The 238,355-nt window shown below is 37.6% G+C and overlaps 3 protein-coding genes across 7 annotated transcripts; 2 read left to right on the forward strand and 1 right to left on the reverse strand.

The window, feature by feature from the left end:
* Window positions 1-14,546: 14,546 nt before the first annotated feature.
* sema5ba (sema domain, seven thrombospondin repeats (type 1 and type 1-like), transmembrane domain (TM) and short cytoplasmic domain, (semaphorin) 5Ba) lies at window positions 14,547-153,939 on the reverse strand. 5 transcript variants are annotated; one of them, XR_014207577.1, is made up of 24 exons: window positions 153,783-153,939; window positions 128,200-128,271; window positions 92,985-93,225; window positions 79,532-79,631; window positions 79,039-79,084; window positions 62,031-62,093; window positions 60,166-60,264; window positions 59,860-60,073; window positions 54,947-55,232; window positions 48,708-48,843; window positions 48,228-48,435; window positions 47,877-48,084; window positions 35,655-35,772; window positions 35,214-35,395; window positions 34,804-34,947; window positions 34,221-34,368; window positions 32,917-33,142; window positions 30,355-30,567; window positions 28,155-28,325; window positions 25,521-25,655; window positions 23,696-23,740; window positions 22,658-22,863; window positions 21,187-21,277; window positions 17,884-17,930 (listed from the first exon to the last, which is right to left on the reverse strand). XR_014207577.1 is itself a non-coding variant. In XM_082175938.1 (23 exons), the coding sequence occupies exons 3-23, from the start codon at window positions 93,169-93,171 to the stop codon at window positions 17,763-17,765; spliced, it is 3,303 nt and encodes a 1,100-aa protein (XP_082032064.1). In that variant the 5' UTR covers window positions 93,172-93,225; window positions 128,200-128,271; window positions 153,783-153,939; the 3' UTR covers window positions 14,547-17,762. The 5 variants fall into 5 exon arrangements, 4 of the variants coding, with proteins under 4 accessions (XP_082032064.1, XP_082032065.1, XP_082032066.1 ...); XM_082175938.1 differs by lacking the exon at window positions 21,187-21,277 and having other exon boundaries at window positions 14,547-17,930; XM_082175939.1 differs by lacking the exon at window positions 21,187-21,277 and having other exon boundaries at window positions 14,547-17,930; window positions 128,196-128,271.
* Window positions 153,940-155,939: 2,000 nt separating this feature from the next.
* Window positions 155,940-216,532, forward strand: pdia5 (protein disulfide isomerase family A, member 5). The gene is made up of 17 exons (XM_082175947.1): window positions 155,940-156,085; window positions 165,994-166,120; window positions 172,341-172,428; window positions 176,872-176,955; window positions 177,071-177,116; window positions 178,720-178,812; window positions 180,258-180,318; window positions 183,218-183,285; window positions 185,069-185,160; window positions 187,893-187,964; window positions 190,024-190,160; window positions 192,640-192,710; window positions 194,719-194,882; window positions 198,440-198,570; window positions 201,897-201,967; window positions 213,340-213,474; window positions 214,535-216,532. Exons 1-17 carry the CDS (start codon window positions 155,981-155,983, stop codon window positions 214,613-214,615), a joined length of 1,626 nt encoding a protein of 541 aa, XP_082032073.1. The 5' UTR covers window positions 155,940-155,980; the 3' UTR covers window positions 214,616-216,532.
* A 7,581-nt stretch (window positions 216,533-224,113) lies between these two features.
* sec22a (SEC22 homolog A, vesicle trafficking protein) lies at window positions 224,114-236,398 on the forward strand. Its single transcript, XM_082175967.1, has 7 exons — window positions 224,114-224,303; window positions 224,762-224,966; window positions 230,540-230,703; window positions 231,540-231,719; window positions 231,914-232,032; window positions 232,380-232,445; window positions 234,495-236,398. The coding sequence occupies exons 2-7, from the start codon at window positions 224,785-224,787 to the stop codon at window positions 234,693-234,695; spliced, it is 912 nt and encodes a 303-aa protein (XP_082032093.1). The 5' UTR covers window positions 224,114-224,303; window positions 224,762-224,784; the 3' UTR covers window positions 234,696-236,398.
* The last annotated feature ends 1,957 nt before the right edge of the window (window positions 236,399-238,355 follow it).

Raw genomic sequence — 238,355 nt, forward strand, 5'->3', positions numbered from 1 at the left:
TGCGCAACATGGTCACAGAGGCATTACCAGCCATCTCGCTCCAGCCCTGACTGTGATAGCCTGCTGAATAAGAAGCTAGGCATGGAACCCGCACTTCCAGCAAATCAATAGCAAAGTCCAACAAAACATAATGGAGCTTGATGATAATCAGTGAGCATGTTTGGATGGGGAGTCTACTTGGCTGAATCTCATCAAGGTGAGCGACTTTCGTTCCAAGACCAGACGGGAGATGGAACGAGCAGACGGCATGTTTGGATTCAGTTGTGCGGCTCTAATGTGCGGAGACGTGGCTAAACCAAAGCAGCATGTCTCGAGACTTCAAGCAATTAAGAGATCCAGGCAAGCGGAAACGCAGCGGTCGGGAGAGTGACGGACTCTTTGATCATGCACTCATCTCATTTTAATCCCACAACACCTCTGCTCTGACAGCCATGCTCTACTAATGAAGGAAGCTGACTGGCATAAGCTGGCTACAATGGCGTAAACTAAACTTAATATGCATTGTTTTAAGACCATTATATATCCAAAGCTGTTAGCAAAAAGCTACGGTCAGGGGTTCAATTCCCATGAAACACATGCTGATAAAATGCATTAATCATCTGTATCAAGTCACCATTATTTATATAGTGCTTCATACAGACTGTTTCAAAGCAGCTTCACAAAAGTAAATAAAAAAATGATGCAATGATGCAGACTTCATGAAATATTAGACAAGTTCAAATTCTACTGTAAAGCAGCCCTAAAAAAAGACAGTCATTATTAAGCTCAAGTCAGTTCAGTGTTGATTCAGTTTGGTTCAATAACTGTAAAGTGAATCAATTATGAGGCAAGTTCAATGCAGATGTACAGGTGACAATAGTGTCGTTATTCAGCTCGAGTCAGTTCAGTGTTAATTCAGTTCGGTTCAGTCAGTGTCGATGTTGCAAAATGTGTCAATTATGAAATGAATTCGATTCAGGTATAAAGCATCTTCCAGCTTAATTCAGTTCCAAGTTTTCTCATCTTGCGATGTCTGTGTTGTCAAATTGATAATATTACTGAATATTAAATGTCCTTGAAACCCCAACTAAGCAAGCCAAAGGAGACAGTAGAAGGGAACCCAAGATTCATCAGGTAACAGAGATGGAGAAAAATAGCCCAGACTCAGTCGGGGGCCAATTCTCCTCTGGACAAATGAACGAACATGGTATGATTTTTGATTCCAGGCTGCATTACAAGTCAGATTTGTGGCTTGATGTTATTCAAACGTTGTGCATCCAGCTTCTTCAGCTTGAAGACTGGGATACGACACACCGGCTTTAGGATTCTGCACGTGTAACAGGGCGGCTAATGGACATCTGGATTATTGTTTTGTTCCCTCATAAACGTGAGAGAGCAGCTTGCAGAAAGGGGACCTGTGCAGTTACATGGGCTCGATGGAGCCAGACAGGTCAGCAGTTATGACTTTGATATATTCAATCATAAGAGTACTGAATGGAAATGGCTAGAGATGTCAGAGGATCAGAGCTTCATTAACCTGTCCTTGCCGAATCGCACAGCAGAAAACCACAACAGCTGCTCACCTGTCAGGTTGGAGCACATGGGAGATGGTGCCAGTCATAATTAATCATGTAGCTCATTATACAAAACGACTTACTGTACACTTAGTACATGAATTGCATATGTTCAACCCTGCAAACTGTCAGCTAGCACATGTTTTAGGTTTTATTAGACACAATATTGCCTAATAATAATACAGTGATTTAAAGGAGTGACTGTTTTGTAGTAGTTAAACATTTTTTTTTTTACATTTATTTAATTCAAAGTTCAGTTCAAACTGTTTATTCATCTCTGAGAGTGACAATGTTTTGTCATAATTGGTATATGTAAAAAATAACTAAATAATATTATAAAAAAATGTATTACATTTTTACTTTATAAATTACATAATTAGAGATTTTATTGCTGCAATGGTAAAAAAAAAAAAAATCAAATGTTAAAAACCCCTTCAGACATTAGAAGGGGTTCATATGTGTGAAACTAACAGCTCATTTTCTGATGGTTCCTGGACAAAGTTGCTTTATTTAGTGAAGAAAACTTTGAACAGTGACTCGTGTTCTGTTCTCTGTCTCCCTTTTCTTCTGTTTTAAAGTTTCATGTTACGAGTGCAGAAAGTTCTGAGCAATTTCTGTTTCGCAGTGATAAAAAGAAAAGCTTGCAGTGTGTTTCCTGATGGAAATTTGTAGCGCTATAAAAAATTCAGTTCTGTCACTTGTTCTTCTTGTGCACTGCAATGTTGTATGTGTAAAAATAACTTTCTTAAATCATGAAAAACTTTCTTAAAACAAATGTTTGAATAAAGTTTTTGCTTTAAAATGACATTGTCATACTTTTCTATTTAGATGTATTCAATTTTTCTGTTTTGAAACTGCTAAATTTGTGCTAGAGATATTCCAGTCAAATCAATGTTGAAGTTTTCCTTTATGTTTGTTTCAGAGCATGTTTCAGCTTTTATGACATCAAAGTTTTGTCAAATAAATGCCCCGCTAAATGCCCCGCTAAGCCGAAGATTTTTTTAAATAGAAATCTTGGTCTGATTTTTGTCCTAATCATTTTCTTTGGCCAAAATGTATAATAGAAGTTCCATTTAGCTCCAAACCGTATTGGCTAAGTGAGGTAATTTAACATAATTTGGTCTGCTCCTGCGTTCATCAATATGAATACTCTGGAGGCAAAAGGACCCTTTATCTCTGACCATTATGGCCACCCACCCATTCTTTAATGTCACATCCAAAAAAGAAGAAAAAAAATGACTTTGAAAGGAGTCAGTAGGAGCAGAAAGCTGTGAACACAGGATGAGGTGATCCAAATGTGTTTGACTTTGGAAGAGTCTTGCACATTTTTTTTTTTGCTGTGCATGATTCGTCTGTGCATGTTACTCCGATAAAAAAAATAAAAAAACATTAGCGAATGCAGGAAGAAAGCACCTCTTATGCTGCCTTGACATGCTATCGGAAATTTCCATCTTACCTCTTCTGAAATCATGATTACCAGCTTGTCGCGTTCAAATGATTTTTTCTCGGAAAGAATAGGATTCATGGAGGTTACCAGGTTTATTCTTGCCTATTTCTTAGGTAAATCTTATTAAAGCAAAATGTATTGAAGATATTTAATTTTGAATAAAACGTTTCGTCCCATTTATAAGCACATTTACCGTGCTATAGATAGTCAGCAGCATGCTGACGATTCAGGAATTTCGGTCAAGTAGCCTACATGCATTTTCGCTGTGTTTAAAGGCGAGCTGTTGAGGAAAAAATTATAAAGAATACCAGTTACAGCAGTAATTGTTCTCCCCTCTGTCCATGTTTAACATTTTATGGCACGCCCCAACTCGGGAACTTGGGTATCAAAATTATGTCCGAGTTTCCATGTTATACATACAACTTGAGCGTTCATGACCAGAATTCCAACTCAAATTTAAATGGTAAATGGACTGCATTTATATAGCGCTTTCACAGACCCAATGGCCACCAAAGCGCTTTACAATATTGCCTCACATTCACCCATTCACTCACTCATTCATACACCGACGGCGGTGTCAGCCATGCAAGGCGATCCAGCTCGTCGGGAGCAACTGGGGTTAGGTGTCTTGCTCAAGGACACCTCGACACTTGGTCAGGTGGAACCGGGGATTGAACCACCAACCTTCCGGTTTGTAGACAATCTACATGAACCACTGAGCCACTGCCGCCCCACATTTATGATTCCGATAGCAAATTTATGATTCCGATAGCATGAGCAGAGGTCACTTTGAAACCATGTGATCTATATTTTGAGTGTTCAACAAACTAGAATCTGATATGAAATCCATTGGTGAAATATTTCGCCTTGATTGCGTCATGTGTCTCTATAAAATACAGAGTCACCTACAGCATTGGTTCCCAACAGGGGGGTCGCGGCCCACAAGGGGGCCTCAGCGAGCTCTGTGGGGGGTCGCGTCATATTTTGAAAAGTTTTGAGCAATTTGCATTAAATAAAAGTCCTTAACTTTTTTCTGTTCAAAATGTATATAATGAGCGAGTTCATCATGAATCCATTTTCCAAACCGTGTTTTTGTCTTATCCTGAATCACTATGGTACACCTATAATAAGTGATTACATTGGGACTATTTTTACGATCTTTGTTCGGATCGCTGCCGCTGCGGAGTAGTCCAGTACCTGCGTGACTCGTCATAGACACACACAGAGAGAGAAGTAGTTCCGGCTACAATGTTCTTCCGAAAGACGCATTATTCTGTTAATAAACGCAAGTTTATTATCGCTCGCTATAGCGCCACAAGCCTCAAAAATAAAGCCTCACATTGATAAAGCCTCAAAAATAACATGCAAGTATTGAGGCCCCAGACAGAAGTCATTTAGTAATAGCCTATATTCATTCTTTTTTTTACCTACACACAAGTGTGAATACTGATATTTTTGTTATTGCATTTAAAATAGGGAAAATTTATAGGCAACTCCTAGGCTTACATTTTTAAATTACAAAGGGCCTACTAATGTTTTTGTTATTGTATTTTCAATATTATAGGCTATTATTTGTGCATAAACATATCTGTTTATAGTAAACATACCGTTTGTTTGAAAACAACATATTTTGTCATCCTTGCTGCAAGCTTACAAGAGCGAAAATATCATTAAATGTGAAGGGGGGCCCTAAAATATTTTCTTGGGAAAAAGGGGGTCTCAGACAAAAAATGGTTGGGAACCACTGACCTACAGTAACCTAGGAGAAAAAAAATCAAGACCCGCAAATCCGTGCCACAGTTTTGCAATTCGTCCCCTCAGTTTATAAACCGTATGGCTACTCACAGATTCTTAAATTGTTCCCTCGGTTTAACAAATCATGCCCACGGAGTAATAAACCTTACCCATCAATTTCCAATCCGTGCGCTCGCATTTGTAAACCGTAACTTCGGTTTTTCATTCCATACCTAAAAAATGTATAAACCATGCATTGCACACACTTTCACAATCCGTTCCTTCAGTTTTGTAAACTGTACATACGGATTTGAGGCCCGTCCCTCATTTTAGAAATCTAGTCTACCGAAACAAGAAGAAAAAGAATAAGGCTCCCGTTCAGTTAAAGTCCCTGTAAAGTCAAAATTAAGTATGTGTTCTGAGTGTGTCACACCACAGAAAAATGCGTTATTAGCCACCCAGCCAAATTTGAATGAAAAAAAAAGCCGGCAAGTACATAAAATAAGCTATCAAAATCTTGAAAAAATGAGCAGGAGTCTCTGCTCTCAAACGCTGGGGGCGTGTCCGCTGGCTGCGCTGAAACCACGCCCACTCGCTACAGCCGGAATGGATGCTCCTATAGCAGCTTAATTGTTTTTACAAAGCCATACATGTTCGAGCCTGGACTACCTACTATAATTATAACATTAGCACACAAGGCAACAACTTAAGGCCAATTTATACTTCTGCGTCGGGTGCGCGTAGAAGGTACGCCGTAGCATACGCATTGACGTGTACCATACGTCGTACCCTTCGCCGTACCCTGACGCGCACCTCCTCAAAAATGTAACTACGCGTCGCGGCGACGCGGACCGCAAGATCTGTGATTGGTCGGCTGGATAGCATCGCGTTTCCTCCTACGCATTTCCGGAATGATCTTCTGCACTCTGCACCGCCCGCCCGCCATTTTTAAATTCCGAAGATCAGTGAAGAGCCATGGAAATAGACCAAGTGACCGAGAGATTGCTTGAAGAAGTGCGGAAATACAGCCATCTGTATGACTCCTTCAGTCGCCATTGCTCGTAGAAACCTAAACTCAAAACAGCCGCGAGGAATGTAAACACAGTGGAACTGGAACATTAAAACCCACCCGCGCCAACTAGCGTTTCGGCGGTGTAACTCCAGAGCAACACAGACATTCGCAGAAGTATAAATGCTCACGACGGCGTCGCCTACGTGCGTAGCCTACGACGTACACTACGGCGTACACTCGACGCAGAAGTATAAATAGGCCTTTACACTCATTGGTGGGCACGCACTGCCAACGATGGCACCAGTTGTCGGCGCGACGGGATGATAAAGGGCGAGGCGGGAGATAGTCGGCTCGGCCCCATTCACCAGTAACAGCGGACTATCAGTGAATCCCAGTTGTCTCCGACGAAAGTTTATAAAACTATCCCGTGTAAAATGATCACTACAGAGGCAGGTTTTGGCGGTGATCCTCAGCTCTCCACCAAGGTGGCTCTTCACAAAATTAATCCACCTCTTGTTGATGTGATACGTTATAGTTTTTCGGAAATTTAAATAAGGACACTCTGATCTGTTTTGTACGTGATCGCATCCAGATTATATGCATTTCCGTGATGAGGCATAGCTAGCTAGCAAACTGTAGGCTGTAGTAACCATAGATATCATATAAACTCGCGATCGGCAAACTGATGTGAATGTGCTCTATTTATATTGTTAGGGGAGGGGACAGCGTCAGGGGCTCCAGTGCCAGTGCGTCATCAAGTAGGGGCGTGTCCAGGAGCTCAGGGGCTTCAGTGCGTCATCGAGCCCCCGTTTTAGCCCCGCCCAAAAAATCCGGAACACAGCAATGGTGAAAAACTGTTTAACGGTCTAACTCCACAATTCAGTACTTCACAGTTCACGGTCTTTGTAATATGTTTTAGCAAAACATTTCTAACATTTCTAATGTGTTTAGATTTTTTTTTTAGAATTGCCTTTACAGGGACTTTAAAAAATCATTTGTATAGGCTATTGTTTAAAAAATACTTTGACGGCCACCAAAAATTAATCTTTGTCCCGCCAAAGATTTATTTCATCATTTATTATGCGCTGATAGTCGGCTGCTTTAAAATGCTCCCGTGAGTGTTTGTGTGAAGAACATCAAAGGTTTCTATTTACAATGTATTTTTGTGAGCCATGTAGCCATTCACAGACATATCTGTTGAGCGCATGAACGCAACGGCCAATCAGATGTGTTTAAGTTAGTCAGGAGTTTTTGTTCAGCACGAGTTCTGCACGCTCGTGAATCCTTTCATTATAACCAACAAAGTATAAACACGGTGTCAATATGATTCATTCATTGCACAGCTTCATTGATTATAACGGGAGTTTTCGCAAGAGTGCAGCTTTGTGTGGCCTACCTGCTACCTCACGTTGTAATTGACAGCTGTATTTAAATTTGCACAGTGATACCATGGTAATTAATGGATGGAACAAACAATCTGATATACTGGTTAACGCTGCTGTGTGAGTTTCTACCAACGGCTGAGGGTGTAACAACAAATTTGACATCTTTCTGTTCTGACCATGCAATCCCTTTACCTAAATTTTTCCTCTTTTGGAAAGTCATAGAAATTATATTATAGATTATTTATTTTGCTACTGGAGCAAATAGGAACACAAAATCCCCAACGCTTATGAAAAGTTGAACCCAGAGAAAAAGGTCCATTGAGTTGACTGCATTTCACGTGCGTAATTTTACTGTACAAAGGTTAATGTGACTACATCTTTAGTTATAACTTCCAAAATAACTTAAAGAAAGTAGGCTACAACAAAATAAACATGTCACAATGAAAAAAAAAATTTTCTTATTTCATATTCAAATATTCATATTTCAAATTCCTTTTTCTTATATTATTCTTTGGAAATACGACGGGTTTTGTGAGATCATCTTAGTGTATGATCCCTGTATATGGAAGATATCTGATCAATGACATCTGGTTGCAGATGATATCAATCATTTCCAAGCATCTGTTATTTCAGAGCGCAGACACCATCTCTTTTCCTCAGAGAATAAAGGAGAGATTCTGTGCTGTAAAGGAGAGATGTTTAAGGTTCTGAGACTTACTCAAACTGGTTTGCTCATTTTGTAAGCATGCAAACAGTCTCTCCCGGTCTCCCTGTGGAGACCAAAAACCAAAACAATTTCAGCTTTCTTCACAAACATCATAATAGAACGATGTTTATCTGATGTGCCACAGTGTTTTTCACAGAGATCATTGGCTATATAGTGAAAACAATGGCAAGACATATGCGTTGGGTACAGATGCAAACTGATTTCTTTAAGTAATCTGATTACTGAATTTCCAGTCTAATAAATGCTTTCCAAAATACTCCCAAACAAAATCTGTGTAACCGCTTTATGCAGAGTTATGCAGGGGTGTCATAGCCTGGGAAAACCCAGACAACTTCCGGCAAACTTAGATTTGCTCTGCAAGTAGTCTGGCAAAGAGCTCATTCAAGCCCATTTCCAATCCGTCGAAATCGCGGCACCAATCAGAAACGTTGGGGCGGGTTTTACACAATGACGATCGCTCTGATTGGTTTTAGGTCTTTCCAATTGCGCCCAGAGGCGTCCGTTGGTGAAGCCAGAGACAATTTATATAAGAGACATGCCACTTCCTCAATCCTCAATACAACTATATAAGGAAAACCCGTAACAGCAAAGATGGCGGTTGTATGCACATGTCCCGCCCCTCCCGCTGAAAAGCCAATCATCTGCTTTTAACAGTCAAGCCGGGAAACATTTAAGCCTATCGTCTGGTTCCACTGACGCATGCGCACAGTTGAGGTTTTGCGACAGCAGAGACGATTTGGCGACAGCGAGTTGTGGTGTACAAGATCAGATGGAATCCACATGGAAGAGAGTGATAACAACGCGAAATAAAGCATTTTATATCGACCACAAATATGTTACCTTACATTCTAAGTAAAAGACACAAAATATGTCTTATTTGATCGGTGAGTAATGTAGATGAACTGCTGCGCTTGTGACACTGACAGGGCGCATATTTAACTGAAAGAACAAGCAGAGAGAGAGAGAGAGAGCCCCGGTCGCGCGCGCGCACTCTCTCTCTCCGGAGCCAGGCGAAAGTGTAAACAAGACTTCACCGTCTCCAAATTAAGCGCTGTCTTGCTCTCTCTCCCTCGCACATATTAATCAAAATAAAACAACATGATGGTAAAAGGTCGGAAGACCAAAGTTTCATGTGGAGCATTCGGGGATATTTTACCGCTGGGTGTGAATTGTGCTAAAATACGTTGCCTTATCTTCTCTGAAATGCGTTCCGCACATTCAGCTGACATAAAATTACTCTCTAAATAAACGAAAAAACCTATCCAGTGATGTAATGTTTTCTGTGTTGACACTAACCTTGTGGGATGTCCATGTCCTAACTGCTGGGATAATCACACAACCGTATGACATGTCCAATTCGCAAACTAATGACTCTTTTGAACCGATTCATTTTAACGAATAGTTCAAACAACTGATCTATACAATACATTGTTATTACTGATAAAGTGCAAACCTGCTTATATTTAAATAATGGAGAACAATATTGACATTGAATATTGCACAACACCGGCATTCTGGATAGAGACGTAAATGAAGTTGGTGTCGTGAACCCTTGCGCAGGCGTAGTAAAGTATAACCTGCGGGGGAAAAGGCGTTTTAAACCTTATTTTGGGGCAAAGTCATCAAACTTTTTCAGCGATTTTTATCATATTTTACTGCTGTTTATATACATGCAGTTTTTATGTCCCGGTGACCAGTGAAAGTGCAGTTCTGACTCTCTGCCCATTCATTTAGATAGGAGCCTGGTCTTGTTAGTCCGAAATAGCTGCCCGGAGGCGTTGCCAAGATGGCGGCCGAGTGGCACGACTTGCCTAAAAGGACTTTGGTGAAGCGCACCAACTTTTAAATGCATTATTATATTCAAATTGCAAACACATGAGGACAGTCTCCATGAAAGACCCACTGGCAGATGAACATGCTACTACATTTCTCTCCGAAACGGTAGGAAATGAAATTAGATTTAATAGAGGATTTTAACTGTGACAAGATGATTGACAGGGCAGTTTACGTGACAGGATACATGCGACAGATCCGTCCGATAAAGATGACGAAGTAGTATGTCCCAAAGCTTGCCTACTTTTTTGCTACACATTCAAAAGTAAATACCTTTTCTTCACAAAAAGAGTACATACTTTTATGGCGTAGAGTAACTTAGGCAAATTGGGACGCAGCATATGGCTTTACACGATGACGATCGCTCTGATTGGTTTTAGGTCTATCCAATTGCGCCCAGAGGCATTTGAGCGACGTCCGTTGATGACGCCACTTTGGAAATGAGTTATTAAAGGGTAAGTTCACCCAAAAATTTTAATTCTGTCAGTAATTACTCACCCTCATGTTGTTCCAACCCCGTAAGACCTTCTTTCATCTTGACGCTGGTCATGTGTGTGCAGTGGCGGATTTAGCAAATCGGGGGCCCAAGGCGAAGGTAGGTAGGCTATGGGCCCCTCCCTATCCAATCTTTAAAAGAGAATGAAAAAAATATGTACCAACTGAATGGTGGATAGGCAGGTAAAGCTAATCTACGGGGAAGTAAAGGTTAGAGAGGAGAAAAAAACCTCCCCTTTAAACCCTGCATACACTTCTTTACTCCTAAACAGAAACATGTTACAATGTTTACATGGTACAATTTCTGGTAGCCTAAGCTATGTTTTTTTTTTTTTTTTTTTTTTGACAAATTTCACCATTTCGATTCAATTCTTGTGATTTGATTCAATATTGACTCATTTGGATAAATATTAGGTAACGTTTCACAAGATAAAAAAAATCAGCTGGTATAATTTAAGGTTAAAATAAGTAATATAGTACACATATTTAGCCAAATACTCTCTATAGCTCTTTTTTTTTCTAGCCAATTAAATGGCTTTCCTGAGGTCATTTTTATGTGACGATTGTTCTCCAGCTGTTTTACCTCTTTCCGCGGATGAAAAACACTTATTGATCGATATTATGAATGAGGAATATACATTTCGGTAAGTTATACTGTATCTTTCAACATTGTTAATTCGTATTTACTATTAGCTATAGATGATCAGTTCACGTGCCGCTATAGGAATCTGTCACACGTCACATTAAAACGGCAAAACGGTATTTATTGTTTGAATTTCGTAATAGAATTGACAGAATCTGAGAGCTGAGATTTTTTTTAAATATCATGATTCATAAGTAAACTGCTCAGTTTTGTCTGTCGATCTCCGTGTCCTCTTTGCTTCACGATTTTTCTGTGCAATGGACGTTGTTGTTCCTGATCTGTATCCCCAACAGTAGCCGTAAAAAAGTTTGTCATCTTTGGCAGCGTTCCCAAATACTTATCAGCGTCTTTTCACTTTTTTCTTTTATTTGAGCCGCTTGGGTAACTTTGAAACTTAAAATTTTCGCGTTTAGACTGCTCTGTTTGTGTATTTCCCAGTCCTCCTGTTACTGCATATTGTTTATCTTTCGCGCCGCGCACCTTTACGGTCTTTTTGCTTTCCTCCCGCTTCCTCCTTTTTTCAGCACCGCTTGGGTAGCTAGCTTCGCTTCATTTTTACTCTGTCTACTACTCTGTACACTCTGTCTGTCAATCACTTCTTTAGTTCTTTTTCTCCGTCAGTTTTTTGGCACAGCCTTGTCACTTTCGCAGATGCGCAGTAAGTGAGATAATGGAATAGTCCAATGTAGTGAGGCGGGGGGCCCCCTCCTGTCTGTGACACTAATGATTTGATGCCATTTTTCGCAAATGGAGTTTTAGAAATATATAATAAAAAAATTTTTTTTTTTTAAAACCTTAAGCATAAGTTAATAGGGCAATTTGGGGGCCCCAAGGTAGCTCGGGGCCCAAGGCAATTGCCGACCTTTGCCTAATGGTAAAGTCCGCCCCTGTGTGTGTGACGTGCAACACAGAAGCGCTACGCAGTTACACTACGTGAAAAAACTCGAGGCCCAGAGAGAAGGAAATGAATAGTGGAATAAAGTCGTTATTTTTGTTTGTTTTTTGCGCACAAAAAGTATTCTCGTCGCTTTATAAACTTAAGATTGAGCCACTGTAGTCACTTGGACTATATTAACGATCTCTTTAATGCATTTTCTGGGCCAGCAAGTTATAGTGTCTTAGAAGCCTATGGAGGAGTGAGACAGCTCTCAGATTTAATCAAAAATATCTTAATTTGTGTTCCGAAGATGAACGAAGGTCTTACGGGGTTGGAACAATATGAGAGTGAGTAATTACTGACAGAATTTTCATTTTTGGGTGAACTAACCCTTTAATGAAGCTTTGCCAGACCTTAACTCAGTTACTACTGATAATGGTTTGGTTTTAACCAGGCTAGGGGTGTCAGTGAGTCTGTATCCATTCTGTAATTTATTCAATAATACATTTTAAAAAAAACTGACATGACTACACCTCTTCTTGTATGTCTCCCATTTACTAATTCAAATTCATGTTGCCATTTTCTTTTGTGGGCCATAAAGTCAAAGTGGTGTAACCAACCGAGACAAAGAAAAGTCTCATTAAAGGCTGAAATCATTTTTAGATTCAGTATACTTTTTTTATTTTTATTAAACAAATGAAATACAACATGAATCCAAAAGATTAGATTTCCAAGGCCATACCAGGTGTTAAGGAAGTTACAGTATAGTACTGGTGAAGACACATTACTCTGCAGTTCCCGACTCTGCTGACAGCAGCACAAATTGATTCCACGAGGTTTGCAGAACCAGCCACAAAAGCATCTGTCTCGCTCCTCGCCACTGCTCTTCTCTGATGGGCCGCAGATTCTGCCCCTACCTTCAGCATACGGCTCTGTCCTGGCATGACGCCAGCTCGCCACTCAGGGGAGGACAACGGTGGTCATCTGTCAGTGCCAGTCTGTCAGCAGATAGTGGCTGATGGATGGAGCCGCGTGCTCGTCAATAAAACACACTTTGAAATGATTGCAGTGCTGTGCAAAGACCAAGCTGTAGTGCAGCGGGCTCTGGCCTTCACCCTTCATCTCAAAGCATTGCCCCGCTGAACTCATACGGGTAGATTGAGATAAGTTTGTTTTTTATGCTGAAGAACAAGTATGTATTGTCTTCAACAGAGAGATGACATCATTCACTCTGAGCTTGGAAAAACATCACAGAACACATTGTTCACCCAAATGCAAATCCCTGTAATTTACTCATATCATCCCAAACATAAAACTTTTTAAAGGTACTGTATGCAATTTCTTTATCTGTACTAAGGCATAAAAATACCATAATACACTCAGCACGTTTCCTAAATATCTGCAAGTTCACAACATACTTGTTCTGTGTCGGAATGTGTTTGTTTCGGTCTCTGCGATCCCACCGACTGCCAAATTACCTAAATAGTATCTATACATCCCGGAAACCACAATGTATTGCAGCCATGGAAAATGCTACCGGACACAAAAAGCCTCGGCATCCATCTAAAAAGCTCTATGACCAGTCCTCAATCTAGTCGTGTTGGAGGGGGTGGGGGAAACAATTCTCTCCAATATTTAGAATTTGGACTGCAGTACCAATTTCAACCGCTAGCTGTCAATTTTACAAACTGCACCTTTAATGAATAGTTATGGTTATGGTTTTAGAAATGAGTTGGTCACTGGACAAATTGGGGACCGGAGCTTTCAGGCTCCAAAAAGGGGTCCATACTACTTCTGTAGTCACATAATAGCTCTGTTCTGACCAAAAGTCATTGTTCACTGAAAATCTTGACATCCACCCATTCCTGGGCACATTCATGAGATAAAAAAAGTAATGTTCAATTAGCAAACTTAACGTTCTTTTGATTCAGATAATTTCAGTGAATAGTTTGATCCAACTCGCGAAACCTGAAAACAATTAATTCACACATTTGACTGATCCGATTCCCATTCAACTCTATGATCCGGTCACGGTGGCACTGGAGGAGAATATTTTCAGTGAATAACAGCTCAAATGTTTAGCTTTTATTCTATTCTATAGAATATTATTCTATATTCTAAAGCAATGTAGCACATTACTTGGAATGACTACTTTACTATTCTGATTCAACTTGAAAGCTCCAGACCCCATTCATTGTTACTGTATAGAAAAGAGCAACCTCTGTACTGTAATGAAAACACTTTTTCTTCTTTTGTGTTTCACAGAAGAAAAAGTCAGATCGGTTTGAAACGACATGAAGGTTTTCATTTTTGGGTGAACTATTCTTTTGACTGAATGGAGCAACAGCAATAATGTTGAAACTAGAGTTATTGATCATCCAAACAACTATAAAAAGAGACTTTGCTGGTTCCTATCGACTCTCACTCATTTAAAACTCTAGACCATCTTCTTTATAAATAAAAGAAACTTACAGTGAATAAACTTCACACACTCACAGGGTAAATCTTGGATGGCGATGCCAACTTTAATATTAATGTCATCAGGTCTTGAGTGAAAAGGGCAAACACTGCTTCATGTCAAAGACCAACATCTATTTTTCTCTCTTGTGTGAAGGGGAAAACGGTGTGCACGTGTCGTCAGCATTTAGGTCCAATTTTCCTCAGCCTGCCAAGCAAATCCCTACACATACAAATGGGAGTGTATGATAGCCAACCTGACATTGGATTGAAAAACATGACAATTTGAAAATGCTTACCTTTCACTCTGCGGGAGACAGCGAGGTGACCTAGATTGATGTAGTGTGGGAGTAGTTGGGAAAGGACGAAACAGCCGGGTTAGACCGGGTTGGCATCAAGGTTTATTATCTTTTACAATGTACAATATACAAAAATATAGAGTACCAAAAATTCACAGTGTCTAAAAGGCAGTGATTACAGTCTACATCGCATATCTAACCACCAGGTCAGTTGCATAGAAGGGCACCAAGCCTTGCAGGGATGGAGCGCCTCATTGCGTCGTCTGGCTTTATGCGTGTTCCATAGCGGAGATACTCCTTTCAAGACCTGACTTACACAGAGCAGCCGCATTTGACCAACATATATTATCTGGGCAGGCACATGGGAGCGAATGTGGGGATTTAGTTTGACCTTTTAACTTTAAATAAGAGCTTAGAGTCTTGCCTATTCTTGATTTATTTTCATGCATACGGTGGAGGCAAAAAGCCTTCGAAAGACATTTTAAATCTGTGATTTACTTTCTGACTTACTTTACTTAATTTTTTTTCAATTCAACTTCTCATTCAAATTATACTAATAACATTAGTTGCAATTATAAGTACTTAAAGGTATAGCGGAGGATTTTCTTTTTCCGGGTGGGTAGCCTATACTATTGGTCCACCTAAGTGTCAATCATTCTGGTGATATGTTTACGTAAGGCCGTCGTACGTGCTCGTCCTTTCTGCGCATGCGCACTTTCAGGTGTATATGTGTGGTGAGCTATGGTTTCAGCCATTCATTGAAGCTTGCCGTTCTCACCGGGTTTTTTCAAAATGTCTGAGGGTCGCAAGAGAAGTGTCTACGAATTGTATGACAAGAAGAGAAAGGCCTCTGAAGAAAGAAACAAGTCCAGTGTTTTTGGGAGAATATTTCACACACTGGCGTGTGCTAAAAGCACAGGTTGGGCTTCCCACTGATGCTTCAGTCGCGAAGTTTCTACTCGACAGGTAACGTTTGGCATGCTATTTGGAGAAATCCATTTAAAATCACTGCTAGTAAAAGTTAATGTAAGCTATGATTAGCGATGCTAGCGTTTAATAGGCGTTCCCTCTCGGGAGCAGAGAGGCGTTCCCTCTCGTCCCTCTTCCCCCATGTGCATTTTTTCAAAAAGTGGAGAGGGCGGTTCTTTCCTAAAATTCGGGAAAATCCTCCGCTATACCTTTAAATGGCAAATAGGAGCAATTTGAGTAATGCTCTGGGATTTTTGGACCCTCTGTAGAAAATGTATCTGTAAAGTCTCGGTGTGTGAGCAACAAAAATCAGCAAAAAATTTAATGAGTATGAAGCCAAAAAAACTAAACAAAAACCTCTGCATTAAATACTTTGAACAGGATCCAACAGCATCAAAACAATTAAAGGCAAATGTATTTGAATGAGTATGATATTTAAGTGCCTTAAATCAAAACATTTATAAACCAAAAATAAAAAATCATCAATTCATATGAATTATGCCCAATTTAATAAAAAATAACAACATTCTCTAATAGTTTTGTAGGGACTGTAGTGTATCATCTCTGATGTTATCGATCAGGGTTGGTCAACAAGATGGGTCTCTCTACTGCAGTTAAACTCTGGACATGACAGGCTCCATCCCCACACAATCCCTATGGTTGGTATATTTACACCGCTGCGGCACGTATTATTTTACAACTATAAGGCGTTTAAAAAAACAGTGTTAGCTTTACAATATACATGTACATTATACTAACCTTTGCGTGGCATTACTTTTTTTGTGGTGGGACATTACTTAGTTACAACCCATGTACTCATGCTTAGCTGAAAGCATGGTTGGCTTCGCATTCATTAAATGAGCTTGATAAAATAGCTTAGTTTAGTTTTCAATGCCCTTTAGAAACCAAGCATACCATAAATACTACATCCTGGTGAGAGTTGCCATTCCTGAAACACTTTTATCGATAACTGAAGAGTTGCATCTTGAATGTGGGCGTGATGCCACTGGGAAGCATGTCAACACATGAGCAAAAATAGATCTTAGTTGGGCACATATTGCTGCACACAGATTATATTTTCAGATATTGTATGATGTGACAAAAACAGTGATCCATTGATCGTTTCTGTGAGAGTTGACTGGGCAATTTTATGAATATGTGATGCTCATATACCGATGTACGCCTTCGCTCATTTCTCTGATGAATGTGATGATGGTTAGGAATACACCATCTGGAAACGATAATAAAAAATAATATATGAAATGTTCAGTATAGCTCCATCAATTTTTGAACTCGTCTCTTAAATAAACTCTATTGTCCATCTATCCTACAACTGCTGAATAGTTCCCTCTTTAAAATAACCGTAGAAAACAAGTGCCAAGCTATCAGTATTTCCTACATTTTTTCATTATAAAATATAGTCCGTCTCGGTTTGAACCCAGTCATATTTAATATGACCACCGGAACTTACAGTAACAGAGTAGAACATGTTTGCTTCAGACCTAAGCATATTCCATGTTGGTGCAATATTCCTCAATTCCCATGCATTCGCAAGTAAAAAGGGTGTTTCAACTTTTTTAGGGGGAAGAATAAGGCATTCTTCTGTCCTTATGCTTTTACCGTGCTGAGAATCTATAGTTCGTTTCTGATAAGAGTCCGTTCTGAATAGCATCCTATTTTAAGCTGTTCTTTTTCTTGCAGCTTGGTTGCGAACTCATATCCGAACAGTCCACCCAGGAGATGCATTGATCCTGCGACTCGTCCTCTTTTGTTAGAGATTTGCCTCTCAAAGGTCGGAAGTCAGTGGGAAGTCCTTACATTTGCATCCAAAGGTAACAATACCACCGTTCTAACCAAACCTGATAATGTCACCATTGATTGCTATCTTTTGTCTGGTGTCCGGCTATTCTTCTCTTATGTAGTTTTAAAAAGAACTGCCACAGCGCGGCAGATTGCATTCCCGTAATGAATATTACTGGAGTTGTAAGGGATGCCAGCACAATTTTCTCTTCCCACCTTCAGCTTCAGCAAAATCTCCTTCCAGTAACGGGAGTTCTGCAGAGATCAATCAAGACATCCGTTTATCAAAGTCAGTGTAGCTACACAATCTTTAAAAAGTGCTGTTTGAGTCACTGGATTTTTCCCCCATTGGACACCACAAGGCATGAATTAGGAGACACAGTCTTCAGGGGAGAGAGTTTGGGGGGGGGGGGGGGGATCAGCTGGAATGTTGGATCAAGCACCACATTGGGTGTAGAGTGTCTGGGTGGGAAAAGGGAGGTGAGCAGCCTTGTCACCATGGCGATAAAGCTACGGATGGGCAAGCATGTCTCAGCTGTGGTTATAGGTTCTGCAGGGAGAGGGTGAGGAGTCCGGGCGGTAGTCATATTTGCCCAGCGCTGTGGGGTAGTAGGTGGTGGTGTACACATTTGTCTGCTGAAGTGGAGTAGGGAAGTAGTTGGTCCTCTCATCCGGCAACAAATTGTTCTTATTCAAAGTCTATAGAGAAAAAAATATATAAAGGAGGGTTACATGAGCTGAGAGGCAAATCAATCTCTGAGATGAAACACATGGGGTTGTAATATCTGTAGCACTATTGTGTTTGAGCAGCCCAAAAAAGCTATATTAGCTCAACCAATGGCATGAGTTTGAACAGTAGATCATGTAGGCTTGCAATGAACTACACCTATGGACCAGAATATACCATAGACCTTCAAGTGGGGGCTATTGAACAAAACAGAGAACGGACAGCAACATGCTAAAAACCACTCAGGACACAAAATCCAGAACACTGTAGAAAAGAAATTGAGAAATCTGGTTCTTTTTTTTTGCAATTCGGTTTGGTGTCACTAGTGGAGCAGAAATTACAAACTGCACCTTTAAATATGTAACGCACCACTGAATGGAGCCCATAGAAGATAAGCTGTACAATTCAAAAGTAGTGAACTTATGGGTCATGGATGAAAGTAGCATGTGTGTATGAAGTGTAATGCTCTCGAGAAATATCATTTGTCTAGCTCCAAAAAACCTGCAGCTCAGTTACTGGGGGAGTGAAGCTATAAAACATACAAGATTGATTTGAGTGACTCACCGTAGCCGAGAACTGCTGTGCAACAATTATACTTTTCAATACCTGGCAAACAATAGCTCTACAAATGGACTGAGATCTCCATTTTTAGTCTGAACAAGATGATTGAACAAAGTTTGCTGTTTTATCCGAGACTCAATGAGTGACAACAAGTGAATATTTGTCTACTATTACGAAACCAAATTACATCTTCCTGACTGTGGTATCTTCTGCAGACTTTCGACAAACAGCTCCCTGCGTGAAATCAGAATATTCATCCTGATTTACAACGTGGCTCTCAACGGATGCTTATTCAAACACCCATCAATCAGAGGGAGTCCGTGTCACACGGTTAATATCACACAGCCATCTGTGCACCGACGTGGCCTGGGAACGCATAGACAGAGGCCTGAGTGACGATCTTTTGCAGCAGGCGCTTCTTTCTCCATCCACTCGTATTGCCCAAGTCTCATAATGAGTTTCAAGCGAGTACTGGTCATGCAGAAGATCGATGGAAAAAGTGGCAAAAGGCTCGCACAGGTGTCACAGCAAGGACACGAGGTGGAAGGAGAGCGAGCCGAGCCAAACTAATTGGATGAGCTCGACGATCAGTCACAACCAGCTGTGGGAGTCCACTGAGCGGCTGCTGCTTAAACAGCCTAATGGAGCCCATTAATAAAGACGGAGTGTGTGCCAGGAGCCAGAAGAGACGGCTAAACAAGCGGCCGTGGGGAGAGGGAAACCAGCTGTAATCTCCAAACTATCAGTTATCTAGTGATGCTCATTTTGGACAAAATAAACGAGCGTGCTCTCCGACTGAGTTTGGTTTTTTGACTGCTCACAACTTTTTCTGCTAGCTCATCTGTGGGAAAACGTAAAAGTGAAATATGTCATGTTTTGATGTTGAAATACTCAGCTTAATATGCAAACACTACTGTATATAAAAGGCATTTGTAGGCGCATTCCCATGAAAAGTGTAAACGCTGTCTCTCTGGTGCTATCAAAACACTGAGCGGCCTATAGATTTAAATAGGCTATAGTTAAATTTGTAGAACGGAGCTGTTAACACTCTTTTAAGTAGCTGAAGCCAAAATAAATAACAATATGAACAGGACATGCAATCTGTCAAAATCCACTGAGATTTATGTGGAATTGTCAGGCCATATATTCCATGCTGCCTACATTAGAAACTTATCTTCAGGCTCACACAGAATCTGCACAGATCTACTATGACCGTTATTCTCAAAGTTCTACATATCCCTGCCTTTTGAGTGTCCATTAATTATTATTATTATTTAATTTGATTACGCATTTAGCTACAGTATCAATGGGAGTGCAGTACTCTGAGCTCAATTTTAGTTTAAATCCACCAAAATTCGGAACAGAAAATACAATAAAAGGCTACAGATTGACACCATATGAATACACTACCATGCAAAAGTTTGGGATCAGTAAGTTTCTTATGCTCACCCAGGTTGAAATTATTTGATCAAAAATATAGTAAAATATAGTATTTTGAAATATTATCACTGTGGCAAAAATGGCAAAAGGAGAATTTTTATCATGATCCCTCAAATATCATTCTAATATGCTGATTTGGTGATAAAAAAAAACATTTCTTATTATTATCACTGTTGAAACTAGTTGTGCTGCTTAATATTTTTGTGGAAACCGTGATACTGAACATGTTTTCTAGGATTATTTGATGAATAGAAAGTTCATAAGAACATCATGAAAAGGAAATCTTTTGTAACATTATAAATGTCTGTACTGTCAGTTTTGATCAAATTCATGCGTCCTTGCTAGGGCTGCACAATTAATTGCAATGAACCCGCACGCGATTTGGCAAAGGCTGCAATTATTTTATGCTCAACTTTTTGCTCTTTTAGTCATTTGTTAAAACAACAGCATCCCGGTATGGTTTCATTGACCTCTTCCGCAACATTTATCATGAATCGAGCTGCTGCATCTGCACCGACCAAGGCGTCTCTGAATTCTTCCACATTGACAGAGGAGTGAGGCAGGTCTACGTGCTGTCGCCATTCCTTTTTTTTCTCGTTATGGACTTCGTGATGCGACGTACCCTCAGCCATGGCGACTACGGCCTACAGCGAGAAGACAGAGGACGACTTGCGGATTTAGATTTTGCGGATGATATCGCATTCCTCGGATCTATTCAGCCAGCACTCTGCGAGCTAACGGCTGCAATAGGAAGCGAAACGGAAAAAGCCAGACTCCGGATATACACGTCCAAGAGCAAGATCCTTTGTATAGGCTACGTCTGCGCACATATTCCAGTACAAATTGACCAACAGCCTCTGGATGAAGTTGATCAGTTTACTTATTTCGGCAGCGTTGTGACGGCGGACGGCGGCTCAGACCAAGACGTCGCGAGTCGACTTGGGAAGGCCACGACGGTTATGCGGCAACTATGGCCAATCTGGATGTATAATGCAATTGTCCTAGGAACAAAAATCCGATTTCTAAATACAATCGGCATCCCTACACGAGTGAGACCTGGAAACCGTAGACAAGCATCACCAAACGTCTTCCAGCAACGATGTCTTCGGTCTCATACCGTAACCATGTCAGCAAAAAGGAAATATACAGACCGAAGAACTGAAGCAAGGACAACGGAGAAAACATGGCGGCGTACATTCATCGAAGACTTACGCGCCGTTGACCTACCATGGGACGAAGCCGAAACAGTTGCGACTGATCGAGCCCGCTGGAGATTGCTTAGCGCCCAATGCGCCGCACGGCGCAGGCGGATCTAAGTCTAAGTAAAACAACAACAACAACAACAACTATTAGTTATTTTCATGGACCGCAGAGTGCATTTGGGACACATCAGGCCAATACCGAAAAGAAGTACTAACCCCCTCCCATCCTACTTTTAGCAACTACATTATAAGCCACCATAATTCATTGCACATCTTACTGAAAGTCTTGCACATTGTGAATAAATATATGCATGACTGTAGCAAATAGCCGCTGATAACTGCAATATGTGACTTTGCAAGGATGTTACACCTCGTTATAGCTAATGCAATCAAAACACATCCCTGACAAATCAAAAAGTCTCCCTGCTTCATGCAAAACATTCCCACATAATGTAATTCCTTCTATGTACACTTCAATTATCAATCACTCAACAGAACCAGAGGTAATTCCTTGTGATACGGGCCATGGACTGCTCCTGGGCAAAAAAATGGCAAAAATCGCTAAATATTTAGTGTTCTTTTAATGGTCTTAACCATTTTAATCACAAATCAATCACTGGTCAGGAAACACTGTATAATACTGTAGATAAAGTAACTTAGCACAGAATAGCCTTCCCCAACTTGCAGACAGCTTTTTAAAGGAAAAGGGTCAGGGTTGTTCCACTCAATGTTAATGGCTTTAAACAGTTCATGAGTAGTTGAAAAATGTCTCCCAGTTCGTTTTGACTTTAATGTGAGACCAAATATTCACAATAGGGTTAAAATCTGGACTCTAACCAGGCCAAAACATGAGCCTGATGGACTTGTTCTTGGTTGTCTTTGCAATTTGGGCAGGATTTGTCTTGTTGAAAAATAAGATCTGATCATTCCTATTTAGATAACAACTTTTCATTTGTGGGAAGCAAGCCATTCTGCAATATTCTCCTGTACTGCAAAGCATTAAATTAATTTTCAAAGTGAAGCAGCTCACCAATACCAGCAGCTCCCCACACAATGACACCTCCTCCTTCATGCTTCACTGTGGTAGACATGCATTTATTATTATATTTCTGTCCAGATTTTTGAAGACACCGCTCTGGAGCATCACCATGCAATTTGTTTCATTGTGATTCATCACTCCACATATTCTGCCAAAAACGTCCTTCTCTATTTGATGTTTTTCTGAGACAGCAATTACTTTTTAAGTGGTGCATTTGCTTAAATTTAGCTAATTTCCTGACCAAAAAATGTGTGATTAAGACTATTAAAAGCTTAGCGTTTAGCCATTTTGGAGTTGGTCCTTTTGTTTTTTTTGCCCAGGGGTGTACATCTAATATGGGTAAGATTAAGTGTAGCAACATGATACACAACAACAAAAACAATGGTCCTACTGACACTTTTCATGGCATAAAACAGTGTATCGAAAAGAAAAGTGTGACCAGGGTGTCAGCACTGACCTTGAACTCCATGGGTGTGTATTTCTCATTCTTTGGTGTGGTGTTGCCCTTGTAGTTGAGGTGGTTGGGAGTGGTGGGGTGGATGACGGCAGACTCCTGCGAGGGCTTGTGGAACCGCTGGCAGTACACATACACCAGGAAGGACAACAGACCGGCACCCAGGAAGCACGACACACCCGTAGCTATCAGGTGAAGCAGAGTGAACCCTGGGAAAACAAGAGAAGGCAATATTACAGTAACCATTTGTCTGCAAATAACTGTAATGTGATATCACTCTCATCCAGACCTTTGACTAAATATGCTTTTCTTTTTTTTTCTTTTTTATAATGAGACAATATAGTCATCCTTGTCAGTGGAAACTTTGTGATGCAGCACCATTACATCTCTCATCATTAACACAACATGTCTGTATATCAAACAGTGGTGGGCAGGTGCTTGAGAGCATCTGGCTGAATGACGCAGTACCAAGGGACAGTGCTGTGATTAGCCGGTCGATGTGATGGACCAGGCATCCTGCTGGTCTGACCCGTAATGAGTGCGAAATGTGATTGAGGAGAGTGAACGCCAAACCCCTGTCATGAACTGCTCTAATTGGACAACGATCACTCAGGAGAATGCCACTGCTGGACATTGATGGGTAATATGTGCTGCCACCTGGAGAAACACCAAACTGGCACTGCGGCGCCATCTCTGAAGGCAGCCACTGCCCAGTGTGACCTGGATTCGCAACCTAAAAGGCACCGTTGTGCCCCCTCATGTCATTTTCATCTAGTGCATGCACTGGAAAGGCAGCGCACCTCTGCCTGGGAGCACGACACATGAAAAAAAAAAAGATCAGCAATGTGAATGAAGTTCACTCACTTAAACCTGGTTATCGATTCCATTTCTTCCTGAGTTCTGGATGAAAAGGAGCTGACGTGAAACATGACACACAAGCAGCACACTGCTACATGTCTTTGAGCATTCAGGAAAGTGCATGCACAAGCACATTCTAACATGCGGTGAACACAATACAAACACATCTGTCGAAGCACTTACCTCCACACTGCTGGTCCTTCTCATAGCTAGATGCCGGGAGAATCGCTGTGAAAAGAAGGAGATATATAGTTAGGGACTCTTCACACAGAATGAGCAATGGCCGTGAGCATTTTCTGAGCATCTTGAACTGATGTTGCATATATTTCAACTTGAAACAGCATCTTCAAAACACAACGATCGTGGTTCGAGATGCATCGGAACGGTCATAGACATCCATCTAAAGCAGTAGCTGTCAACTAGTTTTGCTTCAGAATCGAAATTCCTGTAGCTCAAGCAGTAGAGCATGGCGCTAGCAATGCCAATGTCTTAGGCTCAATTCCCAGGGAATGCATGAATTTACGCCTTAGATAAAAGTGTCTGCCAAACACACAGCTTTTTACAGGAAAAGGGTCAGTGTTGTTCCACTCAATGTTAAAGGCTTTTTTACACACATATGCTTGCATGTACTGTACATTTTATTTTAGACATGAAGTGACGACTTTTTTTCATATAAACGTAAGGAAAAAGGGTCAAATATTGAAATCTTTTAATATTACCATGAACTGCATAGGCCCGACAATATGTAAACTTATTCATATTATCCTTATAAAAGGATGTGCAGCCTTGATGTCATCATTAAAAAACATGAAAAGTGTTTCCTCCTTTTCAAAGCTAATAAGCTTATTTATTTTGCCATCACAACTATGCACAATTACATAGTTAGTTGCAGTTTATTTTATTAATGCATTTAGTGTCCATTTTTTGGTCTGTTCTGCTGCCAAATTTGGGGTTATGACCAACAATTTTGAGTTGCGATCAACGATGTGATGATAAACCAACCGTTTATAAATGGAGCAGACTGATGCAAGGAATAGTCTAATGTGAATGGCCTATTACACACTTCCTTCTTTTTCCTCCAATTGTTGAATTGCAGCCAAAATGTCAATCACTCCCCATCTTATATCACTCCACTCTCTTCATTCAAAAGCAACCTTCCTGGAAGTGAGGCGATTCAAAGAGCAGTAGACCTGAGTGGTGAGGAAGACGGTCTCCTGGGCCGCAGTGATAAAGTACAGGAAAACACATCAAAGTCAGTCGGGTCGCATAAAAGTGATGAAATTATTACTGCTGTTCTGTCATTTTTCCAGCTTTCAAACACCATAAGTATTCAAGAATAGACAGCAATGTCAGTAAAAATCAACTGCAAGCTATTTTGTAAAATACATAGCTAAACTTGATTTAAATACTCGTTTAGAGTAAATATTTCATTTTGGTTGAGGTAATGAGGTGCATTTAAATGAAACGTGTTTTTCACAGCTGCAATACAGTCTGAAGTGCACTATTACTGGGCAGAGTCATGCTTTTCAAGCTCTATCTGAAATCTCCACAAACAGCAGAGATGGGTGTGGGAGGGAGATGTTTGGATTGAGATGCACAATTCTCCTTGATCTCCTCATCGTCTAAGACACCTCAGGATTTGGAACCCTTTTCCCAAAACTGGAGAGAAATTGGATGCGAGTCTGCCTTGTGGCATAACATTAATATTAATTAGAGTGCCTGATTCACTTGGTATTCCGCTCTGATAACTCGTGTTCTTGCAGGCTGGGTGCGTTCAGTTCTTCACTTTGAACACTTCCACTCCTCCAGCAAGAGTAATGAATAAGCACAAGTAAACATATTACATCTAATCTATTAAAAACAACAGCGAGTTTGACAGGGTTTTAAAGTGTATGTTTATTTAATAAGACATTGCAATAACATTGCAATTGGGAAAGCTTAGCTTCATAATGGAATAGTCGGACTGCGTGTGAATAAATGTGAGAGTATATATATAGCTCTCTCTCACCTGGGATCTCATTGCAGTCTCGGTGCTGGGAGCTGTTTCCCACACACGGCGTGGATTGAGCCCCGCACACTCGACTGCGCAGCTGCAGGCCCAAGTCATCACACTCAGACCACACCGACCAGGCCATCCACCCACCTGCACATAGACACGGCCACAAACACAGGGTTTAAAGAAACAGTTCACCCAAACATTAACATTCTGTCATCATTTACTCACCCTCATGTCCTTACAAATCTCTATAACTTTCTTCTGTCAAGCACCAAAAAAAAATAAAAACTCATAAGTTGAATAAAAGTCGGTTAAAATCATCCAGTTAAGTTTAACTCATTGACTCAGTGACCCAGTTGCAGTGGTTAACAGCTCAACGGAGAAGATTATCAGTAAACAATGACTTAAATTCAACTTTTATGACACTGTTGGGTGCTTTTTGAAGCTCAGTCCCCATAGAAAAGAGAAATCAGTACATTTTCAATTTATCCTTTTGTAGGTGCAAGGAAGAATGAAAATCCATCATTACATCAAAATAATCAACATAACAGTGAGTAAATTAGGACAACATTTTTATTTCTGGGTGAACTATCCCTTTAAATATAGCGGTCCAATTTTGTCCATCCTCACAGTTCAGGCGGCAATCTAACCAGAGCGGCCCACCCACACACATGAAACAAATACCAGCAGAGTCACACGGGGAGGCACAAATAATCACAGTCAGAGGCAACACTTTCAGAGCAAGTGTACCAAGAACTTAACTTTGAATTCAATTGTATTTGTTTGCTGGGAAAATCCAATCTGTAAATATACACATTCCTTTCATGTTCCAGCTTTTAAGATGCTTGTCTAGACCATACGCAGTCTTAAAATTCTCTCAGAGCCTAAAAAAATTTGTCATTTATGAAGGGGGCCAACTGGGGCCAAATGTTTGAATCTAAAAGACTTTATTATCAGTAGCTAGTCTCGGAGGATATCCATTCGTAAAATGCAGATCCACAGTTAAAAATTCTAAAAGGTAGCCCTTCATTTATTTTCCAGACACAAACAATATATCATATAGAATTTCTTAGGCAGCACCCTAACTGAAATGGAATTTTATAAATGACTGAATGTTCTACATTCTGAGTTTGCTCTTAATATCAACTGGAATAAAAGCTGAATATTCTAAAGGCTCTTATTTTTGTTTGTTTGTTAATTAAACTCTAGATCTGCCACTGACAGCATGGATTTGAGCTTCTTCATACATTTCAGTTGTGTCTAAAAGGAACAGCTGATTATTGTATGGCAACAGAATGTGACAACAGAGCTTTGCACTGCCAGAGTCTGCTCACACACAGCACACTTCCATATACATGCAGCTCACATATGGTACCATCTGCAGCCTGGAGGACCCAGAAGCCCCTCTCTGAATCTAAAGAGTGTGTTTCTGATGATTGAAAGGTCTGAAATCATGCCTTCAATGCAGTGATGATCAGCTGGTCATAAATAAACCACCCTGTTGAAAAGACCAGCATTTGTTGTGTTGTGGACGCGGCTGTGCTTGCCAGGCTTCTTAACTCTTTCCCCGCCAGCGTTAAAAAAAAAAAGATTTTTAGACCATTTTCACAAAACTTTCATGGCCCCCAGAATATTTTGTTATATGCATATCTGAACATGCAATATATCAAAAGAAAGAATAGAGCTTCTGCTTTTAAACAAAAAACAAAATAAAAAACATTTTATTCTAGTTTCATGCATTACTTTTTATCAACACTTGAATGTGGTTAAGTTTTTATATAAAAAAAAGCAACATTTTGAACAAAAAGCTAAGAGAATCGCGCTTTTGTTAAAGACTATGTCCAGATCGGATTCAGAACAATGATCAAAACATAAATGTGGTAGATCACTACCAGTAACACCCCAAAAGCTTATACCAAGCCCTATACCACTTCCTGGGTCGAAATTCTATTTGGTAATGTTAGGCAGTTTTGAATTATATGCTGTTTAATGTTCATGTTATTTTACATGTGCATTAGCAATGCATCTATCGCTTGTTTCTGCTTCTGTGTTTTGATTCTGAGATTCTGTACTCTTTCAGAAGAAGTGTCATAGTGCTCCCTAACAGTGGGAATTTCCGTCAATGGCAGGGAAAGAGTTAAAAGAGTTAAAAGTTTTTTTTTTTTTATTCTGTCATAATTTACATACTCACTGGCTTTCTTCTGTGGAACACAAAACACCTCAGTATAGACAAAAACACTGAGACCCTTTTCAAAATATCTTCTTTTGATTTCCAGAGAAGAAAGCAAGTCATAATTTTGGCATGACAGGAGAGTGAGTAAATGATGACAAAATTGTCACTTTTGAGTGAACTATCCAACCAGCACAATTTCCCTGGTCGATCAGCCTCCGAGATTTGCTGGAAAACACAATGCTGGTCAACCATGCTAATCTACGCTTGACTTTTCAGCAGGGTTGAAACTGCATGTGTCTGATTTGTGATAATAATGGCTGTTGATGGACAGATGACACATTGAGAAGCAACTATATTCTACTTACAGACAGAGGTAGAGCTCAATTAGGAGAACATTGAGGGTTTTTTTGTAGCACATTTCACTTAAAGCAACATTTTTCCCATTCATGGTCTTGGATTGGAGCTGATCTTACCATCACAGGTGTGTGTGTTGCAAAGGGCCTCCTCTGTGTGCAAGCCGATGCAGATGTCCCCTCCATTGGCAGGGACAGGGCTGGTGCATGTGCGTGTTCGTTGATAGTGCCCGCCTCCACAGGGCACTGAACACTGTGACCATGACGACCAGCAAGACCAGGCGCCGTTAACTGCACAGACCAAACACGCACAAACAAATACGACATACAAAGACAAACACAAAACAATCAGGCAAGCAGGGGGACACAATCATCCAAGCATCAGATAGCGGACGCAAATGCAGCACAAACAAGAAAGACGTTGTGGAGGATGCGAACACGATGTACCGAACTCAAAGATAAAACAGCATCAAACAGGCAAACACACAAAACAATACAAAAAAATGATTGGAAAATCGCAAAAGGCGGACAAGGCAAGCAAACATCTGTTATGGAATGTGATGTTGATCCAGACATTCAGAGCGCAGGAAAGAATGTCGCACGGGTCTGTTTCAAACTGCTTTATTTGACCCACAAAGCTCCTCACCGAACACTCGAGACTTGTTACAGCGAATACCAGCTGTTCACTTTCTTTTCTTTTTTTAGTCTTTCTGAAAATTACAGATTAAGCAGATGGCTGAAATCTGGTTGGTCACCATGTTCCAAAAAACAGCTTTACCACCTTAAGCTGGTATAACCTAATAATTTGTTGTTGGTTCAAGATTGTCTACCAGCTAGAAACCAGCTATCATGTTTTTACAGCTCTGACCAGCATAGAAGCTTTGCTGTTGTGAAGTGTCCCCCCACTTTAACAGGCCCTGCCACCATCCTCTCGATGTCTCATCAGACTGATGGAGGAGAAGGTTAGGGGTGGCTCCTTCTCTCTGCACTAGAAAGCACCGTTTAACTTCAGTGGATTAGCATGTGTGTACTGGGGCATGACTGAAGTGTGAAGAAAGAGCGATCGCAATCACAGTGAGTCCAGCAACCTCGCACACTGAGAGAGAAGCCAGGCGTTGGATTGGAGTGCACGTCTGAGGTCAAAACAGTGATTAAAATGGTTGGCTGATGTCAGTGATGTGTTTGAATCCATGTGCCCTACCCCCTTCCCCTCCACTTTATTATTTCAATCTTATTTTCTCGTCCTGCCTGAGAAGAAAACAGCATAGCAAATACTGTGTGGGTGATGTTCATTTGTCACACTCAGTTAGCGTTTAGAGTGGACAATGCATTGGCAAGTATCTGCCAATATGTCTAAAGAACCACATAAACCATTTGTTGGGAACTTTCAGGGTGATTGGTCACCCTGCACTTCCAAAACATAGCACCCTTAAACTGTCTGTTAGCATCCCTATACTGTCTGTTAGCACACTAAACTATCTATTAGCATTCTCTGTTAGCACCATTAAACTGTTAACAGCCTTAAACTGTCTGTTAGCACACATATACTGTTAGACTCCCTAAATGGTCTGATAACATCACTAAACTGTCTGTTACCATCTTTAAACTGTCTGTCATTAACACCTTAATGCCTAATCTGTCCGTTACCATGTCCAAACTATGTCAGCCCCTTTAAATGGTCTGTTAGCACCCTAGAACTGTCCGTTAGAATCTTTAAACTGTCCGTTAGCACCATTAAACTGCCTTTTAGCATCCTTAAACTGTCTATAAGCATTCTCAAACTGTCCGTTAGCATCCCCAAACACTCTAGCAATAGCATAATGTGGCATTATGCTTAAAAACACAGAAAACAAAAAAGCAACTCCCTGTTCACCTACAGAAAATAAGCAAACTGGTGGCAGGTTTTGCCGTTCACATTTTCTTTATTAAATAGAAAAATCTAGCTATTTTAGAAATTCAGTTTGATGCCATTTCATTACACACTTCACCTATAAAGTCCTGGTGCTAACTGGAAAGTTCATATGATCTTGTGATTTCTAAAAAAAAAAAAAAAAAGAGTATTCGATTTAACCTTGAGTTCACGTCTTTTTGTAATTATGGTAAAACCTCTTAATTTGACCACAGCAGGCCCCTATGGGGCTTCAGGTTTCCATTAGCTAATGATATCAGTCATACACTTCACATACTCTAATGGAAGCAGAGGCTTTACCATCATGATGAGCAACTACCTTGATTATGAGCATATGTGGGAGTCTATTAATGTGTGTACCTATGTAAATGAGCTTGTGCTTACAAGAGCGTTTCTGAGCGTGTGTGTTACCTGGACAGGGCTGTGGATTGCAGTCCTGATATTCTACTGAAGATCCCCGGCAGGCGGTGGGAACACTTTTGCCTTCTGCACTGGTGCAGGTGCGTTTGCGAGTGCGGTAGCCTTTGGCACACTCCTGAGTACAAGTTGACCACGTCTCCCACGAAGACCAGCCAGAACCTGTCAGTCGTACACCAGGCGTCCTGAGAAGCTCCTCAACTAGAGCTGTAAACATTTATTGCATGTTACCAGTTTGCCAATATAACCATAACTGAATTGAACGGTTTCATAATTGATAAACTTTACACGGCTATTGAGCTGAATTAACAATGAACTGATTTGAGCTGAATAATGACACTATTGTCCTTTCAGAGATGCTTTACATCACTGATTCCATTATTTTCCTATTTATTACTATGAAGTTGCTTTAAAACAACCTGTATTGTATAAAACGCTATATAAAAAAAAGGTGAAATAACTAATTCCATGACAATAGCAAAGTCCACACCATAGCTTAATGAAAACAATGCAGAGGAAAAATATAGTTGGAATCACAACCAGGGGTACGTTTCCCGTACAACGATGTAACTCGCTGCTTCACTATGATGCATCGTTGAAGAGATCAACTAGTCACGACTGTTTCCCGAAACCATATTGTTGCAAATTGGTCGTTCAACCACATTGGTTAATGAATCTAGATTTAATGAATCTGTTTGAGATCGAATTAATGCTAGATGTTTTGCTATAAATTACAGACATGGCATCTGAGGACTATATTCATTAATCGGCTCATTCTTACATACTAGAGCACGTACGCACTAGCCTGACGTCATCATACTCAGATTCTAGTCATAATGACTAACTTCCTGACCTAAAAATGTTGTGGCGTGCTTTAAATCTCTTGACAAACTAAAAGACGTAAATTACATTTGTATGTATTCTAAATAATAGATACAGATTGTACTGAATGTCAGCTTGCTTATTTTGCTCAAGATAAGGATTTATTGAGTCCACATGACATGACATTCTAACCACAGGTCAAGAGCTGTCGTTCCAAACACACAACTTTGTGATGCTGCTCGCGAATGTTCGTTGGAACTTTGGTTTCAGGAAACACAGACTCGTTGAACTATGTTGATAACGACATAACGACATGTTGCGACCATAGTTGGCTAACAATGCTTTAGGGAAACACACCCCAGAACGATTTTTTCCAGCTGATAAACGATAATAATAAGTTTAATTTATATAGCGCCTTTCCCAAGCTCAAGGACACTTCACAATAACAGTAAAGAACAAACAATCAGTTCTCACAAAAATGGACAATAGACATTTGCCCAGTCCAAGAAAATGAAAATGAGCGATTGCAGTTGCATCGCATTACATTTGGAATACAAACAAAAACAGAAACAAAAAACTGAAAACAACACTATTTACAGACAGCATGGAAGGTGGGCAGTTGAAATAGAGATGCAAAAGACTAATGGTACCCTAGTTAACATTATGACTGTAATACAGAGTTATGAAAAATGTTTAAGAAAAACGTGTCATGACTGATAATACTGTTTAAACAAATGGGATTTGAGTTTTGACTTAAATTCATGCAGTGTGGTTGTTGTCCTAAGAGCCAGGGGAAGAGAGTTCCATAGCTTAGGGGCTATAACAGAAAAAGACCTGCCACCCATAGATGATAGACGAAATCTCGGCTCACAGAGGAGTTCACAACCAGAAGATCGGAGAGTTCGAGGGGGAATATAAGGAGAAAGTAAGTCAGAGAGATAGGAAGGAGCAAGACCATTGAGTGACTTAAAGGTAAGCAGAAGAATTTTGTAAGTGATCCGGGATGACACGGGTAGCCAGTGGAGTTTGAACAGAATTGGAGTGATATGAGCAGATTGTTTAGTGTAAGTTAGTAATCTTGCGGCAGAGTTTTGAATATATTGCAAACGTGAGATAGAGTGTGCTGGTAGTCCAGAAAAAAGAACATTGCAGTAGTCGAGGCTTTATACACTACAACCATTGTAGACAAACATTGACAGTCAATCAGAATCCACCTGACTTTAAAGAGCATGAGCATTTAGTGTGGTAGATGACATAACTGCAGCGCGCTTATAAAAAACAGAATATTATCGTCCATTGGTGTGGATATAGTTATCGCTACAGTTATTGTTCTTGTGTGTGAATGCCCCTTTAGTCTTTTATAAGTATTGTATTATTTAAAGGAATGGCCTTTTCCTGTGAAATTCAAGGTTACCTAAAAAAAAAAAAAAAAAAAAAGTCACACTGTGTTTTACAGCATCTATGACAAAACATTCTGGTCACAGCAACCTGCACAAGGTGAATTCTGACACACTCTTGTCTCTAATGCATTCCTTGTGCCCCTCAAGTGGTTGACCTCCTCTGAGTTTAGACAGGATGCTACAGTTAATCAATGTGGCGTCCAACATGCGCAAAGTGGGCAAGTGCTGAACTGTGACCCTGATATGTCATCGAGCCAGCAGTATCGGCTGACTCAAGTCATATCTGCTCATTTAGGTGTGGGTGTGCATGAGAAATAAGGATCTATACACTCACAGTCTGTTTCACAGGTTACTGTCCCGTCATTGGGGCAGAAGCGTGTCTCCACCTTACGCTTGCCCAGTTGGAGCTCGTGAGGGTCAGCCAGTTGGGCCCGGCAGATGTAGCGTACTCTTTGCTCCTGCCGTGCCCCTCCCTGGGTTATGTTCACTGGCACCCAAGGGGTCCATGGGGTGTTTCTACGCACCTCTGGACAGGACTCCAGATTACACGCCTGGTACTCCTGCAATGGGGAGAAGATTGACACATTGATGACATCATCCAGTTGCTCATTCCTCATGCACAAGGAACATTACCTCAGTTCCTATAAGATGCATGAGAAAGCTCCATAGCTCACCATTTTTGTGCCATCACTGTGAACAGTTAATAAAATGTAATGGCTCCTAGACACCCAAGGGGGTGTTACAGTTCTTTGCAAGGAACGTTAATTTGAGTCCTAATTAAGTCGATTAAATTTGAATTAATTGCAGCTCTTAAGAGAGTTGGAGAGCAAAGAAATCTGTCTGATTTAAAATGTAAGAGCAAAAGAGCATTTTAGGAAACTGAATGCTGTTTTGATTTGTCTTGATTTATTGTTCACTCCTTTCACAAAATAAGAAACCATTGTCCTAAAATAATTTAATGGAATTTTAAATGGTTCTTCAGTTAGTATGATTACTTGACTAAAAGGGTTAGTAAGAACTGGGACTTAGCAAGTGTAAAAAGACATTTGATTTCAATTAATTACTCTGCATGCCACAGTTTTTCATTACATCACAGGTGACAACTTCCTGTCATAATTTTAACATCACAATTTCTTTTTGTTTAAAAATGTATCCAAATGGAAACAGTTTATGGGGGAAACCGGGCAAGTTGTGACACTTTCCCTCCAGTGAATATGAGTAAGTTAATTTTTTATAGGCACATCCCTTAATGTCTTGGCTACAAAAATAGCACACATATAAAATGAATATACTCAGTTGAAAGTGGGAGGACATTATTTATACACATATAAAAACATTTTTTTATTTCATTTTCATTTTGAAGATGAGGAATGTAAATAACTACAAGGGTTTTGGCAGGCTGTGTAGATGATCAGCTGAAAGTAAACGACAGCTTTAGAACTGCATATATTTTGAAAATTAAACAGTGTTCTGTGCAGATTTGTCAGGGCCACTCAGTCTATCTTGAATCACAAATAAGCTCCACTTGCATCACACATATCTTTCTGGGAGAAGAGCTGCTTTGGTTATCATGGTCAAGCAGGAGGCTTCAAGGCTACAGTTTGTGTGTGTAAATGTGTGTACTTCAGGTGTACGTACCAGCGCACACCCTGGACAGCTATTTCCATTCTCACAGTTCCTGGAGCGGGAATGCACCCCTCCCCCACACTCTGAGCTGCACTTGGACCAGGGTGACCATGATGACCAGAAGATGGGCTGAGGGCACGACACCTTCTCATTGCAGAATCTGGTGAGCATGAAAAATATGCTCTGATATCATGAGGTTGGTCACAGAAAACTTTCAGCATTTTTCAAGACACATAACTTAATCTGATTTATAAAACTGTTATGCTCATGGGGTCCAAAAATGCCCCCACAAGGACAAGGATTTTGGATATTTCTGTTTTTCCATAAAATGGGGGAAATAATGTCAGACCACAAGAGCAAAATTATCTTTTCACCATTTTCAGAGGGTGAAATTTGAAATCTAAATAATGACTGTTTTGGTTTAAAGACTCTGACAAACATTATAAGTGGATCTCAGGGGTCCATAAAAAATAATCTTCCTCATGTGGAAGCAAATATAATTTGAGGCTATTATATTACCTAAAATTATGATACTTTTCAAGTTGTGTTTATTTTATTTTATTTAAATGTGCAAAGAAAAGACTCTTTTTCTTACCTCTGTTCTCTGCTTTGCCCCACACACACTCGGCCGCCATGCCTGGGTGAAGGATTGTTACAGGATCGCTGGCGGACTTCAAACCCAATCTCACAGCTTGTGCTGCACTGGCCCCAGGACGACCAGGGTGTCCATCCTCCATTCCTGCAGAAAAAAGAAAGATAAAACAGTGAGTGTCAGTGAATCATTTTCGGCAACACTGCCGCATTTGATAAAGCTTATGTGATGTGATGAAAGAGAAAGAGAACAGCTTTGGAAAGGAATTTTGATTTGGAAACGTTCTCAATTTGCTAAAGTGCTCTGTTTCTGCAGTGTATCTCGCATGATGAGAGAACTGCCACTTCTAGTAAAAACACAATTCAGTTTCAGCACCTTGGATGCAGGATGGCACAAAAAAAACTTGTACTTGCCTTGAACAGTTGGACACCTCAATGGTGGGACCCTCACAGTTTTTGCCTCCACAGCGAGGGGACGGGCTATCGCATGCCCGCGATCGACAAAGACACGTACTGGTGCCTTCGCCATCATCATGGCTACAGGGTTGCCATGGAGCCCAGGGCCCGTATGCACCATCTGCGGTTTGGTTCCTCAGCTGGAATTAATGAGAAAAAAAATGAGTGAATTTGAAGGTTCGGTGCGTGCAGAATCTCAGTCCTAAAAAATAACGACCACAAAGCAGCTGCCTCAAGTGATGTTATCAATCATGCGGCATAGCACCTTTCACGCAACACAGATTTCAAAGCTGCATTGGGAGACTGACTGAGAGCTATGGAGACGGCAGACATGTGTCGAAACTTCAGTCATGCATGAAGCAGTGAGTGTGGTGGACTCTTTAAACGGCTGGTCCTTACCGGGCAGGCAGTGATATTCTGGAACCACTGGCTCATGTTGGAGCTGTCTTCTATGGTGGTGCAGCGGCGCTGCTTTCGGTCCCAGCCACAGTAAGGGTCCCTAGCATCCAAACACGTCCTAAAATAGAAGGAGTGAGAAAAAAAGAAAAAGGGAGATGCTGTATATAATAGTCAACATTAAATTAGAATTGACCTTATTTACTTTTAAAATGCACGTTCTTGGTCTTTGGATCAATTCCAAAGACAAGAAAAAAAAAAGATATATATATATATTTACTGTATATGTACTGTATTTATATGTGTATAAATAAACACATCAAACATGATCAGTAAACAGTACAGTACATCAGACGTGACAGTAAATATATTCTTTTTCCCTTATAATCTTTCTATTTATCAAAGAATACTGAAAAATTCTTGCAGTTTCCACAAAAATATTAATTCAATTTATTTACTATATATGATTAAATATATGAAATATATACATATGAATTAAAAAAATTCTACTGACATCACCATGCGGGCTATGGGATAACATAGCTATTTCAAATATCTAATAATTATTTTAATGCAAATAGCTATTTATTGTTTTAGCAAGACTTCATTGGGGTATGCAACAGCCACTTTTCATGATCCAGTCGATTCCCAGACAAATAATTGGATAAAATCAAGTTGAATATCCTGTTGCACTCTTAAACAGATAGTGAAAGAAAAATAGGTTGCAAATGAAAATTCACATTGACTTTTCAACTGGAGACATCCAAAATCTGCTTTCCTTGCTTAACATCGTAGATTAAAAACCTTGCACATTAACTGACAGCAGCCCTAGGCACTACAGTTCCCAGATAACAAATCTAAACCACGCCTGGGAGAATTTCCCATTCTTTCTACAAAACCCTTGCTACGCAACACCTCGAAATTGATTAAATATTTGTAAGCTTCTAAAAAAAGAGAGGCTTAATGAGGTGTAATTAAATCTAAACCCACTAATGAAGTTAAGCCATGAGTGCCGTTTTAAGGGCTCCGGAATTTGGGGCGGTGTGTTAGTAAAGCACCAGCAGCCTCACAACCTTCCCTTTAGCTTGAAAGGCTCGATTTTGGCACAAGTGTATTGGTTTGTTTGCACTGGCCCTTTGGCGTTCCAGGCTCAAGGTTGAGGAAACACACAGAGTGTTGATACAGTGCAGAGTGCCAAGACTGAATCCTGCCGAGAAGGGAGCTTGAGCTGGGCTGAGTGCTAAACCACTCCAACGCTTCAAGTCTGTCAGGAATATCAAGGCAAAAGAAAAATATATTGCCCTTCAACACTTTCATTTACACAGATCCTGGATGACGCTATCGTAAAATGGATTCTGTCATCATGTGTTAAATCCTTATGATTTATCTTTTTCAGTGGAACTAGTGCTAAGGATTGGGGTTATCTGTACATACATTTTCCTATCATAAGAGCAATTTAAGATTTAATTACTACCTTCATGTCAACTCAACCAGAGGTCCCCAGCTAAAAACTTTGATTTTGATAATTTTTTTGTCCGATGAAAGAAATACATAAATGAAGAAGAAAGCCAAAATATTAAATGTCATGGATGTATATTTAATCCACTGTTTTGTAGAGGGGGATCAAAATGACTATTTTCATCTGAGATTTGGAGCCAAATTACAGGGGGTAAAAATTACTTTAGAAAGATGACATTTTATTTATTTTTTACACAGAGATTGATAGGTCTATTAGTAAAATCTGTTTACTTTATCAATCTTTGTTGCATTATATGCCAACGGAGACAATAAAAAAAAATGGGAAAAAGCACTTTTTGTGTTTTTTTGCTCCATGTTTGCATACCTGTAACTCAAAAAACAAATGCTGGTCAGTTTGCATACAGTTGAACACTAGAAATGTATCTTGTTTTTTCTATCAACACAATTGCATAGAACATACCTGTCTGAGTGCCATAAATATTGTTTTTCCAAAGTTTGCATGCCTGTAACTCTAAAAGTATTAAAGATATCTTAATATCCTTCTAAATTCTAATTCTTAATAAACTTTTATTTTGGAATCTTCATTTTCAAGGCCCTATATGGTTCAGTCCCATAGATATGGGATCTCAATACGGCTCCATGTTTAATTGTTAAATTGTACCTGTTTTCAATGGTCAAAAACCAAATGTGGTTTACTTTTCAAACAGCTGTTACGTATTGTGTTTAAAGAGAAATGTCTGAAGAACAAATAATACTGAAACAAGAAATGTATCTCGGTTTCCTTTATCAAAATAATTGCAAGTGCACAAAAAAATGTTTTCTGAAGTGTACATGTCTGTAACTCAAGAAGTGTTAAAGATATCTCGTTTTAGATTCTTGTTCCTATGAAACTTTTCTTTTGGAATCTTAATTTTTAAGGCAATTTGGTTCAATCCCAGAGATATTGGGATGTCACGATATCTTATCTAAGTTACGATACAGCGCGTTTGAACTCTTGGTAGCTCCAGAAGCTGTTAAAATTAACAAAATTCTTTCTTCCAAATATCCCTGAAACTGATTAAAATAGAGATTCATATAAATACACTTTTGAGAGCAAGTTAATGTGCCTCAACTTCACCATTTCAGTGTATTTTTGGCACCCAGAGAGGTATGTTCTATGCAATTGTGTTGATAGAAAAAAACAAGTTCTACTTTCAACATTATTTCTTGTTCAGATATTCCTTTTTACAAGAAAAAAGTATCAGCTGTACTGATAGTGACTTTGGTTTTTGACCACTGAAAATGTGAACAATTGACCAATTTACTCATAGAGCCGCATTAAGATCTCCATATATCTGGAATTGAACCATATAGGGCTTCCAAGATACCAAAAGGAAAGTTTGTTAAGAACCAGAATCTAAAAGGACATTAAGATATCTTTAATACTTCTTGAGTTACAGGCATGCAAACATGGGGCAAAAAACACAATAAGTGCTTATTTCTGAACAGTCATCCTTGACATATAATGCAACAAAGATTACTAAAGTCAACAGATTTCACTAATAGGCCTACCAATCTCTGTGTATAAATAAAATAATGCTGCTGCCATCTTTCTACAAAACAGTAGATTACTCAGTAAATATACATCCAAGACATTTAATATTTTGGCTTTCATCACTATTTATCTTTGTCTTTTTTCAGAAAAAATATAAACAAAATCCAAAAATTTGAGCCGGGGAAGTTTCTGAAATTTGGTTGATTTGACACGGAATGATAGCCTAGAAATCTAGACGCACCCTAGCGGCAGCAAAATTATTTTGCAGCCAGGGTGGGTCTAGCAACTCTCAATAGACCTTTTTGCTGCAAAAACCTAAATTGGGTCAGGCCAATCACATCGTGTATAGAGTAGGCGGGGGCGGGCTTAACATATGACGACAGAGTTGCGACGGTTCCTGCCACTTGAAAACAAAGAATGACGGCTGCTGCGGATGGAGAACAACGGTCTTTCGAATCGGCTTTGGCCGCAACTCTGGAGGACTTGGAGTTAAGTTTTTCTTTGAGAAAAGAACAAAGAACGGCACTTAAGTCATTCTTAAAAAAAGGAAGATGTGTTCGTAGTTTCGTCGGCCAGATTTAAAAGTTGAATCTATCAACTAACGTTAGCTCCGCTGTTGGGAAAACGCTCTGGTTGGTTGAAGCGCTGTCCTATTGTGTGCAGAGGGAATTTGAAAGACAGCTGTTTATCCCGCCCCTCAGATTGACCGTGTCTATGGTGAGTTGCCAGACTAAACATCTTGATGTACGTCTGGCTTGCCAGGCTAACGGAATGACCCTAAAGCAGGGGTGTCCAAACTCGGTCCTGGAGATGCCGCTGTCCAGCAGAGTTTAGCTCCAACTTGCCTCAACACACCTGCCTGGAAGTTTCTAATATGCCTAGTAAGCCCTTGGTTAGCTGGTATAAGTGTGTTTAATTGGGGTTGGAGCTGAACTCTTCAGGACAGTGGCCCTCCAGCAGCAGGATTGGACAATCCTGCCCAATAGCAACTGAGTGGCAGGCTCATGTGAGGGATTGTGGGACTGACAGCAGAGCAGAGCAAGCAGTAAGAAGCAGTTTAGATATACTCAACTTTATGCAAAACTGCTTAAGTCATCCGGATTCAGTCATAAGTCTTTTCAAAAAAGGGTTTCTGCATCCAGTCAATATGGGTGCTGAAACGAATATGCATCAATTGCATCAGACGTGAGGTGCATGAAACAGGCCTGATTATTATCTTCTCATTAGTTTCTGACTAAGTTTTGGCAGCTATAACGCAATAGTAATAAACAAGAATAAATTAGCTGGAGCACCCCTAGCATCATATAGTGCATGATTGATGAAATAAAAGGCACCAACCAATTAAAGGATGTGAGGATAGAGAGAAGAACGACAACTTCCTTGTGCACATCAAGGCCAAATTACCCCCCATTACAGAGGGCAGAAACACAAACCCTCAGGGCGCTGACCTACGAGAACTACCCGTTTAAACAAAAACGTTTGCAGTGATTTCATTAATTACAGTGGAAGATCCACTCCCACGGACCAAAGTGAAAGCCAGCCGTCCATGTAATCTCTTAAGACTATGAAAATGTGCCGGCATGGAAGGAATGCTGATTTGACATTCCGGTGGGCATACAGCAGTAGCCTGTTTTACTGATGAGCTCAGGACACGGCCCTGGGGCACTGCCAGGACTCGACTGCTCTCAGGACTCTGCCAGCTGACCTAGTGGAGAAAAAAAACTCAATTAACAGCCTCCTGAAGGTGTGTTTTTTTTCTCCTGAGTTCTGCGACTTGCACTCCGTAGAGAGAGATTTTCACGAGCTGACCACGGTCTCAGAAGAAAAAGGACAAGCACAGCAGAAAAACTCAGCCGTCTAGCCTTGCAACTAGTCACACAGCTCACATATTTTAAAAATAACCTGCTGTGAAGAATAAGTTAGTGCACTTGAGGGCCAATTTAAAGAATTGCACCTTAATTCATGGTTCCTGTGCATGGAAAAAGTGCTAAAACAAAAGCAACACAAACCAACACGAACAGCGCACTATTTCAGCAGCAAAGCCACAAGACATTGCTTGTAAAATTTTAAATAGTGCAAAAAAAAAATGAAGTAATACATAAAACAATGTGGCAAGGCAGTAGACAGAAGACAATCAATCTTTTGCGGTTTAATAGAGGTTTTAAAGTCATTGGGAGGGCTGTAAAAAATACTGTTTTATTTTATAGGCCTTTAAAAAAGATGAACAAAGACAAATAGTTATTGCTGTCCTTTTAATAGCAATTCATGACCTTTTCGTTGTAAACAAGGGCCAATGGATGCACTATGAATCAATGAAACTAGCTAACCAAGCTACAGTACGTCACACACATTTAGTATACAAACACTATAATTGTCAATTAAATTCTCTGCATGTTACCAATGATACAGTTAACGATTTCTAGTGTGTGAAATAGTACAGAAAAATGACCTAAAAAATTCTAAATTCAATTTTCTCCAGATGACCTCTTTAATATATATATAATATTTTAGGAAAATGCCAGAGCCCATAAATTACAGCTTTTCCACACACACACCAAACGCTGACAGCTTAGCTTAGACGGAGATAAGATGGTCAGGTGTTTTAATGGCTTCATCTCAGGAGAAAAGATGCTATTTGTCAGAAGTTCAGGACAGCGGAGTTTGAGACATATTGCTTGTCTTAATCAAGAATGGGAGAAAGCGCATGAGAAAAATGGCTTTATTTTGGGACTCTGCCAATGGAGAGTCAGTTAAAAGCCTGTGGTAATAAATGCTCTCACCTTCAGATTACTTTCTTTCCCTGCCTTTCCTCTCTCTGCAGCTCCTCCAGTTGCTCAAGTACTGGGCTGTGTGCTCAAACAAGCTGCAAGCTCTCAAACCCCGTGTTTTTTAGCACCCTGTTGACAAGCTGGCGACAAGCTGGCTGTAAATTGTTTGGTAAAGACGGGGCCTCTGAAATGAGAATTTCTTACAGACTGTCTATAGGGCTTAGCCACAGGTAAAGGGCAAAGACCCTTTTTAGAAAATATATTTATCACCACATGATCAGGGGGAATATGATGATGTTAAATGACAGAAATTATACGTTTTTGACTAGAAAACAAAGATGTGCTTGCAAATTGGAAACTACATTTTATGAAAGCACTGGCTTTTCTCACTTCATGGAAAATGGCAGCATCTTCAACATTTGTAATTAGGCACATACATCTATATTTTTCTGTTTTATGTGCTATTTTATTATAGCTAGTGTTACCTGCTGCACTTTCTTTGTTCTTATTTTTCAAAAGCATATAAAGGTAAATTAATGTAGTGATTAAATATTTTGATCATCATCAACAACACAACCACACATGGTGGAACCTTTTTGACATTATGAGGGTTGCCATAGAAACTCTCATGTCTGAGAACGTGCTCTGCTCAGAGTAAAATCTCAAGTTGTCAGCTTGTAATTGCGCTAATTTTAACACAACATGAACGCAGCATTATGGAGGAGACAATTATACTGGTGCAACCTGAGGTTAAGCACACAAAGGTGATAGATCACGATTCACTCCCTGCCAAAATCAAACCAGCAATTTTCCTAAAACTGAGAGACCCAAGACTTTGTCATAAAACTAGTTTCATGACTTGTAATTAAATATTGCTGTTTATATTGTTACATTGGTCTACTACCATTCAAAACTGTTTTAATGTTAATGTTTTTGAGCTTTTACTAAATAAATGAATACAGGAAAAGTAGTAATATTGTGAAATATTATTACAATTTAAAATAACTTTTCTATTGTAAACTATTTTAAAATGTAATTTATTTCTTTGATGTAAAGCTGAATTTTCAGTATCATTAGTCTTAAGTGTCACACGATCCTTCAGAAATCATTCTAATATGCTGATTTGGTGCTCAAGAAACATTATTATTGTCAATCCTGCTTGCTGCTTAATGCTTTTGAGGAAACCATGATGCAGTTTTTAGGACCCTTTGATGAATAGAAAATTCAAAAGAACATCATGTATCTGAAAGATTTTTTTTCAATGTAAATGTCTACTGTCCCTTTTGATCAGTTTAATGTGTCCTTGCTGGCTATAAAGTAGTAATTTATTTATTTTTTTAAATCTACTTTTATTCTAGCTTCATGCATTCTTTTTTTTATATATCAACGCTTGAATATGGGTAAGTTTCATAAAAGAAAACTACATTTTGAGCTAAAAGCTGAGAAAATTGCACTTTTATCAAAGACTACGTCTGGATCAGATTCAGTACGATGAACAAAACATAGATGGAATAGATCGAGTCCATCAACACTCCTAAAGCTTCACAGTCCTGGGTTGACATTTCACTTGGTAACATACATTTTTGATTTGGTCGTTTGGTCTGTTTATTGTTGATGATCGCATTATTTTTACTATGCAAAATATTACATTATTTTGTTATATGCATCTGATTACATATGAGATCGCTAGTTTCTGCTGCTTCTTTGCCTGTGTTTTAATCAGGAGATTCCAACGCTATCTCACGACCAATTCGTACGAATTCGTACGAATGATAAAAAGTTGGCTAATTCGTACTAATTCGTACGACCTCACTCGTACGAATTTGTACGATTTGTCTAAACCCACGTGATGGGTAGGTTTAGGGGCGGGGTCAGGGGTAGGTCATTCGTATGAATTCATACGAATTGGCCAATTCGTCAAATATGTACGATTTTGCAAAAATCGTACTAATTCGTACGAGTCAGGTCGTATGAATTCGTACGAATAAGCCACTTTGTAGAATTTGTACGTTTTCCCGTGAGATCGGGCTGGAGATTCTGTACACTGTACCGTATAACAGTGAAAACACGCAAAGCTGTAAAACTCATCAATGGCAGGGAAATGTTTTCTCATAAAAGACGAGAGAACTCGTAAATGGCATGAAAGAGTAAACTACAACAGCTATTTGGTTGGAAGTAGTAAGTACTTTCAGAGCATATTCAAGAAAAAATCCATAAAGCAAGAGAGATCTAAAACTGCAACATACAGTGATTGTTACAGCAAAAACCCTCCAAAAACCCTCTGATGTGACCAAGCATCTCTGTAGACATGGGAACATGGGTTTGCCACATCACAAGAAGTGGGAAAGGAAAGCTGTAAAAACATATTTGAGGTTTTCTGAGTAAAGCTTGTGGTTTGAGCTGTTTATAGTATGCTCTGCTTGCGGAAGATGTTTGTAACCTCAAACCCACATTCCTAACAGCGCTCCAAGACATCATCATCACATCATCATATCATCAAAACTGTCAACACTGACTGCGCTGCTATCTCTAATTAGGCTGCTGTATGTAAAATAATTCATCAATAGACCTTAGTCAGGGTAGACGCCATAATTAATTTGATGAAAATGAAGCTGTGAGGTTGTCATGTCTTAATCCTAGATCATGTCATATTTCACAACCCATGTTTATTTTTTTGTAGTTCTTTGCTCATTGGAAAACTTTTTGGAAAGACTTTTTCAATATTTTGTTGGCTGAATCAAGGACGAGTGAACCCAAAGCCAGCCTAATTATTCAGTACATCACTTCTCCAAGACCAATTAGTCGAGTGGTTGTTTGTGAAAATTATGCAGTTTTCACATCCCTACTAAGATCCATTGGCTGTATATAGCCTAGGTGTAAATAGTGAATATCAGGAGCACCTTTATTCCACCCACACCTCCGCTGCTTAGTGCTGCACTGTCGGTAGAAATCACGGTAAGGATCCAGCCCATCAACTTGCACATTTGTTTCATCACTGATTAGGAATTGGCATTTTTTAGTTTATCGATCTGGCCCAGCCGGTTGGTCCCTTTAGATCCCGTCAAACAATCAGTCGGCTGATTAAAGTAAATTAGTTTTTTAAAGCAGAGGCGAGAGGCTAAGGCCAATGAACATTAGCAGAAAAGTGAATTGCGAGGGATCAAACTTTAATTATCACACTGCTTTCAAACAAGAGCCACCAACAATGTAGATTAAGTCATTAATAAACACTTCTCCAAAGGCAAGAGCGGGGAGACTCTTTGTCTCTTTTCATCTGTAAAGAGAAATAGCTGCAAAGGGGCAGCAACTTTGAACAGAAGCATAACGATTTTACGCAGAGCCATTACATTTTGAAAAGCCTGCTATTCTTTTTGTCGGTTTTGTTTGCATTGATTTGATTCGTTTCATCACAACAAGGGCAAAGAAGAATTTGTCTCTCAATTCACAGATGCAATCTCACATCCCTTATTTGCATTTGACCTACAAAAATGTTCTTTAGGTTGCTTTGGTCCAAAAGACAACTTACCAAACAACAACAATGTGTTCTATATGGGGCGCCAATATAAAACCTGGAGAAAAATAACTTCTTTTTTTTAGATTTCACAAAAAAGTCTTTACAAAAAAATATTATATCTAAAGTTATGCATTAAGATCTATATTTATATTCTAAGGTATTATTAGACATATGTTGTCCCAACTACTATTTCCTGAGAATCATTGATTGAAAAAAAAGAAAGTTAAAAGTAGTGTCTCTTTCTTCCAAGGAACACAAAAGCAAAAACTATGAAGACTGTGCTGTTAGTTTTTCCAAAGAGGGCACAAAAATACCATAAAAATGACATCATTTTTATTTTTCATAAACACCTAAGCTATACAATGTATAAATTTAGGCATATTTCCTATACTTTAGAAAGTGTTTTCTGATCATTCTGTCCAAATTGGGCTGTTATATGCTAAAAATGTATTTACTTTTTTATTTATAATAATGTTAAAATATGGTACAATTTAAGAAACATAAAATATAAATATTGTAGAACTGGGCTTTTTATGCTATAACAAATATTACATTTATGAAGCACTTAAATAAATATCACAAAACTGTGTTGTAATTTGCTAACATATTTTTAAAGCATTTTTAAGTAAATATTAAGCGCAGCGTCAGTTCTGGCAGTTCACGTTAGTCAAGCTCTCATCAGCTGACTCTCAGCTGATCCACATATACCTATAGGAATACGACGCCTATCACTGTATCCTTCAGTATTATCAACAGCTATCGCGTTTCTCAGGAGCTAATTCCCTCCTCCATCCCCAGCTCCTCCTCTCGTCAGTCAGGATTGGCATTCGGATTCCCCTTGAATCAGAATATATTCTCGAATTTTGTACTTTAAAATCTTGAATTAATGATATCTGCAATACATTCATGTTGGTTCTGTTCTGTTTCCCCTAAGGGAGGTTATTGCTGCTCTCCCTGCTCTTATCCATGCTAGGCTGCAGGGATGCGCAGGGAGTTCTTGAACCATACCGCCAATCCTAACTGTATGCTAATTGTCAATCGTATTTGATGGTAGTGGTCCTGACAGAAATGGCTGTTACATGCTGAATGTTGGGTTGTTTTTGAAATGCACTTAGTATTACAGCTAGCTATATTTACAAAATGTCTTAGCTGGATTAAGATAATTTATATTAGCCAGAAGGATCAAGGATCATCGTTATATATCGTCATATCATCCAGCCCTAAAACCTGCTCAATATTAAAGCATTAAGGCATTATAGACATAAAAGTATCACTTTCTGTAAAGATGCTTTAAAACAATGTGTATTGTGAAAAACACTATACAAATAAATATAACTTGACATGCAACATTCCATAATATAATGGAGGTCTCTATTTAAGGTCTCTAGCAGCGATCCACCTTCTCCATGATCTGATGATTTGCTTCAGTCAAAGCTCAAAGAAAGGAAGCTGGCTGGTGCAGAAGAGAGTGAATAAAAACTGCAGCTCATATGCAGGCCTGTCACACCTCTATGACGTTTCATATGAGAGTACGGCTTTAATGAAATGTCAAAGCGCTGTGTTCAAATGTGAACGTACTCTGAATGTGGCAGAAATTACGGATTAAGGATTAAGGACTCTTTTCTCTGGCCTGCCCTTGGAGCCCAGTATGATTGTTCCTCCCTGCTGGGTTTTAAATAGAGCTGGCAACGTCCGCTTCCGCTCCATCTCTCAGATCTCACCTTCACCTTGTTTAGTATGCAACAGCTTCAGCTTTCACCACATAGCCTTGTGTGTGTTTCTGTGCATGAGAGAGAGTGTGCACACATACTGAGAAGTGAAATCAAAGTGCTGACTAATCATCTGCTCGCAGTCAAATATGTTTGCCCTCACAGAAAACCATTCACTCGAGACGGCACCCTTCCTTTTTCCTTTGAACCCTCCTAGCTTCCTTTATCTCTCCCTAATTCATCCAGACCCACACTCGATCTTTCACCTTCATGCACGGCGCGCAGAGAGCGGACAGTGCGCTCTATGTGCTCCTCTGGCAAATTGAGCCTGACTGTTGTCCCCACCCTGCATTTGGAGTGGGAAGTTGATGGAAAGCTTTGATAGAATACATGGGGGCTGTCAAACGGCGCTCCTCTTACTGCTTCAGTCACTCGTGAGGAGGAATTTCTTTTCCAATGACACATCAAGGGTATAATTCCAATGAGGTGGGTAACAAGAGCTCTTACCAACGTGAAAGGAGCCATTCATGCACCTCAACCTGGGTCTGCTGTCACCCAACACCTACAGTCCAATGAGAAAGCAGGTATTGTCCCTGAAATCTAAAAGGCCCTAGGAATGGGTCACAATGGTCGACTAGTTGACTATTTGTCAACAACCGACTAGTCGATTAGTCATATATATATATATATATATATATACAGTATGTGTATATACACAGTATACAAAAATTTATATCAATGTATTTTTGGTATTATAAATGCCATTAAAGTGAGAATATAAAAATTGTATGCAGTATTTAGTAGAAATTATATATTATAGAATATATTTACATAATATATTTATAATTTATATTATAAAATAATTTATTTTAATATAATTCAATCCACCTCCACTACAGCCATAGACATTGAGACCATATTGGCCACTGTCTTGAGCGGTCTTTCCAGGAGCAGCGTGTCAAGTTAAAAATAGTGAAACCCTTCAAAACCTGTGCAATCTGTTCCATTCTGTCACATCTGATCGGGGAATCTGGGAACCTAAAACTAGAATAATTACTCAAGGCATCCATAAGGCTAGTTAAGCGACTGGCAATCCAGCAACCAGTCAATTTTTTAAATATGCAGGTTTGCACATCCCAACCTAATACCTGCAAATGCCAGACAAATGAATTTTGAGAGTTGTTTGCAGCACAAAATGTACTGATAAAACATGTCACTCACAATTCTGTTTTGTAGCTGGAGCATCTTGCCAGAGGGATCTTGAGCACCTTGTCATTCAGGCCCACAAAAAGAGTCCTGTCGCCATGGAGAATTTGAAGGCTCAGGATTGGCTCACGCAGGCCAGGAGGGAAGAGTTGCATCTCCTCTAAGTAGCAACCTTGCAGGTTCTTATTTGTGGTTGCCAGGGCCTTAAGAATAGTTCCATACTCTGATAAGTCAGAACAGAAGGGAAAGCATAATTACACAAGGCTGCATAACTAATGCTATTTACATAAGGATTTGGTGATAAACTTTTTGCACAAAAAGAAAAATACAAAACTGAAGTTGTCTAACTCCTCAAGACCTAATTACCTGTGCCTATGTACATGACATGGTGCAAATTGTCCTGCCCCTGTACAATGTCAACAACCAACTTAGAGAACCGCACATCATCCTGCCAGACCAGCGGGTCCACAGAAACTGGCTGAACCACGTCATTCATGAGGTAGAGCCGCTGGGCGTCCTGCAGACTTCGTTCAGTTAGTCCTTCATTAGGCCCTTCTTCCTCGATGGTCCCACACTGGTAAGCGTCATTAGGGTTAGACTCATTAATTAGTGCAGAGGTCAAGCAGGGCAGTGCAAATATAAACTCACAAAAAACTTTTCCAAAAAAGAACTTCTCACCATGTAATTTTATAGAAAAGTACACAATAACTGTGAATTACGATGCATGCAAGTACACCCAGCTGGTAAAGAGCAATTACTCTCACAGTGCCGGGCTGATAGAATTTATCTATTGGCTGTTTGTTCCAGACACACACACACAGAGAACAAAATGTAAAAGTGATGCACCTGGAAGTTAGGGATGGGGTTCGGGGTGGGGAGCCACGTGGAGCGAGGGTTCTCCTGGGAGCGGAAGGGCCCGTTGAAAGCCTGCGTTATTGCGCTGAGGTTGTACGCGCAAACTGCAGAGGCAGCAATGCTGTTCCTGCATCACAAGAAAGAGTAAAATTTAGCACAATGAAAACATATAATATGTTGAAAACATATACACACACTGTAAAAGACCACCAATTTAAAAGATATTCACAATTTTCAAATCAGTTATCAGTTCTTTAATATTGAAACATTTTACTTAAATTAATTGTTCTCTAAAATAAAATTATGGAACGTATTTTCATTTTTGTGTCTGAGGTTTCCCACACACAGCATACAGCTGATGGACCTCTACACACCATGTACTTTACCAACATGGTATTGTTGGTATTGGGCTGCAAAAAGTTATACAATCTAGAAACTTGAGACTAACATAAAAGTTCATAATCTGATCCCATGAGGATCTTGCCAGCTTCTTCTGGCATGAAATATTCTTAAATGCATCGCGACTTAATTAACTCCCTTGATTTGAGTGGCAGGTGGCCCAGAGACTCCAGTAAGCTGTCAGGAGCAGAGATGAGCTCTGCAGTGGATGGATTGGGTGGTTATTCTTGTTCCCAGACTCACTCAATTTTGGACAGATGACAGTGCAGTTTCAGAAGCTGTTGAAGTGACAAAGAAAGGACCAGAAAGGACCCCAAGTGACCAGAGCCATATTCAATTTCATTTGTTATTGACAGGTCTGAAAAAAAGTTCATTTTGAACTAAGTATATGCTGCTTTACTGGTTATACTTACGACATTATGAGTATGATAAGCAGAAGGTGTTAAAGGTCACTTACATGACATGCACTGTATAGCCTTCAGCTTTGGAAGTCAAAGTCTTCTGACTATGAAGGGTACAGTAGATCTCATGTCTATTTAGATGTTAGGAAGTAACACACATACAAGTGTTACACACATACAAGGAAAGTAGCATGGCTACTTCGTCAAAGTTATTCTTGTTACCATAGTCATTATTTTGTGCTGTTGAGACCGCACATAAATGAGCAGCAATAACTGTGACGGTAATGCCGGAGCCACAGACAGATGGGTCCAGGGGCAGAGCTCCAGGACAGGGACTCGGCCTGCCCAGACGCTGGTGTCTGGCTTGGGCTCTTGTTATGTGGAATGGTGAGGCACGGACTTGAAGATTCAAGCCTGGTTCTGCAGCTTGACTCTGGGGACTACATATGAGGGGGTTCAACATGGAAAATTAGCGAGGTAAAGTGAGAGTCTCTTGGAAGTGCAGCTCAAAAGGCTGTTGCGCCGATGAAACATTGGCTCTAAACCGGTCAGCCTTAGGCTGCGAGGACAGAGCAGGCTCTGACAGGACAGCCAATTATCTCAAGCTATTTTTTCTCTTTCACTCTTACATTCAAAAGTAAGTCTCTGAAACTTTGTTATGAGACACTACAGGCTTTTTTCTTTTTTTTTTGAGATTTTACTTTTATAGAGAAAGGGAAAAGCTAGTGAGCTGCTTCCCTGCCGACTGCCTATATAAGTGGCTGTGGCTTCACAGCAGCAGAATACACTTGCTAGTATTTTTTAGACTTCTAAATACAGTTACATTTACATTTACACACAACTTAGTTATAAATAAAAGGGACACACCATATTCTATAACCAAACTGACACCATTAAAATTTCTGCCACATCATACAGTGCAATTTGTCTTCTAAAGGTTTTAGAACCAGTTGCTTTTACGCTTTCATATTCAGTCACTATAGTTTACGAAGATATATAGGCCTGTTCACATCAAGGACGATAACAATAATGGTAACTATAAATAAAAAGTTCTAGTTAATAACCATGATTCTAATTCCTTTAGAATAGAGAATCCCTTTTAGAATGATTTTTTCCAGTTGATGAACGATAAAAATACCGGCAGGCAAACAGAATCCACTCAACTATAAAGAGCTCGAGCATTTATGGCAGACAACATAACTGCAGCAGACTGTCTGTGTGGACGCTAATATAGTTATCAATATAGCTATCTTTATAGTTATTGTTTCTTGGTGTGAACAGCTCTATACAGTAATTATTCATGACTTTCACAATAAAAAAAGGGTGTGACGTCAAGTGCATCATTCAGAAATTAATTGAAATTACCATTTAAATTCCAATTCCTGATTTTAAAGTTGGCATGAAATGGAAGTCGCGATAGTCTTTTCTTCCCTATTCTGACATATCCGAGCAAGGTTTATAGTATGCACACACACACACACACACACACACACACACACACACAGAACACAAGTACATGCTGTACAAACATAAAAATGCATTTATGCACTGTCTGGTCAAATAATGCATGCCTATGCTAAGTCACCGTGGCATTTTATTGCATTTATGCTTGTGCAGATGTGACTTTCACACATATGATGGTGCAGTTTTAAAAGCTCTTGAGGTTTGTAAAAAGTAAAGTACAGAGTTTGGTCCTATAACCCTTTGGAAAGTCACCAACTCTAGCAAATCCCACGACACGCTTGGTATAACACGCAGCATATGGGAATGAAGTCTTCTCACTGTGAGAGCAGATGACTTCTGAGCTTTCCAAGCGCCACGTACAATAGATCACATGCTTATTTAGATGAAGTCATGTTGAGTTATGGTGACAGAATAGACAATATGTCAAAAAGCACAGGGTCATTTGAGGTCACCCAAGAGGTCCATAAAGTTCATTTTGACCTAAAGTAGGACAGTACTCAAGGGAAAAAGGAAAAAAAATAAATAGAAAGATACATCAGTGTAGAAAAATACTTCAGTGTTTCAACTTCAGTGAATACTTGCATCGCAGCAAAAAAACAAAGAGCCAACTCAGCAACATTCCACAGCCAGCACTGAGGCAAGATTATTCATAAATATTTTTACAGCATAACAATATCTGCTCTTGTAAAAATGTGCACTCAAGCATTAAAAGAGTATTAATTATCAAAATAAAATAATTTCATAGTTCATTCATCTGTGTACTTAATTTATTATTTATTAACGTATTGCAACACAATATATTGTAAATGCAACAAGTTTAACTTTGGTATACACCTGCTGCATCTTCTATAGAGCTTTTATATTTCAATGTAAAAAAATATGTATATTAAACATTAATATTTATAATTAATATTTAAATGAAAGTTTGTTACACAATATTCATATTTACATTACGCTGTTTGGTGTTCTAATTTTACAAGTTATAGCACATCATCTTCAGTTTCAGAAAGATGAAAAACAACAAGAATCCCATCAATACAACCTTCATACAATCCACATGAAAAATATAGGCAAGGAATAAACACGAAGCAAAGATTCCTGCTATGGGGTATAAAAAACTCATTTCAAGGTGGATTTTGTCATACCGCATCACAGTGTGCGAAGAGATGCACTTGGTTGTTATTCGGCATTTGTTGTAATTCAGGCATGAAAGTGTGTGTATTCACGATAGACGTATTCCTTCACACCTGCGGATCTGTTTTCCAGAGAGGTTGTCTGTCATCATACTAAGTGCCAATAGGTTTGTTCCACCCTGTTAACCTGCGGGTCAGTGACAGAAATGAGGGTGATTGCTATTCCTTCAAAAGGTTAATAAAAAAAAGAATCCTCTTTAAAATATTTTTAAATTGGTCTCTATAAACATTTCCTCCTCTTTCCTCATACCAAAATGTACGATAGGTCAGGAGTGGCTAAATAAAGGAAAATGTCCGGTTAGCCAGTCATATCGCAAAATAAACCCAGGAAGGGTCATCAGGAGTTAATAAATTAATCCTAAATTTAATTAGATGAGAACAAAGAGACGCTGAGTGATACCGGACACATGAAATTAGCATAGTGAAATCATTTGCCAATTATCCCAAAAAATTATCATACAAAAAATTTGCTCTGATTGACCAATCAGAATCAGGAGCGCCATGTAAGAGGTTTTATAAAGGCAATAAGAGAAAGAGAAACAGTGATTTTAGCAGTTAAGGCCATTACAGAAAACCCTTTTAGAAAACCGAAGTAAAATCTTTGCAAAGCGCAACCTCTCCTGACTTATTGCTTTTATAAAATGCAGCAACAGCAATTTAATAAAACATACCGATGGTCAAGTAAAATTTATGAACAATAATAATCATAAAACAGCTGAGGAATCTGAGCCAAACACTGTGAAAAGCTTTGATGCAAAGATAATAAATAAAAAAAGATACAAAAAAATTAAAACAGGGAAAGAATAGAAAAGGCTTGTATATGATATCCATAAAAAAGAAAAAGAAAAATCATTACCTAGAGTAGCTTTTCACAATACATCTAATACATATTAGATAGTCGTTACTGTCTGTAAGCTCAGTGTGATGACATATACTGCTTTGACACCTTCAGCCAACTCAATGAAAGGCTGCCAATACCTCGGGACAAACTACTACCAACACTTTTGGCTGCTCTCTTGCGTTCTGTCTCACTGCACTCCTCCCATGCCCGTCCTCCCTGTTTTGCAGCCCCAAACCCCAAGGAGCATTGCTTAAGGTGTTCAATTTACCACAGACAGATGGAGACTCTGTTGTTCTGATTGCATTACCATATTCTGTTCCTACTGGGGCAGTGAGCGAAAGGGGACAGGAAAAGAGACAAAAGAGAAACCGATAAAATGAGTGAAAACGAGAGAGAGAGATAGTATGAAATATAGGGAAGGAGAGCAAGAGAGGCAGTATTGAAACTACACTACTTGCTGTATATTTGAAAGGTAGTATACAGTCCAGTAGTGATAAACTTTTTGGTTGACAACCAACAGACAGTGTGCATACAGTGGGTTTTTCCCGTCGTTAAACTAGCAAAAGTGGACACGGTTCACTAAGTGAACTTGCACCGTGCGCTTTAGACCATGCGCTTAGATCATTAAAATAGGATCCAGTATGTTCTGGTATTGCTTCAACAAAAATTCTACTTTACATTTATGTATTTTTACAAGATGTTTTAATTGAAAGGAATGGACAAGCAACAATATCTCGAAGAAATGCTGCAATACTAAATTCGAGAGAAAATATGTTGTATACGGCATTATAAATCAAATGCTACATTACATAAAATGCAATTAACAGTGTGTAATGTGAAGTATGCAGAAGGTGAGTATAAAATATTGAACACAGCAAGATATGGATATAAAGAGAAAGAAGTGATTGATGACAGTCAGAAGATTTCATTAAAATATGAATTAAGAAAGTCTGTGACAGCTGCGGCTTTCACCATTATTAGCTACTAGCTTTCATATCATATTAAATTAATATTCTTAACAAATACTTTGTTAGCCATGTGACTTGCAATTAAGGGCAAAAATATGCTTGTTAATTTAGTGCTAATTTATTTTCTGTCCAAAATGTAAAAGAGATGCAACACATTCATGTACTACTCTCTAAGGCCTTCTCACATTTCTTGAATAAACTGAAACAGACTCGTTTCACATGTTTCTTAAGTTCAGGTGTAATCTAAATTGTTCATCTTGACAAAAGATATTCACAGCTATTAGGGTTTACAAAGCACGAGTTTGTCACGTTTAGTTCTTAAGTGTGTATATATAATTATACGTCCTTCGAGATTTTAGGTTAAATATATACCGCTACATGGGAAAGTGTAGATTCAGTAATTTGTCACGGTCAAAATCCTCTCTCATTCAGTAATTTTATCTTCCAGTATAAATATCCTTATAAACTTCACTAAATTTTGTTAGACGTACTCTTTAAACATAAAATATATAAAACTATAAACAATGTAAATAACTGGTAACACTTTAGTTTAGGGTCTAATTCTCACTATTAACTAGTTGCTTATTAGCATGCATGTTACTAGGATATTGGTTGTTTATTACTTATAAAGCACATATTAATGCTTATTCTGCATGACCATATTCTACATCTCTTAATCCTACCCAATACCTAAACTTAACCACTACCTTACTATTAATAAGCAGTAATTAGGTGTTTATTGAAGCAAAAGTCATAATTAATAGTTAGTTAATAGTGAGAATTTGACCTTAATCTGAAGTGTGACCAAATAATTATTTTTCATATTTATTATATACATATATAAACATATAGTTTTTCTACGTTAAAATTAGATGGAGTAAAGCATGTAACACCTCAGTACTATAAAAGCACTACGTCACTCAAACAACTACACAAAATGATGCTGTTAGATGACTAAACTTACACATTGGTGGTGAAGATGCCATAGATAAGGTCCTGTTCAGGCAGGTAGAAGGTGCTCTGTAGCTCATTGTAGTAGAACGGGATCTCTCCCGACCGTGAACAGTTTAGTCTGGCTTTCGTAAAGGTGGTCCACGTGTCCTCCAGCAAGAAGCGGCCTCCTATGTCGTTCTTACACACCCGTGCCACCCTTGAATACACCGTCTTACCGCAGTCGTGCTCCACTGCGTTTTCCCTCAAGAAGAAGAAGGTGAAAAGACCCACGTCGTAAGCCGAGATGAAGTGAGGCTCTGAGGGAGAAGGAAAACAAAGCGTTGCTAAAGACCTTTTGGGTAAAACAAGCATTTCAAATGGCAGGACTCTCAGCAATGCAGCATTGAGTGGCTTAAATGCCAAAACAATAATTTACTTCCACAGCAAAACTGGCCTGCATCCCTTTTCATTGAATTTCTTAGTTCCACTCTTTCTGAATATCCGCTTAGGCCTGCCTTGGACTGGAGCAGAAAACTGTGTGCATGTGACATGCAAAAATTATTCTGAATACACAAAGCTGTCCCGTCGGTCCAAGTGGCACTGGTCTGGATTGCATTAGTCAGAGTTAATATCACATACACTGAATAATGTCTTACCCCTAAGGCCTGTTTATTCCCCAGCCCATCCAGTAATGCATGCCGTAGATATTCACCTGTAAATAGGCTTGGCTATAATAACTGCTGGGGCCATCGCAGCGTTTTACGAAAATTAGATTACTGTTATGCTGTGAATCCCAGGGGAGGCATCAATAGCCATAACTGTTTTTGATTCAATTTTAAACACAATAAATACCAAATCTCACTGGACACTTATCCAGAAACAGCTTGGAGAAAATTCAGCATGGATAAAAATTAAAAAAAAAAATTATACTGCTCTATCTGCATAAACTGACTGCGACAGAATTATATGGTTGAAACTGGACTGGACCTTGTGCATTGTATCATATGCTGGTCCAAAAATCACAAAAAACACCATTAACGCAAACCAAATGACTTTGTGCAATGTTCAATGCATTCATACATACTACTAAAGTTTTGTGTGGGAAACGGCAAGAAAAATATTTCTTCACTGCAATTTTTTTTTAAATAAATAAATAAATAAATAAATAAATGTAATGACCTTGAAGCACTATGTGAATACAGTTGTATAAATATTAAAAATATACTATGCTACACTACCATTCAAAAGTTTGAGGTCAATAAGATTTAAAAAAAATTTTTTATAAGAAATTAACACTTTTGTTCAGCAAGGATACATTAAATTGGTCAAATTGTGACAGTAAATTCTATTTTAAAATAAATGCTGTTCTTTTGAATGTTCAAATTATCAAAGAATCCTTAAAAATTTATCACGGATTCCACAAAAATATTAAGCAACAAAACAGTTTTCAACATTGATAATACTACATTTTTCTTGAGTACCAAATCAGCATATTAGAATGATTATTACCATTTTACTGTATTATTAAATCAAATAAATCCAGTCTTGGTGAGCATTAGAGATTTTGAACGATGCTGTATACATCAAATACCATGGTATTGATGTCAGATGCCATCACAGTATTTTGAGTGAATAAATGATGACTGATGAATTTTCACTAACAAAAAGTACCAAAAATAATTTGGGATATGGTAATCAGGGAAAGGGTAATGCTATATCTTTCTGAACATGTACCACAGAAGTCTAATGCTTTTTTTGGACATGTATTTGAAGCACCTGGTACCATGCAAACACACAGGAATATCAATATGTATCATATTACACGGTAAGTGTAGTTCATAAGTTCCATGCCATTGCCCTTTAATGCCTAACTGTACCATGGTACATATTGTAAGGGGTGAACTTAAAAAAATTATTAAATTCTCTGTCCAGATGTATTCAGAGAGGATTGTTGTTATTGTAATCAAACAAAGAATTCTTCAGCTTTCAGTACATCATAACTACATTTCCACACAGATCAGGGTGAAGAAAGTGGCCAGAGAGAAGCAGGGAAAACCGATACTGATGCATTCAGGAACTACAACAATTACTTCTCAGAGACTGCATGAATTAATCAAGTCATTTTGCTAAGCTGGAATGGGCAGGGTGTGAGTGTGCTGATTTGTGTGGGACTGAACATGACAAACTGTATTTTCCTTCTTCCATGCTGAACGTAAATACTGCCTCATTTCCACACCGCCACTCCATCAGGGGTCCCTGTATGTGTGTGTCTGTTTATCTGTAGGCCGCAGTCAGGAGAAAACACTAAGCTGGGAAGTGAATTACGAGGCCCAATAAGCTCCAGAGGAGAGAGGCATGTTCTAATAGCCACGCTATTGGCGATGATGATATTTCTCATTGAATCAGAGCTGTGCTAAAACAATATCACATCTCACTTCAGGTCAGACCCCACACGGGCTCAGTGTTAAAAAAACATTCAGTCAGCACCTGGCACGACTGGTACAATAACAGTCCGGATGGATTCGATTGTGGACACTTGAGGTTCATGCTGTTCTTCACTGAGCCTCAGTTGAGAAACAAGTTTTTAATTCACACTTCATCTCCATTTAGGGTGTGTTCACACTTGGCATGTTTGGTTCGATTAAAACGAACCCTGGTGCGATTGCACTGTTAGTGTGATTCATTTGAACAAGTGTGAACGCTGCCATCTGAACCCTGGTGTGCAAGAAACAAGCGGACCGAGACCGCTTAAAACATGGGTCCGCTTCCAAATGAACTGGTGCGGTTCGAATGAAATATGAACACAAAACAGACCAAAGACATGTAAACAAACCAAAAACGGCACATTCTGTAGATCTTCGCAGTACTGTAGATCTTCGTTTGTGTGTGTGACGGAGGGATTCCTGCTGCTTTTTTGACTCCTTTACACATTTTATAAGCTTTTCACGAGTTCTCCACTAGTCAAAATACCATTATATTTAGGCTACACACATACAACGAGCGCATTTATCCTAGCATCCTAGCATTGTTTTGGATGTTCTTAAGTTCACATGCGAAATATACGTAATAAAAGCCTACCAATCCGATTGTGAACATATATCCCTATGCCTTTAGGTTCGGTGTTAACATGTCAATGTGAAAGCTAAGAGGACTGGGACTAAATGTTTTTTTTTGGTCCGGACCACACGAACCAAGCAAACCAAGTGTGTGAACACACCCTAAGTGGATGGCTGGATGGGACACACCATCCAACTAAAACACATGATTGAAAGGTTAGCGGTTTTCCTTTGGCTGTGCTGGAAAAATATATATATCTGAAGAGAGTTGTGCAAACTATTAACGAACATTAACTATAAGCCAAATAGCTGCTTTAGCGACAACACTTACAAAATAGGACAAACTCACAACTCATGCAAGCGCCAACTCCCTTTTCACAATTCAACCGATTCAAAATGAATAAAAGTCATTTTTACATGTTATATATCCTGTTTCGCTTTGAATTATGTGATATTCTAGAAGTAAAATAGCAATCTTGTGCTGATTTTATTCAAATATGGTCAATATATGTGTCCTTAGACTGCAGGTAAATGTGCATGCTTCAATAATCTCACTTTTTGTCTTTCTCTCTCCTAAAATGTGAGCCTACAGTGGAACTACAGGCCGACTGGGTGACGTGAAGCGTTTAGCTGCAATTTCACCCTCTCTCGGCCATGAGGAATAATTACACTGCAGGATGCCTGAACTTTACTCTGTTCCACCCAATTCTATACTTTCACCACCATCTCTAACTTTCCATCCCTTGTCTATGTCCTTCTCCTTTCACCTCAACTACTCTCTGACACATCCTCGGTGGAGTCACACTGTATGACTCACAGCTCTCATCACAACTTTCTGCTTATTCTTTTTTGACTGGTGTTGGATGAATTTTCTGTAGGAAAAGGCACAGTGTCAGCAGCTGGGAGATTATTGACACCTTTTGACTTTTTGCAGGAAGTGTGCTGAGTTTCGTTCATCTCCATGTTTGACTGGTTCCTCCCCTTGACAGGCCAGGGCTGCTCTAACAAATCTACCTTAGACACAAACGATGAAACTGTGAGAGTGTAGCTTTGCTTTTCTCGCTTTTTGTTGAAGAACAACCTAGGTATCATACTTGTCATGCGCACTTAGGTCAGATCAAACATGGATCAGGGTTATTATCATTAACTAAAACTAAAATATTTTGTTACTTGAAATAAAATGTTAACTAAAATAAAATAAAATAAAATCACATTTTATTTTATGTATTTATGTATTTATTTCTTTATTTATATTTTTATTTCAGCTAGTTGCCAAGACTACATTTCAAATAATAAATAATATATAAAAATACTCAATAAGAATAATAATAAAAATGACAAAAACACAACAAAAACTTTAGGATTAAAGTGAAAACAGAAAATAGAAAATAAAATCTAATTCAAAGTATTAATAAAACTATAATAGTATATCAATAATACTAAAATAACATGTTTGATGAAAAATGTTTGAGATTAAATTTAAATCTAATTTCTGCTTCTCTTTTGATCACTTTGTTCTCTTGGCAAATCTGAGCACTTGGGGAGCATTTTGTTATCTATACTAAAAAGAGGAGATGGAGCATATGATTTTCTTTTTTTTAAAGAAATAAATCTGAAAAGCAGGAGACTTCAGCAAAAAGCACGGTTTGTTTTCCATTTAATCTCGTTGTTGTCTAGTGAAAACAACTTGTGATTTTTCTTTCTTATGGGGAATGCTATAGCAATTGAATAAAGCCTCATCGCTTGTCATTTGAAGAACACTATTTGGCAATTTGGCTGCATATTAGTAGGACAGAAAAAAGGAAGGGCAGCAACAGAAATGTTGAAACTTTCCAGACGATCACTGGAAAATGAGACTTTCAGACATAAAATGATGAGATTAACGTACCATTAAGCCATTTGGAGTTGTACTGGGCGGTCCGCAGAGGCGGCATTCCTCCTAGGCTGCGGTAGATGACAGGGTCCCGGCCAGAGAAATCAATGACCGTGGCGGCGTACAGCTCTCCACTTTCGGTGACCACAGCCGTCGAATTATGACGAGGGTCGTAGGGGCAACGGGCCACTCCATTCACCCTCTCCAACACTCTGCTCATGTTCCCTGCCTAAGAGAAGGATACGGCATGGATCACACACACGTCACACACTTTAATAGAATCTCCAGTTGAGACAACCCATTTAACTGATAGATGCTTACCTCTCTGGTGATACAAAGGGGCTGGAAGGCATTGGTACCGCAGGTGATCACCTCGGTCTTGTTGACAAGCAACACACGGATGTAGTTTTGACACTCCACCTGCAAGAGGAGATACATTTGACAATATGACATGTTCAAATTACTATTGTAATGCATACAATTTTAAATATGTAATTGAAAACGTATGGAAATAGCAATACGAAAACAGCTAAACTATGTTACTGTCACATGCCTGTCCTGTCTTGTGCTGATCCCTCCCCCTTGTTATCTGATTATTGTTTGAGTTCATCCACCTGTTCCCTCCTGATTAGTTTCCCCTTATACGTCCCCTCTTGTTTGCAGTCTGTGTCGGTACGTTGTCTTATGTTCCTGTTCCCTGTGATCCTCTTGAACGTTTATGTTCTGTTTTGGTTTTGTATTTATTAAGTTATGTTTTCCCCCTTGTGGGTTTTGTTTTGTGTTTAGTGTTTCTTTTGTAATAAATATTAATTATTCCTGCACTTGAGTCCTCACACCTTTTTGCACTCAACCTTGCTGTGACAGTTACATGTTTAATTCAATAATATTGTGAAAATAACTTTTGACAGTCCCATTAAATAATAGTTTAAATATTTTAAAATGTAATTTATTCCTGTGATGGAAATCTTCAGTGTCACATGATCCTTCAGAAATCATTTTTCGAACATGCTGATTTGGTGCTCAAGAAACATTTCTTATTATCAACATTGAAAAGAGTTCTGCTGCTAAATATTTTTGTGGAAGTCATCATAAGAATTTATTATAAATATACATAGTATATATTTTCAGGATTCTTTGATGAATAGAGTTGAAAAGAATAGAGTTTAAAAAATTTTAAATAGTAAGTTTTTGTTACTATGTAAGTGTCTTTACTGCCATGTAATGCGTTATTGCTGAATAAAAATGTATCTTCCTATCTTACTGACGCCAAGCTTTTGAACTGTAGTGCAAACTGAAAAAAAATCAGTTCACCCAGTGTGGATTTTTTGCAGGGTTCTTGCTCAATCATATCTGCTTCAATATTATTATAGAAATTATTATCATTAATTTATAATGTTATGACAAAGGATGCTAATATGCCATTATTATTATGCCAAACTGTATTTCCTGTGAGAACACTTATTCTTCACCAAGGAGTGTGATTACTTCAGCTTTTGTACTACAATCCATAAATAATTCAATCTAATAATGGATCGGCGAGTCATGGCATCAACCTTCTTGTGCAGTTAACTGTAAAAGTGACAGCATTTCAAACAGGATGGGATATGACAAGCACACCAACGTCACTGTATGACGTGTATGATGTATAAAAGTTAAGGGACTGTTGTTTATGCTGTCTTTTTGTGATGAGAACTCACACCATGTTGGTTTTTGTGGTTCATCACTTATAAGAATAAATAAGAAGCAGATCAGTCTCATTCTTGGAAATTAAATAATTACAGCAAACTCCATATTCCAAAAAGGCTAGGTCGTTTTTTATTCAGCATGCTCAAATTTCTTAATAAGCTAGTTTTCGATTTGGTTAAGAGTGGCGGTGAGAACCGGTTCCTTACAGTCATTCTAAAGAGCTAAGCTTTTTCTTGCAATACTTTAATAATTGCAAAAATACTTTTTCCTGCAACGTTTTAATCTGCTAGTGGGTTTTTCATTTTGCCTTTCTCATTCAGCGAATGATAAGCTCAAAAAAGAAAATACTGACCTTTAGGCTTTAAAAATACTGAATAAGTAAGCTCAACATATTGACCTCCCACAAACCTCAACAATACCCGACCTCTCTGGCCAATGGGCTGTCAGCATTTTGTAAGAAATGTGCCTATTCAACAGAGAACCTGGGGGTTTAAAGTTACCTCCGTCTTCCCTTTGCTTTGACAGGACCTCCTGGTGTCTTCGTCTGGGCCCCATTCCGTTGCCTAGGAAACCAAAATAAACCCCCAAAAAAGTGACTTGCTGTGATTCGCAGTTGCCCGGCAGCTGTTTGCAATAAAGCAGGGACCAGGTTACGCAACTGTTGATGATAATATTGCATGTAGCCAGATGCATCAAAAGACATTAACCTTATTGTGGTGTTTATTGTGTAAACAGCATGATAAGTGGGCCAGCGGCTTAAAAGGGTAAGGTAACTAGACAGTTGGAAGACTAGATGCAATTTGCATGTAAATACCATCCCCTAGTCTCATTCAAGCACAGAGACATCATCGTCTTCTCTTTTTTTCACCAGCGCAAGCCACTCCATTTTCTTCTGTCCAATTATGCCCCTTTAGAGCGACGTGTCCAGCCAACAACAATAGAGGCAGCACTAAAAAACTGCAATCCTGCTGTCTTAAGGTGGGCATATTCACAAAAACACACATACTTTTACAAATTACTCGGTTATAAGCACAAAGCCACAACCTTCATCTCTCAGCTTGAGATCCCATGGGTTTCAGATCTTGACTGAAACTCTAAATATAGTCCATTAGTTTGTATGGCCCACTAAGGGTATGAGAAGGTTCGAAAGAAACACTAACCACAAGAAACCCTTCAGTGTGGATAAGAAGATAAATGCTGTGGCTCAAGTGAACCCTGACTGATGGGACTGAATCGACTGAATCATAATTCAAGGACAGAATATTTGAATACAGTACACTCTCAGAAAATAAAGTACATAATGGCTTGTCACTGGGGCTGTACCCTCAAGGGTACAAAATTGTACCTTAACCTTTAAAAGAAACGGTACATATATGTACCTTTTAATGCTTTTTGACCCTCAAAAAGGTACATAAATGTACCCTGAGGTCCAATAATAAGCCCTATGGGGTACCTTAGTGTAGATTGTACCTTGTGGGACAGAAATGGACTCCTACTGTACCCCTATTTCTGACAGTGTACCTAAGGAAGACTAGATGGCAAAATAGTCGACTTGATTACTTAAATTCATGAACGTTTCCAGAGACAAAGTTAGTGTGCTTGAGAGAGATTCAAGATATTCTAGGTTAATTTATCCCACAAGCCAATTAAGAAAAGTAACTATAGCCACTAATGGATGAATGTTCATCAGGCTGAATGGAAAGGAAATTTTACATTAACTTACCGACCAATGTTACTGGACAAAGAAAAATACATCAATCTACAAGAAAATCAAACATGAAAATTCAAAAAGACTTTGCCCCACACCATAGATCTCAAATGTCATTTGTATTTCTGAATAGGAGACACTTTGGCTAATTAAAATGTCAAACTTCTTTTAAAGGCTACAAACCTAACACATTCAATGACTGTAATAGAGAACATAGTCAAACATAAGAAACCCTTCAATGTAAGCAGATTGTAATTGCTGATGGTAATTGGTTTAGTGTATTAATAGTGTATTAATTAATGGCATGTCTTGAAGCACCATATCTGAGTATACAGTTTTTTTTTTTTTTTTTTACGCCAGCAGCGCCCTTTTCCATTTACTTACAACATATAGAAAAAAAGCTAATTAACCAATTTGCTAGAATCATTTTTTCAAACTCAAAGAAAGTCATAAGGGCTTGAAACTACAAGGGTGAGTAAATAATGTTAGAATTTCCACATTTGGGTGAACTAACCATTTAATACTGAGAAAATTCCCAAATTTTCAATGATTAGGATATAAACATTTAGCTACCTCCTTGGTGGTCAAAGTAGTTAACAACATCAAATCTGTCAGGTACGACACAATGCCACACAGATCTGGTGCTCTTTTGTTTGTGTTTGCATTCATGTGTTTCAGGACTGAGGCATGTTTGTGATGGATGCCTAAGTGGTGAGTCATCGTTCAGGTCATTAACATCTTGTCTGTGAGCCCCTGTTTTCTGGAAGAATCCGTCAGCTTAACCCTGACCTTAGCCACGGCAGTCCCTCTCTTCACACCACATTGGAACAATGCCAGCCCTCCAGTGCTATTCCCAAAGACCATTCTGAAGAGGCAGGCTGTGAAAAGCACACTGTATGCCATGTTTGGCGAAGGCTTCAATGTGAAGCTGGAAACCCTGCCACCATTGGGGGGGTCAGTATCCACCAGGCAGTGGCGGATGGTGTTGGGAGAGCTTTTCACTGGTGGGAGGTTTGAACCTTTGAATGATAAATTACCTTTGACAAGCGTTCTGCCAAAGAGGATGAGGTAATATATAGATTAAAAGCAAGCAGAGGCAATGACGCAATTGTTTGTTCATTAAGCCAGAGATTTCCAATATTTTTTGTCTTATATCCCCATATCTGGATATGGCATGGGTCATAAACACCAAACAGAAATTAGGTATTATTCTTATACTGGATTTCATTAAAAAATATATAATAAAATAATAATTGTTACAATAATTCACTTTGTTTCAAAATATAAAAATGTAAAAATGGTAATAATAATAATATAATGTGATATTATTATTAAAGAAGTATATCATTTTGTTTCATTTCAACCTGAAAAAAAGTCAGTTAAATAAATAATAAAACGGCTACAATAAATCACTTTTAAACTAAAAACAACTGGTACTGCGAGTGAAAAATAGACTCATATAGTAGCTTACACTACTCTCAAACTTGAGCAGTTTGAGTAAAATAGAGACATATGCGAAGAAAGATAAATGACAGTTTCACATCTCTATGATGCTTGAATAACAAACGATGCACTATAAAGTAGTCCAAATTGCCCTTTTTTTTCATTTAGAATAGCTGTAAAACTCCCTAAAGGGTATAAAAGATGCTGAGATCACAGATGAGCATCCGTTTAGCTTACAAAGCTGTCAAAGAGAGAATCACAGTGAGGCATGTGTGCTTGGAGTGTGCAGTCTAATGTGGCTCTGCAATTGTATCTCACTAGTCTAATGAGGACACAACGCACCGTGTATGTGCACTAGCTCAGAATTCACACTTGGCTCCAATATTTGTGGCATAATTACTCAAAATTCATCTGTTCTAATAATGGTGGCGGCACCAAGCGCCCTGCCCCTGGCATCCTCATGAAATACTAGCATGAATTTTTCATGGAGGGATAAAATAGTTGGGATTATTTATACATAAATTAGCGAGGCACAGAAACAACGGTGGACAAGAAAATGCATTCCATTCACTTCAAGTATTGAGGAAATGCTAATATACGAGCACAAGATAGGGCAGGATGGCGGAGAATTACCCGGTTTGCAGGCTGTGTGCTTCCGTTGATAAGGCTATTGTCTTGGTGGCACATTACAAGTGTTACAAATGAAAAGCATATCATAGGACACTGCACCTGTCCTCAGGGAAGCTTCAAGCACTTGTTACTTATCATTATGAAGACACATTTTCCTTTAGTCAATTTAAAATGAATCTTCCCATAACATGGTGACAAATTAATATTTACAAAATATTCATCAAATATATCTCACTTAATCATAAAAGGTCATAAAAAATCCATGTATAATAAAAACAGCAGATTTGTTTTGTTAATGAATTATATCATATGACAAATATGAATAATTGAAACATTTGCACATCATTATGAACAAATTGAAGCACATTTTAAAGCAAAAGACTCAAACTAAACTCAAACCTTCCTGGCTTTTAAAGTACAGGCCTGGACACTGCGAACACTTTTTGATTTCATGTAACCTATGTATTTGAATTTGTCTTTTTTTTCTCTCCAGCAGACATGGTTTTGAATTTAATACTTGTCATCTGTTTTCCAACAATAGTCTTAAACAATATGTGAAACTAAAGCACCTTCTTAAGCATCCACTAAATTTAAAAAAGAGGACAAATTAACAGATAAAACAAAGTTGTTTTTGTATGTCAAACATAAATGTGCCATTTCTTTCACATTAAAACCAGGGGAAAAAAAGAAAAAAAAAGAAAAATTTAGGATAAAAAAAAATATATCACATTAGGATCAAAATTAAGATCAATTTATTTGAAAAAGATATTAAGACTTGTCTTCAGGGACATCTTTAAAGTTGTGGCAAATCAAATCTTATCTTTCACAATTTTGGTTCTGAGCTATTTTTATTTATTTTTTACATATTTTACCAGAAAACAAATCCAAAATACTGAATACTTATACTTGCAATGCAGGACTTGAGTTTGTGTGCACACTCCCTTCCCTCCAAAACTTCACTGGTTTGGGAGGAAAAGGTCATTTGCATACTCATTAAGGAGGCCCCTGATTAAAGTGAAATGGCCCCGCCCCCATCTTGCTGGCTGGAGGTGCGAAGGCTATCCGTCTCATTGGCGGATCTTCAAGGTCTGTGTGCTTCAATAGGCAACCCGAGGCACCGCCCTGTTTTGTCCTTTAAAAGAGTGCCCTATTCAAGCAGCCCCATCCCCATTTACCACCGCCCTCAAAGATGTGACATGACTCTCAATACCTTCGCCTCATTGTCTAAGAACGCTGAACCTTACACAAGAGGGCGCAGATCCGCACTCTACCATCTCCTCCTACCCTCACGGCATTGGATCTACCAAAGCCGTCTCTCTCTCTTCACATTCCAGCACAGCCTTTTCTCCCAACACCATATTCACCATCAGAAAAACAGAGCCAGTGTAGCATGGGGGTGAACACCCAACTCTGTAGACCATGCTTTTTTCTAGGGGCGTGTGTGTGCCCAGGACATGCAAATAAGGAGCCCTTTGAAGGTTCACAGCTGTGCCGTCTGAACGCATTTACTTTAGGTTAGAAAAACAGGATGAGAAATAAAGCAACAGGTCAGTGTCTAATGCATAGCTCTAACAATGTGGTTGCACTACAACACTGGAATAAAAGCATGCAAAGTAAAGGCGTATGTGGATGTGAGTGATGGCTTTGATTTAAGAAGGCCATTTTGAGTGAACCCAAATGCCTCAGCGAGTTACGAAACTCCCAAGCAAAAAGAGCAATCACCTACAGCACCACAGTGCTTTTCTGATACAGGTTTCAAATTTGAGCACCCTTTTAAGCATAAATCTCAATAAATTTGATTAGATTTATCCCCCCTGTTTAGATTCTGTTTATATATATATATATATATATATGTATGTATGTATGTATGTATGTATGTGTGTGTGTATATATATATATATATATATATATATATTCTGGGGGGAAAAGTCTTCTCACAATTTTGTTTTTCCATCTTGTTTCAAATGTGTCTTTAATTTGGCTGGAAAAAAAAAAGTTCTCATTAAGAAAATTTTAGTTAATTACAGTGTTCATTTTTACAATGTTTTTTGTTTTATTGTATTTGAAAAAATACTATTAATGTAATAATAATATAATATTCCTAATTTAATAAGAATTTACTTTTCTACTTCTGCTTTTTACACTTTTCTTTATCATCTTACAGCATTTTGCCTCATCTTCATTATCCTTCACAAATAAATAAATAAATCTTTTGTTAACAAACATTTTCGTCAGTCATTTTGTAACAAGACTAACAATGGAATGCCTGCTGCAAGTCAAGTGAAATCATTTTTTTCTTTAAAGAGGCATTTCCCGCTGGGTCTCACTGCTGCAGTCTCCTTCTCCTGTCTATATGTCACAAATTAGCCCACCAGTGACAAAGACTGCATAAATAATTAAATCTGGGCAAATTGCAGAGGGAAATTAATCATGAGTGGGTAGGATGAAATCAGCCCATATTCATCAAACTCTGAGGTCAGAGAGTTGAAACCTGCACCTTGGGCGACCGCTGAGTGATCATATCAAAAAGAAGACGCTTAGTGTTGCTTTTCTTCATTTTGATCTCCAGTCTGGAGCATCCTTTTCCTAAGGCCCCAGCCGTCCCACGAGAGCCGAAATATTAAATATGTAGCGCGCCTCAGAGCTGACGCCGTGATCCTGCGAGCCTCTGTCAGATCATTAGAATAAATGAGAGCAGCAGCCACCATTGTGCTCATGCATTTCCATCTGTTGAGCCGGATGCTGTTTCATAATCACCGCAGAGTATTTGTGAACACTGAACATATTTCTAACCAAAACAAAACCAGAGCAGAATCTAAACAGCTCTTGTTCCCAGCTGCTATTTGTTCACGTCGGGTACTTCCTGTTTTATTGGTAACAGCTGAAGAGGGCAGTCACCTCTTGACCACAGGGGTCTCTGTCCAAAGCAGCTGTAACAATGTCTACTGAATGCTTTCGTACAGAGCGCTCTCATGGTATTGTCTGTTGACAGGGAGCAGAGACCTCTGTCTTGTCAATGCTGAGGGCAGCTCGGATGTTTGCATTTTGGAAATAGACTGACCAGTGTACCTTTCAGTGCAAATGTGTGTGAATTCTGTGTGTAGAGTGAAGTTTAATTGACCTCTGAGGATGGGAAGAGAGACCACAGGGAGGATGGGAAAGATGAGGAGAATTTGTGATCAGCCATACTTTCATGTGTTACAAGGGATCATCCATCCAGAAGATCATTCTGTCATCATCTACTCAACCTCATTTTGTTCTAGACCTGTATGACTTCCCTCACCATATGGCAAGCCGTTTTAGCTTAAATTGTACCCAGCGTTACTCGTCGTAATTGCATTTTTACTAGTAAGAATTCAATTAGAGAGCTCTACAATTCAATTCTTACTAGTAGCAATTACAATTAGAGAGCTCTCTAATTCAGTTCTTACTAGTAACAATTCCAATTAGAGAGCTCTCTAATTCAGTTGTTACTAGTAAGAATGTAATTGCAGAGCTCTTTAATTGAATTGTTACTAGTAAGAATTTAAATAGAGAGCTCTCTAATCCAATTATTACTAGTAACAATTCCAATTAGAGAGCTCTCTAATTCAGTTGTTATTAGTAAGAATGTAATTGCAGAGCTCTTTAATTCAATTACAGAGCTCTGCAATTATACATATCTTTAATTCATATTTTTACTAGTAAAAATTCAATTAGAGAGCTCTGTAATTGCATTCTTACTAGTAAGAATTTAATTAGAGAGCTCTCTAATTGTAATTGTTACTAGTAATAATTGAATTAGAGAGCTCTCTAATTGTAATTCTTACTAGTAACAATTCAATTGTAGAGCTCTCTAATTGTAATTCTTACTAGTAACAATTCAATTGCAGAGCTCTCTAATTGTAATTCTTACTAGTAACAATTCAATTGTAGAGCTCCGTAATTAAAAATGAATGGAAGTCAATGGAGACATACGACTAGTAAAAATTAATTTGTAGAGCTCTCTAATTGTAATTGTTACTAGTAAGAATTGAATTAGAGAGCTCTGTAATTGTAATTCTTACTAGTAATAATTGAATTAGAGAGCTCTATAATTGTAATTCTTACTAGTAATAATTGAATTGGAGAGCTCTCTAATTGTAATTGCTACTAGTAAAATTTAATTGTAGAGCTCTCTAATTGAATTCTTACTAGTAAAAATGCAATTACGACGAGTAACGCTGGGTACAATTTAAGCTAAAACGGCTTGCCATACTCATCATGTATAATAAAAAGATATTTTGTAGAATGCTTTAACCACAATGTTTTGGCCACACAATGAAAGTCAATGGGGTCCAATGTTGTTTTGACTAAATGACAACAGATTTTTTAATCTTTCAGGACTATTCTTTTTATACCTCTAATGATTCTTTATAATTTGAGGTCGATTGGCTTCTTTTTTTAAGAGAAAAGCATCTGACTGGGTTCCTGATGGTGCTTTGAGCTCTTAAATGGGTCAGGACATTCAAAAGATTACCCAGTTTTTACACCACCTTTACAGGTCTTGATAGCCAAATTGAAACATTGTGTTTAATGTCAGGGGAAATTGTGATAGAAAAAAATCAGGCATGACCCTATTTCGAGGAAATTCTCAAGGTGGTTCATTGTAGAACAACATAATAAAAGGTTCATCTTAAATGCTGTTATCTTGGCCATGCAAAAACCACCAGAAGGAAGGCTGTGACAGCCTGATTAATCTCTCAGTTTAGGTTTACCTGTATAGCTTTTCATTTATTTATTCTATGACAAGCACTGATTTATTACCAAAATCCCTCATACATTTTCAGAGGCTAAATGAAAGATGCCCAGTTGCATGCTAGTGCTGTCTGCCATGACATTTAGGCCAATTTAAAAAAAGAAATGCTAAAGCAAAAGTTACCCACAAAAATTGATGCTTTCCTTAGTAAGAAAGACTAATGCAGTGTTATACTACTGTTCAAAAGTTTAGATTTTTGAAAAAATTATGCTCACAAAGGTTGCATTTATTTGATCAATAAAAACAGTAATGTGAAATATTATTGCATTTAAAATAACTGTTCTATTTTAAATCTGTCTAAGCTGAGAGGAGGAGCTGGGGATGGAGGAGGGTAATTAGCTCCTGAGAAATGCGATAGCTGCTGATAATACTGAAGGAGCTTATGTACAGTGGGGAGAACAAGTATTTGATACACTGCCGATTTTGCAGGTTTTCCCACTTACAAAGCATGTAGAAGACTGTAATTTGTATCATAGGTACTCTTCAACTATGAGTGACGGAATCTAAAACAAAAATGCTTATTGCAAAATATTTGATCACCTACCAACCAGTAAGAATTTCGGCTCTCACAGACCTGTTAGTTTTTCTTTAAAAAGCTCTCCTGTTCTCCAGTCATTACCTGTATTAACTGCACCTGTTTGAACTTGTTACCTGTATAAAAGACACCTGTCCACACACTCAATCAAACAGACTCCAACCTCTCCACAATGGCCAAGACCAGAGAGCTGTGTAAGAACATCAGGGATACAATTGTAGACCTGCACAAGGCTGGGATGGGCTACAGGACAATAGGCAAGCAGCTTGGTGAGAAGGCAACAACTGTTGGCGCAATTATTCGAAAATGGAAGAAGTTCAAGATGATGGTCAATCTGCCTCGGTCTGGGGCACCATGCAAGATCTCACCTCGTGGGGCATCAATGATCATGAGGAAGGTGAGGGATCAGCCCAGAACTACACGGCAGGACCTGGTCAATGACCTGAAGAGAGCTGGGACCGCAGTCTCAAAGAAAACCATTAGTTACACGCTACGCCGTCATGGATTAAAACCCTGCAGCGCACGCAAGGCCCCCCTGCTCAAGCCAGCGCATGTCCAGGCCCGTCTGAAGTTTGCCAATGACCATCTGGATGATCCAGAGGAGGAATGGGAGAAGGTCATGTGGTCTGATGAGACAAAAATAGAGCTTTTTGGTCTAATCTCCACTCGCCGTGTTTGGAGGAAGAAGAAGGATGAGTACAACCCCAAGAACACCATCCCAACCGTGAAGCATGGAGGTGGAAACATCATTCTTTGGGGATGCTTTTCTGCAAAGGGGACAGGACGACTGCACCGTATTGAGGGGAGGATGGATGGGGCCATGTATCGCGAGATCTTGGCCAACAACCTCCTTCCCTCAGTAAGAGCATTGAAGATGGGTCGTGGCTGGGTCTTCCAGCATGACAACGACCCGAAACACACAGCCAGGGCAACCAAGGAGTGGCTCCGTAAGAAGCATCTCAAGGTCCTGGAGTGGCCTAGCCAGTCTCCAGACCTGAACCCAATAGAAAATCTTTGGAGGGAGCTGAAAGTCCGTATTGCCCAGCAACAGCCCCGAAACCTGAAGGATCTGGAGAAGGTCTGTATGGAGGAGTGGGCCAAAATCCCTGCTGCAGTGTGTGCAAACCTGGTCAAGAACTACAGGAAACGTATGATCTCTGTAATTGCAAACAAAGGTTTCTATACCTAATATTAAGTTCTATCAAATACTTATGTCATGCAATAAAATGCTAATTAATTACTTAAAAATCATACAATGTGATTTTCTGGATTTTTGTTTTAGATTCCGTCACTCACAGCTGAAGAGTACCTATGATACAAATTACAGACTTCTACATGCTTTTTAAGTGGGAAAACCTGCAAAATCAGTAGTGTATCAAATACTTGTTCTCTCCACTGTATGCATACAGTGATAGGTGTCGTATTCCTATAGGTAGACGTGGATCAGCTGAGAGTCAACGTGACCTGCCAGAACTGATGCTACGCTTAATTTATTCCTGTTATGGTAAAGCTGAATTTTCAGCAGCCTGTCTCTTCAGTGTCACATGATCTTTCAGAAATCATTTTAACATACTGATTTGGTGCTCAATAAATATTTCCCATTATCAATGTTTCTGCTTAATATTTTTGTGGAAACTTATACATTTCTGTCAAGATTCTTTAACGAATAAAAATGCCATTTATTTGAAAGACACGTCTACAATGTTACAAAATATACTGTCACTTTTGATCAATTCAGTGCATTCTTCTTGAATAAAATGTCTTTCAAAAATCTTACTGACCCCAAACCTATGAACAGTAGTATATAATTAGCTTCTAATACACAACAAATGACAACCTAGGAAAAAGTAGCCGCTAGCCATTCTAATACAATTGTGTCCGATATAAAAAACATGACAATACATCAAACACTTCCCCACAGTTCACTTGTGTATGCATGAACTTGGACCACAAAACTATGAAGCGAATCACACTGAGCAGTTGGCTGGAATCCTCAGTGGCATTAAAATCTTATCCTTTTCTTTCCTTCAGTGTACTTTATGTACTTTCATGACACAAAAACAAAGACAGAGAAGGAAGTTGTGAGGCAGATTCCATTGAGAGATGGAGGCAGGATGTCATTATGAGAGTGCGTTTTCATGCAAGCGAGTGTGTAGTGGAGAGGAGAGATGATGGAGACTTGAGATAAAACAATGACAGATTCCTCAAACTAACATACTCCTGCATGACCCATCTGTTTACATTCCGGTCCAGTCCTCCTCAGGCTCCTCAGCAAGAGTGAATAATCCTTTCCCATAGCTCTTCATCCCCATACATAACATCACATCACTTCACAGTGACCCTGAGGTCAAGATTCTGGTCGTGTTCCATCTCCAGAAGTTCTGGGCCTCTGATGTGTCAGATCTAGCTTCTCAACATTTTGAGACCCTTGGGTATATCATATCCTACCATTCAGAAGTTTAGACACAACAGTTTGTTCTTTATTTTTACTATTTTCCACATATTAGAGAAACAGTAAAGTCATTGAAAATATGAAATTACACAAATGTAAATATAGGAATTATACATTGATTAATTTTAAACAAACTAAAAATCTCTGATATTTATTATATAACTTAAGCTTTCCCTTAGCATACTCACAAAATACGGTAACACTTTAGTTTAGGGTCCAGTTCTCACTATTAACTAGTTGCTTATTAGCATGCATTTTACTAGAATATTGGCTGTTAAGTACTTATAAAGCACATATTAATGCCTATTATGGACGTTTACTTTTTTTACATTTATGCATTTGGCAGACGCTTTTATCCAAAGCGACTTGCATTTCAAGGTACACATTTACATTCTTATCAGTTCTTGCTTTCCCTGGGAATCAAACCCATGACCTTAGCGTTGCAAGCGTCAACGCTCTACTGTTTGAGCTAGAGGAATGCTATATTCTACATCCCTAATCCTACCCCATACCTAAACTTAACCACTAACTTACTAACTATTAATGACCAGTAATTAGGAGTTTATTGAGTCAAAAGTCGTAGTTAATAGTTAGTTAATAGAGGGTATACGCGTGACATCAACGTCGGCCAGAGTGACTGTGGTCACGCCCCCTAAGTGGTAAAAAGACTGAACAGCAGCATTTGTTTTCAGCATGAATGCTGCGAGAAACACACAAACACATCTAAAACGGGAAAGAGCTTAGCGATTGACTGTACAACTAGATTTAAAAAGAAATCTGAGGTATATGTTTTACAGGCTGCCGAAAGCTACAGAACAGAACAAATGGATCGCTGAAATTCATAGAAACAACGGGAATCCAGGCAGAGAAAGGTGGATTTGCAGTTATCATTTTTGTCAATATGCTGAATTTAGGGGTAAAATCATACCCTATATATTGTATTGTTATATATTGTATGGACAACTCAATTCAATATTTACCATTTTATATTCTACATTATTGGGCATTTTTAAATAAACACTGACAAAAAACTATTCAAGTTTTAGGGCTGGACGATATGATGATACAGTAAATATAACATTGATATAAGTAATCATCCGGGATTTAGACCTACCGATATTGTTTTTATATAAAGCATTCACAGGCAAATTTGCTGCATGTATTTCCATGGCATACCCTCTATAGTGAGAACTGGACCCTAATCTACTGTAAAGTGTGACCATAAAAATTCACATGTGCCAAATTCTACAATAAAATAAAATATATGTATTATAATAGTTGATGTGTATGTAGGCACAATTTATATTTGTCTACAAAACATTTCAAGGATGTAATCATAGGCCTCCAGATCAAAGATCATTAGAAACTCAGTCAAGTGTGTATAAACTTCTGTCTGGTATAGCGTAGATCCTGGAAAACTCATACCCTAATACATCTGTCGACTACATCTGTGTTTTTGTGAATGGAGAAATTATTCCAGTTCATTTCACAAAAAAGCATTTAGATGATGGCTAAACTTTTGTTTTTTTGGAACAGCATGGTGCACGATCATCTATTTTCACATTAGATACAGCCATAAAGTAAACGAATAGCCATGAGCACATAAATTGAATACTATAGGCTTTGAGAATGAATCATTATGATAATTTTTCCAGAGCAATTGCATTAGTAAGATATGAAAGATTCAATAATGTATGTGGAGGCTCTGACCGGCTATATGCTGCAGCCACAGTTCTGAGAGACTAAGTTCATCTCACATTGTAAACTGATCTGTGCAAATTTGGTTCATTTGCACAAATGTGTACCAAAGGGACGGAACCATCAGTCGAGAAGGAAAGAGAAGCTGACAGAAGCTGTGTTTTGAATTTATTTTCTATTGCTCATGTAATATAACCTACTTGCAGCATGAAGGAGTCTCAAGGAGGGACAGAAAGAGCTCAGTGTGTGGGTGGGACCCAATCACGGTACCTTAGGCTCCCCCATTGTGCCGACATAGTAACGGCAAAATCATCAGATGTTCCTGATCCCATGAGACAGCTGGTCCCCCATGAGGCGGAAGAAGTGGGATCCTGCTGCCTCATGCATCTGTTTAGATCTTGGGAAAGAGCAGCCGCAACACAGGGCGCAAAGACACCGTGGACTGATCTTGTCAAAAACACTTTCTCAGGATAGACAAGTTTGGCATCTTGGGGAAAATAAGCCTAATGCTTTGATGATGGTGGTAGTTATATAAACATGGCATGCTTTTCATTTATCAATTGTGTCTATGCACACTGGGTTGATTCATAATGCAGTAGTTGAAAATAATGATAAAAAAAGAATGTCACCGTAGACCCAAGTAAATCAAATCGCTGGAGTTCAAAGTGAGAAGATATACTACAAGTCAAAAGTTTGGTTTTAGATTTTAAGAACTGAAATGGAGATGTTTTCCTTAACTATCTGATCCAAAGGGAGATTATATTTTATATAGTTGCTGTCGGGCAGAAACTTTGTGTGTTCAAGGTCGCTACTTTTCAGGAAATTTGAAAAACACTATTTCAACAGAAATCAAGCTCAAATGGAGTTACAAGGTTTTTGACCAGCGAATGTCAGACGTGTTTTTGATCATCATTAAAACAACTGAGGCAGTTGCATTACGTTTTCATCAATTTACAGGTTACAATGTTTATTGTAGCTATGTGGGTGCTCAGTTTCTTCTGGCATTTGGCCAAAATCTCAAAGATAAAGTGCTACACACAGGCTTTTGAAGACAGTATTGGCTATGACTCCACGACAAAAGCAAGACTAAGATACTCTTCTCTGCTCCTCAAAGACATAAAACATTAGCCTTTATATATAGTAAGTAAAGAAAACACTGTACTTATTCAAACCAGTTCAAGCACAGGCGGTCCACAAGGCGAGCAGCACTTCATTCAGGATTGAGGCGGGGTAGAGTTATGAGGATTGACAGACAGTTTGAGGATCCAATGGATTTAGGAGGTTTAGGTAAACTCTTTCTCTTTTACTGTTCATAGGTTAAATATTTGCGAAACCCACAGACAGACGTGAAGGGTTACCAATAGTAATGATTTATAAAAAATAAAAAATAAAATTTAAATGATGCAATACGGATTTCTGTCAGGACCACTATCGTCAAATACGATTGACAATTAGCATACAGTTAGGATTGGTGGTATGGTTCTGTTCTGGCCAAGAACTCCCTGTGCATCCCTGCAGCCTAGCATGGATAAGAGCAGGGAGAGCAGCAATAACCCCCCTTAGGGGAAACATAACAGATCCGACATGAATGTATTGCAGATATCATGTATTCAAGATTTGTAAGTACAACATAATTCAAGAATTTATTGTGATTCAAGGGGAATCAGAATGCCAAATCCTGACTGACGAGAGGAGGAGTTGGGGATGGAGGAGGGTAATTAGGTCCTGAGAAACGTGATAGCTGTTGATAATACTGAAGGAGCTTATATAATGTATGTATACAGTGATAGGCGTCGTATTCCTATAGGTAGACGTGGATCAGCTAAGAGTCAGCTGATGAGAGCTTGACTAAAGTGACCTGCCAGAACTAATGCTACGCTTACTATATATAATATAAAAAAATCTTTTTAAAGAGTTTCATATGCATGCATACATTTTACAAAACTAAAAGTATTTAAAAATCAAATAAGAAACGAACTCTAGTCAAGCGTGTCCAATTTTTGACTGATAGTGTATGTTATGCCGGGACATGGCAAATTTCCCTTATTCATAGTTTCACGGAAATGAGGACAGCAGGTGCATACCCATGGGTCAGTGCAGTGAATAACTCAAAGGGTAAGAATCAGCTCTTTGCAACCCATCCCAGCTTGGGTAAAGTTGAAAAGGCTCGTCTGATCTGTTGCTCTCTTCTGCCAACGGCAGCATGTTTGGCACCAAGACGTACATTTCTGAGATGATCTGGCTTTCTGTCAGCCCCATTACACTCCTGGCAGAGAGATGCAGGATAGCTCTAATGGTGTGGGGAGAAGGACAAAAGTACAGCAAGCAGAATGAAAAGATGAAGAATGTGTCAATGTGATGGGAATGAATGAATGAGACATCAGTGTGCTCAGTGACAATGGCTTATTTGAAGAATAAAATGAAAGCGTATAATAGAATCTCTTGCTGCAAGATATGATATATAGGTGCTGACACCCTAACAAAAATGTTCATGGTCACTGGATGGTAACCAAAGCATCTGCCAAAAATACAAGCGATTTTTTCATTGGTTATCCATAAGTTAGAATTTTTTCTTGTTTGTATTTAAATGAGCTTTTGTACACAGCTCCATTTATCTGACTATTTCGATCTCTCCATTTCTCAAGAGTTGCTGGTTTTGTCCCCAAAATACTAATTACAGCAGCTTTTGTTATTAACTTTCTACAAAAGATCTAAATATGTAGTAGCTTCCTTAATTTGCCCAAAGGATAATAATAATAATAATAATATAAATTCATTAAATTAATACACAAATTATTTCTCTTTAATATCTCAATTCCTTCAAGCAAGATACTAATGATATTAAAGGAAGAGCAAATGAAGACTTTTGCTTAGACTTAGACTTTACTTTATTGTCATTCTCACAACACGGATGAGGGGATCTGAGGGGAACTCAGGTCTCGGTGTTGACCAACTCAAGACTCAATGTTAAAAAAAAAATTTGTAAAAATTTAAAACTGGTAAATTTTTTCAGGATTCTTAAACTTAAAAAACAGTATTTAGTTGAAATAATAATTCGTTTTTTTGCAACAAAGTCTTTACTGTCACTTTTGTGAATTTAATTGCTGAATAAAAGTATTCATTTCTTTAAAAAAAAAAAAAAAAAAAAAAAAAAAAAACCTTACTGACCCCAAGCTTTTGAATGGCAGCATAAAATCAAATGTTTCTCATCACTGCTATTTTCCATTTCATGGATTAACTTTAGTAACACTGACTCTATAATTACGGTGTTTTGTGAATTGGTTTCAATTCAGAAATCAATGCTTTGTGTTGTCAGGTTAATTCTGTCACCAGCTGATTTCTTTCATTTATGGAATTTCCTTTAACTTCACTCTGGTATCCAGTGTCTCATTCCTCAACCTCTTGCAGAGCCCATTTTAATATTCTCCCCCTGTGTGCTGTTTAGGCAAAGACACTCTCAAATACTGGCAAGGTGCTGCTCATCGATTTGGACCCTGCCTCCACTTGTGATGCTCCAGTTACTCGAAATGAAGAAAGATCTGCCTTGTTTATTCACAGTTTGGGATCGCCCAGGAGAGATACACAGGCGAAGGTGAGATGGAGGAAAATTAAATTGCACCTAATCCTCTCCACTGGGACAGCGGAGAAAACTGCTACAAATTTAGTAACGCCATTGAAACAAAACACTAGACGCAGACATGGGAATATGTGAATGGAGTGACTTATTTAGTCCCTGTTTGTGCAAACAGATGTGCATTTGGGTATCTAAAGTGAGAGAGAATGAAACTGACTGATACTCACATTTTATTTTCAACCACAAGCTGCTTCATGCATGAAACATCAGTGGTCTTCGAGTGAGAGCATTCAATAAATGTGTGGTGCATCTCCCAGACACAGAGAGATTACTGAGGAATAAAAGAGATATATGCAACCACAGGAACAGGTGGGAAAGCCACCACAGTCTCATTTCATTGCTTTATTTAGACCTCAGACAGTTCTGGCTGACCTTTTTTGGGCCAGAGTAAACTCTTGGTCCATTCGCCCCTTGCTCTCTGTGCCAGACAATGCCACTTTCTTTGAAGTTTGTCCAGGCGGTTTTGGGAGCTGACCCATTCATTTCAGAATCAATAACCATAAGCCAGCACTCTCTAACACCCAAAGGCTTGATAGCCCTAGCCAAAAAGTTACAAAGGCCACATCAAGCAGGAATCATGATCTAGTAGAAGAGAGTGAGCGTTATTAAACACTGTAGGTCTGTATCTTACCTGTATTAGTGAAATGTTGCTTAGATTTAGTCTGAAGAGGTAGTTTCTGCAGACAAAATGAAAGAGAGATTGCAAAAAGTTAGTTTGATGTAATCGATCCACTGGAAAGATTCAATGACACATTTCATTCAATGAAAATATGGTGAGAGAAATTAAAAATAATTTATATAATTTTTTATCTTTTTTTCTTGTTGAATAAAATTACTTTCATTACTATTTCTACAATTTGAAACACAAATGACAATGTGTAGTAGTGTATATATTTATATATTTACACATATATTACACGGATATTGCTAGATTTGGTTTGCTAGAACTTATAAAGGCAAAAGAAAATATACCCAATTCCTAACCAATACCTAAACTTATCAACTACCTTACAAACTATTAATAAGCAGTAATTAGGAGTTTATGGAAGCAAAAGTCGTAGTTTATAATAGTTAGTTTAGAGTGAGAACTGTAACCTAATCTAAAGTGTGACCTAAGTTTTTACCTCGCTCCCACTATAAGTTCATTCCTGGTGAGGTCAAGGGTCAGTTGGGAGTAGTCCCTTACGCCAGGATGGGAAAATGTGGAGATCAAAGGACTTAGAGCTGAAAGACAAAAGAAAATCCAGGTATATTAGTGATACAATAAGAAAAAATGCCATAAAGTGCCATTTGACAAACCTTTAAAGTTCAGATATATCAGAGCATACAAAATTAAATTTCCCTCCCTCAGAACTCATGGTTTAGCATAAAAGATGGATTAAGCTAAATGAGTTACGCAATGGAGGTCACTAATCCAGGAAAATGCTTGTAGTTTCTTCCCATGAGTTCCCAAGAACATGTGAGGAGGACCAGAGAGCTCTGCTCAAATCTAGCTGGGCCTCTTTAAGGATACTGATCCTAATTCAAAATGACACTTAGTCAAATCTCTGCTTACCCAATAAATCTCCGAACATAAAAGCGCTGTTTGATACAAAGTTTCAGAAAATCAAAACAATTTGCCCTGGCAGACACTTACAGCACAGTCTGGGTCTATTGAAGTGGAATTACATGAGACAGAAAGAGCATTATGTAAATATAAAAACCACTTGATCTATTGTTAACCTTAATGTGGCTTAGTAAATGGGATTTCACTGTAAAGGAACCAAAAGATTTGTTATCCTTTCATACAGAATAGGATTTCTCAGCAGTATTCTGAATATGACATGCCCAGCTAAAATACAGAAATCCTTCCCTAACATTACATAATTTCATTTTCAAATGGTGTTTGTACTCTGAGGGTTCATATTGCATGGCAGGCTCAAGTATCACTTTGCTCAGAAGTGATAAAAGCACAACTCTTACCATTCATGACCAATTAGTCTACAAAAATAACTCAAAATCCAATGTACTTCACAAGATTAAACTTCCGGAAGAAAACAACAATAAACATTTAATATATGGGAATGCATAAAGTAAACAAAAAAAAGTACATTGTTAATTGTATATGTTAATGGTATGTGTGTGAATTATATACAATTCTAAACTAAATTCGACTAAAAACACTGTTTTTCACCAGCGTATTTTTGCAGCTTTCTCACACAGTGAGAGCGGTGAAACTGGTTTCCATTAACAAGACATCCATATATACCACTTCACACAGTCCGAATCTATCACAGGGGATGGAGTCACCCAGATGCTGGGGTCATTCAAAACAATCAGTGATTCACATGGGAACATGAATCACAAATGATGTAAGAGTGTGTTTGCATAGAATTTACAGGAAAAGATGGAAAAATCTTCTGCTATGCCACTAAATCAGGGGTTCTCAAACTTTTTGAGTGTGTGGACCACTATTTGTAATCAAGAATTTTCGCAGACCACCTCATAATACACATAATAAAATATGTCTACACACAGTCCTACCTGAATTAATCTGCACCTCTAAATAGGCTTACTAGCACTAAAACTATAACTGGTCATCACATCACAGGCTTGTTAAAGGAAAGTTTACTGCACACAACGGCTGCCACATATTTTATTTATTTATTTAGGCTACTCAAGCGCCCAGGGCATAATCAGGTTCATTTGAACAACAGGCTTATTTCCATAGCAATGTAGTATGAAATCTATACAGTAATAAGAACACTGGAATATAGTCAACATTTCAAAACCTTTGGCGATTTTAGGGGATTATTATTATTAATCTTCAGAGTTTTACAAGTCCTCAAAAAGTTTGTCCATTTAACAGCACATCTGCAAAACATTTCAGAAACGCGAGATCAAGAAACTAACTGGAAATTAAATAATAACAGGCCTTATTCATTCCATTTATAAACATTTCGTTTCATATAAACTGCCTAATGGGCCTTTCACACAGGACGCGGTATGCGCGGCGCTTGCCGCTGGGTTCAGCGTTGCCCTTCAGATACAACGCGATTTGCGCTGAGCTATGACGTAGGCGGAGTTTTAAAAACTTTTAGCGGGAGCTCTATTACGTCTGTTTTTGTTTCTTAGTTTCAGGTTTAATGTTTGAATAAATGTTTTATTCTAAAAAAAGAGCTGACTTCATGATTCTTGTTTTAATTCAGATATACAATTTTGCCGTTCATCCATTTTGAATTCCGTCCTTGTTTGGATCCCCCGATTCTATTGGCCGCGCTGGTAATCGTCACAGAGCGCAGCGGCAAAAGTTGAACTATTTTGAACTTTGACCGCGGCATGCGCTTGAGCACGCCAATGATGCGCACCGCTGCGCTTGCGCTTTGGTCGACGCAGCAACAAAACGTCCTTGCGCGGCGCAAGCCATTGAAATGAATGGGTTTTAACTGGCCCATAACTGTGCGTTCACACACCGGACGCGAATTAGCGCGTCAAATTCAAAAAGGGATTATGTGAAATTCGCGCCTGCCGCGTCTAGTGATACGCTTGACCACTTTGTATCAATTCGCGCGTCAAGAGCTAAATTGACGCGCGTAAAAACAAAAGTTTGAAGCGAAATTTCGTCCGTTGTGAACGCACCATTAAAGGCTATGCGTGTGATGTGATAATGAGAACATATTTGCCTCTGCCCTTTTCTCTTCAGAGAACCTGTTGCTATCCACCGAACCAATGTTGTGGTTCTAACGGCACTGAACTTGAATGTCACGGCCGAACACCACTAGGCTATTTTAGTAATCACACAATAACTTGACAATTTAATTAAAATGTTATATCAATATAGGCCTACATATTCTTTTTACTTTTCTTTTTTTATGGGAATTTCCTGGTAAAATGAAGGTAAAAAAAATATTATTTTATATTTTATTTAGCCTTTCCACGGACCACCTGCAGTACCCTCACGGACCACTAGTGGTCCGCGGACCACAGTTTGAGAATGGCTGCACTAAATTAATATATTAACAAACTGAATGACTGGGACCATTATGGCTATATTATTCAGGAATTATTTATGGAAAAATAATGTCGGCAACAAACACTGTACTATAAATACTATAAATCTGTACTATAGGCCTACCCCATCCACAAGCATCCATCTCACCCGTGTTAAAATGTTGTTATGAACTTTGATCACTCTAATAGAACGTGTTCAGAGAGAATCATATAACATTTTATTGGATATCATTCATCAAGAACAGTTACAGCAGTCTTACAGACAGTGATTAATGACTGAGAGGATCAAGACAGGGTCTATTTTATATTTATATATAACTGTAGTACAAGCTTGAAGCTTATGGAGTTTATCGATCCGTTACTGTAGGTCAGGAGTGAGACAGCTCACAGTCTGTAATATAATTCAGGGGTTTCCAACCTTTTATGTCAGCAAACCACTGACCCAAGTTATTTACTTGAAGGTTAGGGCTTTTTTACACCATAAGAATTTATATAATGTTAAGCTTTCAATAAATAATTTGAATGGTTGCAAGTTCATTTGTAGGTTGTTTCATTTATGAAAGGTGGAAAAAAAAACATTATGCATAAAGAAAATAGTACTCATTTTGGCTATGTTCACAGTGTACATTTTGTGGATTGGCAACCGCATTTACTGACAGGTGTGAGTCTCGAAATGTCCCGTTCACACAGTAACTTGCAGTAGCGTCTCGAATACTGTCTGTATGAACGGGAGTCAAGCTCATATTCTCTTACCATTAACCAGTGACCAAAGTAATATCAAAGATGTCAACGTCCATAAAACTGAAAAGTCTTAAAGGGTTAGTTCACCCAAAAATAAATATTTTGTCATTAATTACTCACCCTCATGTCGTTCCAGACCCGCAAGACTTTCGTTGATCTTCGGAACAAAAGTGAAGATCTTTTTGATTAAATCTGAGATCTTTCTGTCCCTCCATTGACAGCTACGCAAGTTACGCAACTACCACTTTGACACTTCAAAAAGTTCATAAAGAGATTTAATTTAGGCTTTTATACACATATAAACATTGATCACGCTTGAGCTTCTGTTAACCACAACTGATGTGTGAAATGATTTATGTTTAAAAAGCCTAAAATCAATCTGTTCATATAAAGCGATCGGGTCTCTTCAGAAAATTTGGACTAAACCGCTCAATTCATATGGCGCAATTCACCAGCTAACCTTCATCAATGAGCTTTATAAGAAAAAACGAACTAGTTGACCAGCATTTTCTGCCAGTTAGACCAGCAACAAACCAGAAAAAAAAAAAAAACTGAATAGACTTGCTAGGACCACCATGAATATCTATTCCAGTTTTAGTCAGGTCCTGCGGGGCATAAAATGAGTACTTCATATGAATGCTTCATAAACAAAGCGTAAAACAGGTGCACTGCAAACCACATAGATTGTGCAGGTTGAGGGATTGTCATGATAACCTCTGAGTCACCTGAGTTAGTCCAAACCACACCAGAGTTAAACGTCAGGCGCAGCATTAATAAGCTGATCTTTGCAAAAGCAAACAAACAGACTCAGCTGTTCAGCTGTATGTCCTCCAGGGCAGAAATACTTTATCCAGGAAAGCCATCATAACATAAACAGCTCTAACTCCCATTCTTAGTGATTTTTTTAAGATAATAAACAAAATGTGTGTCCACCACCACATTGAGGTTATCTGAATGTTTGTTTTTATTTTGCTTACAGAACTTGTGATCGTAAAGTGCCCTTTCTAATGGACTTCTAAGCCTCGGCGAGTTTTATATAAACGGTCTTTTTATATGCACGGATAGCTTCGACACATCATCAAGTCTGCCAGGCGTCCAGCAATCCATATGCAATAAAAAGGGATAAATATGAGGGCCGGGCCAGAAAAGGGTTGATGGACGATTATAGCATTTTCCTCACCAAACACGCAGTGGAAGAGATTAATGCGTTAGCCAGCAAATCCGAGGGACAAGAACAGGTTCAACAGTCTGCATCCAAGACGCTCATGAGGACATAAATCATAATCATTATGTTTTTTTGTTCTCAGAGATTTACAACTGACTGGTTCTTAATGCTCCACGCAGAGAGGAAGACAGAGGTGGTGATTTTGCCCGCGCTGCTGCAGGTATTGATTGCAAGACTGCTGTTGTTATGCTACAAATCACACAAACGCTAGCTAATTACAGGCCCAGATGGAAACTGCACACTTGTTTCTGATAGACTAGTCTACTTGTTTCTTGTTTCTGGGGTGCCCCCCATTATTTAATGTAAAAAATTACATTATTTAAACAAAATTTTACATTCAATTATGTAAAATTTTAATATGGATTAAACAGGGCTGCGTGTAGTCTTATTGCTAGCTGAAAGCATAGTGAAATTTGCCAAAATATTTATTAAATGAACACACAAGGGAGGATGTGAAGAACTACGAATGATGGGAGTTCAGATTCTCCAGAATTATACCAAACTTTCAGCAGTCACAGTGTTCAAATGCACACGTACACCAATTATGCTTAACAATCTGACAACGTGTATGGTCATGGAAATACATTGAACAGTTTCTGTACTTCATCCAAAAACAACACAACGGATTGATTGTATCATGTAAAATCTACATGAATTTTGCTCTGAGAATATACTAAAATGCCACTCAAGGAGTTTAAATGCCATTAAACATGGGAAAACCCTGATCATTTCAAATCTCATGTAAACATGGTTTTCTTTGACAATCAGGTTTTTAGAATAAGCATACTTGGATAGTTATGATAAACAAACACAATGTACGACATTCAAAACAGAACAATGAATATTCGCTATGATCGTCACAAACACAACTATATATACACATATAAACAATTACTAAAAAAATTTAAAAGAAAAAAGCTGACTTTATGATGGCATAACGTTCAAAAATGCTGTAAACGTTAACATTTTTACAAATAGCCTATTCTAAATGCACTTTTCCCCCTCTAAGTAAAAAGTTTAGTTCAGTAATCAGAAGTGACATGCATCTATGCATAAACAAATGTAGATGATTAAAATATTCAAACAAGGATCACAAAACTACAACACTATGCAAATGAAAAGCCATTAATGCTAATCCACAAACAGCAAGATCATGGGATTTTAACATTGCCCTATTATGTTTCTTTTTAATCATGATGTAAAAAAATAAATAGATAAAGCATAATTTCCATCAATGTTTGCTGAGTTCATTGCTTTAAGCTAAATACTAAATACAAAAACAATGAAACTATAATATCCGAAATGTGGTTAGGGAGTAGATTTGGGAATATTTTATGCAGTGTGAGCCTAAAAAAAAGAGATTTATCAATGAGGAATACTTTCCAAAAGAAACAAGTAATCAAATACCCTAAGAGGAACCAGTCCTCTCTCGAATCAATATGAGAAAGTGAATATGGATCAGCATGACTGCTGTAGGCCCAACTCTTCTGTAAAGAAGATGGGTTCACAAAGCACAACATGTAAGCACTAGTCTGTCCTGTGAGAGAGACAGTCATCTAGTCCATACTTTGCATCTCTTCGCTCAAAAGACTGTCCCATCTCTCATCTGAGCTCAGAGAATCTTATCAGAAGATGCAGGCTGGAGCTTATCTGAGCACAGTCCGAATTTGCTTTGGTTTTGTGTTTTGTCTTCCCTGTGCCTGCCGTGTGATTTTCCTGCTGTTGCATCCCCTGTTGTCACTGCATGAGCAGAGAGAGCCACAGGAATCTAAATCCTCTTACGCAGACTGCACTCCGATTATAAAAATAGGAAGACAATGAGGGCCCCAAGAAATGCCACGGCACAACAAGAGAGGACAGACGGGGTAAGGGCACTCTGAGGAGGAGGCCGTAAATCGAGGGCCGGTTCAACTCAGGCAAACATCTGAAAGAGCACCTTTCACAAAGCCAATGAGAGAAACCTGGGCTGGCAATTTCAAATGGTCAATGAAGCGTAACACATCAACATATACAAAGGATAGGAAAGGGCAAGTAGATAAGGGCTACTGCTATCAGTTCAAACCACTAACCAAGTTACATTTCATTTACAATTAGCAAACGTAAACCTTGCGCACCAACTGAACCCCAAGGTTAGGCTCACTTGTGAACACCGACAACACCCTGTACTTTCCGTGTCCATTGTAACAGTGCGCCTAACAACATGACAGAACACAGTTCAGGCATCAGTGCCTCTGAAATCAAGGACCTATTAGGTGGAGGGAGGCAGCAGTAAGAGCCTGAAGTTAAAGAACAACATTGTTTTTTTCTTCTTCTCAAGGTCCCCTTAAATGGGGTAGGCGGTTAAACAACAGCACTATTACCCATTAGAGATTGGTTTCTACAGACGAGACGAACAATCTCAAGACAATTACAATGGCTGGGTGAGTGGAAGGTAGACAATGGCTCTGTGGCACCACTTCTCTCGGGACAGATTACTGTAATTCCAGCCTAACAGGTTGGGACTTTGCATTATGTTCTTGGTATTGGATAAGCAAGGACACACCATACCCAACATTAGCTCTTAAATCGTGCTGTTGTCAATGTCTACATGGCCAATAAATGACCAAGATCCAAATCTGGTAACTGTAGATGTTGGTTTTATACAACAATAGGCTGAATTCAGAAAGAGAGCATGGTTTTGTGTTCAAAAATACAAGATGCAGGGCTGTGAATTGAAATTAAAACAAGGTCTAACCTTTTTAACCTAGAGAGCCGCATTTTAAGGGCAGCACCAGCGTGTCATGCACAAGATGCTGCAAAAGATGTGCGATTCAAGCACAACGGTCAAAGACGTTTGTCCAGCGCAAATATCTATTTTTCATTCTGTACACAATGTTGTGATGCCTAAATTTACTTGAATTGAACATTTTTGTAATTCGTTTTTAGTGTTTTATTTTAAAAATATACAAAATAGTAAATGCACAATCCTGAAAATAATGACAATTCATTCAAAAAAAACTAACAGTGCTTTACTATTTCAGCACATTTTGAAGCTGGTTAAACTGGACTGAATACAGCACAGATTATTGCTGAAATATTGCATGCGTTTAGCGGATGTTTGTTGAATAAGTCTCCAGAATTTCAGAAGCATAACATTTCTCAGCATGCTTGTGTTTGCAGTGATATGTTGATATCCTTGTAGATAGACTAGGCATGCAGGTGTGATTGTGCAAGCATAGTCATGAAGAAGAAGAAAAAACAAACACATACACCCACACAAAAAAATCCATCTAAATTATGTCCCCAGATACCTAAAACTGAGATTTCTTGTAGTACCAGCATGCTATTGCTGCTGCTGGTTTATAGAGATATGCTTTCCAAGACTTTAGAGGGGATTGTATCACGTATAACATGCGAGGAATAAAATACGGATTTTCTCTGAAGGGGAATAAGTATCAGGTTGCTTTCAATATGGTATTATATAACCACACACCAACAACTTTGAGTTTCTTAAAGTGGTAGTCATACCATGAAAATCCTCTCTTGAAATAAAAGGGTTCAATGTAAACATACTTGGAATTTCAAAACTGAACACTTTTCCAGGCAAAACAGACCATCTATTGAAAGGAAAGTGCAGAAACGTCTCTTTCCAAACTTCCACAACTTTCTGAAGTCAGATGAATGCATTGACACATGACTGCTCGCATTTGCACATCAATGATGCCTAATCGGTGGTCGGCAACTTAGACCAGCCAGTCGTGGTGAATTAATATGGAGGAAGTAGGATATATTATTCTGAAACACAGAATAACACAAAGAATTGAATGGTACAACCACACACACACACACACACACACACACACACACACACACACACACACACAAAGATTTAGGTGTGACTTTTACTAGCATTTTCAGAGGACCTCAAGAGAGAACAATTAAATAATTTATTATATTACAACATAAAAATGTTCAAATACACAGCATTATCTTACACTACTTTCCTAGTTTCTAGCTTTATTTGCAATTAAAAACAAGCCTACAATGCAAAGTATTTTGCCAAATTTTTCAGTTAAAATATCTAAAAATGCTGAAGATAAATTGACTTGAGAAGCAACACTGCATAAGATATTCAGACTTGTTTTCAAAGACTGTATCATAAATATAAATATATTTAGGCCTGGTTTCACAGACAGGGTTTAGATTAAGCCAGGATTAGGCCTTAGTTCAATTAGGACATTTAAGTAGCTTTTATAAATGTGCCTTAGAAAAAAACATTACTGGTGTGAATCTTGAGACAAAACAATGGCACTGACACTTTTTATATATGCCAGTCAGTGCAAGTTGCTTTCAGTTAAAACAGCTCAAACATGCATTTTGGTCTGGGACTAGGCTTAAACCTTGTCTATGAAACCAGGCATTAGTGTTACTGAACTGGCAGATTTTCTAACTTATTTACTTGTACTTAAACCAAGTAGAAAAAAAAAACAGTGCAAAACACTCTTACTACAGACACATTCTCTTAAAAAAGTCTTCAAGTAAATGTATCTTGTTTCAGAGAATTTTAAACATATTTAAAATAATTAAAAAACACCATTCAAACTCATTAAGAAGTCATTGTTTGCAGTGTAAAGTCTACTTCTAAAGGTTGCTAGACCCATATCATGAGCCCCGGAAAGGTTTAGCCAGAGCCATAGAGAGAGAGAGTTGCGACACTCCCATAGACCTCAGTTGTAAATAATGGCGGCGCTTTTAACCGCCTACTTCCGGGATATGAAGATCGGAATAGTTCCAAACACTGTCATTTGGGCGTTGGACACCATTCACTTACATTGCTGCGCGTCGAGTTGTTCCAGAGTTAAGTTGCCGAAATATCGACCTCTTTTGAATTGTCAACTGTCTATATTGTATCAGAGGCCCTTTGCGATGCTTATACTGGTCTTCATTTGTACATGCACAGCGTAATTATTTATATTTTATGTTGGTTGTTTCAACCAATTTCCAAGCACTGCAGCGCGACTTCGTCAGCTAAGATTTCGGTAATGAATCGCTACCACCTTTATAGCAACTTTTATTTAATTTCATTTTTTTGGGATATACTAACTTTTCATTATGTTATTATTGTCTTGAGTGAAGCGGCTTGTGAGAACAATGCTGGACCTTTAGGATTGTTATGGCCATCACCAGTCCTGTCTGTTTCATGGATCACCTGCCCCTGGTTTTTGTTTTTCTTGTTCACACACACAAGCACACATTTTTGTTGTCTGTCATTGTTTAATAAAAAATATTTTATTTGAAAACCTTCATTTGTATCAGACATGCTTAAATTCGTTTTTAATCTGTTATAGTTTTTATAATGTGTATGGCCTTAATCTTAAAATAATATTCTTAGTCTTAACATGATGATGTTTCACGTTGTGGTCCTGGGGGTGGCCACTTTCATCAGAAGAAGTGTGCTAGCTTCTAAGCGAATTCTGAACGGACCGCCACGGCAGACCTCTTTGCGTGATCACGAAGGTAGGCTAATGGCTGAATCAAAATTTATAAGCAAAATCACGGGAATCAATAGCCTAATACAGCCCAGTTGTGCTAAAATAAATATCATGAGACGTCCATCATCAGATGAATGATATGGAAAAGTTAAGTTAGAGCCGCTAAAGCCAGTGCTACTACCCATGCGAACATGAACACTAAGCTTTTCCCTCCAAAAATATAGCTTAAAACTTATCTCAAAATGCAAAACTGACATTAACAAAATGCAATAATGCAATAACAGCTGAAAAAGTACTTGGGTGTGTGTTTTATTTTATATTTACCGTTCAATAATGCAATCGCTGCTGTCTGTCCCATAGAAGAACATGACAGCCAGCGTATGTTTTGGAACTATTGGGGCTTACATGAACCACGTGACAGCCATAGCGGCGACATCAAAGAGTGTCGCAACTCTCTCTCTCTATGGCTCTGGGTTTAGCCATGAGAATGGGACCAACCATGGTGGTCATGCTCTACCATGCTAAATCATCTTAAGAGTATCATTTCCATGGTTTAGAATAGTTCAAAGGCATGTGTGAATCTACAGACCTTGTCAGAGATCAGAGATAGAGGCCCCCAATACGCCTCAGGTGACTCCACCGAGCAGCCGCCAGAAGGCGTCAATTAAAAAAATGTTCATCCATCAAAGAACCTAATCTCAAGTTCAGCCAACACTTCCATTGTACCAGGACTTCCATACCACTGCTTCAGCATAAAAGAAAGCATTAAGGTGTGCAATGGGACTTCCATGCCATTGAGAACACATAAAGAGGGACTTCGAGACATTGCAAAGCTAATTGTTCAGCAGCTCTTATGATGAATGCTATGCATACCACAATGCCTTCGCTTTGGAAGCTACTATGACGGAAGGGAATAGAATACCATTAAAAAAATAAAAAAATAAAAAAATAAAACGAGAACGGCAGAAAAACAAAAAGAGAATTTACTGCTTGTTTACAAATTGAGGCGTTTTCTAACTCTGTGAACAAGGCCGTTTGTAATTCCAGTCCTACTTTAAAACTATGAAAAGAAAAAAAAATATCTTGTTGCTTTAATAGCAAAGCATAAAATGACAACTCAAAATGAAGCCTGAGTTTTTTCGGAAGCAATAAATGGAAATGGCCATAGGCGATGTCTATATGAGCCACGACTGCTCTAATGTCCAAGCAAGTTTCATATATTAAATAGAGCCCCCCGGTCATCAATTCCTTTTGTTTCCCAAGAGGCATTACTCTGCAATCTTTGTCATGTCCCTCAGTGAGTCAAAAAACACGCTGCTCCCACCCCATGGCCAAGATGATCGTCAATATATTATATCCAATACAAACACACTCTGTTGTCTAAATAAATATGCTATTGGAGTAGAAAACACCTTTGTTCCATGGGTATGAATAAGATTTTGTAAGCGATATCAAGGTATGGCTGCACATTCTGTTTTCGTTGTTTGCTAGGACACAGGAGGATAGGAATCTTTACGATATGAAAGACGTTTATCTCTTGCTATCTTCAGCATGCTCTATCACTGTCTGGAATGTGTGGAAAACCCAATGAATAAGATAAATGGAACAAAAAAGTGTAGATCTGAGCCTGTCTAATATACATGGACAGTAGGAAAACAACTAGGCTGGGAACTACATTCCTAAACACTTTGAATCTCAACAGTAGACTTTGTCAGAAAATTGAGTATATTGATGGTGAACATGCCTGGCCACATCTTGCAACAAAAGATTAAGAGTTGCTGTGATTATTGGCAATTAAAGCTATGCTTTATAAAGGTATGCACACTCCCTAAAATGATATGCAAGCTACCTTATGTGCCCTTCAAGCATGGGTTAGCTAACAAAATGACTGCCAATGTTTAGCCATGCAACTAAATATATTTTCCTGTAATATGACAGTTGCAGCTATTTTCAAAAATAGCTTTCTGTATGTACCATTGGTAAAATACAATTTAGCCTAACTGAGTTAATTCATTTAAAAACTGATTATTTTTATGCCACATAAATAAAATATCATCTTTTTCATTTTCATTCATTCTTTTTTTAACCAGGTTGAGATTAAAATCTCTTTTACAAGAGTGACCTGGTCAAGAAAGTAGCTACAATAACATAAACATACAAATACACATCAAAACAGAAAAACAGGATCACAACAGCAATTTACCAAAGGGTAAAACACACAGCCTAATCTGTTAAAAGTAACTTAAACTCGTTTAGTGATGGAAGCATTGTCAGCTTTAAGATGTTATGTAAAATATTCCAAGTAGAATCTGAAAAGGTTTAAAAGAAACTGCAGCCTTAATAAATAATTCAATGTAGTTACAGTAGTTACTTTGGTAGCATGTGTAACTATATTGGGCAACTCTTAAAGTGACAGCAGCTTCCGTCTCTATAATAACACTAATCAAACAACAAAAGACAAAGAGAAAATTCATTCGTTCTTGACTGAATAACTTTTGTAACTATATTTGTAATGTATATTTTATTAATAAAGTACAGTGTTATTTTACATTTGCTTATAGTTTTTGTACCTGAATACCTGAAAATCTTAAAACACTGTTTATTTCAATCGTATCTTTGTTCAGTTGTATACATTTGATGCGATTGTTAATTTTTAATTACTGATTAAAACTATAGGTTGAGCCAATGTTGCTAAGCTGGGCTGGTTGGATAACCAAACAAACAAAGTAATGTTTAGATATCTCCACTGAGAAATGATTTACACTTCTACCAACAAATGGCACACTTAAACTGTCTCTATGAAGGTGTGATAGAAGAAAATATTTTAACATTGATACCTTCAACAACTTTAGATCAACTTTTAGTTCGGCAAGCAAGAATTTCAAAAAGTAGCTTCCCCCAACACTAATTTGTGGAATACACCTGTTGGCTGCTTTCATCGATTTTATCGCTTTCATCGATTACCCTTAAAGTAACCTTACCTCAGGTGGTACCACCTGATGATATCTGCTTCTGGCTGAAAGCTACGGTTATCGATGAAAGCACCCAACAGGTCAAATGTACTGCAAGAGATACCAAGAGATAACTGAAATATTGCTGTAATATCCCAGGAGTGAGAATGCATGTACTGCAAGAGACATCAATGCTCACCTTGAATAGAGACGATGGGGTGCTCTAGGCGGGTACACTCCAGCCTTGTGTGGGGTGCTGGGGTGGGGGAGGACTCTGTGGGGAGAGGGGGCCTCTGGGAAAGTATAGCAGGAAATGGAAGAGTGATGAAACAGAGGATAAGGCCGGGCACAGCCAGGGAAGCCACGTACCGTGGCAACACTATCATGTTGACGGAGGCCGACCTCTCCTCTAGCTACCAAGGCAGGCCTCTGGAATGCACCTGTTCAGAGAGGAGACAAAGAACCCATGTAAACATACTACTACTCTGAGTTTATTTCTTGCACTTTCTTTAAAGTTTTCATTTTATGCAGTTCACACACACGTTTACTATCAAGGGAGTCGAATAGTTTGCCAATATTTCACTTCTTTATGATTGCGTCAATAAAGTTTTGTTGACTTTGAGAAAAAGACAATGAGAGAGAGAGGGGGAAAGAAAATGTATTTGAATGTGTATGAACAGAAAGTGGTAAAGGTCAATATTGACAAAAATATATCTCGATAATTTAAAAGTTTTGTTGATAATAATTAGATGATATTTTGCTGATTGTGTTTTTGTGCTGGAACCATGGCTGGTTTAGGCCTGTTGTTGACAGCTGACTCACGAAGATATTCATATTTTCATATTCTATGCAGTGGTCAGTTCACAGCAGTGACAGAAATAAAAAAAAGAATTGTTAAGTGGCAATATTTGCCACCTTAAATTAATTTCCAGGGGCATTTTCACCTATATACGGACATTTTTAGATGTATGCATCACCTTTTATGTCAAATTCTAACATTAAAATTAAATTATATTAGAATAATAACACAATACCACTGTTACTAGTCAACTTAAACCATTAAATCAAAATCAATCTTTGCAGTGCAGAGGTGACACAAAAGCGTCATCAAGTGGCATTAATATATTTACACTGCATTTACAATAAAGCTATGAAATAGTTTTTTTTTTTTTATTCAATATTTAAAAATGAAATGATTTCTAATTTTAAGGTTTTAATTTAAGGGTACTTTAAAATTAAACTAAATTCGCCAGTAGGTGGCGGCAAGTCACTGTCTTAATAAGTGAGTTGTTGGAGTCAACCGATTCGTTCAAACGGCTGATTCATTCGGGAAAGAAGCAAGTGATGGTCGACTCAATTGAATTATTAAATTGATTCGTTCAAAACGCAGATTTCAGTCAAAAAAGCATCGCTATCTGTTGCATTAAAACTCTCACAATCTTTATTTATTGTTCATTTAACTGTTGTATAAAATAAATATCACATTTGCAATTATGCATGGGATAACGGCACTCTTGCTCGTGTGATATTGTATTATAACAACATAATATGATATAAATATAAGACAAAAACTCATTTGAGGACTTTACTGCACACATATTCATGCAGTGAAAGCATGTGAGACAAATGCGATGTCAGCTCGCAGTGCCTCAGCCTCGCACATCGTTAAAACAATCATTTACAATATCATCAAACAATACATGTCGCACACCCCTAAGCACAAAAAGAATGAACTTACAATTGAACTGACATTAGCCATTTTCTTCTTCTCTCCCGTTTCGCGTGCAGGAGACAGACGTAGGCTATGCTGCTGCAAATTGTCATCTAAAATTTAAGACCTTTGGCTTTCATAAGTAAAAATAAGAATAAAAAAATGTAAAAATCTAATTTAAGACTTTTTTTTTAAGAATCCGTGAGAACCCTAAATCACAAAGAGGTCATATATAGAAATTGAACTTCAAAAATCCTTATCCAGTATTCTATATGGTACCTTCAGTAACTAATAAGCCAGAAGTTAAGAACTTGTGCTGTTCCTGGATGTGTAGGCCTACAATAGCACCTGGAAAAACAACTACATTGGACCCCACAGCAAACTCTTACTAAGACATCTAGCACTTGAAAAGTAGCAAGGTAGACCTTTCAGCCTCACAACAATTACGGTAACAAAATATGGGAGGTTAAAAAAACCAGCAAAATTGACCTGTGATGGCTGGTAGAGTGGAACTGGGGTAGGAAGCAGAAGTGGTGGGTGTAGTTGTTAAAAGTTTCTGGCAGTAAGTGGTAGCCCAGCTTGATCAGCATAAAACCCCTTAAGTGCTGAGGCACTTCCGTCTCCTTCATATACGGAGGAGTTTTAATATCACGGCTGATCTTATTAGAGGTGAGGCATGACATCTCCATCTCTATTCAGAGCAGCCCCGGTGGAGTCATATTACAACACACAGCAGTTATCTCAATCGTGCGCTCTCCGCGAGCAGCTTCCCGTCAATCTCCTTGCACACGTTATATGCTAACTGCTCAAATCATAATGTGTCACACTTCAGTGAGCAAACCTATTGACCTAGGAAACAAAGCTTTAATTGAACTCCCACATTGTCCTTAGCTGGAATCTAGTATCCTTAAGGAACCCATTAGCAAAAAAATAAGCCCAATTTTACTGATATGGTCGCAAATTCAGAAGAGACGAAAAGTGAATTTAAACTATACCCATTTATTTCACTTTCACAACTAACAATCTCACTTTCAGCTCCGCCTGTTAGTGGTTGCCACAGTGGATCATCTGCATACTGTATTTAACATGTTTTACATAAAGAATTGGGATTTAAATATGCCATTTATATATTGATACTTAGTAAAAAAAAAAAGTTTTACTTAATCTTCACAGCAACTATTGAATGGCTGAGAGGTGCTTTGTAGTTCCAGCATCTACCAGCAGGGGCTAACTAGACTAACCAGGAAAACATTGACCCCTATTTAAACTTGCTGGCTAAACTAGTTAAAAAGCCTTTCAGAGACATCAGCACACCAGAATTTTTTTATACTGTGGACAAATGCTGTTAAAAGTTGTGCACCTTCGACGTTAATGTTGTTTCAGTGAGGACATGATATATGGAGTTTATAGCCACAAAGAAGCCAGCAGCATATCACCATCTTTCATGCAGGGCCAAAGTTAATCTTGTGGCACGTAATATTATTTGAGTGTTTTAAAAACGAGCAAATCCATGCAGCCCACCAAGATGCACCAGGGGCTAATTTACAGTTTCACCATTTGATGATGAGGCAATCAATAACAAATTATTAGCTTGGTTATGTTGCAAATTACAATGATGCCTTCTCAATTATACCTCTCGCAACAGCGGGTAACTAATTAGGCAAATGAACATGGCTTGCTATACAGTCAACTCTCTGCATGAGACAGGGCTATTCACAACACTAACCATCTCTTAGATTTAAAACAATCACAACAGAGAGTGAACAACATTTTTGTTGACTTGTCAAGCTGAATTAGGAAATGAAAATGTTAGCAGAGCATTTGCAAGTGCAAAGGCAATGATCAAGAATGCGAATGCAACAGAAAAGCACACATCCTCTTTGCATGCTGTACGCACTTGGGTCAAGACTGCTTATTAGAGGTTATGTAATAATGGATGGCTGGGTGGGTGTATTGGCTCATGTGTAAAAAGTGTTGGAGCCTATTTAGTATGCAGGAGAAATGAAAAACAGGCCAGAAACTTTGATGGGGAAAATTAATACTTGACCTTATGCTAATATTTCAAATGTGTATGCACAGAAAAAGGGGAAATATCGTAAACAATCATCCTTGATGAATTTCCATTATTTTTTAAATAAAATAATTTGATTTGCTATGTAGATTATAGGCTGACCAATGTGAAATGAACTTAACTAACATTAATAAAAAAATACATTTACCATTTTTAGAATTAACATTTTTTACAGTATTTCCTCAATTCACAATTTGTTTTTTTATATAATGGGGTAATATCATAAATAATGATCCTCAATAAGTTCTTAATGTTTAAAAAAAAAAAAAGTTTGATTTACTATGTACAGTAGATTAGTGGTAAACCACTGTGGGTTTTTCATTGCTGACGTAGATTTCTATAGGGCAGATAAATCATCAATAATTTTATTTAATGAGACATACAGTAGATCATTTATTTGAATTTATTAAAGATATTAGATTTTTTTATTATTAAATATATTGAATTAATATTACTAAAAAAAACTAAATGTAAAATTTTTAAAGAATGAACTTTTATTTGATTTTTATATTTTTATTTTATTTTACATAATAATTATTTACATAATTATTGGTCTGGCTGATCACTATATCTTTTTTTGGGAAATTTATGGAAACAAACTGGAAATATGGCTAACATAAAATGTTATGTTGTTTAAACATGCTTAGGGTTTGACTTGACATCAATGATGTCTATTTGCCTTATTCAGTAATAAAGAAGGATGGATACTATTATTTCTAAATAACAGATTGAAGAGAAAGCAATAAAATACACACTTCCTATACGATTCCATTATCATAAATTAGAAAAAGTGCATTCTGATTTAAACAGAATCCAAAATTTTCCAGAATGCTAGAGCAATGGCAATTTATGAAGAGGAGGTCATGTCCACCCTTTTGGTTTGGGATCTGACATTTTTAGTTGGGCATGTGCGCTTTACTGAGCTGGTTTCTGCTGATGTTGAAGTGCTGCTGTGATGGAAAAGAGGTCAGTCTGAACCAGCTGCATTAAGCCCAAGAGACGAGCTTGGGTAAAAAAAGAAAATCAACACATAAAAAGCACGTTTACACAAGCAAGCACATGTAAAGTTCAAAAGCAGTTGTTAACAACTTGCATCCCAACAGTGATTCAACAGCTGTTAGCTAATTAGTCCCAATGCCAAATAGCGAAGGCGTTAAGGATCTACACAGAAGTGCCCATGCACAAGCACCACCCACACTAACAAATTAAGGCTCAAAACAGCTGGTGGCACTTCTAAACTGGCCTTGGAGAGTGGGGCGAGCTGGCAGCGCTTCTGAATGCGGTGCGCTTACCAAAGTGGTAGAAGAAAGATCAAGCCAAAGAAAGCACTCAAGACTCTTTCCCTCCGGCATAGTTGCAAAATGGCCCATTGCACTTTATGTCTGTCTAGCTATTTTAGAGAGTGAGAAAATAAAATTCCCATCTGGGACACTTCGCTGGTTTCACAGGAGTAGTGGACAGTCTGAGTGGACGGTCAATTATCCATGGGCCGTGTGCACTTGGCTTAAGGAACTTCCCTTGATTAGACTAATGAATGCACACGCAGCGCTTCTGTCAATAGCACCCAGATCAGCCAGGATAACATGCGCCCAGAAGGCCACCCAAGCCCTAGCATATTTCCATGGAAACAAACCCAACTAATGAAGAAGTCTGTAATGCTGTCGGAAAATTGCGAATGACTGCACAGGTCTGTTCACCACCTTATAGGCAAGGCCCCTGTGAGACAAGGGAGCAGATATAGTCAAAGAGCAAACACAATCTCTCTTAATGAGCTGCACTTCTTCATCTAACACCTCATCAAATGACAGTGATGTCAGACGGGGGCATCAAGATCTGTCAGCGAGAGGGAATTGCAATGAGTCTGGTGCTTGGATGGGAGCAGATTGTAAGATGTCAACAGCAGTTTCTCATGAACCTCCTGGGCTGTCTATCTGGCATAAGATGAACAACAGAACATAATCAGCTTCAAGCACACAGGGTAGTAACACTGAATTGATTGCGCCAGGCCAATCCTATAAAAAATCATCATTAACACCATATTGTCAAACACGGTTGCAGGAGTATATTAGGAGTTACAGGTGTGATGACTTAGACTTGTGAAACAAAAAATTCATTAAAATAATAAATAAGCAGAACAACTGTTTTCAACATTGATAATAAAAAAAAAATTCTTGAGCGCCAAATCAGAATGATTTCTGAAGGATCATGTGACACTGAAGACTGCTGTAATTACAATTTAAAATAAATAAAAATAATAAACAGTTATTTTAAATTGTAATTACAATATTACTGATTTTATTGAATTCACTGGCCACAATTTTGACTTCGATACCATGGGTAAAATTGGCATATAGATATTTGTAATGTTATTTCATAATTTGGCAGCAGTCATATTAGGCTGCTGTCACTTTAAGACCTGACACACAGATGCATTACACTGTTACACGTGCGTTTTCTTTCTCAACTGTTTCACTTAAAACATAACTGACTGTGTTTATGTGAATGCTTGCTAAGACCGGCATTATTTTGTGTGTATTTGACTATTTAAGCGCAATAAGCAACTAAGAATCATTCCCAGCATTAACTTGCTTGTGCACTGACAAATAATTAGATGACATCAGTCTATGAGAGAAAGAATGGAAAATCACTGTGATGCAACAAGTCTCCAAGCAAGGCATTGACTAGTGAAATCAAGCATTCCCTTCCACTGGTCCCAAAAAAAAAAAAAAAAAGTAGGTTTGTGAATTACTTTCTTTCCACTTTCCCTCGTGTCAGCACAAAGCTTCTATTGCACCAACTTTTGGCCTGTGAGCAGGTCATAAGCTTGGTTAGTTGGGTCATATACTTCCAAAAATGTATCCAATAAGTAAATATCGATCCTTCCAAAAGTAAAACTTTAAAGGAGAGTCTTCGACATTACACAGGCTGTTGGGCTGCCAGCTTTGTCTCTGGCTATATGTCATATGGCTTAGGCAGCAATAAACCAGCAGTGTTCCCCATAACCTAATTACATTTTAAACTTCTTAACTCTATTATCTTAACTTGTACATTAGCATATACAGTACTTAAACTTAAACCCATTAAATATTAATTGCAGAAATTTGTTATTTTTGACACCTCTAAACAATGCAATAATACAATTAATTTGAATATGAATTCATTATGATTGCATTACATTATCCACATTAGTCGAATTCTACATTGATCTGTGAGGTTGCAACATTGCTTAGCAATCGTAAACAACTCTACAACTATGCCTTAAGGCACTCACACAAGATAATCTGACCGATTTTGGGCCCAATTCTCCCTTTCAGCCAATCCTAGGTAAAGTCATGATTATCTTGATGGTTCCACATATTATTTTATTAGATTTACCTGTGGTGTAATCATGTGTGTTAAGAGTGATTGAATCTGCTTGGAAGAAAGTCGGGGACGCGCCGATCTCAGATGTTGAATATTTACAATCAGAAATCCAGTTTTGTGGGGGGAACCCCAAAGACAAACGCGCACACACTGTAGATTGTCACATGGAATGAAACAATACCAAATCAGAAAGCAATGGTGCATTCAAGTCCTCCAGGGAAGTTCGTATTTACGAGGTGGGAAGTTGTGTTTACAATGGCAGGTGCGCTCAAGTCACTTTCGTCGGATTCGGGTGGCGGTGTACTTTCTTTTAAATAATTACACAAAAATACAGCGCATCAGGTGTGTTTTGCTTTTTTATGTTTTGAATTAATTTATGAAGCCACTGTATACTTTATCGTTACATATTATATAGTTATATTTTAATGCTATAATATATTGTGTAGGCAGTTAGCTTACTTCGCTGTAAATAGAAAAGCCTGACAATATCACTGCTAAATACCTTTAAGTATTGTGGTATTCAGCCATGTTGTTCACTGACACACCCCCAACTCGTAAAGATTAGGGCTTAAAGAAAATCCTGAGCTTCCCAGTCGTATTTACAACATTTTTGTGTGCGTTCAACTCGTAAATACGATCTTTGCGACCTAACTTGAACGCCCCACAAGCTTATGGAAGACGGAAGCATAACACAACTTCATCAAAACCTTCTTTTTTTTTCTTGAAACTTTTTCAAATAAGACTTCAAAAATAGTTTAGTGTGGGCCAGCCCACGACAGTGCTGCAGTATCAGAGGGAGTATGTTTACTCCAGGCAAAGTTGATTACCACATTATGCTATTGTCCAGGTTTAGCATCTTGCGTGCAAGATATCCGCCAGGTATCAGAGGGAGTGTGTTTACTCCAGGCAAAGTTGATTACCACATTATGCTATTGTCCAGGTTTAGCATCGTGCGTGCACTCATAAGTCCTCATAAATACTAAATGTAAGAGAAATCAGTCATTTAGGTGGCGCATTATGCCGAGGTTACCTTGTCATTAGCTCAGACACCGCAGGAATGCTGATGAGAGCCAGTAGAGCACAAATCATTTAGGTACCCACCAGCTCAGATACTGGGAGGTCTCATTTGCAGCGGAGGGTTAAGAAACACCTGTTTCTCAATTAGAATAAATATACAAAAGGAGATTCGCAAAGTAAATGGCACACCGTCAGCTCATTGTCTCCAAATTAAATGGGTTTCTGGGAAAACAAATACAATTGTAGCCTAAGTGTTTCGCACTTGTCATTTTCTCTTTACATCATTTTTTAGGTCCATTTGAAGAGAAATGGAAAACAAATTAAAAGACATTCAGACTCTAACATGCAGACTTTAACATGAAATAACAATGAACAATACTTCTACAGCATTTAATAATATTAATGTTAATTTCAACATTTATTAATACATTTTTTAAATCAAAACTTGTATCTGTTAACATTACTGCACAACATGAACAAACAATGAACAATTGTATTTGTATTAACTAATATTAACAAAGATTGATAAATGCTGTTAAACATATATTGCTCTTTGTTAGTTTATGTTGTTAGCCCATTTTAACAATTGAGATCTTATATATTATAAAAGTGATGCCAAATCTTTGGGATTGAATTGAGTCAAATCCCATTTAGTGCCATTTCTAAAAATAAAAAAAAAACGAATCATCAGCTCAGCTCCAAATATTACAGCTCCGCTCACCCTGTGCCCCAGATCTAGTCTCAGGTCGGTCAGGGTTACATTAAGCATGTCTAATTCTTCAAAGCCTGAGTCACACCAAATCTCTTTAATTCCTGCTCCAATATGCCCTACCAGGGCCATTAGAAGGACAAAGGGGGCCCTGAAGGCAGGGGAATGGGGGTCTACACAGTTAAATGGAGGAATGACTGAATTCAGAGCGAAATGGAAAAGAGCCATAAAGGACCCTTTTGGTATGAGGGTGAGGGGTGGGTCACGGCAATCACAGAGCAAAGTCGCTCGTCTCACGCATGAGTGTGCCCGGTAAATCGCCGGGAGGCTGTCCTCCTCGCAAGCCTCACGGACGGCACAAAAAGGATAATCAGACCCAGTCGATAGGCCAATACTTCAGGCGTGTCCAGGAATGTATCTGATAACGTGTCAAAGCTCCATTCATGGAAAAGGACACATCAGAAAGAGTGTTCAAGCCTTCGGGGCAGGTTGGCATCTGTAACGATGCAATTTCACACTTATCTGGGATTCTCGTACAAAGAGCCGAGCTACTGTCGAGAGCGTAGGTAGGTGTTTGGAGAGCATATCAGCTTTTTTTGACCGAAATCTCTGAGCTTCTACGTGTGTAGGAGTAGTACTTCAACAACAACGCACAAAAGCTTGTTGGCCGCGTGTCAATGTGTGCGCCGACAAAATTAGGTTCCAACAATGGTAGAACACAGAGTTCGCAACTTTACGTGAGAGCTCCATCCCAGTTCTGGATGTGTTTTTTTAACAAGGGTCTTGACCATCCGGCAGAGTGGCTCTTTTTTGTTGTCATGGCTCCAGATATGAAGTCACATACACACACGCACACACAAAATACACATCATTTGTCATAGCTGTGAGAGTTCCATTTGGTGAGGGCCAATTGGGCTACTGGTGTCTGGCAGAGTGAGAGCGTAATCTGCACAAGCTGAGGAAAGCAGCGAAGTGAAGCTGGTCGTGATCAGCTCAGCCATTTTGCCCCAGAAGTGCCACTTCAAAAGAGCCTGAAAAGAGCAAAACCTCAACAGTCCTCAGTGCACCACAAACTCCATTAAAAGCACAGCTTGATTGCAAGAGCCAGCCTTTAATCTCCAGCTCTGATTGAATGCAAAAAGGTTTTTGAGTTATCGTATCAGTTTGTGACAAACTAGATTAAAGAAAGAGAGACAATGGACTGTGATTCAGCATGTTTTGTTAGTTGCGGAAGGGTCATGTAGAGATGTTGATTAAGAAAAGAAGTACATTAACATTAAGTTTGGCAATTACGGGGTACCGATCACTTCCCAAGGGTCTAATCAAGCCTGTTCAGAGGAGGTCTTCTGCATTTGATGTGCATTAGGTTACGAGTGTGATTTAGCACAGTCTGTGGTGACAATCTCTTTAGTTTTCAGACAGAATGCAGGCCAGTAGATCACAGAACCCATCTAACGCACAGCATTCACCTCGATTTACAAAAGTAGCCACTCCACAGCGGGAAGTTCGCCCACATAATCACACTGAGCTACAGACTAAAAGAAATCTTTACTCTCAGAGGGGTGGGAAATTAGGACCATTTTTCACCAAATGAGCCTCCAAAAACTCTTATACGGCAGGTTTCTGGTTGACATGCTACTCTAAAGTTCCCGTTTCCTAATCAGGCGCTACACAAAAAGTTTCCAGCAACAAGTAATTTGTCCATTCACATTGAAAAACAGAAAGGCTGTGACATAACAAATTCACAGCTATTCGCAACATATGATTTAATGTACAATCTCAAAATATCTTTGATATAGCTGCCTGGAGCATGACTTTGGACCAATGAGATATCACTGTGGGCTGAGCTACTCACCAAAACACAACTGAAACAGAGCTTTCATAATAACTGAATGTGCAAAAATGTAATACAATTCATAAACCAGGTGTAGAACCTGTACATACTGCCAAATTTGATCAATGTTGGCCTCTTTCACTCTGGCTACCCGTGCTGGAGAACCGTGTGGGTGGTCAAACCCAATCTGAGAAGGCGGCAAAAGTGCAAACCTCCAATCTGAACTTGTGTCAGCTTGTATTATGTCCTCACAGTCTAGCCAGTCCAGCCGTATCCAGTAACGCACCTTTCTCCAATTGCCCGCCAGCCTGTAATACTGTATGTGTCTATCACAGATAGCCTGGGGTTACACATCATCTCAACTCTCAGTGCTCACTAACACGATCAGATTGCATGCGGAGCTCACGTCACCTCTTTGTAGTTCAAGGTATGTTATGTTAGATGGTGATTCATTGGTTCAACATTCAATAGGCTGAAAGAGGTCTGGATCTGAACCAATGATTTCAAAGCTTGAGTAATGTGATAGGTGAGATGTCAAGACATCTTCTCTCCAGCAATCCTCTCACATATTATACACATATGTACAATACTGCAAAAAAAAATGTTTTCTTAAGTACTATTTTTGTCTTGTTTTCCAGTAACAACATCTAAAAATACAACAAATTAACTTGAGAAGCACATAAAATTAACTTAAATATGCCAATGATGTAAAAAAATAGAAAAAAAACAAAAACAATATACAGTATATTCGCTTAAGCAAGTCTTAATATTTTATGTGGTTTTGCATAATTTAAATGGAAAACACAACAAAAATACTGATTAAGAAATGACCTTTGACTGTGATGTCATCTTGATGTTTTGCTGGCACTATTAAGATGGGGAATGGGATCAGTAAACAGCTGGGGCCAGCTCATGCGCCAACCACCAGGCCACAGCTCCGACAGCTAGTATTTCTAAAACTGTAATAAAAGAAATAAAAATAATGAGGAAAAAGGACAGAATCAGTGATGCAAGGAAACATAGTCCCTTCTAATATGCACACTGAGACATTAACTCGCTGGGTGGGATGAGGGGGCGGCCTTTCAGTTCCACCACAAAAATTAGCCGTAAAATTGTGACTGTATTCCCCTGAGTGTACTGGAAGTCGTTCAAAAAATCATTTACATAATGCATTAAACGCCTGCAGGAATCTAAAAAGATATTACTGAAATTTACACCTATTTTTAAAGGAACAGCTGACTCAAAAATGCATTTAAAATTAATTTAAAAGTAATTTACTCACCCTAATGACTTTTCTTTAAAAGGTGATTTTTTTAAGCATATCCTGGGCAATATAATAAAAGCGGAAGACAAAAAGCACCATAAAAGTCTATACTTAATCATTATAATCCAAAGTTATTTGAAGTCACACAATTCATTTGCAGGAGGAATAGCCCGAAATTTGTAATTAGTCACTAAAACAAAACTATTTTGATGGTTCTTTTGCATTATTTTTTAAGCTTAAAAGCTCCTTTCCCCATTTATCGTAATTTCACTGAAAATAACAACCTACTACATTTTTCAAAATCTCTCCTTTTGTGTTTATAGAAGAGAGTTATACAGGTTAGGAAATACATGTGCAAATGATGACAGAATTTATATTTTTGGGTGAACAATCTATTTAAGAGCATGAAGTGCGCCACAGTACTAGATACTGAAAAGGTGTTGTAAATTACAAAAATGATAATAGTGCAGCAGGTCTGTGACCTCCACCGATAGAGTTCAAGGGTCAGAGAAACAGCTGCAGCTTTTCCAGGGACAATTAAATGATGGACAGGGATGTGCGTCAGCATAAAAAATAGGGATGGGACTTCTGATGTGCTAGCACAAAAGTGCCATCCTCTGCTTCACACCGGCGTATCTATTAATAAAGTGCAACTCCTTAGCAAAGTGACTCGGGTCAAGAGGTCAGAAACTGATGGCTGCGGCACAGAGAGTGAGATGAGGCCATCTCACAGCTTAAAGGACAAAACAGAGCTAAAAGATAAAGAGACTAAAGCTTTTAGTGGTCTGTTATAAACCCCGATTAAAGAAGAATGTTTATCCTATGCTGAAGCTCTGTTGAAAGGGCCATAAATTTCACACAATCTCTCTGACCCCTTCATGCCTTTGGTTGTTGTAACTTGTTTAAAGTTCATTTCAAGTAGCAAGACCCATTACCACATGAGCCTGTTACCGTAAAGTGGCATTCTGGAGAAACTGGGTCTATTTCAACTGCATCGGTGTTGACAATTTACTCGATTTAACTCAATAACACCACATGCAACTTGTTAGAAACTAAACAAACCCTGATAGCGACCCTGGAAAATTTAGCTGATAATTAAATTGATTACAAGTGACTTTAAAAGAGATTTAGCCAAATGGGACTTGATATAATATCCATTAAAGTAGAGTATAGTCACACACCAAAACACAACAGACCTCACATGTATGTATATATATATATATATATATATATATATACACACACACACACACACACACACACACACACACACACAACAAAGATACAACAACATACTGTACACAACACCAATGCTCCAAGTCTTCTTGTGGCATAAATGAGAACTAAGTTACACACTACTAGATATTTGAACACCATTAAACATAACCGTGTGCGCGCGTGTGTGTGTACAGAAATTAAAATGCCAATTCTTACGTAGTTTGTTATATTAGTATTGTTAATAATATTAGAATATGAATCAGTTCCTTCTATACAGTATATACCAATTATATTATTTCATGATTACTTGTGTACTGTAATTCATGTAATTTATTACCGTTTAAAAATATCAATTTCACCACTGAAATGTGTGGCTGTTTATAAAGATAGAGACCTCTTATTGGATCAAATAAAGGTCATAATATTCGACTTCACGTTATTTTACGGAGAGATTATGGCCTAAACTTTGCTTTAAAAACAAAAGGAACAACAGCTAGCAGTCCCTGGTGTTAAATTTACATCACAATTAAAGAAATATTTTATAAAGGACTGGTGCAACTGTACCTTTGTGTCTTCAAAATTGTTTACTAGCTTAACCGACAAGATGTGCTTAATCAACTATTTTCACCAGAAACCCCCCCCCCAGCTTAAATCACCCTTGATCTTCATTTAAATACAAGCAAACTCATTCTTTCTAAATGTGTAATTCAAAAAACAATCATGTCCTCCTTGTCAGACGCAATTGCATCCTTGTTTCTGTCAATGTTCTGCTTCGTGTAACATGCACACGTGTCTCGTAACTTATCTGATTGTTTATAGCTAATTATCTGGGGGAGCTGAAGGTGAGAAGCAATAACGGATTGGGGCGGTCACCCTGAAGGTTCAGGTTCTGTGTGTTATTAATAAGACACCACCGCATTTCTGATCCCATCAGCTGGAGGTGGACCGGGGCATTCGCGTCCGCGGGGGAATTAGAACCCCTTCTGTCAGCCTGGGGTCACCAGAAAACAAAGGGGCAGACTGGATTCAATCAGGAACCCTGTCTTAATCACTCCAACACAAACACACACACGCATATACAACACCTTTCGCTATCAATAAATCGGTGAGAGCAAACAAACAAAACAATGAAACATCTTGTAATGTGGACCAAAGGCACCACAATGCTCTTGTAATCAATCCTCCCAGGAATTTGGAAGGTGCACCATTGAAGTTTCTGGGATAAATGGCTTGAGGCACCAATAAATAAATGCTCAAAAGTCCCTCCATGCAGGTCATCTCCAGAGAGAGTAACCTATGGGCTAATAGATGTGACAAAGAAGGATGAAGAAATGCTTCAGTCTGGATCTAATGGATGTGTCTCTTCAATCTTGGAGTGAGTTATCACAGGTAGAGACTGACAATCACAATAATACAGGTACTTATATACCCTGTGCACATTTTATGGCAGTACTTGAGTCTGTGTGTTTGTAAATGGGCGAATCTCCTCCAGCTCAAGTGGCCAAATGGCCATTTATTCCCTGAAGGTTTCCTGAAATTTGTCACTTCGAACCTTAAGATGACTATATGCTCACATTCAACTATTGACTAAAATTTAATCCTAGAAATATGTTGATGAGTAGATTGATTTTATCATCTGGTTTTTGTGATCTTATCACAAATGGTCATTTGAGACAAAACTGCCACTTACAGTCTCAAACAAGTCTCCACTGATCATTTGCAATCAGATTTTGTTAAGTAAAGGAAAATATATTTTTGTGAAATTTCAAAGTTAAATACAACTTTATTTTAAGCTTTATTAAGACCACCAGATTACAATGTTTTTGTGGGAAACAATATTCTAAAAATATTCGTGAATATGCCACATTTATTGCTGTTATGCTTAAATAGTATTTATTTCTGGAATATTCCTTTAAAGCTGCACCTAGCTGACAAAATTGAAATCTTTTGTTTTGGAACAATGGTTACAGAATATGTTACGTGACCTTAGTGTTGTCCGAGCATCAGGACATAATAGTGTTTACACTACAAATACAATGTGGCCATGCATATGTAAACCCCCAAGAGACCATGCATTTTGGTTTTGTTTTGTTGAGACCATGATTTAGCAAAAGTTGTGTTCTTGAGATTTTTACTTTAGTTTATTGTCTCAATTCTCAACATAACAAAAGTTTTCTTCTTGAGATGTGGACTTTATTTTCTTGACATAAATATATCGTTTTCTCGAGATCCCAGCTTGAAAATGTATACGAATAATGTTTGACAGATTCCATTTAAATAGTTCACCAGATAAATTGTGAGTGAAATACAGATTACAAGATTTTTTTAAATGTTAATTTCATGAGAAAGCTTAAATTGTGATCATGAGACAACAAAACAGAAAAAAAGATAATAATAATGCATGGCCTCTCAGGGATTTTTTATGTACCTGATAATTGAATCCGGTTTAGACTCGTTATGTAGTGCTGTCCACTTGGAAAAGATCCCGATGGATGTTAATAGCAGGTGTAAATGAGCCCTTTTAATCTGTGAAAGGCACAGATTAAAAGTTACTGAAAGAGAACATCTGCTATTTTGAACAGACTAATGCAGTGAAACAAAGTATTAAACTGTGAATGACTTCCAAATTGGTTTCAGATTTGTTACAATTTTTATAGTGTACGAAAATGGGGTGGAAGTGAGAAGAACCAGTTAATTCAATTATAAATGGTCATTTACCATAGAGAGCAAGAGGAGGTAATGTATCACTGGTGCAGATGAAAAATTGCGAGGAAGTAAATGGTGCAAGTTTACCCTGATTTCTATAAGAACACATACACGCTTCGCAGTTCTGTGATAAACCGCAATGAAAGCCTGGGTGGATCTTCACTGCTGCTGGACAGGATGTTTTTTTGTATGACGAGGTTTCTCAGACTAAAAACAATGACTCTCAAGGAGAGGTTCAAATATCTAGATTGGATACCTTGCACACACAAAAAAGCAAGAAATTGAGTTCAAGATCTCACTGCGGGAAAAGAATGATCGAAACATGGCTCAGTAATTAGCTGACGGGAGGCTAATGGGCAAAGCTACAAACAGTCACACAAGACTCGTTCCTGTCTCTATCACAGCTGCTTGTTGATACTTCTAATACCATTACTACTGAGAAATCACAGCTGGAAAAAAAAAATTCCTTATAAAGTCAAATGCCAACAGAAGACAAATTCAAATATTTTTCATTGCAATTAATCAAAAATGAAAGATATCATTCAGTCTCACTGACAGCAGAATTTTACAAACTTATCGTTGATGTTGCCATGATCTACAAATTGAGCAATTCGATCTATAACAGGTGACATTGCGATAAAGCACGGATGTGTGTCTTCTTTGCTAGGTTCTTTGTCAGGCCACATTGATTAAGGATGAGCATGCAGCTGTGGGTGGGCAGAGTCTCCAAACGCCAGCCTCTCAAGTTTGCTTATTTCATTTAGTCTAAGAGCTTTCATTAGTCATCACCATCGACTTTAATAAAATCTCCCCCTAGATGGTAGAAGAGAAGGCAGTGCCACCAAAGTGAGCTTTTCATTTGTTGGTGAATGGTAAAAGTGAAAATCTACTGTGTAAATCACTTAAATGAAGATTAAGTGACCTTAATAAAAGGGGTTTTGTACAGTCTGCCACAAAAGGAAGGCCTACAACATTTCACCACATGCCATAAATCAGTGTTTTTCAGTGGGTGGTTCCTGACACAAAAATGGGCCAGCAAGGGAAAAAGAAGAAAAAAATGCTACATTCAAATAATAAAATTGAACTAACTCTATACATGTGCATAGTTAGTGAAGCAAAATAAATGTATATATTTTATGAAAATAACATTTGAAAAATACATAACCGTTCAAAAGTGACTTTTATTCAGCAAGGATGCAATAAACTGATCAAATGTGACAGTAAAAATATTTATAATGTTACAAAAGATTTCTATTTCAAAAAAATGTTTCACGGTTTCCACAAAACATTCAACATTAATAATAGTCAAATGTTTCTTGAGCAGCAAATCCGCATATTAGAATGATTTCTGAAGGATCATGTGACACTGAAGACTGAAGTAATGGCTGCTTTTCCACAGGAATAAATGATATATAAATATATATATCAAACAGAAAACAATTATTTTAAATTGTAATAATATTTCACAATATTACTGTTTTACTCAGTTAAGATTGAGTTAACAAAGAGACTTTTTAAATTACATAATTTTAAACTACGACCACAAATATATTTTAACAAAAAAATGATTTATATAAAAATGTCTCTTTAAGGACATTTTAAGCAATACATTTTGTACAATATATTTACAAATGTATTTACAAAGTAGAATAAACAATTTTGGTTAAGCCACCGCTGGATGTCCAATGTAAAATCTGAAACAAATACACTACCATAAAGGACCAATAGATCACTTTGGAAGGGTAATATATTCATAATTTTGTATCAACTGTGAGCATGAGAAATGCTGGAGGGATAATGTTCCTGCAGAGTGGAAACCATTCAATCAGCTTTTCCCAAAAGCCGGCAAACCACTTACTCATTCTAAACATCCAAGTAAGATTGTGTGCAGACTCATGAAAATATGATGAAAGACAAACACTGTCCAAATAATTAATCACGATCTGCAAATGTGCTGGACAGCCCTGCTGAAAAGATGATGTTTGTTTATGCGGGCAGATGCTGTTCTAGTAGGTGGTTAAGATAACTAACCCAAAAGTGCTACCTACTGCATCAACAAAGTATTCAACTGATGTGTACATATAATATTCTGTAATACAAAATATTTGCTATAAAAATCAGGCCCTTGAGGCTAAAAAAGGATCCTATTTTGTGGCCCCATAACCTTACAAAGGTGATTTGCTAATTATAACCAAACTTGAGGCTAATTACTCTGGCTCTTTAAAAGCATGCTGAATTCTAAATGATGGGTCAGTGTTCTGACCCTATGAGAAAGATGGATAAGAAACTTTGTGAGCAAGCTTCTCTATATGGATCAGTAGATAGTGCTGCTGTGCCTCCTTTTCTGACCCTCCTCTCTGCTCCCTTCATTTCTAAGAAACCGCTGTCTGAAAATGTAAGGCTCTTTGAGAACCTCCACCTTCTAAGAATGCTCTGGCTCCTTTCATTTCTTCCTTCAGAAGGCCCACAAGTCTTTTATTGGTCTTTCGCTCCCTGGCTTTCTTCTTGTCCCCTCCTGGTCCCTGCTGAGGAACAGTGAATTGATCTGCAGCTCTAAGCCAAGTATACATTCACAAGCACAGACTTCACACACACACACACACACACACACACACACACACACACACACACACACACACACACACACACACACTTCCTGCAGTTTGCCAGTGATTGTATTCACACGCACACAGAGCAATCTTCAAAATGAAAACTGTAACAGGATTACTCTAAGGCACCGCATTGTGTGACAGACATTGGACAAACTAAAAAATATTGCATTTCCTGATATTTCTCGTTTTCAAGCAATGCTGCCAATCTTCTGGGTAAAATAGCAACTCAAACAGTCAAAAGAGGCCCAAAATGAGAGCAGTACTCACAAGACACAAGAGCTGATTTCATTTCATTTTGACAATGAAAATGATGCCAGCAGTCTTCAAAGACTATTAATATGATCTGTGATAAATACATTTCCTACTTTTAGCCAACCTGGGTTTATTGTTATTTCTTTTAAAAAATAAACAGTTCACCCATCAAAAATCAAGAATTTTTTTATTAACCCATGTCGTACCAAATCCATATGCTACTTTTTTTTCCTATGCAAAACAAAGGAACATAAAAAAAAATATCACTATTTAAGCATAAAATGTATCCATACTTCTTGTATACTATATTCCAAGTCTTCTAAAGCTATATGGTTGCTTTGCATGAAAAGTCTGACATTTATGTCATTATTTACTGATAATGTTTTCCATTCCACATATTCAAACCGGCGTGTCACACATGAGAACCAATAATGTTTTGGCATCAATGAGTATTTTTGAATACATTTTCAGAGAATAATGACTTCAATTACTTGGTCTATTCCTCACAAAAAGCTATTGTGTGACTTCAGAAGACAGAATATAGAGTACAATAGACTACTACACTTATGCCATTTTCTTTTTTGACAGACATGACCACTATGAATGCTCATTGTATGCGTAATGAATATAAATATGCAAATGAGCCCTGCCTCCACTCATACAGGCTCGTCTACAAGTCGTTGTATCAAAATGGTAATGAGTTTTATGTATCGCTCTCTAGAACGCATAACGGTAAATGATATGATAGCCTTCGGCTTGACTACATTATCAAACAGCTAATAATGTGTTGCTAATGTTACACAAACCATGTTCCCGTTCGCCATCAGACCGCTGCCTTCTGAAAATCAGTATCCGCTTTGAACAGCTTAGAACGTCAGTGGAGAAAGGCATATATAGTTCATCATTACATCATCATGTACATCATATGCATACTTCACCCGCTATATTGCTAAATGTACCTGATTTTTCATATCAAGAGAAAAATATACTGGGATAACTTCTCTTGAGACTCCCCTGGTTCTCAGCATAGTTAATGATATGCTAAAGCCCGCCCACACATTGACGTAATTGGTTACAAGGTAGTTTGTGACGTAAGAAACACCAGCGATTTCAAACCACACTTTTGAGACTTTTTTTCACTGTAGTTTGAAGGAGAAAATACTCAGCAATGGTGTTGAATAAAGGTGACTTGACTTGACTTGACTATGAAGAACCTTTAACATCCGTGGAACCTTTCCAATGGACAAAAGGTTCTTTATAGTGGAATAGTGGTTCTTCAGATTATAAAATGTTCTTCTCATCAAGAAAGAAAATGGTTCTTTTAAGAACTATTCATTGAAAGGTTGGTTACACTTTATTTTAAGGCGACGTAGTTACAAGTACTGAGTAATATGAATGAACTACATGTACAACATAGAATTAGTTAGTTACTTGTAATTATGAATAATTTACTGTTGTTATTATAGTAAGTACATGTAACTACATCACCTTAAAACAAAGTGTAAAAGTGAAAGAAATTAAAAGGTTATTTTAATAATAATAATAATGTTTATTTTATATAGTGCCTTTCTACGAAATCAAGGTTGCTTAATATTATATGCAAATAAACATGACAGAAAACAAAGAACAAATGTCAAATCAATGAAAAAAAATATATATATATCTTTTCAGTGTAACTTTTGTTCTTGTTTCCCCTGCACTTAAGGCATACAGTAGTTCTTCATAGGCAGTTTGAAGTTCACCACTAACCACTGACATCTGGAAAGCTCAAGTCGAGTTGAAATCTCAGTGAAGAGGGGCTAAAATGCTTTAGGTGAACAAAGGCTCTCCCAGGTAAAATTTTACGAGGAAGTTAAATCAAAACAGTCAGACAGGTACATTGTCAGAGGATTTACGGAGTCTGCACAGGTCTCTTCTGCTCAGCCAAATGAAAGAATGCAAAAGAAAGACATGCGGCATGAAAACATATGGGTGGAATAATTAATAGTGAAGGTTTTTTTTAATTGCAAGCAATTTGTGGAGAACCACCCAGCTATATGGTTAATTCATCCGTGAAGAACATTAGGAATCTTTATCTGTGTTTAGCAGCTGTCATTTACAAACTCTACATATACGTCTGACAACCCAACCAACTAGTCCATCAGAGGCATAATTGTCATTATGCTATGGTCCTTGGGGGATTTTATGTAAATTTGCTGTAAAGGACAAATTAGTGAAGTTGTCAGTTTGTTAGGAGCATCTAAATTATCTGTCATTTCACTCAGCGACGCCAAAAGAAATATGAACAGCTCTTTGAGAATCAATAATTCTTTGGAGGCCGCATATCATGCAAGGCTTGTCATTTCTGGCATATTTTACAGCTGAGAACAAAGCAAAATTAATGTTACAAGGAATAAGATCTCTTAATGGTGGCTGCACCCGTAACTTGGATGGAAAGTAAATTACAATAATTTACTATAGTTCAGTTTAATTAGGAGGAAAAAAGGCATCCGTTGAATTCCTTTTTAATTGGTATAGGATTTCACAACATGATTTCTTGTTACCAGAGTCCTGAAGCATGACTGGGCTTTGTACCAGGAAATGAAAAGCAGCTGATAATCGTAGCAGACTCAAAATAGAACAACAGAGCTGATATTGGATAAGCTTGTTAGAATTACCATTAAATCTTTTCCTTCATTAAATCACAGACTGATGCCTGTTTTTTGTGGTGACTATTTCAGGTTTACATTTTTACATCTGATTTCGGATTTTTTTACACATTCTGAATCCAAGTATTATATTGAGTCACTAAGTCAGATCATTTTTTATGAGCTTGTCGTATTATTATTAATATTTTTTATTTGAACTGAACGATTCATTGGTGCATGTATATTCCAATAAATAGAAAAATGTCATCAGATAATCCAAATGTAGTAACTTGTTTTTCCTCTGAAAGAACTTTCCTTTTAATTTAGTAATTAGACAAAAGTTATTGTTTTAGCAAACTCGCCTTTGGTCTGGCTGAATTCTGGTCCTTAATGCCCACTTTTCATAATCCATATTGCTAATTCTGATTAATAAAATCAATTTTAGCCCTATAGTATACACAAATACTGATACATAAGGTATATATGCATCATGAGGATCAGTGGAAAAAAGAAAAGCAAAATGCAGTTGAGCTTGTTTACAATGTCCTGACCTACAGTAGTCTTCAATGGGTGTATTTGTATAAATATTAGTGCTGTCAAATTGATTAGTTGCGATTAATCCCATCTAACATGAAAGTTTTTATTTATATAATATATGTGCGTATATATATCATTATATATATATATATTAAAAAAAAAAGTATTAAAAAAAATATAGATATTTAATATGTATATTATATATATATATATATATATATATATCAGTGATGCGCGGGTTGATCCGAAATGAGCGGGTGCCTGCGGTCACCCGCGGTCACCCGCGGTTACGAGTCATCCACAAATATTTTTAATGATATTCGGGTCGCGGTCGGTCGGGTCGTTTGAAATAAAGATGCCAATTAAACCTTTGTAATTTATATAGTACTAGAGAGCATATGAGCGGAGTGGAGCGGTGAGAATCTCCGCTCATCGCTCACGGAACTGTCCACCCCTCCGCTCCCCCGCTCAAAGCTACATCAGGCCGCTCCGCTCAAATCGCCCCCCGCTCGCTCCAAAAAAGGAAAAAAAATCTACATGTAGCCTATATCACTGTAGCTTAGACCACAGCCTTACCTCCTAAAGAACTAATGAGCAACAACAACATTTTTCAAATAGAAATGTTTTATTTCAAATTAAAAATTAGGCCTATGTAAGAAGGAATATAGCCTACACAAAGTCCTGTAAAATTAAACGAATAAATGGGCCTAATAATATAAATAACAATTATATAAACAAAAATATAGCCTACATAAAAATTTTAAAAGTAAATTTACTATTAGGCCAGAATTTTGATAAGTTAACTTTTGCGCAACGCGCACGATTAAAATTGAAATGGGCGTATATCCATTGTACACACAAACTGTTGTAAAATATAACGAATAAATGGGCCTAATAATATAAATAAAATGTATATAAACAAAAATATAAAAAAATATACATAAACGTTTTATAAGAAACGTAAAAAAGTTAAAAAAAAAAAAAGTTTAAAAGTAGGCTAAATTAACTATTAGGCCAACATTCTTATAACTGAACTTTTGCGCAGCGCGCAGGATTAAAATTTAAATGGGCTTGTATCAATTGTTTGAATATTACGCTATATTTAATTTACACTTTGTTACAAGTTACCGTAGGCCTATTCAATTTGCTAACGTTTTGCTTTCTTCCCAGCGTGTTCACATAGCACACTGCATGTTTTCGAGAGATGTCTTTTTAGATTCCAAAATGAATCTTTACTGACTGAAACGATGTCTCCACATTCGTTTTCTTCTACCACATTATAGTTAGTTTTATATTATAGTACACCTGTATGACTTCTTATTTTCCTTTTTGAAGTAGCCTACTCTTTGAACTCCATTATTGAGCCGAGTTTTGACTGAAAATAGAATCCATCTTGCAGTCATCAACAGTAGACTGAGTCAGGCTTGACTGAGCATGCTTCAGAATCGTGGTGTGCGCGGAGCGGAATTGGAGCGGGAAATAGGGCGACGCTCCATCCTTTTAAAAATGCCGCTCTGCGCTCTTGTCCAAGATCCGCCCGCTCGCTCCCGCTCCACTCCGCTCACATGCAATTTTCTATGAAATACATAGGCCTACACTTTATTGGCTGAATAACTGGCGCGAAGATGACGCACGAGCTCAGTCTGCAGGTAGAGATGGAGGCGGCAAGAGAAAAGGTGAAGACTGGGGAGTGGAAGCTCCGCAAATACACAAACAGAAAGAGCAAAGTGTGGGAGACATTTGCCGAAATAATGAAAGATGATGACCAAAGTGCTGGCTTTGTCATGTGTACTTCTTGCTATGCATTTACTACTTTTAAAAAATGCGGGCCAGGAAGCGGGTCGGGTACAATATTTTCTTCTTTTTTTTTTTGCGGTCCGAGTTGCGGGCGGGTTAGTTGAAAACGTCGGTCGGGTGCGGATTGTTTATACATTGACCCGCGCATCACTGATATATATATATATATACAAAGTATATAAATATAATACATTTATATACATACATACATTATATAAATGAAAACTTTTATGTTAGATGCGATTAATCGCGATTAATCGGTTTGATGGCACTAATAAATATCAAGTAGTCAGATTTTTTCTTTTTTAGGAGTTTTGTTTTGGTTTTGGCTGCATCTAGTTTTCCATTATAAAATGACTTCAGAGAATCTTTAAAAGCATTTAAGAATCAGTTGAAAATCTACTTTTAATTCAATGCACCTCTGACTCGGATAGAAACTTACTTCACTTTGTAAACAACATCCTGCCTAACTGGATAGCAAACGTGACTCAAATCACAGTTTCTAAATCCAGCTCACAGTTCACACCATACATTATATGACTAACCTTCATGACCTGAGACTAGGGAGTTGAACATACTGTAAAGATTATCCTAATTAAGGTATATTCCTCTCTGTAGACATTCATAAAAATGCTAGAGAGCCATTGTGACATTTAAATCAAGATCTGGAAGCTGAGAACTATGACCTTGTTCAACGGTCCATATTAAAATAAACTAAGGTTAAGACATCTTTTCTTCCAGTTGCCTTCACTGAAGCTAAAGCGGATTCCTGCATAGCACAAGCCTATTGTACCTTTTTAACTAGTTAAAAATCAACCCAATCTTTTACCCTCCAACCCAGAAAGAAATTATAACTGTTAAAAATGAAAAAATTTTGGAAATGATGTGGTTACAAGATGTGGTGGATGGCATTTCATTTGTACCATTTTACAGAATAATTAGTGGTGTTTGCTTTGTTTATTCAAACCTCTAAGTATCAAACTAACACACTTAACTGGTTTGTGGTACAGGCATGAAGGATACCCCAATTAGTGCAGAGAGGTGTGCTATTACTTTTCTAAGTAATGCCCTGGTGGGCAATAAAGCAATTGAAAAAAAAACTTAAACTTAATTTATTTGGAAGGACCTGAGTCATATCTACAAGTAGAATGTCAAGAGTTTTGCAGAATGTCACATTTGCGGAAGGCTAATTTGCCTCGGACCAGTAATCAACCACCTAGCAACAACCCAAAAGTATTATGGTGGTGAGTTGCACAAACAAGCATTTTCATAAAAATTTAAAAAAATTATATCACAGTTTGTTTTTATAAATAGTTCAGGAAAATATCTGAATCAATAGGGTACAATGGTGCCAAAGGCACTTGCTTTTCACTACTCCCATAGTGTATGATTGCAGAAAAAAAAAATTTGTATTGAACATTTATGGAGCAACAGATTTTGTGTGAAAATAAATCTTAAAAGCAGGTTATTTTGTTTAAAAATCATATAAATGTATGATGTGGCGAGGGGGGCTTTTACCTCACACACGGGGTAAGAGGCTCACCAGCAAGGGGCAAAAGGCAAAGTATTGATACAAATGAGCTAATTAGCTATAATATGTTTTTAATAACGTCTAAGTTAATACTAGTTCAAAACAATCACTTTAGCAAAGTTTGTACAATTTTCTTTTTCTTTTGATCAATAAAATAATTCATTTTTGTTCAATAAATATAGCCTACTGTCATTAAAATGTTAACATAAAAACATATTTTAAAAAATACAGTTTTGTTTTTTTTAAGTAAAGATTCTGAAAGCATTGAATGAGATCCCCCTAATAATTTTATATAGATTACAGTAGTAACAATAAATTATATTTTATTTTACGATATGATTAATATCGTTTTTAAATAATATGGTTACATAATAAATATGGTGATTATCTCTAAGGAGGACACCCAACTTAATTTATGATATTTACTCTCTAACCATGTCATGTCAACAAATGTAAAAGTCAGCCGGCTGTTTATCGTCATGCTAATTATTGTGTCTTTTTACCCCAAATACCATACTTTTACATATTCTTCCGTTATAGAAAAACTGTTGATTTATTTACCTTGAACAAAACTGAAATTCATTAAGAAGGCCTTTATCTCCAAATATATTAAATAATTTTTAAAAACCATCAAATATTAGATCAAATAGCACAGGATCAACTTTGCTCTGCTCCCCGCGATCACGTCAAGAATCCGCCAAATGTCCATGTGCATCTTGAAAAGCGGATGTTTTGAGAAAGTGCTGGGAAAGGGAAAATAAAATCAAAGGCACCTTTTACCCCGGGGCGCATTTAGCCCCACCCTACAGCTCATTTAATAATACACAGGTGGTAAGCATTCAATTGTAAAGTATATAACTAGATTTGGTTATATCTAGTTTTTAGTCAAATGGAGGATTATATCATTGCAACACAAAAAAATGTCTGCACTGCATTTGATGTCTAAAAGCATAAAAGATCTTTGTGTGTATATGCCACACTTCAAGAACAAAAGAAATGCCGTCAGATCCCATCCTCTCATTGAATCTTTTAAGACTCCCTTCCCTTTCCTGCTCAAGCTCACTTCACAGAGATAGACATGTCCTACCTGTTTGCCGTGTCTGAGGCCGAATACTTCAAAAAACTAATAAAAATTGATTCTGAGAAGACAGGCTGCTTTAGAAGTCTTTGCTTCGACTAATGGGTCTTCATGACAGCCCGTAGGATTATTCATTATCATTCCAATTTCTGAAACTAATGCCTCGATGAGCCCATTTCATTCCAAGAATGAACTCTACAGGTGAACAAGGTAAAAATTATTCCATTTCCCCTTCGCCGCTGTGAAAAGGGGGCTGTGACTGAATGCATGTAGAGGCAGTGTTAATCAGAGCCATTGTGCTTCAAGTGTAGTAGAGAGAGACACAAATCATGAAGTGGACTAATTGAGGAACATAATTCAGTTATTTAAATTCCAATCTTTACCTCTTATCTGACATTAAAAGGGATCTTTAGCAGCATTTTGATTAGGATCCTAAAATAACAGGATACAGCTCATTGTCTCCTGCTGCTTCCTTCTTTTTTCATCTTCATCAAAGAGAGTGAACGCAAGTCGCTGGAAGACTTCCAAAAGAAGGATCACAGTGTACAGGAGAGGCCAGGTCTATAATTGGGTAAAGGACTGACTGGCTGCTCTAATCCCCCTCCTGAATCATTAAAGAGAAAAACACAATTGTGCAAGTAATTGATGACTAGTTTCGGTCTGTTTTTCCCACATTTTCTAAGAAACTGTGCATGGGGCGTCCTGAGAACGAGTAGCTCTGGACACAATGTTGATAACCCTGCAGAAAAGACCAAAATTGTTGACACATATGAGTTTTGGATGCTTGTGTCAGACTTCTTTACAAGCTAAACTTGCTTGGTCAACTGGCTTAAAGACTGCTTCTTTGCAAGCCTTAAGGCAGTGGATCTCAACTCCAGTCCTCGGGACCCACTGTTTTGGACATTTTATTGATCTTCATTAGTTAACACACCTGATTCAGATCACCAACTCCTTTGGAAAGAGTTCCATGAACTAAACTGAGGCTGAATCCGAAATCGCCCCCTATACCCTCAAATAGGGAATTATTTGAAGGGACTGCCATTTGTAGCGAAACCATAGTGGACGTTATTAAATGCACTCATTCTATCCCACATTGCACAGCAATAACAGGTGTACAGCTGATGTACACTCAACGGCTGTCCAAATTCGCTCACTCATTTTGATTCACTCCTTCAAGTGAATGTAGGGAATAGTAATTGAGGGATTTTGGATTCAGCCTGAGTGTCAGATAAGGGAGACATACAAAATTTGTAGGCAACCACTGCATTATAGTGGGGTCACATTAGCGAAAAATTCACAGCTAAAACTCAAACACCTTCAGATCAAGAAGCTTTCTGTTGGTGTATAACACATGAATACACAAACAACTTGAACTGGTGGTGAAACCAGCGTGGGGAAACCTTAAGCCATCACGCAAAATTCCTGATTGCATCGATTCCTATTGAAATGACTGTATTTACGCACATGAAAATTCACCAAAACAAAAGGTAGATAGTGACTGCACCTTAACAGTACACTATAATGGGCATCATATGGACATATTTGGCTAATTATTTTAACAATGGTATGTCAAGTTAAAAGTGTTTGAACTCCTTAAAATGAATCCTGCTCCAGACTGAAAGTCACCATGAAACAGTGTTGAACTGTTGATGAAAATAACCCCAAGAGTAGTGATATTTTATAAAACAATAACATCAAATTTTATTATTATTGAGTGAATTATACCTTTAGGTACAGTTTTAAACAATATTTATTGTGTCCTGTACTTTCAAAAAAATTATTTTAAAACAAACACTTAATATCCTGATCATGACCCTAGAGCCATACATACCATTAAAAAGCATCTTTAAAATTACAGATCAACTGTACAATGTTCACATCCCATACAATATACTGCAGAATGAATTATTTGTTTTAGTCTATGACTGCATACTAAGCCTATTCACATCATACTGATAATTAGTGAAATAAATCCAAGAGGAACATATTGTAGTTAAATCGAGTGAACTCTCTTGACAATTTTTTTTCTATTAATTTTCTCCTTACACTTGACAAGTCATTTTGGGGAGGGCGCGCATTATGTCACCCACTATGCCCACTCCTGGCAACGGCCACAAAAATATGTGGCAAGCGCAAGAGATGCTTCAGAATTAATCAAATTAGGAAAGTCTTTTGGAAAGATGTGAATTGTAAATATGATCATTTTGCATAAGCCTAAAATATTTTCCCTCGCAGTGCAGATCTCTCCTGAGTTTAACTTCTGAATCATGACCCAGAAAGCAAGCCACCCCGCCTCTTCAACCCAGCAGCAAATCATTCCAGCAAGCTTCCACTGGAGGCCTATCTCAGTCCTTTCCCTCAGAACCACACATCCACATACATCTTAGAAAACATTTCACAATGTTTGAGTGATTTCTCCACTGAACACTGTAAAAACATGTGCAAAAACATGCTCATAAATATCACTGTCTCCAAAGTTATATTTAAGAATGCAACTATTCTTGCATTTCTATGGATTAATATGCTTATCAGACACAATCATGTGCTCTACTGAATAAGAGCAGAATAATTTTATCTCTCTTATAACGGTCAACCTCAAACAATGAAAGCAGTCAACTTAATTAAGACAGATGCATAGTCTCGCAGAGCCAGACTTTTGAGTATCTGCATAAAATTGAGTCCAGTTTCCAGCTAATTCTGGACAAGAGACATGAAAGTGACCAACCACAGTTTTTGTTGTTGTTTTTTTTACATGCCATTTAGGATCTCAAATAGGTTGTGTGAAAATTTATTAAAACTAATTTAAACAACTGCACAGCAGGGTTTGTCCAATTTGTAATTTGGTCATTACAAATACCAAGACTGCATTTACTTGATCAAAAATACAGTAAAACAGTAATTTTGTGAAATTTTATTAAAGGGTTAGTTCACCCAAAAATGAAAATTCTGTCAGTAATTACTCACCCTCATGTTTTTCCAACCCCGTAAGACCTTCGTTCATCTTCGGAACACAAATTAAGATATTTTTGATTAAATCTGAGAGCTGATCACTCCTCCATAGTGATTGAAACTTGCTGGCCCAGAAAAGTTATTAAAGAGATCGTTAATATAGTCCAAGTGACTACAGTGGCTCAATCTTAAGTTTATCAAGCGACGAGAATACTTTTTGTGCGCAAAAACAAACAAAAATAACGACTTTATTCCACTATTCATTTCATTCTCTCTGGGCCTCGAGTTAGTTTACGTAGTGTTTTCGTAGGCTCACTATTGGTCGACGCTTGTCATGTGTGTGATGCGTGGTGACGTGCAACACAGACGCGCTACGCTTAAACACTACGAGGCCCAGAGAGAAGGAAATGAATAGTGGAATAAAGTCATTATTTTTGTTTGTTTTTTGCGCACAAAAAGTATTCTCATTGCTTGATAAACTTAAGATTGAGCCCCTGTAGTCACTTGGACTATATTAACGATCTCTTTAATAACTTTTCTGGGCCAGCAAGTTTCAATCACTTAAAAGCCTATGGAGGAGAGATCCAGCACTCAGATTTAATCAAAAAAAAATCTTAATTTGTGTTCCGAAGATGAACGAAGGTCTTACGGGGTTGGAACAACATGAGGGTGAGTAATTACTGACAGAATTTTCATTTTTGGGTGAACTAACCCTTTAACAATTTACAATAGTTGTTTTCTTAGTAAATGTTCATTTTAATTTATTAATTATTTTTCAAAATATTATTTCTTCATGTCACGGAAAAGCTGAATTTCCAGTCGTCAATATCGCATGATCCTTTAAAGAAATCATTCTAATATGCTGACTCGGAGCTCAAGACACATTTAAAAATAAAAGCTTTATATATATATAAAAAATGCTGTTCTTTTGAACTTTCTATTCATCAAAAAGTCCTGAAACATTTTTTACACAACTGTAATAAGAAATGTCTCTTGAGCTCCAAATCAGTATATTAGAATGATTTCGAAAGGATCATGTGACACTGAAGACTGGAGTAATGATACTGAAAATTAAGCTTTGATCACAGGAATAAATTCCATTTGAATGTATATTCAAACAGAAAATAGTTATTTAAAATTGTAATAATATTGCACAATATTACTGTTTTACTAAGTGCTTTTACACTAAGTGCTCACACTAAACTAAAAAAAATCTGATGCCACTAACATGGAAAAAACCAGTCAATACCTGTGATTAGTCCTCAGTAATGCATCAACCTAGTGCCTGGTGTCAGATTTCTACCAGCAATATGCATCTGACAGTCAGCAAATGGACTTTCGGCAGTCCGTGTGGGCAGGCCGTCTGAGGTCAAGACTGGAGACAGAGTAAATCAGTTAAAAGTCATAAGGGAGAGAGAAAGTGGGGAAAGGGCAAAGAAAGGTGAGCACAATGAGAAAAGAACAAAAATTGGGAAGTAGATTTATGTTTCCACGGCTGCTCGAGTCCCAAGGAGCATTAGCTGAACTCATGAGCTGTAGACAGCTAATCTTTTGTTATGGGGAAATAAACACACAATGTTAGCCACCGTTTTACAGCCGCTGATCCAAGGCGGATGATAAAAGATCCAGTGGTCCCAGACCACGCGGCTTAATGACCCTGAGAGCAACATACAATTTATTGGCACTTGGTCCCCATCATCACTCCCTGCTACTAATTTATGAGGAGAGAGGGAACTGGACTCAATATAAGATAAACTATTTTACAGAACGACTAAAAACTGCTTTAATAGCACAAGTTCTGGCTCTCTTTCTCAAGTTTCCATCTTGTAAGTAATATATGATAACAAGCTTGTCTTTGTTGTTTATTCTGCTTGATTTATGAGACTCCGTCAACAAAGGAATATTCCATGTAGCTGTGAACAGTTGCATCATGTCTTACAAAGAAAAAAAGTTGCAATGAATTAGGATGTATGTCATTATGAATGAGAGCCATTAAAACAATGAGCTAACTATTAAAATTAATGGGTAAATTAATTGCCATAGTCCTAAAATCTTCAGCAAAACCATGTGTGGTAAGAATCCACTGGGAGTCACCTAATTCTTCTCATTGTAATTGGGTCCAGCTACAATATTACCGCCCCTAAGTTCCAAAATCCACAAAGCTGGAACCCAAAACAAGCAACTCCACCTCTTCCCTTCCGGAGAAACCAAAAACATCACAAGCATGGCTAGTTCTGTTAAGATATTCCAGCTCTACACAGATGTTTCACTTCTCTGCCTGGACAGTTGTCAAATCGATCTTAATTGGTTTGCATTTGAGGAAATGGTTGTTCTTCAAGCAGTACTTTAGGGAATTTTGTCATGGCTGCCTTGTGGCCGAGCTCTCTACCGTACGGCCCCTTCTGCCTGGTGTGAATGGCTCCTCTGTGTGACCAGCCAAGGATCTGCCAGGGGGACCCTCTCTTTGTTAGGTGAATGGGCACAGCTAGACCATCTTAAGGCACACTAATGTACCATGGCTGGACCACAAAGAGTGCGTAGTAATTTGCCAAGCATAATGGCACGTCTTTAATTCGGCTGAGGGGGAAACAGACCCTTAAAAGCGAGCTTACAGATGAGGAGTCCCATTCTGGTTCCTACTCTATTCATATCGTAAAAGGGCTTGTTTTCTTCCGGCTCATTGTCATCCTGAACCGAATGTCGGCAAACAACGGTGGGTCGAAATTAAAACAACGTGGCAGCTCCTGGACTCACTAAACGGGGCCCAGAAGACCATAAACATAAACAAAAAAAGTGAGTCTTCTCAGGAAGGCACAATGATTGAGACCAGCTGCTAAAATGATGTCATTTAGCGGGATTAAGTCACTGATGGAATAAACTTTAGGAGGAAGATGCAATGTAGTAAAAATATACCTAACACAGAAGGGGGAAAGAGCAGTATGTGCTTGGGGACACAGAGGGTTGGAACCCTGGCTGACCCATCAGAGAACCTGGTGAGTGGGAAAGTTGCCTTAGTACTCAGCATCCAGGTGTCTGGCAATTCGTTATCTTCAATCCCCAGACAACCCTAAAGTCAACTCCAAAAGGTGCTGGATGAATCTTTAAACACTCACACAAGCCACATTTCACCCAAAGTTTAGAAAAAAAAAACGTTTGCAAGAAATTTTGTTTAAAGAAAATAAAAACTATATCAGGACCATTGAGACTCTCATTACCATAATGCAATCTTTTCTTATTACTGTAGTGAAAAAAAAAAGAATGATTTACATTTTTAACTATTTATACATCATGGTATAGTAGTGTCTATTATAATACCTTTATGTAGATTTAAATTAGCCTGGGAAAACCCAGACAACTTCCGGCAAATTTAGATTTGCTCTGCAAGTAGTCTGGCAAAGAGACCATTCAAGCCCATTTCTAATCCCTCGAAATCGCGGCACCAATCAGAAACGTTGGGGCGGGCTTTACACGATGACGATCGCTCTGATTGGTTTTAGGTCTATCCAATTGCGCCCAGAGGCATTTGAGCGACGTCCGTTGGTGAAGCGCAGCAACTTTTAAATGCATTATTATATTAAAATTGCAAACACATGAGGACAGTCTCCATGAAAGACCCACTGGCAGATGAACATGCTACTACATTTCTCTCCGAAACGGTAGGAAATGAAATTAGATTTAATAGAGCATTTTAACTGTGACAAGATGATTGACAGGGCAGTTTACATGACAGGATGCACGCGACAGATCCGTCCGATAAAGATGACGAAGTAGTATGTCCCAAAGCTTGCCTACTTTTTTGCTACACATTCAAAAGTAAATACCTTTTCTTCACAAAAAGAGTACATACTTTTATGGCCTAGTGTAACTTAGGGACGCAGCATATGGCTTTACACGATGACGATCGCTCTGACTGGTTTTAGGTCTATCCAATTGCGCCCAGAGGCATTTGAGCGACATCCGTTGGTGACGCCCCTTTGGAAATGAGTTATTAATGAAGCTTTACCAGACCATAACTCAGTTACTACTGAGAATGGTCTGGTTTTAACCAGGCTAGATTTAAATAGAAAAACATGATAAATAATGGTTATGAGAAACTTGGAGGACCTGCTTAATTCTGCTTAACCTGCTTAAAAATGCCTGTCAACATTTGTATTTCCACACATCTGCGTACCCTGCTCGCGCAGACAGCCCACGTCATCAGCACGTTCTGTAAGGCTATGCAGAGTTGTAGACAGACAGTCACTGAGCGCCACAAACTGTTCCTCCTGAACCTAAACAATGAGCTTATGCTGAATTCACGCCATGTCGTAACCATAAACAATTTTTTTTAAAAGTACGGCCTTTAATACGTTTTTGTCTCCATACACGGCAATGACCTTGATTGCCAGTTGTTCACAGAACAATCAGTTGTATCCATATAAACGGATGCTACATCGTTAATAATAATGGCTACGTAAACAATCGCTATATTCTATATATCTATATATCTTCAGCCAGGCATTCATATAATCTTACAGTTCAAACTACAATCCGGCCTCTAGCTCATAAATGCCAGAGGAGAACTGGCCCCCGACTGAGCCTGGGTTCTCCCAAGGTTTTTTTTTTTTTCTCCATTAGGTCACCTGATGGAGTTTTAGGACACCATTAGGTCACCTGATGGAGTTTTAGGACACCATTAGGTCACTTGATGGAGTTTTTCGGTTCCTTGCCACTGTTGCCTTTGGCTTGCTCAGTTGGGGATATTTTGGGGATATTTAATTTAATTTTATCAATCAATAAATTCCTCTTGAAACAAACTTTGTTGTATTATTTTAATTTAATACTGTGAAGCTGCTTTGATACAATCTGTATTGTGAAAAGCGCTATACAAATAAACTTGACTTGACTTGACTATATTGAAGGTCAATTCAGACAGCAATCGGCCCTCCAAAAGCAATCGTTTGGAGGCCATAAAGAAACTATTATTTATATATCTTGACAACAAACTCTTGAATGTTAGTGTATTCTTACTGTTATGGGTGAAATGTGACTTGGACTTTTTGTTGTGAGCTTCATCCAGCTATACAATTACTTGGGGAAGTCAAGTAGTCAAGGGACTGCATCTACCCTTGCTAATGACAAAAATCAATTTCAGTGAGGCTTCTTCATAGAATTTGGTACTTTCACACAGACATAGAAAATGTTTTTTCAGAAGAAGTCTGAAACATGAAAAAGACCCTGGTGATTTGATAAACACATCAACATACAAGCTTTAATTAGCTTACAAACAGCCAATTAAATATGTCAGCCTCTCTTACAGTTTCTTTTGAAGAAAGGAAAAAGAGCCTCAGGCTGTGCTGCTCCATAAATGGCTGCAATGAAAGTTTCAGCCCTTTCTCTGCCAGAACGCTCCTTTTCAAAACACTCAATTTCTGACATAGAATAAAGGGATTTGACTTGAAAGGCTCCCTGACTTTGTCCACGGTCACAGAGACAGAGAAGCAGAGAGCGAGGAGCGCCGGGGAGACAAAAACAAAAGACAAAAAGAAGAAGGAGAATAGGAGGACAACCTCATACAGATTCTCCAGGAAGACTGGAGATCTCTATTATGACTTATGAGTTCCTGGTAAAGAAAGCTGTACTCAAGTATGAAGCAGATGATTGAAAGTGGAACCTTGAAAAGAGTCTTCCTCAAAATGAACAAATAAAACATAGCAAATGTATACTAAATACTAAACTTTCTGAATGTTGATGAATGGCCGATAAATCTAAATCTAAATTACAAAAACAAAAGTCTCACCATTAAAAGGCATGTCCAAAGCACACAATTATAATTTCTCTTTATAATTTTATGTAGCATATATGACAGACTTGCGCTGCACATTGCACTTAACCATATTTTCCTTTTTGAAGTTATTTCAATCAATTCAAAACCATCATAGTGAACAGTGCGCATCTGAAGTGTCTCATCTGAAGGAAATATTCCATTGTTTATCGCCCTTAATATATCGACCAAATTTTCCAATAACATTAAAAATGAACATATATCGCCCGATACCGATATGGTGGACGATATATATCGTGCATCCCTAGTTTCTCATGTTTCATTTAGATAATGGCATCTGGCAAAGTGTATAAAACAAGCAGAAACCTACTTACAGAGGCATCACGAACATGTCATCTTCGAAGCTGCAGGGCTATTGCAGAAATGGGTAGCAATCCTTCTGAAGCCTTTGGAGAGAGAATCAGAAGAAGCACACAAGTGTTATATTTAGTGCTAATTTAGTGGTAAAAGGTATGCATCACCCTACACTCTTAAAAGTAAATGTACTTTATTGATATTGATGGTTCCATGAAAGAACCTTTCCATTACACTAAAGAATCTTTGTAGTGGAAAAAGGTGCTTCAGATTAATCAAATGTTCTTCACACTAAAAAAAAAACTGTTTACTGAAAGGTTCTTTGGGGAACCAAAAATGGTTCTATGGCATCGCTGTGAAAACCCATTTTTGGAATACTTATTCTTAAGAGTGTACACTCATAAAGAAACCACTAACTCTTTCAGTGGAATAGAAACCGAGGCCCTGGAATGCTGTTAAAAAGGAGATCAGAGCACAGCTACTACATTGGGTTTTGCATGCTGCATCCCTATGACCTGCACTATTTACTTGAAGTACCCCCTGAGATTAAGTAATACATTAGTAAGAACCACTAATGATTGTTTCCATAGAGTTTTTTCAAACATTCTTACCACCCTTTACCCTATCCTGGACGTCACCTGTTTAACAAAAAGTCAGGGTTGCCAATCATCCCACATACACAACAATTCAAAAGATTTTTTTAATGTTTTTGGAAAAAGTCTCACGAAGGCTGCATCATTTTTATCAGCCATATGATCATTCAGAAACCATTCTAATATGCTGATTTGTGGAATAGAACTGTATTTATTTGTAGCATTAAAACATTATATAGAACTGAATAAAGTATGAATTTCTTTCTAAAAAGATATAGTACAGACCCCAGACTTTTGAACGGTATGATGCAAAATGGATCATCTTGTATTAAAAGATGAAATGCTGCCATTTGTCCCGTATAAATATGGATGAAAATATAGAGCGCGAGACCCGAATACATGAAGTGCATGTCATTCAAACTAAGTTTGAAACATAAATGATGTTGAAAGTAAGAACGCTAAATATGAGATCAAGCAAAATGCTTTGAAAATGTCAATACAACTGATTAAAATTATATGATTATTGTTACATACTGTAAAATATAGTTTTAAAATTAAACAAAACACATCTCTTAGGTGAATTCATGATGATATTAATTAATTGTCCAAAAGTTCAAGATAAATGAAACCTTTTTCTTGAGCTCTACTCCATTCTTATCAAACTGTGCAATTAAAAGTGCACTATGGCATCCCACAGCTTTGACAACATCAGTTTCTGTACTGATAAGAGCAAAGCCCAGTTGTTCGGGACTTAATTAAGATTAGGAAGAGCAAAGAGAGAGGCCGCTCCACTTCATAAGCCTCCACAGACCAGGCACTGGGGCTTTGTGCTCTCTTCGTCTAAAGGTTAGTCCAGCATTGTATAGTGCAAAGCAGAGAGCCGGAGTAAGACACCGGGCCAGAGTAATTAAGGAGTAAATAATGAAGCCCTTCAACGAACCCCTGCTCCTATGATCTGATTGGCCGGCGTGCCAAGGCATGTTCAATAAATCAATTAACAACTACTGAGAATTACTGCTTTAAAAGGTCACTGAAATCAAGACGTTTCAGCCACAGGGCGAACAACCTCAACATCCCCAGATTCCACAGGTGGCTTATCTTCCTATGTCCTTTTTTATGACACTCAATTACACTGCTTTTTTCTGTGCAGGCTTTAAAAATGAAATACCTTTTTCGATTACATTTTTTTATATCTTTATTAAAAAACATGCAGGCTTGCAGCTGGCAGGAGTGGATTATAGATCAGGTGGCCAATGAGGCCAGTGCCCCAGAGTCACAGACTGCCAGGGGCCTTCAATGCCTCAGGACATGCTGTCCAAAATTGGAAAAGGAAGCTGAACCAGGGTGAAAATAGAGCAAGTTGACCACTAGACCCCCAGGGCTATAAATAAAGTACAATCTGGCCAATACTGGTCAATATTTTTATGTGGAACAAAACAGAAGATCCTTTGAAAATCGTAATTTTTTAAATAAAAATCGAAGGGGTTTCATGTTCTTTTGGACCCTGTCGACTCTCATATGAACAAAAACAGCAGAAACATTCTTTAAAGGGATAGTTCACCCAAAAATAAAAATTCTTTAGACTTAAGACTTTCGTTCATCTTCAGAACACAATGATCTTTTCAATGAAATCTGAGAGCTTTCTGTCCCTCTATAAACAGCTACGCAACTGACACTTTGATGCTTCAAAATGTTCATAAAGAGATTGTGAAACAAATCCATATGAATTGAGCGGTTAAGTCCAACATTTTCTGAAGAGAGATGATCGTTTTATATGATGAACAGATTACATTTAGGCTTTTATTCACATATGAACTTTCATCAACACACACATAAGTTGTGGTAAATAGAAGATCAAGCATGTTCGCTTGACATGCGAGAAACAGTGAGGTTCATTCTTGTGTGTTACGCAGCACGTTTGAGCTTCACCAAGAGGTGTTTTCTCATGTGTCAATCAGGTTCCGTTGAGCTCCTGTTTATGTTTGCTGATCAATGGTTATATGTGAATAAAGGGGTGGTGGCGCAATGGATAAGACACATGCCTTTGGTGTGAGAGACCCGGGTTCGAATCCACTGTGAGACACCAATGTGTCCCTGAGCAAGACACTTAACCCCTAGTTGCTCCAGAGGCGTGCGACCTCTGACATATATAGCAATTGTAAGTCGCTTTGGATAGAAGCGTCAGCTAAATGAATAAATGTAAATGTAAATGTAAATAAAAGCGTAAATTTAATCTGTTCATCATATAAAGTGATCGTGTCTCTTCAGAAAATTTGGACTAAACAGCTCAATTCTTATGGATTAGTTTTACGATCTCTTTATGAACTTGTTTGATATGACATGAGATTGATTAATTAATGACAGAATTTTTGGGAGAACTATCCCTTTATATATCTTCTTTTGTGTTCCGCAGAAGAAGGTCATACAGGTTTAGAACGACATGAGATAAGTAAATTATGACAGAATGTTTCATTTTGGGTGAACTATCCCTTTAAAACAAAGTGGGATGGTGCCAAGGATGTCTTGGGGGACCATTGATTTGACTGGCCCTTAGTATGGACTAACTTGCACTGCACACAATGTGAAAACTAAATGAGAATGTTAGCCTGGTATAAAATACATTGAATTATGTGCATTTCCTTAAAGAATTTCCATGAAATGCCACTAAAGAGCTATTCTATCAAACGGCTATAAATCCCTCGAGACAAATGAGTAATCGTGGTTAATGATATGCGATAAGCTTTGTTCAAGGGTCTCTTTGGGTAATATCAAGTTTAAGGTTACAATTCATAGCTTTACCATTTAATGCTTTTTCACAGCTGGAGTAAGCCCAGGAAAATGATTCATTAAAGGATGACTAAATGAGGCTTATGCTAATCACCATGTTGAATGCGACGAACTGCACACTGTGGTAGGAATACGATGTGCCGGCTCAATCTTAAGCACGTTGTTGCTCGGGTGGGGGATGGCAGTGCACTGTGGGCGTACTCTCCAAACAACCAGGTGTTCACTGTGGGATAAACATTTGCTAACAGGCTCCAACAAGATCCCCAGGGCCCAAGATTAAGGGAGTCTAGCGAGCAACAGATTCAGAATGCTGCTGCAGGTGGGAAGGAGGGGGTGAGGCAAGCTATGGTTTGATCTCAGAGTTTTAATTTGTCTGTGACTGTAGCAAAATGATTGTGTCGCTTCAGCAGTAGTTTTTCCCGGGAAGATGATAAAAGTTGCTCCTTGCATGTCTTGTTCAACCTACTGCTGGCCTTCCAGCTCTGAATGAGTATAAACTATAAATAAATACTGAAGTGTTTGCTGTTACACTGAATTCGACAACAGTTTGCCTGAAATTTTTTTTTTTTTTAAATGGCAGCGCTAACCTAAGCCGATAGCTCACAAATATTTATAAAGCTACACAGTGACAAGGAAAAGGAATGAAGTTTTATTAAATGCTATACATTTCTAGTTTTAACATTATTTGTTCTTCAGATGTTCCACTTTGAAAGAAAGGGGAAAAAATCGGTTTTTTGACCACTGAAAATATGTGCAACTTAATTTACTAAGGAATTTAACCTTATAGGACCTTAAAAATATGGATACCAAAAGAAAGTGGTCCCACTTTAAATTGGGTGTCCTTTACTACTGTGTACTAACATTTAAATTAATCATTTGATACAATGTACTTATTGTTTACATACATGTTTTAACATTGTATTTATATTTAAAAAAATACCTGCATGTAATTACATCTGTAATTACTTTGTTATAACATCTATAATTACACTGTTGACCCTTCCCTTACACCTTAACCCATTCCACCAAACCTGTCCCTAACCTAACCCGTATCCCACCCCAGTAAGAGCAAAAGCGTTTTGCAATAAAACATGAACACAATAAGTACATTGCAGTAAGACACCTAATATAAAGTGTAACCAGAAAAGTTTGTTAAAAAACAAAATATAAAAGGATATTAAGGGCTCTTTAATACTTCTTGAGTTACAAAAATTTACAAAAAAAAATATTAACAACATAAAAAATGAGCCGGCGAAGTTTTCAAAATTGTGTTGATTTGACACGGAATGACCCTATAATGTAAAGGAAATATTAGCAGTATATAAGGAAACAAAAAAGATATATACAGTATATAGCAAATTTATGAACAAACACCAATGGAAAATGCTTTTTGCAGCCACATGTACCAGCAGTAGGGCTATCACTTTACGTTCGAAAAAACGATTGCCCCATCGCTCGGACCAACCAACACAAGTTTCGAAAATGAAAGGGAATCGATTTTAACCAAATATGTACACTTAATTTTAAACGAATTAAACAAATAAAAAAGATAGATGTAACAAAACTCACAAACAAGCAGAAAAAGAAAATAAAGAATTCCGAAAGTGCAAAATTCCCACCAATTTTACGCGCCTATAGCTTCAATCGGTTTCAATCGGCCAATTGTTTTGCCAAAAACAATGGAGGACAATGGCGATCAACCTGTGCGACATGAGAGACGAGTGATAACTTGAGGAGTTCGATATGGAAGCACTGGCACGGGTTTTGGACTGTAGATCAAACTATGAAGAATGACAAAGTGGTATGCAAATAGTGCGATCGTGAGTTCCCATATCACAGCAGCACTACAACTATGAGGGGGCATATGCAGCTTCATCATACAGATAAATACAAAGAACCTACAGTAAGTGTCGGTTATGTTCAATTAAAAAAAAACACATGGCCTGTTCTCAAGTAAGTCCATTTAAAGTTTCATTTTTGAACAGTTGTCAATAATGGACTGAATCAGTATGTAAAATAATTTTGGAGATTTTTGAATAGCCTAAATCATAAATGCAGCCCTGTTGTAGACTGCGACAGATGTTTCTAGTCCACTGTCTGATTTGGAGAATGTAGCGGCCCTGCGTGTTTATCCTACACGAACTTCACGTTCAATGTAGGCTAGTCCTTCAGTGAATTTTAAGTTTTATTTTCAACCTCTTTTCATGGGCTACAATCGCCTACGTAGGCGAAATTGGTTTGACATTTCTAATAGTAAACACAGCCATGTTAAAACCTGCAGTAATGTTTTTCATTGATGTTATGGCAGTCCACTTATTGTTTTTCAAGAATGTTGCACTCCTGTTTGTCATTGTGCACGAAACTTCACACCAATAAATCATCAGAAATATTGCTCAATATTGCATCTCAAGCGCCCTCTTTCCGTTCGTCCCAATGCCTGTTAGTTGTCCGTGGATTGGCCTATATTTGGCGTTGAAAATGGAAACGTCTTTAGAAAAGGAAAATCGATTTTACAATCGATTCAATGAACACTTATGTCTCAAAAATTTTACAGGATTTTTTCACAAAAGTGACAGCCATAACCAGCAGGGGCAAACTTGACCATGCAAACCAACCTAACTCTGGCAGAATTCAGAACAGTAGGCCACATGTAAGACTATGCTAGTATGCAAATTCAGACTTTGACCATTTGGTTTGAGCATCCTGGCAAGTCGTGCAGAATTTTTTATTAGCTATAATCACATTAAGGGCTGAAAGTGTTAAAACTGATTTGGGCCATTCCATTTGATGTGTTCAGATCAGTCTCATTGACTCTCATATATACGATTCATGACAATGTGACCCAAGTGCAAACCACTAGAGAAATACTCTATCTCTGCAAGCGGCCTAAAGTCAATGTCACCCTCATTAAGAGCCCAAAAGGTTTCCGTTTTAATCATTAAAAAAAACATCCTGCAGTGAGCAACAGCGGGCAGCATCCATAGAATGACGGCGAGGTAGAAGCTAGGACGGTGTAAATGTCAATACTGCAGGACTATATGTTCTTGCACATCAATTTAAGTAAAACTAGCAAATGCATCACAATCCTGCAATGTTAGCAGGATCGACATGTTATGGTTTTTCATATGCGAATGTTAACACAGATGATGTTATACGAGTCATTTACAAACATGAATATGAACAAAAGACTGAATCTGAAGGGGGAAAAAACAGAACTGATCATTTAGACTATACATTGTCTATATCAATTGCATGAAGTCAGCAGGAGGCTGGGTATGCTAGACCCACACAAAAGGTAGCCAATGAAAGGCTGAGAGACGCGGCGGTCTAAAGCGAGGGGACCTCCTGGGTCGGCGGCCCAGTGTGACTGTGATCGGAGGAACTGCAGCTGCAGTAATTATACCTCCCACAGTGGATCCAATAACGCCCACCCCTGAATCAATGCAACAAGCCTGGAGTGGCACCACAAGATGGGTACAGTATTTGTCGACAATTTGTGCTTGACGTCTCAATTAATATGTAACATGCTAAGATTCTGTCAACAACATACTAATTACCGGTATTTACTATAATATATTAATTTGACTACAACATCTGATTATGTCAGATTTCTTTAATTAATAGTGCACCAGTCTGAGAGAAAAAAAGAAATCTCTAAAGTTTGCCCCTTCCTCAACTGCTAGCTTAAGTAGCTCCTCAAAATTTCAGTTTAGAAAGTTTGAGAAGTTTGAGGTCGGTACAAACTACAAAGTCTCTTTATTCTTATCAAGGCTGCATTTATTTAATCAACTGAATCAACTGATAACTGATTTCTATTTTAATATATATTTACATTTTCACCATCATTACTCCTTCAGAAATCATTCTAATGTGCTGATTTGGTGCTCAAGAGACATTTCTTCTTATTATTATTATCATCAATGTTCAAAACAGTTGTGCTGGAATCAAAAAAAAATCCATGATTGGTTAATTAATAGAACGTTCAAAGGAATCACATTTGTTCAAAATAGAAATATTTTTAAACATTATAAATGTCACTTTTGATGATGCATTCATTATAAAATTGTTAATTTCTTTCAACAAAAAAATCTTACTGTCACCAAACTTTTGAACGGTATTGTATTTTTTGGTTTTCTATAATGAATGCTTTTAAGGAAGAACTAATTACTGGATTTCATCATTTGTTGAAAGATACACAGAAATCAATTAACTGAAATATTTTCAAAGATACTGAGGCACTCAAGTAAATAAGATATCAACAGCCAGAATTGTTTATTCGATTTTTCTGGATAACTTCTGTGAAATAACCAGTATGTTACTTTTAGATCAAAACACATTTAGATTACAAAGTCTACAAATATTTCCAGCACACATTTCTTCAATGGTTTCTGTACACCCACTTACAGTGACTTGCTTTAAAGAGTTTTTCCATGTCAGCCTATTATTTTTAAAAGTATATTTCAGATAAACCTGCCACATGGTCAATGAATGACAAACCTTTGTCTACCTTTGTGGCTGTTTTAGTCTACAGGCTGTTGTGGAAGTGGAACAGACTTTATGCAGATAGTATGGCTACCCAAAACTACATCCAACTTGTTGAATATTTCTGATACATTTTCTTTACAGGCTTTCCAACTTGAACCATTATTTGTTTTGGAATTAATATTACCCATAAAATTATTATGGGCAGATATCCTATCAATAGCAGAGTAAATAACATCCGAGGGAAATTACATTATATCACAACTACCCTGACAGCTAAATTATAAACCCATAAGTTTGAACTGCATAAAACATTCCTCAGTAGACAGACACATGGATTCAAATTGAACGTGTCTTAGGAGGAAGTTGAAGTAATATACTGTATGTGTGACTGAAGAATTCCTGAAAGATTCCTGACAAAGAGAGGGCATTAAATTCCAGACTAAATTATGAACAGGAATAGGACAGATTGCACAAGAACATAAAGTGAAGCATGCAAATACGGGATTTCACAGAAAGGTGCATTGGAATTGCTTGAGCTTTGCAGAGCACCTTAATGCCTAAAAAGTCTCCATTGTAGTCTTCAGCGCCCGTCTGTGCCGACCACATCAAACATCAACGACATCAAAAGCCGAGATCACAGCAGAGCATCTACAGCACTCAATGCCTGGTGCCATCAAAAGTTGACCTATTTCAGTTTATGCCAAATAACTTGCTTCATCTCATTGTTGGAGTTCTGAAGCTAATGAACACCCTGGAACTTTTCTATAATGAAAGTGAATTAAAGTCAATGGATGAAGTGCCAATCCTGTGAGTAATTACTGCCAGTCAGATGAATCACAAAACCAGAGAATGTGCTCCCTCTTCTGATGGTCAACAGGGTGATTAATGATGCAGAGTAAACCTCTCGCTTTAATGAGATCATTACAGAAAACAAATAACCCCTGGATGGCCGACCTAACTGTCTTTTCTCCAAAACATCGGGGGCATGCACTTAGTTTACTTAATGTAAACATGTTAATCCATCTATCATTTCTCAATATGACTTCACAAGCTCTTTGAAGTATTATAAATCCTGGACTGGAATGAAGAAGCAGGCACTCAATACAACAACACATTACTCGTCACATTCTAAATCATTCATTACTCTAATTATTATACTGAAGCATCTGCTTTGATGATTAAGGGGCAGTTTACAAGAAACAATTTTCAACAAAAAAACGGAAAAAAGTTGATGCGTTCATTTACAAGACAACGGCATTTTGGGGGCCTGTAATCTCTAACTTTTAAAAAACTGGTTTCAAAGTGCAGGTTTTGAAAACAATACCGTTTTTGTCGCTGTGTAAACTACAAAAGCGTGAATTTGTGAAACGGTGAAATCATCCTAATGCGTATTACGCGTTTCGTCTCTAGGCGCATAGTTTTTCTTTACAAAATGACCTTGCCAGCTACTGCCCTGCCAGCATAATATAGCGTTTTTAATTGTTTTCGCAGATCCGTGTGAACGGGGATCGTTTTGACAACGCTGTCGACTGTACGCGAAAAACGCAAAGAAAAAACGTTTCCATTTTTAGTACATCGTTGTCATGTAAATGTATGTTTAAAAGTTGTTTCATGGTTACATAAAGTCAAAAGTTATATTCTTAATTTGGGCATTATCTTGCAGCAATAACAGACTGGATAAGTATAACAGACATTATACCCAATGAAGCTAAGCAGGACTGAGCCTGGCCTGCAGTTGGATGGGACACGTTTTGGGTAAACTAAGGTTGCTGGTAGAGGTGTTAGGGGCCATTCCCACAGAACATATTTTTGCATTCCACTCTGCTGCTTTTCCATCGCTTTGCTAAACATTAGAGCTAGACGGACACGTTTGACTGTTGCGCTCGCGTCTTGTGTCTTTTGCAGCGTCTCGGACGACACGCCGTTCTAAAATGCGCCTCTTAAGTTAAAAGAAGTTTTTGGGGTGCTAAATCTGCGATCTGTATGGGTGCGAACGAGGCCAAATTTCCCCCATTTTCCCCAATCCATCATGGTTCCTTAATAATCACAGCTATAAATTTGCTATATCACAATCCTCTGGTGTGTGGCAAGCATTGTGGCACACTATGGCTGCTGTCGTATTATCTACATGGATTCTGCACATTGGTGAAGTTAAAGGACAAGTTCTGTATTTTACACTTAAAGCCCTGTTTACAGATCGTATCTGATGAAATAGAACGGTTAAGATTAAAATTTGGACACGTGCTCCTGTCCCGAGAATTTTAGGTTTATTTCGCTTTTGTGGACCTATTTTGCCAAACGCGTCACACCCGTGATTCTTCCATTGAGAGCTTGAATAATAGACACTCCAGCCCAGTTGGTGGCGATAATGCACCTTTGCCAATTGCAAGCAAACCACGGGCATTTCATTGAATACACAGAAGAAGCAGAAGAAGAAGCGGCGGAGTAATACCGTAAAGGTGCTGCGGTCTCACAGCACGTCCTATTAAGTCAATGGAGTTGGACAAAAACTACGATAAAACCTGTTGGAATGCATCTTTTTCAGCGATTTTTGAGTGAACATATCAGTGAACACCCCTGACCACTCGGTGAGTTTCACGTCTTTGTAAACGAAAGTTTAATGTGTTTTTAGGAAGGAATCTTCCAGTGCACATAGACAACCATTGTGGGGGTGGGGGGGGGGAGCGAAATAAACCTAAAATTCTCGGGACAGCAGCATGTGTCCAAATTTTAATCTTAACCATTCTATTTCATCAGATACGATCTGTAAACAGGACTTTAAGTGTAAAATACCGAACTTGTCCTTTAAGTTTTGCAAGTGCATGGAATGCCTGAAAAGCAAGGAAATTATTATTATTATTTTTTTTTTTGAAAGCTTGAAAATTTTCCAATCAGCTAAAGCAAGAAATATTTATACAATCTATTCAGCAAAAAGTATTGTTATTCATCTGGACATGTGATATGCATCTCTGTCATGTTGTTGAGACAGTCAGTCTCTGTTGGCTGATGTGCTCTCCCAACTACGTTACAATGACCTCTGGCCGCATTCTACATCCAGCATGATTGTTTTCCTTTGCTCTCCTATCACAGTGGGTCAGACAGAGCAGTATTGTGCGCTCTGAGCAGCAGGGAAGAGGTTCTGATCAGTATCATCTCTGTCAATGTCATAATTAAGACTTCAGAGGGCAGACGTGAAGTATAGAGATAATTGACGAAGGATCAAACGTACACTCGCTCACAGATAAATGTCTGTGGGGTCTTAGTGTTCATTAGCGGCGGAGATCCAAAATAGATAAGCAACACATTTGGAGAGTGACTAAAGGGCTGGTGGTTCAGCTTTTGAACATAAGCAGCGCGACAGAAGTCACATTTTCTCAGCCTTTTCTTCTACACAAAAAATTGCAACCAACACCACCAAAGCAGCACCTGCCTGCTTCATGACATCACAGACAACATAAAACCTGCTGAAAAGTCCAGTTATTGTATTCTGTACACATAATTAAAAGATAAAAACAGTTAACGTTGAGACTCTTGCATTCTGTTCCATTCGACAACACTCAGCCTTGCTGTTTTAAAGCACTGGCTAACATTAACTATTGTAGACCAGCCTGGAAATTCAAGCAGGTCAACACTTATCTTCTCAGTAGGGAACCACTGTCACCATGAGCCTTTGAATAAGATTTATTCTTTTTGAAAAGGCAAAATAAAGAATTGATGTTGCAGATGAAACAATTCTGACAACTGATCTGATATTCCGCAAGGACTTATTTAACTGTCAACACTGTCAAAAATATCACTGCCAGAAATTGGTTTGTTAACAAACACTTCCAGTATAATAAAAAAAATTATGTTTCCATAAAGCACTCAAACTGTTTTAACATGAGTCATTTACGGCCATGTTTCTGATTATTAAATCCATCTCTCAAAGCCTGATCCATCCTATTCATTAAATAAGAGGTGCTCTTCAGGGTAGTTAATGATTACCCATCAATTCAAAACCCCACACTTTGCTCATTGTGACCATGTAAATCAGTCTCAAAAGAGATGTGATGGGGGAAAAAAACATATCTGACATTGGCATTGAATTCACTTCTATTGAAAGTGGCACTACCTTCCAAGTGAGAGAGAAGAGAGAGGGTAAAAAAGACTAAACACAGCATAACGGCAGCACAAATTGTCCGTCTACGCTTAACAAGCTTCTATTTTATGTCTTGTTTATTCCACTCACAGCACAGTGGCAGCAGTTCTGTCATTTTACAAACCCTAATAAACAGAAGCACGCTTTTGTAAAGTCAAAGCATGGGCTGCAGCTACATTGTAAACTGCTGAGGGCTGCCGGGCACGGTGCCAACTAAGACGCAAAAAGACATGTTTACTGTTAACAGTTGGAGGGAGATGGGTTTTTTTGGGGGGGGGGGGACATGTGAAGTTGGCTCATGTTGGCTAAGCCTTGGATCTAAACCTCCAAGCATCAGCTCTGTGCATTTATGGAATGATCAGCCCACCCTAGGCCAGATGAAATGGAACTGGTACCCATAGGGGGGTAGAGAGTCTGATGAGGTGGCCCTTAAGCTTCTTTCCCATGAAGGCGTAAGTAATGGAAGACTTCAATTACGTTGGTTCCAAACATGTTCTCAGCTGGTGAGTCGTGACCCGAAAAAGGGATTGCAGGTATTTTCTGATAGAGGCACGGCCAGCAGGGGAACTGAGGTATATGCTAAAATAATAAAATGCCACCAGCCACATATCAGGGGTGCACATAACTGGTGCGCATGGAGAGGAATTTTTCTCCATCTCTGGTAAGATAGCAATCATGATGATACGCATGTTAACATTTACATTCCATTTAATTATTTAGCAGACGCTTTTATCCAAAGTGACTTACAAATGAGGAGAGCAATAGAAGCAATCAAAATAACAATAGGGCAGCAATATGCAAGTGCTGTGACCAGTCCTAGTTAGTCTAGCACAGTACACGTAGCAAGGTTTTGTTTTTGTTTTTTTATAAATAGAAATAGAATACTAAGTGTTAGCATTAATGGGTAAAGTGTTGCTGAAAAAGATGCATCTTCAACAGTTTCTTGAAAATGGCTAAAGACTCAGTAGCTTGGGATGAGTTAGGCAAGTCATTCCACCAGCAGGGAACTGTCCAGGTAAATGTCCGTGAAAGAGATTCATTAATTATTAGGGGTGCAACGGATCGCAGTTGATCCGTGATTCGTACGGACCAGGCCGCACGGTTCGGCACGCATGTGATTCGCAGATTAACTGCTAAGTTTAACATAGTTAAATTTTATCATTTGGATGCCTTTTGTCTTGCCAATTTACACATTCAAATGATTTTAAACGTGGAAGAAGAGGCGAAAATCGGGACTCACAAGCTGTTATCTGTGCGCACAGCCTCACACACCCAAAGCGCACACAGAGAGAGAGAGATAGAGAGAGAGAGAGAGAGAGAGGCGCGTTTCAGACAGCGCTCGAACACTGAATTGATTCCTCTTTTGCCTTTACTTGCACTTGAACAGACACATACACAAAATGATGTCAAAATACCTGTCTTGGCAAGTACTGTCTTATGTCATAAGTGAGAAAGAAACCAGATGCATGTCAGTATATTCTGTCCTTGCATTCGGTCTTAAAGTGACAGCAGCCTAATAGTCCTGCTGTTGTCTGTGTCATTAATGTTAATAAAATAAAACATCATCATCATCATCATCATCATCTACCATGTTCGAGAGAAAAGAAAAGCAGTCAGGAGGAAAGTGATGACGACAGCTTGTAGGACAAGTGAGCCGCGTAAAGTGTGAGTACCAAGCAGCATCTCCAGGTACTCCCTTGAGAACCAGACCAAAAAGTTATGTGCACCATTGCACATAATCATGCATAGTTAAAGGGCTAGTTCGCCAAAAATTAAAACTCATTATTTCCTCAGCCTCATGTTGTTCCAAACTTGTTTAACTTGCTCTGTAGAACACCAAAGATAATGCACATCTTAAAATTACTTTTATTTTACTTTAACATTGAAAGTCCAATGGTCCAATGATACTTGGTTCCCATGTTCTTCTAAATATCTTATTTTGCGCCACAGAAGAAAGATAGCCATACAGGTTTGGATTGGAATGGCATGAACAAAACTGCACTAGGTAAAATACAATACAATCCAGACTACAGGTACACTACGGGTGATTTTGCTTAATCTGCCATTAAAACTTCCAGTAAAAATGTATATATATACATATATACATGGAACCATTTAAAAACCATTGGTTGGGTCAATGCAGTAAATGGTAATATTATTATTACATTTCTGATTTTAAAAAGCAATTTTGTGCTAAAAAATGTGGTACTGTGTTGGACTTAGGGTTCAGAAGCAGTAGTATGTGCAAACTTATATCATTCTCAGTTTATGAATCTAAACGTGTATCTATCCATAGTATTTGAAGGCTAGAGAAAGCTAGGGGATTGATTATGCAAGCAGCTCAATGGAGTCTAATGGTGATCTGAATAACATGCAACTCACATTGATCAATGAGGCCAGTGCCAGACAGATAAGGTTCGTCTGATCTCAAAAAGTAAGTTCAGATGGTGAAAGAAATAAAAATCTTTTCATATGCATTTAATGCATTTCCTTTAAACCACAAAGAAAAACCCAATACCAAGATGCCTCTGAAAGATCCTATGCATTATTTACACTCACCATATTGATTTTTGGGGTGGTTGCATTATGTACTCTATGGACATATTGCCCGAATTCACTGATCGACTGAACCTGTTATCCATTGCTCTTCCAGAGGGTCCTCTATCCATCTCCATGAGCACCTTTGTACTGTACTTCAGAGTGTGTTGGCATGCAGGACCATATCCCCCTTTAAAACCTCTAAACTTTTAAAAACTCACCTCTGGGGAAGCTTTCAATGGGGCCCCTGTCCAACACCTAGCACTCTACTGTTAGAAGGGGAGGTCTATTGGGAGGTATATTTACTTGAAAACATCAAACATTTTGCTAGCCTGATTTACACAAGTGTGCTAGTGTGGCACTTCCTTCCTAGGATGTCTTCCTGTGCATACCATCTTGCCTTAAGGAATGAAGAAAGTCAGGGTATCACAGAGAGTAGCACTTTAGGTTGCAATTTGTCAGGAAACTTAACTATAAAGGAAGTACAAATCCTAAAACACTACAGTGACAAGTTTGCTTGTCACTAGCTTTCCTTCTATCTATTAATTTACCACTATCGTTTTGACATTAGCTATGTTCAGACTACTGCACACTAGGGATGTGCCTGAAGCTGAATACGTTATTCAGAAAGTATGGATAATTACTTCAAAATAATGACTTACAAATAATAGAAAAAAATAATGGTTGGACTGATTATCCAACATGCACAATGAAAAGGGATATTTTTAAGGAACATATCTGAAATTAATGCAATGGTGATTATGTGAAGCCATTATGACTACTGTGTGAAATTTATGAAAGCAGTGTAATTTCAAGTTCAGAATTCAGACTGGAAGGCCACATTTTACCCCATATCTTATTAAAGTTTTTTTCAGCTTTGTTTTACATAAAGGTTATAATAAAACAGAAATTATTTCATAAATTATACAAGGTATTTCATATGGAAATTATAAAAGGGAAAAACAAATTAAAAGCTGGCTATTGAGCTGGCATCATTCTAGATAATTTTGTCATTTCAACAGATATATACAGTACACAGACAATGGCTTCACTGCACACCCCTACAGCCTACAATAATCATAGCATATGAAACATTATACTGTATGAAACATGATTCTATGAAGCAAACTGTGGATTGGCATCCATGCCTTGTGCTATAGAAAGAAAAGCTGTATAAAGATAAGATAACTGAAGGAATTTCCATATGGGTTACACGAAAATAAGACAAATGCCTGAGAACCACTGTGAGCTGCTCTTGACTAATAATACAAGGACAAGGTCATCCATCTATGTTTATAGATTTTGCACTGAAATCCCCATTACAGGTTATCTCAAGTGAATTAAGAAAAACCATTTAGCAGAAAACCATCACAGCCCAAGGATAATATTAAGATCCTGACATTTACTCATTACCCTACAAGGGCACAAACTTGGAAGTGGGGACAGGTTCTTGAGTCATTTGCCCGCATTGCCCACAATTGTAATTTCACAAGAAAAATGATTTGCATCAGATCTGGTTGAGTGGTAACCACTTCTCACCCTACAAAAAGAGAGATCATAACCTTGACAGAATAACAGGCTTTTGGATTCAATCTTTTCAATGGATCAATTGATTCAGTTCATTCACCTAACCCCTCTGAATGATTCAGTTCACAAAACAAGCATTTCTAAATAACCGATACGGTTCACAAATTCAAGTAACTGACTTTAATTATTGTTTTTTTTCCTCCTTTGCACAGTACACACATTATACCGCATAAATACTATGAGTAGTATGCTAGTGCTTGTTACAGATAATGAAAAGCCATGTTCATAAAATAACATGTCAACCTACACCACTGAGCGTTCTTCCTCTATGTAATTTCCAACAAACTTGCAGCAAAAGCCAAGCCCTCAGATTCCCCATTCATTTAACTCATCGGTATTGGTTATAAACCTGCATAAAAATGTGTTTATTCAATGATGAGTACAAGATGGGATTAGCATTGCTCATGGAGACGGGGCGGTCTCTGGATGTTCTGTTGATCTGGACTGGACATTAATCACTGTCAAACAGGGTTCAGTCTATCGATGTGTGTGAGACAGACCTTCGTGCCCCAACCAAGAGCTACTCCTTATCGCTATAGAAACAGCAACCAACCACACTACATACAGGCAAGACCAGAAAAATTGTTCTCGGTACTCAAAAAAAAAAAAAAGTACTATTGAATTGACAAAGTTGGAGGCCAATGTTACAGCCAAAACATAAATGTACACTTAAAATGCAGTCTTTTAAGTACGAACTTACCTGATAAGTCTAGCTTTTTAAATCTGTGGTATGCTTAAACACTTCTTGACTTAATATAAGGCCAAAAATGTATCACTTTTCCCACGGCTATACCTAGTCTGATCTTATCGTTTTTCCCTCATGGGGGCAATTTATAGACTTTTATGGGATGTAAGACATATTGGATCAACATCTGGAAGAAAGGCAAGGCCCCAAGAGGAAGATCACTTCAGGTCAGAGAGATAAGAGGCTCAATCCACGGCATGAATCTTGAATGCACCTGATAAGTGACTCTGGTGGCTTTTTTTTCCCATTCGGAGGCCTTTTGATCATTCGTCTTGCTGTATTCAAGTGGCTGAAAGCAAAGGGCAATTAATATCTCATTTTACAGCCTGAGTTTACATGGTTTGTCATTCTGGATCGAATTACCTATCAAAATTAAATATCAGAGTTTATACACTTCTGAAAATGACTGTCAGCCAAAGGATGAAAGAAAGAATTGTCAAACTAAATAATAACCCATCTTTTCATTGAGCTGAGCTGAATGAAATTGATTTCTCTGTTGCTGTTAAAGGTTGTGATAAATAAAAAAATCAGGTATGCAAACACTGGATTAAAGATTGACTGATAATTTGAGTCATTTAAAGCAATCTTTGCTTGTATTGAACTTGAAATTTTATTTAAAAATTCAGCAACTCATAATTTAAGCAATTTAACTAGTCAAGCTTTTCTTTTCTAAAAGGGTGTTATTAATGTTACTAAATACTAATTTTAAAAAATGAAGGTATTTCATTGAACATTTAAAATTAAAAATAACTTAAGAATCAGATGATCGGTCTTTTTTGCAATAATAACAATATTTATCCATCACAAAAGTATCTCAATTAGGACGAAGACATAAAGCAGATTTTTTTCAGTATCAAGAAAACACCCCAATTAATATAATCAAAACCATTTAGCAATTTTTTTTTTTTAAACAATAATTGTATACTCTATATGAATCAAACAACCCAATTGGTGAATCTACTGAAAACTGTATTTAAGCTATAGTAGAAATCTTTAGAAAGTAGAAGACTTTATAACTGCCTTTTATTTCTTATTTAAAATAAAAATGTTTTACTCTGATTCAGAAACAGGCTTCCATATCTATAGAGTAACACAGATCATTTGACTGCAAATAGCTCATTCCCCTTTTTCCAACAGAAAGAAATGAGTGGTATTATAATGAGACATTTTACCTTGTGAAAAAGATATAGGACAGAACACGAACATTTCAGGGGAGATAGCAAAGTACCTCAGACCTGGGGTATTAAATCACTAGAATGGGGACAATGTTCCCACCGTGCTCCACAAAAGCACTAACACCCATCTCCCATAGTTGTGCAGGGTCACCCATTGCACTGAATGGGCCCCCTTTCTCCAGCTTTTGGGGGCTTCACCAACAACACCATCAATGGGAATAGTGTTCCTCCCCCACAATGGGCAAATCAACTGTGGGAGCATTTTGGTCTCTACCCTTTTCCCCGTCTCCTCATTGAAGCCTCCTTGGACCGAACAATGCCAAAGAAAAGATGCATGCCTTCACGTCCGCTTACATACAACTGCATCCCTCCCTTGACAGCGGGGCGGAGAAAACCAGCTTTACAAATATTAAAATGACAATCCACCATTCACCATGACAAACGACAAACAAATAACTTGAGTTCTCCAACTGGAAGCATTTGCATCTAGATACGCTTTCCATTTATTGAAGACATTTCACCACTCGTCTGACTGGCTTCGGGCGCTGACGGAAACTCTTGAGAGAAAACTTCAGCCTGCTAAGGGACAAGATTTCTCAATTGCCAAAAAGGTGTGATTAAGGAAGTATAGCGTTCGTTTAATTAGAACCCACAAGAGTGAGCAATGCGTCTCGCTTGATTTGTGTAAAAACATCTCCATGACAACATAAGACATAATTGTCAGTTCCAAGGCTTAATTGTTTGTTGCATTTCAGCTGCTGTCTGTCTGCAAGACATTCTGCAAAAAAAACACCAACAAACGCATTGACAAGATAAGACTCCAGACAAATTGAGCGCCTTCAATCACATCAAGTATTAATTAGGACTGCAGACAGCGAGCAGCTCAGCCGTATCACAGATCACATTTCACAGACCGAGTAGTGCGCAGCCATCCGTCCACACCAGGTTTCTGACATTCAGAAGGGTTGCGCTATGGACAGTTGCACATTTGAAAACAATATTTGACCAGGGTTTATCAGAAGTGAACAGACCAAGACGATAATCCAGCAGCACCATGATTTGTTTTTCCATTTGGGACCCAGTTGAACTGTTTGGGGAATACACTTAATTCAACACACCCCATCATCCCTCCCCCTCTGCAAACAAAAGATAGCAGGACGTTCCTACAATATTCTTGAGAAGTGGCCAAGGGCCACCAAACTCCTTCTGTTCCACCCCTTGATAGCAAGAATAATAATGAAGCAATTCATGAAAAGCAACAATTCACACCAATCACAGCATCAAAATGGAGAACATCACAAAAACCTTTATTCCCTTTCAGAGACGGCCTGGGAACACCATAAGCTAAGTTTCCTCTTTCAAAACCAATGACACCATGGTTTCAGGATATATTGCATTTCCGCCTGATAATTCTTTGAATAGTTAAGTTAGCACTTTTGTGTTAAAACATTTGATATCTTCAAAACTATTTCTCTCTTCCTCTCTCTTACAATACTGGTAAGTTACAGGTGTGACATGGCTCCAAAATAATGCAATAAACATTAAGTACATAAAGATCCTACATAAGAAAATGTAACAAAACACCCCAATGTACATTACTAATGACAAAAATAAGAAGAAATGAATTTATTTATACAAAATAAAATCATGAGATGTGTCCCTAGGGAGCTATAGGAACTTGTACTGTTTTTCACTGTAAATTATATAGTAATTTAGTTTTTACTCGCAAAATACATACATTGACAGTATTTTACAGTATACAGTATAAATATAATGCAATGTTAAACCATTTACAGTTTTTCACTGTATAAGGTAACTGAGTAATCAATTAATAAAAGAAAGAACACCTGCGCATGGTTTCCAGGTTAGGAAGATTAAGTAAAACAATGCGTGAAAAATTGATGTAATCTCTGATTGGGGAATTAAAACTGCCTGTTTATCAATGCGAGATAACGGAAATATCCTGAAAACATAGGCTATAACCAGTCAACCCTCTGTGGACACAGTAAAGCTCGAGTTGACATTGCCTAGTACATTTTTTATTTTACTTGCTAGATTTTTCCATGTAATGCAAGAACAATGATACAAATTAAATAAACAGTGCTTTTCATAATTTTCAGGTAGATCTAACAGTAGGTAAATACAGATTAGATACAGAAATTGAATAAAATGTAAAATAACAATGCATAGTCTTCACTGTATAAATTAAATATAGTTGAATCCCTATTAAAGTTATAAAAGTTATTCAGTCAAGAGCAGTGAGTGATTTTTTGCAGTGAGTCTTTTGTAGTTTGACTAACATTAAAAACACAGACAGCAGCGGGAATATTAGGCTGCTGTCCCTTTAAGACAATGCACGGATTCAAAATACTGATACTGTTACACAACACGTGTTGTCTTTCTCGACTGTTGAAGTTCACTTAAGACATAACGACTGTTTACTGTAATACTTGCCAAGACAGGCATTTTGACATAATTTTGTGCGAAATTGTTCATTCAAGAGCAAGAAGTGAAAGAGAACTCAATTTAGTATTCACATGTTGTCAGACGTGGCTTTTTGGGCGTGTGCTTCAAATGTGTACGCGAGTACTGAAACGGGTTCTCTTTTGCGTCTTTTTGCGCTTGAATTTTTTAATTGCTAAGGCTTAAAAATGCATGCAAATCCAGCATTGGCCTGATCGAGACCGTGACAGTTCCGGCAACTCTTGGCCATCAGGCAGTCCTTATTGTCGAGCCCTGCATTTAGATCTAACGTGTTAATTCTCTTCACATGGCACATGTGTACGTTTCTCTTACGTAGAGTGAGTGTGTGAGAGAGAAAGCAACAGAGGGCTCTCTCAGCCAAGCGACAGTGCGTTAAGATCAGCAGGAAATTAAATTACATTTGCGCCTAACGTATTTTTTGCCTCTAACTCAATCACAGGCGAGTGAAATCATACAATTTATTTATTAAAGACATTTTTTAGTCGGCTAGCGTGAAATTTGGTTAAGAGAATCGTGATCAAGATTAAAATACAATTATTGTGTTCTGCATGAACGGAAAGTTTCACAATGGCTACTTACAGCACTAAGAAGTGCATGTTAGAAACCTTCCTTTAAATATGTTTTTTTTAAAGTCTCAAGCAATGTGTCAGGTCAGAAAGTGTCAATCTACATTGGCGGTTACTGCACGTACACCCTTCTAAAGTGCTTTGAAACAAAGCAGTGTGCATACAAAAAGTGAGTTTGAACTAGCTCTTGAGTGTGAAATAAAAATCAGTCTAGCAAACATGACATTTCCCTCAAACGCTAAAAATTAACAATAGAGAGGGTTTGAAGAACCTGAATGATATCGACTCATGAATGCCTCAGGCACAGCGCACACACGCACTTTAGCTGGAACATATTAGCAGACCGGCTCTTATGGAAGATGTCATTAGGATAATTCAGTAAGATGAATTCTGCCTTGAGAAGATCTAATATTCAAAATGAAGAAGTGCTATAACAGAGAAAATGCTTCTACAGAGATTAAAGAAGGTTTAAAACTGTACTTTGAAGAACTGTATCATGAAGACACCGCTAACAGCTTTTCAGAGGGAACATAATAAATGTATATAACCCTTATCATCATTTACTCACCCTCATGACATTCCAAAACTGTGATTTTAATACTCCTGCTGAACACAAAAGGTATTTTGAAGAATGTTGGTAACCAAACGTTTTGGTGACCATTGACTTCCATTGTATGGGAAAAAATTCCCAAAATATCTTCTTTTACGTTCCACAGAAGAAAAAAAGTCATACAGTTTTGGAACAAAATGAGGGTGAGTAGATGACAGAATTTGAGGTAAGCTCAGATAACTAACTAAAACAAGGCAGAAGTACATTGACACTCTATTCCATGCAGTCATATCTACTGCCAGTCAGATCAAGTTCTTTCCCATTAAACTTTTATCCACACGGTCCTCTCTCAGATGATGATTCCACATCAGAAATAATTCACATGGCACATCTTATGTATGCACCACTAAAACTTTGATAAGGGCTACAAAGTCATCAATTCACAAGTGCTAATGCAAATGATCAGATTTCCTTCCATTTTCAGATCTCGTTACTATGTATGTCACTCACTACGGATGCATGTAACCGATGTCCAGCTAAGGCTACTACTTCTTTACTTTCAAGCTGACAAGGGATCTCATAAGATCATTACACATGAAAACCTACTTTACATTTGAAAAGAGAGGCCTCATGCACTATGAAAACACATGAATCGACTGGCACATGTGGTAGTGGTGGGGGGGGGGGGGCTGTATGAATATTAATAGTCATACACAAAAGCCTTCAGTGGACCGGCAAACAAACAGACTCCTCTTTGGGTTAAGAGAGACGTTCACAAGCCGCCTCAAGCACACGTAGACAAATACAATAGCTCCAGACTTCCTTCATCATATGAATGATGACAATCTACTGGAGTGTCAGACCCCTCGAATGAGTCATTTGATCCTAAAGAAATCATTATCAAGAACCCAAGAAGAAAGAAGCATCATTAATAAACAATTGAGATGCTTGATCCTAGAGAAGCCTCAGCTCAACAAACCCACGCTTTTCCAAGAGAAATCCATGTAAACATTGCGGTGAGTGGTGTTTAGGTAGAATAAGTGGACAGACGGTACTTGACTAGAATGAGTAAGTTTGGGTAAATACGTTTCTGAATCCCCCTAAGGATAGTCAAGCTAAACATACTAAACCAGACCACTTTAAATAAGAGATAATGGGGTATCAAGTTATAATAATTGAGAAATATCATATATGATTTTTTTTTTTTACACTATACCTCAATCAAGGATGGAAAGTGTATTTTTTATGGAATATTATACCAGGGGAAAGTTGCATAAACATAGTTGCACAAACAAGTTAGTTCACCAAAAAAAGCTGTCATTACTCACCCTCATGTCGTTCTAAACCCGTAAGACATTCGTTCATCTTCGGAACCTGAACGAAGATCTTTTTTTTGATCGATTGTGTCTCTTCAGAAAATGTTGGACTAAAACGCTTAATTCTTATCGATTAGTTTTACGATCTCTTTATGAACTTTTTGAAGCGTCAAAGTGTCAGTTGCGTAGCTGCCAAATTGGATGCCAATTTCATCAAGAAGATCTTCATTTGTGTGTCAAAGATGAACGAAAGTCTTATGGGTTTGGAACAACAAGAGAATTAAAATTTTGGGGTGAACTATCCCTTTAAGAACTAATTTGATCAACAAGCAGTTAGTTAAGGGTAATAAGACTTACTTTTCTTTATCAAATTAGACCAATCTAGGTTATAGAAAATTATGAACAGTCTATAATAATATCTATTTTTATTAAAAAAAATTATATTCTAGAAAAAAATATATGATGATTAACTTGTAAGCCTAGTCTTAGCAGTTCATGCAACCAGCCACTTGATCAATTATGATTTTCCATTAAAGCCCAGTAACAGGGTTGTGCTGCACAGGATGATCATCAAACCTTGTTGTCCTAGGAGAGCATATGAGCTTGCATATCTTGATCTATAAAAGCTCTTTGATTTTAGCTTAAAAGAACATCAAATGCATCTATCATTATCCCTACTTAACCAACAATGTGAAATCTAAGGATTGGAGCAGATTTGGACTGCTCAATCATATGCTTTTCATTACAGTACAGCGTTTTAAACAAAGTTGATGTTGTTGTTACTCTGAGATGAACCAAAAGACTGTGATTAGTTGCTTCAGGTATTTGATTGCATTGGCTTCAGGTTTGATTGCAGTTAAATCTCCGAAGGAAAGTAGATCTCCGGGGTTTAGCAGCCCTGATTTAAATTGCGCCAGGCCAACAGGTGATATTTTGTGTAATATCACAGCAGCCTTGATTTGGCTGCAAGACTCGACACTGCCCCCTACCGTTTTTGACCAGCAATAAAGTCTATGTTTTGTACACCTGCTCTCCGGTTCGTAAAGAGAACTAGTCTTGAACATTACATCATTTACACCAAACTCAATCATTTCAATTCCAACTATTTGGAAAAAAAAGAAAAGCAAGGAAAATGAAACCAAGTTTTAAAACTGCAGGGTTTTAATTTTTTGAGGAAATTGAAAATTGAGCCACTGAGTGTAACAAAGACGAGGCACAGATTTAGCTCATTATTAATGCGCGAGGCTGACAAATTAAGCGCCAGGCAGATCATAAACTAGAAATGTTATGTCTGCAGATATCGCCAACGATAATCGGTTCAGCGCCAACCTACATTTCCTAAAATATCATTGTTTTGTTTAGGTAGGCTATTGTTCTCAATCATTGCTGCCCATAGTATAGGCTACTCGTTCTCAGTAGCCTAGGCTACTTTTTCTCATACCGGTCTTATCTTTTTTAATTGTAGACCGCTGATTTCAGCATTGGCGCCTTTGTTTTTGTGTTGTAAAGCGGGCTTAAATTATAGAAAGAAAATAAACTTTACTATTGTAGCCTTTACAGTTGTAGCCTATGCCTATGAAAAATAGCCTATAAGTTATATTCAAAAAGAGTCTTCTCTACACATTTCTAAATAACATAATCATTGCACATCATTCACATAGCCTATGGTTAGCCTATCTGACAGCTGAGTGACAGCATCCTTCACTCACAAACTGACTGAAAAAAAGCTGCCGTTTTCTGTATTTAAACAGTACATTTTTTAAAAGATGAATAGCTTTCCTGTAACGCTTATAAAGTTGCTCGAAAACACACAGATATAGCCTATAGGCTACTGTAGATATGGCTATAGCCGAGATGTTAAATCCTTCCCTCCACCTTTTCTGAGAGACTTAGGCTATTCGCACATCCTGTGCAAAAGTAGATTATTCTCGGTGAAAAGTAGACCTATGTCCAAAGAATAACCCTAAAAAGCCGATGATAAAAGAGAGTGAAATATTGCGTGTTTTACTGGGAGCTTATGAAGGCGAACGTTTCGATTCCAAAGCAAAATTCCTCGGATCTTGAACAGAACGTGAGCAGCGAGTAAATTCCTTGTCAGGATAAAGGAATACCCTACTGAATCCTGCTCATATAAAACATTCATGTTCTTTAATAAAATGAGAGGAAAGGACTGTTTAAAAGACATGACATTCCCAATGAGGGTTTTGTGATCACCATAAATAGAGAAAATCTGCCAATATCCAGATTTTATTAGATAACCAGGAGTCTTCAATAATAAAAAAAAAAGGCAATATTAAAAAAAAAATAAAAAAAAAATACTGGTTCATGCAAATCCACTTGCAACTGAAAATAGAGCTTGACATTATTTTAAATTGGACAATAATTTTAATTGGGAAAGAAAGAAAATAGATTAATGTAATTAGCTAATAGATATAGGCTAAATGTTTATGTTCTTCACAAATAATAATAAAAAAAAAATCACAGAGTCGCTAAAATGTTGATAGTCAGTCAAATCGGACCGCAGAAGTTCTAAAACAAAGTACTTCTCAATATCCTACATCAAGAACATTAGACGCGGTTTCTATTGCCTAATAGCCTACTTGTAAAGAGGTAAATATTATCTAAAAGAGTGTTTTTACCTTCTGATGTCCTTCCTCTGAAGTAAACTCATACGTAAAACGCAACGCATAAACCGCAATCTCCGCTTTGCGTAGGTCTCCTGTGCAGTATCCCTTTTCTGTGAATGACTTCCACCGATCGACCTGAAGCAGCTGCTTTACTGCGCTGTGCTGGAAAGAGGAGGCTACTACAGAAGGACAGCTGCAATTCAAACGAATAGGGGTGCAAACTCTGCTATGAAGCTCCACCTCAAATGTTTGGCTCAGTGGCTGCAATATTAGGTGAAGCTCTCACTTTATTTTCTAAAGACATTTCTGTAATAGAAACCTTGTTATCCTGTTCCAAATTATCAAAAAACATCGTATTTTGGGATTCAGTAACACCCCTATATCCAGCCTGGATAGTCTGTCCCTAGAATCGGTGAGGTACCATGGCAATCAATTAACTGTTTGAATCGGACTATGTTGCCAAAAGTAGCAATGTGTCATATCAACATGTCTTGGTATTGGTGGTGCAATCAAAAAAACCTGACAAATATGTGGTACCATGTCATATGGGGGTGGCATTTATGTGTAGCTATCATGGGACATACTATTATCACGATTACCATATTCATATATCCAATGTTTACCTGGCTGGTAGGCTATTGCAAGCCATTTCAAGGAAGTATCAAGGATGTTCAAAAACACATGGTAGGCCTATTACAGTAGATGTAGGCTACTGTAAATATATATAGGCATGTATGTATATATGTACCCAAAAAATAGTGGATAACCTTTACATTTATGTTTATTTAAATAAAGAAAACACCATGTGTAAATCTGTTGGCTTGACTCTTGAAAGTTGCTTTCATTTTTGATAACTGTCACATTACAGGCTGTGGAAATACGCTCAAACACTGCAAGCTGCAATATGCATTAAGCAGCTGGGGATGTGATGAGGGAGGTGACTCAAGAGTCAAGACAGTTGTGTGGTACTACTGTCACATCCAGGTGGTGGCACTACAGTGTGTCTGACATCAGCATGATCATTGCAATTATGGTAATTATTAGTGTAGGCCTATTATTTAATTAGTAATAAGGCATATAAGAACATACTTATTTCATTTTTATGAAATAGCAACACTGAGGAACTACCTTGGAACAATTTGAAAAAATAAATTATGTAAATATATTATATAATATACATTTATAAAATGAATATTCCTGACTATTAATTCTTATTAGGCTGCTGATAAATTGCTAAGGCAACCATTGACTACAGTCAGGCAAAGGAACTTACTTGTCCAAGAGAATAGTTTATTGATTATTATTGAGCTGCAATCAATTTGTACGCCAAACTGGAAGGATGATGTTTAATAGAATACTTGTTTTTATTTATGTGTAAAATAAAGTCAGTGGGTTAACATAGTTTTACATTTTGTTCTAAAACAAATTACACATTAAATGGGAAATTTGAAGCTGCTGTGTTTAAAAAAAACAAAAAACAAAAACAGGTTGCAAACAAGTTGTTAGCATCCTATTAAAAAAAAACAAAAAAAACTTGTTTTATAAAGTATAGTTATGTACAGTTATTTACAGTCTATTTAGTTTTTACACCACCACCCAATATTTATAAAATCGCTGAGTTCAACAAGGTCACACAAGTTTACTGTATAGTTTTTTTTTAAATGTAATTATATACAATCTTAGCTATAGCTATAGTTGTGGTTATATTTTCTGTCATAGCCCTGATGTGTGAACTCCATTTCATAAAGAAATAATAAGATAATTTCCCTCATTGTACAGGTGGAGCCATTCACTGCAACACCACCAGCAATGGTTCTTTGTAGCATATCATATTTTGTTGACTTTGTACGATTTTCAGTGTAACTGTGGTTCATTGAATTGCATAGCTGGAGCTAAAAGGAGTCTGGAGAAACCATCCTGTAACTCAGTTCATTCATTCACAGGACATTCTGATTAATTCAAAACAGATAGCCTAATTATTTTTAGTTAAGCTTTTGTTCAAGAACCAGTAAGTCATTTGAATATACTTTTCACCGTTTCTGCATGGATGAGAAATCATTTACATGAGCTAAGATCACACACTTTCACAAGTAGGCTATGTGTGTGTGTAGGCTATGTGCCCCCGCTTACGGCGCCTCGGAAATGAACTACATTTCCGAGGAAACTACATTTCCTAAGAAGCCCTGCGTTCTCCAGGGATTTGAAGGAATATGGATTGCGCTTGCGTGGCCAGACGTGGCAGCGGCATCATGGCTTCTTGGAACCGATACGGGAGACGTTGGAGACTGGTCGAAATGTTCTTATTCTTGTCAATGGTGAGTCTTTATAAGGAATCTAATGGATCAATAATATGAAATGCGCATATCGGACAGATGTTTTGTATCTGACGTAAGACGAAAACGAAAGGAAAAGGGAATGATCTTCTGTCCCTCTTGCAGCAGTAGCTCAAAGTTGACAGCAGAAGAGAGAGACTCAAGATCAATCCGTCTCATTCATCAGTTCTCAGGTCTTGTTTTTGGTGGTTATACACCTGAAACTGTGTGCTTCACATGCATGAAACATCACATGCTCTATGCATTACCATGCAACTAAATAATGTCAAATCGGATTCTATATCTGCTATAAAACGAGCATTTGTCTTATTTAATTAATGCATATTGCTTTAATATGTCATGTTAGAGGTTTTTTGAATTATTGTTGAGGTCCTGTTTGGGTCAATGGTGTAATGAATGCTTATTATTTTTGTCCATGTTGTGTTGTTAAAAAATTCATGAAGAATGCATACAATTCAAGCACACTATGCTCCTGTTGATGAAAAGAAGTGAAGTGATTTTGCAAAAAAATATTGTTAATATTTGAAAAAGTTTTGTCCATCCAATCAAAGTGAAACATAGCAGACCCCTTTAGACCCTCATGACTGTGTGTCATTTAGTTTTTAACTTTTAAGTCTTTTTATGAAATGGCTCGTTTTGTTTATGACCAGTGAAGAAACTCGAAGGAAATTTGTATCCAAGTAAAAAAAATAAAAATAAAATAAAAACCTGAACAATGTTTCGAAACTTTATCAAAAAGTTGTGTAGAGTACACTTAAGGTGATAATTATCATTTTTTTGATAGCGCTTCTAAAATCATTAAATCAAAATTGAGTGTTTTTCTTATTGTGTATGAAGTAGCCTAAACATGAATTCAAAAATGGAATGTTTTTGTTTTTTTACAAAATATTTTTTATCATCTTGACCCATTTATAGCATGGACTAGTATTTGACAGGTTCCCACATTACCGATTCACTATCAACAACACATGAAACCATGGTTGAACCAACTAACGTTCCTACTTCTCTATTATGATTTTTTTTTAACTGCATCTTACAGCTTGTGTTAGGGAGAGGTTTATATTTACAGTAGCAATGTTATTTAACCTTGATCAGAGGTCTTCCTTGTTCTGCTCTTGATGAACATGACAGAAGTGAGCTTGTAATGCTTAAAGCAAATGAACCCTCATTTACTTCAGTTTAAAGTGTATTAACCCTGTTTCACAACTGATTTGTGAATCAATGTGGGCCGTGTCCTCAACACCAAACTCTAATAGCTACTCGGCCACGTCAGTCAACTCTCATTACGCAGGAGCTTTCCTGTTTCACATCCTGTTCTGTGCCTGCCACCGCAAACAAAGGTACTCTCCTGAACTGTTGGGACTGTGGTGGTTGGGTGGGGGAATAGAAGCCTCTCTCTGTTATCTGTGCTTCCCTCCAGCCCTCCTGCTTGTCAGAGCAATTTATAAAATCTCTTAATCTTGATTACAGGCACCCCACAACCCCCTCTACCCTCATTCCACATTGCTTGGTCCAGCAGCACACTGTGTATGGACACGATTAGTAATGGTGTGTGTACCTACAGTAAAAAACAACTCATTGTGTGAGGACGTTTGACTCATAGATTGACTGTTTCAGTTGCGGAGTCATTTCCTTCTGTTTATGAATAACTTGCGTCAGCTTTGCAGAGCCGAAGCCCCCCCCGTGTTGTTTGGCTCAGCAGGAAGACTAGGCATGTTAGAGGAGCGGTATGCGATTTGTGCTGAATCAGTGAGACCTTAAATGTGAAAATGAGATTCTATTTATTAAGCAGATTTGCGAGTGAATGGTAGATGACAGCTTACGCTGCTGATTAAGCAAGATTTTTGTGTTGAATGTTGATGTATGACCGATCTTTTTATTTTTTTTTAGTGTTTCCCATGCTGTGCAAAACATGTCAGCAAGGTCCACTGCTGAAACGCCGGGTGTCCTTGAGCGGAAGATTTAATAGCAGGAGCAATAGCATCCATAAACCACAGTCAAATATAACATAGTGGACATAATTAGATCACTGAGGAATTATATACTGTGCTATGTAGTAGAGCCTTGCAAATTCTAAAAGTTTAGTGTAGTTTTCTTTTTTCTTTTTTAAATTCAATAATGATCTGCTGTTAAAGGAATAGTTTGCCCCCAAATGAGAATTTTATCATTGCTGACTTACCCCCTTGTTATTGATTTTCTATCTTCTCTGAACTACTATAGACGATGTTAGAAGGTAGAATGTCTGAGCTTATGGTTTCCATGCAACTGAAGTGGATAGTAATTTATAAGGTTAAGCTGTAAGACATAAAGTAATTCATATAACTTGGTCGCTATATTCTAGTATTCTGAAGCCATGATCTGTACGATCAATATTGTTCATATTTTCTGCGTTGATTCAGTCATGAGATTTTCGTAGATTTTATATAAGGCACATTTTGGTCTGTTTATCACAAAAAGCTATCATACGTCTCCTATGGATACGTTTTATAATATTTTATTGGTGGTTTTCAATCTTTTTTGTAGCAAGGCATTTTCATTGTATGAAAAATTTATTAAAAAAGCCAAAGACATTTGTAACATTTGTTACAAAAAATTCTGTTTCAAATAAATGCCGTTCTTTTGAACTTTTTTTCATCAAAGAATGCTGAAAAAAATGCATCATAGTTTCCACAAAAAATTTAAGATATAACCGTATTTAACAGTGATAATAATAAATCATTCTTGAGCAGCAAACCAGCATATTAGAATGATTTCTAAAGGATCGTGTGACACTGAAGACTGCAACAATGATGCTGAAAATTCAGCTTTCCCATCACAGGAATAAATTACATTTTAAAATATATAAAAATAGAAAACAGTTATTTTAAATTGCAATAATATTTCACAATATTTCTGTTTTTACAAAATTTTCAATTAAATAAATGCAAACTTGGTGAGCATAAGAGACAAACCAACCCCACACTTTAGTGTTTAATTTCATCAATGCATAAAATATGAAGAGAAAAAAAAAGGGCCGGCCGTGCAAACATAGGCGATAAGATATTTTCATTACGTTTGATGTACTATTATATACTTCTATAACCCGCTATTAGCCTTGCCGTTCTCTACTTTATCTCCAAATGTATTTAGCACTTTGGAGTTTCAGACTTTTCTTAGAAATCACAGTTTCTTCTTTAAAATTTCTGAATGGATTTGGGGTTAAAGAATAGATTGCTTTTGAAAGAAACTGAAAACCATGTTTCTATTGTAAGGATTTCATTCTTCTGCATGTTGCTGAAATCTTTGTCATATCTGTCTGTTGAAGAATCGTTTATTCCCGAGTTAATGATTTACAGACCATCCCTGTTGAGTTGAAGAGTCCACACGGATTTCCTTGAAAGGCAGCAACTAAGAGATTCAGCTAGGAATATGCAGAAAAATGTGTTCCTCATCACCCAATTCCTTCAGTTCTCTTCATTCCCTTGTGCCAGAGCTGCTCTTCAGATTAAATTGTTGCGCAAAATATAAAAAAAAAATCTCCAACTTGTTCTGTTCACTTCGCATTGATCGACAGGAGAGTTATCAGGCCTGTCTATCAAAGCTGTTCAGTGGATGATTCTAACAATCACAGTTTTGTGCAAAAGCTTGGGCTGTTAAGATAATGCCCAAGTCGAACACCACTGCTCAGGGACGGCCAAATGAAAGTCTTTGTAACATGTACAGGACGTGATGATTGCCCGATAGTAATGGGCCCGCTCTATTGGTCGACTGTCAGGTTTGGACAGAGTGTTTGAAGAATAGGTGGTGCACCAAAGAGGGATGGTAACCTGATGTGACTAGACATAGAACACTAACTCTTTTGTCTCTGAATGGAGTTGAATGCTGCAGTTGTCTCTGTACTGAAACTGTTCTTGTCTTTATTCTGTCCTGTATTTTAACATTAGTGTCTCTTTTAGCAGTGCAAATACTGTAGAGATACTTTTTTAAATGTTTAAAAAATTTTGTAAATGTCTAGAACAATCATATCACAATACTTCTATCATTTGCAACTATAATTTTACTCGAGGTTTATTACAAAAAGTAATAATTTATTTTGTTTGTTTATTTAATCCATTTTTCAACTTCTCCCTGACCTTTAGAATTATTCAGTCCTTTTTTTATTTTTGCTTCCATGCCTCTAAGACTTCAATGATAACACTTCCAAACGACTGCATTTTGCATTTTATTTACGGGAAGAGCGTTTGCTGTCTGGTTCCATATATTTTGCATCGCTTCATTTGTCGTTAACTCTTTCCCCGCCAGCGTTTTTTTTTTTTTTTTTTTTGTTGCCAGTCACCGTCAGCATTTTTGATCATTTTCACAAAATGTTCATGGCCCCCAGAATATTTTGTTGTATGAATATCTGAACATATAATATATCAAAAGAAAGAATAGCCTCTGCTTTTAAACAAAACAAAAAAAACCTCATTTTATTTTAGCTTAAAGCATTCTTTTTAATCAACATTTAAATGTGGGTAAGTTTCATTAAAAAAAGCAACATTTTGAGCAAAAAGCTGAGAAAAACACGTTTTTGTCAAAGACTACGTCCAGATCGGATTCAGAACAATGATCAAAACATAGATGGAGTTTATCAAGCCCATCAACACCCCCAAAGCTCATCCTGGGCCGACATTTTATTCAGTAACATTATGCAGTTTTGATTTATATGCTGTTTAATGTTGAGGATCGTGTTCTCTTATGTATCTGCTTGCTTATAGACCTTACGTAGCCCCGCCCCTTTTCAGCGCTGCGCTCATTGTCTTTTGACTTCCGGTCTGTATTTTCACAGCAATTCTGCGTGTTTATTAATGAACGGCTCGTTTTAAAATATTTCCGGTCGACTGACATTTAAGTCATCTGCTTCATCAACATCACAGTCCTCATGATCACTTTCGTTAACTTTACATTAAATCCACTTCAAAAGCTAATTACTCTTGGACAGCAAATGCCATAGAAATATACAGAGCGACCGCAAAAAACGGAAGTTAAAAGACAATATTCTAAAGATGGCGGCGCCCTCGTTTCTCTGGCGCATAAGGTCTATACTATCGCTCGTTTCTGCTTCTTCTTCACATGTCTTTTGATCAGGGTATTCAGTACTCTTTCAGAAGATGTCATAGCGCCCCCGGGCCCTACCGTATAACAGTGAAAACACGGAAAGCCGGAATTTTCCGTCAATGCTGGGGAAAGAATTAACAGGCTTTTTGCAAAGCATGAATTGCATTATTGTTCACAAACTAATCTGTGCTTAAATGTGATCAGACTGTAATGATCAGGGACTTTGTTTAAAGTCACTCTTATGCTGGATCCAGTTTGTGAGGATATGCAGAACTGCACCCGTTTTGACTGAATTTACATATTTATATTTTGTTTAGAAATAATAGCTTATCATAATGCTTTCTTCTTACTGCCTAATGACTGAATTTACATATTTATATTTTGTTTAGAAATAATAGCTTATTATAATGCTTTCTTCTTGCTGCCTAAAAAAAATTGAAGATCAAATAGGCATTGTTGACGAGTAAATGAGAGTGGTCATGTTCACCTTATGTCAGGAGGTGCAATAGTTCAGAACGAGCCATTTCAGCTAAGTCTTTTCTCTTTTTAAAAAATCTTTCATGATATAACCGTACAGTTGGACTTGAGTGTCTTGCTGAAAGTAAGCTGGTCCTTTCAAATACTTCAGTGAGTAGCTCTGACATTTCTTCATAATGCATCACCATGTCTGCTCCCCCTGTCAGTACAGCTGAATTCAGAAAAGGTGTGATTTTTCAGGTCCCTCAGCTTTGCAGTACTTTAATTAACCCTGACTTTAATATTCACACATTCACTGGCACCCAAGGTGCTGGGGCCGCTGGGATGTCACCCTGTCAGCACAGGTTGTCCAGTCCACTGGACCCCGTTTGCTCATACAGTGTTAATGAAAAGCACGCCACTGAATGAAACTCCTCATTTCAGGAAGGAACAGATCGTTGTCTCTGATCCTTGTCCTTTTATCTTTAATCCACAGAAAATAAACTTTCTACTCACCACCACTGGCAGGTGAATTGAGAAATGTATATATAATCAGTGTTGGGTGTAATTAATTACAGAGTAATCCAATTACTGTAATTTAATTACTTTTCCCTTGAAAAAGTAAAGTAAGGGATTACTACTGATGTAATTGCATTAAATACTGTATAGACTATACAATTCTATATAAAACAATAGTGGTTTTAAAATCAATTTAATGTTAAAATGTATGTTTTTAATGTAACCTCCCATTACACACTTTGGTCAGTTCAAGAATAATATATGAAATTGTTTATTTGAAAGAATTAAAATTGCAGTTTCATGTCTATCCTTGTATTGTTCAACTGGTTGAGGTTGATATGGGATTTATAAAGTAATAAGTCAGTACTTTTTAGAGAGAGTAATTACAACAGTAATCTAATTACACTGTTGAAGATAGTAGCAAGTAATTAATAAATTTTTTAGAGTAATTTACCCAGGCGCTGTATATATAACAAATTCTTACCCACCTTGAAACTGTACTTTGTATTATTGTTGTTATTATAAAATGAATCCAAATTAATTTGATTTATTATTTATAACTATTGTTCATTATTTGTTATTTATTGATATAATATATTTATTCATATAATATGTGAGTTGATGAATGTTTATTTGTGAATAAAAGCCTAAATTCAGTCTGTTCAGCATTTAAAGCGATCGTGTCTCTTTGGACTAAACCACTCAATTCATATAGATTCGTTTTATGATCTCTTTATGAACTTTTTGAAGCGTCAAAGTGGTAGTTGTGTAGACTGTCAACGGAGGGAAAGAACGTTTTTAAATTTTTATCAAAAAGATCTTAATTTGTGTTCCGAAGATGAACGAAAGTCTTACGGGTTAGGAACGACATGAGGGTGAATAATTAATGACAGAATTTTCATTTTTGGGTGAACCCCTTGTGTTGCCACATTAAGTTTTGGAGAAAAAAAGTTGGTAAAGACTTGCAATTTGCTAGAATTGCAAAGGGTCATCTTGTTGCTCTTAGAATTCAGAACTCAAGTTTTATTTATTTATATGCCAAAGCCTAGTTTTACTCTCATTTGGGCCTAAGCAAGTGTTAAAGGTGAAGTATTTAATTTGGTACCACTGGTGGCACCAAATGGAATTGTGAAGGAAGGTAAAGGGTCTGCCATTGTTCAAACAAACAGGTAGTCCTACATGTAGGTCAAACTCACGCCATTGGTTGAGCTAATGTTACGTCAGGGACAATCAGGCCGCTCAAACATATTACAATTCCATTTGGTGCCACTAGTGGTGCAGAAAATTACCTTCTTTACCTTAATTTACCCTGCCTGCATGAGGTTTCCGGCTAAGACCTGGGATATGATAATGCTAGACTATCAGAGACTTTTTGGGTTAAAGGGATAGTTCATCATTTACTCACTACCCCCAAGTTGTTCTAAACCTGTCAAACCTGTAAAACATTACTTTTTTCTGAACACAAAAGAAGATATTTTAAAGAATGTAGACTGTTCACTTTTGGGTGAACTATCCCTTTAATGTTTGTCCATATGTAATGGAGTTACTCAACAGAATGTGCAGTGATTAATTTAGTCAGGTCACTGGCCATTGTCTCTCGTGTAGAGAGTTTGAGTTGTGATTTTTAATGATGCTTGTCTTGGTTTGTCATTTAGAAAGATGAAGGTTGTCAGTGTCTGAGGCAGCTGTTTCTCTCATCAGCCCTTCCGTTGATGCCGATCAATCTTTGCAGACTTATACTGTTACTGTTTGTTGCTGTTTTTTTATTGTATTGTACTATGTAAAGCTTTTTGCCTCTCTTTTTTTGGGAGAGGATGGAGAATACATTGTTCTGAATTATATTTTTCTCTTACACTGTTAGTACGTTTTTTTGTTGTTGTTAGTTTCATGACCGTTTTGTGTTTTCCACCCTTGGTCATTAGAATGAAATTTCCTAGTTTTTATTGATGCACCGTTAATACACCTTTGCAAATATTAAATGAGAAGAGCACTGACTGCACAGGGATGATGTATTTTTGAAACACAAAATTAAGTTAGCATTTTAGTGCTTCGGGTTCCATTAATCTGAAGTCAGTGGGTTTTTAGAGGGTTTTTGGTTTAATGCTTGAACGGTCTGTGGTTAAAGGGATACTCCACTTTTTTTGGAAATAGGCTCATTTTACAACTCCCCCAGAGTTAAACAGTTGAGTTTTACCGTTTTCGAATCCATTCAGCCGATCTCCGGGTCTGGCGGTACCACTTTTAGCATAGCTTAGCATAGATCATTGAATCGGACAAGACCATTTGCATCTCTCTCAAAAAAATGACCAAAGAGTTTAGAAATTTTTCCTATTTAAAACTTGACTCTTCTGTAGTTATCACTCTCACACGCCTGCTGGACTCATGGTACGGCAGCAAAGTTTCTTGATTATTACGCAGGAATGAGAGTATAGTTCCTAGCCATATCAGCCTAGAGAATCGCAACTTTTCATTTTCCGTCAGTCTTAGTACACGATGTAACTACAAAAGAGTCAAGTTTTAAATAGGAAAAATATCGAAACTCTTTGGTCATTTTTTTGGTTCTTGATAATCAAAATGTGTAAGAATCATCAACTTTTGTTGATCATAGACCTTATTTTCTGAAATCTAAAAGCCAATGGAAAAATCCTATTGGCTGTTTGTTGAGGAAACCACAGCGATGCAAACTCCCAAGATGGGGTGCAGCACTCTATGCACCACACATAGGCTACTGTTAAAATCAGACCGAAATAATCAGGGTTTGTGTTTAAAAGGAACTTCAGTTGCTCAGTACCAAAGCTGAGATCCTTCTAAATTCAGATGTTTGTGTAGCTTAGTTTCAATTTATGCTCTTTTTGGACCTGGAAGGAAGTTTTGAGTTCTGAAAGTTAGTGTGTTTTCATAGTACATCAAGCTCTTATCTCAAAAGATCAAGGTAAATTTGGTTTCTTATGATAAAACCTCTTTAAAGTTCAGCCACCTTTAATGTGATGTAGGCTTGACGGTGACTCACATGGGAATACTTTATTTACTGCATGTGGTTCTACAAAAAAAGTTTTTAAAGTTTAACTTGTGAATTACTGTCTTTGTAGGTTTCTCTTCAATGTCTAGGATGTGGAAACTCTACCGACAGTCTCAAAGGGTGTTGATAAGCTATCAGATGGCATCCCGACAGACCAAATGAGTTTTCTTTCAGCATGTCATTTTGTAAATAACATTTGAACTGTCTTGTCCACTAACGGATGAGCATTAATTTCTACTCATTGTGGTAGTGTATTTTCCCTTCAAGCATGTGGCATGGGGAGATAAGAACGTATGATAGGTTGGGTCACTGTCTCTGTTTGTGACATGGCCTGCCTGATCTTGTCATTTTCCTCTTCTTTAGATGACAGCACCTTTATCTGTTGTCACTTAATCAGCTTAGCTCCATCCGAACTGGGAAGACTGATGGAGAGTGTGGCAGAGAGAGTATAATCTTAACAGCAGAAGTCTCACTTCAGAGCACAATTTCGGGAGCTATTTCAGGGCACTTTTGGGACATTTTTTATTATTTTATTAAAAAATGTAATGCATTTTTGACCAACCCTGACTTTAAGCTGGTTTCCCCTTGTTTCTAATCGGTAACAGTGTGATATATGGGTATATTTATGTGATATAACTACTTTTATGGTATGTTGGCTCTTATTTGGCTGTTGTTGTTTCTTTTCGGTTTGACACACTGTTATGACTACACAAATGCCACAATTATATTGTCATGCAGTTTGGGATATTGTTTTGAACCGCCTGTGGTGTTTGGCCTTGACAGTGAAAAATGATGATCTCTGTCTCTCCCACCTCCTCAGGTCGCAGTGTCATCCGCCCTGCAGGCAGCGAAGGTGTCTCCACTCATAGAGAAAGTCAGTGACCACAAGGATTTCAAGAAACTTCTGAGGACCAGAACTAATGTTCTTGTTTTATACACCAAGTCAGGTCAGTCTATCTCAAAACTGTTGTTTTTCAGATGAAATAAAAGTATTACAGCTTTAGCAGCCAAAGAGGCCAAGATATCTTAATAAACACATTAATTCAAATCACAATTGCCAATAGATATGTTTTAGTAAATAGTTTTTGCAAATTTTATATTTGCAAAGGGAAAACAAATATTATTATTGCTATTTTAAGGCGATGTAGTTACATTGTACTTACTTAAATAAGTACTGGTTAATATTAATTAACTACATGTACTTACTCTAGAGTTGAGGTTAGGGTTTGGTTATGCATCATTTACTGTTATTACTATGGTAATTGGTTATGCATAATTTACTATGGTAAGTACATGTAACATGTTACAACGTCATCTTAAAATAAAGTGTTACCCTTTAATGAAAATTATTTAATAAAATGCAAATATAATCAATATTCAAGGAAATACACTAGAAAAAAAGAGACTGTTGCAAAAGAATGTTCAAATAAATGGCGTTCTTTTGAACTGTCTGTTCATCAAAGAATCTTGAAAAAAAAAGAAAGTATCACAGTTTCCACAAAAACATTAAGCAGCACAAACTGTTTTCAACATTTATAATAATAAGAGATGTTTCTTGAGCACCAAATCAGCTTATGAGAATAATTTATGAAGGATCATGTGACACTTAATACTGGAGTTATGGCTGTTGAAAATCAGCGTTACCATCACAGGAATAAATTACATTTTAAAATAAAATAGAAAACAGTTATTTTAATGTGTTATAATATTTCACAATATTTCTGTTTTTAATATATGTAAATGTAATTACTGACAAAAATGAAAATTCTGTCAGTAATTACTCACCCTCATGTTGTTCCACCCCCCTAAGACTTTCGTTCATCTTTGGAACACAAATTAAGATATTTTTGATGAAATCTGAGAGCTGTCTCACTCCTTCATAGACTTCTAGGCAATTTATTTCTGCCGGTCCAGAAAAGTTAGTAAAAACATAGTTAAAATAGTCCAAGTGACTACAGTGGCTCAACCTTAAGTTTATCAAGGAACAAGAATACTTTTTGTGCGCAAAACCCCCCAAAAATAACGACTTTATTCAACTATTCATTTTCTTCTGTGTGGGCCTCTGAGTGAGTTCACGAGAGCTCCACGACGCATGCGCGAGAACTGAGAAGTACACTCACGTACACTATTATATATAGTGTACGTGAGTGATATTATATTATATTTAGTGTATTATACACTATATATTATATTATTACATAGTGTATATATATAATATTATTATATAGTGTATATATATATATTATTATTATATAGTGTTATATAGTGTATTATAAATAGTGTACGTGTTCATTCTAAGTGACGAAAACACCCAATACAGTCAATAAAGTCCAGCTGCCAAACAACAATATGGTCATGATACAATTCCCCCTTAGAGAAACACTCACCAGGTGCTGAGTCTAATACAAATCCAATGACAGTCAATGATATTAATCCATGCGTGGTCCATGAAAATATTTTTACTTTTTCCGGTTACAACTCCACGGTGTGACAGGATGCGGTGATGATCCACTCAAGCAGGTGTCATTCATGAAGCCACTCCGGTGATGAGCCTAAAACGTAAATCCAATCTGCTGATCCACAATGTGACAAGATGCCGTGGTACTCTTGAATCGCTGACTGAGTTGTTTTGTCCCAGACGTGACTTCAACACATGCAATCGGACAGCAACTCGACAAAAAGATAATAAAGTTGGATAAACAAATTAAAATAGGACTTATTAAAACTAAATTAAAACAAGTTAAAATATAAAAAACCGGAGAGCAGCGGCAGACGTACACTCTCCCAAAAGGAAGTCGCACTTTTATGATAGAAGTTTATGAAGGAGTGAGACGGCACTCAGATTTCATCAAAAATATCTTAATTTGTGTTCCGAAGATGAACGAAAGTCTTATGGGGTTGGAACAACATGACGGTGAGTAATTACTGACAGAATTTTCATTTTTGGGTGAACTAACCCTTTAAATGGTTGTGTACATTGCTAACAATAAAAATGTGATCATTTATTTTGTGGTGGCGTCTCAGTGATAATGTTGGCTAAGCAGGTAATCAGAATTATTGGTCTAACTAGTCTAGCAAAAAAAATCCTTACTGTTCCAACCCTGTGTTAGCTATAAATAGGCTGGCTTTAACTTGCTCAGCAGGATTGTCTACCTTTCTGCCATGACAGTATTTAAACTGAAAGAGAACTCACCATAGAAGCAGATACTTTTGTTATGCCTGAGAATGCAAAATGAATGTCCATTGTGATTTGCATCCTGGCACATTTAGGAACATGATGCATATTAAAGTCAAGCTTGCATTGCTAGAAGTGTATGTGTTACATGCCCTAAGGGAAAATTCATTGAGACAGCTATGATTCTGTTACAGGATATGCCAACAAACCTATAACTGTATAGTATCTCACAAAAGTGAGTACACCCCTCACATTTCAGCAAACATTTTAGTATATCTTCTCAAGGGACAATACTATAGAAATGAAACTTGGATATATTTTAGAGTAGTCAATGTGCTCCTTGAATAGTAGTATATATTTACTGTCCTCTGAAAATAACTCAACACACAGCCATTATTGTCAAAATAGCTGGCAACAAAAGTGAGCGCCATTGTTATCTAGCATTGCCTTAATCCTCCTGGGCATGGAGTTCACCAGAGTTGCACAGATTGTACAGGATCCTCTTCCACTCCTCCATAATGACATCACGGAGCTGCTGGATGTTAGACACATGGTTCTTCTCCACCTTCTGCTTGAGGATGCCCCACAGGTGCTCAATAGAGTTCAGGTCTGGAGACATACTTGGCCACTCCATCACCTTCACCTTCAGCTTCCTCAGCAAGGCAGTTGTCATCTTGGCATCTTGGTGTGTTTGGGGTCGTTATCATGCTGTTCGGCACAGTTTCTGAAGGGAGGGCATCATGTTCTGCTTCAGAAATTCACAGTACATGTTGGAATCCATGTTTTCCTCAATGAAGCGCAGCTCCCCAATACCAGCAGCACTCATGCAGCCCCAGACCATGATGCTACCACCACCATGCTTGACTGTAGGCAAGACACAATTTTCTTGGTACTCCTCACCAGGGCATCGATACACATGCTGGACACCATCTGAGCCAGACAAATTTATCTTAGTCTCATCAGACCACAGGACATGGTTCCAGTAATTCATGCTCATGGACAGGTTGCTTTCAGCAAACTGCGGACTTTCTCGTGAGCCAGCCTCAGAAGAGGCTTCCTTCTGGGACGACGGCCATGCAAACCAACTTGTTGCAGTGTGTGGCGTATGGTCTGAGCACTGACAAGCTGACCTTCCGCTTCTGCAACCTCTAAAGCAATGCTGGCAGCACTCATGCGTCTATTTTTTTAAGCCAGCTTCTGCACCTGATGCACAGCACGAGGACTCAACTTATTTGTTTGACCCTTGCGAAGCCTGTTCCAAGTGTAACCCGTCATGGAAAATCTCTGTATGACCCTGGCCTGTACTGTAACTCAGTTTCAGGGTGTTACCAATCATATTATAGCCTAGGCCATCTTTGTGGAGAGCAACAATTCTAATTCTCAAATCCTTAGAGTTATTTGCCATGAGGTGCCATGTTGAACATCCAGTGGTCAGTATGAGAGAATTGTAACTGCTCTAATACAAGATACACAAATTTGTATGGTCCTGTCAAGCAGACAAAAACATGAACATTATGAATAGGACATGAAAGCTATAACGTAGGGTGTACTCACTTTTGTTGTCAGCTATTTTGACAATAATGGCTGTATGTTGAGTAATTTTCAGAGGACAGTAAATATATACTGCTATACAAGCAGCATATTGACTACTCTAAAATATTCAATTTCTATAGTATTGTCCCTTAAAAAGATATACTAAAATCTTTGCTGAAATGTGAGGGGTGTTCTCACTTTTGTGAGATACTGTGTTACAATAGGTACGTCAAGTTTGCTTTCACTACCAAAAGCATGTTGGTGCCTTTACATACTTGACCTTCTGTACACTTGGAGTTTTCTCTACTTACCACATTCATTAGCTGAGTAAATATAAATCTAATGGCCATAGACAGAGAAGAACTTAAAGAACAGAGAAGCATAAAAACTTCAGCACCCTCAACTTAATGTAATGCTTTTCTCTTTCCCAGCTATTAGAAAAAAACCACCCCCTAACACTGCATATTCTTTTAGCAAATCTTGCAGGCACAGGGCCATTTATGGGTACCGTATGGATGAACAGTCCATAAACAATCTCCCACCCACAAAGCAAGGAAAGAGCCTCTCAAGGTTTTGCTGTGCAAGATTTATTAGTTTCATAATTCACGACTCATTTCGAGCGCATGAGGTCATTGGATAAGACTGTGTATCGAACAGTGCGTTTGATTGATGGCTGACTAGCGCTGCTCATCCTGTGCATTTCCATTAGATGCATCCTGCTAACTGGGATAGTTGCTTTAGACTATAGGAACACATTCATGATCCGGTGGTAAACAGACACTTCTCATTCAAAAAGGTATTGGCTTCAACTCGATTAGATTAAAACCAAGACGTACTAATAGGCAGAACCCTGAAATGATTGTACCTTTGACCTTGGCCGATGTGATTAATGGGAACAAAAGCAGATTGCAGGTTCAGTGGTGTAGTATTAGATCAGAGACTCTCACAAATTTGTAAATCTGTGGTGGAGTAAAACTGTCACTGTGTTTTTACACTTAGTACTTTCACGCTGTGCGCTGTTGTTCCATACCGAGGTGTGTTGGCAAATTGCTTTCATTATCAAAGTGAGAACTATGGGCTGAAAAGCTTGTGAAATTGGAGAACAACATTCACTTTTTTTGGATTTTTAAAATATATATTATTTATTCATTTATATTTGATGAAAACATTTTAGATCTACTCTTTTTATCACCAAGTAAATGTTGTAAATATTGCACTTGCCCTAATGACAACCTTCACCCCACATTTTAAAGAAATGATGGATGTGCAACAATGTACCGTATCCGTAACTATATATGCCTTTCTAGACCAGACTGCTTTTTTATGTGAACTTGAGTTCATATAAAAAAAAAAAAAAACTTAACTTAAGTTTGATTTTATGAACATCTGGATTAATGTACTCACCAAGTGTGTGTGTGTGTGTGTGTGTGTGTGTGAGTGATCTTTTTAAAGTTTTTGAAAGAAGTCTCTTATACTCAGAAATACAGTAAAACAGTAATATTGTGAAATTATTACAATTCAAAATAATTGTTTTGCATTTTTATATATATTCAGATTTTATTAAGACATTACTCCTGTCTACAGTGTCACATGATCCTTCAGAAATCATTCTAATATGCTGATTTGGTGGTCAAGAAACATTTCTTATTATTATCAACGTTAAAAACGGTTGTGCTGCTTTATATTTATATTTATGCTTTATTTTGATTATATTTTTAGGATTCTTTGATGAATAGAAAGTTCAAATGAACAGCATTTATTTGAAATAGGAATTTTTGTAACATTATAAAGTCTTTACAGTCACTTATACTCCTGTGTTTCACCTGAAATGTTATTCTGAAGAGAGTGATAGGAATCATGTTTGTATGTGACTTTAATTTTGTAATTATTTATTTTTGTATGTATTCATATATTGCCCTGCAAACATATTTTAGTTCAAAGTATCTGTGTTTACATACAGCCTAATAGTCAGTTATTAATCTGACTAATAGCAATCAGAAAGAAAAACTTTCATGTAAACGCCAATCAAAACACTATACAAAACAGATTTTCTCTCTCACACTCACTCACACCGAGATCTTTTGAACTAGCGATGGCTTGCTTAGTAGGCTATGAGAATGCAGATTAGAAGCATTGGCTAAATGTAAAAATTCATTTGTAAAATAATTTTAAAAACATAAAATATTTTAATGGTATGTAAAATGTTAAGTTATTTTCTTTAATTTCATGTATTATGGAAAAAAAAGGGAGAGAAATAAAGTGAATTCAAGCATTATAATTGAGGCTATTAATAGCATGTGCTCTCTGTGGGCGACATGCAGGCTCAATGTGGGCTTCCAGGTGCCATGGGGACAGTGATGGAGACCATCCGCTTACACTGGATACAAGCTTATGATATTTAAGGGTGTTACTGTCTCTTCTACAGTCTTCTTAATGTGTTTTTTTGTGTGTGTCCTCAGCTTCGTCTGGAGATTCTCATCTAAAGCTGCTGTCTGATGTGGCTCAGGCCGTGAAAGGTCAGGGTACCATCGCCTGGGTGAATTGTGGGTGAGTCTCCATCGATTTGGCTCTTGTATTTGAGCAAGTTACTGCTAGTGTACTTTTTTGCCACTAAGGTTGAGGCAGCTGACATCCTGATCAAATTGTTGGTGTTTCTCTAATACTGATATTGTGTCTTTATACCAGCTGTGACGTAGTAATATAAACAGCAATACATGCGGTATGAAGGTAATAGATGCTGTTTTTAGACTAGAGAGGATATTTCTGGTCAAAACTGTATGTTAATGTTTATTTTAAAATGTCCAGGAGAATTATGCCGTGTCCGAAATCGAATACTTACAATACGCTTGAAAAACAGTACGCTAACAGAGTAGTATGTCCGAATAGAATTCGAAAAACACTAGGCAAAAAGTACCCGGATGACCTACTACTTCTGCCGAGATTCTGAAGTGAGCTTTCAATGGACACTTTACTATCCCATGAGGCCACCGGAAAGGATTTATAAATAGCAGTGAAGCGACGCAATTGACGCTGGTAGGTCACATAATACTAGTATGTCTGAGTTTCATTCATACTACTCTATTCATATTATATATAACATACTATTTTAACAGTCCTGAAGTAAGTTCTAATTGAAATGTAGTACCTACTCAGACAGTATGCAAATGCACTGTTTGATTATTCATAATTTGCCACTTAAGCTTAAATAATTGCACAGGTCATGTTTACATCAATGTCTGTGGTGATTACCTTGTATTGTCTTGTGGCTTATCTTGTTCCATTACATTCTAGTTCAGCTCATGCGAGTGCAACAGCTCAGCATCTTCTCAGCGTATTTCTCTGCTTTTAGAAAGAGATATCACAAAAGTAGTTACGATGTTTCTGATAATTAGCAATCAAAGCTTGCCTCTGAATCATTTCTTGATAAATGGTAGGATAAATGGAGCTTGTTCTAGCTTAGCCAAGCATCGTTTCTTTTTCCAGAACCAATCCATAAAGCACCTTTTTGAAACCATCTTGGGTACATTGAGTCCCCTTGTGAACAACTTATATAAAGCTGGGTTTAAAAAAAGGAACTCCTCACAGGCAGCAGTGTGATAGAGCAAAGCAGAGATACGCCCACACATTTTCTACAGATGACAGGGACCTGAAAGATGGCCAACTGCAGTCCACTGGGGTATACCATTAAGGAAGTAGGTCATGGACAGAGTGGGATCAGTGTGAAGAAAATGGGAATGCAATAATCCTGGAGTCTGAACGATCCAATTGGATATTTTGCGAAAATTTGTTGAAATAGGCCAGCTACTTTTTCTCCGGACCTTCAAACTTTTCTTGGCTTTCAACTTAATTTTTTCCACTCAACTTGTTTGAAGACAGCAATCTCGCCCACTAACTGTTTTTCCTCTTTCGCAATTTTGAGCCTTGGATACCCACTTCCAAACCCCCCTGCACGCAAAACTTATTGACTTGAACCGTGGTGCTTGAAAAGGATGACCCTTTATTTCATAGAGGCTGAGGAGGGTATGAAGGTGTATGTCTACGCGTGTGTGCTTATTGCCATCTGTGATCCTGAGTCAGTTCGTTCAACACACAGCATGCCTAATTGAGTTTCCCACATGACAGACTGAGCTCTGATCTCCGCCGCACCTATATCGGTCCTCCCACAAAGGCGTTATGTGGGAAATGTGGAACGCTAATGATGGTGTCTCATCTACCTTTAAGGGATGGAGCCGGTTGGGGGCGGATGCTGTCAGAAGCATAATTGAATTCTGTGTCTTTGAATTTCCATTAGCATGGAGCTTTAGATCGCTGCCGAGTCCTCTCTGCTCTTATTTGTCCTTATGTAATACATTTCCATGCTCATTATCGCTCAAGGGAAGGGAAGTCTTTTCAATGTAGCGATCTGGATCTCTTTGGGAGGGTGTGGGTGTATGTGCTGTGACAGTGGGACCAGGTAATCGTGGGTCTTTTCTGTTCTCAGATTCTGTTGAGGTGTGAGTGTTAAGATAGAGTGCTCTGTTGCTGCTGTTTTTTTTGTTTTGTTTTTTGTCATTGGCTGAATGACAAAGATGGATTTGTCTGGAACTGGAGTGCTCATTTTTTTTGTGCAATGAATTTAGCGAGCACTGAATTTTGAATCCCTCTGTGGCACTTTGCCATAAATAGGATACAAATAGGGCCAGAAACCCTTAGAAACAAAGGCTGTATTTATTTTTTCATCAATTGGCCAGTTAAAAGTAGATCGTCAGCCTCAGTCAGGAAGTTAAACTAAATATTAAATGTGCAGTTATGTATCCTCAGTTCATTTTCTATGATTTGCCATTTCTGTTTTTGAAATGCACATCAAATTGAAATTTCTAGAGCTTGCAAGTTTGAAACCAAATGTGTAATTGTTATTTATTTAACTTGTATTTCCATTTAAAATATTGTCGATTGTTGATAATGTTTTCTTACAATAACTTGAGTAACAGGGTTGAATTGTTGAGCATGATAAATGTGTAAAAATTGAGAGCTGCAAATGTTTACTTATCATGTAGAAAGGGTCCAAATGACTTTACTACTTGTGATAAAGACATTTGATGTTTAAATCGAGCTACTTTTCATGCTACATTGATTTTATGTTAGATAAGTTTATCTAACATATCTAATATATCCCACAATAAAGCACATGGAGTTAATGCTTAAAAAGTTGTGTGAACTGTCCCGAGCGACGTTTACGCTGACCCCGAGACATCAGGCAGGTCTTATTGTCGAGTCCTGCTTGGGATGAAAAGTATGCCGGATTGTGGAATGTTTGCTGTCTACACAATGTCTATCACCAGTACCATATATTTGTACAAAATCCATTTACTGCTCAGGACTTTTTGAAGCATGCTCTTCAGCTGTGATAAGTAACTAAAGCAGAGCGAGGAGGAAAAACATTTAACTTTGGAGGCTATACCTGTGGCTCTGAATTCAAGCAGGCAGACTTTATTATATAATACACTGAAGCAAAGGATGCTGAATGTCTTGTCCTTCAAAAAAAAAAAAAAGAAGATTGACAGGGTTTGCCAAAACTTAGAAGCGGCCCTTACATTAGCTTATTGCTGTGGTCATCTGTCGCTTCCCATGAGCGGTCTCGTATTGCTGCTACAGCAATTTATTAAATGTCTTGGGACATTAATTGTATCACTTCACTTTTTGGCTGCATCAATTTGCATGACAAATGTCCTTCAAGGGCCTGTGTTATAATAGAATAATGTGATTATAATATTTGTTGAGCATAATTCGCTATGACTTGATGTTCGCTTTCGCCTCTGTGTTTGTACAAAAAGTATGAAGTTAATTGATTGTGCTTGCAGACACTGTACTGATGGTTGCTTCAAACTTTGTTTTCCTTGCATTTCCACTAGGCTCGTGTGCCATTCATGCTTGAATTGATAATATCTTTAATATCCAATTCAATAACTAAGTTTGAATTCAGGTAGCAAACAAAGTGCAAATTTGTAATTAAGAAATTATGTCTGGAAAGATTCAGAAATAGATGTGAAAATTGGCGGCAGAAATATCAATAATTTCCGCCATGCTAATGAGACAACCTTATTAGCAGAAACCAAAGATGTTCTTGAAACACCTTATAGTAAAAATTCAAAAGGAAAGTGAAAAGATGGGACTCCACCTGAACATCAAAAATACAAAAATTATGTCAACAGCTGGAACCGGTGCAATTAAGGTAACCCTCAACCTGAGAAGAAATTGAATGCTTCTGCTTCTTAGGATCTATGATCGACCAAACTGGAGACTGCACACCTGAAATAATTAATTTCATTAGCATTGTAATGAAATGCTAAGCATGCACCAAATCTGGAGGAGCAAAGACATCAACCTCACAACCAAATGCAGGCAGCCCCTTCGATCAAGCAATTGTGTTTCCTTCGGCAATTGTGTGTCCTATATCAACATGTGAAAGCTGGACTATGAAAAAAAAAAACCTGATCGAAGGAGGATTGATGCCTTTGAGTTGTGGTGTTGGAGAAGGCTATTAAGAATACCATGCAGCAAGGGATACCAACAGAGAGGTCCTGGACTGCATTAAACCAAAGATGTCACTCGAGGGAAAAATTACCAAACTGCGGCTCATCTTGGCCGTGTGATGCGAACAACTTCACTAGAAAATACTATAATGCTTGGCACAGTTAGTGGAACAAGAAAAAGAGGCCGCCAAAAAAACGCGTTGGCTCGACACCATCAAAAGTATCACCTGCCTTGGCATAGAACAGCTGAAAAAGAAAGCAGAAGACCGGAAAGCATGACGGAAATGGCCCATAGAAACGCCCAGAGTCGGATACGACTGGAATGGAATTCCAACACATGAATTAAAAAGGAAGCAATTATTAAAATGAGAAATTTGTCCAAGCTGATATCTATCAAAACAACTGTTTTATATGTACTGTATGTGATTATTTTATGTGATTGAATATTCATGTTTTTTCTGTACGTTTCCCTCCACAGGGATTCAGAAGGCCGCAAACTCTGTAAAAAAGTCAAGGTAGATCCCAGCTCAAAAACCAAAGGAGTCGAGGTCCTGCATTACAAGTAAGAATAGTCTTCATTTTCTGAGGTCCATGTAACAATGGTAGATGAAGGTCTTACGAATTATTACTGAGAACCATGAGCTCAGCAATTCATCTTGTAGTTTTGTTCCTTTTAGGGATGGGACCTTCCACACGGAATACAACAGACCATCCACATTTAAGGTAATTTTTCAGAAAATTGCATTTTAATGAAGGCGTCTTTAACAAAAAATCACAGCTTTTTTGAAGCCTCTTTCAGAATCCAGTTTATCAATATTTCTTTGTTAGACACATGGATTGACAATCCGCATTTTCAGAAAATTCCATCTGTGCATTTTCGGATGCATACTCTGTCATCTGTGAGTGGATGATTCGCTCTTTGTTGTTATTTATCCGCTTGACGCCCACAGTTTTCCCATGGCTGTTATTTCATAGTACTCAGCCTCAAGAACCAGAAGTCCAAGCTTCATAAGTAGACGAATCAAATTCGTCTCCCATTGGTTTCCCTCACCTATCTCATTCTCCACACGCCTTTCAGCTCAATTATGAGCGAATGTGACGAGGCATTGATGAATGGCTCTGGAATGAGGAGAGCTGTAATGTGAATATGTTAAAAATGAATGAGCCGAGCTATGCTGGATGATGAAACCGTGATGGGACATGTTCGCTGGCGCCACTGGTGTGGAAAAAATGGAGAGCTCTTATTAAATGTACCTGCTGTTAAGTATCACATATTGCTCTTAATTTCCCCTTGGTATAGCAATAACACTGTACTTTGAGCACTTCATGTCAAGGGAGTGATTTGTTCCTAATGTCTAGGATTCATAGATTAGGAACTAAATTAATGTAATTGTGCAAGAGTGAAAGTTTTTCATTAGTGATAAGTCTCCATACTTTTTATGTTCAAGTTAGATCATGCTTAGAACAAGTTTGGAATATTACCTAAATTAGCAAAATGACCAAAAGTAAAAATTTCAGTAGTCAAAATGTAAATGTTCAATAACCAATTTATGCCACTGCAAATACTAATATGCCACAAACAATACAACACACTCCTTTTTTAAAAAGTTTTTTAAAAAAATAAAAAAAGGTAAATACTAAGAACTTAAGAACTGACTCAGTACTATACTGCAGAAACATTTGTGGTTGCATTTTTTTTAAATATATAATTTTAGTAGCGTGAAAGAATGTAATACTTTTATTTACTGCAGGATGCATTAAATTGATTAAAAGTTAAAAATAAATACTTTTACATTGTTACAAATAAATCTATTTTATATAAATGTTGTCCTTTTGAACTTTCTGTTAATCAAAGAATCCTCAAAAAATGTATCACAGTTTACACAAAAATATTAAGCAGCAAAACTGTTTTCAACACTGATAATAAGAAATGTTTCCTCTTGAGCAGCAAATCAGCATATTAGAATGATTTCGGACTGGAGTAATGATGCTGAAAATCCACTTTTGCATCACAGGAATAAATTGCAATTAAAAATATATATAAAAATGGAAAACAGATTTTAAATTGTAATATTTCACAACATTATTGTTTTACAGTATTTTGATCAAATAAATGCAGCCTTGATGAGCATAAGAGACTTCTTTCAAAACATTAAACATTTTTGAACAGTAGTGTACATCCTATTATTATAGATCCGTACCTCTAATCCCACAGTGATTCACTGTTAAAAAGAAATAAATGCACTTGCAGTGTCTTTTGACAGTGAAAGATGATTCTCTAATGGCCTCTCTTCAAAGTTTCTATCTATTCTCACTTCTCTTTTAGTCCATGGTGGCTTTCCTGAAAGACCCTGCAGGTGCCCCCCTGTGGGAGGAGAACCCTGAGGCTAAAGATGTTGTTCACATAGAGTCAGAGAAGGTAAGTATCGCTCTCTGAAGCACACTGCAGCGAAGATCGGTTTTCTGCTGAGTATTTATCAGGTGTGGGAATGTCACACAGAACAAAAGACTAGTAGCTGAGCAATCTGCATCAGAAGAACCTTCCTATTCTTCTGTCTCTAGAGGCTAAATCTGGCAGCTGGACTGAGTATCCAGGAACAAGTGTGGTTTTAAATGCCTGAAAATAGTTGAATCTAAAAATTCAAGACACAGGGTTGAAATTATAATTGTGATAATATTTTCCAGACATTACAGTAGTGATAAACATCATTTTTGTCAGGAAAGTCAAACTATGAATTCATGGCCCTACCATACACTTGCAAGTGTTTTTTGCTAGTTTCGGCCCGACGCAGTTATCATTTTCACGTCCTGCGCCACGTTGTTTATATAGTAAATGTATTTGCACCTATTTGTGCGCCCATGGTCTGCGCTGGTCTGTAAACGAGGAGTATTCAGGCGCATTGTTGGCGCGTTGCTATTTTGAGGCAACTGAAATAGACTGCGCTATTGACCAACAAAAACCTTGGTCTAAAGTCAATGACGCAATATTTTTTTGGTATTTAAAGGGCATGTTAGTAATATGCGCCTATAGGCAGTCGCACAATGCACTTACACTCTGCTTATTACACACACAGGGATGCGCAGCAGCACACAAACTAGCCAAATATAAAAAATTAAAGGATTATAATGTAAAAGATTAATATTATATACATACGGATATGGTAGAATCCGTTTTGTCCCGTAGATGGTCTGCTTGCTCGCTTTAACCTCATGCACGAGCAGATCTGTTTGCGCTCTGGAGACGCGTCCAGTCTTTCCGCTGGCAAATTCAGCCATGTAAATAGCAGTTCACCATTGCGTGAGCGCAACTGGCTTTTAAAGGGAATGGGAGATGAGACTCTGATTGATTTATTGCACGTTACGCCCAAAACACACCCATTACTTATTAAGAGAATAGGGAAAACCCTTTTAGACCATGCGCCAGGCACGCCAACCACTTTCCCCGTCATTAAAGTAGCAAAAGTGGATTCGGACACGCCCTAAACGCACTTGCGCTGTGAGCTTTATACCATGATCGTTAAAATAGGGCCCTCAATGTTAATTAAATATTTTACATACTTTATGTTTGAAAGAAATTGTGTTGTCCACCTTTAATAGATTTAAAATAAATTTTGTCGAATGTTCTGCAATAGCATCTTTTTAAAAACACAAATCAGACACTGCAGATGACGGTGGCAGATTCAGTCAAAAACAGCCACACTGTGCTGGTGTGTGATGGAGTAATGAAGCAAAATACCATGCTAATGAAAGAGGCCAGGGAACCTCAGCTCTTCTTTGTTGGTTTACTGAGGTCATTTGAAACTTTACTTAGTTATAGCCTGTTATAGTGTTTGACTCACTCACTTTGTCCTGTTTGGCTCGCAGGATTTCCGGAAACTGCTGAAAAAAGAGGAGCGGCCCATCCTCATGATGTTTTACGCCCCATGTGAGTCAGCCCTGTTTGTAATCTTCCACCACTAGAAACTTCATATGATGCAAACTGTGTGCAATCATGCAAGATGTGCCAAATTCTAGCAAAACAGAACTTGTAAAGTGTGATTGAGTGTGCCTGAATCAATGCAGGTTGTGAATGTGGTCGTGGTCTCATTAAGATGTCCAGCATTCATCAAACCATTAGCAAGAGTTTAACTTCCAAAGACTCATCTTGATTCCTTGTGTAGTGCTCAGAGGAACCCAAAAGCTCATTACTGCAATAGTTAAGTATTGTAGACGAGGAATGAGCTGAAATCATTATTTAGACCAGGGAACGACAACTGGCGGCCCGCCAGCAATATTTTCTGGCCCGCCGGATTATTTTGGAAGTCCTAAATGCTGCACAAAACTCGGGATTACATTTTAAAGTATAACTGTGCGTTCACACCGGACGCGAATAGCGCGTCAAATTCGCGCCTGCCGCGTCTAGTTATACGCTTCACCACTTTGTGTCCATTCGCGCGTCAAAAGACGGTAGCGGTCAGAACTCTAGTGTAGGCTACTTTTTTTTCTCTGCTGACAGTACAATGTTAAAATAGCCTAATATTTATATTGACACGAACACAATTTTTGTATAGCATTTATTATAGGCTACTTAATCTCATTCTTGCCGTTAGAGACATTTGAATGTGAGATTATGGAAACGAGATCTAAATTTTGCGGAACCGTCAGGTCGGGAAATAAAGCGGGTGAACACCGAGTGTATTTTAAGCGGTTGCTGAATAGAACCTTGTGGGAGCGGGACAGAAAAAAAAACAGTCCCGCGCAGAACTCCTTAAACCTTAGGTGTGTATGTGTGTGTCCCGAATAAATAATAATACAAAAAAAAGGAATAAAGTTCAAAAGTCGGACTGTAAGCGAATGAGTATGATTGCTATTCACACCTTTATTAAAATGGCTGTAATCTGTTACCACAATAGTACTTGATCTGTTTAAAATGATTTCCTTGATATATGCCTAAGGTGTTAAATTAAAAATCAAAATTAAAATTTGTCTAATCCAGTAATACATTTTTTCTATTTTTGATCTGAGCACAATCAGAAAATCAGAAAACCCATTGTTATTCGTTTTTTCATTTTAGTTCAGGAAATAAATAATGGAAAAACAAGTCGTTTTTCATCTTTTTATTTTTGGTTTTAATTTGAAAAAACTATTGAACGAATGATCCACGGACGGTGACGGACCCATCATATTCCGCGATTATAGGCCTATATAAAAGTATTTAATTTGTATCCATACTCTGTGTAGCTGGCCCGTCATCTACTGGCTAAAAAAAATATTGGCCCGCGGCCAAAGTTACTTGCCGACCCCTGATTTAGACTGACATAAAAAAAATTCCCTCCAAGAATCCAGACAGTATCCATTGAAAAGTGCTTCTTAAAGGGATAGTTCACTTTGAAATAAAATTTTGGTATGTTTTAGCTTACCTCAAGGGCATCCAAGATGTAGGTGTCTTTTTTTTCCGCAGTAGTTTCAATTTTGATATTTTTAGGTCAAACCGTTCTTGTCTGTCAGTCATATAATGCAGGTCGATGGTCACTTGTCTCAAACAGCATGCACAGAGTCCAAATTAAAACAATTCCCCATCGTTCAAATTAAACAATTCCCCATCGTAAGTACACATTGATGGCCTAAGACACGAAACGAGCGGTTTGTGTGAGAAAATGAACAGTATTTATATTGTTTTTACCTCTTGTACACAGCCACGTCCAAGTGATCTGAGAGCGCGGGCGGGTATAGATATATACACTAGATGTCGCCTTGGCTACTTTTTCGTTCCAATGAACTGCCGTAGCCAAGGCGACTCTGTGCATGCTCTTTGAGATAATGACCATAGACCTGCATTATATGACTGACAGACAAGAACGGTTTGACCTAAAAATATCAAAATTGAAACTACTGCGGAAAAAAAAGACACCTACATCTTGGATGCCCTTGAGGTAAGCTAAAACATACCAAAATTTAATTTCAAAGTGAACTATCCCTTTAAGGTTATATTTAACTTGTAGCCATAAGGTGAATTAGATCATCACTATTACTATTACTCATAAATAAATTTAGGGAATAAATTTTACTTGCAGTTTGGGGTCAGTATTTTTTATTAATAATTGTATTCAGTAAGAATGTAATAAATTGGTCAAAAGTTGCAGTTAAAACATTTACACTATTACGGAAGACTTCTTATTTTATATTCATAAAAGCCTGAAACTAATTTAACGGTCGCCACACAAATATTAAGCAGCACAATATTTTTCAACATTGATAATAATGTTTCTTGAGCACCAAATCTGCATAGTAGAAATTGAAAAGTTCTTTTCAAGTTTAATAGTATTTTACAATATTACTGTTTTTACTGTGTTCTTGATTATATAAATGCTGTATTGATGATCATAAGAGGTTTCTTTCAAAACCATTACAGTATCTTACCAACTCCACTCAGATTTTGGCAACGGTTTAAGTTGGTCACACGGATTTGGCATTTTGACCAGATGGAAAGCTGCTTGGTTTAAAAGTGATGGTAACACTTTAGTTTAGCGTCCAATTCTCACCATTAACTAGTTGCTTATTAGCATGTATATTATTAGGATATTAGCTGTTTATTAGTACTTATAAAGCACATATTAATGCCTCATTCTGCGTCCATAATCTACATCCCTTAATAAGCAATATTTAGAAGTTTATTTAGGCAAAAGTCATAATAGTGAGAATTGGACCCTAATCCTAAAGTGTGACCAAAGGGATTTATACATTTCAACACTATTGACAATAGACTTTTTTTTGCCAATGAAATTTCAGCTAAAATGTCACAAATGTGACCACACCTTAACCTCTAACATCTCTTCTACATTTAGGGTGTGGTGTATGTAAAAGGATGCAGCCCATTTTCCAGCAAACAGCCACTGAGACAAAAGGAAAATATGTAAGTACAGTAGCATGTTAGAATCATGGCATTTTGATTACTCTGCTTTCTTTTTGTTTCTTTCCCCCCCCCTTTTTTTTCCCCCCTTTTTTTTTTTTTTGCTAGACTGTATCTCAACCAAAATTATTATTATTACTTTACCATATCTGGTACAGTTGTTGAATCACTTAACAGGTGGATGTTTTGTGAAACCATTGATGTCCCTTTTTGACAGAACGTTTAGTTCCCCCTCATTAGAGCAAGAGGCAATTTTGCTTAAAAGCCCTTCTGCTGATTTCATAGTACAGTTATAAGATGTACTTCCTGCTGTTGAAGTCTATGGTGAAGTATGGATTATATGCCAACTCAGCTCAATATCTCTATGTGCACTGCCGGGAGACTCAAAGTACACTTCACCACACATTTTTCTCTCTCAGTCCTTCCCTTTTTTTATTTCCCTCTGTCTTTCTCCCCATCTCACATCACAGAATGTACACAGAAGCACAAACATAGATGGTTGAACATTCATTCAATCTCAAATTGTCCAAAGTGAAACGTTTTTAAAGGAGACTCCACTGTGAATGTCAAAGCTGGAATGTTGTCAACGTGGAAGCTTGCGCAAGTCAAGAGAACATTTGTTAGTATCGTGCAGCTGAAGGTTCTTATGGTCCTTTCTAAAAAGGTTCTTATGTTCCTTTTATTCAATGGTAAACTGAAAAAGGATAATTTATTTATTACTATTATGTTAACAATAAGGTTTAATTTGTTAACATTACTTAATACATTAGGTATCATGAAAAAAATTAACAATGTTTGTACAGCAATTATTAATCTAGTTTAATTTTTAACATTTCAACTTTCATGTACTATAATTAGTATAAGTATTATGAACATTAATTAACAAGAAACAGAATATGATCATGAACCTGCATGAATAAATTCTATAAAAGTTCATTCTTTGTTTATAATACCTCATGCATTAACTAACATTAACAAATTGAACTTTATTGTAAGGCCTTACTTATTGTAAGGTGTTACTAATATATATATATATACACATAATTATTTTTCCCCAGATACGGAGAGATATAAGCAGTATTAATTTCTCTAACCCCGGACTGATGAGTTAGCACTAGAAAATAAGCTGCTCGTTTAGAGATTTAGATAATGAATGGGTAGCTTCCTGGTATGGACGCGATGTGTAGATTTGCTGTCTCCTGTGTTTCTGAGTTTCCACGTGCACGTGTCGAGAAGCTGATAGCGCTGCAGAAACATTGATGGATTTGGGAAGTAATCGCTGGTCAGCAGAGTTTGTCTGCATATTTTTCATTGGCCTGACGGATGCAAACGAGGCACCGGAGACGATTTGTGACACTCTGGGATAATATGCATTTATTTTAGAATTCATTATCAAGCATGGCCTGTCATAACAGTGCACTTTGTTTCAAATTAGGGCACAAGCTATATTTTTTCAACTTAGCAATGTGACACGCCATAGAATTGAATGAGTTTTTTTTATGTTTTGATGCATTCAAACACAAAGTAAATTGAGTCTGTAGTGACTTAAAGTACATTTTCAACCCAAAATGGGTTGAAATTGTTTTCGGGATGCGATTAGCATGTCAGGTCAAGCCTGCAATGTCATGAAAGAGTTGGATATTTACTGCGTGCCACTTCACTGCATGCCATCTCTATCGACAAGCTTTCTGCGTACACTGATGTGGCCATTCATCTTCATTTTCCTGTGTTTGAGGTGCTAGACAGGGATTGTTTGTTTGGAGGCTAATTCATTGCTTTGGTGTAGGTGTTGGCTGGGATGAACGTGCACCCGGCGGAGTTTGACGGGCTCAAACAGGAGTTCAGCGTCAAGGGCTACCCAACCTTCTGCTACTTTGAGTAAGTTTGATTCTTCGTAAAAACCTCTAAACACAAACAATGTCACCAATTGAACTAAATCAAATGGACTAATTTGCCAAATATTAGAGCTGAGTGAAATAGCTATAAAGGATATTGTTTATATTTTTCAGCCTTTTCATGTTACAGTATATATCTCTATTTATATATTTGCTATGCAATGGCTTAAATGGATTTGTATTATTATTTTGGTAGCACTTTATTTTACAGTCCTTTTCCCCATGTACATACTATGTACTTATTATAGTAATTACAATAACTCAGTAATAACTAGGTACTAACCCTGATCCTACCCTTAAAACTAACCTTAACCAATGTAGTTACCTTATATCACCCAGTACTTTCTTAGGCAAATACACTGTAATGCACATACTGTCAAATAAAGTGGCAACCATTATTTCAACCAAACAGTCATTGTTGTCAAGTAAATTAAATGTCCTTCCTATTTTGTGGAATTAAATAATGTAACTTAAATGTAAGAAACCTAATGGCCAAAAAAAAAATCATTCAAGTTTATGGTGCAAGCAAAATCATTGTAAGTATTTTTTAAGTATTTGATATATATCAACCAGCCCTACCCATAATACTTTTTTTCTTTTTTCTTAAACCAGTTCTGCATTATTATAACACTAGTGTTATAGGGTTATACATTTGTGATGCATTTGGTCTGAAGGAGCCTGGGAAAGATGGATCAGAATGGTACTTTTTCTACAGTCCAATTAAGGGCCACTGGCTTCGTCTCATACACAACAAATGTTTTGAAAGGATTTTTGGAGACGTCAGTGCTTTTCACCAGTTCCTTCATTTTCCAAAGGCCCAAGTTCATGAAATGCCAGCATCAAAACTGTCTACTTGGAGTGTTACTTTTAAATGTGGTAAATCAACGGTTTTTATTGTTTTAATTTTGTTACTGACAAAAATACTGTTAAATAATGGTGAAAGAAAGAGGAAAGTCCAAAATAAAGATTTCTCATGAAACTTTCATTAAGTTATACTGTTCATCTATCAAAAGTTCCAAAAATACATAAAATATGGTAATTCTAGTAAATATTTGTTGAAGTATTTTAAACATATAGTTGAACAACATGTTCTTAACTGATACACAATGTAGCATTGCGGGAGTAGAGAAGCGAAATGCATTATTTGAAAAATTACTCGTTTCTTCCATAAAATAATCTTTGCATAATGCATATTAAATTCCAAAGGTTACAATGAATTCATTTCTAAGACATTTTTGGGGCGGCTTTTTATATGTAGCATGCTAGAACTAATAGCCCCAGCAAAAGGGATGATTTATGATTTTAAATGAATCAGAGAATGTTAATGTGTATTCTCTGCATGAGGCAATTTGTCCAGAGTCTTTTTCATGTATATTTATACTCGCGGCTGCAGCTGTGTGCATTTAGCTTCTGTTTAGTGCTCCTTCATTATACAGCTGTTTTAATTACTAGAAGGTAATTAAACACGATCTTTCGCGTAAATGACAGATCCTTGTGCCCACACCTCCCCACCTCATCACTGCTCTTTCGAATCAGTTGATATTTCAGTAATGCATTATATGTCTGTGATCACCGATCAAAGTGAGCATATTTTATTTTATTTTATTTTATTTTATTTTATTTTATTTTATTTTATTTTATTTTATTTTATTTTATTTTATTTTATTTTATTTTATTTTATTTTATTTTATTTTATTTTATTTTATTTTATTTTATTTTATTTTATTTTATTTTATTTTATTTTATTTTAGGTTTTGAGTTCCCTTGGAATTTGAAAATGGAAGGCAAAAATGTTTTTCTCAGACTCCAGATTTAGCCTGACACTAAAGTGATAATTCCGTTTGATGGACATGGGTTTTCCACTTTATTATTATATTTCTTTGTTTGGGTTGTCACAGCGCTTGTGGATCCTACCTGATTAGTGACAGTTACAAATGGCAGTCCACTGCCGGCGTCTCCGCTAAGCTCTCACTCGCTGCAGATTATTCTGAGTCACGGAACGGGAGCAGATGATGGCAGACAAAACTTGAGTTTCTGATGTTTGAAGCATTCTTCCACATTCAAGAGCATTTTTGTATACATCCATGATCTGCTTGTGCTTGTATGGATTAGTAAGAGCACAAAGGCTGCTTGCTGAGCTCTTTGATTATGCTAAGAGCCCTGGGCCAAATGGCTTAATTAGCTTTGAGTCAAACGCTCGTTTAAAATGTTTATTTTGGATGGCAAAAAGCGAGCAGCGGTCTTGGATGCCTTGCGTCTTTTTTGTGTGGGTACAAATATCCTACGCTGTCTAGTGCAATTTATGTTAAGAAAATAAGTGCTAATAAATATTGACTTCTCCCATTTAGTGTGTCCTTTTTTTGAAAGAAGGCAAGATTTGAACTATGTTTTCTTTTTTGTAAATCAATGCTAACAGCTTTAAACAAACTTTTCTGTTTTACAAACTTTTGGCCATGTTTTTATACAGACAGTAGAGAGAGGACAGGAAATAATGAGATCGTGATAGGACACGATCGGCCTGGATTGATCTGGAGTCTCATGCAATCACTGTGGCATGGGCATGTTTACTAATCACTAAGCCACGGCTCTGACCTATTTTACAAACTATTTTCATGCTCATGATGAAATTATTTGTTTTTGTTTGGATTTCCTCAGCCAGTTTATGATTAATCATAAAGATATATTCTGTCTTTTTTTTGTTCTTTTTCCAAAAAGGAAGGGGAAATTCTTGCATCACTATGAGAATTACGGAGCCACCTCCAAAGACATCGCTGATTGGTTGAAAAAGTGAGTCAATAAATCATCTACATGTTTTTTTCAGCTTTCAACAAGCACACACACCCTCTCTTCATTCATTCTAACACCCTTTACTATCTTAAAAGCTGTAAAGAATCACCATGTTTTGAAGAGGTGTGACATCTCGGACTTCTGCCCACGGTCTCCACCATTATCCAGGGAGTGTTTTACAGGAACTGTGGTGTGAAAGAAATGATGTGCACTGTAAAACACTGGACGGAAACAGTCCTCTGTGCCTCCTAACAGAGATGTGATGAGGCTTTAAGCTCTCTGCAGTGTCTTAACCAACTATCAAACTGACAGAGTGACAGCCTATGTACACATCACGTGAATTGAGTGCTATAACAAGACACATTAATAGTTTGTTAGTAGCCTTGTATTTTTATTGCTGTGTAGTCTGGTCCACTTATTCCAGTCAATAACTTCCCAATTGGACTGTTTGATCAATATGTCACAAGACCAACCACAGCTTGTTTTGTATTTTTTTGTAGTTTAATGGCAGAAATTCTGATTTTGAAATTAAACCAGTGTGGAAAGAATTCTGGTTTGCGAATACACAGCAGTTCAAAAGAGTAATGACAATTCAACTTTGCCATCACAGGAATAAATTACATTTTCAAATATATTAAAATAGAGAACAGTTTTTTAAATTTGTAATAATATTTCACAATATTTCTTTTTACTGTATTTTTTATCAAATAAATGCAGCCTGGCTGAGCATAAGATACTTCTTTTGAAAACAAATTATTGCCAACCCTAAGCTGAACAGTAGTATTTCAAAGATTTGATGCCACTAACCAGGCAAAAAAATCCAGTGATTGGTTGTTCCTCAAAAAATATCACTGTAGCAAACCGGCACATTATAAACACAAGTATATGAACACAATAAAAGTTGCTAACCAATTTGTTTGGAACTAGTGTTTTCAGTCAGCTCTTACCATTTTTGTGTGCTGTATACCCATGAGACAGTCAGAGTAGGGACTGTGGGTGGTCTATAGTTTGTGAGAAACAGAAAATCATTATTGCAATCTCATAAACTATATGATAGCTGCAGTTGATTGACTAATACAAGTGCATGTTAAGAGATTCCAATTGTGCCTTCCTGCTCTCAAAACACTTGCAGATGTCCCTGGCTTGTCTTGTAGAATTAAATTTGAATGAAATAAAGTAGGGGTGGTGGGCGATCTTCCCAAAAAATAAAGTTATGATCCTATAACACACAATCACCATCCATGATCTGAATCACAATCTTCCCAATGTTGAGATGTACTATAGAGAATATCCAGACTGGAACAAGCCTATGGATTTATCTCTTTGTGCAATTTAAAACACAACATTGAATTAAAGAATCAGTTGTCAAAATGTTCACCACGCATGAAAGACACATGATAGACACACATGATATAATTTGGCCAATCAGCACAGCCATCTAGTAGGCAGTCATTGTTGTCGTTTTAACATTATTATGAGGACATGAAAGATTGCGATCTCCACGATTCGCTTGAAAAGTAGATAGTGGACGTCTTCAAGATCGATCACGATATAAAATCGTCAGATCGCCCACCCCTAAAGTAAAGTAAAACCTCTAGGAAACCCAACCATTCAGTGTACTTAATTTTGAATGAAGAAAAGGGAAAACATTAGCAAACCCTACCATTTAGAGTTTTCTAGTGTTTGTCTCTGGCAAAGCTGCCTCCTGGCTAGTCTTTGTTCAGCCGATGTACTTCTAGGAGCCAAGCTTTTGACTCTTTGCGCTTTACGAGGGAATCATTTGGACTGTTCTTGTATGGGCACAGGGCCCATCAGGAGACCGATGTGAATTGCAGGCTCAGACTAGCTCTCTTCAGTCATGTGGGTGTGACCGTTCCCCACCAGATGTAGTGTACTGATGTGTACTCGCAGTGTCCAACTTAGAGCTTAGGTGACTCTCATTAGTCATTTGGAGAGTTTTGAGCCATGAAGCTGAGTCATTAAGTTCATAGGCTTTGAGACAACAAAAACATATTGACTAATGGAAATTATTTTAACTACTTGTGTTTATGTTGCATAGCCCTCAACCTCCACAGCCTAAAACTCCAGAGGTGCCCTGGTCAGAGTCCAGCTCAGCGGTCTTCCATCTGACAGATGATTCTTTTGATACATTCCTGCAGGAGCATCCTTCAGCCTTGGTCATGTTCTACGCTCCCTGTGAGTATTAACAACACGGCTGTTGCTGGTCATGGTGACTGATTTTTACAAGTATCATCTTTATTGTTCCTGGAAGAATATACTGTATCTATCAACCAATATGATTTTAGGGTTCGGTTAAGGGCTGGGCTTGGGGCTTGAATGACATTCAAATTTAGGGGTAGTTAAAGGGATAGTGCACTTAAAAATTCAAATTGTCACTTATGTCATTCCAAACCCATACGAATTCCTTAATTCCTTCAACTTGATCAATTAAAGCCAGTGACATTCACCTTTTTTGAGCTCTACGAGAGAAAGAAAATCCTACAGGGTTGTAACAACATGAGGGTGTGTAAATGATGACATAATTTTCATTTTTTGGTGAACTATCCCCACTTGTTAGAATTATGTTGGCAAGAAAGTTGTCAAAATTCACTGAACTACCATGTTTTTTTTTGTGGAAATGTTATTATAACAACACCCTAATGTTTCGCACACATTCTAAGGTAGAACCATAGTACTATTTGAAGTACATTGGAGTGTCATGTAAAATCATTGTACAGTACATGGATATTTTACAGTATGAGGATCATTACCAGTCATTTTTCTAGTCTAATTAGGAGTTCAAAGAGAGACAAAAAAATGTTTTTTTATATTGGTTGAACTTGAATTGCACTTGTGTGCTGTTGATGTTTTTGTCTATCAATTTTATTCTCAGATGAATCTGCCAAACACAGATTTGTTTATATGAGCATGTTGGTAGTACTTCAGTTTCTTGGGTGATTGCTTTTATAGTGATTGTAGGAAGATGGCTCTCAGGTTTCATACATTTTTGATTAAACACCTCTGATAGAACATATTCATTTCCTGTATCCTACCAATCTGCCACTGATCCTATAGTATACACAAACTCTCTCTCCGCATGAATACATGGAGAAGGTACGGAATGACTCGTTTACGTTCTCATCAGCTAGACCAAATGCAATATCCTTGTTTAGACACAAACCTCTGTTCACATGCACGCAGTTATCATCATGCCAATGAAAACATCAGTTTGTCCTCTCGACACACATAATCGACACTGCTGAGTTAGGTGGGGGAAAAAATTACCCTTTCTCTGCATCAGATTAACTATGAGAAGCAATGCATACTGAACCCCTTTAGTGTGCAAATTCCGTGTATCACTTCTATTAATAAATTTTTTTTTTTAACATTTAAATTGACACTGACATTTAAAATCAGTGACCAGATTTTTTTCATATTCCCATAGTGTAAATAAATGCATAATAAATCCAAGCTTGACGTAGTGAGCTCTGGTTTACGTTTACTGGAAAGGCTGTTATGATGATGTAACAGGTGGAGAATTGGAAAGGAATATCTTTAAATACTTGGAAGGGAAATATAATTTATTTCCAGATGATTCTGATCATTTCATGTTGTAGTCTTTTATGGATATTGAGTTGCTGCTGTTTTCATGCCAATTATGCATGACAGCCCTGTTGGAAGAAAAAAAACAGCTTAAACCGGCCTAAGATGGTTTGTTGGTGTTTAGCTGGTCTTCCAGTTTGACCAAAACCTCTTTAAAACAATCAAAGCAGGCCAGGCATCAAACCACCTCTGGCTAATCATTTATAGCAGGGTTTTCTAAATGTTTTAATGTGTAAACACTACCTTTCGTAACTTTAGATTGTATTTATTTACACTGGGAATATTAACTTTTTTTGTTTAAAACAGTTCCTATGTTCACGAGGCTGCATTTATTTGTAAAATACAGTTACTGTAAAACAGTAATAATGTGAAATATTATTACAATTTAAAATAACTTTTCTATTGTAATGTTAATATTTTAAATATTTTAAAATGCAATTTAATCCTATGATGGCAAAGCTGAATTTTCAGCAGCCATTACTCAGTGTCACATGATCCTTCAGAAATCATTCTGATATGCTGATTTGACGCTTAAGTAACATTTTCTTGTTGACAAAACAGCTTAATATTTTTGTGGAAACTGTGATGCATGTTTTTCAGGATTCATTGATGAAGAGAACATTCAAAATCTTTTGTATTGATATAAAAATCTTTACTGTTGCTTTTGATCAATTTAATGTATCCTTGCTGAATAAAAGTATTAATTTCCTTCAAAAAATCTTACTGACCCCAAACTTTTGAACTGTAACTTACATTTGTTTACTTTGTTCAACAAAATCTTTCGCAGAACTACATGCTTGTTTGTTTAGTTTTCATACTGTTAAAAACTAATGCTGTCAATAGAATAAAAATTACAATTAATGTCATAATTTGTGATCAATCTAGAAAGCAGAGTGAAGTAGTAATATTATAAAGTCTGATGAATGTAAAAAATCATTATGCTAGTGCACATTAACTTCGGCCCTACTGTATACATTTTGTAAAAACATTTTTGCTTCTCAAACTTTTTTTGGTTACATGCTAATGTTAAAATTATTCACGTTTAGATTTTCTTCCTTGTAATGGTTTTTAGGGTGTGGCCACTGTAAGAAGATGAAGCCAGAGTATGATGAAGCTGCTGAGATCCTCAACAAAGACCCAGATGTGAGTTTCTTATTACTAATTCTCTGACATGGAGATTGTATATTTGCTTGTTGTAAAATTCATACATCCTTAGACTTTGCAAGAGAGAACATAGAGACAGGATAGCACCTGTGTACTTAATGAAATGGTTCTAGATGTTTCATTTCTGCTTTGAGGCATTCCTCGTAAAAAGTCTGTGTCCAATTGACTTGATTGGAAAAAGCCAATTGTAATTTCCCATCATCCTAGACAATTTAATAACACCCTGTGGCAAATCCCAAAATAATGTTTTACTCGACTTCAACAAACTTTCGATTCAAAATGTCTGTCCTTCCATGATATGGTGTTTTTTTTTTAAGCTTTAAAGTTACAACATGAGACAATTACAGTTCACAAACATCTCTGGCAATGTTGTGCGAATGGTGTGTTTCTCATTTTCCAGGGCTGTCCGCTGCTCTGGCGCTGGCTCTGCTCTCTAGTCCACAGTTGCAGGCCAATTGCAGTCACCAGAGCCTTCTAGTTGGAGTATTTATCTCATTTTCCATTTCCTCTGTGCCGTCCCTCTAACCTTCAGCTTGGAGCTACTCAGAGTGATGCTCTTCCCAGAGTTCAATAACACCACGTTATGCATTATCTAATGCATGCTCTAGTCCTCACATCTTCTCCCTTGAGAGAGCTGAAGTCATTTATTTTTCTCATTCCTTTTGCTCTCGGCCATACACACAGTTTAAAGAGAGAGTCCACGTGTCAAAAATATTTTGAATTTGCATTTCGCTGAGAGTTTGGAATAAGGGTGTTTAAATGTGCATATATGACTGGGTTGCGAACATGACATTTTGCAAGTGGATGGTGGAGAAATTGAAGCGGCCGTGCTTATCTCTCAAGTGTGTTGTTGAAATGCAGTGCCGTTGCTTTAATGAGATGTGTTTGTGTATTGGTTGTAAAGCAGTTTGGTTTGAATACACTTCTAATTGGCTCACGGATCTGATAGCTGTCCATAGATTATTTGGCCCCTACAGGGTTGGTGCCTCAACTCAAACACAAATTCTTTGTTTGTGATAATGTCTCAGGCTCTCATTATAGATTTAAGGTATCCCACTGACAGATGTTTGCAAATAGAGGCAGTTAATTAAGTTTAAGCTGAGGAAACCTTCATAATGACAATCCATTCTGCATCTATATAATGGTGGGAATAAAGCTGTGCCAAGATGTGCTTGTTGTCTCCACAACTTCAATAAATTGATTGCTTTTAAACTAGGGGTGTAAATGCATAAATCTGTCTATACATTAGGCCTTTGTGCAAATATAATTTTCTGCAATTTGTTGGGTATATTTATGCAACAGTGTTCTTTGTATCCCTCTTGCAGAAAAAAATATCAGATATGATATTTCTCGAAATTTTTGTTGTTGTTTTTAAATCACATGAATTAACATGTTAACTTTTAACATTCCCTAACATTTTAAACCAGTTCGATATAAAGACAGATATAGTCTATCTGTAGATATACAGAAAGTGGTTTTAAAATGTAACATTTTAACTTAAATTTTAGATAATTGATGACTGTATTCTCAATCTCCTCTTCTGAGCTTTTGAAATTGTTGAATAATTATGCATCTCATCTACTCCACCTACAGGAGGTCCCTTCAACCACAGAACACAATCAGTATTAAAATGACAGCTTGCTCTGTTCCCAAATTATGTAGCCTCATGATTTTAATTGAGTTGTGCGTAGACATTTGAAACTTAATGAGTTCCATAATTGCTGGAAAGTTTCTAGAGAGTGATTTGGATTAAAAATGAGTATCTCTAAATTGCGTGGCACCTCGAGCACTTTGAAAAAGATCAGTTTGCATAGGCTTTTTTTTATTTAACAAATGGACCAACAATGTCCAACATGTAGGATCTATGTTTTTTTATGATCTTTATGTATTTTGATTAATCAGCTGTCAGATAACATAATAGTGTTGTTTTTAAGCTGAAACTCAGTAAACAGTACTTTTCTCTCTTTATACATCTATATGGTTTTAGAGCCCAGGTGCATTGGCGGCAGTGGATGCCACCATTCACAAGTCCATCGGAGAGCGGTTTAAAATCTCAGGCTTCCCCACTGTGAAGTACTTTGAAAAGGGCGAGGAGAAGTACACGCTTCCTCAACTTCGGAGCAAAGACAAGATCATCGAGTGGCTGCAGAAGTGAGTTAACGGTCTTTTCCACTTTGCGGTTCCATGGTTTACTGACCATCAGCATGAGAAATTAAATTAAATGTATTTATTATTATTTTCATCTCTCTCTCGCTACTGTCCCTATATTAGAGTGTAAAAAATGCCTTGAAGAGGTGCTGTTTTTGCAGTGCATCTCTGTAGAGCCGTTAATGTGCAAACCAAATAAAACACAATGGCTGTTTTTGACTGTGGATGTAGTTATGTTGGTGGATTGAGGTCTGCATTGGTAAATGCTTGTTTTTGCTTTCATTTATTTCTTCACACTTTGTAGTTTATTTATTATGGAGGTGGATTTAGTGCTCAACTAAGATCATGTACAGGTGAGGCATAAATTGCATTTCGTAGAGTTGCTCTTACCCTCTACAATCTCTTAACTCTATAAATAGTCAGGAAGGTCTGTTATAAATACTAAAAATGTGTCCAAGCACCCACTTTGTGGTTTTGTTTTATATGTTAAAGTGGTAGCTGAATGTTACCTAGTTAAAACTAGTGCTAGAGTCGGCGCCAATGGCCTCGTGGTCAGTGCGCCGACATGTAGTGCCTTTGCGCTCAGGCGGCCCGAGTTCGAGTTCCGGCTCATGGACCTTTCCCGATCCCATCCCCCGTCTCTCTCCCACCTCGTTTCCTGTCATCTCTCTACTGTCCTGTCACAATAAAAGGAAAATCACCAACAAAAAACAAACAATATAAAACAAGTGCTAGACTTTTGGGGAAAAAAGTGAATCTTTTCAGTGAGACGTTGCAGAATTGTTTGAATTGGCCACACACATTTGACCTGGATGTTTTTCACGCATTACTGAACTTCGCACTAAGTGGGCCACGTAACTGACAGGGGTTCAGTCAATGGGAACATGCTCTCAAAAACACACACTGACTGATTCTAAAGAGCGGCCTGGATGTGGGATGTGAGCTGGGAGCCTGAGAATTTACTTTACACTGCTACCTCCCTTGACTTTTTGGGATGTTCAACGGAGCTTGACTTCAATCAATCACTGCTAAACTGACCTCTCAGTGGAAGAGCTTGCTCTTGCTGTGATCCTGGAGCAGTCCTGCTGTGCGGGCATCAACTTTGAGTTGAAGTGCATGACTGTGCCATCTCACAGGTCCCAGAACGCCAGGGCCAAGCCTGTTGTCAGTCTAATGGCATTACTGCAGACTTGTAGACATGCAATATGGTAATATCATGGAACATGTGAAGTCAGGAGAGTCCAAGTTTAGATTTTCTTTAGTCCTGAAGTGCATTTACGTTTAATTTTTTATTGAGTGACATGCAAATACAGGGCTCCTGACTGCAGCCATTTTTTGTCACAGTGCCAAAATTTTTTGCAACTTTATGTGCAGGAGCAACCTGCAAATTTGGATTTCTTTTTATTTCATGTTGAAAAACGAGTAGGGAGCGAGCGAATCCTCGGTGTGTCTCGCTGTCTAACGTCACAGATCAGTCAAAAATGGCGACTCAAACCATTGGCCCTGTCCCAAATGGCACACTTCATATGCACTTACAGCCTTTTGGACTTAGAATGCCTGCCGTGTGCGCGTGATCGTGAAGTCCACGAGAACGTAGGATGTCCCATTTGTCATTTTAGGTTTCAGAAGGGTGCTCGCACGCGCCCCCTTTGTGGTCAATATGCATTGGTGCAAACTCTGCAGCAGACTTCTTCCCAGCAGCCAAAGAGCCATTACGTCATGAAAGTGCGGACTCGTAGGAAGGCCGCGAGTGTTTAGGGTGTCATTTGGGACAGGGCATTTTTTTCACCAAAGCTAGGCCCTCTACAGCAACAAATTGCAGAGAAGGAAAAATCAAATGACAAGTCAGAAGAAGAAATAAAAGGCAAGACAACTATTTTTCTGACAGGGATGTCTGAGGTAGTTTACATGGCTTAGATATTGCAAAAACACCAACACCATCAACTGTATCTTCTGCTCTCGGTGTGGTCTAAAACACACAGGGAAAACCAAGTTTTCTTAGGCAACCGGTACCGCAGTTTAAACATGACACACAAGAGCAGCTTGAAGCATAAAATATGCCGAGACAGATACATTAATGAAACTGCATCGCCACTTCCCGCAGCATTTCACAGACAGGAAGCTAACATTCAGTCAGCAGATGATAGTCAAATTTTACACAGCGTATTTCATAGCTAAGGAGGAATTACCATTCACTGAATTCAGTGACAAATTGAGATGTTAAAAAAGAATGGCGTAAAATTGAATCCTGCATACAGCAACGACACAGCATGCGCAGATTTGCTCAAACAGAAGACCCATGAGAAGATTAAGGACGCCACTTATCTCTCATTCATGATCAACATGACCAATGGTGACCACATGCTTTGTTTGCATCTATGGATGTACATTTGTTAAGCTTTGGTTCTCGTACTGTAATGATATCCCTGTGAACTTAAAATAAAACGGCACATTGTAATTTCTGTCAGTTAAGTCTATTTATTACCAAAGCATTTGTCAGCAAATACAGTTAAAATGGGGGAAAGGTTGATTTAAGGTGTGCCCCTGAATGTTCTGCTTGTACAGTGCTCCTAGTAAAATGCCCTCAAAAAGTATATCATCATTGCTGTAAATAACTACAATGATAATCACAAAAACACACTACCGTTCGAAGGTTTGGGGTCAGTAAGATGTAATTAATGTTTTTAAAAGAAGTCTCTTATGTTCACTAAAGCTGCATTTATTCTAATATGCTGATTTTTCTCATCAAGAAACATTTTTTATTATTATTAGCAGTGTTGTACTGCTTAATATTTTTGAGGAAACCGTGATTGTTTGATCAATATAGAAAGTTCAAAAGAATGGAAAACGTCAATGTATCAATTTGAAAGTCTTTACAATCACTTTTGATCAATTTAATTAATCTATGCTGAATAAAAGTATTCATTTCTTTTAAATAAATCTAACCCCAAACGGGTCATGTATATGTAGTGTAAAAAATACACTCTTTAGGGCCCAAGCAGATGGTGCGAGGACCCTCTTGGAATTGCTCCAATTATTCATTATTATAATTTTTGGAAACTTTATTTTACAGTGTCCTTGTTACACATGTTACATGTAGTTACTATAGTAATAACTATAAATTATGCATAATTACATGCAACTAACCCTAAACTAAACCCTCATCCTAACCCTTGCCCTATACTAAGTACATGAAGTTACTTATTATTACTCAGTACTAATAAGTCTAAGTACAGTGTAACACAGACACCTTTAATTAAAGTGTAACCTAATTATTTAATGTAATTCTGTGGCATAAGTGTCTAAATGCTTTTGGAGCCATTCAGTTTCGCTAAATTCACAGCTGTAAGTCTAAGTACATCAGCTTTTCATTCAGTATATTAAATTGATAATACCAATTTGTATAGTTATTATATAATGACCCAACTTGGCTGTGAGTATTATAGTTTCAGAGATCTCAGCCTTAAAGCTTACCTATTAAATCACAGGCTATCTCTCTCTCTCTCTCTCTCTCTCTCTCTCTCTCTCTCTCTCTCTCTCTCTCTCTCTCTCTCTCTCAGTCCCCAGGCCCCACCTCCTCCAGAGAAGTCGTGGGAGGAGATGCCGTCCAGCGTGAGCCACCTGGGAGCCGAGGATTTCAGGGAATCTCTGAAAAAGAAGAAACACGCCTTGGTCATGTTCTATGCTCCATGTAAGCCTTCTGTTTTTCTCAAAAATACCGCAGCTGTAGTTTCTGTCTCTCAGCACGTATCCAGCCTTCTTCTAAACCTTTTAAAATTATGGAACAGTATTTTGTTGCATCCTCCTAAAACATCATGTGTGACGGCAATTATATGGAGCACTGAAATGTGCAGGTGGCGTAACATCTGCCAAATGACACCATAGTTTCCTGCATATAATATTTTACAATGTTTAAAATATTCACAATAGGCCATACTGTAACAGTTTGAAATGATGTTTTCATCTCTGTACATTTCTGATAATATATATATATTCACATATGGCAAAAAACCATGGAAATGGAGATGAATTATTATTTATGAAGGCGAACACAGTTTAATGCAATTCATTTCAATTCATTTAAGTTATATAGAGCTTTTTACATATTACATAGTTCCATAGCAGCTTTACAAAGAATAGTGCCTTACAAAAAACCCTCAATAAACAAGAAAATGGTGACCATGGCAAGGAAAAAGGGCATAGAAAGAAATGAAAACGCCCCAATTTTCATTACTGTAAATGCAAATAATTTTTTACCATTAAAAAGTGCAACTACCTATAATAGTATTTATATAATATTTTAAGGCAGTTGCAATATGTCAAGACTGAAGCTTATTGCTCTTTTATATTGTACATCTGTGACAAAAAGCACCAGATTGTAGCCAATTTGTTGTAACACTTTTCCAATTTGCGTAGATGCTACAATACATTTCAAACTGTTTAGAAATCTGGCCAACCAGATCGTCAGGTTGGCACTAGCTTAAGAGCTGTGATGAGCAACAACAGCCAATGAAATTGTAAGAGGAAGGCTAGACATCGGGAAGCAGGAGCCAAAAACAAAACATCAAACTGCTGCCCACGTCTCCCACAATACTGTCTCCTCCTTATTGGCATTCGGCTCACTTTCTTCTTTGTCTTCCTTCATGTTGTTTGTTGACATGTTGTCAAGAATTGTAGTGTTGCTATGTTGAGTTTTTGTGTAAACAAATCTCAAGATCACAGCAATAGTCAGGGAGACTGGTCTTGTAATTTGATGCACGTTTTCTGCTGTTTGTGGTGTGAAGTTTGCTCCAAGATGACATAAAGCAAGAAACTGTCACTGAATTTGCATGCTAGAATACTACTCGTATCTTTCTATGACAGAAATAGTAAATGTAGTATGCTAGCATGTGGTTCCGAATTCAGCATTTGTGCAGGTCATTCTGTTTTGTAGTGTACTTGGCCATAATAATTTCTATACTTGATAATATACATCTAAATGCATTACGGCAATGAAAATTGAAGGGGAAATGTGCTTAATTTGTCATGAAAATAATGTCAGAATATTAAAAAAAAAACGTTTTACACACAATACTTGTTTACTTGATCAATTTAAATTATCTGTGTTCTTTAATTTGAATGTCGTCAGTAGATCACGCGCAGAACTTTCCACTCCCATCAATGCTTTTATAGGATTGCATTTTCATGCTAATTTGCCCTGTTTAGTAAATCCGGCCCTTAGTGTTTAGCCATTTTGGCTTTTGTCGTCGTCTTTTTTTTTTTTTTTTTTTGCCCAGGAGTGTATATACATCTGACTCGATTCTTTTGTACTGGCTTTGCGTCAGTCATTGGACTTTTTTCATTCTGTGCAGCATCAGTATTGGTTGTACACACGTTTGAGAACACAATTTCAAATTAATATGCCATTTTTGTTATCATAACTGAGGCGTGTAACATAATTGCAGTGTGTATTCAATGAACAATGGCATAATTATTTAACATTAGACTGTATTGTGTCATTCTCTGCATCTACTGAACTCTGTCTCACTGGGTCCTTTAATTACAGCTTTTTTTAGAAGTGTAATACAACCAAAAAGAATAAAAGTAGCTTTTGTATTGGGTATTGAAGAATGTTAATCAAAACTGATTAGGAGCACAAATTGAATAGTGAATCGTGCCGATTAAAAACCGAGCTATGCAGAGCTTTACTGAATGATTCCATCAGTGTTGTTTTGTCCTGGTGAACGTGCCATTTGATGAACACGATAGTGGGCAGCCTGGATTGCTATAGAAGCAACTTTCTAGTTAATGATAGGGCAGGTCTTTGCATTTGTACACACTGAAGGTTTAAATATCACCTGGCGACCCTGATAACAGTGGTAACACTTCGAAGCGAGCATGATAGTTGAAATGAGATGTTCTTATCAGAGGGTATCAAGCAGACTCAAGGGCTTTAGTTCTCCACTTCCAGTATGTCAGATGTCAATGTCAAGTCAGCACATAATTTCTAGGGAGTAAAAGTTTCAGTGCACTGGAATTATTTTGACAATTGGACCGCCCTAGAAATAGTTCCCAGGGCAGTGCACTTACTACTGAACTAGTCGATTGAAACGCTCCCAAAATTTCTTCTTGCATATGATGAAAAATGATTATGCTCTGTTATTTTAAGTACAGCTTCTGCCCACGCTTTGAGTTCTTGATTAGCGTATCTATCTGGGCACTGAGTCAGACTCGCATCGACCTTGCATGAGTCTGGAGGCCTGCCCAGCCTTTCTTCTCCTCATATAATGGCAACATGAGCCAAAAGTGGAGGTACGCAACTTTATGCTCCATTATTTATAATGACCCTTGTGTGTCTGAAATTAGATGCCTTGTTCCTCACACAAATAGACCTTTGTTTGCTGCCCTGCAAATTATGACCGTGCCATTAACTACCATTTAAAAGTCACCATTTTTCCAAAGTGAACTTAAATAACTTTCATTTAAAAACGTAAAATGGCACAAATGTGTGCAAACAAGATTGCGTGACAACCTAAACTAGCACAGTAAATGAGACGGTTTTTAGCTTTAGGCAGCTGTTTATTGATGGAAGTTGTTTGTTCTAAACATGTAGCACAAAATGCCATGCATAATTCATAATAAAACCGTCAGCTTCAAAACCACCTTGCAAGAACATGATGGAAATTAAAGTTTAGGAGTTATGAGAGTAGAAACTCTTGCCTGTTCTTTAGTAAGTTTGATTGACATGCATTGCCTCGGGAAAGCCACCGTTGTGCCTATGAGAATAATAAAGCAACTTTCGAAATGCTATTAAGATTAATTTAGTCATTTTAACCTGCTACACACAGGTGCATTTGTTTGGCTTAAGTTAGTCATGCGAGTAATGTCTTTATTTTTAAAGAATTCAGTCATTTTCTTCTGTTCTTTCGCTTTAGTACTCATCTCTATTTGCTGGGATATATCACCTCTTGCTGTTTGTTCTCTGCATTATGAGGTGAGACAGCTCGATGAATACTTATATCTTACTGTTTCCCCCAGGGTGTCCACACTGCAAGAATGCCGTCCCTCATTTCACCACAGCGGCCGAGCTGTTCAAAGAGGACCGCAAGGTGAGGCTCAGCGCCATTAAGGAGATTTCCAGACACTAAATAACAAACGCTTTAAAATGACTTCCAGGTTCTGTCAAGCGCAATCAGGTTCTCTCTTTCTCATTCAGACAGCCTTCACACATCCCAGAATTTAATCTCTTTTCATCTCCAGAACATTCTCAAGGACTTCAATGTCAGAGTCCCTTTGCTGTCTGATGCAGTCGACCTTCAAACCTCACTCATTATACTTGTAGTTTTTCCTCTGTTGATATCTGTATTGTAGTGTGTGGAAGATTATGCTGTTTTAGCCATGTCTTGTCAGTTTAAACATTTTAAACGACTTAGCTTCTTCTACCCTTGCATGTTTAAAGGGGTCGGTGTCTGTGGTATTGTGGGGGAATTGTATTTGGACATTTTAGCCCAATATAAATTGGAAAAAAGTGGTAGCACTTTATTTTACTGTAACAAGTACATAGTAATAATAATAATTAATAATAATTCATTACATTTATATAGCGCTTTTCTCAGCACTCAAAGCGCTTTACATAGAAGGGGGAATCTCCTCAACCACCACCAATGTGCAGCATCCACTTGGATGATGCGACGGCAGCCATATTGCGCCAGAACGCCCACCACACACCAGCTTACTGGTGGAGAGGAGACAGAGTGATGAAGCCAATCAGTATATGGGGATGATTAGGAGGCCATGATGGACAGAGGCCAAGGGGCAAATTTGGCCAGGATGCCGGGGTTACACCCCTACTCTTTCGAAAGACATCCTGGTATTTTTAATGACCACAGAGAGTCAGGACCTCGGTTTAACGTCTCATCCGAAGGACTGTAAAATAAAGTCCTGTTCCTCATACTATGTACTTGCTATAGTAGTTACAATAACTAGGTACTAACCATGAACCAACCCCTAAACCTAACCATAAACCACGTAGTTATCTTGTATTACCTAGTCCTTCATTAGGGAAGTACACTGTAAGTACATACTGTAAAATAAAGTGCAATCAAAAAAAGTGAAATGACGTGAAGGCCAAGTATGGTAATGCATACTTGGAATTTGTCCTCTGCATTTAACACATCCAAGTTGGTGCACACACATTAGGAGCAGAGTGTAGTGAACACACTGACACACACGGCAAACCATGGACACACACACCCGAAGCAGTGGGCAGCCATTGATTGGGTGTATAGGTGCTTTACTCAAGGGCACCTCAATCATTTCCTGCCAGTGTTGAGAACCAAACCCGCAACCTTCGTACTATTATTCTTGCATTATTTGTTAACAGTTGAATATAAATGAACAGATAATGTACATTAACATCATGTAGTGAAGAAGCTAACATGAAATGACAATGAACAACATTTCTACAGCATCTGGCTTTTTAATGTTTATTTATAAATATACACTACCGTTCAAAAGTTTGGGGTCGGTAAGATTTTCTTTATGTTATTAAAGTCTCTATGCTTATCAAGGCTGCATTTATTTGGTCCCGAGTACAGTAAAACAGTAATACTGTGAAATATTATTACAATATAAAATATTGAAATATATTTTAAAATGTAATTTATTCCTGTGATGGCAAAGCTAAATTTTCAGCATCATTACTGCAGTCTTCAGTGTCACATGATCCTTCAGAAATCATTCTAATATGCTGATTTAGTACTCAAGAGAAAAATCTTATTATTCTCAATATTGAAAACAGTTGTTCTGCTTAATATTTTTTTGGAAACCATGATACATTTTTCTTTGATGTATTTGGTGATTAGAAAGTTCAAAAGAACAACATTTATTTGAAATACAAATATTTAGTACTATTATAAATGTCTTTACTATCACTTTTTGATCAATGTAATGCCGCCTTGCTGCATAAAACTATTAATTTCTTTAAAAAGAATCCTACAGACCTAAAACTTTTGAAAAGTAGTGTATATATGTACCTATTGCATAAACTAATGTTAATTAATTAAACCTGTAAAATTGTAAAGTGTTAACCCATTATTATTATTATTTTGGCTTTATTTCACCATTCCCCTCTCACATGCATGACGTGCTCAGGCTTTGGCTATGATCTGTGGCATTTTGTCACGGACTAGGTAAGGGCTGACAAGCTTGTGTGCTTGGCATTACTTTTAAATTCACACATTGCATTCACTTTGAGTGTTTCAACTTTTCCACGCTTCAGACAAGTAACACTCCATCATAGATGTCTATGCACTGACTTTTCAGCATTCTCTAAATCTTTCCTCTTTCTCCCGAAACTTCTTTGAAAGTAGCTGGCTCTCTTTTGAATCTTCAGGGGCCTGTAAAACATTTCCCTGGCTTCTTTAACTACAGACATTTATCATTGGCAATAAGACAGTGATGTTGAATTGTTGTTCTCAAATGTCTATAATTCATCAGGCACAACGTCAGTCCTCTTCAATTTCCCTATAGCTCTTAAGTTTGCGCATAATCGTTATTCAGATGAACTGCAGTTGGAAATTCACTTTGCCAAGATTCAAATGGAGCCAATTTTGAGCTGACGCCCCTCTAGATATTATTAAAAACAGATATTGTTTGTCTGAAGAATAAAAGCTTGGTTCATGAAGCTCCATCTGCTGGTTTTTCCAAAACAGTGAGCCACTTCACATCATTTAAGGCGAGACACGGCAGGCAAAAACATAGATTTTTCATGCAGTGGTCAGTTTTGAGATTTTGGGCTAGTTTACTCCTTCAATATGTGTTCTTTCAAGCTGCTATCAAGAAAATATACATTAAGATGTTTATTTTATTACATTTTGTTTACTTGCGGCAGTAAGTTTCTCCCGAATTTACCAAGAAGTTAGCATCCCAACGTGACATGCCGAGTTCCATCTGTTTACTGAAGTCTGTCATGACCGGTATCGTTGTAAAGCTCTGAGTCTCTCTGAGTGTCCTGCACAACGCTATGTAACCCAAATATGGGCATTTCCTTTCTATCAGTAACCAATCGTGAATGTCCAAAGGGGGATTTAAAGCTAATGTCGAAATCTCATTCAGTGCTATTTAAAACTTTAAATGCCGTTTTCTCAAAATGAGTTTTTTGTCATTCTCCAGTACAAACATCTCAGCCTATGTAGCACCTATGTACACCAAACTTTCCAGTTATACACTTAGCAGTATTCTGAAGATATTTTCAGAGGGATTTGTTAATAAAACATTCCTGGCCTGATTTATGTGACATTTTAATTAAAAAAATATGGCGAAAATCGATTTTTTTTAAGGCTGTGGACAGTATACTTAGATTTCCTAGGTAATGAAAGCATATATCCTGAAATTTTGTGTGTAAACAAAATGAAAAAATTATTTTGCACCTGGCTTTATTATATGTTCAGATCTATCTACCGAAAATATATGCAAAATCGTGCATATTTAATTAGATAAGGCCTAATTTGCATAATTAAACATACAGATTTAAAAAACTTGTAATTCATTTTTTTATATACTTGTGTAAGTAATCAACTGAGGAGGTTTCATGGTGATATCTATTATTTAAAAATTTCACCCTATTCACCTGTTGTGTCTCGCCTTAAAATACAGTCAAGGTTATTTTCCCACATGCATAAACCTGTGCTTTTGTCTGTCAGTCAAGAGGCATATTAGACCACATGAGCATCAGAGCATTACATTATTTACACATTTTATCTCAGGGCTGTTGAATGCTGGATTCTAAATAACGAACATTCAAATCATGCTGTTATTTTTTTATGTAAAAACAAATCTAAACAAGTGAACCAAAACCTACAAAGACACTGACCATGCAAACAAATAATACAATAACAAACAATAGTATAAAAATGACATTTTACATTTTTCCTTCTAAATTACCTTTATTATCTATGGAAAGCATTCTTTCTTTTTCTTTCTTTCTCTCTCTCTTTCTCTCTTTGCACGTGTACACTGTGCAAACACACACTTGCACATAGATGAAAACATACACACGCTCAGAAATGAGTCGTCAGTGCTGCCCTGTGATCAACTTTTTCATTGAAATAGTTAGCAAACGATGAAAAAAATGACATTTCGCGATAGCAAGGTAGTAACGTAGCTGTTCTTGAAGCAAATAAACTTACAGCTGGACTATTAGTAGAAATGCTGCTGACGAACATTAAAGTCACACGCTTAATCTCTTTCTCATTCTCTCTCTCTATCTCATACCTGCATTAGTCTGCATATCAGTGGCTCAAGCCTTTGTTACTAGCTCTAAAATAAAAATGTTTAATTAGTAACAGAAGCTTGGGATGAGATGCATAAGAAATTGGTTCTACACTCGAGCACATTTAAAGGACGGAAACCAGACAAATGTCTTTAAAATAAAACACTAAGCATGCGTATGCACAAATTTGTGCGTTTAATCTGAGTATGAACATTTAAAGGTGCATTGAGTAATATTTAGGAGGATCTGTTGACAGAAATTCAATTTCATATACATAACTATGTTTTCAGTGGTGTATAAAGACCTTACATAATGAACCTTATGTTTTTATCTCTTTAGAATGAGCCATTTCTGTCTACATACACCGCGGGTCCCCTTACATTGAAATAGCCAGTATGCACCACCATTATGGACCATTATGTTTCTACAGTAGCCCTAAACGGACAAACGCGTTTCGTCACTATGTTGTTCTTCGTGCAAAGAAGCTAGCTAAAGTCAGCAAATAAAACACTGACACAATGATAAACAAGTAACAATAATATTAACAAAAACATTTAGTTTTTCTGAATAATTAAGTCAACCTCATTTCTTAATTAATCTTTGTAAAGAAACCTCATTGCTTAACTGGCTACTCTCTGTTGTCTCAGACGACGACATCTTTTCCTGCCGGCCACCGTGACTTCTGTTGGTTGCAATTCGCAACTTCACCACTAGATCCCACTAAAAATTACACAGTGCACCTTTGAAATTATTAACCAAAAACTTTCATGGTAAAATTTATTCTAAACTTACGAATTTTTTTTAGAAACAACTGAAACCACATTTACGCAAAAGGAACTTTCTCTGTGCGGCCTTATAATCGTGTTATATTTTATATAAGAAGTTATATTTCATCTTAACATGACTATAATTATATATATTATATTATTTAATTTTTATATTATATTATATTATTAAATTTTTATTTAATTATGTAATAAAATTTATAAATAATAAAATTTCATTTCATCTTAAATATATTTCATCATATACAGTGAAAGATTATAAAAAGCTGTGTTATAGATTTAGCTGTTTCTCTGAATAACGCAGAAATACAGCTGGCTAATGAGAGGTCTGTAATCTGGTTCTGTATAAGAGGTGTTTATTGTGTTTAAACTGGTTTTGAGGATGACACGTTTTGTCATTTGAGGTTTTGAGGTTGCTCGAGGATCTGGCGAGAGCGCGTCTAGAGAGCGGCATGTTTGACGAGAGGGACAAAAGTCTGTACAAGAAAAGTTGTGCAGAAATCCCTTATATGGAGATGGTTTGGGCGTGTTTTATGTAAATGACTAACCTTGGGCACACGGCCATTAATTTACAATACTCCAAATTCACTAGCATTAGAACGAGACTAAGAACAGATTCATGTGCGTACGCACGTGTTGTGAATTAGATGGAGATTTTTCATGGAAAGTTCTCCTGGGTGTACAAATACGAAATAATCCAAGCGATTATTAGTGAATGAGACCCAATATCTTGAGGTGTGGTAACCATGGTATAAACGGAATAATTGACTCCAGGCCGTTGAATTATTAAAAAATTAATGTACTTGACGCTTCGCATTGTGGCCGCATTACCACATTGGGTATGCATAATTTTTCAATATTTCAATGGCCTGTCGTCGTTCAAATCCTGTATATGAAACTGCTCACTCATTCACTCATCCATTATTCACTACAGTGAATGCTATCCTTCACTATATGGCGTAAGGTTGAGTGAAAATGAGTTACACATAAGGAAAAAACATTTCTGATCTCACCTCCCGTGCTGAAATGCATTTCCCCCCAAAAAATTTATTTATGATTGGTGAAGTTTTTTTAAGATGTATACAGAGATGGAAATGGAAATGGGAATTGAAAGGGAAAGGGCTGCCATATTTTTGTAAATATTGTGTTGGGTTGACTTAGGAAGAATGTAATTGTCTTCAATGTGAATTAAATCTGGATGAGGTCTTGCCTTCATTCATATAAAATCTGTGCAACAGTAGTAAGGGCAGGGCAGGGCAGGGCAGGTCCAGAACGTATGGATTAGGGTAGCTCAAAAATCTGATTTTAATTGAATTTCATTCAAACCACATATGGATGTAGTTTGGATTGGGTTTGCTTTTCAGACTACTAACAACTGAGTTGAATATTCCAAACAATTAGATTTTTTTTCCTAGCATTACAATCTATTTTTATTTATTTTTGCTTCAAAGGAATTATAGAGCAGTTCGGCAAAAGAACAGATGAATTTTGCAAATGAATGTGAGCCTGACACTTAAACAAGAAGGTTTGTTTAGATTGTATGTTGAATGGTTTGTTGTTCTGGTTCCACTTTGTCCAGTTATTTCTTCCTAGTTCCACTGTTCATCCTCTTTCTCATTATTGCTTATTTCCTTTATATTCAGTACATTAGTAAACATCTTGAAGGCCTTCTAGCAGCGCAGGGCCTCCAATTTTTAATGTGAAGCCTCTTTGCACTTTGTTTCCTGTCTGACTATTAAACATTTTTTGTGTGTAGTAAAAGCTAAACAGATGCAGTCCAATTAAATACAACAACTGTGGAAAAAAGGCTAATGGTGTAAATCCTAGTCTTGGTTCAGATGTTCTTATGTTGACCTGTTTTAACTTAATACCACCAAATGCAAAAGAAATAGCTTATTTCAGTTTCTTCTGTAATATTCATGAGCTCACTGGCTGTTTCATTTCCTTTGCACAATGACCTGAGCTCTTTTTCTTTGAGGTTGATAATTACTGTCTGAGAAGGATCTCGGTGCCTTTGTGAATGACTTCTTTAACCTCATCCTTCTCATAAACCACCCTCTGTAAGCACGAAATCCTCAGTTTCCTCACAGGCCACGAGTATTATGTTGCTTACATCTACTTATTGGCGAGGTTATAGCAAGATCAGTCAAGTGCCAGGAGGGTATTCCACCAACACATGAGGATCAATATCAGAATTGGCCGGCAACCAAATGTACAATCCCTTTCCTCTCGATTTTCTCCCGTCAATGTAAAGACCGACTAATCACAAGCACATTCATGTCAACCTCCAATGAAACCCTGTAATCTGGGAGGATCATGTTTGATTGGTGTAGCAAGATCCTTAGTATCTCTTTTTCATGGGAATTGTTTTTGTCTTAAAGTCCCCCTGTAGTCAATAATTGTATCCCTTAAAATTAATTTCTGATCACCAAAATGATCAAATTTAAACAGTTTTTCTGCTGTGTGTGAACTACACCCTTTCTTCATTTATTATAAGCGGATCCATGAATATGAAATTTAGCCCCGCTTCCACTCAATCACACCACCAGCGCAGAGATCCACTCAATCAACTTTACTGAATTAAAAGCTGCACAATGATATCGCTCTTTACAACGTCGGACTCATAACTGTAATTAATATGATTAGCCTTTTGCTTTACTACGTTATCAAACAGCTAATAATGTGTTGCTAATGTTACACAAACCATGTTCCCTTTCGCCATCAGACCGCTGCCTTCTGAAAATCAGTATCCTTAGAACGTCAGTGGAGAAAGGCTCATAGTTCATCATAACATCATATACATAATGCACCTGCTATATTAAATGTAACCGATTTTTCATATCAACAGAAAAATATACTGGGATAACCTTCTCTTGAGACTCGTGATTGGTTACAAGGTAGTTTGTGATGTAAGAAACACCAGAGATTTCAAACCGTGTTTTTGAGACTGTTTTTTTATTTTTTTTTATTAGTTTTATTATTAGTTTTAAGGAGAAAATACTCAGCAATGGTGTTGACTTGTGAATTTGCACATGGTTTGTCTTAAAGCATATTAAAAAACACATAGACCTTTAAAAAACATTTAAAAACTTGATTTTCACCACGGGGGACTCTAGAGTAAGAATACCTCATGGCATTTAGAGGAGAATTTATTAGGAGACGGCTGAACTGATGCAATCATATAGCGTCAAACACGGTTTCCTTGAAGATAAATATTGAGTTATGCAAATAGGGCTTTTTGTTTTCACCTTACGAGTGATAAAATGCAATGAATACCAGTTGACAGGGCTAAAATACACCTTGACAGCACCTTTATTTAGCAGAGAAAAAATGATGGAAATATGCCGCTCGCCAAGAGACATTTATGGTTCACTTGTTTGTTTCACTAACTGCCATCCTCTGATATCCTGAGCATTAATCTCTACTCTTGTTTTAATATTGGGGTGTTTGCTATATTTTTTTTCATCTTTGAATGGCCTTTTCTCGACAGGAGTGTATTACTCATTTTTCATTACCCTAGAGAAAAAACGGCAGGCTAAATTCAGGAAGTAGGGGTGCAGCGAGCGAAACAGTTCAGTCAGTGCCAAAGCAGCTGTGCTGTTAGATTTCACAGTTACGTTTTTACACATTAAAACTCTAAAGGGTAAAGAAGTTTGATTTTAGGTGCTTTTGACTACCAGCTTCAGTTTTTTTATGTTGCTGTCATTCCTCCTTAATTGTTTTTGCCATAAATGAAGGTGGTTTATATAAAAGCAAGTGGTCATCAAGAAGATTCAAACGTGCTGCCATGAGGCCTTATGGATTATTGAGCAGTGTTTTACATCGCTGTAAATTAACCCAATAAAAACTCCAAGCATTGTTCAATTCAGTCCACACATTACGCAATGGTTATCAATCGAATCGGGTTGTTTGAATAAAAACGTGTTTCTAATATACAGCTTTCTCTAGGGAAAGTAAATCTTCCCCTGAGTTTGGCACAATGGGTCTGCATAGCGCTGAGGAGTGTTAGCAATGACTATGTTTACATGTGTACCAAAAATGTGATTATTTCCAATAATCAGAGTAAGGACTTAATTGCAGTAAGATGTTTATGTAACATACGTAGGCCAGTAAGAGCTGTGCGTGTAAACCTCACTCCCCTCAAGAGGCACGCTAGCGACTGATGCTATCGGCTGCGGTCTTTAGTGTCCTTGTTCGCATGCCTGAGACCCCGGATCGAATCCCGCTCAGAGCGGGACGAGTAGGACCGGTTACATTTGGTGCCGTGACCCGGATGGGAGTGAGGTTTAGGGGGATGCGTGTAACAGACGTGGGCCAGTACGCCTACGCTGCATCGCTTTCTTGACACTGCCTCTGGATGAAGATACGGAGCAGAGACTGCGCAGTGAGTTGTGCTGACAATTAAGAGTTTAGTGATTCAGAGCATACCTGTCAACACTCCCGTTTTCCCCGGGAGTCTCCCGTATTTCACACCCATCTCCCGCCCCCCTCCTGTTTTGTTATTTCTCCCGTGAAACTCCCGTTATTTGTATGGCCCAAACGTCGTTATATGAATTATCACATCAATATATTATTCCAAGGTTGTCCATTTGCCAGATCTTGTATGAAACCCATCCTACTAGTACTCGCGCAATTAACACATTATACAAATTTCAACCCATTTGTGAGCTCAACCTGGCAACCTACAACCCAGTTGTGCCGTCGATATCTGCCCAGGTAGTAGACGCGGGAAGTTGAATAAGCGTTACTGGTAGAAATGGGAAAAGACTCAGTGTTAAGTAAATATTTAACGCAATTAACGCAGCATCCGTTTTTTTCTGTCATCCTTTGGCTGCATGGCGTCACATTAAATGATGCGCTTTTATTCTTGCTAATGCTTTTAAACCATTTCAAGCCAAATCTTAGGCTACTTATTTTATAAAAATATATTTATAAAAATATATATTTTAAAAGCGGAAAGCGCATCACTCATTCCTGGGAATACATTTGACATCGCTGCCTGACTTTGACGGAAATAAATATCCTACGCCAAAAGTAGGCTACCATAGAAAAAGTCTCAGCTGTGCTCAGATTTGTAAATCCTAGTTGCTTTGGTTTTTCAATCCAGTTTTGCCCCGTGGCTCAAAAGGGACACAACAAAAATAGGGACACACGAGAAAGCCAAAATAGAATGCAAAATGTATTAACAAAATAGAACTATACAGAAAAAAAAGAAGAAAAAAAAACTACGTAGCCTACAACGGTAACAGTGAACAAATTCATAAACCGTGCACGCTTTCGCAATCGTTCTTTCGCAATAGTTGTTTGTAATATTCAGTTCCTGTGAAAAATTGTGAAATACTGTTCCAATAGGTGAAGTTACACAACAATATGCTGATTGATTACATAACAATATTTGGATGTAATATTCAGGTCCAGTGAAAATCTGTTCCAGTTAATGGAGTAGGCTATACACAGGTGATGAGTAGGCTAATATTCACTACCGGTAAACTCCACCCGCTGGAACAGTTTCTTACAGTAACTGAATATTACACAACATCACCCGTCCTGTTCAGTCTTGAAAACTGTAGCCTACTCACAGATTTGTGGCCTATACCTTATTTTAGAAATCTGTTTTTCTGTAGGCTATATTGATTTGTTGTGTATTGTTAAGATGAATACAACTGTCTTAACTGAATTTTTCTATGATTTGGCGATGGGGTGTGTAATGTATAGGCTAGATGACATGAAACCGCATGTGGTGGAACTGAAACACCCCCCAGGTCTCCCGTATTTTGGTACCCAAATGTTGACAGGTATGATTCAGAGTGAAGGGAGAAATTCAGAATAACGTTTCATTATTCATTCAAAAACATTAATGAACTTGTGTGAACGACACACGACATCCGTGCACGTCCGAGCACATGCGCACATTGGTCAGAGCGGTAATAATGCGATTAAGGTGTTTACATGCTTGTTTATTGCGATTAAGTTCAGCGTACGCCAGATAGTTTTATATGCGAGATATTTCAATGCGAGTATGGTTACTATGATTGAGCTTAAATCGCATTAGTTTGAGCGAAGTATTGCGTTAACATGAGGTAAAGTTTAATCGCAATATTGCCGAAATCCCATTATAATGGCATTATGAGGGTACATGTAAACACACTCATTGAAACCATGATCAGGCAGCATAATTCCTCCCCACATGTTACATTCAGCTCAACTCATGAGTCAATCAACTCATGCCTTTTTAACTTTGAAAAAAAGTGTAGGCCTACTCTTATGTGTCCAAAAAGTCCTGATCGATTCTACCACAGCTTTGTGCATATCATATTACCATAGTAATACTACTGGATCTGATGCAACATACGTAGGGAAATAAAGTTAGTTAGTCTATGACAAAACATTAATTTAAAAATAATCATGCTTTAATTTCTTTCAGATTGCATATGCTGCGGTGGACTGCACAAAGGGACAAAACCATGAGTTGTGTAAACAGGAAGGAGTTGAGGGCTACCCTACATTCAACTATTACAACTATGGGAAGTTCAGCGAGAAATACAATGGGGAAAGAGGGGTAAGTGATCTTTCATGTGAGTGATTTGAATATAATACAATGGAACACTTAAACATTTATCGCATTTGACAAAATATCAAAATAAGTTGCATTATTGTAGCGAAAGCACTAGCAAACTTTTCAAGCAAAATATTTAATGGGTTTGAAATTATAATGATTGGATCATGATTGAGATCCTTCTGATTGTCAAACTTCAGGTACAATTAGATTTGTGCTCCATCTAGTTCCAACCATATGTATTGTGTTAAAATATGTGTATTTATTTAAACATAATTATTGTTTATGTTTTATGTTATTTTAAAATTTGTTATTGAATGGAATGGGAGCCCCAGGGCCCACTAACACCGTGTCTTCACTGAATGCCAGCGACGTGACAAAAGAAAATAGAACCCATTATAAACAGTGATGCTGTCTACACTGGATGCAGCATGACATGATACGACAAATCCCTGACCGAAAACTGATGCCTCGTTCTATTTATGATGTACTCCAAGCACTCATGAATGTCATGATTCTTCATAGGAAGGACAAATGGATTTGCTACGGTCACTTGTCGCATCCAGTATAGACAGCTTCTGTTGTGGCGTGTGTAGACACGGTGTAAAATTATTGTTAATATATAAAAATATTTAAATTATTTAAAATGATAAAAAAAATCCCCTTTCTTTTAGTCAAAAAGACAGCCTGACATCATCCTGTTGTATCATATCCTGAGTCTGAAGTAATTTCTTACGCTTTTCTAGTGCGGCGTCACCTTCCGTGAAACATGTCCACAGTTAATGTGATGAACTACAGTTCACCTGTGGTTACTTTGCTTTAAATTACCTGTGTGATACATACATGCACTAAAAATCCCAGCAGAGACAGAAAAGTTCTAGCATAATTTGTTTGCGAATGCCACATGGTTTATTTAGTCTCAGTTGTCTTTATTTGATATAAATTTCATGAATTTGAATTGAAGCATCCAAAAAAAATGTTGGGGCCACTGTGGTGATTATTTTCACATTATGAGATAAACTGTTTTTCATTTCTCACTGTGTATACTGTCTACACCATACAGGAAGCTGGCTTTACTGGTTTCATGAGAAGTCTCAGGGGCCGGGACCAAGAGAAAGTGGGCAAGCGGAAGGAGGAGCTCTAATAGTGTGGGCGTGGTTCCTGTAGATGGGAGGAGCCTATCATTGCACTGTGACTTGGGCAGGGACATCCCAGCACTGATGCCACAGACTTGAAACCTCAGCTTAAAAGGCTATTTTTTTATACAGCTGTGCCCTTATGTTTATAATACCAATGTATGACCATCAGACCACTTCAGATATTTTTGCTTTGTTTTGTTTTTTTATGTCCTCCGACATTTTGTGAAATTGTTTCCAAATACTGTGACTTACGTTACTGAAATCCACACCTGAAATCTATGCAACACTGGGCCCTCACTCGCCAGGGTCCCGTACGTGTGATGGGTGGCTGGTGTTTATTGGGGGAAACCAGTTTTTTCCAGGATACTCTGCCATCACTCCCATTCCAGCTAGGAGGAATAATGTGTACAATCGTATTGCAAATATTTTTGTAAAAAAGGAAAAAGGAAAAAAATGCCGTATGACATCATCAAAAAAAAGATGGAGAAAGATGTTGTAGCTGAACTTTGTGGCCTTAAATGTTTGAATAATTGTCGTCCAAATATTTTACTATTTTCGAGAAATACAGTACTTGCGCCAAAATACAGGATCAAATACAAGGACATGTATTCAAAGTATTTTTCCCCTTGTTTTATTGTCAGCTGTGACAGAATAAAATGATGTAACAAAACTGGAAATGCAAAAAAAATGGATAGAATTAATTCTGGAATCCTTGCAATTCTTGGCCCTTCACGTTCCACTGTAAGTTATTGTTCTGATTATTTTAAAAGTCTTGTCTGGTTTGAACGTCTAGACTGGTTATGTAGTCTATGACCCACCCCTCTTTCTGATTTACAATGCTACTCTTGATCTCTAATACACATGGACATTTCCTCTTCCAAGCATGGATGCAAAAGTTGATGATGGGAACCGAAGATCATAACATCTTCATTTATTCAGGAGGGAGATGGTTTGCTTTAAGGCATGTTGAGTGATGCTCATTTAACATGTCTCGCTGGTTTAAACAGTGTAGTGCCGGAGGATCCTTTTTACTTGCTCTCTGCCAGATGTTGGCACTCTTAGTGATACCACAACCATTCCCAATATCTCTGTGGCGACTACACTATTGTGTGTGTGGAAAACTCCCTGCTCTAGGCAGTATACATATTTAATGGTCTTGTAGCTGAACTTTTGTTGCATAATTCAGAAGCTTGGTTTGTTTCATTATAAATAAGGTTCTCAGGGATAGCGAAACACAATTGAAGAGCACTAGCGCTCACCGTAATTTGCAATCCAGTTGAGTGTTCTCTATTCACGTCGCCGAATTATGAATTGTTTACATGTGTCTTTGGGAGATGGAACACAAAAACAAAAAAATCATTGAACAGGATTTCAGTTTACATTTCCTTGCCAAATTTGCGGCAAGAAGCATTGAATAAAACATGAGCCAAGGAACGCTGATGCATAGATGTCAATTATATGTGAGATAATGGCTTCAAGTTCAAATACTGTCTTTAAGAGTGAAGAATAAAGATCACATGCTGGATTTGTATCATGTAGCTGATGGTAAAAGGGTCCAAATGAGGGGAAGGGTTGGGATAGCTTGTCAGAACATGTTCAATAATGGTCCAAAATGACAGATGTAATGAATGAGCGCTTGCACAGGTTTGTCTCATTACGTGACATTGTTGTCGAGACATGGTTCGTTTGTGCATTGACATTTTCATCAATATTTGGATGGTCAGGGACTTTCATCTGGTTCCTTTGAGTTTTTCTGTTGTGGAAAGATGTGCTTTGTCTTATCCCAAAGGTCTGTGAAATGTGGGAGCAACCACGATGCCAAGAAGTCACTGTCGCCTTTATTTTTTTTGTGCCCAGCCATATGTACAGTTTTGCTGCATTGATGAACACAATGCAAAATAAAAGGCATTCGTTTCCAAGAACCATTGTCCAAATTATTCATATAATATTATGTTAATATTTCTTATTTGGTTATAAACATAGCCATGAAATGCAAGCAGGGTTGTAATAGAGCTTCACTATTACTTCTTACCCAGGGGATGATGGTGAAAAAATCCATTGACTTAAATTGAAGGCATATTATAATACTTTAAAATAAAGATCTTATAATATTTTATAATAGAGACCTGGGCAGGCTCTTTTTGACAACATTGTGCTAAAAAATAATGCCCAGAAAATATTAGTAGCCACATTGCATCACTTTGGCATCATACCTGTGAGTTTTTTGGGGGTTTTTTTGGACAATTTGTTCAGAGCTTTTGTTTGTACAAAACCAAAGGACAAATGTGGGTTAGTTTGCTGATTTTGTCTGCCTGGCTGACAGATCATTTGTTTTCTATTTGGAAACTATTGTCTGCAATAAGGTGACATACTTTAAAAAAAACTTTTCCCTAGCATTCAACTATTTTACTTCCCTGTAAATGGGGTGAAAATACATGCACACATGCTTATTAGATATCAACTTTTATCCTACTATTTGAAATTAGACATTTTGTCAGGTTAATGAAGCCAACAGAGTGAGACGTCTGACCAAAAACTGCTGTTTTTGATGCTGTTCTTTTTTTTTTGTTCGTCTTTTTGTAGACACTCACATGGTAAATATGGGTAGATATGTCATTACTTTTGAAAAGTAGAAAATTATTCTTCCCCTGCTGTCAATTAGCACCCATGCTGTCATGGTTGCTACAACAGAGTACAACAAATAAACGACCTGATGAAACTGAGAAAACTAGCACTACTGTGCGGTTTCTGAGTAATTTCATATCAAACTTTTCTGTCAGGTGTTTCTGTTTACGAAAGTTTTCCTGGACTAATTATGTCATGATCTCAAACGATCCGAGGCCTTTGCCATCAAACCCCATAGGAACCCTTGTAAGAGGTTTGGCAGATTGGAAACTCAAGGGATGAGTCACTTTTGGACATTTAAACTGCTGCCCGTGGAGAAACACCTGCTGGTGAAAAGCATGTGTTGTCAAGTGCAATATGTGACTGTTTAATGGTTTGGAGAGAGGGATGGTTCCATCAGAATTACATGGAGGAAGCTACTGAGGGTGCAGGCAATTATTTTGCCTGGATGCACCAGTCAGAACCAGGGGTAAAAACAGGACAAGAAAATGCCAGCTTAAATGAAAGTAAAGAAATGGAAGATAAACACCTGTGTGTAATACAGAGTACATACTGTATGTTCCTCTGTATAATTGGGTGATGCCAAAAGTTAATAAAGTGTATCCATTCTCTCTGACCTTAAACATCCAGGATATAGTGAGCTGTCATAATCCAGACAGATTGTCAACCACCTCTTTATCTCCAGGAAATTGTTTGCCAGTGAAGATTGAATGCAGGCCAAAAACTTTGTATCCATCAAATACTAGCATAAAGCAACTACATAAGGGGTGGGCCGTGGGTGATACCGGTAGAAATCTTGCTGTGCTGCTCCATCACCATAGCTTATCATTTGAATGTGTTTTTAAGCATCCCGATTAAAAAACAAGTGATATTAAACCATTAAAGTGCAATAAGCAGCAAAAAATAACTAATTTCGCTATATGCACGTGCTTTCTGAGAGACTGTTTCTGAGCACTGTCAGTCTGAGAGACGCGCGCACATAAAGCCGCTGCTCATAGTGCAGTGAGCGAACAGTTCTTTTTGCAGTGAACAGTTGTTGTGCATGAACGGACGAATACACACACTTATGTCAAAATGCCTGTTTTTGCAAGTATCCTCGTAAACAGTCATTTATGTCTTAAGTGAGCATAAACAGTTGAGAAAGAAAATGCACGTGTAACAGTATATTGGATCCGTGCATTAGCTCTTAAAGTGACAGCAGCCTAATAAACCTGCTGCTGTCTGTCTTTAATGTTAATCAAACTACAAAAGAGAGAAAATCTCACTGTTCTTGACTGAATCACTTTTGTAACTTTAATGATAATTTACATAGTGATGACTGTTTTTTTTATACAGTGGATTATACCATTTATGTAGTAATTCTTATTTCGGGGGTTCGAAGTTTTTCATTTGAGTCTTTGTTCTATTGTTACGGTGGCCGAGAAGTGCAAAACAAAACACAATTCCAAAAACAAAACGACAAATTTATAACGCAATGGAAAGACTAAACACAAATTAACAAGTTAGAAAACACAATAACATTTATGAAAACAAAATAACAAATCTGAAAACACAACGACAAATCAGACAAAACGGAAAAGGTAGGTATATGAGTTTATTTTCCTATCACTTGTAATTAGTTTCTTTGTTCTTATTTAATCACAGACTGTTAACTTGTCCTCAGAGAGTTAAATTGAGAGTTTTTTTTTTTTTTTTTTTTTTGTAGTTAAGCTAATATAAAGTTTTTGTGATATTGACAAGAATTATGAAATTTCAATTGTATCAAAAATGTCAATTTCGTAAAACCTTATAGCAAAAATAACTATCCTGATATCGTGAAATAAGATTTTGGTTATATCGCCCACCCCTAAATACTGGCATAAAATTGTCTGCTACTGAGATGTTTTCCTATTCTCAGGCAGGGAAGAAACCTTTCAAGATCCACGTTTGACTAAAAAACGAATGAGCCGATAATAATGCACCGATTATGAAATTTCCTTATCATTAATACACAGACACAGTGTGTGTGAAAGGCAAACAGAATGACAGGAGTCCCTGTACTGTTAATCAATATTATATGTAAATTCATTTATACCCATAATTCAATTTTTGAGACCGTGAATCTATAAAGCCTGATATATTATTTTGTCAATACTTGACTACAGTGCAAATTGTCTCTCCAGTTACATTGCCCTGTTTATAGAGCATTGTTTCACCTGCTGAAATGATCAGTTAGTTCAACACAGTCCTTTCAGCTTGTGGCGTGAAAATGAATAGCCTGTGGAAATATTCAATAATACACATCAACAGGACAGATCTCTCACTGACAGAAGTCAATGGCATAAATACAACCCCATTATGTGTAGACTAGAGATGACGCCAACATCAGCGAGGACTTCAGATGATGCCAGCTCTGAATCAACATACACCACTGCCAAATTTTCCATATATTTTAATCATAATGATCAAAACTTGTCCTATAATTGCTTTAATGAGATCATTGCCCTGCCTAAATTAATACAGGATAACGGCATGATTTGTATTATCTTAGAACTGTAGGCTACATTTTTGACATAGGCTATGGACATTACTTGGTCACCTCTGATAACAGATTACTCTAAATTGAAATGTAGATTTCTGTAAAGCTGCTTTGAAACGATATGTATTGTGAAAAGCGCTATACAAAATTGAATTAAATTTAATTATCTTTACTGGAGGAATAAAGATTTCCTCCACCCTTGCTCTGAAAGCAATAATCAAAATGATATGCACCACTTGCCAAGAAATCAATACAAGCTTAAGTTTAAAAAAAAGCATATGTTTTTGCAGCAGCAACATAATAAGAAAAAACACTTTTGAGCTGTAATTGGGTTTAATGAAAAAGACAGAGGCTGAGTTTAGCATCCATTGAAATGCATAATGATTCTGCTGTTGTTTTTAATCATCCATTGAAATGATATTACACAGACCTATACTGGATCAGTCATTATAGGGGTGCTTTAGGGATGAATGAGCATTTGACGAGAGGTAGCTTTTCCTAGTAATGTCTATATCGGCTTTGCCCAACCCACTGAGCTTGATCTTTTACTCCTCCATATGTTTCTGCAGTATTTTCAGAGGTACAACCACGGCACAGTCAGCCCACTCTACCACTCCACATCCTGTCAGAATGAATGACAACATCTTCACTTGTCACCCTGACAGTCCTGCACTAAATACATAGCTTTACAAATGCCGGCTATTCGTCAAGCTGTCCGTGTAGAACATCAATCTTTAATGCATGGCTGTGTGGAGTGGATGTTTCCAGGAGGTCACTTTAGCCTGAAGAGCTCTCCGTTTCATCCTTGTAAAGACATGGAATTCAGAAGAGCGTGTGATGGATGAATTTGAACGATTCACATCAAAGATCATGCTATTACTATTTCAACACTGACAGAACTACAAAAAGCAAGTCTGATTTTGTGGTTTATGATCTTAAAGAATTTTAAGATGTTATCTTTAAATTCAAAACTGGGGCTGCAAAATTGATATGTGATGATGTGTATGCAGAAGTCACACAACATTGAACATGAAACATTATAGGATAAGATTTCCCTCCACCTTTTCCACTTGACCATCACTAAATCACATTTGACACATTAATCGACCGTCTCTGCTCTATTTTTTGACGTGTCATCCAACAACAACGTTTGTGATGTGATTTATTCCATCAAAACAGTTTCGTGTTTGTTCATCTATTTTTTGTCACTGAATGAAATTGATTTACAACCCCATTTCCAGAAAAGTTGGGCAAGAATCTGATTTGTTCAAAGAAAAGATGTCCAATGTAAATATAAACACATTTTGATTTTGATGGCTGCAACACCTTAAAAAAAAGTTTAGAGAAATTAAAAATAAAAGTCAAAAGATTATAGAATATATAGATTATAGAAGTGCATGCGCCTGCACTCACTCACTCACTCTCTCTCTCTCTCTCTCTCTCTCTCTCTCTCTCTCTCTCGCTCTCTCTCGCACACACACACACACACACACACACACACACACACACACACACACACACACACACACACACACACACACACACACACACATCTAGCCTACATTCTTCTGATATAACAAATACATTTTGGGAAAAATCAGAGGACAAGCTACTTTAATCAAAACCCACAGCCAATCAGAACAGCGTGTGGGCGGGCTCTCGCGGCAAGTGCACAGCCCTGTCCCAAATGGCACCCTAAGCACTCGCGGTCTTCCTCTGTGAGTCCGCACTTTCGTGACGTAACGTCGCTTTGACTGTCGGGACAGTGCAAATGAAGTGTGCCATTTGGGACGGCAATTGCAAGAAAATGGATAGGCTACATAATCAAATTCACAAATAATACACCATTTAAACATTATTCAAATACATAGGCTACTGAGTTACTAAAACAATCTTTGTCAAATAATACACTTGTTTGTTCACAGTTTGAACGTTATTGTTTCCATTTGTTTAATTTCGAGATCTGAGGTGAATTATCCATTGTTGCTTTTACAGCTACAAAGCTGGAGCACTAAATGATATTCAAAGTCACATTACACGCTTTTAAGTAAGGAATAATTGACGACAGGCCGTTGAATTATTAGAAAAATAATGCACACCCGAGGTGGTAATGCGGTCACGACGCGAAGCGGAGTGGCCGTTACACCTCGGGTGTGCATTATTTTTCTAATAATTCAACGGCCTGAAGTCAATTATTCCGCTTATACTACAGTTACCACACCTCGAAACATTGTTCAGATTATGTATTTCAAGACGTTTGTAAAGTTTTTGTCATTAAAACGCTCTTGTATGTTCACACTGCAGGGCTTAATGCTCAATTCCGATTTTTTTTTAAAAATCGATTTTTTTGCAAGGCCGTTCACATTTCCAATTAAATGCGACCTTTTGTGATCTCCTGTGTGAACGTGAAATGACCCAGAAGTGACCCGCATGCGCAGAAGAGTACTCAACGGTCAACGACGTCACTTGTTGTTTGCGGAAGTAGCTAAACTTTAACTGTGATTCTCTCACACACACGAGCGCGCAGCGACCGTTACACAAGAGCCAGACAGCAGCCGCTGACCTATCTAATATCAGATTCAGCACAAATAAGTTAACATAACGTATATATAATGGCCGTGGGCTTTTTTTTATTTATTTTTTTATTAACGGGCTCGTCGAGGTCGACCCGTTTGGCAGATTTACCTCAGCTCGACGAATATGCAGTCCGTTTTCAAACCGACGACTACTTCAACGCAGGATTATGACGTTTTTCGTGTATCAGTGACGTGCGGGTCGGATACATGCGACCTGGCCGTTCAGACTGAAGTCGCATTTGAAAAGATCGGATATGTATCGGATTTGGGACCACATACCCAAGTGGCCTGGGTCGCATTTGAAAAGATCGGATCTGTGTCGTTCAGACTGTCATGAAAAGATCAGATACAGGTCGCATAGGGGCAAAAAAATCGGAATTGGGTCGTTTCAGCCTGCAGTGTGAACGTAGCCTAATTTCTTACGCATCTAATCCCATGCCTCCGTTGCTAATTCCAAAACGTAATTTCAGAGTTAGTAACGGAGGTTTGAGCCGCTGATAGCAGACTAATGCTGGGGACACACGACTAGCTGACACATTCTCTGACTGTTTTCATCGACTGCAGCAGATTTTAAACACCGACTTTGAACACAGACTGAACGCGCTGAACACGCGTTTGGGCATGATCAGTCATAAGTATCAAATTACATTCATAACCGGCCTTAAAGTGTGTTCCCGGCTTTATGCAGTTATTAATGCAGTTATTAGAGAGAGATGTTGCAATAATGAGACAGAAAAGCATGTGCGTCATTATTATTTTTTATTTATTAATTCAATTCGTTTTAATTAATTCGTTCATTCTTTTTTATTTTTATTTTATATTTTTGACAGATGACAGTAGACTAGCCAAATAAATGAAACACAAAGCCCTTTCAACAAGTAGGCCTATCAATAATTATTTATTTGTTAAATTATCTGCAATAAAAATCCGTGCTGCAGGACTAGCCTATATCCATTTAGCCTATATTGAGTTTAATTTTCTATTGATTATATAGGACTATACTTTATTTATTAAAATTAAACTGCATGTTTCCATTGATTGTGAAGCTAGACATTGAAAATTGCAGATCAAGCGCATGGGGCTAAATGTTTTTTCTTGTTATGAATTGTATCCTATTTTCCGTTATTACAGTTGACTACGCGAAGTGATATGGAACTGTAATGCGGTCAAGACCTGCCTGGAACTACTTTAGCCGTGCGTTTCCCTGAAAATAATGCACACCTTAGAACGTTCTTCAACCAATCAGATTCAAGCATTCAACGGCCCTGTAGTATAACATTAAATAAAGCACATAAACTGTACCTGAGATTATCATTGCCACACTTTTTGTTAGTTGTTCCAGCGCGATGTTGCAGAAAAATAGAAACCGTTTCTAAAATAGAATCGTCGTGTGTCGCCGTCGCGGCTGGTTAGGACACGGTGTAAATCACACCTTCATTTAGCACATTTAGTAATTTATATAATTTAAAAAATGATCTTCTTATCCAGAGGAACATTACACCACAGAAAAAAAAAGTAGATACTAGGTTTCATTTGATAATGCTAAAACAATACTAAAATGTAAAAATAAACTACTAAGATTCACATGAATTTGAAAATCTTAGAGGGAGTTTTGTCATTTTTATTGTTTTTCAGTTTATGCCAAAGTATTACTTTATAAAATCTTAGTGTCACATCCAATTTCCCCCCCAAAAATGATTTCACTAACTGGTTTGCTGATGTTCACTTTTAGTGACCCATAATGCTTTTCCTCCAGCCACGTCACACAGACTCACACACCGACGAACAGAGCCGAAGCGAAGCCGAACAACGACGAAAATGAGACGAAGACAGCCGAAGCTTTATCAAACGTTAGCAGAACCGTCCGCTATGAGACCTGCAGGAAGAGCTCAGCGACCACAATAATACATCAGCAAAATCATTCAAAAAGGATTATAATGTCTTAATATGTTTTAAAACGGCTCATGTCAGTAGGTATGTAAAGCTATCAGTGATGATAATGCATGCAGTGTCACTCACGCTAGTCTTGCTATGGTAGCAGTGGCATCTACTCCACATCACTGCGTATAATTGCAATGTGTAGTTTTAATTGTTCGCGTTTAATTAAAGTATAATAACTCCGTATAATCAGATGTGTGATTTTGGTGAGTACATAGAACCATCAGCCGATGTTATGTGATAAGTTGTCAGCAAACGTGCTAATGTTATGATTAGCCTAGCACAGTGTGCTGCAGATGTCATGAGTCTACGTAGAGTTTAATATTAAAGTATTTATACGTGAGTCTAGCTATTTATAGGTTTATTTATGTTAATTTAATATCTACTTTGTATATTACATTCTGTTTTGTCAGCAGAAAACACGGGAGTGGGGAAAAATGGAGTATTGTTTGCATTATTTGCACTGAATGATTAATTTTGTCCTGTTCTTCCAGGTGTCCACTGAGCTGCCTGTAAGATGTCTATGGTCCTGTTTGCCTCTGTGGTGAGAGTGAGGGATGGTCTACCTCTCTCGGCCTCCACTGACTATGAACAGGATAAAGGGCTTCAGGAGACCAAGAAACATCTCAAGAGTCTGTCCAAAAAACTCAGCCAGTTTCCTGATCGCTGCTCACTTAGATCTGGCATATACAACATCAAGTGAGTTATCAATGCAGTTTGCTTGAGGATGTGTGTGAATGTTGTTAAACCATTTGAACACTGTCGTCAGTGTGAAAACAAACTGGTGTTTGCAGTGCACTACACTGGAAATGCATTTATAAAGCCATTTTTGACAAGGTCTGCATGTTCCTCCTTGCAAAGGAATTTTTATTTGAAACGCATAATTACTGAGCCCCCTCCCCTAATTATTAACATAACACTTAAAGGGACTATGTGTAGCTTTTTAGGTATTTTATTATCTAAAATCAATATTTTTATTCATAAATATGCCCTCAATGGTGTACAAATACCTATGCCAATGATCAGACTAATCCTCGTAAACGAAGAATTTATTATCTTTATATACATAGGACGGGTAGGTCCACGGAGGCTTCCATGTAGTTCCGCCATCTTGAAAAACTATAATAGCAGAGAGGGACAAAAAGTACTAGGCCAAGGCGTTTCCACAACGCGTTTTCGTTCAGAACCAGCGTCACGTGACTGAAGCCAGCAGAAGCGGAGGCGCAGAGCAGTGAGAGGCGCTTGTCACTGCCGCGGCAAGTTTAAAAGGATGCACACTGCACGATTATTTATACACCGTTCATTCATACATATGCTGAGTCACAGGATAAGGAGTCCTTGTCATCGAAAAAGTCCAAAATAGACCGTAAAAGGAAACGTGACCGGAGATTACAAAAACAAGGGTTAATGTCGGGATAGCTAATGCAGGAGAAAGCTTTCAAAAGAGACCCTGAAGTTTCCTGCTTTCTTCTCGACAGGTAAATCAATGTTACGGTCTTAATTACAAGCTTTTTTTCATTGCTTGGTTGTGTACTTTATTATATAGACAGTCGAACATTTATAGTTAAAAGTTAAACAGGCTCTTTGATGAATAGCAGCTATTGAGTAAAGGAACGTTAGAGAAGGCTCTGATGATGATGATGATATCTAACAATGCACGTACTTCAAAAAATATAACGAGTAAAGGCGGCATTACTACTAATTACCATAGTTAATGTTTTTCACAGTCAGTAATTGATAACTGTAACATTCTTTTTTTCGTTGTTTCAAGTTTCAGTTTGTTTTAAATAACAAACCTGTTCACCCGATGAAAAACTCGAAGTGCTATTATAAGACATCCTGTCATAGCTTTTTGGTACATAACGGCAACCGTAGATGCAACGCGCATTTGAAAAAGTGAGGCGCTGGAGAGCATTATTCGTTTGAATGCAAAATACAATTTCACCACTAGATGGGAGAAATTCCTACACACAGTCCCTTTAAGTATATATTATACTGAAACATCACATTTTAGTAATGAGTTCCAGAATGTTGTTACTGTTGCTTATTAAAGCTCTGGGTCGTGCCTTCGAAATTCCCTGTAAATCACGGCTTCACTGGGCCTATTGCTTTTATAAAACATTTTTTCCACATACCCGGCAAGGTGTCCTTAAGTAATCACACACACAGACACAAAAATGTACCGGTAATGCTATTGATAAAAATTCTTCTTCTTCCGACAAGCAATGTAGTTCTTCAGAAGCGGAATGGTTGAAAAGCAACTCACAGACGCAGTGGCGCTGTAATACTGATAATAATAATAGTAATACTGGTGCAGTAAAACGTCTGAATCAACCAATCGGAATCAAGGACTGGAACTATCTGTTTTATAAGTTCAATTTAATGCATCCTTGCTGAACTATTGAAAATATATACAGTACAGGCCAAAAGTTTGGAAACATTACTGTTTTTAATGTTTTTGAAAGAAGTTTCTTCTGCTCATCAAGCCTGCATTTATTTGATCAAAAATACAGACTTTTTTTTTTAATATTGTGATATATTATTACAATTGAAAATAATTGGTTTTCAATTTATTATACTTTAAATTATCATTTATTTCTGTGATGCAAAGCTGAATTTTCAGGATCATTACTCCAGTCTATCACATGTTCCTTTAGAAACCATTGTAATATGATGATTCATTATCAAAGTTGGAAACAGTTCTGCTGTTTAATATTTTTTCATAACCTGTGATCGTTTTTTAGGATACTTTGATGAATAAAAAGAAGAAAAAAAAGAAGAAAATGTTTTAAAAATAGAAATCTTTTGTAACAATAATATACACTACTGGTCAGTAATTTGGGGTCAGTAAATTTTTTTAATCTTTCTTTTTTTGAAATAAATCAATACTTTTATTCAGCAAGGATGTGTTAAATTGATCAAAAGTGATCGTAAAGAAGATTTATATTATTAGAAAATATATATTTTTTATTTTGAATAAATGCAGTTCTTTTTAACCTTTTATTCATTAAATATATTAGGCAGCAGAACTGTTTCCAACACTCATAATAAATCAGAATATTAGAATGATTTCTAAAGGATCATGTGATAGACATGTCACATGTGACACTGAAGACTGGAGTAATGATCCTGAAAATTCAGCTTTGCATCACAGAAATAAATGATAGAATTTAAAGTATAATAAATTGAAAACCAATTATTTTAAATTGTAATAATATATCACAATATATAAAAAAAAAAAGTCTGTATTTTTGATCAAATAAATGCAGGCTTGATGAGCAGAAGAAACTTCTTTCAAAAACATTAAAAATAGTAATGTGTCCAAACTTTTGGCCTGTACTATATATATAATATAAAGATTTTTTAGTTTCATTTACTTTTAAATATCTGTAGATAGCTTTAGCATAAAGAAGGATAATATTTCTTTGTCCTGTTGTGTGACAGTTCCTCAATATTTAATTTTGTGCTTAGTTTTCTCTCAATTCCCATACACTGCACTATACAGGAAGTTGTGGTGGCCACGGAGGCTAAATGTAGAAACTATTGTACATGCAGCATCTATTTCAATTCAGTTTGGTGTGAAAACATTTTGATACATTTGCAGCTAAAGGAACAGTTCACCCAAACCTAAACATTCTATCATTATTTACTCACCCTCACGCTGTTCTTTTCCATACAATGAAAGCATATTCATGGGTTTCATCAGGTCCCTTTCCACAGGTGTATAAAATCAAGCACCTAGATTATGAATGCAGACTGCATTGTGCTTGATTAATACACCTGTGGAAAGGGACCTGATGAAATCCATGAATAGAGTGACATGGGCTGTCCAGCTCCAAAAAATAACATAAAAGCACAGTAAACGTGGTCCACTCATGCATCCATTTTGGAGCTTGACAGGTTGTGGTCACTGCATGTTAGCTAATAGCTATATGCATACACTAATGGTAGCCGTACCATTCTTCAAAATATCTCCTTTTGTGTTTTGTGGAAGAACTCATGCACATTTGGTAGAGCTGCACGATTAATCGTTAAAAGAATGCGATCTCAATTCAAACCAGACAAAATCACACTAGAACATTCAGATCTGCCACTGACCCAGAGAGAGCAGTGTCATGTGTATAGGTATTAGGGGTGGAACGGTACATGTATTCGTATTGAACTGAGACGGTACGGGCATCACGGTTCGGTGCATGGATACACACGGAGAATACACGGTATAAAAATAAATAAAACTCGCGTGCAAATTAATTAATGTAATGCGGAACTACTGTTAGATACGCGGGTTCTTTAGGGACACCTAATCTGTAGCTCCGCCTTAGCTCTGAAGCTCCGTGGCTATAACTTATGGGCTATAATCATAGACATAATATCTATGGCTATAATCATAGACAGGCTATAATGGACAGGCTGCGATGTCAAGTTTGCAATGCTGGAAAATGTTGTGTGTGTGTGTGTTCAGAGAGGCGCGGGCACGATCGAACAGTGGAAACATAAAAACAAACTCATTTTGTTCATTGGACATCATTCAAACTGCAAAGTGTTTACTTATATTTGTGCTTTTGTCAAACTGTAAACTTTTGTCAAACTGTAACCTACAACTGTCACCCAACACAGTGAGTAAGTTACACATTCTACATTGATTAAAAGAAAATCCAATTTGTTTTTAATGGTAGTATTATTTTATACAGAAATAAATTATTTATAATTCAGATGAGAATAAAGTTAGTGTTATTAAAATTTTAAGGAAAACAAATATATTGATCTGAAATATAACAAATGAATTTTAAATTCATTCAGGTACAATTACCAAACATATCTCAAGGTCTTTTTGTCTTTTTTATTAATTTAATTAATAAACTAATTATATAAAACTATTGGCAATGCACTACAAATAAACTGGTTCTATGCCTTTACTTTATTAATAAAACTTATTTAAAAAATACAAGGTTTAAAACATTTATTTTCCATTGGTGGAACAGCCTACAGACATGCACAATAAAAAAAATTGCCTTTTACATTTTTGTTTTGCTTTTCCCTCCATTGTACCGAACCGTGATGTCTGAACCGAGGTATGAACCGAACCGTGACTTCTGTGTACCGTTCCAGGTATTAAAGTTAAACAGTCTTTTCAACCACATGGTGGTATTATTCTTTCTGTTACAAATATTTAAAAAATAAAATAAAAATCACAGAAGTCCTTGGATATAAGTTTATATTTCAGATTAAAAAAAAAAAGACCAGTTATGTCTAACAAAATAGAATAAATCACCTTTTGAAAGTAACGTGGCGCTTTAAATAACTATTGCATTGATTACATCGTTACGCTACTAGGTGGTGACAAGTTACGTTAAAAAAATTATTTGTCATTGAATCATTCATTCAAGAGATTCTTCAAAAACGCTGATTCATCCAGTAATAAAACAAGTGAAGTATTTATAAGTGAGTCATTGAATCATTCATTCAAACAGATAATACTTTTTTTTTTTACACTTTTAAAAACTGCTGCAATTACCATTTTGTCAGAACCTCAATCTAGTAACAAATTACATTATTTTGTTTAGTTATCTGATCAGAATCCTGGGAGAATCATGATCTCTATTTGAAACAAAAAAAAATCATGATTCTCAATTTATCCAGAATTCAAACTCTAACATTTAGAATGCCATCAGTGACTAAATGATGACACATTTTTCATTTTTGGGGGACCATCCCTTTAATTAAAACATCCCAGCAAAAACAAATGACACAGTGAGGGTGGAGTGCTCTGATTGCCAATTTTTCTGTTGCCTAAAACTTCCCCTTCAGCAAGGTCTAATTCAGATGCGTTGCACTGAGAGACCCAGGGGTGACCATTTCATAGCCTGGCTGCTATTCATCACTCCAAACTTCACAAGCAGGCAGAAACGAGTCATCTCTTTCTCTCTCTGGAGTGCCTCAATGGATCGTTTCATCTCTCAAACAGACGTTAACATGAAGAGACACGTTGACAAAGTTTCTTCTTTCCTGAGGCGAGTTACTAAACTGTTCAGATCTAGAGCAGGTGTAAAACAGAGGGTGAAGGGTGATTTTTATACGCTTTGGACGTTTGGATTCTCATGTCCATTGAATGACCTTCCCCACGCTATCTGTGACAGACGTCATGTTTTCACGCGTTGCCACCCAACACTGTCAATGTACTGTATGTCAACATAATTTGTCCTTAACTTAATTGAAATTAAATCGACTCTAAAAAGTATGATGCAAACTATGACTTATCTTGCCTTCCATAGTTTTACAAGCTCTCTCGGAGTTGGGTACATGATGGTTTGCACAGAAAACTATCCCAATGTCCTGGCCTTCAGCTTCCTGGACGAGCTTCAGAGAGAGTTCATCGTCACGTATGACACCAAGCGGATCAACAGCGCTTTGAGGCCTTTCTCTTTTATTGAGTTTGGTGAGTTTCTAAAGAGGATTGGGACAGGTTTCAGAAATCAGTTTTTCCAGAAGGGGACTATAATTTTTTTATATAAAAATAACATTTAAATTTGTTTTCAAAATATAAATTCTCAAAATTGTATCATGTGTATCTTCAACTACATTGTCTTATGAACAACCCTCAAGTCAGTAGTGATTCTGTTTTAAGTTTGCTGAACCTTAAGTACACAAAAGCTACCTTATTTTTATATGGATATCACTTAAAGTAATAATAACTTGATGTTGATTCAGTAACCATTATGAACTGTTTCCCCCAAAAGCATTGTAAGCCTAAGTAGATCGTTGAAACCCTTGGCACTGCAGCATTGGTCACTATGACCTGTTTAGGCTAACAATGCTTTTGGGAAACGCAGCTCTGATGGATTTATCAGGCTGATTCAAACCAATAACCATGTTTTTTTAAGAATTAAAAGAATCTGTTTAGTGCCTATAAGAGTCAGGAGAACTCCATAGAAAAATATTTTTTTCTTGCCATTATTTTGTTGTTAATTATCTATAATTATCACATTTAGTTTTTATTCAACACTGAAAAGTATGTGTAGTAATTAGTTCTACATGGGCAGTTTCACCAATCTTGAGCATTAGTTGAGTCTCTGAAGAGCATTATGCACATGGTGAGTTTGAGTAAACGTTAATGGAGCCTCAAAAGTGACTACATTTAAATGTTCCACATAAGATGCATCCTGCAGACTTTCCATTTAATGTGATTTGAAATGAACTGAAGCCATTTGTAACATATAGACCATGTAGTGATTGAAGCATCTATTTACTCTGCCGTTTCTATGATTTCGACAGATAACTTCATTCGGAAAACCAAGCAACGTTACAATAGCCCACGTTCCCTCTCCACCAAGATTAATCTAGCCGACATGCAGACTGAGATCAAGCTCCGGCCTCCTTATCAGCTCTCCGCGGAGGACATTGGATCAATCAACGGCTTCTCAGAACACAAGCAGTCTAAATATAAAGGCATTGGTAGGGAACACACTGTGAACACAACTTGTAAACTTCCCTTTGTTCTCAAGAAGTAGAACATTTTGAAAGACCACTCAGAACAGCCTAGCACCTTGGCAGAAAGTTTTGCACCGCAGGTTTCCTGAAGAAAATGTTCAAATCTAGTTACTTTGCTACAGTTTGACATGGATTTTCTGCTTGATTTCTTCCTGCAGCTCCTAATCAAATGTTGGAGGCCGTCACCCTGTCGGGTATCGTCGCCTGCATCCTAAGTGTCCTGTGCGGCGCTCTTAATTTGCTGCGGGGAGTCCACGCAATAGAAAGCGTATTGCAGGTAAGGCACTTTATTTTGGGCTTTGTTTCTTTTTATTGATTAACACATCAGACTTAACATTACTTGTAAATGTATAAGTGCCATTGTAATATAATTAATCATACCTAATGGATAGTAACAGCACTCTTGAATAATTTGTCAGATTTTGCACTTAGATGTAATGTGATTTTCCTCTACCATAAACAGAACAGTTTTGCTTCGCTTTTTATATTGCACTGATAAGTGAGCCGTCGAGTCCTGACTCTCCCTTTCTAATTCATCCTGTTTTAGCACATGGCTTCCTGTTGTAATTTGTCCACTCTTTAACACAGCACACTGTCATTTCTCTTTTTCTGCTCCATCTGCAGAACGAGGATGAAGACTTTAATTACGTAATTGCTTTTTTCCTTGGAACCGCGGCCTGTGTGTATCAGGTAAGTGACGGCAGTCAGACCGTGAATTACTGTCGGCCTGCCAGGCTTCATTTCTTCTGCTCTCTGTCTCGGTCTGACCAACCAATGCTAATATATCACACTTTTCCTCACTGTCGCGTAAAAGCGTAATCTGGAAAATTGAAGAAACATTGCCTTTTTACTAGTATCAAAAAACAGCAGCTGGCATTGTAGATGCTTTTTATTAGTAGTAGTTTTTCAATACCCTCACTCATATTCTGCACAGCCAAAAAAACAACAACAAAAAATCTGTATTTTTGCTTGTTTCCCTGTAAAAATATATTCCTAAAACAAAATACATTTTTAGTTGAGAAGCAAAACTGAGATTACGATAATAAGACTTATTTTCAGAAAATACACAGAAAAGAGCACCAAATCAGCATCTTAGAATGATTTCTGAAGGATCATGTGACACTGAAGACTGGAGTAATGATGCTGAAAATCCAGCTTTGCATCATAAAAAAAATAAATAAAATAAAGCAAACTGATTTTAAATCGTAATAATATTTCACAATACTACGGTTTGTTCTGTTTTTTTTTTTATCAAATAAATGCAGCCTTGATGAGCATAAGAGACTTTTCAAAATCATTAAAAATCGTACCGACCCCATGGTTTTGAATAGTAGGGCCTAAACCTCACTACATTCTCTTATATTTATAGGGCTGTCCCCGACTATGGATTTTCATAGTCGAATCAGAATCGTCATGTCTTGCCTATAGTCGACTAATAGTCGAATCATGTGTATGGGGGCGGGGCTTTAACGTTTCAAAGCCGCGATGTACAGAAAATCAGACAAAGATATAGAAGAAAATGTATAAAAACATTTTTGATCAATAAAACTAAGAAATAACATAAATAACTCCAGAAAGGCCACACTGCAGATTTGCATTTCACATGCAAATCAAATTAAATCGGCTAAATTACCTGTGCGAGCAGGCCAGCCTACAGCACAACATCGATGCACCGAAAAAATAAACAATTAATTTACTAAATCAAATTAGAACAGAATATACCTTTCTAATAAATAAAAATACAAAACGAAATAAATCAGAATCAAGTCACAGGATGAGGAGCAAATGTGTGCAAAATGCCTGAAGTGCAGGGGAACATATATATTCAAAACACAAGCCACAAATAGTTAGATTAGATAACCCTGACAGATTAATAAATAAAATAAAAATAAAGAAATTATTAAAATAACGATAGTAGCCAGAATTTTCAACTTTGCCTTTTTAACTGCAGAAACAACAATAATGCTAAACTGGAGAGGCAGTCTTTTTAGCTAAAAATGTTCACAGCATCCAAAAATAAAATTAGAACCAGCTGAAAAGTTTTGAAATCACTTGTACCTGATACCTGATCGAGAGAACAAATCCAGTCTTTCACTCTGTCTGTCCGTTGGAGTCTTTTCAAATTGTGCGCGCGGATAAAATACATTCTAACGTGAAACCCAGTCTATGCGTGAAACATGTTAACGTTGGCCGGCAGAAGTGCGATCATGGTTTTCCTGATGCTAAATCCAGCCTTGGAGAATATCCTTTCTAATCGTGTACATCCACACTTTAGATTTTCTTATCCCAGAGACATTGTTAAAGATTTAAATCCTTGCCGCGAAGACGCTCCTCTGTCGGTCACGGATTGAAAGTGAAACTTAAATCTGTCACGGGGTGTTTGGATTTATTCACGCACGTTAAAAAATATTTATTAAAAGCTTCTTTCTTTGCACATTTTTATATAGGCCTACAGCATTATCATAATAGGCTGAATATAAATGTATTTACATAAAAGCTAGTTCTATGTGAAATCAGACATTGAGCGCCCTCATATAGCCAAAGTGGCATGATCCTCGTTTCATAACACCTCTGCGAAGATTCGACCGTGAGATCGGTAGTCGAATCAGGCTCCTCCTATCGAAGCATCGAATCTTCGACTATTCGGGGTCACCCCTATATATTTATTCTTAAAACAAAGCTGAATTTGCCTGTTCATGCTTAAAAATGCATTTCTCTTGTTTCTTTTTCTACATGTAGTGTTATTTGTTCGCCTACTTCTCAGTTTGGAGGAACATCAAGTCATTCCTGGCCTTTGCTATGATCTGCCTATGCAACATGTATCTGTATGAACTCCGTAACGTGTGGCAGATCCTCTTTCACGTGACGGTGGGTGCGTTCATCACTCTGCAGATCCACCTTAGAGGACCGCAGGGCAAAGCACCCGACTACAACGTTTGACCCCCTTGAACTCTTTTAAGACTGCATAACAGCCCAGCATTTCAACCCAATCTGAGGATAAAAGAACTATGGATTGTGAAGCAGGTTTTACAAATTGTTTTGATATTGCTTAAGATACACTTCCTGCTGTTTCACATCCAGTTGAGATCAAAGATGGAAAACTGCTGTTTTGGTTAAAGCAAAAGGTTCATAACGGTGACTTCATACGCGCACAATATTGGATTCATGCATGAAATATAAAAGCAAATTGCTAGCAGGTAATTCAGATGTGCACAATTAATTTATTTTCCAATAGGGAGGCATTGTAGTTATTTATAGTTTTAATTGACGTCAGAGCTTAAAGAGACAGCTCACCCTAAAATGAAAATTCTGTTGTCATTTCTTGAAGAACATGGCTTCATGTGGCTTTCCTCCATACAATGAACGTGGATGGTTACCATGGTCTGTCAAAAATAACATAAAAACAATAAAAGCATCAAACTACTATAAAATAAAATCTTAAACTACTTAAATATATGCATATTTTGTAATAAACGTAAAATACGTTGTTTCTATATGCACAATCAAAATCTTTAAATCTATTGTTTTATCTTTTTAATTTGATTGTCATTTGCTATGTAGTTCCTTCCCTCATTAAAGCCGTTACGTACACAGTCTTGTAAATCTTTTTGTCCAATTTTCAAGTAGTTTTTTTTTTTTCTCGCTTCGCATTAAAGTTTGTAATGTTGTGATTCACCTTGTAGCTGGTTAGTTTGGTTCATGGTAACTTTTCAGTGAAGGCTATGTGAAACATATTTCCAGAACCAAGGGCACTGAAAAAGTGTGTGGGTACTGTTGCACTCTAGCTTTGTGTGAGAAACAGACCAAAATGTAAGTTATTATTCAATAAAAATATTGCTTGACAATTGTGGTTATTATTCACAGTTTATTGTATGGTAAAAAGCTGCGTAGACATTTCAGTTAAACATCTCCTTTTGTGTTCCACCGAATAAAGGAATGATTATGAATTTTCATTTTGGATGAACTATACCTTTAAGCTGTCATTTTAGAATTCTTTAGACAATTGTTCCTCTATTTTGATTGTTAAAGCCAACTCGTATGCAAGACTTTTTATAGCTGCCTATATATATATATGTGTGTGAAATGTAATTTTCACTCATTTCCACACGCATTTTTGTTTTGTCATACAGCTTAATTTGAGTGTCAGTGTGTTTGTGGTCATTAGTCAGACATCTCTGCCCTGAAAGCATAATCAGATGTGTTATTTATCAATCATGTCTGTGCTGCCTGCAGGTGTGCTTCCTGCAAATGAATGTGTTTGGCTTAGAGGGAAATGGAATCGCACTAATATACAGTCTCCGTTGTTTTCCCTGTTTGCTGCCTTTTGTCAACGGGTCTGTTCAGTGACCATGTTGAGCGGACTAATGTTTTATTCTCTTTCTATTCACCTGGCTTGTTTTTGCATCCTGTTTTCATTGTGCAAATGAGAGGTTGTATGGATGATTGACAGATTTAGGGTCAAGGGGTTTAAAAATTCCTCAGATGTACATGCATTTTCTTTTCTTTTTCCCACAAGTGTCAGTGATCTAAGATTTTCAAGTACCTCAATGCTCTCTCTCCAACAGTAGTGCATTGCCCTTTGGCCAAATGTGTGTTTGTGCCATGTCCTGAAACCATCAGTAAAAACCTTGAATTTGTATGAATATGCTTGCATCTTGTGTGTTTTTGTTAAATGCATTTTACACATTAATGAAAATCAAAGGGATAGTTCACTCAAAAATGTAATGTGTTGTCATCATATACTCACCCTTATGTTGTTCCAAAACTTTATGAGTGTCTTTCTTCTGTTGGACAAAAAAGAAGATATTTGAAAGAATGTTGGTAACCAGACAGTTGAAGGTCGCCATTGACTTCCATAGTGTTTTTTTATTTATTTTTTTACTATGGAAGTCAATGGGTGCTGTCAACTGTTTTTTACTCACCAACATTCTTTAAAATGTCGTCTTTTGTGTTCAACCATAAATAGAAACTTACACAGCTTTGAAACAACTTAAGGGTCAGTAATGACAACATTTTCATTTTTGTGTAAACTATCCCTTTAACAACTTGAGTAGGGATAGCAGGATAGCTTTCACTACTTCAATTAGACTTTTTTTTTTTTTGCTTCACATTAAAGTTTGTAATGTTGTGATTGCTGTTTAGCTTGGTTCAGCTTGGTTCATGGCTTATAACTTTGTAGAGAAGAATAAAAAAAAATTATATAGGGAAAATACTTCCAGAACCAAGGCCACAGAAAAGTGTGTGTGCATTGTTGCACTCTAGCTTTGTTATTATTCACTATAAATCTTGCTTGATGGCCGTGGTAATTAATCACATTTTAGTGTATGATAAAATGCTACTTAGACGTGATTTAGCCAAAAACTTTCTCGTTCACTTGTGAAAATGCTTGAATATGTACTTCTGAATCAGTGATGTCAAGTGTGGGAAGAAGCTTACACAATTTATAAACTTGCTGCCATTCTCAAATTCTAAGAGCTGCAATGATGAAGATGATGATGATGATGATTGTGGTTATTAGAACAATTCACTTGGCTTATAGGAGCGTGACTAATGAAAGTAATGTTCTAGGTGATGCAGTGAATGCTTTTGTGTATGTGAAAATTGCAGGCCATTTAGGCTTTTTTGTACTTAGAGAGGGGGAAAGTCTGTACATTTGTGACGTCTCTGTAATTGATGTTATTTTATTTTTTCCAGCTTATGTTCACTGCTGATCTAATTTTATAGTTGCACAATACTTCATTTTTGGAAATATTTTATTTTTTAGTCAAGGTTAACATATAGGCCTACACATTTGAACAAATATGTATGGACAAAAATAAGTGACAAATTAAAAAACTGCTACAACAACAACAAACAAAAAAATCACCTTGTAATTTACTTCCTTGCGGTTCAAGGCTTTCGTAACGGCATCATCAGGGTGAGAAATGGTTTGAGTTTTTGTTTCTTTGATTTTTAAGACATTGTGCTTCGCCTCAGGTCTTTCTAACCTTTTGACTGCTGGATTAAACCCAAACCAGTTGGCCATTAGACTGTTTTTAATGTCAATGAAATGCCAGTCCCACGCCCAGCACAATGGCCTTTCTTTAATGCTTCATAAAACAGCTTTGCTCAGTCAAACTGACCAGATCGGACACATGCAGACTAAATTTCAAGTGAACTCAAACGTGGCTATTTCACAGGCACATTATTAAGATAAGAAAGGTCAGGTATGCCAGTGGGGAAAGTGAAATTATGTGAATTATAACATGCCTGGGTGACCAAAAACCGCTCTGTGGGGTTCCTGTTCTTTGTTCTCGTATTTCTGGACACATTTTGTTTATGAATAGCCTACTCTGAAAACAGCTCTGTATTTGAGGTTCAAAAACAAAAATAAGGAAAAAAACAAAGGTGCAGATTGTTATAAAACTAACACACTGTGGTTAAAGCATTGTACTAACCTGTACAATGAGAGCTGCACACGTTTTCATACAGAAACATTGGCACATTGACATTGAAGGCAAGTAAAGCAGGAATTAATTGTATGGCTACTAGATGGGCATTGAAAGCGCACTGCTGCCACCCTCTGGGCATTTAATGTGACATCCCAAATGTTATTTTTGT

This window comes from Leuciscus leuciscus, assembly GCF_965113295.1.
Source record: "Leuciscus leuciscus genome assembly, chromosome: 7".
Lineage (NCBI taxonomy): Eukaryota > Metazoa > Chordata > Actinopteri > Cypriniformes > Leuciscidae > Leuciscus > Leuciscus leuciscus.

Excerpts from the sequence above, each read along its gene's own strand:
- pdia5 (XM_082175947.1), top strand. The coding sequence starts at position 155,981 with ATGGATTGCGCTTGCGTGGCCAGACGTGGCAGCGGCATCATGGCTTCT. Across the intron at positions 177,117-178,719 it reads ACAGACCATCCACATTTAAG|TCCATGGTGGCTTTCCTGAA; the intron begins GTAATTTTTCAG and ends CTTCTCTTTTAG. Across the intron at positions 178,813-180,257 it reads TTCACATAGAGTCAGAGAAG|GATTTCCGGAAACTGCTGAA; the intron begins GTAAGTATCGCT and ends TTTGGCTCGCAG.
- sema5ba (XM_082175938.1), bottom strand. The coding sequence starts at position 93,171 with ATGATAGTGTTGCCACGGTACGTGGCTTCCCTGGCTGTGCCCGGCCTT. Across the intron at positions 62,094-79,038 it reads GCAACATTTCACTAATACAG|GCAACGGAATGGGGCCCAGA; the intron begins GTAAGATACAGA and ends TTGGTTTCCTAG. Across the intron at positions 28,326-30,354 it reads CAATCCACAGCCCTGTCCAG|TTAACGGCGCCTGGTCTTGC; the intron begins GTAACACACACG and ends TGGTCTGTGCAG.
- sec22a (XM_082175967.1), top strand. The coding sequence starts at position 224,785 with ATGTCTATGGTCCTGTTTGCCTCTGTGGTGAGAGTGAGGGATGGTCTA. Across the intron at positions 224,967-230,539 it reads TCTGGCATATACAACATCAA|TTTTACAAGCTCTCTCGGAG; the intron begins GTGAGTTATCAA and ends TGCCTTCCATAG. Across the intron at positions 232,033-232,379 it reads CAATAGAAAGCGTATTGCAG|AACGAGGATGAAGACTTTAA; the intron begins GTAAGGCACTTT and ends CTCCATCTGCAG.